General features: G+C 35.7%; 1 protein-coding gene across 5 annotated transcripts; it reads right to left on the minus strand.

The window, feature by feature from the left end:
• Positions 1–89,620: 89,620 nt before the first annotated feature.
• EMB2788 (ribosome 60S biogenesis amino-terminal protein) lies at positions 89,621–229,800 on the minus strand. Of its 5 annotated transcripts, none has more exons than XM_089788697.1 (15): positions 229,737–229,800; positions 229,403–229,619; positions 227,964–229,119; positions 226,945–227,848; positions 204,770–205,307; positions 201,620–201,774; positions 197,858–201,535; positions 188,622–188,846; positions 172,142–172,345; positions 171,847–172,050; positions 96,495–96,644; positions 95,393–95,746; positions 91,695–92,133; positions 91,492–91,585; positions 89,621–91,258 (listed from the first exon to the last, which is right to left on the minus strand). In XM_089788697.1, exons 1-15 carry the CDS (start codon positions 229,785–229,787, stop codon positions 90,970–90,972), a joined length of 8,658 nt encoding a protein of 2,885 aa, XP_089644823.1. In that variant the 5' UTR covers positions 229,788–229,800; the 3' UTR covers positions 89,621–90,969. The 5 variants fall into 5 exon arrangements, with proteins under 5 accessions (XP_089644823.1, XP_089644822.1, XP_089644826.1 ...); XM_089788696.1 differs by having other exon boundaries at positions 91,492–91,588; XM_089788700.1 differs by lacking the exon at positions 188,622–188,846 and having other exon boundaries at positions 91,492–91,588.
• Between the last annotated feature and the right edge of the window lie 33,379 nt (positions 229,801–263,179).

The raw sequence follows: 263,179 nt of genomic DNA on the forward strand, positions 1-263,179 counted from the left end.
TTGTAGGTAGTTAGAGTAGGCTATAGGTATATAATCAATATTAGCATACCCAACATGAAGTTTATAGTACCAGGCACAAGTCTAGAGATAAGTCAATTCCAAAGCCAAATTTTAGTGTTGAAAGAACAAATCCATAAATTTTCCACCCCAATGGGCCAAGTTCACACTCTCCCATCTACCATCTCGATATGCCACCAGGCCATCTATTTTATCATCAAATGCACAATGACAATTATGGGATCCATGGCCAAAAATATTCCCTCCTCTTAGAGGATCACCCCGTGCTTGTACAGGCTTGGAATAAAATCTATACAGAAATAGTATTCAAATTGTTCCCTACTATTCCAAGGGTCAAGTCCTTCTATTGTGGATCTAATATTTCTTCTATTTTTACTATCTACTTTGAATGCCTTATTATATCTTAGCCTATAGATGAATGCATCTTAGCCACTAGCTTTGTATGAGTCAATGCCATAAATTGTGCTGCTCGAATTGCAACAAGGGTTACCATGTTCTTAGGATATAATTAATCATGTTTTTGCAAGGATTTTTGTGAGGGTTACAAGGGGTACACAAACTATTTCTACACAGATTTTTTTTCAAGCCTGGATAAGCCATGGGATGAAAATATTGTCTATTTACATAGCATGTGGCTTAGGTTCATGGAATATAATAATGGAATGGGTATGTTGTATAGATGTTCCAAGGAGTTGCATTTTTTCTAAAACTTAGTGTCATCCTCAACTCCTACTAAAAAAAATTGTTACCATAAATTATGCTACAAATTAGTGTCATCCTCAAGTCCTACAAAAAAAATTGTTGCCATAAATTATGTAGCTCAAATGTCACAAGAGTTGTAGTATTCTTAGGGCATAATTGATGGTGTTTTTCCACACACTTTTTGGTGGTTTCAAGGAGTATGAAAACTCTTTCATCATCTTCATTAACTTCAATGATTTTCCTCTCTACTTGTTCACTTTTTTCTAATTATATTTATATCCTTGTTTCATCATCTTCATTTATTGATTTCTCTCTCTACTTATTCAATTGTTGTGAATAGGATATAGTTTTAAAACTCACTCGGTACTCACAAGGTTTGAAGCATTGAAATACGATGTAAAGAAAATAGACTTGTCTGATAAAGCAAGGAAATGGCTATGCTTCTGAACTAGACATTTAGAGTGAATTGCATCCATGTTATTCATAGCAATCACATCACTGTAACATACTTGTAATAAACCAATCAATACTATTTGTAGTTCTCCACACTTTAAAGTAGTTGTAGCATTGGAAGCATTAGTATCGGGTGTAAAAATTTGACGAATAAGCTAGTTTTAGAAATATGTATGCATACCACAGGATACTATATTTGGTGTTGTGCTTAAATTTTTTGTTTTATTTTTTGTATTATAGACTTTTATTGAATTATATTTTCTCACATGATAATTTTTTAGGATGACTTTATTGATTTAGCAACTATAACTTAATTTTCTAATCGTCAAGTGACATAACATGAAAATAGCATGTTTACATATTTCTTTTCAATAAATAAATTTTTTAATATTTAAATTCTAGTTTATATTTTCAAAACATTATGTATTTTGAAGACATGAACATCAATATTAACTTACCTTTCATCAAACTAGGCCTGGAGTACAAGATGTATCTAACTTTTTATACTTTGACAAGTAATAACACATAGCATAAATATATTAGAATCTGAAAAGATTAACAACCCAGAAAACTAGTGCAAAGAGTAAATATCTAAACTATGAATGCAAATGATACAAAATCAAAATAGCATCATAGATTTAGTCTCCAAGAGAGTAATGCAAATGCTGGAAGAAAAATAGCATTAAGAGGATGCAAAAACAAGAGATGCAAATACAAGCTAGGTAGCATGCTTATATAGGCTAGGAAGAGGGAGCAGGTGGCAACACCAACCAATGAGGAGCAACCATCTATCAGACTAAAGATAGCAAAGTATCTTCCCAAGATAGCTAATGGATGCTCACATGTAGGAAGGCGACATCTCACAACCATTCACCTAATAAGACATGCTTTATTAACCTAAGCGAGATTATTAAAAAGTGTAGGAAAAACCTAGCAAAATAGGAAAAATAAAAAACTACACTAACAAAATACACACAAACTTAGTTTTCCCACACAGTATAAAATATTATATGTTATTACATTGTTAAAACTTTGTCTCAACTCATTTGGACAACAAATTATCTATTGGGGTTTCTTCCTTACAAAAAATACTATCAATTTTACCACAACATTTGAAATGATAGTTATTATATTAGAAGTAATTTTCTGCTACCCACTATGGCTTGTCGAAATTTTTTTTACTCTACTTAAAATTGGTAGTGAAAAGGGAGCAATCAACAGAGATAGGGAATATTTAGAAAAATCTAATTTAAAATTTTTCTTTCTTTTTACAATTGTGTAGTTTTCTTTTGACAGTTGTACAGGCAATAATACATAAGCAAGTCTATTTTCCACAAAAGACAGGAACTATAGCTCTTCCAAAGACCTCTTTTTTTTATAATGGATCTGGGTACAAGAGGTAGGGTTATTTAGCAAACTTTAGCCCAAAAATATCCATAGGTTCTTTACAGAGTTCCCTGCTACCTTATCCTAAACAAAAGTTCCATTATAGTACATCCTTATTGACTAAAGTTTTTAGCTATCATTCTATGTATCTGCATAATCCACTACATTGCTTCTAAATTTGGAGAGTTATATTTCTCTAGTTAGTTCTTCTTAGGAACTATCTCAAAGAATGTAGAAATGTTAATTATTTAATATGGATACATGTTGAGCTGAGATTTCATTCTCTCACTCAATTTCATATCTTTATCACTATATTCTTTAATATTTGGGTGGAAATTAGTACCTACTATGCTTAAAATATTATTTTCAATTTTACACACAATTTTTCAAGCACTCACCTTTTCTCTAGTTCATAAAAATGACAAAAACCTCAAAAATGCCTTCGATTGGTATGAATGGTATTGTACTAATGCAGAAATTAACAAAAATGCTAGTATAATTTGTCATAGTGAAACCCTCAAAAGAAATTTAACCTCAAAATGTCTTTGCCAAGCCCTTGAAATATATCTTTATCAAACCCTAAGAAGATACATTACCTCAAAATGTCACTGTCAAACCCTTCGAAGATATCACTCCCAAACCAAATTATGAGACTTTTCACTTTCCAAACCCTCAGAAGAATCAAGGCTTCCTCCACCTGTATCCTCTGTTCAATCAATTTTCTAGAAAATTCTACTAGCTATTATCCCATGTGGATTCCTTGCCAATGTGTCTATATTTATTCAATGTCTTTTATTCCTTTTTTTTTAAAAGCTCTTCCTTCTGTGATTTGAACATGTTAAGAGGGGGAACATATATGTGTCGAGATGACCAAAAGAAATGACATAGTATTTCATGTGGAACCCCCTACTCCTCGCTCCCCCCTCCCACCTCCGCCAACAAGGAATGGGATGTATTTAATTATTTAGTTAGAAGTTGTGAAATTTTATATGGGGATTGGATAATATGATTAATGTTTATAATAAGAGAATTTTAATGAGACTATATACTATTATTAATATTTATAATTAAATAATAATTAGATATTGTTATTCTAAATGTGATATAAATTTATAGTTGAATAGAATAAAATGGATTAGAAATGTATATTCATATAGTTCAAGGTAATATTGTCGTATTGAGAATGAATTCATTTATTTTTGTGTAATTTTTTTAGTATCAGTGTTTCAAATCACACTCTATGATCCATCATCAGGATAAGAGAATTCAAGAATAGATCCATCATCAGGATGAGAGAATGCAAGAATAATTTTATTCTTGCATTATCTCATTTGATGATGGCTCACAAAGTGTGTTCTAATGGATCAAGATGAGAGAATTCAAGAATAAAATTATTCTTGTACTCTCTCATCATGATGATGGATCATAGAGTGTGATTCAAAATTTTAATGCTTAAAAAACTTATACAATCAAATCTAAAAATCAAATGACACATTTCAAATATATTATGGAAATATGATATTGTTAAATGTATTTATCGAGATAGTATAGTAAGGTTTTTTCATTATTACCTAACCACTTTATAGTTTTATTGATTTGTTATTATTCAATTATTCTACTAGCTCATTAGGGTAATGATATACTAATTGAGTAATTATCATTCAAATACATAAGATGATGACAATATATATTTAATATTGAAACAAAGAATATAAAACCCTACCATGGAATAACAATCTAGACATATTAGGAAACAAGGTTTTTTTTAATATACTTAATTGAGGGAGAGGATTTTTGTTCCTTTTAATATTTGAGCAAACTCGTGGATCATTTTTGAGATAATTTGTCATTATTTTATGTCTTTTCAAGTCTATCATATTCCATTAGTGTCTTTTTTAGTTTATTGTCAGTTAGTGTCTTTTTGAGTTTATCATTAGTTAGTGTCTTTTTGAGTTCATTATTAAGTGCAATAGGCACTTTTTGTGCACCAAGCAACCTAGGTGGCCAAATGGCCTTCCTAGGTAGGGTTCCCATGAGGGGGCTTAATCTCTATTCATTATGGTCAAATTTGAAAGAAAATTAAAATATAAGAGTAATAGTCATTTATACTTGTAAAAATTATGTAATATGTTGTAAGGGACTTCAAAATCCCAATTAAAGCAAGTTTTTAACTTAATCCAAAATAGCCATTTATGTTTTTGAATTGCAAAAAAATATTAGCAATCATTACAGTGTATTAATATGATAAAAAATTCATTCATCATTCATTTAGCCATTTACTTGGGTGACTAATTAGTGACTTTTTTTATTGGTAATGGGTAGAAGTCAAGATTATTTATTATTATTCATTGTAATTGATTATTTTAAGGTGTTAAGCACAAGTAGACTCGAACCCAAGACCTTCCGCATGAGAAGCTCACAAGTTGCCATTATGTTTTAGGCTCATTCCTATTGATTAGTTACAAATTTTTTAGTAATTTATTTATTCATTTATTTAGTCACTTATCTTTGTCTAACCTTGTGATTTTACTTGATGAACAATTTTTCATTTACTTAGTCAACTTATGCTTACAAATTGTAAACAATTACTAGAATTTGATCACTTCTAGTCATGCAACTAAACTTTTTAGTCTTGTGACTAAAATTTTTTAGTCATATAATCATTTATTTGCCAAAATTCTACTAGTGGATGAAATCATTAGAGTACATGATTTGGGAGGATAGACTTTACAAGAAATCTAGTGATAGGACTTTTCTCAGGTGTGTAGATAAACAATAGCATGAAAGATTGCTTCAAACATTCTAGGATAAAGCATGCAAAGGTCACTTCTACTCTACTGTCATGACCTTAAATATTTTGAGGTAGTTTTACTATTGGCCAAGGATGTTTAAAGATACATACAGATAGGTCGCCCAATGGAAGAAGTACAAGATATTTTCTAGCAAACCACAACTGGATGCTCTTCCCTTGAGACCAGTTGTAATAGAAGTCCCTTCTCAATAGTAGAGATTAGATTTCATAAGACCAATCAACCCACCTTCCATCTCTATACACACTTGCATTATAATTTCTTTTAATTACTTTACCAAATAGGTCAAGGCTAAGCCTACCAATAATACTAGATCTATGGTGGTGTTAGAGTTCTTAAAAGAGAATGTATTGATCCATTTCAGAGTTCCTAAGAAGTTGATGATGGATAATGCTTCATATTTTTGTACATAAAAGATTTTTTAGTTCCACTATTATCATGGGATCTAGTTGGGTCACTATTCTAACTATTCCCCAAAAGGAAATAGGCAAGTTAAGTCAAGCAACAAGAATTTGATAAATATCTTGAAGAAACTTGTCACAAACAACTAGAAGAGTTAGCATAAAAAATTGCTTTAATCACTGTGGGTGAATAGAATTACCCCCAAATAAGCTATTAGAATCTCTCCTTTTGAGATGATATACAAGAAATAAGCCAATCTCACTCTCTCACTATAGTTGTATGCATGCAATCTTTAAACCATGATATAAGATAATACATTGCAAGATGGTTTGCAGAAAGGGATATTGTACTTTACCTAGTTGAAGGAGGAAATAATAGAAGAAATGGTGAACCAGAACACTCAACGCCAAATGTAAGTGAAGGATATCTTTGAGAAAAGACCAAGACCTTGGATGATCATAGAAGGGGACCTAGTTCTACTATGGGACAAGAGAAAGAAACCCAAAGGGATTCATTTAAAGTTTCAAAGATTGTGGAAGAGCCTATTCAAGATACATCAAGACAATGAGCACAACTCCTTCAAGTTGGCATACCTAGATAGTGAATCCTTACCATTGACATGCAATGGTTAATACTTGAAGTTATATCAAGCCTAGTAGTAGGTACCTCTACCCTATGCTAAAGTTAGTGTGTTAGTTTCCTCGAGTCTTTCCTTTCCACTGATTTACTTTCTCGTGTGTATTTTTTTCTTTATTTATTGTGTTCATTTTGTATCATGCCATCTTTCTATTAGATAACTTACAGGGGTGAATCACCTATATCTAGTTATCATACAAGCCTTTCAAATACTTTAGTACCAATTCAAACTTCAATAACAAGAACACAGTAATATCATTCAACTTCAAATTTCATAATTGAAATAATTTTACTTCAACCTATTATTTCATTTTTTATATTTTTATTGAGTATCATACATATATCTTAGCTTTTACCTAGTTGTAGTATTAAGTTAACAGAAAAATGAACTTGTACCACATAAGAAATCACATATTTGACACCATGATTTAACTTGGAAACTTTATAAAGGGAAATACCATGTGAGACTAATAAGAAAAATAATTTCACTCTTCTAATGTGAGCTCTTCTAAGAGCCAACCTTGTTGAAGGTTACATACACATTTTTAGTGTTACCTAGTTAGAGGATTTTAACATAAAGATCATCTAGACCTTATCATTCATTGATCCTATCTAAAGAGTGGTCTTCTCTAAAGGACTTACAAACATCACTAATCAATGTTACCATATAGGATTTCAAAGACTTGTTAACTCCACTCAATTAAGATATTTTTCACCTACAATGGTAAGAAGGAAATAATCAAATGATCTATTAGTTTTAGCACTACCTTGCTTGTTCAAGTATATATTTTTTCATCTCTTCATCCTTCTCTAATCTGCTTTTGGATGATTTACTACTTCACACTTCACTTTTCACTAACTCTACTTGATCTTCCTTTTGCATTACTTGATTCGCCTTGCTCTTTTCTTCTTCTTCAACTTCAACAATAGTTTGGCCTCAAACAACAACAATCAATGAATAATCAAAAACCAAATACTTGCTTGATCATCTCCTTAAATAGTAACCTTCCACTTTGTAGAATCCTCTATATTTTACCTCTTAGCCACAATTTTAGATCTTAAATTCAATGTACTTAGTCACTTATAAAATGAAAAATTTATTGAACATTTTGATGATCCTTATCTTGCTTCAATATCCATCATCAAATCTTTATTACATCTTTCCATCCATAGATATTATAAATAACATTTGCTTTAGCCTCTTAACTTCCCAAATTTTCTTTATTTTTATCATAAGTCACCCTCATATCTCATCTTTCTTAACTTGTTCTTCCAACTCATACTCAGTGAGCATTACATTTCACTCAGGTAATGCATCACTCAATTAACACATAGATTACTTGATTAACACTAAAATTTAGCTTCTCTTTTCCAACTACTCACTAATAGTTGTAGTCACTTGGCAAATACAATATTCCTTCTTTTACCTTGTTAATTGGTGTAGCTTATATATCGATGAAGGTATAAACTTCATCATTATATTACAAGATCATATGATTCTAAAATAATCAAACTAGCATTAGATTATCATAGTCAAACTCATTTAAGTGCCCACTGAATACCAATACTTATCAACTACATCATCATTATACTTTCTTCAAATCCTCTTCATCAGTCAAATGATATGATACACTACTAATTTAGCATAATTTCAAGCTAACTTATACTTGACATCAATGACAACATAACAACTAATATGACTCTTTCGCATACATTATCATCATTATCAATTGGGATAAAAATCCCCCCTTTGGCATTGATGGAAACACATTAATATATGATTTTACATTATTAAAAATTACACATATTATAATCAAATGTATGCATTGACAATAATACAACTTTGCATATCTCTGACTTTATTCAAACTCTTTGCAATAAATTCCATCATCAACTATACTCAGTCTATATTTTTAGTAGCATTTCAACATTTCTCTCCCTTAGGATATATTCTCTTTTTGTTCAATAGTATCTTCATTCTTCTTATTCATGTATCAACTCCCCCTTTTATATTTCATCCTCATTTCAGATTCTCTTTATCTTCATCACCTTTGACAACAATCTTGATTCTCTCCCATGATTTATTGCTCATTAGCATATTCTCCCCCTTTATTCTTTCTCTCCCTTTATGCATTCTATTCCCCTTTGACAACAATTCCAAAGGTAACTATAAGTTTCAATGTGAAACTTATAAAAACTTGTAGTTGTACCTTGTACCTTACATGTATTGTTTACATCAATTTCATTACAATCATCTTACAAATTTAGGAAACAATCTGTAAAGAGTGAACTCTTGCATCAAATCTACAAGGATATATTTGATAATACATGAATTGAGGAAACATTAATCTTTACTTAGTCAATTTTGGATAGGGAAAGGACCCCCAGCTTATCTATTAGATACTCAAAATAATTCTTAGACAATGACATAGTAAATATGTCAAAAACTTATCATTTAGACTTCACAAATTCAAGCCTTACTTTATTCTCTTATACTATCTCCCTCAAGTAGAGATACATGATTGATATATTATTTTCCTTTCCTTGCATCACCAGATTCTTTTATATATTTATTGCACTAGTGTTATCACAATAAATAGTAGCAGGCTTAGTTATCTCCATTTATATTCCTTCTAATAGTTTCTTAATCTAGACAATATTAGAATAATTAATTATAGGAACAACATAATCAGCTTCAACATTAGATTGTGAAATGCAGATTTATTTCTTGCTAAACCATGTAATTAGCATTTCTCCTAAAAAGAAAGCTCCACCACTTGTGCTTTTTTTGAAAAATCCTCTTTTTTCCTATCACATTCTTGTTTGCAGGCCCTAATACTATTGTCCATGTGTTTTTCTTCTCAATCTAATCAATCTCTTCAATCATACCATTTATCCAAACTCCATTATCAAGTTTCACCTTAACTTTTTTAGGTTCAAATTCATCTATTAAATAGGTACTATCTTTTAAATTACTTCATATCATTACTCTAGCACTCCTATCTCCAATGATTTATTTATGTGAATGGTTTTTTCCTATATATTTTTCTAACATAGGTTCAGATCATTGACTCTTAGTATTATTCTCACTAAGTTAGGGGTCAACTTCGTGCTTAGGTTTTACTTCCTGTTACTTGAGTAAGGAAGGATTTTTCTTGGTATCTCTCTAGTTGTAACTTAGGTAGTGTTTTAGGTACATCTTCATACATATGTACAAACTTGTTGCAATATTTAGGTTTTTTCTTTCTTTCCACAACATTCTTATGTGCAAACTCATCAGTTCTCACATTTACACTTTCATCATTCTCTTAGAAGTTTTGTTCAAACATTTATATTTTTTTTCTTTTTGATAAATAGCTATGGAAAATACCTACATATCCTTTTGAATCAAATTTACCATTTCTTGCATCCTTATAAATGTAACACCTAATTCCAAATATCTTTAAATAACTTCCATTAGGAGTATGACCATACCAAGGTTCAAAGTGTATCTCGTTTGTTCATTTCTTCAATTGAACTCAGTTTAGAGTATAAACTATAGTGCTAATAGATTCTCTCCAAAACATTTGTGCAACATCTTTTTTCAATTAGCAATGTCCTTGCACAATCCATAATAGATCTATTTATTCTCTTAGAAATCTCATTTTTTTGTGGGGTCCTCAATGTAGATAATTGTCTTTTAATACCATACTTAGCACAAAAGTTAGTGAGATCAAAAAACATAAACTCACCACCTCTATCAAATCTCAGACAATTCAGTTGTTTATAAGTCTTTTTCTCAACTCTAGCCTTATAATATTTGAGCATATCTAAAGCATGTTATTTTACCTTCATGAACATGACAGCCTTCATCCTAGTTTAATCATCAACAAATAATGTGAAAAATCTATCACCATAATAACTTTCCACTCTCATTTGTCCACAAAATTAGTATGTACTAATGCTAAAATATCATTATAATTTTGTTTCTTTCTTGAAAAACTCAACTTTTTAATCTTACCGAGCTAACGTTCTTTGCACATAGCATTGTCAAGTTTATGTAGATTTGGTAAGCCTCCAACTATTTTCTTTATATTGGCCTTCACCATATTCTCAAAATTTACATGAAATGACCTCTTAAAACATGACCATACATCCTCAACCTTAGAAAAAAAAACTTTTATCAATAGTAGGATCAAGATGAAATAGATTTCCTTTTGTTTGCACTCCAATTCCAATTAGATTTCCTTCATCATCATAGATTTTGACTTTTCTATCTTGAAACTCTAGCCAGTGACTTGGTGTGTACAACTGAACAACACTCAAAAGATTATGCTTTAGTCCTTTTGTCCAATATACATCATCACATCTAATTTCATCATTCAACATTAGCGGTCATCTACCTTTCACTAGACATGGAACATCATTACCTAGTCCAATAGTTCCACCATCATCAATTTCTTCAGGTTTGTCAATCTTACTTATGTCATAAATAATGTGATGTGATAATCCACTACCTATGATCCATGTATAATTCTCACTAACATGTGAAATAAGGAATTTTTCATATGCATACCATTCTTCATTGGGATATTTCTTAATAGCAACAAAAACCATCTCAACTACTTCTTTCTCATCATTGGTATTGGACTTGGTATCCTCTTCTTCATTAATATAACATGAATTCTTTACTTTGTCCTTGTAGTCCTTGGTCTTCTTGTACTTTTAATCTTTCCTATCATTTATGTCACTCTTTCTTTTATTAGGACACTTAGCTACAAAATTGCCAACTTCATTGCAGTTAAAAAAGACTAGTCATAATTTACCTTTGAGTTTGCATTTGCCTCTTAGTAATATTTTTGTCAACATTCTATATAATCTTTATATTATGATTCACTTTCATCTTTACTACTCTTATCTTTCTTTGAACTAACAATGGTTAGTGAGACTTGAAAGCACTTCCAAATGTAACCATACTATTATCATAATCTCTAAAATCAAATACAATCAACAAACCAACTAAACCATCAAGTGTAATATCATTACTAGGAATATCTCTAACTTCTTGAATTATAGAAATTTTAATGGCATATATGGGTAGAAGAGTTCTAAGAAATCTATGTATAGTTTCATAATCATCAATAACTCCTCTAGTATCTCTAGTTGCACTCACAACTTGCTTGATTTAGTTTACATACTGTGCAACCTTCTCACCTTCTTTCATTCTCATGTCATCATACCTAGCTCTTAAACTTTCTTCCTTAGCTCTTTGTACATTTGGATCTCCACCATGTACAAGTGCCAATTTTTCCCACATCTCTTTAGCTTTAGCATAGTTCTTGACATCATCAAACTTGAGATCATTTAGGTTAGAAGAAATTTCAATTATTAGAATATTATGATCTTTCTTCTCATCCATTTTTTCCAATTTCATAGGAAGGGGAGGTGTGATGTATTCATGGTCCAGCCAGTATGTAGTATTATCATCAATTCTTGACATATACACCCTCATTCTATTTTTCCATGAGGATAAATTCTCCTTGTTCATATTTGGTACTTCTCTTATCTCAAGTTCCTTTAAACCTATTCCTCCAAGAATTATTTCTCTAAAATCAATCATTAGATAACTAAGAGGGGGTGAATCAATTGTATCTAGTTATCCTACAATCCTTTCAAGCACTTTAGTACTAATTAAACTTTGATAAAAATAACTTAGTGATCTTATTAAACTTCACAATTCATGCCTCTAATCAATTTACTTCAAATTATTATTTCATTATTCATAGCTTTATCGAGCATCAGAGATATAACTTTTAGATTTTACCTAGTTGTAGTATTAAGTAAATAACTTGAAAATTAACTTGCATAACAAAATCAATCACATATTTGACACCATGATTTAATTTGGAAACCTTTTAAAGGGAAAAAAAACCTAGGACTAGAAACCCAAAGAATTTCACTCTTCTGAAGTGATATTTTCTAGAAGCCAACCTTGTTAAAGGTTACATGCACATTTTTATTGGGACCTGGTTAAATGATTTTAACATAAAGATCATCTAGAGCTTATCACTCCTTGATCTTGTCTAAAGAGTAACCTAATCTAAAGGACTTGCAATAGGTCCACCTGATTAAGAGATTATTCTACTACAATGGTAAGAAAGTAACAATAAAATGATCTATTACGTTTAGCACTAACTTGCTTGTTCATATCTTTGTTTTGCTCTATCTTCTTTCTTCTCTAATCTCCTTATGTTTGATTCACTTCTTCACACTTTCACTTTGCACTAACTCTATTTGATCTTCTTTCTTCTCTTTTAGGTTCACCTTGATCTTTTCTTCTTCTTCAACTTCAACAATAGTTCAACATCAAACAACAATAATCAGTGAACAGTTAGCAACCAAAAACTTTCTTGATTATCTGCTTAAATAGTAATCTTCCACCTTCTATAATCCTCCAAATTTTTCTACTTAACCACAATCATAAATCTTAGATTCAATGCATCTAGCAACTTAGAAAATAGAACTTTTATTGAACTTTGTGCTCATCTTATCTTTCTTCAATCTCCATCATGAGAACTTCATTATATTTGTCTAGTCATACATCTTGTAACTAGCTTTTACTTTATTATGTGAACTTCTAAAACATTCTTTATCTTCATCATAAGTCAGCCTCAAATCTTATATTTCTTAATGTGCTCTTCCAGCTCATGCTTGGTGACCATTACATTTCATTTGGATGATACATCACTCAATCAACACATGAATTACTCAATTAAAATTGAACTTTAGCTTCTCTTTGTGAACTATTGAGTGACAATTGTAGTCACTCAATGAATATAATATCCCTTCTTTCACCTTGTTACTTGGTGTAGCTTGTATAGCTTGATGAATACATAAAGTTAATCATTGCATTATAATATTATATAATTATAAAATATTCAAACCAACATTACATTATCATGGCCTAACTCATTTAAGTTCTCATTGATACCAATACTTATAGACTCTTTCATCATCATAATATCTTCAAATCATCTTCATCAATCAAATTATATGGTACTCTACTGAATTAGCATAATGTCTATCCAACTAAGACTTGACATCAATGATAGCATAACAATAGATATGACTCTATTACATACATTATTAGCATTATAAGTTGGGCTAATTCTTTTTATTTTTAAAACAATATATGTCTAGGTCCCTTGCTTAGGTAATTGCACTACCTAATTCCCTAGTCAGAGCCAATTATTGTCCCCATTTTGATTCCCTATCCTATTTCATATGGCAATGTATGTGTTAAATATGGGCCTCTAGTTCAACCACACATTTCAACATGATCATTTTTTGTTAGGTACATCTAGGAATGAACATGGGATTGTTCATCCTAAATGTTTGCACAAGGTGATTTGTTGCCTTCTATCCATATGAGGTTTTGTTATGTGCTCTCAGAATCAAAGTTTAGTAACTAGACCAACTTGAATGAAGGATTCAATTTAGATGAATGCAAGATTAAGAAAAAATTTAAATACAATTACACTATATTTTTTAGATTTTCTATGCAAAGATATGAATTAATCTATATGATTATGCAAATTTAATCTATTGAAAAGAAGAACAAATGAGACTAAATGTATGCATATTAATATAGAATGATACAACAAACAAATTAAGTGCAAGAAATATTTGAATGCACAAATTTTGAGCTCTCAAACTGATAGAGTTTCAATACTCATCAATTGCATCCCCATAAAATGAGAGGCAAAAGGTTTCTATTATAGAATCCCAGAACCAATTAACGATTGAGAATAAAGCAAATGAATGGTTATTATTAGAGGAGAGTTCAATTCAACTGGAGAGTTTCCCTAATTGAAGGATTTAATTGATTTATTTTTGGAGAGAATAAGGAGTTAACTATTTTATTTACTTTTCTCATTTAATAACTACAAAATACAGGGTCAAATTGTGATGGCAATTTTCAACGGCAGTGTGATTTGTTTGTGATTTTTATGTTTTTTTTTTTGTGTTCTTGACACCATTATTATACCAATTTTGGCATCATAATTATTATGTCCATGTGATTATTTTTTTAAAAATGGCATTAATCAATCCCCATTTTATTTGATTGATTATAGAGAGTTGTGCATGAAAGAGTGTGGAGAGCTCTGAATGAGGGTGGAGAGCTCTAAACATTGTTGAAGATCAGTGGAGATCTATGATTTTTTTGTTGTTCCTTGTGATCTCTACATTTTGTTTTTGTGCCCTTATGATCTATGCATTTCATTGTTGTGCCCTTGTGATCTCCATGCCCTTTCTTTGCAATTTTGTTGTTGTTTCGTGCCCTTGTGATCTTTGTGCCCTTGCTCTACAATTTTCTTTAAGGGGAGAAGAGGTACCTATGTAAATATTCTCTTCTTTTCCTTCTAAACATGTATCTCTTTATATTTCCCCCAAAAGCTAATTAGAGAATCTTTTATTTCACTTGGGGTCCTAAGTCAAAGATTTTTTTTCTAGAGTGGTCATTCCCTTGGGATGTTGTTATATGAAATGATATTATATATTTGGTCAATAATTCATTCCTTTATAATATATTATAGTGACTTTTGATTTCTTGTCACCTCATGAGAACTTACATCTAGTAGAACTAAAAATGTTGTCTTTATCAAATCATTCGATTCCATATCTACCACCACCAGCCTGTGTGTAACCAATAAGAACTACCATTTACATGAGTTCTCTCTCTATTTCACTTTCACCAATACCTAAATTATTGAGATAACATACACTTTCATTCCATTCTTCACAACTTGCATCAATGGAAATTCTAAATTTTCTTACATTCTCAAGATCTACTGAACAATAAGTCCCATATGCATTGGTAGCATTTTGTCAAGAACTCACACAATCTCCTTTTCTTTGGGAGTCAGTGGCTTGCATGCATGGTTGGTGCTCCATTGATTGCAACCTAATCATTATATGTCTCATGTCTAACCACATGGTGAGATGGTATAATTATACATTTCCTACACCAATGTTCCTTCCTAAATATATATGTGATGTAAGTATGTTTATAGGGCATCAATGGGTGAAATTATCATTGAACTTGAAAGGTGCATTTTGTCCATCACTTTGATTGCTAACATTCCACACATCCATGGTCATGAAATTTTTAATTGGATAAAAGTCTCCCTTAAAATGAACCCAAACAAATTTGTTAATGGAAAATGATAAGCTCTTAGTTTAAAACTTACATTTTCAATAACACTTCAAGCCTTCACTAGTGTGATGGTTTCCTAAGCGATTCATTTCGCACTCGATTTAACTTGGACTTTTTTATTCCAAGAGACTTACACTCCACTAAAGTCCCTACATAGTTATCCATAAAGGGTCTGACCATTGGCCTGATGTATTGTATTGTCTTCATGATCATGTAGATGTTGGTATCATGTTCTTGATCTGAGTTTATGTTAGCCATGGGTGATTGTCTTCTCTATTTGTGGCTAGATCATTATCTCCATCATCATAGTTGAAGTGGGCCTATGGCTTCCATGTGGTTGGAAGGCATAGCTACCTATACCACTACTAGGGATCAATATAAAGAGATGGTCTATTTCCACCTTGAGGCTTATGTTGGATATTCACTTGGTACTTCGATGTATCCAAAGTATGTTTCTTTGTGATTTATGTTTTACTTTGGATACATTTGATATCATGTTTAGATGATGGTAGTTGTTACTTGATTCATTCCTTATTATAATTTTGTATCTTATGGTTTAGATGAGGTCCCTTACCATTTCTTTGGATAGTGTTTCTATTACTAGATTAGTATGGTTGGGTGTATTTTTCCCTTTTTTTTAATTGATAGTATTGGTAAGAATGGTCTCATGATACAACTCCAACTATCTTGTTGGAAATTTGAGATTCATGCTTGGGGGATGGCTAGGGCCTTTGAGGTCTCATGATGCTATTATGGATGGGAGGAAACAAACACAGGTTTTAGCAATTTTAGTATTTAGTTGTTTATGCTTTCCTTCATATGATGTTTGGTTTATGAACCATGTATGTACATTGCAATGTTTCTTGCCTCACATTCTTTCATATGTTGTTATGGATTAGTTGGTTAGATGTTTGATTCATCCCTTCTAGAATGATGAGTTATTTTTCATTCATTCAAGTGTTCAAGAATCAATTATTGTGGATCTTATACTCCCCAATGTGGAGGTTCTAACTCTTTTCCCCTTTAAATTTCTTGTTGGGTTGTTTCTTTGCAGACGTGGACAACAAAATTTTAGCATTGGGAAATACTAGAAAACTATCATATGCCTTAAGAAGAAATATCATGTGATACTAGAAAGTATCACACTGTAGTAATAGGTTTTGTCATACAACACTATCAAAGTATCACACAGTAGTATTGAGATCTATCATGCAATCCCTAAAAGTATTGCCTGGTAGTAGTAAGAAGTGTCACACAATACTAAAAAAGTATCCCCTAGTAGTACTATGAAATGTTGTATAACACTAGAAAAGTGTCACCTAAATTCTTGCAAATACCTACTTAGGTAAAAAAAAGGTATATCTAGACTTGTTGGTCAAGATTTGAAGGGTATTTTGGGTACCCTTTTGGGTTGTACCCCCTCCTAGGCCTCGACAAGTTAAATATTATTGGTTTTATGTTGCAACTTTCATAGTAGGTTTTGGTCATGTTAGTTAGTAGTTATGCTTGGAGATTTGTTGGTTGCCTAGATTTCATGGTTAAGTCTTTTGTTATGATCTTTGTGTTTAGTTCCATGTTGATGTTGCACGTATCCATGCTTATTACCTTTTTTTTTTATATGTATTGGATTTTATTTATCCTTGTTCCAAGGATCTCTTGGCAAGGCATTACATCTGGTATCAAAGCCCATGTTCAAACATTTGGATCTTTGCTATATATTTCCCATATGGTTGTGATTATTGTTGTGTGAGTGTGAGTGTCTCTTTGAGAGATCATAATTTCTTATTGCTAGGGCTCCTACTTGGGATGCACTTTCTTATCGAGTAGATGTAACTTGAGTAAGGTAAGGAAAGGAAGTTTTTCTTTCCTTTTTATGTATATGAAATTGATGTGCCTTAGCATGGCTAGTTTCTTGTGTGACCCTCTTAGATGGAGCCATTGATTGGTGTCCATGTGTTGTCTTTGAGCGCCTCTTTTGTTTACCCTTGTGGAGTAAGGTGCATTGCATTCCTTGTGTTCTCCTCTTGAATGTTAAGATATGAAATGTAATTGTAATCTATTGTCACTTCATGATGATATTGAATTGGTTCCTTTTATTGAAAGAAATGACCATGTGTTGTGGAATCATTGTAATGAAAATGGTGAATTTGGTAATATAGAATGAAATAGTTTATTGTATTAGATCCTTTGAGTTAATGAATTATGTCCCCAAACTACTTATTTTGTAAGCTTGTGAAAACTTGTAGTAAAATTTTTGTATACCATAATGTTTCATTGCATGGAAATGAATTAAGGAAATAGTAGGGATGCATACGCATGAGGTTATTAATGTTATACTACTTGATGTGTGTGAGTGTGTTCTCTAACATTGCCAGGATGGTGTATTCCTTAGCATTGTGTGGCAATTTATCCCTCTTGTGTGACTATTCTCAGTCATCACTTATAATGTAATCTAGTTGATGCCTTATTTTATTTGGCTAGAGGTACTTTCCTCATGCTTTTGGGCTAGCATTGGTTTTTAGTATTTTCCTTTCTTGGACTAGTCATGAAAACTACTCTATTGATCTCCTAGTGACTGTTGTCACACTTGATTTATTGTTGAACAATGTGGATTTTTGAGACTTTCTATTGGAATTGATAATTCCCCCACTTGGATTTTTTCATTATGTTCCTTAGTGACTATTCTAAATATCTTTTACTATTTCCCAATTGTGTGTTGTGACTCTATCATGTCCATTTTGAACCACTGATAGTATGTGCAAGGGATAACATTGTGGAGAACATGTCGGTGTGTTTGTTATAAATATAAAGTTTTAATGAAAATTTTGTTTAGTTCAATGTGGATAAATGTGATATTTTTATGAAGGAGAAAGAAAGTTGATAAAAGGTATATAACTATTAAATGGTTATTTATTCTTGTTTCTAGTTGTTAAACTCTTTGGTTTCAATTGTCCTTAAATAATTTTAACAAGGGTGATTTAATATTGGATCTGTTTAATTAGAGTATATGGCTTGAGAATATGCTTTTACGTGCTTATCTGGATGTATGGTGTGTGTCAACATTTCTCCTCTCTTCAGGTTATGAATATTTTATCATTGCATTTTTTGATGACTATGATTTTGAGTGTTTATCTTTCCTTTTGGTGTTGAGTTGTGGCTAAATAAAGTTTTTGTTATTTTTTGGAATTGTGTTTGGGCACTTGGGGTGTTTGGTTTATATTCTTGTATTGTAGGCTTCCAAGAGTAAGCCTAGTCTTTGGGGGGAATGATCTAGTGCTTCTCCCAATGGACTTTTGTAAGTCATCTTGATGGATGCAACCCTGATGATCTTACTTTGTGATGTTTTATGAAAAAGTGAGTGATGTAAATGGATTATTTAGTACAATTAAATAAATGGTTAAATTAGTTGATGTAATACATTTATCTCTTTAGCTAAATTATTATATTCAATTGCACTTGATTGTGTTATTTAGTGTGCAGGGTTTATGTCCCTAGCAGTGAAACATGAAGTTAGTGATTTAGTTGTTCATATCTAGCCAATGTCATCCTTGTATGGTCAGTGTATCTTATTTAATTGATTAATTAAACCCTCTTTTGATTAAATAAAATTCAAACTCATTTGCATTATGTGATTAGACCCCTGAGTGTATCTGTGTATCTAGAGGTTCACATTTGTCACGAAAATTATTAAGGAATTTTGTGTTTTAATAGTTTAAGAGAATTTTGTATTTGATTTAATTATTTTAATTCTTGATAGCTTTGTAGTAGTTTAATTCTAATTACTTGGAATGGCCTTTTTTTTTGGGGTAGTTTAAGGGTTTAACTAGGTGATTTGGTTAATTACCCTAGTCCTTTTATTCACTTGAAAAGTGAGTATATATCCAAAAAAAAGGAATTTTATTCCTCACTTTTTGACTTTTGGAAATAGAAATTTGAGAGAAAATTCCATATCCTCTTCAAGAGGAAGTATTTTTCTATTCAGTATGGGAGCTATAGGCATGGGATCATTGTAAGGTTAGTCTCATTGGATCCATCTTGGGGAGACCTTGGATTATCATGATTTTTGGCAGTTTCTATGGTGTTTTTATTTTACTATTTAGGTTCTTGTATTTTCCCTTTTGGCTATCAGGTAGGGTTCTCATGTTTTACTCTTTTAACTCCATTTCTACTTTTTTTTTTGGTAGTCATTTGTTAGGAGGTTGAGAATTAGTGTTCCCCTCTGTTTCTGATTGCTAGTTCTACCCAATTGGGCAGGTATGAGCATTTTCCTATTTTTTTAGGATAAGGATTTGGCGTATTGCACCATTATGTTGGTCATTTTTGCATACAGGGTTCAAATCTAATTTTTATTGGATTTTTGTGCCTCATTTACCCAAGGGTAGAATGGGTTTATTTTTATCAATGTTGGGTTTTTGAGGTTTTTGCCTCAATTTTCATGCTACCCATTTTTCTCAAGTTTTCTTGGCATGGTGTTGTTCATGGAATTTGATTATCCATAGGATTTCAATCCAACCATTGTTGCATCTTTATGTTTTCATTTGGATGTGTGCCACATTCGTACTCCTGGATATAGGTCAGTTGAGTGAGTTTGTTATACTTGTTTGATTGTTGTTTTTCTTATATCCAACCCTTACATTGGTTACTTGATTATTTTGTGTAGTTGGTTGTGCCCGCACATAAGCACATGTGCATGCATTTGAAAAGATCTTGTGAGACCTGAACTCCTAGATATAGGTTTATTGAGGGAATGTTCATTTGGGGGTGGGTTTGGAACTTGCATTGCCTCTCAACACTCATTGTGATATGAGCATGGGTATGTAGGGTAGATGTGTGTAGTGGCTTCTCCCATATACCTTGGTTTTTTTTTGACAAGGTAGTGTGAAGAAGTTTTAACAAGTGATAACTAAATTAATAAATAGGTAATAAAGCTTAACTTAGACAAGTGAATTCCTGTATGGTGTCTTTGAAGCCATGGTGTGATGGTTTACTAATGGATTCATTTCACACCTGATTTAGCTTGGGCTTTTCGATGCCAAGTGACTTACACTCCCCTAGAGTCCCTACATAGTTATCCATAGCAGGGTCTGATCAGTGACCTAATGTATTGCATTGTCTTCAAGATCATGTAGATATTGGTATCATGTTCTTAATTGGAGTGTGTGTTATCCATGGGTGATTGCCTTGTGTATTTGTGACTGGATCATTATCTCCATCAACACTGTGGGAGTGGGCTTATGGATTCCACATGGTTGGGAGGTGTATCTACCTATACCACTGCTAGGGACCAGTGTACAGAGATGGTCTATTTCTAGTTTAAGGCCAATGTTGGATATTCACTTGGTATTTTGGTGTATCAAGAGTATGCTTCCTTGCAATTTATGTTTTACTTTGAATGCATTTGATATCATGTTTAGATGATGGTAGTTATTACTTGATGCATTCCTTATTGTGATGTTGTATCTTATGGTTTAGATGAGATTCCTTACCATTTCTTTGGATAGTGTTTCTATTGATAGATTAGCATGGTTGGACGTATTTTTTGCTTATGTTTTTATTAGTAGTATTATTCACAATGGTCTCATGATACAACTCCAACTATCTTATTGGAAATTTGAGATTCATGGTTGGGGGATGGCTAGGGCCTTAGAGGTCTCATGATGTTATTATGAATGGGAGGAAATGAGCATGGGTTTTAGTATTTTTGGTGCTTAGTTGTTTATGCTTTCCTTCATATGATGTTTGTTTTATGAACCATGTATGTACGGTGTGATGTTTCTTTCTACAAATTCTTTCATATGTTGCTATGGATTAGGTGGTTATATGTTTGATTCATCCCTTCTAGCATGCTTAGTTGATTTGCAGTCATTTGAGTGTTCGAGTCTCGATTATTGTGGATCCAGTACTCTCTAGTGTGGAGATTCTAACTCTTTTCCCCTTTAAATTTCTTGTTGGGTTGTTTCTTTGTAAACCTAGGTGATGAAAGTTTAGCATTCAACGATACTAGAAAAGTATCGCACACCTTAAGTAGAAATATCATGTGATACAAGAAACTATCGCATGGAAATAATAGGTTCCATTGTATGATACTAGAAAAGTATAATAGGGTAGTATTGAGGTCTATCACACAATCCTTGAAAGTGTCACCTGGTAGTAGTAAGAAGTATTGTGTGATACTAGAAAAGTATCACCCAATAGTTCTATGAAATATCCTACAACAATAGAAAAGTGTCACCTAAATTCTTGCAAAAACCTACTGGGGAAAACAATAGTTATCTTCAGACTTGTTGGTCAAGAATCGAAGGGTATTTTTGGTAACCTCTTGGGTTTCTCCCCCTCCTTGGTCTCGACAAGTCAAAGTTTATTGGTTTCATGTTTGTGCAACTTTCATAGTAGGTTTTGGTTGTGTTGGTTAGTAGTGATGCATGGAGATTCGTTGGTTGCCTGGATTTCATGGTTAAGTCTTCCATTGTTATCTTTGTGATTAGTTTAATGTTGATGTTACATGTATCCATGCTTATTACCTTTAAAATAAATGTATTGGATTTTATTTATTCTTGTTCCAAGGATCTCTAGGCGAGGCATTATGAATTGGATGTTATTTCGTACTCAATTTATATATTTTACGAGGTACTTGATACTTAGTTATTTTATGTGCTCATGTTTATTATTTCAATGATGATGCTTTGTATGTTCATATAGTGATTTTATTTATTTTCATGATGATAGTTAGATGGATTATTTATATACGGTTTACTATGGTTACTTACCCCATACATGCATATGTATGGTGTACATGTATGTTTTACTTTATGTTTTGATGTTTCTAATGTGGTTGAGGGAGGGAGTCCTCATCACCTACTAGTCAAGATCTACATAATGCACCACTCCCCACCATTGCATGTTTAGTTTATATTGTATGTATATGTACATCTTCAACTTTTATGCAGATTGTAGGTACCAGGTATTAACTTCCTTGAATTGCTAGAATGTGTGTTCCTTATAACAGTATCTCAATGGTAAAGAGGGGAGATAGTTCTCAAGTCCAAATCCTAACCCTAAGCCACTTTTCCTAGAAATTAGGATAAGTATCTGAGTTATTTACCCTTCTAAATTCGTCAAATGATGTGAGTTTAGGATTTTGACCCTTGGGTTTGAATTCATACTTAATCTTTTAGATAGATTTTCTAATTCAATTTATGGGTCTATTGTGATTTTTAGTTATAATTATTATTAAATGATTTAATTTAACAAAAAATTTATAAAGAAAAATCAATTTTTAATTATATTTAATTAATTGAGAAATTAATTAAATAGAAAATTTAAATTTAAAAGATTTAAGTAAAGTTCCAAATTTGGCATAATAATATTTATTTAATTTAATAATAATTAATTTAGGATTTTCATTTTGATTAATGAACTCTAAATATTATTATTATTTAAATTAATAAATATACTATTAAATATGTCTTGTGATTTAGAGAGAGACAGAGATAGAGATAGAGACAAAGACAGAGAGAATAAATTAAATAAATTTTATTTTAATTAAAACATAAAAAGTTTGCACATGAAATTAAAATAAAATAAAATAATAAAGAAAAAGGTTTGTGTGTTTGTAAAAGTGAAATCCTAAAGGAGAAAGCTCTTTATTTAAAAATTAGAGCTCATTTCTCCACATACAAGTTTGGAGGAGCAAATTTCTCAAAAGGGTTTCGAGAGATGGGAATTCTTATGACTTCCAAATGTTTATCTAGTTAGCATTAGATTGAGGTAGGAACTCTGTTGAAATTATCACAGTAGATTGCATTGAATTTCCTCTATGTTTGCTTTGTGTTTGATTGTAGTTCTTTTCTTAAAAGATCAATTCTAGTTAAAACCCTTGTTTGAGACATCTTGTTATTCGTTATTGGATTTTTTGTGAGAGAAATCAATTGAGAAATTTCATGCAGGAGCATCTTGAGTGTACAAGCAATCTTGTATCACCCAAAAATATTTTATTTTCAATATTTTTCTATTATAATAAAGACTAGTAGATAGGATGGTTACTATTTATGGAAACTTGCTATTTTTAGTAAGTTTGTCATACAAGCTTAGAATGTTCTCATTTTTTACAGGAAGGTTCATTTTAGAGATATAAGCCTACCATAAAAATCTCATTACTCCAGCTTAAGTATCAGAGAAGTTATTGCAGATTTTCAATTGAAAAATTTGTAGAAAAATCTTCAGGCTCACTATTGGAGGCCTTAGAGTGCCCAGATGAGGCTCGAAAACTAGACGAAAGGGCGCTAGCACCATACCTAGCCTATAGATCAGGAGTTGGCATTTTAGAAAAGTAGTTATAATAGCCAATCAGAGCAACAATTAATTAGTTATGGCCTTTGAAATTTGGGCTACCAAAATTTCTAAAATAATTTGTCAAAGATGTATTTGGCTGACTCTATGTGTATTGTTAGGGTCTGTCAGCCCTAAATATTAAGTTTGAGCATCTAAAACCTTCCTGAGTGACGTAAAATTGCTTATTTAAGAAAGACCCAAACATTGTCTAGGACAACTCTGGGTGATAGTTTGCAACACTATCTTGCAGATTACTATAATGAAGGTTCTCATTTGCATTCATATATCCTAATTAAGAATTCTATAATTTTGCATTTGTGGCAATAATAAGAAGTTCATAATTTATTCTCACATTTGTTGTTGTTTCTTTGTTTCTGTTATGATTTTATGGTATTAAGGGGAGTCCCCTACATCAAGTGGTATCAGAGCTAGAGTTCTTGAGCATGTGGATAGATCACCAACTATGAGGTAATTCACACTAGGATTGTGGTTTGGGCTAAGCATGTAGATAGATCGCTGATTTTGAGGTAGTTTGCACTAGGGTTTCAGTAGAAGCATAAAAATGCCTCCACAAAGAGAGCATGGAAAAAGAGCTATAGGTGTTACACCTGAGATTTTTTGAGCCCTCCAAAGATAAATGCAAGCATTGGAAGAAAAAATGTGTAGAGGAATGAATCTTCCCATAAGAGATGAAAGTGAGGATGACGATGAAATAGAAGAAAATGCCAAAGTATAGGTAGTTCTAAACCCATAGGAAGAGAGGCTTTTTAGGGCCATCTCCAAGATTGGAAAATGACCTAAGTTTGAGAATCCCACATTTTTTAGGAAATCTTAACCTAGAAGAGTTGATCGATTGGATCAATGAACAAGAGGAGTACTTTGAGTATAAAGATATTGAGGATTAGAATAGGGTCAAGTTTGTGAAGGAAAAACTAAAGGGACATGCAAAGATCTAGTGCCAAGAGGTTCAGTTGGAACAAAATAGAAAGGGAAAGGAAAAAATCACTAGATGGGATTGGATGATAGCCAAAATGAAGCAACAATTAATTCTTATGCATTATGAGCTTAATCTATTCAAGAGTATAAAAGGGCTTAGAGTTAGTTATTATCATTAAGTTGTGATGCAAAATTGGTTCTTGTGGTGGTATTGATTTTTAAGGGATTACGGATTGTAATCAGGTTATAATCATTGGATCATAATAATATTGGACTTGCTATTCAGTGGATGTAGCCCAGGGATTGGGTGAACCACATTAAATCTTCATGCCTTGTGTTCTTTTCTATGTGATCTATTATTTCTATTATTGTTCATATTTGCATGTAATTTTTATTTCTATCTGTGGTTTAGTCATAACAAGTGGTATCAGAGCGAGGTTATTTTTTACTTATTCTCTACAAGAAAGTCTCACAATTAAGTGAGAGTCTCACAGTTGAGTGGGAGCGATCATAGACAAGGGTAAGCTAAGGGTTGACAAGTTTAATGGGTAGAACTTCTAATTATGGAAGATGAAAATGGAAGACTATCTTTATTAGAAGGATTTATGGAAGCCGTTAGAAGGCAAAGCCAAGAATCAGGGATCTATGTCAAATGATGAATGGGATCTTTTAGACAAAAAGGCACTCAAAAACATTCAGTTATGCCTAGCCCCATTAGTGGCATTTAATATTACAAAAGTGAAGATAATAGAAGAATTGATGCAAACCCTAGTGAAACTATATGAAAAGCCCTCTACTTCAAATAAGGTATTTCTCATGAAGCATTTATTTAATATGAAAATGGTAGAAGGTGGATCTATTGCAGATCATTTAAATGAGTTTAATACTATTACTAGTTAGTTATCTTTTGTGGGTATCAATTTTGATGAAGAAATTAGGGCTCTCTTGATTTTTTATTCTTTTCCTAAAAGCTAGACTGGCTTGGTAATGGCTATGAGTAATTCTGTTCCTAGATCTAGTACCCTAAAATGTGAAGATATGATCGGTGTTGTTTTGAGTGAGGAAACTCATAGGAAAACCTCAAGTGGATCTACATCAGGAAGTACTTTGAATGCAAAAAGCAAGGGTAGAATGACTAAGAGAGGAAGTAATTGTAGAAATTGTGGGAAATCAAGAGGAAAATCAAAGGGGAGGAGGTCTCAATCGAGAGGACCGAATGACTATTGGTACTGTGGAAAACTAGGGCACAAAAAGAAATATTGTTGGAATCGAAAGAAAAATGAAGGAGATAAACTAGATAGAGACAAGGAGGCAAATGTGGTAAGTAACAAATTTGAAGAGGATGCTTTGCTTCTATCTTTAGAAAGTGTTGATGATTCATGGGTTTCAAATTTTGGTGCTTCATTTGATGCTACACCTCATAGAGGTTATTTCATTGATTATGTCCAAGGGGATTTTAGACTTGTTTATTTGGGAAGGAAAAAATTAAGATTAAGTTGCAAAATGGTAATCATTGGCTACTACATGATGTAAGACATGTTCCAAGGCTAAGTAGAAATTTAATTTCAGCAGGGCAACTCGGTGATGAGGGTTGTGTAGTTACTTTTAATGATAAAAATTGGAAGGTTTCAAAAGGTTCCCTTGTAGTAGAAAAAGGTGTGAAAGTAGGCACCTTATATCTTTTTACAAGTCATATTGTTCCTTCTACTTTGATTGTTTTAGAGAAAAATGAATGTTCAAGAACAGTTGTTGTAGTTGAGCATGAAGAACAAATAGTTGTTATAAATACTGATACAGTGTTCTGGCACAACAGACTTAGGCACATGAGTGAGAAAGGTATGAAGGTACTTCATTCAAAGAAAGTTTTACTAGGTCTAAAATGTGTTAATATGAATTTCTATGAAAGTTGTGTGTATGGAAAACAAAAGAGAGTGAGTTTTGTGAAGACTGGGAAGGAAAACAAAAAAGAAAAATTAGAGCTTGTGCATATCGATGTATGGGGACCGGTTCAGGTATCTTCCCTTGGTGGCTCTCATTATTATGTTACATTTATTAATGATACAACTAGAAAAGTATGGTTTTATTTTCTTAGATTGAAATCTGATGTATTTCAAACTTTTAAGAAATGGAAATGCTTGGTTGAAAATGAGACTAGTAAGAAATTAAAATGTCTCAGATCTAATAATGGTGGTGAGTATTGCAGTCATGAATTTGAAGATTATTTCTCCACTAATGGTATTCATAGACAAAAAACTATTCCAAGGACTCCACAAGAAAATGGAGTGGTTGAACGCATGAACAAGACTATAATGGAATGTGCAAGGGGCATGAGGTTGCATGTTGGGTTGCCCTTACACATGTGGGTGAAGGCTATCAATACTACTGTATATTTGATTAATAAAGGTCCCTCTACTCCTTTGGGTTGTGGTATTCCATAGGAAGCATGGACTGGTAAGAAGGTGAGTTATTGTTTTCTCAAAACCTTTGGCTGTGAAGCATTTTCTCACATAGATTCTAAAAATAGAACCAAGCTAGAAGCTAAGTCAAAGAAATGTGTATTTTTTGGATATGGCATTAATAAATTTGGTTATAGGCTTTGAGATTTTGAAAATCATAAAATTGTAAGAATCAGGGATGTCATATTCAATGAAAAATTGTTGTACAAAGAAGATGATTATGTAGTGTTGGATGATACTCCAAAAGATAATGTTCTAGCCATTCCTCATGATGTGCAACAACCGCAACAACAAATACCACACACACTGGTGACTATTAGATGGCCAACAAGGAAAATTAGACCTCTAGAAAGATTCTCTCCCTCTTGTATTCAATTTTACTTATTGATGCTGGTGAACCTGAATGTTATGATGAAGTTGTACAAGTGGATACTAAGATTCAGTGGGAGTCTGCAATGAAAGATCAAATGGACTCTTTGCTAAAGAATAAGACATAGGACTTGTGCAAGTTGCCTACAGGTAAAAGAGCTTTACAAAATAAGTGGGTTTATAGGTTGAAAGAAGAGGAAGGAAGTAAGAAAAGATTTAAAGTCGGGTAAGTTGTAAAAGGATTTGAACATAAAAAGGGAATTGATTTTGATGAGATATTTTCTCATGTTGTTAAGATGACTTGTATCTATATTATTTTAAGTCTTGTGGCTACTGAAGATTTTCATTTAGAGAAACTCGATGTTAAAATAGCCTTCCTTCATGGTGATTTGGATGAAGAGATATATATGGCTCATCCATATGGATTTGAGGTCAAAGGTAAGGAGAACTTAGTGTGAAAATTAAAGAAAATTTTATATGGCTTGAAGCAAGCACCTCGGAAATGGTATCTAAAATTTGATAGTTTTATGCTTGAGCATGGTTATAGTAGGTGTCATTCAAATTATTGTGTTTACTTTAAGAGGTTGGATGATGACAGCTACATTATTTTATGTTTATATGTTGATGATATGCTTGTAGCTGGTTCTAACATGGATCATATTAAGGGGCTAAGATGCTAGTTAGCACATGCATTTTCTATGAAGGATTTGGGGGTAGAAAAAAAAAATCCTTGGTATGAAGATTTGTAGAGATAGGAAGAATAGAACATTGATGCTATCTTAGGCTGATTATGTGGAGAAGGTGTTGCAACATTTCTCTATAGAGAATGCTAAAACTCTCAACACACCTTAACCTATTCATTTGAAGTTGACTAAGGAGATGTGTCCCAAGACACAAGAAGAGGAGGATAAGATGTCCAAGGTACCCTATGCTTCAGTTGTAGGAAGCTTGATGTATGCCATGGTATGTACTAGGTTAGATATTGCACATGTAGTGTGAGTCATTAGTAGATATATGAGTCATCCAAGAATTAAGCATGGAATGTTGTCAAATGGATTCTCATATATTTGAGAGGAACATCCAACAAGTGTTTACATTTTGGAGGCTCTACTACTGATTTACAGAGCTATGTTGACTCAGATTTGGTAGGGGATATTGATACCAGGTAGAGTACTACAAGTTATGTCTTTACTTTTGGTGGGGCAATCATGAGCTGAGTTTCTAGGTTACAGAAGGTTAATGCTTTATCCACTACAAAAGTAGAGTATGTAGCTACTATAGAGGTAGCCAAGGAGATGATATGGCTTCAGTTATTTTTGGAAGAATTGGGATATCCTTAGAAGAAAATTTATTTTTTCATTGATAGTCATAGTGCCATTCATCTTGCAAAGAATTCAGCTCTACATTCAAAGATCAAACACATATAGTTGCAGTACCATTTCATTCAGTCAATTTTGGAGTATGGACATATTGTTAGATTGTGGTGACTGGTTAGGAAATTATTGTACATACTTCATATATTTTTGGGCCATGGTCAATGTTGTAGCTAACATATGGCTGACATATGACCAACATTTTGTAACCCTAAAGTGGCATAAAATTACTTGTATAAAAGGGCTTAGGGTTAGGTATTTTCATTAAGTTGGGATGTGAAATTGGTTCTTGTGGCAATATTGAGCTGTAAGGGATTACATATTGTAATCAAGTTATAATCACTAGATCATAATTATATTGGACTTACTATTTGGTGGACATGGCCCAGGGATTGGGTGAACCACATTAAATCTTGGTGTCTTGTGTTCTTTTCTGTGTGATCTATTATTTTTTATTATTGGTTATATTTGCATGTAATTGTTATTTCTATCCACAGTTTAATCCTAACAGGAGGATTGGCTAGAAATTTTGGCAAAGATAAAACTATAGCTTTGGTTGCTAAAAATTATTACTGGCCATAGTTATAGCAAGATTTGATAAAGTTTGTACAAAGTTGTCGAATATGTCAGATGACGAAAAGAGTGAAGCAGAATAAAGGTTTGTATCAGCCATTACCTATAACAAAGAAGTTGTGGGAGGATGTTAGCATGGATTTTTTTCTTGGATTACTAAGGACACAATGCGGGCATGATTCTATTTTTGTGGTGGTTGACAAGTTTTTAAAGATGGCACATTTTATTCCTTGCAAGAAGACTAGTGATGTTGTTCATGTAGCATAGTTGTTTTTCAGAGAAGTGGTGAGATTATACGGTCTACCAAAGAGTATAGTTTCATATTGAGATACCAAATTTGTTTGGTATTTCTATCTTACATTGTGGAAGAAGTTGAAGATAAATTTGAAGTTCAGTTCATCACATCATCCATAGACTGATGGATAGATAGAAGCTGTGAATCACAGTTTGGGAAACTTACTGAGATGCTTAGTTGGAGGTAAACCAAAAGGATGGGATATGATTTTACCATAGGTAGAATTTTTATATAATAATTATCTCAATAAAAGTATTGGTAAATCACCATTCCAAATTGTATATGGGAGTAGTACAAGAAATGTTTCTGAATTGAGGAAGTTGGGTAAGGGAGAGATAAGTAGTGCTAAAGTAGAAGATTTTTCTCAACATTTGAAGAACATCCATGAGGAGGTGAGGAAGCACATAATAAACATGAATACATAGTATAAGGCTAAGGAAAATATGAAAAGGAGATATAAGGAATTTTAGATATGAGATGAAGTCATCATTCATTTGAGAAAGGAGCATTTTCTAGTAGGTACATATAATCAGTTGAAGATGAAAAAGTTTGGACCGTGCAAGATAGTGAAGAGGCATGATTCTAAAAATTTCGTATGAAGTGGAGTTGCCTACTAAATTGAATATTTCACCAGTATTTAATATTTTAGATTTGACAAAGTATTATGAAGGAGGTGATGGAGATGAAGTTGCAAAAGTGCAGTGGAGCATTCCAATAGCTAGTTCAGCTACCAAGGAGATTGAGGAGATCCTAGATAGTCATATTGGAAAAAGTACCAGAAATAGAGCCTATGAGGAATATCTTGTCACATGGAAAGGGAGACTAGTTGAGGATTCATCATGGCTAGCAAAGGAGGAGGTCAACCATCTTGGTTTTCCTCTAAACACTTGAGACATGATAGGGTTACTTATCAAATTACCCTGAGTGTCTAATGTAGGAGCATCCTAGGTGTAAGGGCAATCTTGCATCACCCAAAAATATTTTATTTTCAGTCTTTTCTATTTTAATAAGGACTAGTAGACAGGGTGGTTACTATTTGTGAGAACTTGCTATTTTTAGAAAGTTTTTTATACAAGCTCAAAATGTTCTCATTTTCTATAGAAAGATTTATTTTAGAGATATAAGCCTACCATAAAAATCTCATTGGTCCAACTTAAGTATCAGAGAAGTTATTGCAGATTTTTGGTGGAAACATTTGTAGAAAAATCTTTAGGGTCACTATTGGAGGCCTTAGAGTGCCCAGATGAGGTCCAAAAACTCAACAAAAGGGTGCTAGCACTATTCTAAGTCTATAGATTAGCAGCCTGCATTTATGAAAAGTGGTTATAATAGCCAATCAAAGTAACTGTTTGTGAGTTATGGCTTTTGAAATTTGGGCTACCAAAATTTCTAAAATAATTTGTCAAAGATGTATTTATCTGACTCTATGTGTATTGTTAGGGTCTGTCGGCCCATTTGGGTTCACATATTATAATTGAGAATTCCATAATTCTACATTTTCAGCAATAATAAGAAGTTCATATTTTGTTCTCACATTTGTTATTGTTTCTTTGTTTATGTTATGGGTTTATGGTATTAAGGGTAGTCCCTTACATCAAGTGGTATCAGAGCTAGAGTTCTTAAGCATGTGGATAGATCATCAACTATGAGGTAGTTTGCACCAGGACTATGGTTTGGGCTAAGTGTGTAGATAAATTATCAATTGTAAGGTAGTTTGCACTAGGGTTTTAACAAAAGTACGAAAATGCCTCTAGGAAGAGAGTGTGGCAAAAGAGTTGCAGGTGTTACACCTAACAATTTTTGAGCCCTCCAAAGATAAATGCAACCATTGGAAGAACAAATGCATAGAGGAATGAATCTTCCCATAAGAAATGAAAGTGAGGATGAGGATGAAGTAGAAGAAAATGTTGAAGCAGAGGAAATTCTAAACCCAGAGAAAAAGAGGTTTTTTAGAGCCATCTCCAAGATTAGAAAAAGACCTAAGTTTGAGCTTCCCACATTTTAAGAAAGTCTTAACCCATAAGATCTTATCGATTGGATCAATGAACTAGAGGAGTACTTTGAGTATGAAGATATTGTCCATCTAGATAGGGTCAAGTTTCCAAAGGCAAAATTGAAAGGACATGCAAAGATTTGGTGGCAAGAGGTTTAGTTGGAATGAAATAGAAAGGGAAAGGACAAAATCACCAGATGGGATCAGATGATAGCCAAAATGAAGCGACAATTCATTCTTATCGATTATGAGCTTGATCTATTAAAGAAGATGCAAGGAATGAAGCAAGCAAGAAAATTTGTTCAAGAGTAAAATAAAGTGTTCTACCAAGTTCTCATTAGAACCAGTCATGCAGAAGCTGATAAGGAGAAAGTCACCCGTTATCTTAATGGGTTAAGGCCAAGAATTTAGAATGAGTTAAGTCTAGTTCAAATGAGTAGTATTAAGGAGGCATACCAATTTTCCCTAAGAGTTGAGGAGAAACTGAGCAAGAAGTTTGACAATAAGAATAGTTGAAGAGGTTGCGGTTGAAGATCTAGTGGAGGATCTTATGGAGGTCATAATGATGATTAGAAGAATAAGAATGAAGCTGAAAGTAGCAACCAGAACCAAAGGGGAAACAATTTCAATTCTTTCCATGATCAAAACAATAGAGATCAGAGAGGAAGAGGCAGAGGACAAGGATCTGGAAGAGGAGGCTTCCGTGGAAAATTTTTTCACTACAGAGAAGAAGAGCATAGAGCATTTGAATGTACCTAGTGCCAAGGAAGGATAGATCAAATAAAAGAATGTTAGGTGATATTTGCACATGTTGATGAAGATGTCATATCCTCGCATTCTAAAGATGTTGAAAGAGGAGATTTCCTAGTTAATAGAAGAGTCATGCTATGAGAATGAACTTAATCAAAGAAGGAGTTTGTTTTGCACAAGGTGCAGATGTGAAGATAAGTGTTGTGATGTGATCATTGATGGTGGAAGTACTAACAATTTTGTGTCAGAAATGATGGTCACCAAGTTGAAGCTGAAGAGACAAAAACACTCACATTCATACTGTATTGCTTGGGTGCAAGATGACCACAAGGTTATTATCAATGAGCAGTGCTCAGTGAAGTTCAAGATTGGGAGCTACCAGGCTAAGGTACAATTTGATATCATACCTAAGGACATATGTCATATGTTGTTGGGTAGGTCATGGTAGTTTGACAGGGATGTTGTACATGATGGGCAAGAAAATACCTAAGCTCTAACTAAGGATGGAGTAAAACATAAGTTGAAATTGTTGAAGGATAAAGAAGAAAAGGTATGTAGTGCTGCTAGAATATGTTTTGTTGATGGAAAAGAGTTTCTTAAAGGTATGAAACATGAGCATATGTGTTTTGCTATAATTCCTAAATATAGTAAAGAAGAAGTAGAGGAGGTACCTTCATAAGTTGCAGATATGTTGGAAGAGTTTTTTTGATATTGTGTATCTAATGGATTGCCCCCAATGAGGAAGATCAATCACCAGATGGATTTGGTTCCAGAAGCCAATTTTCCAAACAAGGCAGCACATAGAATGACACTAGCAAAAAGTAAAGAGTTGAACAGGCAAGTTCATGAGTTGTTGCAGAAGGGGTTCATTCGAGAGAGTATTGGTCCATGTGTTGTACCAGCAGTGTTAAAACCAAAGAAGAATGGAGAGTGGAGGATGTGCATAGATTTTTGTGCTATCAACAAGATCACCATCAAGTATAGCTTTCCTTTGTCATGGATGGATGATATTATAGACTATTTGAGAGGAACTTAGTATTTCACAAAGATATATCTGAAGAGTGGGTGCCATCGGATTCATATCAGAGAAGGTGATGAGTGGAAGACTACTTTCAAGACAAGGTAAGGACTGTATGAGTGGTTAGACATGCCTTTTGGGCTATCAAATGCACCGAGCACTTTCATGAGGCTCATGAATGAGGTACTTAAGGAGTTTCTAGGTAAGTTTTTCATTGTTTATCTAGATGATATATTGATCTTTAGTAAGAAATGGGAGGAGCATTTGATTCATATTCTCAAGGTATTTGAAAAGTTGAGGGAAGAAAAGTTGTTGATAAAATTGAAGAAGTGCAATTTTGTAAAGGAGTTGATGTACTTGGAATTTTTAGTATTAGGAGAAGGTATGAAAATGGACCCAGAGAAAGTGAGGGCTATCCTCGAATGGCCTACTCCGAGGAGTGCAAAAGAGTTAATATATTTTCATGGACTGGCTACATTTTACAAAAAGTTCATAAGAAGTTTTAGCATTATTTGTAGACCCTTGACTGAAACAATGAGAGGAGATAGGAAAGAGTTTAAGAGGTTTGTAGGAGTAGATAAGAGTTTCAATCTGTTGAAGGAGAAAGTTATTGAGTAGCCTATTATAGCACTTCTTGATTTTAACAATGTGTTTCAAGTAGACTATGATGCTAGTGGTACTACAATAGGAGATGTTTTGAGCCAAGAAGGTAGACTAGTTGTTTATTTCAGTGAGAAGTTGAATAATGCAAAAAGAAAATTTTTGTTTATGATCAGGAATTTTATGCCATAGTTCAAGCATCAAAGAAGTAGAGACACTATCTTCTTCCCAAGGATTTTGTTTTGTATACTAATCATCAAGCTTTACAATATTTGAATAGTCATGGAAAATTGAACAAAAGGCATTCAAAGTGGGTTGAGTTTTTGCAGAGTTATACATTTATTTTGAAATACAAAAATGGGAAGTCTAACAAAGTTGTAGATGCTCTTAGTAGAAGACAAATTTTGCTAACAGAAATGTAAATAGAGGTGGTTGGGTTCAAGGAACTTAGTACTTTGTATGCAGATGATCTTGATTTGGGTGAAGTATGGAAGACTTGTACAAAACTTGTTACACTTGACAAGACAAAATGATTGGATTTTATGGTCCAAGATAATATGTGTATCAAAGGAAGCCAGTTGTGCATTCCAAGAAGTTCAATGAGAGAGAACCTTGTCAAGGAGAAGCATAGTGGAGGATTGATTGGACATTTTGGCAAAGATAAAACTATAGCTTTGGTTGCTAAAAATTATTACTAACCATAGTTATAGCATGATGTGATGATGTTTGTACAAAGTTGCCAAGTGCGTCAGATGCCGAAAAGAGTGAAGTAGAATATAGGGTTGTATCAGCCATTACCTGTACTAGAGAATCTGTGGGAGGATGTCAGCATGGATTTTTTTCTTGGATTACCAAGGACACAACATTGGCATGATTCTATTTTTGTGGTGGTTGAAAAGTTTTCAAAGATGACACATTTTATTCCTTGCAAGAAGACTATTGATGTTGTTCATGTAGCCGAGTTGTTTTTCAGAGAAGTGGTGAGATTACATGGTCTACCAAAGAGTATAGTTTTAGATCGAGATACCAAATTAGTTGAGTATTTATGGCATACATTGTGGAAGAAGTTGAAGACAAATTTGAAGTTCAATTCATCACATCATACATAGACTGATGGACAGATAGAAGTTGTGAATCACAGTTTGGGAAACTTGTTGAGACGCTTGGTTGGAGATAAATCAGAAGGATGGGATATGATTTTACCACAGGAAGAATTTGCATATAATAATTCTATCAATAGGAGTACTGGTAAATTACCATTCTAGATTGTATATGGGAATAGTCCTAGAAACATTTCTAAATTGAGAAAGTTGGATAAGGGAGAGATAAGTAGTGCTAAAGTAAAAGATTTTGCTAAACATTTGAAGAACATCCATGAGGAGGTGAGGAAGTACATCATAAAGATGAATACATAGTATAAGGCTAAGGCAAATGTGAAAAGAAGATATAAGGCATTTCATATTGGAGATGAAGTCATCATTCATTTGAGAAAGGAGCATTTTCTAGTAGGTACATATAATAAGTTGAAGATGAAGAAGTTTGGACCGTGCAAGATAGTGAAGAGGCATGATTCTAGAAATGCATATGAAGTGGAGTTGCCTATTGAATTGAATATTTCATCAATATTTAATATTTTATATTTGAAAAATTATTATGAAGGAGGTGATGGAGATGAAGTTGTAGAAGCGTAGTGGAGCATTCAAATAGCTAGTTTGGCTACCAAGGAGATTGAGGAGATCCTAGATAGTCAGATTGGAAAAAGTACTAGAAACAGAACTTATGAGGAATATTTCATCAAATGGAAAGGGAGACTAGTTGAGGATTCATCATGGCTAGTAAAGGAGGAGTTTAACCATCTTGGTTTTCCTCTAAACACCTAAGACATGATGGGTCAATTGTCAAATTACCTTGGGTGTCTGATGCAGGAGCATCCTGGATGTAAGGGCAATCTTGCATAACCCAAAAATATTTTATTTTTAGTGTTTTCTATTTTAATAAGGACTAGTAGACAGGGTGGTTACTATTTATTGGAACTTGCTATTTTTAGTAAGTTTCTCATACAAGCTCAGAATGTTCTCATTTTTTATAAGAAGGTTCATTTTAGAGATATAAGCCTACCATAAAAATCCCATTACTCCAGCTTAAGTATCAGAGAAGTTATTGGGGATTTTTGATGGAAACATTTGTAGAAAAATCTCCAAGCTCACTATTAGAGGCCTTAGAGTGCCCAAATGAGGTTTGAAAACTCGATGGAAGGGTGTTAGAGTCATTTCAAACCAATAGATCAGGAGCTAGCATTTCCAAAAAGTGGTTATAATAGCCAATTGGAGCAACAGTTTGTGAGTTATGGCCTTCGAAAGTTGTTCTAACAAAATTTCTAAAATAATTTGTCAAAAGTGTATTTGGCCAACTCTATGTGTATTTTTAGGGTTTTTTGGCCCTAGGTATTAAGTTTGAGCATCTAGAACCTTCCCGAGCAGCATAAAATTGGATATTTAAGAAAGGCACGAACATTGTCTATGACAACTCTTGGTGATAGTTTGCAGCCCTATCTTGCAAATTACTATTATGAAGGTGCCCATTTGGGTTCACATATTGTAATTGAGAATTTTGTAATTTTGCATTTGTGGCAATAATAAGAAGTTCATATTTTGTTCTCGCATTTGTTGTTGTTTCTTTGTTTCTGTTATGAGTTTATGGTATTAAGGGGAGTCCCCTACATCAAAATTCTTATTGGAAATTAGATTGTTTTAGAAAGTTAAGATCGGGGTAAGGTTTGAAAATGAAAACCATATTTAATTCATAAATTTTAATTGTTTCAATTTCTTTGCCCTATTAGATCTATTTTGAAAATGTCTTAAAATATATATATATATATATATATATATATATATATACACACACACACACACACTTACCATAGTAATTGATAAATTACTATGGTAATTATATATATTGTTAAAAAGATATTGATTGCATATATTTTTGGGAGGGGTTTGTTTTAAAAGAAAATTATTCAAAAATATATAATATATTTTTTGGGAGGCAGGGCCACTCGCCCCCATCCCCTCCCCTCCTCCTTTCTTCTCCAATTGTTGGTGACCCTTTTATTAGGGTCTGCACAAGGCAGACCTATTGTTGTAGCAGCAAGTACTACTAATGCATTTCCCTACTACAATGACAACAAGGCTATCGCACCAACCATCTAGCCCATAGGCTTTAAACTTTAATAGGCAAGGATAGTGTTTTGAAAAAAAAAATTTATTATTATTTAAATATATTAATTATTAAATGTATTTTTTAAATAAAATTTAATATTAATTATTATTAAAACTAATAGTTTTTATTATTAATAATATAATAAATATTTTTATTAGTAATTTTATTATTATTAATAATTTAATAATTATTATTAGATTTTAGTAATGTTTAAACTAGGCAAAAGCCTACAACACAACGATAACTTGTGAGCCTCTCATGTGGGAGGTCTTGGGTTCGAATCTACCTTCACTTAACAACATATAATAATAATTAATTCCAACAAATAATAATAATTAATCTAGGCTTCAACTGTTTACCAATCAAAAAAAATTGTTATTTGGTTATTAGTAAAATATACATATAGTAAATTGATAATTGTAATTTTTGATTTTCGTAGTTAAGAGAAATTGGTTTATAACATTTTGATTATTGTTTTAAAAAGTATTTCATTTTATATAAAATAGTATTATGTACTTGCGTGATTCTAAGTGATAATTAAATCATTTGAAATACTTGTAAACTCGAAAACTTTATCAAATGTGATACTCTGAAAATGAAAATTGAACCCATTTGTGAATGGAACTTTTACGATTTCAAACCAAATGAACTATGAAACTTCACTTGTTAAATTACTTGATGTGATGTATGGTTTATTTTACTGTGGTTGAGTTTGACTTAGTATGTTGACCAGTTTTGGATGTTTACTAAAGGCCTGGGAGTTAACGTTTTATGATGTTGTATGTGATGTCGTGGTTATGTGATTTGATCTTTGAGTTGTGGATCAATGGTTATATTGTGATTTCTAGTTGCTTGTATAGGACTGATGTGGTCATTATGACCTTATGATATTTTTTGCTATGAGCTTAGGGTAGGTTATCTTTATGCATATTGGGAACATAGGATTATCTTTTACATGTTGGGAACATAGGATTTTCTGCTATGAGCTTTGGGTAGGTTATATTTATCTGATAGTTGGATGTCATTGCTAGATGTACTTGTGCAGTTGTTCCTTTCATTATGATCTTTTGTTTATGTTTGGTGGTCATATTCTGATGTATTGTACTTGATTATCTCAAGATCTTATGAGATGTTGTATTTATTAATGATGTATAGTATTTAAGCTTTTCATACCCTGTGACTTGTACATTAGATGATTATGCATTATGGTTATCCCATGTGGCATCTTATGTAATTGTATATTATTTCATTTGAATTGTACATATGGTTATTCATTGATGTGGACTTTGTTCTGTATCAAATTTAGTATTAATAGAACTTATGTATGCAATTCAACATCATGGAACCCTTAAGAGATGTAATCTTCTTATGGATTTTTTTATGTATGTGAGTTATTACTTCTGCTATGTTATATCTTGTTGTTTTAATCTTTAAAGAAAATTTTGGCAAACTTAGTGACATTTTAGATTAATTTATTTTGGGTTCCCTGGCAGGGCATTACAAGTGTAACCCAAAATTCATCAACATTGGCAAGTTAATTACTTGTCACCTATTATGAAACATTTTCTTGGGGATATGAGGACCTAAAGAACTTTGTGGGAGGAAACTTCAAACATTGAATTCCCCTCAAGCTAAAGGAACCCCCTCTCACTAGAAGCAAAGGAACTATAACCCTAAGGTGGAAGACAATATCTTCAAGGAAGTTTACAAAATGGTGAAAAGATAGGATCATTCATTCCATATACCACACCACCTAAGTTGCGAACATCATACCTATAAGGAAGAATAATGGGGAGATAAGGATATTCATTGATTTCAAGAACCTTAAATAGGCTTCCTTAAAGATAACTATGTCTTACCAAGCATAGATCACTTGTTATGGATTATTGATAGATTATAACTAATTTCCATGTTAGATAGTTTAATTGGTTATAGCCAAATCAAGGTGGAAGAAAGTGACAAGCACAAAATGGCTTTACTACACCCATGGGGGAAATTTCATATAGTAGAATGCCATTTAGATTAGTCAATGTTGGTGCCAAATTTCAAAGGGTCATGGGCCTGTCATTTAGCAATCTAAAGGATGAGATCATAGTCATATACCTAGATGCCTTGACCATATTTTCCAAGAAAATAAAATACCATATCATAGATTAAGAGAAATTACTGAAAAGATGTTAAGGACATAGGATTTCACTAAATCTAAAGAAATTGTTTTTTGGGTCACTGAAGGGAAGTTTATTGGGCCCATGATGTCACGTGAATTAATTTAGATTGACCTTGAAAGGGTCAAGACTATACAACAATTGAGTCTCCCATCCAAAAAAATTAGAGTCAAATATTCCTTCAATAAGGTGAACTTTCTACAGAGGATTGTCCCTAATTTTTCCAAAATCACAAAGCATATAGTGGATATGATGAAAGGAAAACTTTTAACAGAGCGACTCTAGAAAACAAAAATTTGAGAATATAAAAGGACCCATTACATGAGGCAAGTCTTGATTCATCCTAACTATAGCAAGGGGTTCATTATCTATTGTTATGCCTCGGAGCATACCCTTTCAGCTAAACTCGTGCAAGAGAACAAAGAAGGAATACATGCACATATTTCTTTCATGAGCATTCCCCTTGATGATCAAAAACTTAACTATTCTCAAATCAAGAAATATGACTATGTCATGGTTAGGGCCCTGAAGAATTTTATATGTTATATTTTATACTCCCATCTCATGGTGTATGTACCTGATAAGGATGTAAGAAGAGTGCTCACACAATAGGACATAGGGTGTAATTTTTAGTGGGTATGGGTGGAAAAATTGTAGGACTATGACATTGATATCAATCCCACTAATTTGGTCCAAGGGAATAGGTTGTGCAAAACAATAGCTGAGAACCAAATGATAGAAGAAGATGAAAACATGCCAAGAGTATTAATTGTAAGCCTCCAAGAACCATGGTTCTCTAATATAGAATAATTCATTATATAAGGGGAATCTCAAGAAGGCCTCACTCCCAAATAGATGAGAGATCTTAGGATGAAATAATTATAGTGCATGATTTGGGAGGATAGACTCTAAAAGAAAGCTATTAATAGGACCTTTCTCAGGTGCATGGATAAACAATAGCATGAAAGATTGCTTCAAACATTCTAGGATAATGCATGAAAAGGTCACTTCTCCTCTACTAACATGACCTTAAATATTTGGAAGCAGTGTTACTATTGGCCAGAGATGTTTAAATATGCATACAAATAGGTCACTCAATGGAAGAAGTACAAGACATTTTCTATCAAACACAACTAGTTTCTCTTCCCTTGAGACCAGTTGAAATAGAAGTCTCTTCGCAATAGTAGGGATTGGATTTCATAAGAAAATTTAACCCACCTTCCATCTCTTTACACACTTGCATTATAAATTATTCCCATTACTTTACCAAATGGGTCGAGGATAAGCCTACTAACAATACTACATCTACAGTGGTGTCAAAGTTCTTAAAAGAGAGTATATTGATCAATTTCAGAGTTCCTAAGAAGTGTGTGATCGATAATGCTTCATATTTTTGTTCATCAAAGATTTTTTTGTTTTATTATTATCACGATATCTAGTTGCGTCGCTATTTTAACTATTCCTCATAAGGCAATAGGTAGGTTGAGTCAAGCAACAAGAATTTAATAAATATCTGGAAGAAACTTGTCACAAACAACCACAAGAGTTATCATAAAAAACTGCATAAATCACTATGGGTGAATAGGATTACCCCCAAATAAGCTACCAGGTTCTCTCCTTTTGAGATGGTATGCAAGACATAATCCAATCTCCCTCTCTCACTGCAGTTGTATGCATGCAAGCTTTAAACCATCATATAAGATAGCACATTATAGGATGGTTTGGAGAAAGGGATATTGAACTTTACCTAGTTGGAGGAAGAAATACTAGAAAAAATGGTGGACCAAAACACTCATCACCAGATGTGAGTGAAGGATATCTTTGAGAAAAGGCCAAGACCTTGGATGATCATGGAAGGGGACCTAGTTCTACTATGGGACAAGAGAAAAAAACCCAAAGGGATTCATTTCAAGTTTCAAAGGTTGTGGAAGAGCCTATTTAAGATACATCATGACAATGAGCACAACTCCTTTAAGTTGGCATGCCTAGATAGTGAAGTCTTACCATTGACATGCAACGGTCAATACTTGAAGTTATATCAAATCTTATAGTAGGTTCCCCTACCCTATACTATAGTTAGTGTGTTAGTTTCTTTGATTCTTTCCTTTCCATTGATTTACTTTCTCACATGTATGTTTTCCTTCATTTATTGTGTTCCTATTGCATCATGCCATCTTTCTATTAGATAACTTAGAGGTGAATCACCTATATCTAGTTATCCTACATGCCTATCTTTATGAATATTGGAAATTGTCGTTGAACTTGAGAGGTGCATTTTGTCCATCACTTTGATTGGTAACATTCCATGTGTCCATAGCCATACAATTATTAATTAGATAAAAGTCTCCCTTCAAATGAACCCAAACAAATTTGTTAATGAAAAATTATCAACTCTCAGTTTAAACCTTACATTTCCAATGACACTTCAAGCTTTTACCGGTGTGATGGTTTCCTGAGGGATTTTTTCTACACTTGATTTAGCTTGGGCTTTCTGATGCCAAGAGGCTTACACTCCACTAGAGTCCTTGCATAGTTATCCATAGTTATCTTGTTGCATCATGTCATCTTTCTATTAGATAATTTAGAGGGAGTGAATCACCTATATCTAGTTATCATACAAGCCTATCTTTATGAATTTTTTAAAATTGTTATTGAACTTGACAGGTGCATTTTTTCCATCACTTTGATTTCTAACATTCCACATGTCCATAGTCATGCAATTGTTAATCGGATAAAATTCTCCCTTCAAATGAACCCAAACAAATTTGTTAATGGAAAATGATCAGCTCTCCATTTAAACCTTACATTTCCAATGACACTTCAAGCCTTCATGTTGACTTACCCTATCAATGATGCTTGAGATAATGCATATCATCTCCTTTGGGGAAATCAAATTGACAGCTTGCATATTCATCAAAAAATTTGGCTTACACTCGTTCATTATGGTTGTTAGTGAAATAGGATCTGTAACTTGTAATAGCACTTGTGGATATTTTTTGTGTTTTCCAAGTTACTATTCCAATGAATATATATATGATATAAAGAGGCATGCCTCTTGAAGAGACCTGTCTCTTTAATATATTAACTTACATTAGTTATAGTTATAACACAATTAATATACTCTCAATATATTATAATGAGATATATATATATATATATATATATATATATATATACATATATATATAATGAAATATATATATATATGTATGTATATATATAATGAAATATATATATATATGTATGTATATATATATGTATATATATATATATATATGTATATATATATATATATGTATATATATGTATATATATGTATATATATGTATAAATATATGTATATATATATATATATATATATATATATATATCACTCTTAATATAAGTTAATTATTCCATATATAACATTGTCATATATTATATATCGCATATATATAATATAATTTATCCAACAGAATTATAACATTAACGCTTCCTCTTAATGAAGAAGGATAAAACACATAGATATTACACCATAGGTAATATTTCAAAAATAATATATATAGGAAATCTTTGATCAAAAGATTTCTAGAATATGATATCATGAAAGTATTGGCCTATCAGAATATCAACATATGATATTCACCAATTACTCTTTGATATCATATTTGGTAACATGAGCATTGGCCTATCAGAATATCAATCAAATGATATTCACCAAATACTCTGAGTAATGGCCTATCAGAACATCAACTAAATGATATCCACCAAGTACTCAATGTGGTAATGGCCTATCAGAATATCAAGGCAAGATATACACCAAGTACCGAAAATATATCTATACAAGCTACTTGTAGATAATCAAATTAATGATATCAACCACCTAGTTGTTGATTTGTAAGATAAAGCCTTTACATGAATCAATTTCATAAAACTGAATCATGCTACAAGTTATTGTAAGGATGTCACTTTACAATAACTTCTCCTAATACAAGTGATAATCATTTAGAAGTTGTCACTTCTTCATGATGTACACAGGGGACAAGCTCATACATGTATGACATCAAAAATTTGCATGAAGTATCCACAAATATTGTCATGTGGTGTTGTCACAACATTCACCATAAAACATATCAGAGAATAAGGTTTCTCCCTCTTAGTTTGATATCAACTTTTAGCACAAGGTTCTCTCTAATGAAGTATTAGACTTCCTCTGAATCTGTTATGATCCTTCTAACCTCTTGGTAGCAAGTCATGTCATGCTTCCTTATTTCAATAGTTATCCTGATAGCATAAGGCCTTCCAGCCTACATACATAAGACTTTATCCCATGAATCATAGTCCTTTAGTTGTTATAGTTAATGACTAGTGTTGAATCCATCAACAAGCTCTACTCCTTCTGAACCAATATCATCAAAAGTTTGATTTAAGCATTTTTATTTTTTGCTCCCTCTCTTTTTCCAAGGTTGCCTCTAATGAAATTTCAGACTCCCTCTCATAATTTCACTCATCAAGAATATTTGCTTCAAAAAACTCATAGTATCCAACCTAATCATCAGATGATTCGTGAATCCTAAATCACAACTTCTTTGGAGCTACTATCATAAGATTGAGTTTTTGCACTATTTGGTAGCATGCCTAATGTACCAATCTTCTTTTCCTACAAGAACGTCCTCAGAGTCAAAGGAAAAGATTAAGGCAAATAGCTCTTTATAGTAATTATAGAAATACAAAATAAGAGAGAGACTACAATGAGTAGATGCATGCAATACTCGAGGATAATAAATACTTATCTACAATAATAATATAAGTTTGACCAATGAAGGTCCATATGCATCAAATCAGGAAATGCCTCCATGTAAGGATTTGTCAAACAATTTGAGTACATCTTTTCTGCTCCTATATAAGGATGATTCAAATGGGAATAGAACATTGGTTATCATTCCCCCTTACAATGTTAGATTCCCACTCTTATATTATTGAATATACTCAAAGACAAAAGAAAAGAACAAGAGCATAAGGAGATAAATAACACTTTTAATGCATAAAAGGATACATATAAGAGCTTGATTGCAAAATAAACAATAAAGAATATTAGTCTTGAGATAGAATACTTATCTCACTATTTGAAATCACATTGGGATAGTTCCAAGTGATTTCAGACCTTGTCTTCACTTGGATCCAAGGCATTTTGGATTGGTTTTCATCGCATAAATACCTCTTAAAATTGTAAATTTCACCATTCCATGCTCATCTATATTAATTCTACACAATGGAGTAGTTAATCTAAACACTCTCAACATAATATAGTTTTAAAATTGTGGCATGAAGCTAGTTGGTATCTGAATATCATCATCTCTATAAATCATTGTCTTATCATATCAATTGCTCATTGTTTTGAGTGTTGTCTTTCTCCTATGGCTGATAATACACGATAGCTGACTTTTGACGTTCCTGTCAATTGTCTTCATTTCTTGTTTACAGAAACTTAAAAGATTCAGATAGAATTCCATTATGGTTCAAGCGGGAATGGAATATTGTTTATTGTTTCTCCCCCATAATACAAAATTCCCACTTTTAAATTTTGTGCTTGTTTATCACGAGCAGTGATTTACCCTTCCAACTATTAAAATTCAGAGGTGGCTGAAAATGTAATGATATTTTGCTTGGGTTTAACCTCAAATGTAGTACGTCCAAGGATTTTGATCCTTGTTGGTGATGAAATTCACTAAAATGTGAATGTTTACCCACACTCTTCAGACTATCTTTGAACAACCTATTGATTGTGTGGATGCCATGTCATATATTTCATGAGTTTATTGTTAGGATAATAATCTTTGTGCTCTTCATATTCTACCTTTCTCAGTTATGGCTATTCCCTGTGATTTCATGTTCAAAATGTAATATTTATCAAATGTTTAAGACTCTTGTCAAGCCCAATATAATGTGGCTTTTATCCACATAATCTCTTAACATGGTTCTATCAGGAATTTGATCTAATGTGCTAATCCAATCAAACATTGGATGAGTTGCCTCCATCTTTCTGTCTCTACCAAGTTCCAACAAACAATTTTGATCCATTAGCATCCATAAGATCATTACAAACTATGACCAAGATTTGATAAATTATATGCATAGGGGGATGTTGACAAATGTATAGAGGTTGTGGTGAGCTAACAATGTCACTCACACTTCTAAGGTATTCTTATCCCCATGAAAGAATACAATAGACCAGGCTTATTAATCTTGTAAGGTTCATAGATAACCATCAGAAATTGTCCACAAGTTTCACTTGAAAGATTTGTCCATAGAACATATTCACCTCTGTAATAATGTGTTTGGAGAGACAATCGAGCAATGATAAATATTAATCTCTTATTCTCTGAGCTCTATCATGCTTAAGTGCATGGTCTTGATTTGATAATCCATCCTTGATCAAGATATCTTCTGCACATGTTTACTTTGTCCAACCTTCATCCCATACCAAAGCCACCAATCAATGAAATGTGCAGGAGAACATGTGTGTGTCTGATCGTGGAGTGTTTGTGATACGCTACCATGTCTTTTGAGGGAACATAATATTACTCTATATGTAATTGATTTATCAGATCAAATCCATGTTGATAAGGGTCCTTCCTCCTTATTAAATGAATGCTGGCAGGGTCCCATATGTATCTTTAATGAAGAATAATATTAAGGATAACATTGCCTCATTTTAAATGCATTCAGGAATATTGAAAAATAATCTTTTATTTATATTCATACCAATCTAAATTTAACATTTAACATTTCAAATATTTGAATCGAACACACTCTCAAATGTTAAATTCCTACACTTCACAATATTGTCCTTCTAAACTTCACACACAGGTAGTGAACTTGCTCTGATACCATGTTAGTGAAATAGGATCTGTAACTTGTAATGGCACTTGTGGATTTTTTTGTGTTTTCCAAGTTACTATTCCAATGAATATATATATATATATGATATAAAGAGGCATGCCTCTTGAAGAGACATGTCTCTTTAACATATATATATAATATAATTTATCTGACAGAATTATAACATTAACAATGCCAATTAGAAATCATGTGGGTAAATCATTTTTAGCTACTAGGATTTTTAATCACATGATGGAAGTTTGTGATGTTTAATAGAATTCTATGAGCATAAATAATGCTTCCTTCATTCCCCCCCACATAGTTTTAGAGTACTAGTGCTTTGCCAAACTCATTTGGCATAAGATCCTTCTCTTTAAAAAATTTACAATACATTGGCAGCCAGCCTGATTTTGTAAAGATCTTGACATGACAAGAATAGTAACATTTTACCTTCCATACTTAAGATTCTAAATTGCTAAAATTTGTAAAATAAATCACCCAACTAACAATTTTGATCCAAAGAGAATACCCATTTTAATACCAAAAGATGGGGTCAAAATGTAGGTGGGTTGTTCTTGCTACTAGAATTCAATCATTTTCCCCAAATCTATACTTCATGTTAAATCATTTCAAATTTATTGTAAATATAACCTCCAAAACATTCATTCATTCATTTAATTAGATCCAACCCTCTAGAAAAAAAAAATTTAACTACATATTTGAAACACAAGTGGCACTTCTATTTGTTACTTATACTAACACATCTTATGGTGGATTCTAAATCATTTTATGAATAAAACTAACTTTGTTAATCCAAAACCAATAGCATCTCAATATCATTACAATAAAGGTACAACCATTGGAAATGGAAAGGAGTAACTAAGAGGGGAGGGGTGAATCAGTTACTACAAAAACAAATCCAAATTCCCTTTAAGATATCAACACAATATAAAACCAAAACTTCTTGTAACTTGGTTAACATTGAATATTCAATTGTAACTTGGTAAACACTAAATATATAATATTTTTCACTTAGTTAGCATAGAGATCTTAATATATTAATGTGATTAGCATTTATTAATTTAGTTGCAGAAACATAAAGGAAATAACATGAACACAAGAGGCACCAAGATTTAATGTGGAAACCCAATTTGGTAAAACCACCAATTGCAACTAGTTAATATTTTTCACTCTTTTGAAGTGAGCCCTGTTAGGAGCCAACCCTGTTAAAGGTTACAAAACACACTATTAGGTGTGACCCTATTAGAGGATTTATTTCACCATACTAAGAGTTTCCTTGTTAGAGGTCTTTAGATGCTTCAATCTAGAAATGCCACCTTGTTAGAGGATTTATTGAATAGTTGTTAGGCTAACTCTATTAAGATATTTGATTCACTACTAGAATTATTAGAGAGTAACAATGACTTGACTTGATTGCTGATGCAACTATCTTTGTTGATTTAGATCTTAGTTCTAGCTTGATTATTTGATCCTCCTTGATCAGAATGTTCTTTGTAGCTTGGTCAACTCAGATGCTTTGCTCTTTATAGATATCCTTCAAATTCGCTTCCTTAATTCATCATCTTCTATTCCATATTCAATCCTCAACTTAACCTTTCATATATATGATTCACCTTGTCAAGTCATCTTGAATAATCTTTTAATCAATCAAATATTATCCCTTAGGTCATCTTGTATTAACCAATAAATTTATCAAACTTAATATATTGACAAATGCCTAATACAGAACTAGATACTTGGTCAACACAGAGAATCCCTTTGTTAACCGACCCAACTCGGTTAGAATAGGAGTTCTAATGTTAACCAACCCAACTCGGTCAATACTAACTTCATGATAACTTTCCTTTGGTAAGCAAGTGAACTTGGTTAATACAGGATCTGCTTCATTAACTAACTAAGCTTGGTCAATATTGTCTTTGAACTTGGTCATCATTGAATGCTTGACATACACAGGAAACTACCTTTGATGCCCAAGTGAGCTCAATTATTATTGACTACTCGGTAAGGACTTGACATTTTGTGTAAGATCAAAGACAACATATAATTGAATAATTGTTTTAGAAACAATCTCCCTCTTGGCATTGATGGCAACACAACATGCCATAATATAAAGAAATTTTAGAGAAAAATAGAAGCAAGGATAATATCCTTAGTTTCATTTTGATTCTCATCCATGAGAACTCCCTCTATCAATGAGAACTACCTCTGACATCAATCTCTCCCTCTAGAATGATTTTCTCTGACATGAACTTTTTGATGATAGCAAACTCTCCCTCTTTGACATCTCATGCCAAAGACAACAATCAATGTATTTTCTATGTACCTGATGTACTGATTCATATGCAATATGCTTTGACAATACTGCATCACCTTGTCTAATCTTCAAAATGCTTGGTTGATGCATCACTAAACATTATTTAGTGAGCTTCAGATAAAGGAATGACCCATAGCTTACCTCTTAGATACAAGAATACATCCTTAGGTAATGGCTTGGTGAATGTCTGCAATTTTCTCCTTTGTATTTACATATTCCAAATGAACCTCTTTTTTCTTATACTAATTCTCTCAAAAAATGATATTTTATTGTAATATTCTTTGTCTTGGTATGCATCACTAGATTCTTGGATAGGTTAATTGCAAAAGTGTTATCAAAGAAGATAACTATTGGATCCTTCATTTCTTCCTTCATACCTAATAGTAGTTATTTGAACCAAATGATGTTGGAACAATTAATTGTTGCTACAGCATATTTAGCTTCTATTGTAGACTGAGAGATTCAATTTTGCTTCTTTTTTATCCAAGACACTAGTCTCTTTCCAAAAAAGAATGCTCCACCACTAGTGATTTTCATGTCATCAATACTTCCTACCCAATTAGCGTTAATGAAGGCTTTCAATTCAAAATTTTCTGCTTTCTTATACCACAAACCATAATATTTAGTACCTTTTAGATACCTCATAATTCTTTTAATTGTCATCATATGATTTTTCTTTGGATTACCTGAAAATATTTCCACCATGCCAACTACTAATGCAATATTAGGTCTTTTGTGTGTTAGTCTCAAAATGGTTTTGACATTTGAGTGCCAACACACTTAACCACTTTCTACATTGAAGCCGAGCACACTATGCATGCCGAGCCACAACATGTGTCGAGAGATCTTCAGGTACCAAGCAGCCTTCAAGTGTCAAGTGAAGATCAAGTGCCAATTGACTTCAGGTGTTGAGCATGATATAGGAGCTGAGTCACAGATGATGCCGAGAAAAATAGAAACACAATAAGAGCTAAGTGAGATAGTTTTGTTATATGTGTCGAGCATCAAAAATTAGTAAGTGTCGAGTAACACAGAATGCACATATGAGTTTGTGACTTAACTAATTTAGATGTAAACCATTTTTATGGCTGATATTGAAGGATCTAGAAGGATCGAACAGATAAGATCGAATCTTTTATTTCTCCTATGTAAACTACATGCATCCAATTAGAAAAATGAAGAAGGCATGCAACCAATAACAAAAGTACAAGGAAAGAGTGGGAAATAAAGATTCAATATGGATCGTAGATCCATACCTAAGCCTAAGTCTTCGAATTTCTTTATAAGGAAGATGAAATCTCATTGTATCAAAAATGGATGAAGAAGTGTAAAAGGGGAAACTATAGTGGAGTTCAGAGTGAAGAGTAAAAAGACTTAGAGGAAGAGAGCAGCAGTTAGATATTTAGTTGATTAGAACAAAGCAAGGGATATGAACAAATATCATATCACATAGGATCAAGATCAGAGAAAGTAGAACAAATTCTTATATTCAGCAATCAAGGATTGTAAGCTATCAGGTTTATTATACCTAATACTCTTTAGCCATTGTATTAGAAAAGAAACCCTATGTTGATAGGTTAGCTTAACAGCTATTTTGTAGAGCCTTTAAAAAGGTGATTAAATCCTTTAACAAGATAACACTTCATGTAAAGTGTTTGTAAATCTTTTAACCAGGTCACCATTGACATAGTGTAAAGCCTTTAATAGGGCAGGCCTTTAACAGGGCAGACCATCAAAAGTGGTTAAACATTATTGCTACAGTGATTTTGTGGGTATCATCCCCACCCCAATTTTACCTTCTTATTCCTAGAGGGTTTCTGGGTCACCAAAATTTCAAGTGTTATGTGGTGATGCATGTTTGTTTCTCATGATTTCTTAATGTTTATATGCATGCATGTTCATTTCAGTTATATGTTATGAATGGTATAAAAGTGGATAATAAGAACAATTCTTTTGATTCACACCCCCCCCCCCCCTTCTCAGAAGAACTCTTCCAATTAAGACATTCCAACAGTGTGTACCACATACTGAAGTTTTCCAATCATTCATCTATATGTAGTCTGGTATGCCTCTTTGGAATCATTTTTTTTGGAAAGCTTATGTCCAATAGACATAGGTATTCCGACTAGTCTAGAATCCTCCATTCCAAATTTCTTCAATATCTCTTTGATATACTTTGATTGAGTAATGTAGATACCATCCTTCTTCTATTGAATTTGCAAGCCGACAAAGAATTTAATCTCTCCAAGCATTGACATTACAAATTATTTATTAATTTCCTCATAAAAGGATTTTCATAAGCCATCATGTCCAATAAATAATGTATCATCTATAAAGATTTCTGCCAGCACTATCTTCTTATCTAGTCATTCCTTGATGTATAGACTGTTGTTTTCATTTGTCCTTTGAAAATCATTTTTTACCAAATGACTATGCAATATTTCATACTAGGCTCTAGGGGCTTGTTTGAGACCATATAAAGCTTCATCAAATCTTCAAACCATATCCCTTTATTAGGGTCTATGAAACCTTCAAGTTGCTCAGTGAAGACTTCTTCTTCTAGGATTCCATTCAAGAAAGTTGACTTTACATCCATCTAATATACTTTGAATCCTTTATGTGTAGCATAAGAAAGTAGTGTTCTACACCTTCAAATCTTGCAATAGGAGAAAAAGTCTCTCTATAATCAATACCTTATTCTTAACCAAAACCTTTGCATACTAACATTTTCTTGTTCCTTGAAACTTCTCCATTTTCATTCAACTTATTTCTAAGTACCCATTTTGTGCCAATTACATTTTTTTCCTTGGGACGAGGAACAAGAGTCCAAGTTTTGTTTCTTTCAATTTCATCAATCTCTTCATTCATCACCTCAAGCCATCTTTCATTGTCTAATTCCTCAGTAAGAAAACATGTACCTTTTAGTTTGTTCCTTGTCATTGTTCCTTTTGACTAATCTCCAATGATTTTCTCAGGTGCATGATACCTTCTGACATATCTAGAAAGTACAGGTACCTTCTCTTTGGATTTAGAATTTTTTTCACTCTATTCACCATGCTCATAATGATCTTCTAAATCATGCTCAAGTTCCACTGTCTATGACTCGAGTCTCTTAGACTACAACTTAGTTTGCACTGGCTAAAACTCATGTCCTTTTTACTAACACTCAGGTCCTACAAACTGTGACTCAGGTTGCACTGGCTATAACTCGGGCTGAACTAGAGATTTAGGGGACTGGGGTGGTGAAGATTGTTGATTTCCAATTGCATTTTCTTGAATCTTAGGTATAGTATTAGGTTCAAAGTAGACAAAGTTTCTATAGTTTTCAGGTTCTTTTCTACTTTTTTCTTCACTCTTTTTTGCAAACTTGTCAATTTTTACATGTGCACTTTTTATGACCTTGTGAGTAGAAAGATTTAGACATTTATATGCTTTTCTTTTGTTGGAGTATCCTAAGAATATGCCTTCATAACTTTTCACATCAAATTTTCCTTTCTTGATTTCCTTCAAGATATAACATTTTCTTCCACATACTTCTAAATAACAGACATTAGGTTTATAGCCATACCATAATTTATAAGGTGTTTAATATGTGTCCTTCTTCAGCTGACCTCATTTTAAGGTATGAACTATTGTGTTGATTTCTTCCTTCTAGTATTTGATTGCAATATTTTTATCTATCATCAGTGTTCTTGCACAATCCATAATGGATCTATTTATTCTTTCTTCTATGGCATTCTGTTGAGATGTATCAAATGTAGATACCTGTCTTTTGATTCTTCTTTCATTGTAGAATTCATTGAATTCATTTGAGATGAATTCTTATCCTCTATCTGACCTTAGACATTTTAGTTTCTTTCTCCACTCTAGCCAGATACCACTTGAATTTTTGAAAGGCTTCGGATTTGTCTTTTAGTTACATCAATGTCATCATCCTAGAATAATCATCAACAAATAAAATGAAATACTTATCTCCACAGTAACTTTCTATGCCAATGGTTCCACAAAGGTATGTATGAACCAGCTCCATAACTTCTTCAGAATGATAATTCTTGCTTTTGAAACTTGTATTTCCCATCTTCCCAATTTGACAATTTTTGCATATGCCCATATTAGGTTTATTTAGACTAGGAATGCCTCTCACTCTTTTAATCTTTCTTATGTTGACCAAGTTATCAAAATTCACATGACATAACCTTTTATGCCATAACCAACTTGATCTAGGAAACATGAACTTTCAGTTAGATCTAGATAGAATAGATTACCTTTTGTTTCATTGCCAGTCCCAACTAGATTTCCTTTCCCATCCAGTAGCTTGGCCTTTCCATTCATGAATTCTACCTTGAATCCAATGTTGCTCAATTGTGACACACTAAGTAGATTATGTTTCAATCCTTCAACCTAGTAAGCATTTTCATGTCTAAGTTCATCGGTCAATGTAATGCAACCTTTTCCTTTCACATAACAAGGTTCATCATTTCCAAATTTGACACTCCCACCATCATAGTGTTCTAAGTGCTCAAATTTAGAATTATCACCAGTCATGTGGTGAGAAAAACCACTATCAATAATACATGTGTCATTCTTTCTAATATGAGGAATGGGGTCCATCTTATCATTTTCATCATCTAATTCATCTTTAATAGATTCAATGTAAATCATTTCATCTTCATCACTATTGTCAGAGTCTTTAGCCATGTAACAAGATTTCTTACCTTTATCTTTGTAGTCCTTGTAGCTTTTGAAATCTTTCTTGCCTTTGTACTTTTCATGCTTCTTTTCTTCTTTTCCTTCTTTATTTGGAAACCTTGTAGTAATGTGACCAACTTCTTCACAAGAAAAATAGATTAGAGGTATTTTACCTTTGTACTTTCCTTTGCCTTTAGGGAATCTTCTTGCAAGAAGGGCTTCAATGACTTCAATGTCATCATCAATATTATCTGCATCTTCATTGTTAGACCTTTTTTTTTAGATTTTCCACCTCTCTTCTTGAGTGATAGTTTATCTTGAAATGCAGACTCAATGCTACCAGAGTTAGGAACATAGTTATCAAAGTTATCTAACTCAAAGGCTGTCAAATTTCCCACTAGTGCATCCAAAGTTATATTTTTTTTGGGATCACATCTCATTTCTTGAATAGTTGAAACTCTAATTGCATAAACAAGAAGAAGAGTTCTAAGTACCTTTCTGACCACTATCACATCATCTATTTTCCATCCCAAGGCTTTGATTGCACTCACACTTGCTTTGATTCTTTCATTGTATTGTGAAATGTTTTCATCTTCTCTCATATTCATCTGACCAAACTAACCTCTTAGACTTTCTACCTTAGCTCTCCTCACATTTTCATCTCCTCCATAGATATTTTTTAGCTTGATCCACATTTCATGACCAGTAGGACAATATTTGACTTCATCAAATTCAGCATAATTGACAGTAGATGCGATGTCAATCATCATTATGTTGTGATTCTTCTTTTCCAAAATTTGATCCATAGACAAAGGTCTAGTAGGTGTCACATATTTGTTCTCCAGATATATTAGGCCTATGTCTCCAATGGTTTCCAAATGTAGCTTCATGAGTTCCTTCATTGCTTGGAAGTTATCTATGTTCAGGTTAGGAATCTCCCTTCTGTAAGACATCTTGATCTTTAACTTAGGTCCTTGAAACCTTATTTCTAAGAACCAATACCTCTAATACCAAATGTTGTAAATGGAAGGAGTAATTGAGTCAAGAGGGGTGAATCAGTTATACACAAACAAATCCAAATTCCCTTTAAAATGCTAACACAATATAAAAACCAAAACTTGTTGTAACTCAGTTAACATTGAATATTCTATTGTAACTCAGTTAACACTGAATATAATTTTTACTCGGTTAGCACAGAGATCATAAGATATTAATGTGATTATCCTTTATTAACTTAGTTATAGAAATGTAAAGGAAATAACATGAACACAAGAGACACAAGGATTTAATGCGGAAACCCAAATTAGGAAAACCACCAATTGCAACTAGTTATTGTTTTTCACTCTTCTGAAGTAAGCCCTGTTAGGAGCCAACCCTATTAAAGGTTACAAAACCCTTTGTTAGGTGTGACCCTATTAGAGCATTTAAGTAACCCTATTAGGATTGGCCTTGTTAGAGACCTTCAGAAACTTCAAGCTAGAAACTCCACCTCGTTAGAGGATTTTTTGAATAGTTGTTATGCTAACTCTATTAAGAGATTTTATTCACTACTACATTTATTAGAGAGAAACAATGACTTGACCTAATTTTTGATGCAACTATCTTTACTGATTTAGATCTCAATTCTAGCTTGATTATTTGATCCTCATTGATCAAAATGTTCTTTGTATCTTGGTCAACTCGGACGCTCTGCCCTTTATAGATATCCTTCAAATTCGTTTCCTTAATTCTTCTTCTTCTATTCCATATTCAATCCTCAACTTGACCTTTCATGTATATGATTCACCTTGTCAAGTTGGCTTGAATACTCTTTTAATCAATAAAATATTATCCCTTAAGTTGACTTTTATTGACCAATGAACTTATCAAACTCAATATGTTGACAGTTGGCTAATACAGAATTGAGTACTTGATCAACACAGAGAATTCCTTTGTTAACCGACCCAACTTGGTTAGAATGGAAGTTCTAACATTAACCAACCCAACTCAGTCAATACTAACTTCATGCTAACTTTCCTTTGGTAACCAAGTGAACTCATTTTACAATATCTTCTTCATTAACCAACTAAGCTTGGTCAATATTGTCTTTGAACTTGGTCATCACTGAATGCTTGGCATACACAGGAAATTGCCTTTGACGTCTGAGTGAGCTCAGCTATTACTGATTGCTCAGTAAAGACTTGACATTTTGTGTAACATCAAAGATAACATACAATTGAATAATTCTTTTCAACAACAACCACATGATACAAAAACTCATAACTAAACTTAAATACCACATCTTCAATAGTCTAGTGACTTAGATTTATTCTCATCAAAATATCAATGCTTTGAATATTCTAGTTTTGCACTGGCACACCCAAAAGAATATATCTCCACATACAACTCGTTCAAATACTTTATGAGTTACATAGTTAATTTTATATTAGCATATTATTCCTTCAAAGGGTTTCATTTATGATTCATCTTAAAGCATATTCATAACAATAATTTGGAGCTCTTAAGACATAGAAACATAACAACTCATAACCAAAAACATAACAATGTGGAGATAAAAAGAAGAGAAAATATGCAAACTATACAGTAGTACTTGAAAATCCTTACAAATTCTCCAAGATGAGAGAACTCTTAACTTCTTATAATATGAGAAAGCTTCCAATATAAGATCTTAGCAAATGAAATCGCCCTTTTCTATTTTTTTCCCTTCCATTTTCTGTCACTTTCTCTAAATCATATTGTTACTCAGCCTCTCTATGTCTATCCTACTTAGGCTTACAATGACTAAATATAAATAATTTAGGAAGAACACATATGTGTTTCAGATACTAAAATCTCTCTAGCTAATGCTATTAAAATCTTACTATGATTAAGTCCTAGAATCTCACAAGTGTATGACAAGATAAATTTGATAATTAGATGCATCTCTATTCAATAATTAGGGGGAGGTAACATGCATTCATTGCTCCCACATCCCTCTCAAAATTCCTATTATTCTATAGGCTATCCAACTAGAGTAATAAGGGGTAGGCTTCCTAGCTTGCTCAATCAAGATAAATTTGTTACAACCAACTCTATCCATCTAGACTTGTGACTCATCCTATCAAGAAATTATTCATCAACATAGAGAACACAATTATTTACATCAAGAAATTAGAATTCCTTATAAATGCCAAGATCGCATTTCTTGAGCTTTTCCCTCCAAAATATTGATGACTTGGAAGTTGGGATACTCCTACATTACATAGACGATCATCCTACAATTTATTTTATTTCTCAAGTTTTTGAAGGCCATTTTTTATATGGAATGGTGGTTGAACATATTAAAACATTAATTAGGGTCTTCTCAAGATTGTCGTGATTGTCTTTCTTTCTACTTAAGTTGTAGAGAAAATGGAATGGATAAGCTTATGTAAGTTGAAGTCGGAATGATTTTTTTTACAAATGCATATAAAGATTGAATTTTAGAAGGAAAGTAGAATATCATTTTTCTTTTATATTTTTAATTAATGTTAGAGAATTTCAGAAATATGATTTAAAACTTAATTTAATTAAATTTAATATAAATGCATACATGCATGCATCATACATAAATACATACATATATAATATATACATACATACCAACATATACATACACACATGTATATTGTGTGTATGTATATATGTATGTATATGTATGTATGTATGTATATATATATATATATATATATATATATATACACATATGTGTGTGTCTATGTATATATGTATGTATACAGAGAGATATTTTTTTAAGTGTTTATTACATCTTAACACAATAGAAAATTTGATCTAGCTACATACATATTCCATAATCTAAATAATAAAACAATAAAACTCACTCATCTTGTGCTAAATGACTTACCTCAAGATCTTGCAGAAAAATAATGTAGACCAGGAAAAATGGGCAGAGTGGGCAAGAAATTTTACAAAAATATATCATAGTAGATATTTTTAGAAAGAAACAAGCCATAACCCAGTTAAATTGGTCTAGTTGTTGATTAGCTAGGTTGATTACAAGTTCCTATAGAACTATCATCAGATTAGGTATAATAAAATGAACAATCAATTGTTCCAAGCTAGGAGGATCAAATAAAAAATTTCAAGGTGATAAAATTGCATATGCAGATGCATCACTTGCATGTCAGGCATGAAGTGCATTTCCCAACTTATAATGAATGGTTGGATATAAAGGCTCCATATGCTGGCCAAAAAATGGAAGCCAAGGATGTAACCATGCATGTATTGGCACAATCTCCCTATGAGGATCCCAAGTATCTACTACATAGATTTAGGTTCCCTTGGCTCCCAAGAATTTTAGTTAAAAGTTGAGTGAAAGGAGTTGAATTAGAAAATTCTGCTTCTGTGTAAATGTCATAATCATGAGGCTCATTCCCTTGCAGAAGCCTCTACCAAAATGATATTACCTCTAAACCATGCAAAGGATGTTGAAGTGATTTCTAACCTTGAAACACTCTTATAAGCAATGGAAAAGCAAATGAAAATGCAATACATGACAAATTGCATAACTTGTAGTCATTGCAATAATTGGATTATAAAATCTCAAAGACACTTGCAAGTGATTCCAATGCCATAGTACCTACCACAATACTTTCCTAGATTCTATTATGTGCTCCCATAATATCCTCTATGTTGCCTACTCATTGTTTCTATCATGTAGTCTCTTTTTGAAGCTGCTCCTTCTCTTTTTGGTATATTGCCACAGACTCTCTCTCATGCCTTAAATTTTGATCAAACTTCTTAATATCTACCTATACCATATCTAAAATCAACTTCCCATTGTGTTTTAACTCTAGCATAGGTGTTTGATCCTCAATAGCTTTCATTTCAGCATTTCAACATTCAAGTTTTCTCTTCATTATATGTTTGGTTTATCAATAATTTCCTCTAGTTTGATTATGGTACATCTCAACTAGTAGCTCCAATGATGCAAGCAGCCATTTATCTCTAGATTGTGCAAGAATTGTTTGTTTTATAGAATCTAGATAGATACTCACAATTCAAAAGCCATAAACCTGAAGACCATCATGCGTGCATCCCACTCTAGGGAAAAATTGGATGTCATGTTCTTTTGCATATGTTTCAATCACTTCCTTCAAACTCAATTGAGGTGCACCCATGGAATTATTCAGGTGAATCCCATTGCCCATGGAAGCTGAGGCTTGTTGTTGAGCATATGTTTCTGCTACTTGTTGCTACTAAAGCGCCTCAAATTGGCATTCCTCCATCACCTTAAGATAGCTTACATTCTCTCTAGCCCTAGGTTGTTCCATAGTCATACCCTCTACAACTTGATTCATTGTTTCAAGGGCTAGATTTAGTTGACTTCTTATCCTACCATTAGCAAGAATCTTGGGGCAAAATAGTCCTTTCCACCCTAAAAACCATTGTGTTACTTCATTAAAATTAGGACTTGAACAAAACTAATGATACAAAACCTGCTTCCACTTTGGAAAAAATGGTGCCTCCAACATTGCAACCATATGATAAATGGGAATAGTACATGCCCAAGCCATAAGCTAGTTAAATTGGTCTAGTTTTTGATTACCTGGGTTGATTACAAATTCCTATAGAACTATCATCAGATTAGGTATGATAAAATAAACAATCAGTTATTCCCAACTAGCAGGGTCAAATATAGTTCTCCAAGGTGATAAAATTGCATATGCAAATGCATCACTTGCATGCTAGGCATCAAGCACATTCCCCAACTTATAATGAATGTGATGGGGACACAACCCAAGAACAGAATGGACACAAAAGAAAAAGGGAAATTGTATTAACTGAAAAATAAGCTAGTACATTCAGTACAGAGAAAATAAACTTCAAAACATGCCCTAAGGGCTTACAATAGCATAAATCTGGAGATAATTTCTCTTGTCAGTACCTCCTTTCAAACTCCACTCCGAACTGCCTTTTACAATGCCAAAAATCTCCTTAAATAGACCCCGGAGGGTTAAGGACTAGGAGTACATTCTAGAAAGTGCTAGTAGGCATCCACCAACTAAATAAAAGGTTCCAAAAGCTGCATTAGAAGTCGGTGCAAATCTAGAAGAATCTAGAAATGGTAACCGAACTTCCAGGAGGCATAACTTTTGAATCGTAGCTCCGATTGACGAACCGTTTACATTTCCAAAAAGCTCTCGAAGCGCTCTATAGCCCTATGGACCAGCTTTGCTCATCCCCCATTTTTTGGCCCTTTTTGAGGTTATTTAATGCCCCTAACCTGACATTGAAGCATTCTTAGGAGGTCTCCACAACCCAAAAAATTGTAATAACTTTCAAACTGTAGGGCCTTTTGACTTAATTCTTTTTTTGGAATGCTCTAAATTATAATTACATTCATATAGCCAATTTACACCTCCTAGTTCACCAAAATGATGGCCCAACTACATACTCCTATTTTTTCAGGATTTACTAGCACACTGATAGTGGAACTGTGAGAGTTGGAACCTTTATTTGACCCAAATGGGTATCCAAAAATGAAAACACATGAAATAGAAACTAAGTCTAAGTATATTTTTTGGGGTGACACATGATTGTCCTTATACCTCTAGATGCTCCTGCATCAGAATGGTTGGATATAGAGGCTCCATACACTGGCCTAACAATGGAAATAAACCATAAACAACATTAAAGGAAATACAGGCTTTCCCATGTAGAAACTATGATCTAAAAGCAATATTTTTTTTTTAATAGTTTTCCAAGTCGTCGCAATTGTGATGGTTTATTTTGATGCCTAGTTATTCCTTGCACATCATAGGTGTCACAACTATGTTGTAACTACAAAAAAAAGATCCAACAGATAATCGTCTCTTATACAATGTCACTGTTACAATTGCGACGGTAGGCTGAAAGTTGAAACCATCGTAGTTACAATGATGGACTGACACAATTGCGACATCGTGAACATGAACTCTTGTCCCTTCCATCTTCCAAGTTACGACAGTGTTAATCATCGCCATTATGACAGTTTCCCTCACCATCACAATTTGCGATAGCAAAAGTCGTGTGGTAATCCAACAAGAGCCAATTCATGATTTTGTTGCTAGGGCGGTGAGTAGACATCACAATTGTGATGGCCTTCTGTCACAAAATGAGTCCAAATGTAATAGTGAAAGTTAACTCATAATTTCCAATTTAGAATTGGAGAGAATATTTGAAGATAATATTTGATTTAATTAATTAATTATGATTTCATAATTGAATATTCTAATTAATTGACTAATCAAATTTAATAATTGAGATGAAGGTATTTAACTAAATCAAATATATATTTAATTTTTCATGTCATGTGTACTAGCTAAAGGGGGTGAATTTATTTAATTAAAGTTCTAGGACTTATAATTAAATTAATTCAATTAGAAGGTTTATTTAGCCAATTTAAGTCGATGTTTAGGAATTAAATAAGATATATGATTATTGCAGTTTTATGATTTCTTTGCAATTTGATACTAGGATCAAGTAGAGAAATTTGGTAAAAAATGCCTAGTAAAATAGGACTTTGTTGATCAAGAAACTGATGATGTGACATTAATGCACCAAAATTTGTTCAAAATGACAAGCTGCCAATTTTGGGGTATTGCATTTTCCCCTTGTTGAATTGATGTGCAAGTAGCACATTGATTCAAAGAATAGTCAAAAGTCTAAAGCATAGAACAAGAACTAGGATTGGCTCTGAGATTGATGACATAAAGACCTATTGATGATTTTTTAGGGTTATCTCTAGAACAAAGCTTAACCCTCTAGAGTCCAAATATAACACCTAGATACTGGTCTAAGAGAACAAAGAATGTCATGATTCATAGGATTGTCTATAGACTAAGGCTAAATCCTCAAGATTTTTCATTAGAATTCCCTGATACCTGTCCATTAAAAGATGAAAAGATCAATCACAGTTAATAGGATTTTCCCTAGAATGAGGCGTAATCCTCAGAAGTCTAGGGAGAACACACAGATACATGTCCATTAAAAGGTGACTGAAAGAGAACTTAGGATTATCTCCAAAATGAAGTTTAATCCTTCAAAGTCTAGTTAGAACACCTAGATACTAGTCCACAAGAGAGATGATAAGACCTATCATAAGTTAAAGAATTATCCTCGGAATAAGGCCTAACCCTTAGGAGTCTGGATAGAACATCTAGATACCTGTCCATCGAGCTATGATACAAATTTTCATGAGTTTGATCAGTTGATCGATAGATGAAATAGATAGAGTATGATTCTAGATAGAAGGATCAAATATGTCCCTAATGATGAGATGGCCCTAGCAATGAGGATATTAAGTTCATATCATATTTGAAGCAAGACTTCATTGATGTAGTCATCCTACCCCCTCGAGAGAGAAATCAAAAGACGACACATCAAAAAAGTGTTGAAGAGTAGTAGCTTTCAAGATGTTGATGTGATCATAGATTTAAACGAAAGTAGAACATATTAGATGAGTTTACATAAGATTTTGAGTCAATTTAGAGTGATTTTGAGCTATGTTTGACCAACCTTGACAAGGGTGGACTTGGGTTGACTAGAGATGACTTTTGATGAAAAAGTTAAAAATTTGTACATAATATTAATATGATGAGATTCTGGTAAGAATGTCACATGAGAAATATGGATTGCACAAGCATTTGATCACATTGGTCACAAAAAAATTTAATGCATTTTTGAGTTGTTTATGATTTTTAGATTCAATTTTGATCCTGAAAATGATTTAAGAATGGTCAAACTAGCTAGAAGGGTGATTTTTATGTCAATCAGAGCACTTTCCAAAATTAGGTCAAATCCTATATAAGGCCCCAAAAGGTCATTTTCAAATCATTTTCACTTTTTTCTTTTGTGGTAAGGAGCTCTAAGCATCATGGTGATCCTTGTGTGTTCACATCATTTTGAGTGATCCAGATGTCACAATTAAATGGAAAACTATGCAGCACCAGTGAGTAGCCAAAAAACTTCCTTGTCGATTCAAATTCCATGCATTTTAGTTTAGTTTTTCATCCTTTTAGCCATTTATCTAAGGATTAGGTTTGATTTCTCATGCATGGGCATGTTTTCTTGCATGGCTCATGTGAGAATTTTCTAGGAAGGCAAAGTATCACATCACAATGGGTCATATCTTGCATCAAGGATACCCATTACTCACATTATAAACCCTAGAATAGGGTTTATAGTCATGTCGCCCAATGCAAAAGTTTATATGGACCTAGCTCCTTTCATGGAAACTAGGGAAGTCTCATATGAGACTAAGCATCAAGTTTTCTCCTTCAATTTTCTTGCATGGAAATAGAGGCAATTTTTCTTGGTCAGAGGCTCAAATTTTTCATTTTTTGTCCTATGAGCATTTTCATAGGTTGGTTTAAAATGTTTGTAGATAAGGGTTTGAATGTTTTTTACTATTTTAAATATTATTTTCATTGATTGAGTATAGATTGTGCTATGTTGTTTGATTGGTTGCAGGTTGATTTCCTAGATATATCTGCTATATCGCATTACCATGCCATCGAAGTCCTAGTTAGACAGTTAGATGTCACTAAGGTGACTCATCTAGATGCATTGGATTTAGCACATCTCATGGGATCCTCAACATTAGGGTGAACCATGGTCTACTAACAACATTGGTGGAGCATTTCCATTTGGAGATGAATACTTTCCACCTTCCTCTAGGTGAGATGACCATTACACTATAGGACATTTACAAGATTCTACAGATTCCTTTCATGTGTTGAGTGTGACACATAGTCGAGACATGAGATATTAGCACTGAGGGGCATATTCCACAATGACATCATATTGAGCAGGGCCATCTTGTGGAATTATTTGATTCATTGATATGGATAGGGGTACTGACTTGTAGTGGTACTAGCGGCATTTATCAAGTGCTATCTAATACTAGAGAAAGGGAAACATGGATCGGAGTGCAGATAGGGCAGGATGCTATAGAGAATGCTAGATCATCCATCATACTTTAGATGGGGCTAGTGTATATTTGTGCATATGTACCATGAGATGCATTAGATCCCCTATAGAGAGGCGAAGAGCATGGTGGTGGGAGTGTTTGTTTTGCAAGTGTGAGCATAGGAGCACTTGCTCATGACAAGGCCTATCTGTAAGAACCTCTAATAGCCATAGGATTCGTACATATGTAGGTATCAAGGGGACATGACCCAGCCCGTGTTGGGTAAGACTAATCATTGGAGGGCACAGCTTGATGATCTAGTAGCCGTGACTTGGAGAACATGGAGAGAGATAGACACATGGGATGATGCTCATGTGCATCTTGGTTATGTGTTTGTCTCTTGACCACTGATTGGCTAAACCATTCAAATTATTGAGAGGTTTCCCTTGACTTAGGTCTAGAGATAGCATGGACATCCTCAAGACATCTCCCAGGAGTACTATGCATTTCCCTACTTCACTAACGGAGTGAAGAAGGGTTGGTCTTAGAGGTTAGACCTTGGCAGATGTATAATAGATGCTTGAGCACTCATGATTTCTAGTTGGGACTACTTTCTATGTTTTGTAGATGGTGGGGTTACTCCTAAGTCTAGAGAGTATTTTTCCAGTCACCCCTTTCCAAGATTCATAGACCCAATTAGGATGGGAGCACTAGTACAAGGAGTTCCAATGATGGGATAGGCACCACAAATCCCAGTAGCACAACTACTACAGTAGTAAGGAAATTGTCATAGGACCTGTAGTGCTTGCCCCTAGTTTACATTTCTCTTATCATTGCCAAACTCTTTTAGGCTAGTTTTATGCTTGATTATTAGTAGTATTGCTTTGAGATCATTAGATATTGTTTCACATTCAGTTGATTATATGATGAGATTACTTGGTACTCTATACTTCATGTATGCATGATGATTATTTGGTGATTTCAGTTATTGATGATGATTAGTTAGATGGACTATCATGTGTTTTCTTATGGATACTTACCCCATATTGCATGTGTTTGGTGTACATGTATGTTTTCTTTATGTATGGTGTTTCTGATGTGGTTAAGGAAGGGAGTCATAGTCACATGGTAGTCGGGATCTACACAATGCACCACCTCCTGCCATTATTTGTTTAGCTTAGAATATTATGTTTGTACATGTGTGGATTTTATGCAGATTGCAGGTACCGAGTATCAACTTCCCTAGATTACCAAGATGAGTGTACCCTATCGCATTATCTCAATGGTAAGAGAGGAGAGATAAATTCTTAAATCCAAGTCCTAAACCTTTAAGCCATTTGTCCTAGAAAATTAGGACAAGTATCTGAGTAGTTTGCCTTCTAAATGTGGTGGATGACATTAATTTGTGATTATAACCCTTTAGTTTGATCTTGTATGTGTTTTCTCTATGATGGGTTTTCGTATTTTGTTTTATGAGTCTTTGGTAATTTTTATATTAATTAAGTCAAATTTAAATATTAAATTAATGATTTAATTTGATAGAAAATTATTATGGTATTTTTAATATTTAATTATATTTAATTAATTGGGAGATTAATTAAATAAAAAGAATTAAATTTGAACATAAAAGTTATAAAAATAATTTTAGAACGTGATAATATTTATTTAATTTAATAATAATATATTTAGAGTTCATTTTTAAATAAATGCTAAATACCATTATTATTTAAGTTAATAAATATTTTATTATTTAACGTTTGAAAATAAATTAAGAAGTGAAAAAGATATTAATTTATTACAAGTTCCAAAATTGCATAATGTGTGCATGAGATTAAAATTTAATAAATTAAATGAAAAGAGAAGTCAAGTGAAAATTAAATAAAGATATTTTATAATTCAATAAATGTGCATGGAAAAGATAAAGAAAAAGATAATAAGAGTTAAAGTCTGGTGAGCAAGGAGTCCTCTCGGGTGAATGCACATTTAGTGCCCCGATTTTAGAAGAAAACTCTTTATCACCAATTGAGGGTTCATTTTTGAAGGATTGCAAATTTTGGAGGAGCAAAAGGATTTCAGAAGAGAGAAGGTTTTGAGAGGAGAAATTCCTCTCACAATCTTCTTGGGCGTAACGATTAGCATCAGAGTCTAGGTAGATGCTTGTGATTATTCACACAATTTATTATGCTTTTGTTTCCTTTGCTATCTTCTTCGTGACTGTGGATTGTAAATCCAAATTTCTCTATCATGAACTCTTGAATATTTTGATTTGAAATCACTGAGATGCATGCCAGTATCTTCTACATACATAGAGATTTAAATATCTTAGATTCCCTATTCAGTAATTTGCAAATTAGATATTAACCCGAGGAGGGTTTTAGAATTGAAAAAATAATTTTTAATGTGAAAATTCATATGGTTGGCTATATTTTCTCTATTAGAACATGGATAGGAAATTTATTTATTTTCAAATGATATTTAAAAAAATAGAAGGGGGAGGTTTTTTATAAAAATGGATTTTATATGTCAATTTTATTTTATTTTTAAATATTAAAAATATATATAATATTGAGGTGGAGCGGGGCCACCACAACCCCACCTCCCACCTTCCCATGGCCAACGGCAGCCACCCTACTGCCGTAGGTACTACCAGGCTCTACGACAGCAAGGAGGCTACACATCGCCCTAGAAAGTCGCACGAGCTTTAAACATAGTCTTTATTTTTATTAAAGTTTTAAATTGTGTGTTATGTTTAATTTAGTTTATATAAAATTTACTTATTAATATATTTATTAATTAATATTAATTAATATTAATTAATATATTAATTATTAATAAGTTTTAATTTATAAAAATGTAAATAAATTATTATTAATTATTCTTTTATTAATAAACTAATAACTATTTAGTTATAATTTAATATAAATTATATTTAAATAAACAATTATTACTAATAACTCAATGAATAAGTGATTTAAATTTTAATAATATCTAATTATTATTTTTAATTAAGTTATTATTAAAATGATTTAGAATCATGAATTGTGAATTTATATGAATATTTTATATAATTATTAATTAATTTAATTAAATGTAATTTAATTAGGATTAATTTAATAATGGAAGTTGTTCAATTAAGTTATAAATTTATTTAATTATTATAATACTAATTTTTAATAAAATCTTAGATTATTTTATTGAAAATTAATGATTATTATTTTAATAATTTAAATAAATAAACTATCCTTAGATTATCATAGGAAATTGAATTAAAATATAATGGGGGTAATTTTGTATTTTATTTGAACATAAGAATGGGTTTATAATAAGGGTTGAAATGCAAATCTTTTGTATTCAGAAAATATACATTGAAACAAACACTGAAATCTTTCTGTTGACTCAACGATATGTTTTTAAAATCAAACCAAACTATGAAACCTACACTCTATTTTCTCTATGTTGTCTATGTTTTGAGTTTGGGTTGCCTAGAGTGTTGATTAGTCTTAAGATGTTACCAAGGGCTTGGGAGTTTTGTGATTGTGATGTTATGATGAATTGATTTCGATCTTTTATACTCAACCATGGTAATGTGTCTGGTATGCTCTATGATGTGTGTTGATCTATTGATTTTTATTGCTTTCCAATGTTCTTGTGTGAAGGTAAGGTGAATGTTATGACTTGCTTGACTTAACCATTTTTGAGTCCTTGATCAGTTATATTTGGATTGCTTTCCAGTCGCTTTGATAGGATTGAGGTGTTTGTATGATTTGTTATTGATGATCTCATGTTATGACCCTTTTTACTTAACCACTTTGAGTCTTTGATCAGTATTTCTTGGGATGCTTTCCAGTTACTCGTAGAGAACTAATGTGTTATTGTGAATTATCTTTTGATGCTTTCCAGTCACTTGTATAGGACTGAGGTGATTTTATATGATTCTGTGATTTATACTTTTATGAGCCTAGGGTAGGTTATCTATATGTAATGTCAGGAAGTGGCTTACAATGGAGGCTAGGGCCCTAAGTGGCTACCAAGGTAACCCATTGTAAGTTGTTTAATAAGTGAAAACGCTACACTAAATGAGAGTAGAATGAACCTAATAAGAGTCTTTGTATGGTCTCACCCAAGCCTCGAGTGCTAGTATAGACAAGGATGGGAGTAGAGAGAAAGCTTGGTTGCAATCATGCATCATTAGTATGCCTTGTCAGTACGAGAGGATACTAGCACCACATAAGGATCACTAGGGGGCAGGGTCCTAAGAGATTGCTAGGGTAACTCTAGCATGATTCATGCGATGGCACTTGCCTCCTTACATAGTAGGTTTCCTACATGTCTTTTGTGCCTTTAGGTCTAGATGTCGATTTATCTTGGTTCCTTTGAGTTAGATTACTTTTAGGGTTTCCTAGACTTAGAGAGTACTTTTGATATTTGGATTGATATCCTATTTAGGACTTGAGACTATCTCCTTAGCGTGATGGGAGTGGGCCATTTAGGTTCCACGCAGTCGGGTGGTAGTGCTTTTCACTCTTACCATTGAGATCCATTTGTTGCTACCATGGCTGGAGTTTCCTTGCATGCATTTCCTTTCATTCTATCTTTGTATCATTATGATGGATGGTTATATCTTATGATAGATGTTTATATCTTTTATGACGGATGGTTTCATTTATGGTATTGTACTTTGTATCATGGATCTAAGGAGGAGGATGTAATTCTATTTTTATAAATGTATATTCTTTTAGCCTTTCATACCCTGTGACATGTATAGTGGATGATTGAGCATTCTAAATTTTATTACCAAGCAGCATTCAAAAAAAATGTATATTATTTAAATGGACAATGGACTTTTAATTATTCTTTCATACGGGTGTGGTATTTGTTAGACTTAGTATTAATTAAATTTAAATGTGACTCAATGTCTTGGGATCCTTAAGGAATGTAATCTGTTATATTTTCTTTTGCATGATTGTATGTTATTACTTCCACTAGTTTATGTTTGATGTGTATGTTATTCTTCTTCTTTTTTAAATGTTTGGCAAACTTAGTGAAACTTTAGGTTAATTCTTTTGGATCCCTTGGTAGGGCATTACATGACCACTTAGGTACAGATTCTTGCCCAAGTGATGAGAATAGACTCAAGTGTGCAGGAATTGGGTCAGGGCTTATATGGCTAGGAGAAGAGATGGGCATCTTGGGTGCCATTGGAAAGGATTCTTAGAGGAAGAGAGTGGAGGACCCATCAGAGCAGGGAGAGCAATATGGTGAGCAGCACTAGATGGGTGGAGGTGATGAGGAGATGCCCAATCAGCCACCACAAGGACATGTTGTGGGAGATTTTCTAGCTTAGACACAAGATGCCCTTCAATGACCTAGAGAGAGTGTGTAGACTGTGCAATGAGAGTTGTGGGATCTATAGATCTAGGTTATAGTGTGGGATGCACAGTTAGAATAGCATGATAGAGAGATACTGGGGCTAAGAGAGAAGCTCAAGATTTAGCAAGAGGGGACTCACTACTAGACTTCCTGAGTGGCATACTACTATGTTGCATATGTTGCTAAGAAAGTTCCTTGATTCTCTAAGTATGTGTGTGGTTCTAAGGGTGTGGCCCCTCCAGCGAGAGAAGATGTACCTCCTCCTCTACCTTCCAGTAATGAGGGGGAAGAATGCAATTAGCTCACTCTCTTCTCATTAGATTTGGTGATGTATATCCTATATCCTATTGTATCCAATGCATAGGAATCGTCTTTGTATCATTTTGAGAAATTATTACTAATAGTGCTTGAGTATCACACATTTTGTATCACCCCCCCATTTTGACTTTGATATACATAGATATAGATATATATGAGAGCTCATGTTGATATCATTGCATGTATCATGTTTTGTCTTTCTGATGCTCATACATGAGATGTATCGTAGATGGATTTTGATTATGTAGATGTTATGTTATATTGATGGATAGCTTAGATGATATGAGATGTATATGCATATGTATGAAAATGTCATGGGTTGGACATGGATACATGATGTATCCTTATGAGATGAGATGTAGATGATATGATTCTGCTATGCATAAGTGTAAATGGATTTATGATAATGCAAAATGAATATGTAGTAACATCTCATGCAGGTTTCACTTTTGTTATTTATGATAGATGCTCAATCAAGTTCCTAAAGATCAATCGAACACTTGTGTAGTCAAGTTGAAAACGTGATATGCATAAGAAGCCTTCTACCTCTCAAGTTGATAAATGCAATAAAATGAGTTATTGAGATAGTGCCATAATGCAAGTCTAAAATTTAATGCAATCCTATGCTAGATGCAATCCCTAGGACTCGATTATTAAACCCATAAGAAATAGTTTTCATCATAGAGAATTTTGTTAAGCCCGCCAAATTTTTTACAACCCTTACTAAGATTGCTATCATGAGAATATGAATATGACATTAGTCATAGTTTGGTCGGAATGAGATGTAAGAATCAAGGCACAAGAACCCAGAATGACCAAAACATCTTTTCATGTTGATTTAGCAAGTGAACATAAGCATCAAAGCATAAACACTACGATGACTAGAATGTTTCTTGCATATAAGCACACTAGACATATGAGAGACTTGTCGCATGCGAAGAAATCAGTAATTATTATGTCTGTTATGACTCTTACCTTCATAACCTAAGATAGAAGTGTGCTAAATATACTTGTAGTGACCCATACGTTCACTTCATAGGATGAGTATTAGTATTTTTTATAGCATAGAGAGATCACTTATATAAACAAGGAGAGGAACCAACCTCGCCAAAGATTGCACATAAAATGAGTCGAGGTACACATGGCCATCCAACACGAGATACAGGCTCTTATAGTGGACACCCTTTTTATGTTAATCCTTTGGATCGTTGAAACTAAACTAGCAAACACAAAACAAAGAAAAGATCATGCCCTCCTTGCTCCTCTCATCAAGATAGACATCCCAAAGTTGCTTTAAAAGGAATGATAAAGTGAAAGAAAAGAACATAGAGAAAAGCTCAACATAGCTCAAACACTTTTAGTTTTCAATTCCAGCTTTAGCGTCAAAGGATTGATGTCATGTTGGGTTAGATTTTTTAGATTCCTCCTCTTTGATGACAATATTTTCTCGATTGTAGTCTAGGGGTAGCTTGGCTCCTTCTTGAGTTAGTTTGAGGAAATAACTTTTATTTTTCCTTATTGAGTAAGATTTACATCATCTTTTGGAAGTTTTTGTCTTTATGACATTTTTATGTCTTATAGGGGTATTTATTTAATATCCCCATATGAATTTGTGTAGTTGTAGTGACCTTTGAAATTTTCAGTTCTTCGCCTTTTGTCTCTCCTTTTTCCTCTATTGTTTTCTCTAGTTTCCTGTTTTTGGTCTACCATTCTATCTGTATGCAAGTTTTCACTTTGTAGAGGTTTGGAGTGTATAGGTGTTTTGTATAGAGGTTTAGTGTTTGAGTTTGTAAGTGTAGGTGTTATGTTCATGTTGATAAAGTGAGGTTTAGGAGATAGCCTTTCAAATTTTGGATGCTCCTGAAACAACAAATTTCTATCTTGATTCAAGTTTATGGAAAAGGCTCATCTGACATAAGGTTGAACAAAAGGGGATAGGGATCAATATGATCCTTCCTCAGACATAGTAGGTGAAGGAGACCGTGAGGATCCTCCACTACACTCAGACTGTGGGTAGAAATGGGAATGACCTCTACCTCAACACCTACCTCTACCTCTACCTCTTCTAGCTCGATGGGTATGAAACATGTTTCTGCTTCTAGTTGTAATAGTCATACAAAAATACATGTAATATGTTTAGACAAAGACCACACTTAGAATTTTTCCTCAAAGTAGATGTAAGTGACATCAAGAGTGATGTGTACCAGGGGACAACTAGTCAAAGAAGTGGACAAAACCAAGAGATTGACTATTACGACAATGAGGTATGACAACATGGTAGAACAAGTGGATCGGTGTAGGATGAGACTCATTCAAACGTGGGTCACAAGTGTTGAACCAAAACATTTATTTTAGTTACAGACTATTATAGACTAAGAAGCATACAAGTGTACCTAAATAGAGAATAGATCAGACCAGATGTTCAATAGAAAGACAAAAAATAACTCGCTATTTTGGACAAATTTTAGACAAGCTCACACAAGAGAATGCTCTATGATATGCAATTTTGATAGGCTATTGTAAGTAAGTACAAAGACCACATGAGGAAATGCCTTTCCAAGTAAGTACACAGACCAATTTAACATATTATTGCCAAATTTTGGTAGAAACTGGGTAAAATACCATGCAAGAATATAGGGATTCCTAGTTGAGAAAGTATACAGATTGACGTAAGAAAAAAAATGGCAAGGTCCTAAGATCCTAGCTCATGTCAAATTTTGCAAAAAACTAGGTGGGTAAATGATAGGACTTCTTAGTTTTGAAGATATTTTGACTAGTTTTTCCAGATTTTATAGATAGAGTTCTTAGTTTCCAAATAGATTTTGATAGTGTTTCATATTTCAATCAGATTTTTGAAAGATTTATTAGTTTTCAAACATGTTTGATACAGTTTCAGTTGGACAAAGTTGACACTTTGATAGGTTGGGATAGTTGACAAGTTGGTTTCCAAATTGATTGAATCAGACAGTAGGGACACAAGAAGTTGTCAAAAACAATCCAACCGAGGAAAGCGCAACTAGAAACGGGGAGTCTCGACATACTTTTGAATAGTTCATATAGTTTTTACTCAAAAAGACATGCTTTATCCCTATAAACAGAAATTGGTAAAGGCAAAACCTTTGTCTCACGACTTATGTGTATATTTTCACCTTAATCACAGTGTCACCTCACTAGAGGGTGCCTGTACTTTTGGTTTTTCCCAAGGACTCAATAACATTAGTGCCATATACCATCTTCCAGCATCCAAGAAAATACCTATGGTGAGAATCTTCAGGAGAGATTATTCCCCCTCCTTGCACAAAGATTATCCCCCCTTTCAGAGGTGAATCAGGTAGCAACTAACTACAAAGTGTTTAATAGGCTTCCATTTACATTAATCCTTGATGGTCCCGCAAGAGAGGTTAAGACCTCTCAACCACACTAACATCTGAAAGTGTACACCCCTGGGAAGTAGGGCATAGGGTGTGGCGTCGCTCAGTTTAATAGATAGAGCCTCCTTAAGATATGTGATATCTAGAATCAAGAGGAAGTAATTAACATGGCTTTTGAGTCTTTATCTCTACAAAGCCTCTTTATTATAGTGATTTGGAATCACTAGCAAAAAGTGTGTTCTCACTTGGGTCATTCCCAAAGGTTGGATCACTTCGACAAACCCGCTAAAGGTGACTCGGACTTGGCTCGGATTCAAGGGTCCAAGTTTCTAGTTTTCCCAAAAGGGAAAAGAGTATATTCTTCTACCTCTTCACCTTAACCAAACACGCCAAATAGATTCATCATTGAGCTAGCTTATCAATCCCATTGCATCTAGAAGTTTCTAGGTTTCTGATTTTCCCATAAGAAAAAGAGCATACTCTCCTCACTAAATGAATTTTCAAGAGAATAGCTACCTTCCTTTCCTTCAAAGGATACCATCATCTAAAGGGGTCTAGGTTTATGATTTACTCTTGGGCATCACTTTCAAGTAGTAAAGAGCATAGTCCCTTATCCCTTCATCTAGAGCCCTAGAGAAGTTCATAAGGCATATTTAAACTATGTGTGAAAAGCATAAAAAGAAGAAAAGATGTTTTTTATGGGTTTGAAAAATATTCTTTGACATGTGTATCTTCGACAATCATCCTATAATAAAATGGTCAGCAAATTTGGAGATGTTTCAAAGGTGTCTTTGACATATATTCTGTAGAAAACTGTTAAGTTGTTTCAAAAAATCTAATAAATCACTGAGAAATAAAGGTCAGCATATAAGTCATCAAGAAGTAGGAAATCATCAAATTTTCACATAAAAATAAGAATTTTAAGCTTGCTAATGCAAGATCTCATGCGAGGTTTCACTTCTACCAAGTGAGTAAACAACCTCTTGTGTGAGACACAATTTAGAGCTACACAAGAGAATGCAACTCCCACATGAGCCAATGTTTTGTTGCATGAGATATTACAACTGCATGTGTGAGTAACTATTCTCTTGCATGAAATGTTGCCAGAGTGTGTGTGACTAAATAGGGTCCTACACGAGGAAAGAACTTCCCAAGTGATCCAACAGTGAAATGTATGGAAATAAAATGTAGAAAGACAAAATATGAAGAAATGAGACCAAAGAATCAATTTTCTTGCCCCACAATGGACGCCAAAAATGTATGTGTTAAATATGGGCCTCTAATTCAACCACACACTTCAACATGATAATTATTTTTTAGGTACATCTAGGAATGAACATGGGATTGTTCATCATAAATGTTTGCACAAGGCGATCTATTGCCTTCTATCCATATGGGGTTTTACTATGCACCCTCAGAATTGAGAGTTCAGTAACTAGAATAAGTAGAATGAAGGAATTAATCTAAAAGAATGCAAGGATAAGATAGAATGTAAATGCAATTACAGTATGTTTTTTATATTTTCTATACAAAGATGTAAATTAATCTATATGATTATGCAAATTTAATCTATTTAAAAGAAGAAAAAATGAGACTAAATGTATGCATATTAATCTAGAATGAGACAATAAAGAAAGTAAATGTGAGAAAGCTATGAATGCACAAATGTTGAGTTTTGAAACTGATAGAGTTTTGATACTTATTAATTGCATCCCCCTAAAATGAGAGGCAAAAGGTCTCTTTTATCGAATCCAAGAACGAATCAATGGTTGAGATTGAAGCAAATGAACGGCTCATATTAGAGCAGCTTTTAGTTCAATTGGAGAGTTTCCCTAATTGAAGGAGTTAATTGATTTCTTTTTGGAGAAAATAAGGAGTTAACTATTTTATTTCTTTTTTCTAATTCAAAGTTAACTCATAATTTCCAATTTAGAACTGGAGAGAATATTTGAAGATAGTGCTTCGTGCAACTTCTTATGCCAACTTTTCTAGTTGTTCGTGATGAATTGTTTCATGATGTTTACCAAATTCTTGTTGCTCAACACAGCCTTTCCATTGCCTTGTTAGAAATAGTTAGAAGAGTAACTCACCTAGATTTTGTGATCGTAATAGAGCTAGACAATTTTTGCCAAAGATAAATAAGAAGCTTTATCCATTGCCATCTTTTTAGGAACTCCAAATCAGACCAATATGTTCTCTTTTAAGAACACACATACCACCGCAGATGTAGTTCTCTTGGTAGGATTAGCTTCAACCCATTTGGTGAAGTAATCAGTGGTAGTTACGATGTGAGTATGTCCTGAGCTCGATGGTGGGTTGATTGGTCCTACAAAGTCCAATCCCCACTACTAAAAGGGACCTTCCATAAAAAATGGTCTTACAAGTCGGGTCACCATATGTGGCTTGCCAGCAGGCATTTTGCATTTCTCACATTGGGCAACCCATCTGCATGTGTCTTTAAACATCCCTGGCCAATAGTAAAACTGCCTCAATATCCCGAAGGCTATGACAGTAGACAAGAAATGACCTTCACATGCCTCATCATGGAATGTGTGGAGAAACATTTCCTATTGTTGTTTGTCCGCGCATTAGAGGAAGGTCCCATCAATGGCTTTCTTTTAGAGTCTATCCTCCCAAATTATGTACTTCAATGCTTTCATCTTGATGTCCCTCTTTTTTTAGGAGAAAGGCCTTCTAGAAATTCCCCGTATGTAAAAAATATGCTATATGAGAGAGCCACCATTAATACCTTTGACATGTTTTCATCTCCTTCCATCATGTGGTTCTCGGTTATTTCTCTACAAGATCCATTCCCTCAGACCAACTTAGTGGGCTTGATATGAATTTTGTATTCTTGCACTATTTCCACCCATGTCCCTCAAAATTTACAACATATGCCATGTTGTGTAAGCATGTTTTTCATAGCCGCCTCTAGTACATGCACTACAGAATGGGAATGTAAAATGTACAATTTGAAATTCTTCAAACCCCTAACCAAAACATAGGCATGTTTCTCAATCTAGGTGTACTTGAGCTCATGGTCTTTGTGGGGAATATGCATGAAATAAATAGGTTCTCGTATCCCTTTTTCGATCTGCTGCATGAGTATAGCCGAAAGGGGATGTTCCAAGGCATAATAGTAGATGATGATTTTCTTGGTATTTTTGTGATGAACCAATATCGGGGCTTGTACAATTCCCTGCTTGATATCTTCAAATTCTTGTTTTCTAGAGTCACTGCATCAGAATTTTTCACCTTCTTTCATCATGTCCACTATATGCTTTATAATTTTGAAATAGTCAAGAACAAACCTTCATAGAAAGTTTACTTGACGAAAGAAGGATTTTTCTTTAGTTTTGCTAGATGGAAGGCTCAGTTATTGTATGGCCCTGATCCTTTCAGGATCCATCTACATTCCCTCCTTCAACACGATGTGTTTGAGAAATTTCCCCTCAATGACACAAAAGAAAAATTTCTTTGGAGTTAGTGAAATCTTGTATTGTTGACATCTCCTCTACACCCTTTCCAAGTCCTTGATATGATCTTTCCTCTTCTTGGAAAAAATGATCAAGTCATCCAATTATATCACCATAATCTTGTTCTTCAAATAGACAGATGATAGGTCCATAGATCATTAAGGTGTGACACCAACATTGATTAATCCAAATGGCATTTTATTTTATGCAAACATACCCCAACGAGTATGAAAAGTCATCTTGTGATTGTCATTCTCTTCCACCTTGATCTGGTTATAACCAAAGAAGCCATCTAGCATTGAAATCATCTCTTATCCAGCCAAATTTTCCAACAAGTGATCCAGGTTTGGCAAGGCATAATTGTCTTTGAGAAAAGCTTGGGTTAGGTTCCTAAAGTCAATGCATATCCTTATTTCCATTTTTCTTTCTCACAGGCACAATGTTTGCAACCTAGGTGGAGTAGTGTATGCGATAAATGATCTTGAATTTAAGAATTTTATCTACATGTATGAAGATAATATCTGCCACTATAGGATTATAGTTCCTCTTCTTTAGGTGAAAGGGGTTTGCCTCTGGCTTGAGGGGTATATGGTGTTTGAAATTTCGTCCCATGAAGTGATTCAGGTCCTCATAACCCAAAGTGAACATGTCCTGATAGGCAATGAGTAATTTCCTCACTTCTGTCCTCTCTTCCTTGGTGCAACATTTTTCAATGTTGACAAACTTTGGATTACACTCATCTTCAATGTTCAATCCTTAATATTCTTGTGTGGTTTTCTCCTTTTCACCTTGATTCTTCTAGATGTAAGGGTTATGATTCTTGAAGAGTTTTTTGAGGGATATGAGGTGAGATGGGATCTTGTTTCCTTTCAACTTGACCATGCCCTACGCTAAATCCCCCTTGTTGTCCATAGATAGGTCACTAGACTTGCTTTCACTACCTTTAAAATATTGTCATGCAAATGCATCGACATTCTCTAGGAGTAGTTGCAACTTCCAATCATCTTCAAACACTTTTCATGAATCAATAATATCTAGTACATTAGGGTGGGAAAGAACCTCCACCTTGTACTTGTGTTCTTTGAAATTTGGGTGTGGAAGGAGGGAAGTAGGCACAGCCAAAGAATCTGCACGTGTTTTGATCTTTGGGGATTGCCTCAATGGAGAAAGTTGTGTACCCTTCTATCTCATCCCAAATGTGGTTCCTATAGTTTTTGAGTCTGAGATTCTTGATTGTGTACAAACTTATAACTTGTATGATTATCAATTTAGAATCTCCTTGAGCCTTGAGGCTTTTTATTTTTCTCTCCTTGGCTGCGACTATACCCAATAGTAATGCTTCATACTCTTCTTTGTTGTTGGTATTATGGAATTCAAGTTTGTATGCAAGGTAAGTCATCTCACCATCTAGAGATATCAACACAATGTCAGCCCTGGAGTCAACTAATGCAGAGCTTTCATCAAACTCCAGTATCCATATGTCAGAAATGCCTACAGGTTTTGCCTCCTCTTCTATCAATGATAAGTCATTGAAAATCATATAGTTCCTCAACTCAAGCTCTTGATACAGAATTTGGTCTTTAGGGTCATTCGATTTCGTTATAGCGAATTTTTCTTTCTCCTTTGGCTCCATCTTGATCTTTTTACTTCCAATTGGAATGACATCATATGATCAATCCAATTTGATCTCGCCCCCCATGTCTCTATAGAAACTTCATTTTAGCAGTATGCCATAACTAATAGGAACATAAACCATCAATATAGTCAGCTTCAATCTTTCGGTTGAATGGGTTGCCAAGGCTACCTGTGCATCTTTAAATTAGCCTAATTGAGAGACTCTCTTGGAATCCATAGAATAACATTTATTGAAGGTCTTAGTCAAGGGGGGTCCTATTGCGGTTGAATGGGTTGCCAAGGCTACCTGTGCATCTTTAAATTAGCCTAATTGAGAGACTCTCTTGGAATCCATAGAATAACATTTATTGAAGGTCTTAGTCAAGGGGGGTCCTAGAGCAATAGTTACTCACAGTGGCATCACATTGTCTAATGTTTCCAAATCAATTATACAATTACTTAGCTTGTGATCATTGTTAAACAGTAACACATAGAAAGGTTCACATTTTTACCCCAAGGCGGTAACAAGGACACTTAATTCATACTCTTGGAAAAATCCCAACAATGTGGGATCCTCCTCATGTACAGGTTTGAGCAAGCATTAATACCATCATTACTACCTTTACAATGTTCAACTAGCTTGTGAAGTTTCGAGGAATTTGACATTAAATAGTCTAATAGGGATATTTGTATCCAAGCATCTTTACAAAATTGAGCAATATCAAACAAGTTTAGATTCTTACCAGTTTGAACAACATGGGATAATGAGGTGCCAAGGTCAACCGCTTTAATGGAGGTGATTGAGAGAATATTGTTCTGAGGTTGGGAAAAAGTGGCCAAAGGTTTTTTCTTATGACTCCTAGTTAGCACAATCAGAGTGGTCTCATTCAATGTTGTGAAGTAACTTCCCCCTTTTTCCCAATCATATTCGTACTCCAAGTGAAAATTTCCAAAGTTGTCATTAGGAGGTGAATCATCTTTAGCTTCAAGGGTGTCATATGTCCACTAGTTAGAGATGCTCATATGCATAAACCTTACCATCTATGGGCAGGATTCTCCATCGTGGTCAATGGTGAGGTGGAACACATATATTTCCCTTCTTAAGTAGCGCTTCTATGGCTAACCTTTTAGAGATGCTCATATGCATAAACCTTACCATCTATGGGCAGGATTCTCCATCGTGGTCAATGGTGAGGTGGAACACATATATTTCCCTTCTTAAGTAGCGCTTCTATGGCTAACCTTTGTTACGAGGAGGTCACTTTAAAACTTTCCCGTTACTATTTCTTCTTGAGACGTCCTGGTAGAGTTGCTGGAAAGATGTACCAGGCTTTGAGAATCGCCTCTTCAACACGATCATCTCTTTTGAAATCTTTTGTAACATGGCCTCTAAAGATCTTGTGCCATTACTACTTGCTCATGTGTACATCACAATTAGATCATCTTCTAGCTCAATTGACATATTACGGGCAACTACCAAGTCAGCCCCTCAAGCCCATGTCAAGTCAAAATTTATGCTGGGAGACATGGCGCTTGGAAAGAAGAATCCGATTGATAATTTTGTTGAATTCGGCCACAAACTCCTCCATGGTTGTTGAAGGCCCCTTCTTAATATGAGTGAGTTGTGATAAAGGGTTCTCATCCTCGGCACTTTTGAACCTTGCTTCATGTCATGCCAGTTAGTGATGCATCCCGAAGGTAGATGGTAGAACCATTTTGCAGCTCCGTCGACCAATGTTTCCACAAACAACCGCACTGCAACATCCTCAAACTGAATAGCAAGGACGCCCATGGCCGCAAATAAGGATGATATGTGTTCTTCTATCAAAGCTTTCCCGTCACAATTAAACTCAGGAAAGTTCTTCCTGGAACCTCGCGGAAAATTATTATGTGCGCTTAGGTTCGAGGGACCAATCACAACTGCCCATTTACAACCATCGTTTTGGGTAGGAGAAAGGGAACTGGCAGAAAATTAACTCAGGTCTATGCAACTACTCCATGCAAGGTCAGAACCTGTTAAATTGGGGATACTATATTATGCTTCTTCGAGGGTGAAGATGGTTGATTTCTACTCTGACAAATAGGACTTATCAATGGAAATTTCTCTTTCCTTAACTCATCGAAGACAAAGTCTACTCTCCCTCACTCCTTGGCACTCCTAGTATACCACTTAGACTCCAGATTGGATGAATCTCTTGGTTCTTTTTTTTTTTGCTTGAATCAATTCCTTGGTGATTGGGCTTGTCTTAGTCTTTGCCTTCATGGACGATTCTTTACAGATTCTCGGCATAACCTCTTGTTCTAAGAGTTGATTTTCCCTCCTATAATCTTCTATGTTTCTCCTTGTTCTTCGTGTGAGAGTATTCAACCATCCTATGATATCTTCTTGTTTGTTTGAGTATATTGCTTCCTCAATGAAATCCTGTTATGAGGTCTTCGTGTTTTCAATGTCAATGACCTCCCTACTCTTGCTTGTATGAGACTCTGTGTAATGCCCCATTCGGAGATTATTGGAACACAAGGATAAAACATGCACTGAATAATTTTTTCTTAAGATAAGTTAAAAATAGCATAAAGTAACCAAGTGCAAGAGTGAAGCATCAAAACAAGGTGATAAGAAGAGGGAACATGGAAAGACTCACATGTTCACCTACACTAGCGGAAGTCTTACATCTAATTCCAAAGATCTCTAAGCCCTAAATTGTAACACACGAAACAAAGATTACATGAATCATGAGAATATACCAAGGGGATGTTCTCTTTCAAACCCAAGGTAAAAGCTCCTAGCATGGTTAGACAACAAGTCCATTTCCACTAGTCATAACATAATCCAGAATTACAAGGAGGGACCAACAATGATCATACACAAGACGAGGGGTCAAAGTTACCACCACTCATCTACTAGACACCATGCTGGAAAACAAACACTAACTCTTGAAATTTGGCTAAGTCTGAAATCCTGAAGCCCTGAAATTTGGCCAAGTCTAAATTTTTGCAGCCTTAAAATTTCCTAGAATTTTTATCTTAACTCGAAGAGGTTTGGAACCTATCTCAAATGAATCATCGCATATATTAAAATATATCTTAAGTATAAAATGATATATTTTAAACCCCATAGAAACTTTGTTCAACTAGTAAGGCATGCAACCCTAAAGGGTACCCAAAACACCTCTCAAAAAGTTTCGATCAAGTCAAAAAGTGCCCGCTATTGACCCGAGTAGGTTTTCTCACAAACCCATGTGACACTTTACTACAGCCAGGCGACACTTTTTACTATAGTCATGCAATACTTTTTGTCCAAGTGATATACTTTTCCCTATAGCCAAGTGATACTTTCTACTATGGCCATGCGACACTTTTTCCAGTGTCGTATGACATTTTTCACAACTATGGTGTGATACTTTTCTTGTATTGCTTAGTGCTGAACAAATGTCACCCAAGTTCAAAACCAAAAGGCAAGACGACAAATAAAAAGGCAAACAAGGTAAGAAACTCCACACTAGGGACTATCGAAACCACAGTAGTCGAGGAAACGTCACTCAAAGGCATGAAATACAAGACACCAACCAATAGGAAGTAGAAACTATCTATCCATGAGTGTCATTTGATTTCCACAATCCATTAGCAATTAATCAGAGTTTTCTAAAATTTGATTGTGTATGAAATTTTTAGCATCAACATTTCAAATCACACATAGTGATCCATCATCAAGATGAAGAGCAAGAGAATAGAAAAAATAATAAGTAGTAGACTAGAGGAGACACAAAGATATAAAAAGAGGAGGGAGTGGGGGTGGGTGACATGAAGACCGAGAGGGGGGAGATTATAAGATGAAAAAGAAGAAGAAAATAAGTTAGATTTAAAATGAGAGAGAAGAAATTCAAAATTTTTAAGCAATTAAAAATAAATAAATAAGAACACATGGACTGATAATTAAAGGGCAACCAAGGTGAACAAGCCAAAAGACAAAGAAAGAAACCTCAACAAAAAGAATATGAAAAGCTAAGAAAGATGAGACAAAGATAAAGTTCGAAACTTATAAGCATATAAATAATAATAATGAGTATTAATAATAATAACATGGAGGAATAATATCTGGTTTTCTGGTATCTGGTTTGGATAGCCTTCCTGGCTGCTTTGCTCCAGTCTATTTGTCCTTTCAGATTCCAGAGTTTTTGGTTAATTTTACTGGTCATATCTGCTGGTTTCAGGTCCCTGCAAAGCCTGGTTTAGTTGTTTGGCTAGTTTCAGGTCCTTTTAAAACCTGGTTGTGCTTAATGGTTTATCTTTCTCTTTGATGTAATGGGTTTCGGGGCCCCTTCAAAACCTGCTTTTACCTTAATCTAAAACATGGAGGAATAATATAAATGACTAAGGATGTATAAATATTATAATGATAGTAATAGAAACACAAACTAAATACAAGTAGATTAATACATAAAAATAAGAGGAAAATAAAAATCAATATAATGATAAAGAAAAAAGACTAAGTATAACAAATGTCTAAATATAAAAATAATAACGAACTAAGAATCTGAATCCAAAAATGAGTTACAAAAATGATAATACCTATGAAACATAATAATGATGATGATAATAATAATAATAAATGACTAAATATTAAGAAATAATAATAATAACAAACTAAGTATGTGAATCAGAAAATGGATCGCAAAAGTAATAATACATATGAGAAAATAATAATGATAATGATAATACAATAATAATAATGATAAATAATACCAAAAACAAAAGGCCGCACTATACATATTTATAAGAATGTAATGAAAAAATATAACATCAATAATAATAACACAAATAATATAACTGAATGAGACAAGATGAATCAAATTAATAAATCTATAAAATAACATATAATACAATGAGTAAAATATAAATAAAACTAACGAAACAAACTAAGCAAGCGAATCTAAAAATGAACCACAAAAAATAATGATGATGATGATGATGATGATAAACAGAAATCCTAATAATAACAAAATGGACGAATTATATATATATATATATGAAAATGATAAAAACACAAATAATGTAAATAAATAGATATATAGATAATTTAAAATCAATAAGAAATAACAATAAGAATAAGGAACTAAACAAAAATAAAATGACGATAAATGACAAAAAGCAAAAAAATAAACTAAGAATGAGAATAGGCAAAATAAAAATCAATCACATAATAATAATAAAATAACTATGTAAATATATAAATTAATTAGAATATGAAGAAAGTAAAAATCAATAAAAAAGGAATAACTATAAAAAAAATAACTAGATATAAACAAAATAAAATGATCTAAAAAAGAAAAAACGAGGTCCAACATACATACAAGAATAAAAAAATCACTCAATCAACCTATATCTAGGAGCACAAATTCTACACGAATCCCAATCAACAATTAAACCAAACATCATGACTCACTCCATCGGCCTAAATCTGGGAGTATGGATTCCACATGAATCCCAATGATGCAACCAAACCATACATCATGAACTCACTCAACCGGCCTAAATCTGAGTGTATGGATTCTACATGAATCCTAGCGTCCATGAAATAACAACAAGGGTTCGATTAGAAATAATAACACCAACAAAATCACTCAACCAAACATAAAGTTGAGTGCCGATTTGACACAAATCCCAATTCAAACATAAAGATGCAACAATGGTAAGATTGAAATCCTACGGATAATCTAAATCCATGACCAACACCATGCCAAGAACACCCAAGAAAACTGGGTGGCACACAAATCGAGGTGAACACCTAACAAACCTAACTTTGACAAAAATCAACAAAAATAAAACTCATTCTACCCTCAAGTAGATGAGCCACATAAATCCCAAAAAAAAAAGGTTTGAACCCCGTATGAAAAAATGACCAGCATAACAGTGCAAAACCCCAAACCCCTATCCCAAAAATCAGGGAAATGATCATACTCGACCAACTGCTAGAGCTAACAATTAGAAATGGAGAGGAACACTAGTTCTCAACCTCCTAACAAATAGCTACAAAAAATTGAAGTAGAAACAGAGCTGAAATAGGAAAACAAGAGAGCCCTACTTGATAGCCAAAAGGGCAAATACAAAAACCTGAGCAATAAAATAAAAAACCTACAAAAATTGTCAAAAATCATGGCAATCCAAGGTCTCCCCAAGCTAGATCCAAGACCAAGCTCACAATGATCCCACACCCATAGCTCCCACAACGAACAGAACAATATTTCCTCTTGAAGAGGATTTGGAATTTGCTCTAAAATTTCTTAATTCAGAAAGTTAGAAGTGAGGAACAAAATTCTTTTTTGGAAATATATTCACTTTTCAAGTGAATAAAGGATTAGGGTAATTAACCAACTCACCTAGTTAAACTCTAAATCCACCCAAATGAAAATAGACTATTCCAAGTAATTGGAATTCAACTACGAAAAAGCTGCCAAGAATTAAATTAAATAAGATAAAGCCCAAAAATCCCTTAAACCAAAATCACATAATTCCTTAATAATTTTCATGACAATTGCGAACCTCCAAATGCAAAGACACACTCACAAGTCTAATCAAATAATACAAATGAGTCTAGGTTTATTAAATCACTGGAGGGTTTAATTTAAACAATTAAATAGGATATGTCGACCATACAAGGATGACATTGGCTAGATATGAATAAGTGAATCACTAACTCCGTATGCCACTGTCAGGGACATAAATCATGCACACTAAACCTCATGATTAAGTGTAATTGCATATAATAATATAGTCAAAGCAATAAATGCATTGAATCACATTAAATAACCATTTATTTAATCATATTAAAATCATCTATTTAAATAACTCATTTTGCATAAATTACCAAAATGAACAACATAAATATTTGTAGCACATAACCAATGAATCTAACATGGACAATTCATTTATAATTATTTAAGCATTTAATAATGGTTGTTTAAACAACAGAAAAGGGCATTTAAAACACATAAGTGAACATGGTCAAATACATGACTAACTATTACTACAAGAACCTAGTCAAATATAGTAGGATAATAATACACAGTGCAATCTATGCACACATCTCAGGGTAATCATGGAACACCATCATGATACCACATCAATCCTGGTAACCACTAACACAAACCTCAGTGAAACCATCTAACACATCATAATCTCATAAATCAGCCATAAGCATAATCAAAGCAACTGATACAATAACATAAATATAATCACTGAGAGGGTGTAGCCCACTCATAGTCCCAATCACGATCACTTCAAAAAGAAAGATCAACAAGGTTGCATCCATCAGGATGGCTTACATAAATCAAATGGGAGAGGCACTACACTCTATATGTAGACCACAGAGATATTTGTAGATTGTTTCTTCCTCCTCCTTCATGGTATTTACTTCCATAATCTAATGGCAAAGCCTATCAAAATCATTCTATCATTTGGGTACCTTGGCAGCTTCCAAGGGAAGTTGTTGAATCCAGCTATCCCGATATATGAAAATGTGGCGAACTGTATGAAATAACTATCGAACTAGGTTATAACAAAGACAACTTCTGGGGATAGTCTCCTATTCGAGCATCCATGGAGTTCTTAGCATAGCCTCATTATGAAGGCATCATTCACTTTTACGAACTTTGCATAACTTCTGTGCAATTGGAGGCACGGGTAGAAATAGTACCTAGATGTCCTCGTCATATTCCTCTACATGTGGAAGCTCGGGCCATAGTTGAGTAGTAGCTAGGGCATATATAAAACATGAGGACATAAAAGATTGCCTCTGGGTCTTCGTTGTTTGGAGCCACGTCGATATTTGCTCACTCAAAATTTGGGACCAGTCTACATACACATTCTCATCACATATTATTTACACTAGCTAAAAGTAGTGTTCCACAAAATTTAGGGCATCTTCATCCCCTTTTAGTCTATGTAGAAGCACCAAAATTTCCAGATCTCCTTCTCCATATCCTTGTCGTAGAGTGTTTTCGGCACCTTGTTATGGTTGCTTCTTGGGACCCAGAACCACGTCTCTAACATATCACATTTCCTAACCATCTTCTCATTGTATAGCGACGTCGAGTTCCAAAATTTTATTTCATTAAAATCCCCTTTGGTAGGTAAGCAAAAGCAATTCTACATTGTATTTTGCTCGATTGTGAGAAAGACCTCGTTGTTTGGCATCTTGATTTGTTGTGTAGTAGGGTCGTAACAAGCAATACACTCTAGAATTAGCTATGGGGTTTGAGTGGCTATGGGAAACCATGTTACTTCTACCAGACCACTCTCCTTTAATTTCTTCTTGATAGGGTGGATTGGCTTTGATCTCAACCTCCTATGCAAGTCCCCTAAATCTTAGAATTTGAGGGGGGTGTCGCTCAAGCTCTTCCACTCACAATCAATCTTGTTCAAGTTATCATATCCAACAAACTTTGTTGGCATGACTTATATCAAAAAACAAGACTATATCTCTGCTACGGAGATTGAAAATGCATGTTTGAGAGTTATGATGGGAAATCTTCTACAAACACATTTTATGGATTTCCTATGTGATCGTTAGGTTTGTATTTTTCGTGCCACATAAATGAATTAATTAGGAATTACCCTTTTGGCTAACGATCAGATTTGATTTAAATGCCCAATTGATAATAATCGAAAATGACGTCAGCATGTCCTATCATCTTTACTTTATCTCTTAGAAAATTTGGTTTCCCATTAATCTTCATTTTACAACTAGGAGTTGCAACCTTTCCTATTTTTTGATTCTCACTTTCATGCGTGAGTCGTGACCTCTCTTGTTAGTTGGAAACCCAGACCCGTGTTGCAATTACTCTTTAAGTGAGTTGCTTGAACTTGTTGTAGCCACTTTTCCTTTTTCGGTGAGCTCTTAGTTTCACCACTTGCTTCCTTATAGAGATGCAAAAGGGAAGCTTCCCCTCCGAGTAGTATGCTTGGGGAGTTTTGAGGGAATATTCCTAATCTTTTATCTTGACTCTGTTTAAGGCACTATATTGCTTTGTCCATGGAGTAGAGGCCACTTTATTGCTTTTCTGACTAGAGTAGTGCAAGTGGGAAAACTTTGAAATTGCAATGCTCGTGAGATCTGGCAAATTTTGGAGTAGTTTCTCATCAGGGGAGCATCCTATGACTTACCCACCTGCTTAGACAAATGAATTACCTAATATTACCTATGCACATTAGTTATTTCGAAACCCACATAAAGTGACTGAGGGAGAAGCACAAGAAGGGAAATCTAGAAAACTTGCACAACTAATGGAAAGGACCCGATAAGAAACATCTGGACTCAAACTGACTTTGGACTTGACTTAGCTTTTAAGATTGGACTAGAAACTTAGCATAATGCCATATGAAAAAGGATAGGGGACCAAAATAGGGGACCATAATTTCTATTTTTTCTTGTAAACAAACTATTCTAATTTTTAAAAACAAATGAGTTGTTAAAACTAAAAGTTTGAAAAGGTTGTTATAACAAGTTGTTAACCCAAACATAAGTTGTCATATATGAAGGACATTTGGAATGATATAAGGGGTAAGACTATAGTTGTCTCATATTAAATTTGTACAATTTAAATTTGATCAAAAAAATTTTATAAAAATAATACAATAAAAATAAATGATGGAGGGGGCATAAATTGTTAGTGCTAAGAAATTTGCTAATGTTGGCACTACCAAGGGTTGATGACATACCTCTAATAAAGGGTCCCATCGTTAGTTTTGTCCAAAATTCTCTAGTTGGTTTTGTTGCAACCAATTTTTGTCATGCTTCTATCTTGGGGTCTCAAACTTTGATTCTTTGAATTGGCAGGACAAGGCTTGTATGGTGGAGTGTTGCATCCCCATTGTTAGAAAACACCATAAGAAGTCCCATCATTTCGACATAACACTGCACTCCTAGAGGAAGGGAGGCAAAGAAAAAAATTTAAAAATTCCTTGTTTTGTGTCAGTTGTGTTCCTAGTTTCAACGTCATTGGGCTGATTGGGCTTTATGTTTATTTCTTCTATTTTGTCAGTTTCTCTTGATCTTGAATAGGGTTGTCCTTTGTACTATTCATTTGGTTTTTTTGGGGTTGCTACTTTGTGTCTACTAGTAAGGTTTTATCTTGGGGCTTTCATTGAATATCTTTATGTTCTAACAGTTGTAAAGGGTTTTGATTCCCTTCAAAATCTGTTTATAAATTAATCGAAAATAGTCAACAAATGATATTGATAGAAAAAGACATTTAGACAATATCATTGTTAATCAAATGTATGTAACCAACACAAACTATTTTACACACATTCATTTTAATTTAATTCAAATCAATGTATAATGTTATTTTATAGACATTCATTTTAATTTAATTCAAATCAAATTCAAATCAATTTATAATGTTATTTTACACACATTCATTTTGATTTAATTTGAATCAATGTATAATAATATGCAAGCCAAATTGTAAATGTTGATCAAGTTGTCCATATAGGTCTTGAAATGGTCAAATGAACATATCAAGTTAAAAGACCGGAAGGGCACAAAATATTATAAAACATGTTACTAGTCCATCTTAAGAAGTTTTAAATTTTTCTTCAAAGGATTGGTGGCTGTTAATGTGTAAAATGTAAAAGTTGCCAAAAGTGCAACATTGCAAAATTATCATTTTGTAAGTTACACCAAGTAGGTTGTAGGTCTGGAAGATGGCTAGGAAGTTGAATTGTCTTATAAATATCCAGAATGTTATCAGAGTATTGTAATGGTTGCATGAAGGAGAAGAGCAAACAGATTAGAGGAAGGTAATGGGATAAATCCTTAATACCTTTGATTGTCCTATTGTAGTAAGAAGATAGTCCTTTGAGCATTTGAGCACTAAGTTGTGTATAGTCAAAAACTGTCATGAAAAAACAGTTTCAAGAGCATTGTTCATTTTTAAATGGTTTGATCAGCGATCCAATGAACATTTGTAGTGGTTTTTAATTTATCCAAGGTCCTTTCAGTTAGAGGGAAGAGTTTTCTTAATTTTTTGTTAAGACTAATCGTAACACCTTGCAAGCAAAGTATATGGTTATATAACGTTGATCATTCAATTATCATCTGGATAGTGACATTTAAGAAATGGAATGAAGACACTAACACATTTGGGGGCTACTACGCATGAACTACGGGTCAATGAATTTGATTCAAAAACTACACAAATGAATCATGATAGCAATATCAAAAATAGTGTTTAGTTTTCAACATTATGTTATCTAAGGTATTAATGCTGCAATTACGTTAATGCCATACATGTAAGTTCAAAAGAGTGTTTCTTAATAAAGTGTTTGAGAATCATTTAATGTCTTAATTTTCCTCTTCTCGTCATTCACATAATGTAACCTATCCTTCCTTTTTTAATATTTTTTTTTTTAATATTTTTTTTTTAACGAATAATGAATTGAGTTTCAAATAGTCAAGTAAATTACATTGAATGTGTTAAAGTTTGTAGCTGCGATAAAGATCTTTATCTCTCGAAATCTGAACGTTATTACTGTTATTATCATCTTCGGCTGAAAAAGACATTTAAGTTTAATTTGTAATAATAAATGTAAATGACATGTGTCATACATATGCATTAAGGCATGAATATTCGAAGAGTCATAATTAATTAGAGGAGTCATGAGAAACTCAAGAGACCTTCGATTATAATATGAAGAGTCTCTCCTATTGTTATATATTCACTTCAAGCAAAGGATATTGTACACTTGAACATTTCATTATCAATAAAGATATATTTTTTGTTGTGTGGCTGGGTTTTCCCAGGATATTTCTGGTGTTTTTTATTTCAGTTTCTCTCTTTTCTTATTGCTGGTTATCTTTATGGATTTCTGGGCTCTAGTTTTAACAGAATGAATACTAACTTCTAGAGGAAGTTGTAACCATCTAGGAATCTGAAGACATTCTAGAAACCATATTGATCTAGCAACATTATCATATGGAAAGCATCCTATGCAAGGACTTTATGGTGTTCATTCTCTATGCAATTCAAATACATAATCCGCAAGACAGGGTTATGGAAACCTTGCTGTCCAATTTAAATATATCTACTTCTACCCCGACATCCTCGCTATTCAATTAAAATATATGTAGTCCTCCCCCAACATTCAGCATCTTTGCATTCAGTAGTTTTCATGGATGCTTATTTAAATACAGCATAGCAAACTTGGTTTTGCATCAGTCCAAGCCTTTTCAATTTGCATCCATTAGTTTTCATGGATGAATAAATTAGTTGCATAAATGCATAGCACACTTCGTTTGCATCAGTCCAAGCCTCTCAAATTCTCGCTAAAAATTACCTTGACTTTTCAAACACTTTGCTCTTGTTAGAGGCCTCTTGTTGTAACCTGTTGTTCTCCCAATGCAAACATACAATCTATCTGGTACAACAGTAGTCCTGCCATAGATTGCAAGCACCAAATGCCTTTAGAAGTGACAAAGCAAGATATATCATATCTATACTTCAAGCTTATCACACAGAACTCACATATAGCTGGCCCTGCAATCATGTTTTTTTCCTGTACCACATTTTTTAGCCATGTCACCTTGAGCTCTCAAAAGGCACCATTGAGTTCACTTGGATCATTTTAAATGATTTTTTCAGTTCTTTCAAACTGATACCAAGATTTGTTTTTGACCTGGACTTTCCTTCGAAATGAATGGGTTATGGACCTCAATGCCACCTATACTTCCCTGGCAAATGCTGTGGATTATTGTAGGCATGTGATATGAGCCTAAAGCATAATATTATAAGAACTTTCCCCGAACTAAACCTGCAAGCCCAAGATTTCCATCAGGGATAAAAGGATTAAACAGTCTGCTACTTGCATTATTTAATATTTGTTTGAAAAAAAATCGATACTTGAGGTGGTGGAGAGCTCCAATTATGTAGTTTATCTGTAGCTCTTATATGTACCGATGCTCTCATCTGCATCAAAATTGGGTTTGAAAAATCCTCAGTTAGTCCAATCCCATTGATCTCTCAAATGAAGAACACGTGATCACACAAAACATTAACTGCAACATATTTTCTCCCACAACTGCAAGAATCTCTATTCTACAGAGGAACTATGTGCAGAATTTTATGATGGCGAGTAAGATTCATCTTGTTTATCAAAGTGTCCAATATTTTGACCTGTCCTTGGTAATTTTATCATTGATCAGAATTCATGTAGAAGGAAAGTTCTCTGGAACTTGATGACACTGCCCATCAGATATGATTTTGCACATTTTTTCTTTTAAACCACCAAGTTGTTACAGAGTTCATTTCTCAGAGAAGGTACAATTCATGAAGAAGGAAAGTTGTCTACAGCTTGATGAACTTGCCTATCAGATATGATTTTGCACATTTCTTCTTTTAAACCATCAAGTTTGTTACAGAGTTCATTTCTCAGAGAAGGTACACTATCTGATAAACCCGATTTCTGCATTGAAATGATAAAGTGGAAAGTAGGTTTTGTGGAAGATAAAATATTCTGGTAACTTCTCAGCAGGACCTGACAAACTTCCTTCTCATATAGTATTTGCTTTTCTGAGATTTTTGAAGATAAATCTTCCCATGGACTATAAAATGACCTGTAAATGAAGAGAGCGTGCCATCAGTCCATCACTTAATAAATATAAGTGATCTGCCATGGTTCTAATCTTAACACCTCTGTTCAATAGATCTCTTCTGACTTCGTGAATATATTGAAATTTCTAGACCATTTCAAACGTTCATGTCATATGTTTACCCCACTGTTTTGTAATGTTCTCTAATGTAAAGAAGAAAGCGGTAAATATTCATAATAGAAGAAACATATACTAACCATCGCCATGATGGATTGACCTCTACTGGACATGGAACCTTTGACAAAAGTAGAGCGAACATGCTGGATTTATCTGTATGCCAGGAAGTCCCACCTGCTGCGAAACCAATATTTATTTCTGCGCGATTAGAAAATCCACACACAAAATGCTTGGCACAAAATTCAATTCTATATAAAAATAGCAGCAATATGTCTTTACTCACCAATGATATTTATGCCTCCTGAATGCAACAGCAAAGAAACTGCAGCAACGACTGATTTGAGCACTCTGCACCGAACTCCAACAAGCTGATGGAGATATAGTATCAACTGAGCCAAACTCATGTCCACCTCAGGGTTTTCCTCGATTTCAGAAACACAGCTTGATGCCTTCAAAGAGTGTAATAATGACACTAAATTATCAAAATTAGGTTTTTCCATGGGATATAGGGCATGTCTTTGATTGTCCATCCAAAGAATCTTCCCACAGATAATGGACGCTACTAACCACCGAAGCAACTTATCCATTAGAGCTTCTTGATATTGTTTAATTGATTTCCACTGCTTGTCAGCATATTCTTCCTCTTCAAAACTTGATAGGGTACGGGCTTGTAAGGCACTGGAAATAGCCCACAAAGCCAATTTTAATAGCTTTAGTTTATCCTGCAATCAATGAGAAATTACTCAAATTTAGATCTAGACTTTTCAGGCAAGATGGCATTTGCAAACAAGCCCAAGTCAATAGTTGATTTCATCTTCTTTTTTAGATGATAAGTAGCAGTAGGACCATAAAAGACAAAAAGATTCATTTATTAATTATTTCAGCATGAATATTCTGCAAATGTCATGAGAAATTCTTATGCGTGGATGGAAACCAATCTACAGTTGAAATTTTAGTTCATGCATAAAATTACTTTAACCACCAAACCCAAACAGACATTGAAAATATCTCCATTGCATAGTCTATAGAACATTTACAATGGTTAGTTTCAAGGCTCTTGACTGTAGAAACCACTGTCTCAATTCAAAAAATAATCTAAGTTACCAGATTCTCTCCAGCAACCCTGAAAGTCTGGTTCAATTCTGTCCAAAGTCTGGTCCTTGTCAAATTCTCCCCAAATTCCTGTAGAGAGTCACAGATTTGCTGCAAATTCTGTCAGAGGAATCTGGGCAGACTTCATTTTGAAGAATTTGCTGCCCAGCAGCCAAACCTGAGCTGAATTTAGTCTCGAAACAAATTGTTTTTACTTTTTTAAAGTGTTTTTTGCCTAATTTGGTTTATTCGATCCTCCCAAAACCCTAAAAGTGACCACTAAAAAGGCCAAAAAAAAGGTTTATATGCCATTTATGCATTTGTGAGTGAAAAAGAAAATTTGCTTTTAGAGGAAATCCAAATTGACAAATGGTGAAGTCCAAATAGACGATTATAGAGGAATTTCTTTAAAATAACTATGATATATTCTTTGAATCCAGGGCTTCAAATCTGAAGCTCAACTTTTGATCTAGCTTGGTTAGAAATCCTTTAACCAATATAAAAAAAATTCAGATAACTGCACATATCATTTGATGATTCCTTTCATTCTCAAACTGTCCCTTGATATGGAAATATGTCCCATGCATGCAACCAAGGCAAGTATACGTTGTATGTATGGCTAAATGATGCAATTAATATACTATTAAATTGAAACATAGATATGGTGATGTATTTTCCTATGTTGCTTTACTATTAGCAGAGTGCCGTACGGACTTATTTTTTGTTGCATATACAACCACGCACATATATATTTTTTAAAAACAGATATGCTTTGGTATGGACAAACCCAAAACGAATCCGAACCCAACCCAAAAAATATTTGGAGAAATTTTGAACCCAAATCTTGAACTCGCATGTGTACTAGAATCTGAACCGGCAACTTGGAAAATAATACCCAAAACATCAGCACAATTCCCAAGATACAGAAACAAGAGGGTTTGAAAACAACCAAATAAGAGCCTGCTAATAAAGAGTCCAAGACTTGTAATTAGACCAAAAAAATATTTGACCTAAATATACTAAACCATAATCTGGACAGAGTGATGAAAACTTCATATTTCTGATCACTCATTTTCTACAACCATTAGAAGAATATCAAAACTTCTCACTCTGAAGGTTAAAAACATCAGTTAAGAATTTGAATAAAAACAACATTGAAATAAGAGCATAGCAGAATGATTCTGCACCAGAAATAAGTGTATAGTAGTATGACTCTGCACCACAAAGCAGATACAATTGTACTTGACTTGTGCAGGGTCCATTCTTGGTACAATTCATGCACCAGGGACATACCTAAAAGTTGGCTAAAACAGATCCATTCTTTTGAACCGACATGTACCCAAAAAGGTAAAAACAACTATAAAATAAAGGTTTATTAGGAAAAGAAAACCTGAATTCTCGTTATTTTTTCCATGCTTGTTGAATGACAGACAGCAAGAATTTATTACTCTCAGCCTCTCAGGTGCTAGTTTGAAGAGAAAAAGGTTTCCAGCTGCCTTATTTTGCACACTTCACCTCAGATCTCACTTTGGACAACTTATTTCAACTTCTATGATTTAGGGAAATTATGTCTGGCATCAAAAGTAAACTTTTCCATAGTTAAGCAGTGATTAATGATCAGAAGCAAATTCAATTTTCTGAGCAACGAAGATAAAATCGCAAAGGAAAATCCTGCAAAACTTCTCCTAGTAGACCTCTACAGCCATCAAACAACAGGGTATGTCAGAAACACCCTATTAGCTAGTAGGCCTAAGCCCGAGATCTTAAAGAATTAGTAACATGCTTTAACATTTAACTACTTGCATCATCATATTTGACACCTGCCATGTGGATATTTAGAATTTTTTATTTGGATTTTCTTTTCTAATATTTTTAAAATGTTTACCATATATCATGAGGAAGTAAAGGTGAATGGCAATGAATAAAAGGTTAGTGGTAAATTGGAACCAAATCACCCCTTAAGACATTTTAATTTACCATTCTGTATTCTGGTACTCTTACCAATACTGTGCAACTGGAGAGTAAGAAACTAAATTATTCAAAAAGTAAATTTCAATTACATTTTGGGTTGAACCAAGGTTTCTTCTTGCCTCCATATTGGATTTTTTTCTTGGATGTTTTGGAAAATTGTATTTCTCAAAGTTGAAATACAGTCATTGACATCAATTGCATTCTTGTACTTTCATGTTACTTTTGTCAGTGCTTAACATTCTACATTTTCCATAATATTCACCCAAACCATGAGCCTCTACTACCCTATTTTTTTTGTTATAATAATAGCAGTCCAAATTACACATTAAAAACGAAGTCTAGAAGTATAGTCAATACAACAAGAAAACAATAATGTGTCCAGCATATTTTCATCAAGCACTAACAGATTTTGACAATGTCAGATAGAGAGCACCAGGTAATATCAGCCAAACAGAACATTCAGGCGTATGTACCAGAATGTTAGTTGTTTAACTGCTCAAGAAGAATGTATGAAGCAGTCAAAAACTGTCAACACCAACAGTTCAGCAGCATTACAAAATCAAGGTCGTTTTGATATTATCATACCAGAGTTGGAATGATCTGAATGCACAAACTGTAGATACTGATTCTACTTAAGCTCTAAAAGTAAATTTATAATAAGCCATTCCATACAAATGCAGCGCATAGTTTTACTGCATGAACAAACCAGTAACTATCTTTATACCTGGGCCTGATCAAGATATTTGTTTCTAGCCACTAATATAAATCGTAATGCCAATTATTTGAAAACATCAAATGTTATGGTTTCATTAGTTTGCAAGCTCAATATCAAGTATTTAAGTATTAACAAAAAATCTAGACGGATGCATTTAGCAACTTCCACAATAAACATAAACTAAAAGTCAGGGTCACACAGACCTTGATCATATTGACTGCTGGTGGAAAGCTAGTGAGAATGATCTTCAATCCCAGTTGAATGATATCCCTGGAGATCATGTCAGGGTCTCTAGTTTCAATGAACTGTATAACCTGAAATAATCCTTCAAAAGACAAACAAAAATGTGTTTGATAGAGCTTCCGCTGCTGAGATAAACTGATTGTAGATGCCAGAATATGTAGAACAGATTTAACAGAAGTATCTTGGCATCCTAACATGCTTGAATTATATACAAGCAAGTGATGCAAGCAAGAAGCAGTTTGCGACAGTTGTTCAAAACCGTTTGTAAGCAACTGTTGACATATACTTCTCCATGAAAGCAAATCAACTATCATCTGTTTGGACAAAAACAATCATCAGTATATTAGAGACCTTCAGCAGCTATTAAATATTAAAGACACTTGTGAGCTGCCATAAAATACCAGCTTGAGTAAGATTCTGAATACTGACTCAGAGTATCTAGACAAGCCATATTATCTTCAAATAAATGCAAGTTAAATCCTAAAGAAGCAAAGATGATTCAGCTTCTGTACTTCAATGAAGGGCACAGCAATTGGGTAAAGCAAGGGAGGAAGGATAAAGCAGGCAAGGAAGCAGGGGAGGCACAGTTTCAGGTGCTTCATCCCTTCTGTTGTCAGAAAACAGAAGAACGGGATTTCTAACTCCATCACTGTGGGAGGTCAGTTATGTCTTGATCAACCACGAGAAGACAACTCAATGAAGAAGCTAAAATGTCCCTCCTCTAATACAGTGGATTCAATTGCTGTTGGTCTGAAGCAATCTTATTTTCGACATTCTAAATGTATTTATTAAGTGACCTGGCAAAGAGGAAGCATGAGGAGCGAATGTGTGGGAGAAGGAAGGGAAAGACTAAAGAAACTCAATAAGATAACAATTAATAAACGTGGAATAAAAGAGATTAGAAAAATGTATATCTTTTGAAACTTTATTTTTGTGATCCAAACAAAGACCAGAGCCTTAGAAGCTGAAAATTGAGAATTTGCATCACTTGCAAGCAATAAGAAAACAGAATTCAACTTTAGTATGAACTGATAAGGATGACTGCCAAGATGGTTGGATCACCTCCAATGCTATAGACACAAAACATATATCAGATCTGCCTAATTTTGACTTGTCACAGTTTAAGACAGCAGAGGAAAGCCACAATAGTAAGCCTGCCCGCTGCACCATATACTGAGCTAGTGCTTGCCTTTTAACTGCCTTCTGGAGTGCCTGAAATGCAAATTATCCAAGCAATTATAATTATGTCATAAATATCTTGGATACCAGCTACAACATAAAAAGTAATCATATCATTTAAGAGCACTAAGAAACATAACCTTTCATATTATACGATGGAAAAACTATGACCAATAATCTAGCAAGATGAAACTATCTCTTGAAAGTATAACAAACTTTGAAAGTATTGATGATAAGCAACATAACCCGGTAAATACTGGTAAGTATTTTCCAAACCATGTTTTACAAGCAATGTTAACCAAGATTTGAGGGTGTGGTGATGGGAACTGATGAAGAAAGAACAAACAAATGTAAATATCCACAAATAACCAGAATAGGTTAATGAGACTCTGAAATTAAAATTAATAATAAAAGTGATGACATTTTTTGACAACTACTGTGTGCATTTGAACTTTTTTTCCTCTATAAATGAGGAAGAAAAAACTTGAATAACTTTATGAATGTTTGTGTAATGGAACTTTGCTAAGTCACCAAATCCAAGTCCAATATGAGTCTGCCAAGTTTCGCCAAGTCCAAAACTTTTGAGCTATGCTAATCACTATATATAAGAAACAATAACGATTACATTGTGACCATAGGAAGATAAACAATGATGTTATTGTTTTATTTCTTCTTCCACATAGTTGACTTTCATCAAAATTTTGGTGGTCATCCATTAAATTGCTTAAATTGACTGATTTGGGGAAACTGGCTTTACTTTAGTGAACTTTAGGTAGAAAAATTGGTTGGCTGACATGCTTGTAAAATAAAAAGATTGCAAAAAGGATTTACTTTTTTCAGTTGGAACGTGAAGGAAAGCAAAATAATTGTATGATGAGTTGAGGAATGTGTGGGTCTCATCCTCAAGAAACTAGGGAAACATCCTCATGAAGGGGAGACATTGCTGTTAATCACTCCTACATTGTATGACTTCAGGGAGAGTTGAAGACTTTTTTAAGTTACCAACCAATTTTCAAGACGGTGAAAACACTAGCCACAAATCTCTTGTGAAACAAAATCAAAGAGTTACTTGGGTATGGTTATGTCAATTAACATACAAAGTACCTGAGAATATAACTTACAGAACATAGAATATCAGGTACAAACACAATTTCCAAAATGATGGAGTATTTATTCCATTTAATTGACATGCAATGTGTACATGCCAACTTATATAGAATCCCCAAGACATACAAAATGAGAACATGTATAGCAGTTAAGATTACCAACGACAGAAATTGTCAACTAACAAACCACTCATCAGGGACTAGTGACACAATTAAAAAGAAAGTTTACTTGCCAAGTAGCTGATAGACTTTTAGCACACTTTCTACCAACTACTAACTCGTATTTATTTACTAACATGTTCGCACATTCAGCTAATTACGTCAAGCCTCCAAAAAGATAGTTGACTTCCATGTGATTAGACAAAACTAGGGATAGCTACAAAAAGAATACTAAGGAGGGCAGGAAGTCCCTCAACATGTGGTTGACGTTGGTGTGGAGATGGTGGTGGCCGAAAGCCATTAGCAAAGGCGCTACACATCCTCTGTGCAGATCTCCAAATCTCACTCGACCACAAACTCTCGTTCCTTCAACCTTGTAATGGCCACCCCTGGTTTTTTGGCTTTGAAATATGTTTGCAAGTTTATGGAATGAATGAGTGTTTTCTGTTTGATATACTCGGATTTCATTCATAATGGAGAACATACACAAGCATGATATATTTGCAACACAATAAATAAGCAGTAAGTAGATCACAACTAGTCTTTATTCAAACAGAAATGAGCTCAGTCCAGATCGTGGTTACAGGACTCAGTGAGTCCTTCAAGGACACTCTCAGTACCGAGGCAAGGCAGATGTCCATAGGCTAGCAGCCTCGTGCCTTGGACTCAACCAAATCTGTGGTGAGTCTCCATGGACTCGCTGGTCTGACTTTATTGTCAGCCAGCATGATTGAAGTGCCAAAAAAAAGAAAAATTTATAATTTTTACTTTATGTTTTGGGTGTTTTCCAAGTCTAAGATGTTTTTTTTGGGTAAATTTGAGTTTCTATATTATAGATGCTTATTTTTATTTATTTTCTATGATGTATTGGAGCAGCAGCAACATCATGTCTCAGCTTGAGGGTAGCAGATCTAGGCCTAAACTTAACCATGATTCATACCCTATTGCAATATCAAGGGATAGGACTTGGAAACATGCCATCCCTGGCAATAAACAAGGAGTTGTTACATGTTAGCATTGTATGAAACCATAAAATGCCGAAGACGTTAACAGATTGAAATATCACCTTGCACATATATCGAGGGGTGATGCTAAAACATGCGACCCAGCACCCCAAGATGTCATACATGATATCCAAACTCTTTTAGAGGCAGCTCAAGAGAAAAAAGAATTAAGAAAGATGCAACATGAAGAAATGGCATACTTAGCTGGGAAGGGATCTTCAAGTTATCATTCTCTAGTTCCACCTACTACTACTGCTGCTTCTGCAAGTGCAAGCATTGGGTCTCAACTTCGTAAGAAAAAATCCATAGTAGATTCCATCTTTGTTCCATGCACAACTCCAAGTGCACAAACATTGCTTGAGGGCATGGGTTGGAATAAGGAGAAGCACGAGCAAGCAAAAATGGTACTTGGAGGTTTCTTTTTCTATAAGAACCTTCCATTTAATGCAACGAGGTACTTATTATTTTAATTTTTAATTTTTGTCTTACTTCTCTTGCATTCATGATTCAAGAGCATGCTTATTTTGTCTATTTAGTTTTTTGTTGTATGTCTCCTTATTGGCAAATTGCAATAGATGATGAAGCTATAGCACCAAACCCTAATCCAAAACTTGAAGAAGATCAAGATGAGGAAAGATTGTTGAGAGTATTGTCTAGAGCACATTCAAAGCCTACTGATGGAAAATTGAACACCGATGCTGTCTTGAATTGGATCTCTGACATGGAGAAGTTCTTTGAGTTTGAAAACACTGTTGATAATAGGAAGGTGAAAATTGCAATTACTAGGTTGAAGGGTCATGCCTCACTATGGTGGGAGCATTTGCAAACTGATAGACAAAGGAGAGGAGAGGAGAAGATCAGAACTTGGCTGAAAATGGTGAACAAGGTGAAAAGAAGTTCCTTTCTACTGATTACCAAGTTAGCGTGTTGAGAAAAATCCAAAATTTGAGACAAAGAGACATGACTGTCAAGGAGTATACTGAGGATTTCTATAGATTGGACATTAAATTTAGACATGTGGATGATGACGTTGAGAAAGTTGCAAGGTACCTAAATAGATTGAGATCTGGAATTCAAGATGAAATAAGTTTTGTGAAATTGGAAAGTGTGGAGGAAGCATATCAATATGCCTTGGAAGCTAAGGAGATCTTGACAAAGAAGCATGAACAAAGACAAAGAGGTAGAGGTGGAAGATTCCAGAGAGGCACAGGTAGATCTTATGGAGAAGGTGGCAGATTTGACAATATTGTGCAAGATAAGGGCAAATCTAAATGGAAGAATGATAACAAAGGCAATACTGAGTGGAACGGTGGTAATTCTTACCAAGGAGGTACTAGTTCTTACCGAGGAAGAGGTAATTCTTATTCTAGAGGTGGTTTTCATGGTAATTGTTTCAGATGTGGCAAAGAAGGGCATAGATCTTTTGAGTGTAGATCCTCTGGTGATAATAAACAAGGTAACAAAAATGTTGTGATTCAAGGAGATCCTAAGGGTTCACCAAGTGGACCTGAGGCTGAAGAAAATTTGATGATGAGAAGAACTTTATATAATAAGGGAAGTGATGAGGAGCCTGTTCTAAGGAGAAGTCTTTTCAAGACCAGATGTAAGATGGTTGGAACATGCTGCAAGGTGATCATTGATAGTGGAAGTTCAACAAATTGGCATCAGAAGAGTTGGTTACAAAGTTGCAATTACAGAGGCTAAAGCATCCTAAACCCTATCATGTTTCATGGATCAAGGATGAGCATAAGATATTAGTAAGTGAATAATGTATTGTGAAGTTCAAGATTGGACATTATTTTGATTAAGTTCTGTTTGATATTATGCCTATGGATTGCTGTCATATTTTGTTGGGTAGACCCTGGCAATATGATAAATTTGTTATGCGTGATGCAAGATTGAATCAATATACTCTTTGGGTGAATGGGATAAAGCAAGTATTGTTGCCTTTGATTGAAAGTCCAGATGAGGTTAATTGTACTACTATGAGAATTTGCATGGTTAATGGAAAGCAATTTGAAAATGAAACGAAGATGAATCAAGTCTGGTTTGCCATAATTCTTAGGAGAACGAGTTGTACCAGTAGCAACCGAGTGACAAAAAATAGTGGTAACCGAGTGCCAATTAGTAATAACCGAGTGACAAAAGTTAGTCACAACTGAGTGATAGCAGAACCTGGTAGTATGGATCGAGTGCCAGTGGAAATTGCAAGTTTGTTGAATAAGTATAAAGATATTGTTGCAGAAGATATACCTGATGGTTTACCACCAATAAGAAATATAAGTCATTGTATGGACCTAATTCCTGGAGCTAGTTTACCGAAAAAACCACCATATAGATTAACACCTACAGAGAATGAAGAACTTAACAGACAAGTGCATGAATTGTTGCAGAAAGGTTTGATCAAAGAAAGTTTGAGTCCATGTGTTGTACCTATTGTATTAGCACCTAAGAAGAATGGAGAATGGAGAATGTGTACTAATTCCAGAGCTATTAACAAGATCACAGTGAAATATAGGTTTCTCATGCCAAGGATGGATGATATAATGGATTGTTTGAGCGACGAAAAATATTTTACTAAGATTGATTTGAAGAGTGATTATCATTAGATCAGAATCAGAGATGGGGATGTGTTGGCCTGTATTTTCACTTGGTTCTAAATTCTGAAAATGTGTAGTGAAAATTCAGTTCTTAATAATCTTATCCTAAGCAGTTAGGGTTTGCAAATTTTACGAGTAAAAGTACCCTAGAAAAACCCTAGTTCATAGTCTGTGCCCTTGTTTCCACAAAAAACCCTCTTGTTTTAAATTGTTTTCGCGCTTTCAAAAAAGAGCCTTTGAAAATTCTTAAGGTGCAACTATGCGACCAAGGTAATCACATAGTCTTAGCATGTTTTCAGCTCTTAGCATTCTATGGTGCAACTACACGAAACAGCAAGGATCACTTTGATTGCTTGGTTGCAATGTTTAGTTCAATAAGGGCATTCTATACAACGAATGGGAAAAGCAATAAAGGAAGCAGCAATCACATGGTCGCACAGTTAAAAGCAATGAGAGAAGTTCAAGCTGCAAACGCACAAAAATAGGTTATCACTCAATCCTAACCCTCTTGCAATTTAAAGAGCTTGCCACGTGGAGGCATCTGAGAAGACTTGCAGGTTATAACAATGAAGTTATGATGTGACTGTGCGATCAAGGTTAAAAGGTGTCAATCATTGTTTCGTTGCTTAAGGATCATAAGGTTAAAATAGTAAAGAGACTCAATGACGAGCTTTGATCACACAGTCGGAGCCTAAAAGGCACAGCATTCAAAGGTGACTATGAAAGGGCAAAACTGCTAATGTAGATGGTCAAAACCTTTGATCGCACAGTCGCAAGGTTGAGAAGATAACAAAAGACAAACCGTGACTGAGCGACAAGGTTAAGAGCATGTTAAATATTGTTCAATCGTGTAGTTGCAAGCAAGAAATGTTAATGTTCAGCTTAAAGCACGAGCTAGCGAAGCAGTTTAAGAGAAAACAAAAGGTGCTAAATCACACATTCGCTCAGTCAAGAGATTAAAGGTTAAATTGAGCTACGACTTGGCAAAAAGGTTTGAAGCCTTTGAAGGGTCCTTTGATCGCATAGTTGCACACTAGAAGCTTTAAGCTAATTGGAAGACCACGACTCAACGAAACAGCTAAAGGCTCATAAGTAGTCACATGATCACACGGTTGCATAGATAAAATCTTAAAAGGAATGAAGGTAGCGATGTTGCGACTTCCCAATTTTAAAAGGATTTCGCATGGTCGTAAGTAAGAAGTGCTAATGTTAAGATTAGGGCACAACCATGCGACGCAATTTAGAAGATGCCAACATTTATGAAGGCGCTCAATTGCGCAGTTAAGTGCTTAAAGCATGCAATGAGCTGCGAAGCAGAGATAAGGTTTAGAAACAATAATCATTGGGTCGCAGGCTAAGAGCGTAAGCTAAGAAATAAACCACGAAGCAGCGATCAAAGGCAATCGCACGATCGCAACATAGGTTATTAATATCAAAATGATTATTGAGAGCTCATGATGATTAAAAAATGAAATATACTGTCAAAAAGTGCAAGGAAAGATTTTGAAAAGCTGGCAATACAAGCAGATTTCGACACTTTTGGAGATTTTGAGAAAACTTGTGCATGCTGACATAAAGACACCATAAATGTTGTTCTATTGCTCAAAATGCTATTAAAGAACTGATGTAACAGATTTCTGATAACAACATTCACAGAATTCAGAGCTAAGAGATTGAGTGCGAAGAATTTTTAGAGTCTTCAGAGCTTTTAGAGTTTGCAGTTGCAGAGAGATTGTTTAAAGAGTTGAATTCCGAATGATGGCGCAAGAAGGAAACATAATTGCTCAGGTGAACGTAGGAGAAACCTCTGAATGCTAAGCAAGCTAAACCTAAATTGGCCAACTTGTATGCTAAGGAGTGGGTATATTTCCTCCCAGGTTCATCCCATGCTCAAACAATGAACTAGCACATCTTCAAGGACACGAACAGCTTTTGTAGAGATGCTACTGTGCCTGAGACAAACAGGAACGAGTTGTTTTGGTATTTCTACAACAACAGATTTGAAAAGCAACCAATATGTAATCCTTGGATCAGGAACCTGGCAAAACTGACTATGCCAAAGGTCATAGTTGATGTGGACCTGGGTGAAAGCTCTGATAAAACCTTACAATCCCACCACTCATGGGTTCCATAGGAAGGACATGAGTATATTGTGCAAATTAGACAGAGAGACTTTTGTTGAAGTCTTTGGCCTTGGAGGACCCATGACAAGGCCTATTGAGCAAGATAAGATGAATGAGACCTTTAGCAGTCAGAAAAGCTTTTTCACTGGTAGGGTTATGAGAAGGCATATCCCTCAAGCCAACAAGGAAAGGGGCGAGTTACCAAAGAAGGTAGGAGAATTCATGCCTCTGGAGTTTTTCAATAGGTACTTCCAGTACACAATGTTCAGGCTTGACAAAGTAATTGGGTTAGATGTCACCATGAATGCTCCTGGACATCATGGCCCTACATATCCAAGATTCACATCACAATGTAGGATATGACTTTTTGACACGCATAATTAACGTGATGCACAATGAAATTGTGGCAGTCTAGAAATGAGATATGGGGAACTTCAAGTTCTGCCACTATTCATTGCTGATGCACATTACCCTATATAAGAACATAGGGCACATCAATCCAAACTTCATTGAAGCGACTGAGGAGACTGAAGAGAATTTAACAGTGCAGTTGTGGACTCGACTCTGGCAAAGGTTTTACCCTTACTCTAGTACCAATGCTTTTATAATGATTTTGTTTTTCCCATTACTAATATGCTAGCAGATATAACTGAGAGGGTCCCTAGGGGGTAAGAATGCTAATAAGACCATCTACATGCCCAAATGAGGATAGGAGACTAAGCCATGATTGGGCTAGTCTTTTTCTTTTTGATAGTTTTTCATTAATAAGAGTTTATGAATGTCCGTAGCCCCCCCATGTGTTGCCTAGGTATATCCCAGAAAGGTTGGGACAATTAGAATTCTTTTGGCAACTAAGTATGATGAATAGGGAATATTTAGGTTCCACTATTAAGAAGGGTTCCTTTGTTGCTAGGAATACCAAGCTAGGTGATTTTGTTATAGGGAAAGATGCAAAAGAAGAAATAGAAGCATGTATAAGTGAATTCATGTTTCGATCAGCCCCTGCTAGAACATATGACCCAAATGATTTGGTAAGACATGCCCTCAAGAAAATGAGGAAGTACACTCTCCCAAATAGCAAGCCTTGCTGGGATGAGGATGTAAGAATGAACTGCCTGGAGACAAAGGATTGTAGAATCAGAACCATAAGGAGAAGAGAAATAATGAGGGTAGAGGAGGCAATGAAGGCAACTGATCCCTCTTTCAAGGGTTTCTACCACGAGGCAAGATACCTAGACAAGTACAATAGATGCCTAGAAAATTTTGATGAAATAGTGTCCCAAGTGCTAGCAGAGATAAAGGACAGAATAGAGCCCCAATCCCCTCAGCAAGAGGAAGTGAGTGAAATAGAGGTTGAGGATGACCAACCAGAAAGTTTCTCATGGACCCAGGGAGGCAAAAAAAAGAAAAAGCTTATAGAGATCCCAGACAAGGCCAGAGAAAAGGCATTACAGATATTTCCAAGAGGCTCATAGTACTTTGATAGCATCAGGCACAGTCTTCTGATCAAACAGGCTGGCCACAATGAAAGAGTCTCAAATAAAACTGAGCTGCAAATAAAAACGCTGGATGAGAGAATAATCAAAGCTTAGGAATTTATGAAGGATGATGACTTCATAAATTCAAAGGAATTTAAGTCATTCTTGTTTAAAGTTAAACAGAATGAACTTACACTGCAAATGCATCCAGACGATTCACTTGAGAAGACTACTGAACTAGTGCAGAGACTGCAGGAATATGACCCTAACAGTGAGACACTCACTATGGATGCAGCTAGAGAGCTGGTGCAAAGAAGTGGAATGCTACTCTTTACAAGATGGGAGCTCAGCTCATCATTTATGCTCAATCAGATAAGAAGACAGGCTAAGTTACCGATTCTAGTTCTGATGTTGATGTGGGTGTGCGATGCCGATACATGGATGCGTGGATTCGCGGATTTTTTTTGGGAGGATTTTGGATGTGTTTGGGTGCGTCCATACATAAATATATATATTTTTAAATATATATATATATATATATATATAAAGTTGTCAACTATAATTTATTCATGCAAAGAAATACAAGAAATATACAAAAATAAACCATTCATTGAATCATTATCATAATCAAATTGGAATAATAGTGATGTCTAATTAATAAATTACTCAAGTTCAAGATGCCAAAGCAATTTGAATTACAAAATCAAAACATAGTTCATGGTTCAATGTTGATCAATCAAGAGTTAAGGCTCAAGATTCACAAATCACATTCAGTCATTCAAAATCATAAAGATTCTCAAAAACATCCATATTCTCATCATCTTCTCCTATTGCAACACTTGCAAGTTCATTTGAACCATGCATGGTTCCAATTGTGCTAGAGGCACATGCTATTATGTTATCAACATCATCATCCATCATCACAGTAAGACCCTGAAGTGTTGCATCCAAGTTTGCACATTCAAGGGGTACATCCCAAAGCTTGGTTGACCCTTCCTTGTACCCATCCTCCTTACGAGACAAAAGACGCAAGTTGGTATGCATATAAACCAAGTCCTCAACTTTCTTTGAGCCCAACAGGTTGCACTTCACTAAATGGATATAGGAGTATGTACTCCAATTCCGTTCAGCAAAAGAACTTGCAACCTAAATAGTGTTCATAAAAAATTAAAATTAAACATAAAAACGAAAAGCAAATTAGAGAATGTTAAACATTAAAGTGTAGAATACAATTGCTAAACAAATAAATAAATGAAAACTTACTTGTGAGAGGATCTTGATTGCAAGAGGTTGTAGATGTTTTAATGTTTGACCATACATGTACCACCATGTGATAGCTCCTGTGTCATTTTGGTCCTTTATTGCATATGGAGCAAGTTTTGATCTTGAAGCAAATAAGACAAATTCTCACCTCACCTTTTTGTGCATTTCATCATCTGGAAAGAGTCTTGCAAATGCAATGTAGCACCCAGTAGCAACTTCTTCATCCGCATATGGTGCAATTCTATCCAGCATAGCGAGTATTTCCTAGCTATGGTACCTTGGAGATAAGGCATATGCAAGGAAGTGCAATGGGGTAGTCATTCTCTCCCAACGATGATGAATGATATCCTCCACCTTTTTGCACAAGGCTTCACATTCTATGAGGTTAGTCTTATGTGCTTGTATGGAAAGCTTTACCTTTTCTACCATGGTGTCCATGCCATTGTACACATCCACCAAGCAAGGTGCATTTGTACCGACAAAGCGTAGCATAGTCATGATAGGCTCGATGCAATCCAATACAAATTGCACGCGAGCCCACCAATGCTTATCCAAGATCATACCCCTGACCTTCAAGGCTCTCTCTGAATTTGAAGCCTTTCATATAGCCCATTGGTTACAAATAACCATTTGGCCCAATGCTGATTGCACCTTGAGGAGTCATTTCAGAACAACAGTATGAGATGCAAATCTAGTCTCAACAACCTATAAGCAAATTGACAATATGACATCAAATATAAAACGAAGTTATAAACAAGAAATTTGATAATTAAACATGAATATAAAACAAATTCAAAATAAATAAATAAATGAAACTAAGTAATTACAATTCTAAATCTACCTTCAACAACTCCAACTTGGACAATGATCTGAATATAGATTGTGACATGTGGTGGTTTATCACAAACATTTGTATCTCCTCTCCCTCTTGGTATATTTGCTTCACCCAATCTATTTGAGTGCCAATTTGTTGCATGACCAAGTTTAAGAGTGTATGGTGCATGATGTCCAAAAAAAAATGGCCGTATCGAGACTCAACTAAAGTTCCTACACCCCTACAATTCATGGCATTATCTGTGACCACCTAGACCACATTCTCACTACCCCTCTCTATTGCCTCAATGAGAATTCTAGAAATGAATTGTGAATCCTTAACTTGTCCTTCACAATCAATACCCCTCAAAAACATTGCCCCTTTAGGGGACATTGCAATCAAATTTATCAATGGTTGGTTTCTTGTGCCTTCCCATCCATCAAACACAATAGTTATGCCAGAAGTTTTCTTTGAAGACCTTTGTCTATAGATATCTTTTTTTTTTTGCAAAAGAGTAGTATGCACCTTTTCAAACCTAGGGGCTAATATAATTAGCTGGTGCTCTAAGGATGTCTGCAACCATTTCCTTCCAATATGGCAATCGTACCAAATTGAAAGAAAGGCCATTGGCATAAAGGCAACATGCAGTTGCTTCATCGGCAATCTCTCTTGCCTCCATTTTGAATGCTTGATCCAACGAACCTCTTTTGCGGGTAGTAACTTCTACTTCATCATCCTCCTCTCCCACTTTCAAGAATGGATGTTTGGAGGATGCAACATGATCGGTGGGCACATTCACTTTGCTCTTTGTAGATAAAGGTTTGTACAAACTTGTTTTTTATTTGCTCACTAAACGATCAGCACCCTCTTGTTCTTTTATGAATCCGGCTAGCTGTACATCGCTCAACCTTTTTCCATCTTTACTTCCCTTGCACAATGTTATTCCTTTACTAATAGGGCCCATAAAATGAGCTTTGACCCGAGAATATGAGTTGTTGAATGGTTTACCATGACATACATTGCATCTCCAAATGTATGACCCACCTCCAGAAACCTACGATGATCTTGTGGTGTGTCTCCATAATGGAGATGTCACATCAATATTGAAGTTACAACTTTGTTCTTGCCCTGCTACTGAACTTTGACTATTAGTAGTGGCCATTCTTACACAATAGAAACTATGAATCTAATAAGAAAATAGAAAAAATTAACTTAGATATGTTTAAAAAAACTATGAACATGATTCATACAAGTGCGAATATACAATACAAAAATACTGAAACAAGATGGCTACACTTATTCCTTCATTTCTTTTAAACAAAAAAAGGAAAAATCTTGAAAAAAATCTTCTAAAACTTGAAAAATTCATGAAGATCTAAAAAAAATCACTCAAAAAGCTCATGAAATGGATCGAATGCTTACCTTAGATGCTTAATCGTCCTTTGTGGAAGCTCAATAGACACCCTACAAATGATCCTCTTCAAAACTAATGACCTTGCTTTCTGAATGCCACAACGGAGACCAAATGAGAAAAGAGCCCAACTAGAAACAAAATGGGAAGAATGGGCAATGAATGGCCTCTTTTAGGGACGTTTTAGGGTTGTGAGGCAAATAGGAGAAAAAAATATAATAAAAAAACATATAAAGCACATGTTATTCACTTAAGTGATTGGTCGTTCAAAGCATCCGGATGCTCACGGGATGTGCCCAGATGCTCTCCCAAGCACCCCGCGCACATCTGCAGGAGAAGAAAGTGCCTCTAACAGCACCCCCCGTGCATCCTCTTGCATCCACGCACCAGAATGCGTCAGCATTCGCATCCCCCTCCATCCTAGACGCATCAGTAACTTAGAAGATAGGATAAATCAGTCTCATTTGAGGAGACAAATATTGTTGGGGAGCTACAAGGGTCAGGGTTTAATGTAGATAGTAGAACAATGGTAGTGTGGAGAATGGCTCCTGAATTAGATAAACCAACTCTTGTAGAGATAAGAGATTCACCCCAAGGCAATGTGATATTCTGGAATGTCACTACTGTCTCAAGTGACCAAATACACAACCTAATGAATATAGCATCACTAATGGGGAAAAGCAAAGTGGATATGCTTGAAGAGCAGTTGTACCAGAATTACAACATATCCATTGATGCCAAGAAAAAATATGAAGAGGAGCTCAAAAGGACATATATGCTAGAGCAAGGAGTAGCTACCCTCGAAGATGAGGTAAGAAATTTAAGGAATGTGGCAAGGCCTCTTACAGAGGTCAAGGACCAAGAGACCCAAACAGAAGTTGATACAGCAAATGAGGGTATGGGTCAACAAATGGAGATTGATGAGCTAGATGCTGGGAAGGAAATAGAAGTCATGACAATGGAGAGTATGCTCTCACACAAGATAAGTGTTCTGAAACTGGCTTCTCAAGGTATTCATAGTAGTTGTATTGTACTGCAAGGAGCAGAATACCAATGTACAGAGGCTCTATCCATTCTTTCCCCCTTATTTACTAAATGAGGTCCTTACATACCATTTTTGGATAAGTAGGTCCCACTTTTGCCTCAGAAGGAGTTACCCAAGGAAATTATTATTTCCACAAGGAAAATGGTGAACAGAGTAAAAGAATTAAATGGATTTTTTTCTGGAAAATTACAATTGATAAATAATAAAATGAAGACCATTGCCAATGGTACTCCTAGTTTTGTCCAGAAGATAACTGATGATGAAAATAAGATAAGGGATTGGCAGGAATGGTCTAATTCTTTTGATTGTATTATGAAGCATAAAAGGTTTGTTGCTTATAGTAATGGAGAAACAGATATTGCAACAGTCTTCGATATTGTTGATCTTCAGTATAAGCTAGAAGCAGATATGAACAAAACAGTTGCAGAGGTGAGAGCTATAACCGATGCAAAGTGGAATAAAAACCTCAATTAACTGAATGCAGTTAGTGGAGCCACCTGGCCAGATGAAGAGTTTGACATTACTATCTGGGAGGTGATTGCTGACATAAAGACTTCCATCTGGAGATAGCGACTGAGTATGTAGAAAAAGTCAAGCGACATCAAGAGGGAGGACAACTATCTGATAGACACACTTTATCTTTGTTGGTTACCTATTGCGGGTGCACTCTCATTACAAATCACAGAATTGATCCTAAACATCAAAACTAACGATTGCTCAAATTTTGGCTATCTCCAACATTCCATTTGTAACCATTTTGTCTTATATGCAAAGGTTGTTGTAACTTGATTTTTGACATGTGTCCTCCCATCTGAAGGTTGTTATAATCCTTGTTGCTATAAAAGGATTTCCAAAATGTGGAGTAAGGGTCCAAGTTTCTTTTTGCTACACTAAGTTTGTATTCTCTAAGTCGGTCCATGCATACTATAATTATGTTCCAAAGTTGAATATGACAGTTAACAATTGTTGGTCTATGGGTGTTATTTTCTGATGGGGATAACCATTCAATTGTATATCAATTTCAAAGAAATTAATATAAATACAAAAAGCTAGTTGTTCATCATAGATCTTGTCTCTTCTTTATCTCCATTTTGTTCTCTAAGATTTAACGGCAAAGTTTATTAAGTTTCAGTTGTAATTTGTTTTGAATTATATTCCAATTTGCTTTTGCTAATAATCTAATGGGTTATGTAAATGCTTAATGTAAAATAGAAGAACTTCATGGTTTTCATTGAAGATATGATAAGTATGAGATCTAAAAATGAATATTGATAATCTTTTCACAAAGTGTCAAGATAAGATTCAGAAATAGATGTATAATCCCTGTGAGTTTATAGCCCAATAGATAAGGTACTGGCCACTCTTATGAGTTGATCTAGTTGGGATGGTTTACATAATGCAGAAATTCATGTTAATCAATCTTTTACTATTATGTTATTGAAGCTTGAAATGTTAGCCTATGCTTGACTCATGAAGTTTTAGAGTTTGGTAAAGTAGAATTTGTCATCTCTTTATTGTTCTAGAGTTAGAAGAGAGAAGGCTAAACCATCTATTATTTTTGGAGATCATGTTGAGAGTCTGAATGCTAAGTGAACAAGAATGAATTCCTAGGTAAACCCGCTTGAATCTTGCATAATTCAAAGTGGAGAAGACCTCAAGGTCTTGTTAGTTGGTCCTTTTATTTTGCTTCTCAGAATACCCATAATGGTTTTTAGCGAATTCCTAGGTTTACTGTTCTTGTAAAAGCTTGTTGAAATTTTATCAAATTAGAAGCAAACATGATGAATGGAAGACTGCTTTCAAGTCAAAAGATGGTTTATATGAATGGTTAGTAATGTCTTTTGTTTTGACTAATGCACCTAGTACTTTCATGAGGTTGATGAATGAAGTTCTCAAAAGACTTTTGGTTAAGTTTGTGATAGTTTATTTGGATGATATTCTAATATTCAGTAAGACTAACGAAGAACATATTGAGCATGTTAAACAGGTATTGCAGAGATTGAAAGAGGAGAAGTCGATGATTAACTTGAAAAAGTCTTCTTTTATGCAAGAGGAGATTGTGTATTTAGGATTTGTGATTTCATCTGATGGTCTGAGAATGGATCCTGAGAAAGTTAAAGCAATTTTGGAATGGCCTACACCGTAGAATGTGGGTGAGGTAAGATCATTTCATGGTTTGGCTAGTTTTTACATGAAGCTTATAAAGAATTTCAGTTCTGTTTGTAATGCTATGACTGAGACAATGAGAGGAGATAAAAAGGATTTCAAATAGACACATGGAGCTAATAAGAGTTTAGAAACTTTGAAACAAAAAATTGCTGAGTTACCTGTATTGGCTTTGTTTGGTTTCAATAAGGTATTTCAAGTTGAATGTGAAGCAAGTGGTAGTGCAATAGGAGCTGTGGTGAGTCAAGAAGGTAAACTTGTTCCTTTCTTTACTGAGAAGTTGAATGATGCTAAAAGGAAGTATTTTGTGTATAATCAAAAGTTTTATGCTATTGTTCAAGCATTGAAGAAGTGGTGACATTATGTGATTCCTAAAGAGTTTGTGTTGTATACTGATCATAAAACTTGACAGTACTTGGGAAGTCAACATAAATTGAATCAAAGACATATGAACTGGGTTGAGTACTTGTAGAGTTTCACATTTGTGATCAAGCGTAAGAGTGGAGTTACTAACCGAGTAGTTGATGCATTGAGCAGAAGACACTTTTTGTTGACCGAGATGAAGGTTGAAGTTCTTGGTTTTAATGAAATGAAAGAGTTGTGTGATACAAACCCTGATTTTTCTGAGGCGTGGAGCGAGTGCAGAGCACCAAACCTATCAGATCACATGAGTAAGTATAATGAGTATTTCATTCAAGAAGGTATGTTGTTCAAAGGAATTCAGTTATGTATACCAAGATGTTCTATGAGAGTTAATTTGATTAAGGAAAAGCATTGTGATGGATTGGCTGGACTTTTTGGAATTGATAAGACATTGAGTTTGCTAAAGGATATGTATTATTGGCCACAAATGTATAAAGATGTTCAGAAGTTTGTAAGGAGTTGTGGAGTTTGTCAAGTCACAAAAAGAGTAAGTCAAAATATTGGTTTGTATACACCTATTTCTGTTCTTGAGAAACCTTGGAATGACATCAGTATGGATTTTGTTCTTGGATTACCTAAGACAGTAAAGGGGTATGATTCCATATTTATTGTTGTGGATAGGTTTTTTAAGATGGCTCATTTCATACCATGTAAGAAAACATTAGACGCTAAGCATGTTGCTGAAATTTTCTTTAAAGAGATTGTTAGATTGCGTGGTTTACCAAGTATTATTTCTGATAGACATAGTAAGTTTGTTGGTTATTTTTAGAGGACTTTGTGAAAGAAGATTGATACTGAGTTGAGGTTTAGTTCTATATTTCATTCACAAATAGATGGACAGATAGAGGTTGTGAATAGAAGCTTGGGTAATTTGTTGAGATGCTTAGTTGCAGATAAACCAAGTAATTAGGGGCTAGTATTGGCAAAATCTGAATTTGCATATAATGATTCTGTGAATAAGAGTACAAGGAAAACACCTTTTGAGATTGTTACTGGAATACAGCCTAGAGGAATATCAGATTTGATGGATGTTGTTGATGAAGAAAAGATAAGTGTTGCAGGGGAAGAATTTGCTAGTTTTATGGAGTCTTTGCACAAGGAAGTGAAGTTGAGGTTGGAATCAAAAGTATAAAGAGAATGCTGATAAGTCTAGAAGACATCATATTTTTGAAATTGGTGATGAGGTGATGGTTCATTTGAAGAAAGGTAGATTTCCTATTGGAACATTCAATAAGCTGAAGATGAAGAAGTTTGGACCTTGTAAGATCTTGAGGAAGTTTGATAGTGGTAATGCTTATGAAGTTCAGTTACTTGATGACATGGATATATCTTCTATATTCAATATTGTTAATTTGTATAAGTATCATGAGTCAAATGATGAAATTGTTGTATCAGATGATTATCCTAAGAAGTAGATTGAAGAGTGTAGGTGCACTTTCAGTACGCCATTTTTTTTAAAACTTTTAAAGTTGCCTACCATAAAGAATTTCCCAAAAATTGTTCCCAGTATGCTTAACAAAGTTTCTATGAAGGATTGAATTATTTTTGGGTCCAAATATACAAATGTGGAAGCAAATAGAAGCCAAAGTTCATTTTTCCACCATGGAGAAGCACTTTTCTAATTTTCCACAATGGACAAGTCAACTTGGGGTTTTCCACCAAAGGAAAAATGAAGTGTAGTGGAAAACTCATTTTCCACTACGACTTTCGTAGCACTTTTCTAATTTTCCACCATGGAGAAGCACTTTTCTAATTTTCCACATGGAGAAGCACTTTTCTAATTTTCCACATAGAGAAGCACTTTTCTAATTTTCCACATGGAGAAGCACTTTTCTGATTTTCCGCAATGGAGAAGTCAACTTGAGATTTTCCACCAATGGAAAGATGTGTAATGGAAAACTCATTTTCTGCTTCGCCTTTCGCAGTCATTTTCTAATTTTCCATGGAGAAGCACTTTTCTGATTTTCCGCAATGGAGAAGTCAACTTGGAATTTTCCACCAAAGGAAAAATGAAGTGTAATGGAAAACTCATTTTCCACTACGACTTTCGCAAGCAAAGTCCAATTTTCCACATGAGGAGAGAAAAGGCAAATCTCAATCCAAGATGAAGGTATATGGGGTCTAGCATCAAGATTACTCCAGAAAAATAATTTGTGAATCAATCTACATCAAAATTGTGCCCATTACATGGAAATGGAAAATTCATTTTCCACTGCGACTTTCGCAGTCCAAGTTCAATTTTCCACCAAAGGGAGAAGACAAAAGTCAGATTTCCGCTATAAGAATTCCAGAAAATTTCTCCCAAATTTTAACAGAGAATTAACATTGTAAGCATTGAAGATAACATTGTTGCAGATTGAAGACATAGATTATAGAGCATTGAAAGAACAATGGCTGAAAATTTTATTTTATTAATTCTGATTTTGTTGCAGTCATATAGAGCAGAATTCAGAAATTCATATCTTTTCACTCATTGATTTTTTTCCGATCGCTCTGGTCAGGATGAAGATAACTAAGATTGGAAGAACATATCCAAAAATGAGCTCAATCCAACAGTGGAATAAAAAGATATGCCCCACGAAAAATGGCTCATTTTTACCTGGCAGAACTATTTATTTTGCTGTCCACTCAATGAAGGAAAGATTTTGATATTGATTTAACATATTTAAATGTCAATTGTTAACATATAATTTAAATATGTTAATGTCTATCATTATTAACTTTAAAAGTTAATAAGCATATCAGTTTTCAAAAGGAAAAATATGAGAAGTTTAAGAGACAAGATCAGTTACAGAATTGAAAAGTCACTGGAAGAAACCAACGGTTGCTGGAGAATGTATTTATTGTAAAACCTTTTCCATTGAGGGGCTTCTTTTCTGCAAGAGTAAGTATTGCTAGAGTAGAGGGAAGACAGTAGTTTATTTTATGCATTTCATTTCATGCATTGATTTCTGTAATAGATTTGGCCAGAGTTACTGGCAAATAAAATCAGAACATTGTATTTGTTGTGTTCAAAACAAAGAAGAGTTTTGCTTCAAATCAGAAAATTTGAGTATTATTTTCTGAATATATTCAATCAGACTATTGTTGTGTTCAGTTTTGGACATTATCTTGCATCTTGCGTCAAATAATGAATGTGTTGTAGATCAGAGTATTTGCACGTATTCCTATTGCATAAATCTGAATATTAAATCTTCATTTCTTCATTGCATTCACATAATTTTCATCTATATTGCATTACCGATATCAAGAAGTCATAGGAGTTGTGGATTCTTGGCATTGGCTAGATTTAGAAGTTAAAATCTGCCTGAGTTAGTTTTGTCTAGGGCTGGCTTGGTTTTCCTCTTCCGTTCTCGGGTTAAGAACGTACCCAATTAGTTTAGGAACAAACAAATTCATTGAATATCATTGATAAGGGAGCTGTACCTTTCAATTCAGAGGAAATCTATCAATCTCATGATAGATTATCCAACTGTTGGTATCAAATTGTTTCTCACAGGTTCGGGCATGTAAGAATTACATTGAAAAGAACAATCTGTTTACCAGCAAAGAGGTAGAACAAGTATTGGAGCAGAGAGTTGGTAAGAGCACAAGAGGAAAAGATTACTATGAGTACTTGGTAAAGTGGAAGAATAGACCAGTTGAAGATGCTACATGGATTTCTCAATCTGAGTTGAATTCAGCTCATATTGTAACACTAGCACGATTCAGGAAAACCATTTCTTCAACCCTGCTTTCTTCAATCCTGCACTTTTTGTTCATTTTGACAATTCTGACCGAGTTCTTTCAGACCTCACCGAGCTCTTCAATATGAACCAAGTTGTTCCTTTGGTTGTCAAGCTCTTCAGTATGAACCGAGTTGTTCCTTTGGTGACCGAGTTCCCTCAGTATGAACCGAGTTGTTCACGTGCTGACCAAGTGTTTCTTCATTCGCTGAATGAACCTGTGTTATTGATGCTCGAGTCCTCCTTTGACCGTGTTGTCTGTGTTTTTGGTTTTTAGTTGGAGCCAACTCTTGTATTTAATTTAGATTGTGAATTTAATGATAGGATTTTGTCTAGGGATGTGTTGATTGTTTTGAGGTCAATCTTTCTTTGATGTAATGTTCTAGAATCTTTTGTAAGCTGTTATGGCAAGTATATGTACAGGTTTTCGGTTTAGTTTAGATATGGAACTTCGAGGATAGGGAAGTCAGAGCAAATGTTGCGAGTTTGAAACTAAATATAGAATTTAGAGTTATATTTTGTATCTGGCCATAACCCAGAAGGGCTTACAGCTAGGCATGTATGTTGAACATTTGATGAATCAATAAAAGTATTTGTTCTCTCTCCTTGGTGTTGTTTTTTATGTTTTGTTTCCATTGTGTTTACTCAGCGAGGTGGTTGGATAGTTGGGTGTGCCTTTGGCTGTAATGTCCCCAATTTTGTCGGCATCAAAGTTTCAGGGATTAGCCTATTATTGTGATCCTCGTAGGCTAATTATTGTGGATAGAGGGTCTTCTGTGGCAGTGGCTTGGCTTGGGAGGGTCTTATCTTCTCCACATCAGGGTAAGCTATAGGTTGGTCTTCGTTTGGCTTAGATCGAACCTCGTTTGGGCTTAGTTTTGTGTACTTACTATTTGTGGTAAGTTGCTGCTGATCGAGATGGACCCTTTCTATTTTTGAAAAGTGCATTTGGTCACATGGAGAAATAATAGGTATGACTCCTATTTCAAACGGCATATTTAAATGATGAGTATTTTGGGAGTTATTATATTTTTAGTGGCCAAATTATTATTAATTATTCAATGGCTTATTATAAAGTTATAATCTAACTTTATAATATCACTTGAGTGTTGAGTTATCATCGGAAAGTGTCATTTATTACTTAGTTAAGCTCAGTGAGAGAATCTAAAGGAAGCTTCTAATTAATATTGTGTGGTTTAGCTTCTTGAGTGAAGTTACATTTTGGCAAAAAAAGGGAAGTTGGAGGTTATAAATACAAGCCCATTTGTTGAAAAAAGCATGCTTGAATATTTTATATGCTTTTGTTGCCTTTGTGGCTTTTTTGAGTTCTGATATTATGTGGCCCTTGCTGAAGTATAAGGGTTTCGAAGTTGGGTTAGTCCCTTTAATCCATAGCTGAGGTTATTGTGGATTAAAGTTCTGAAATTATTATTAATATCTCTTGTTGTATATACTGTGGTTGGGAGATACTGAGTTTCCTTCTAAGTTTGTCTTGCAATTTGCTGCTTAAGTAAAGTAAATTGTAATTGCTTCTTGGACTATGACTTTGCCATTTCTCCTACTATTTTCTACTGTGACTAAGGAGAAAATTAGAGTTGTGCTTATTGATTGGTTTACGAGAAATTCGCATGCAAATTGAACAATACCATTCAAGTCTGGAGAGTTGTTGTTGAAGATCATTACCTGCAAAGGACAAGTAATAATAAAATTCTGGAAGCTGAGGTACAATTCAAAGAGGTGAATCTGAGCAATTTTCTGATTGTCATCTGCATATATATATTGGGGCTGAACTTCATTATCACAGGTCTGCTACTGATTTGTGCGACCAGTATTTATGTGCTAGAGCTGCAACTAATGTGGGAGACAGGTGTAGCATTATTTTAGATCTGCAAATCACTACAAAACCCTGCATTCGCTTCCAGATTGCCCTTGGGTATTGAAAGACTGTTTACGCACAGCCAGGTCCCACATTGTTTATCATTAATTAATGTATTTGTTGATTAATGTTGATCCTGGTATAAATAAATCAGAGTTGGCTTTGAGCAAATAAAGATTATCATTTCTTGAACTTAATACCTTAGTGTTGCACATTTTATTTATTTGCATTCAAAAGGTATTAATATATATAGTGGCAATCTATGTTCTGGTTCTTTTTCAGCGGCTATAAGTATGATTGCCAAGTGTTTGGTTAAATGCCAAATCTCTGATTAATGAAGAAAATTGATGTGGTTTAAGTATAACCAAGTCGGGGTCTTTACATTGACCCTAGTTGTTCATTTCTCCTTCCACCTATCCAAGAGCTTACTAATTCTCCAATAAAATTCCACAATCAGTTCAGGCCAATGAACGAGAATCACCTTAATTCCCCTGCACTTTAGACTCCGCTACACCCAGGCAGGCTCAAATGTTGGCTGCTTGGTTCAAGGTTTTTCTATAGCGAATTTAAACCTTGTGAGTTCTTCGGCTAGCACAATCCTTGAACTCAATCAAAATAAGGTTAAATGAATGTTTGAACTAATTGAATGTTTTGTATAAAGTTTTCAACAATTGGTTTGATGCTTGTAAGAAGGAATATATAGATTTTCTGACTTCAAATTGTTGGCTAAAAATTTTGTAAGCAACTGTGACCACAACTTACAAAATGGGAACTTTAGGCAATGATGTAGTGTGATAAATCTCTCCTCTCAGCAATAGGGGAGACTCCCTTCTTACCGTAGATGGCTACAACAAATACCTAACTGGAATTGACAAAAGGATGGTTCATTGAATCAATTCCTCTTTTTTCAAGAATGATTCTCTATTACCAACTACTACTTGCAATCAAACAAAATGAATCTATTGCTACGGTAATTCTAGTGACTTAAGTATCAACGTAAGAATGACCTTAAGACAGCAATTATACTTAACTTATGTGGTTGATAGGAAGAACCCAAAGTCTCCTATAAGCAACCTTCTTGAAAAAGGGCGAACAACATACAAAGCTCAAAGTCTTCAAATCTTAGTACTTGTTGCCACTAACAAACTTGATTAATCTCATTCAAGAAAGCTCAAGGTCTTTTAAAAACATCAAACAAATTCAAATGCCTTTAAGGGGAGAAGTAACAAAGATGAATGAATCGAAGTAACATAAGAAGCAATGATCAATTCCAAGTATCTCAACACAAAGATTGGTAAAAACTTGCTTCTTTATTCACTTCAAAGATTTGCAACAAGAAATACAAAGTCTTCAAGTTACGAGCCCAGCGTTCTCCAATAGAGCAAAAAATGATTATTTACAATGAACTCTCTCCTTTATATAGGAAAAATGAAGAGAGAAAGGAGGAAGAAAAAGTGGAACAACCTCAACCACCAATACTTATCCTAACTAATTACTTTGACTTTATTGAAAGTTGCATGCCTATTCAATTACAACTTAACTACATGAGCTGATTGTACAGGTACATGTTATCCTTTATTGACAACAAAGACGTTCTTTACATGTAACCTTCCTATCACTAATCTACTCAAAGCATTTAAAATATGACTTGGAGTCTTCACATGGTATCAACCAACTCTCCAAACTTTCGTAGGGACTCTCGTACAACCACAGCATTTGGTTCTCCAGTGTGTTGTAAAATCATGATAACTTTCCTGAGTGTGCTTGCTGCCCTAGATGTTTCCTTATTAGAATTTTTCACTTGATTATGCAAATTCTTCAAATGAAAACTTCCAATTTGCAAATGTGTCAAGCACATTGATGTTGAAGTCATCTATCTCAAGTTGTAGGCCAATAACTTCTACAAACTCTGTGAGGATTTCTTGTTGACTTCTTACTCTATTGTCTTCATTGATGATTTAACATGGCAACTCTCTTAAAGCTCCTTTGATCTTATCTTCTTGAGTAGAGACCATGAGAACTACTGCCTTTATCTCTTCAATGAGCTTTTGGAGAACTTGTTTCTTGTTTTCCATCACATACATGATATCATGGTACATTTCAACAAATGTAATGTCATTATACTCACAGAAGAAGTCTAAATCAACTTCCATCATGTTGTTCCAAGTACCAAAATCCCCGTCTAGTAACTCAAATTAACGGTTAAGTTATTTTAACATGTCATTGAGTTTAGCAGAGATTTCACTTTCTTTCCTCAACTCCCGATACACTTTTAGAATCACTTGGATTCCTTGTTTTTCAATAATGTTGCCAAATTCCTCAATCAGTACGTGCCTTCTACTTCTCTCTTTCTGTGCATACAACTGAAACAAGTTCATTGCTCGCAAAAGACCTCTTCATCTCTTCAATAATTCCCAGCAAACGAGAATTCTCTTCTTTGAGTTTCACTTTCTTTTCCCACAATTGATCATTCTTTTAGGAAAGAAAGTTTACCACCTCATGTGCACCCTGTTGTTAACTTAGCCTTGTTTGCTTACCAAGTTCGACCCTTGTAATTCTATAATCAGCAGGCTGCAAGTCTTCGGTGGATTTCTCCACAAGTTGTTCAACTACTATAGCATACTTGATATGATTATCATCAACCACCACTTGAGAAACTGTTTTAGCTTTCGTGTTCTTTGAAACCCTTGGTTTGCTTACTTGTTTGTCATCTTCTTCAAGTGGAATTTCTTCTTTCTTTCTTCCTTGTGTAACAGCACTCAACCATGGAGGAAGATTGGAAAAAGATACACCAGCTGAAGTAGTAGTGACCATAGTCAACTCAGGATTACCTTGCATTACAGTAGTAATTATCGTTGGTGTCTCGGTCTGAATGGACACAGGAGTGTTATGTGTGACCTCAATCATAAATTGTTCAAACTGAGATAAAGTTACATCAAGCAATGTTGTAGACCGAACAGTGGCAGAAGGAATAGATAAGGAATATGCATCAAAAACATACTGATCTCCTTGTGCTTCTAATGCAGGAGCGGCTGAGGATACAAGCAATGCTAGTGTAATAGTCACCATAAGAATTTGTCTTAGGGAAAATTCACCCAAGATCGAAGAACTTGAACACAAGCACAACTATAGACCAAAAAAAGTATGATCAATATATCATAGCATGTCCTGATACATCACTATGTGTTCAGATACACTAGGAGTGCCTGTATATAAAGGCCTCTAAGATGCATTTAGACTATCTCTAGAAGGTGCCAGTAGATAAGCTTGACAACTAAGCACACGTCCTCCATTGTGCATGAATGTACGTGCAACAGTGAGAGGATAAGCATGACAAGGTGTCCCACGTGTGGAGATGTTGTAGACACCAAGTGCTCAAATAAAGTGCTTACTCCTATGTTGTAGACACCATGTGCATAAAAGAGGTTTGAAATCTTGTGTTGTCAACATGACAACTCACAAGAGTGCGCATACTCCTAGGTGACAAATAAAAAAATAATAAAAATATGCATTAACCTAAGTAAACTTAAGTGTAAATAGAGAATAATTATTTACACCAACAGTCACAAAATCTTCAAAAGACGAATGTTTAATGGAGAATGCACTCATAGAAATGCCTAAAGGCGAATCATGAGATTCATCTAAAACTCGAGACGAATCTGGAAGAGAGGTTGCAGCAAGAACTTCCAGATGATATGAAGCAAGAGGTGATGACTCCTTTGATTTCCTCGCTTCATCATCACTTGAGTCAACTAGAATTGATTGAGATCCAATCTCTTTCACTTCAAGTACTCTTGAATCTTTTTCACCTTTGATGGACATCTTAGGCAAACTTTGTACAAGAGGTTCAAATGTAGATGAGGATGTACCATCTTTTCCTTTACGCTTTATTTCTGATCTTAAACCAATCGAACCAACAGGATCAAAATCTTTGCCAAGCTTTATCTTTATGCATCTAAGACCCCCTCTCTTCATCCATGTGTTGGTATTAGCAAGAATTGAATGGAATCTGTCCCAAATGGGCATATTTTCTTTGCATGACCATGTAGGAGGAAGGATGGGTAACTGCTCCACATCATGTTGACGATATTCAGGATCTAGAATTTGATCATCTTCAAAACCAAGGGGAATCGATGCCAAGTTGAAAACTACAATCTGCTTCATAGTTAACTAGGTATAATCCATACATTGTATTTCCACCTCAGTACGTACATCAATCTAGAGATCTTCTAGACGACGTATGTGCAAGAAACTGCTTCATCATATTGTCATGCAATCCCCTCCAATCAAAACAACTTCTGGCCGCAAACTTTTCTAGTGTGATCCTTTGGAGTTCAAACTCCATATTCTTGGCCTTAGAAACAATGTCTATTGAATATCCTCCAATCTTCAATGGGTTTCGAGATGAAATCCCCACTCCGGGCTGGTGCAAACTAACCGATAAGCCTGGACTTCCATAAGTTGTCTTGCCAACTCCATCGATATAATTCTATTGGTGGGACACCTTGGTAATGTGTATGGTGCTCCCTTGAACCACCCAACTCGCAAATATGCAATGTTTGGAAATTGTAAAAACATGCAACCATACTCATTAACCTTGTTCCATGCCTCATCAGGTATACGCTTATTAGCAATTTATTTATCAAACAAGCACATAAAATGCCCAAAGAAGGCATCCTGAACGCTTTTTAAGTCTATTTGACTTTGTTTCAAGGGCAATCGTTCATAATATTCGCATACATGAACTATGGACATGTCATGCCTAGTTGATAAACCAAAAAAGGTGCCTAGAGCAGCAACAATGTACACCATGTAGGAGATAATGTTGAACACACCAATTGACAAAACATTCACCAATTGTTCACATATTGAATCACTCACCAATTCAGCCCAAAACACGTTCTTTTTTACTGCATTATGAGTGAGATGTACTTATACATCCAGGGTTCAAAGGTGTTTGAATCCTTGAGCCCTGCCAAGCGGATGCGAAGTGTGATGAGGTCATTGATTTCTTCTTTGAAATCACATCTACAAACTCCCTTAACCGGGCATTTGACAAGATTCAGTCTCTTAGTAATCGATTAGTTATCATTCACAAACTTGGTACAAGATAGGGTATCCTCATTCCACTGCTCCATAGCCTTCTTCCTCATGATATTCGAAACAACTAAAGTATGAGGAACATGAAATACACGATCAATAGTCTTGGGATCAAGACTAATGATAGTATTGCCATCTTGATCTTTGATGGTCCATGAAGCCGCATCAAAATGTCTTGCACATGCAAGGATGAATTCTAGTTCATGAGCTGCCAAGGGGAAGGTAGACAAATGATGAATATGATTCTGTTTGATCCACACCATATCTTCAGTACCTGAAGCCTCAACTCTTGCAAGAAGTCTTCAATGTTCATATAAGAAATATCAGTATCCCATACTTCATCACAATATGAGGTTATTTCTGATGAAGGGATGGAGTTATCATAATGATCATACTGGTACTTTATCTTCTTTTTGTCTTTGCCCTTTGCTGGAGTAGATTCACTTGACATTGCAAATTGTATGCCTACGCAACTGTTACATGAAAATCCCATAAAATGAGAACATCATCATGTGACGGATCCATAGCAAGATTTTGATGGATTTTGAACAAGGTAAAAGTGGAGAAATGGATGGAATGAACAAGTATAGATAATGAACAAATGGGTCAAGCTCAAAATGGCTAAATTGTGAGGCCTAATATGGGTTTTTTTGGATGAATTACATATGCGATCGACAAGCTCGGATTTTAAGTGAGCAAGGAGAATAATGAATAACACATTGAATATCTCATGTTTAAATAAGTGCAAAATGTGAGATACTATCTAACAAGCATGTGGGAAAGACTTCAACCATAGGGCAGCCATATAGAGGTACATGAAATGCGTAATAGTGGGGTTTTACTCGCATTTACATGTAACGAAAAAACAAACTTATCTTTTCTAGAATGGGATTTTACACCCGACTACATATGCAAGTAAGGTGAGATCTTGCATATGCAACTTGGAGAAGAAGATGGAAGATAGAAGGAACAACTTCAAGAATGAAAATCATGCAAATCTGAAAATGGAAATGTCAATGACTTGCAAGATCATTCAAACAAAAATACAAAAATGTCTTAGAGAAAATAAGCAAGGAAAATTACCTCAACTCCACCAAAAATGATAAAGACAAAAACCTTGTCCAAATCTTGAGCAAATCTGAAAAAATCCAAGAGATGTTTGAATTTTAGATTTGCCCAAACCAAGACTTAAATAGATTTCAAAATCCTCATTACATGGCTCGAATTTGGACATGCGGATATGGTTAGAGAAATGCAATGCCCAAAATGTAGAACAAACTTTGACCTAGCGACTTCAAACACAAAAACATGATGTCTAGGGCATCAAAATAGCTTGCAAAATGATGAAAGACAAGCTTTAAAAAAAAAACCCTCAACTTAGAAAGCTTCTTGATGAATGCAAAAACGCCTTAAAATGGAGCATATACATGGTGAAAAGCATGCTCAAAACGGGTTGTATTATGCCAAACGCATGAGGAAAACTCGTGCTTTTCCTTCAAAAATCACCGCCCAGCTCTTAAGACTTCAAACGCATTTTTAATAGCAACAAACATATGTTTAAAACACATGCATTCTTGCCAAAAATCGCCACCATGAAAATAATGGACATTTTGATAGTTATCAACGCAATTTTGAGAAGTTATTTCATCACCAAAAACTTATGCATCTTACTCAAACATTGCCACCATTACTTGGATAGAGAAAAATGCATTTTTCTCTGATGAATACATGTTTACAATCATGACTTCAATGAGAATGCCCTTTTAGAAAGCATTTACATGCTTCAACACTCATGCAAAACCTTCAAAAATCACCACCAAGTCTGAACATTTTTTGAAGACATAAATATGTGTAGAACAAATGCAATTTGGAAGAAAATCGCCACTTTTGCCTAAGGTGGGTTCTATAACTCAAAATGCAATCCTTTTTAGCATTTACATATGTCCAAAACATATGTAGTTGGCTTGAAAAACACCACTTTTACCTTAAGCATTAAAGGAAACATATTTTATAATTAAAACTATGTATTTGGGTCCAAAATCACCAATTTAAATTAAAATGAATAAAGAACTCATTTCAATTTAACATTGACATGTAAATGAATTTCAAAAACCCACTTTAAATGGTGATTAAAAACACATGCATTTAATTATTAAAAATGGACTTTAGAGACAATCACAATGTAATCACATTTTAAAAGGACACTTTTAATGATGAGACTTAGAAATTATTGAAAGTGGATTTTCATGAAGTAATTTGCATGTGGATATCTCACTTATGCACTTAAGTGGTCTCGTGTAATTATGTTTAATATTTAACTATAGTTTTTGATAAGTAACATCAAAAATAGCATTGAAAAAGGCTATTTTTATAAAACATAAAAAACTATGGTCAAATCAACTCAGAATGAGCTGAAATTTCAAAATGGACCACAAAATCCAATTTAAGTATCAAATATAATTTTATATCATGCACTCAAAAAAGGATGCATGGGCTGGATACTAGAGTGGGTAACCTGGAAAAAACGGTTAAGAAATTGGCAGATCAGAACTGCAAAATATTGAAGACCGTGGCTGACAACTTTAACACTCTGTTGAACAAGCTAGAACAGAGGAGAAGCCAAGACTCTAATCCTATAAAAGAGGACCAGGGCCCCAACAAGCGCACATGGGCTAATTCCAAGAAGAATGAAGGTGCAAAAGCTAAAAAGTTGGATGACATGAAAGCATCTATAGAAAATAAGAACATCTTGGCAAACCAAGCAGCGGACCTTTTGAAGACTCTGTAGCTGTCCTGGGGCTGTCTTTTTTCTTTTATTTTGCTGTCTTTTCATGCATAGTTGTGTTCTAGAATCTTGTTTTTGGCTTGTTTTGTCTATTCTCTTTTGGCTATGAGGCCTTTTATTGTCTGAGCTTCTATGCTCTTGTTTCTCTGATACTTTGTACAAGGTTTCAGGTCCTTTAAAACCTATTTTTACATAATCAAAACTTTATATCATGCAATTGCCAATAAAAAGCCCACTTTTATGAAATTTTTTATAAAAATATGCAGTTGACCTGAAAAACCCCACTTATTCCCTTATAACTTGACCTAGACAACTCCAATTTTGACCTAAGTTAGCTAAAATCAAGCGGACTTCCAAGGGCTATTCACCTAAGGCAAAAACAAAAGCAAAAACTATTTACAAGATAAAGAAAAATTAAAAAAAGATGTGAAAGTTAATCAAAATCGAACGTTTGTAGTGCAAGAAGGAAAACTCTTACCTACAAACAATTGGGGATAATCTCGACGGAAAACTTTCAAAAGAACACATAAATAAGACTACACAAAGAACAACTCGAGGATAATGAATCATTTTCATGATGTCTCATTAATGTGTTAAAACAAAGAGGATGCACCTACGAATCCATGAAAAAATTTCGTGGGGTTGCCTCAATTTTGTCATCACAAAATTGAGGATAACACAAATATAAACCAAAAAATACTTCAATGATTCAGATGACCAATGCATTTGCTTATTTGAGCAATAGAGTCAACTACAATGAAGATTTTTACATACAACTTTACAAAGTTCTATTATGCACTTAAACTAGAAACAATTTAATAATCCAGATATGATGGATCAAGTATATATATGCTATTTTAAACTAGTCCAAATTGTACTTTAACTCCAGAGCTAGGGAGACAAACTGCACATAGATATGAAAACAATTTAATATTTCATTATTTCTAGGATGATCGAGTTTAAAATACCATAAATGACCCAGTCCACTTATCTAACATTTAAATTGCTTACGAAATTTAAAGATGATTATAAAGGACAAATCAACTGCATTTTAAATCTCCATGCCTTTAATAAAAATAAACAAAGGGTCTTTTATTCTATTATTAAAATAAAATATTTGAATTCATATTACAAAGCCATATTAAAACTCCTTGTCCCTTCGTACAAATGAATATGAATGCTTTTCTTCAAATGCTTTTGTCAAACATATCTTCTTTTTGTTGTTTTTTACATTATCTTCTCCATCAGTGGCTCTTGCTAGGGACATATGTCCCATGTGAGCATAATGAGACTCTAGCTATCTCTAGAGGAGCAAACCGAGCATCCATGCTTAACATGAAGCAACGTGAAATTGGGTAGCCCCCAGCCCCCTAAAAATGAACATCACTCATTTTCTCTATCGAACACCCGATTTTGATTACACAAAATATTCTTCCTTCTGATCATCATATACTTTCCCTTTATCATTTTGGTTTGTTGTCCATGTTTCAAACTTGCATTAGGCTCACCAACTTCATGGGGAGTATTTATTGCTTTATCAACGAAATCTTTGGTATCTGACTTCTGTTTTGTTGTTGAAAATTCATTAACTGCACCTTGATGTTTGTTGAATGGAGGATCTCTATAGTTATGTAATGGAATAGTCATGCAACCATCAGACTAAGTTTTCTTTTCTTGGTTGTTTTCTTGCACACAATTCGCTTCATTACCACACTACGGATATTGTTTCTCTTCACAAAAAGGCTTTAAGAATGGCTTATCTTCAAGAAATACATTTTCTCTTTCATCAAGAGTCTGATCAGCTAGGATACTTTTGAAATTTTCAGAACCATGCATATCTGATTTTATCTTATTCTCATACATTTGATGTACTTCTGGCTTAGGGGATGAACTAAAAAATGTCTCACCTGCTTCATGAGACTTTTCATCCGAATCATTAGATGTTTCATCAATAAGACTAATCTCTTCATCATCTCCTGAAACTTCCTCATGTTCATACATTGTATGCAGTTCTATTTCATCTTCACTATATGATTCTTGTGAATTACCATCTCCTTCATCCAGTATACCCTAAGAATCGACTGATCAATCAATTTGCTCACCATGGTGAATTGAGAAAAAAATTGGACCATTTCTTTCAACATGTTTTTGATATTTCAGATCTAACAAGGCTGAAATTTCTTCCACACTGAGAGAATCATCCTCTTCATTTCTACATTTGTTGTCTTCTGTTGTCATACTAATATCATCAAAATCAGATTCCTCCTCGGACTATCCACAATTTTTTTCTCCATTTAAGTCTGAAACATCATTTGACTCATATGTTACTTCAGTCCTGCATTCGTTCTCTTCAGCAACCGGTTCATTATCCATAAGTTTGAGAAAGATAAGAAAATGGTGATCATATAAGAGACCTAGTTCTCGCATTATGTTGAGAAGATCAAAGGATGGAGGTTTGCATTTCAAAGGTATTTCTTGATAGGCATTAAACATCCTCATGAAGAATTGTACTGCATATTCTTCTTATTGTTTTTCTAGATTCAAAAATGCATCCAAAGGAGATATATAACTTGAATTTTCATCCTCTTATAATATTTGAAAGAGAAGCTTCAAATCCGAGTCATTTGACGAGATTCCCATCTCATGAAATTATCTTATGAATTCCATCTGTGGAGGCATGATGTCTGAAGGTACTTCCTGAAAAATATTCATCATCATTATAAACAAATGTGTTGCGGATTCACCTTCATATCTTTCCAAATTGAAAAATGCATCTACAAGGTGTATGAGTGCTCCCCCCATGGTGTAACATAGATCCTCTTCCTATTCATAATACATATTCTCCATAGTGCATAATCAAATCATTTCCTTATGAGCCTTCTCCCTCAATACAACTACCAACTAAAAACTTGTTGCATAGAGTCGCCACCTCTTTCGAGGAATGTATTGATTGTGTTCATCTTTCAAGTTCTCACTTCCAGCAAAGTACGCTTCCAAATAATCTGATAGAACTACTTTCTAATTCTGGTCTACGAAATCTAAAACTCTAGGTAACTTCACAATATAAGTTGTGAGCAATTCTCCCCAATAGAGTCACCAATATGTTGGTTCCCAAAACCACAAATTGGAAATCCAAGAGCTTGTCAGTTCTCCAACAGGATTCCACAATCAGTTCTGGTCAACGAACAAGAATCATCTTGATTCTCCTGCACTTTAGGCTCCGCTACACCCAAGCGGGTAGACCTTCACCTCAAACGTTGACTTCTTGGTTCAAGGATTTTCTATAGCGAATTTAAACCTTGTGAGGTCTTTCGCTAGCACAATCTTTGAGCTCGATCGAAATAAGGTTAAATGAATGTTCGAAATAATTGAATGTTTTGAATAAGGTTTTCAACAATTGGTTTGATGCTTGTAAGAAGGAAGATATACATTTTTTGACTTCAAATACAAATCCAATAATACTTCAATAATTCAAAGGACCAGTGCGTATGCTTCTTCGGCCAATAGAGTCAACTACAATGAAGATTTTTACGTACAACTTTATAAAGTTCTATGCACTTAAACTAGAAGAAATTTAATAATCCAGAAGTGATGGATCAAGTATATATACACAATTTTAAACTAGTCCAGACTACACTTTAACTCCTAAGGTAGGAAGACAAACTAGACATAGATATGCAAACAATTTAATATTTCACTATATCTAAGATGATCGAGTTTAAAAAGCCATAAATAACTCTGTCCACTAAACTAACATTTAAATTGCTTACAAAATTTAAAGATGATTATAAAGGACCAATCAACTACAGTTTAAATCTCCATGCCTTTAATAAAAATAAACAGAGGGCTTTTTATTCTATTATTATTAAAAAAAAATTCAATTCATATTACAAAGCCATATTAAAACTCCTTATCCCTCTGTACAAATGAATATCAATGCTTTCTTCAAATGCTTTTGTCGAATATATCTTCTTGTTTTTTTGTTTTATTTTTTTTGTTTTTTACCTTTTCTTCTCCATCAGGTTCAAAGCCCATAATGATGAGGAGCCAATAGGTCCTATTTTGACCCGATAAGTGGTCAATGTAAAAGTTGAAATTGAGGAGCGTCGTGAGGTATGAAGGACAAAGGGTTACACCATCGTGACCGATGGTTGAACTGACAGAAGAAATAGAACACTGCTGAATCTTCTTGTCTCCTCATCAGTAATTGTGGACATCAGAATTAGAACATGTACATAGAAAGTTAGGAGTTAGTAGTAATTGATCACTGTACTAAATTGCTTTACTTTTTCTCAGGTGCCACATTGTTTTTGAAATCACTTAATGCCTTGGTGTAAAATTCCAAATTCCTAAACTTAATACTATTTATAATCAAATCAAAACTCTAGATTTCTTGTAAATTCATAATGCTAATTTTAATTTATGTTTTGCTTCACTCTTTATCACAGAAGCAATTTTCAATTCATATGCAAAATATATTGAAGCCAAGCTCTAGATGTTAATGAAAATAACCATATACTATCCTGTACAGGGTTTTGAGAATTATACGTTTAGAGCAACACCTGTTATAGATTTCAGAATCTAGAAACCACGACTTCGTTTATACTCAATCATTCAAACATTCTTTGCTTTTTGTTTGATCGAAGGAAGATTGCAAAATACCAGTTGCTCCTTGTCTCATTATATTGAGACCGCCTCCATTGCCTGTTATAGACGACGACGGCGATTACCTGCCTTTTCCAAGTTCTGTTCTGACTATTCTTCATTTCTATCGCTACCTGCAAAGAATTAATTCCTCTTGCCATTACAGACAATTGATTATTTTGTCTTTTCTGAGATACGCAATTCTGCCAAGTCAGATATTGAAGTCTCCCGTGTCATGGAACACTATCACAACTCATTACGATAATTGACGATATCAACTTGGGACTATTCTAATCGCACATTGTACAGGTGTGGCAGTGAAAGAATAACGTTTTAAGAATCAATATGGTACACCGCTTTGCATTCAAAGACCAACCAGAAATTGATGGAAGGATGATAGAAAGTCCACATCCAGAAATTGATGGAAGGATGATAGAAAGTCCACATTTGATAACGAAAGGAAATTGAACTTCTTATTTCTTCTGCAATTTGCAAATTTGTCTTCAATCCAGCATGTCTTTTCTCCTTGCAAATCTTGCTTAAAAAGAACAATATTCAGTTGTAATTGTCATTCTCATTCTCGTCAAAAACATAACTGATTTCTTAATTAATAATAGTTTGTAAATAACTATTATATAAATATTATTTATTAATTATAATATATTAGTTCATAAAAATTTGATACTAAGATAATATAATTAATATGCTAAATATTATTATTATTTTGCCTTTAGAAAGACAATTCTAGGGAATCATTACTTTTTAAATCTCCTGTAATAACTACATAAACCAAAGAAACCTCTTAAATCTAAAAGATTCCGTGTAGGTGGCCAATCCAAAATGGCTCTAATCTTCTCCTGATATACCTACACACCTTTGGCATATTGATCACGTGACCCAAATGTAAAAAATTTGTCATACCAAATTCACATTTAGATGTTTTTACATAAAGGGACTGTGATTCCATTATTCCCAAAATCTCATCAATATGATGCAAGTGTTCTTCCCAAGTCTTGTTGTAAATCAGTATATCCTCAAAGAAAAAAAGCAAAAATTTCCTCAGTTGTTTATTATAAAATATGATTCATACAAGAATGAAATGTTGCTGGAACATTTGTTAGTCTAAACGGCATGACTAAAAATTCATGACCATAATGACAGCGGAAAGTAGTTTTATGAATACCTGATGGTATCTAGATCTTAAATCAATTTTAGAGAAATATACAGCACCATGTAATTCATCTAACTATTCAATGAGGGGTATCGGATACCTGTTTTTTATAGTCTTTTTATTGAGGGCACAGTAATCTATACACATGCGTAGAGTTCCATCTTTCTTTTTGACCAGCGCTATTGATGAAGCGAATGGACTTGAACTAGGTTTGATATGTCCATATCCAACAATTCCTTAATAGCTTTTTCTATTTCATCTCTGAATGCTTTTCGATGTCTATATAGAGTAGTGATAACTGGTTTTGCGCCTTCTTCTAATTCAATAGTATGTTCAAAACCTCTCTCTAGAGGTATGTCACTAATAACCACATGACGTGAATCTAAAATATGCAACAAATCATCTTAATAATGTTTAGATTCAAAACCTATTACCTTAGTGGAGATAAGCCATTGTGTTGACCAATAAACATCACCATCACAGAAAATGGCCTCCATTCTGTTAGCCGACACGACTCTGGGTCCACCATTTGACATTCCCCTAAGAATCACCTTTTTCCCATCAATTTTGAAAGAGAACTCCATGCACTTGAAACTCTGCGAGTATTTATCCAAAATCTCCAACCATTGAATTCCCAACATAACATTAGAGTTAGCCAAATCAACCACATAAAAATCATCTGTTACTTTATAATTACCAAGAGCAATACTTAACTGAGGGACCTTATGTGTGCTTACTAAAGTAGTACCACCTGTTACTCGAACATCAAATCCTTCATGCTTTTCTGTATGTAAACCACGTTTTTTAACAAGAGCAGTATCAATGAAATTATGGGTAGCACCACTATCAATCATAACAATAACTCGTTGAAAGTAAAACCCCTCTTACTCTGAAAATATTGTACTATGGAGTTATTGTCATTGCTGCTATTTCACTTTTCCTTGATGAATTTTCCTAAGCCTGTTCTACAGTTTTAGGATCTTATTCCTAACTTGGATCTATGTTTTCCTCATCTTCACTATCTGATACTACCTCGATGCAGTGAATTTTTTCTTTTCCCAAACATCTATGACCTAGTGCCCATGCTTCTTTACAATTGAAACACAATTTTTTCCTTATCAGTTCATCATGTTCTTCTTTATCTAACCTGGCTCTAGGAGGCATGTCTCTATAAAAGGGTTTCTTGTCATTATCAGGTTTTGATGGTGGTCCTTTAAAAGTTTCCCTTTTGAAGAGGGTTCAAATTCCCTTGATTTTTTAATGCCTGACTGTAAAGGATGGTTTAGGGTTTTGACATAACATTTGAGAGCATCAGATAACCCATCTATGAATATCACAATTTTTTATTTCTATGTGATCTCAATTACTAGGACTGCTAATTTTTCAAATTCAGAAATATATTGTTCCACCATCCCTGTTTGTTTAAGCTGGGTTAAATCCTTAAGATGAAGTTTAGGATCTTTAAAATCAAACTTGTCTATGAGTCTTTCAGTGAAGGTAGCATATGTACTAATCTAATCATGAACTAATCTTATTTGCCCATGGTATAGTCTCTCAATGAAGGTAGCATATGCTAATCTGATCATGATCTAATGTTATTTGCCGATGGTGCCACCATTCATGTGTCACTCCCTCTAAATGTAAAGTTGCATATTTGATTGCTTCGTCTTCCATCGTGGGATTCAATTGGAAATATGTCAAATTTTTGCACCCAAGCTCTTGATGTTGTTTTTCCTAATCCATCAAAATAAGGGATAGACATCCTAACAATTTTTCTCTGCAATTTGTTGTTGCAACCCCGCTGCCCTTAGCATATGTTTTATCCTGACATCTAAGCATTCCTTGAAGGTCATTGATGTTCTAAATTCTTCCCCTGATTGTAACGAATCCTAATATATTTCTTCTTGTAATTTTATAATGGAGGGTTCTCTTTTAGGCTGAGGATTCCTAGGGGTGAATGTAGGCATGGAAGGCCTTGAGGTTGTAGAACCCTCAGGCTGGTTATTTACCGAATGATCCTCCCATCCAACCTATCTATGAGTCTCTTAATGAAGGTAGCATATGTGCTAATCTAATCATGACCTAATGTTATTTTCCCATGGTGCCACCATTCGTGTACCACTCCCTCTAAATGTAAAGTTGCATATTTGATTGCTTCATCTTTCATTATGGGATTCAATTGGAAATATGTGTCAAGTTTTTGAACCCAAGCTTCTTGTTGTTTTTCCTAATCCATTAAAATAAGCAATAGACATCTTACCAATTTTTCTCAGCAATTCGTTGTTGTAACCCCATTACCCCTTAGGCCTATGTTTCATCCTGACATCCAAGTATTCCCTAAAGGTCATTGATGCTCTAAATTCTTCCCCTGATTGTAACCAATCCTAATATATTTCTTCTTGTAGTTCTATAATGGAAGGTTCTCTTTTAGGCTAAGGATTCCTAAGGGTGAATGTAGGCATGGAAGGCCTTGAGGTTGTAGAGCCCTCAGGCTGGTTATTTGTCGAATGATCTTCCCGTACACCATTTCTCCCAGCATTATTCTATTTTTGATTAAGATTGTGAGTCATGAACTGAGTCATTAGATTAGTCATACGATTTACATTGTTCTACATATCTTGTTGCCTCCTAAGTAAGGTTGCAATAAGATTCCTATTACAAAGTTATTGAATAATATTTGCTTGTTATTAACAGTGATCAAGAGATCAATTTATAAAAGAAACTGAATGATGTTTCCTTAAGAAACAATCGTAAAAAATAGAAACATTCTATTCTAGAAACAAAAAACTAAATATTAGAAACATTCTAATATTTACAAAAACATTCTAATATTTACAAAAGATTACAATAGATAACTATTAGATACTAAACAGAGATAATAGAAACTATCTTTTATAGTAATACCCTTAATGGTTAATCTATCCAGAGCACAAAGCTGTCAAAAAGCATAAAAGGAAGATTTTGTCTACTCAAGGTGCTCCGCACTGTTCGTTGTGGGTTGCAAACCAAATTGCTTAGATAGGGCAGCTAAGCACTTCCGACATTCAACCTTCATGTTCCCGTGCCTATGGCAATAGTTGCATTGAATTTTTCTTTTCCTGGAGCCTTCTAAAGCTAGAGCAGAGGACCTCTACGAAGAATCAGAACCACCTTATCATTGTCACGATATTCGAGGATGGTTAGCATCTGTTGTTTCCACATGCCATAATGGTGAACATTCAACTTCTGATTTCCCTCGAGCAAAATATTAGTCAGAGATGCCATAGCATATTTTTCAGTGAAAAACATTAAAATCTGTGAAGGCATGTTCTTCGAGGCAAAAGAAATGGAAGAACCAAAAAATTTCAAGGATGGCCTATAAAAGAGCTCGAAAAACCCAAAAAGAATATGTTGTTGATTTCTGGGTCCGTTGGCTCGAAAACTGAGCCACGAGAATCAAGGCACCCCAAAAAAATTGTCGACCCAGTTGAGATCTCAAAAAATCCACCAAGGATCTGTAAAAAAAATTTGATCCAGTACAGAAAATTAGGGTTTTGAACAAAAATGGCCCTGCTGCAAAAAAAAAAACCACAAAAAATGGTAGAAATGTGTAAGAAAAACAAACAAATTTGGACAAAAATGGGTTGCAAAATTGATCCAGAAGTCGGCCGATTCAAATCTCTCAAAACAGAAAATAAAAGGCAGATAATTTCAACCAAGAAATTATAATTACTTTTGAAAAAATTTATAATGTTGGCTTTGATACCATATTACAAAGTAATTGGAAAATAGTTGCATGTTATTAACAGTGATCAAGAGATCAATTTATACAAGAGATTGAACGATGTTTCCTTAAGAAACAATCGTAAAAAATAGAAACATTCTATTCTAGAAACAGAAAACTAAACATTAGAAACATTCTAATATTTACAAAACACTAATATTTATAGAAGATTACAATAGATAACCATTAGATACTAAACAGAGATAATAGAAACTATCTACTATCATAATAATTCCTAGTGCATTTGCTTCCCCCATGTTATTCTTTTGTTCAAAGATTATTTCTTCGTCTATCTTAGCATGACTATCTTAAATGTCAACCTGTAAGGATGAACTAGATGACTCTATAGAAGTGTTAGGCTCTTTGTTTTGCCTAACTCAAGTATTACGGAAATTGTAATTTCCTTTTTGCATATGTTTAGATTATGTGTTTGTACCCACAGGCTGGCAAGACTGAAAGCTCTGATACTAATGTAAAATTCCAGATTCCTAAACTTATTACTCTTTATAATCAAATCAGAACTCCAAATTTCTTGTAAATTCAGAATGCTAATTTTAATTTATGTTATACTTCACACTCTTTATCACAGAAGAAATTTACGATTCAAATACAAAATATATTGAAGCCAAGCTCCAGACATTAATGAAAATAACCATATACTATCCTATACAAGGTTTTGAGAATTATAAGTTTAGAGCAAAACCTATTACAGATTCGAAATCTGGGAACCACAACTTCGTTTATGTTTAATCATTCAAACATTCTTTGTTTTTTTGTTTGATCGAAGGACGATTGCAAAATACTAGTTGTTCCTTGTCTCATTATACTAAGACCATTGTTGTAGACGACAACGATTACTTGCCTTTTCCAAGTTTCATTCTAACTGTTCTTGATTTCTATCCAGAGTAACGAGAATCACGTTGAAATCGCGTGAATCGCCGATTCAGCAATCAGATTCATGCACCCCGATTTTTTTGGAGTCAAAAATCGTGATCGGCGATTTCATCGGGTGAATCGCCTGAATCGCATGTATCGGCGATTCACTCAAAAAATCGCCTGAATCGCCATTAGAAATTGCCAAAAATCGGCTGGCAACAGCATGCATGTTTAGTTGGAAATAATAAAAAAATCACTTATGTTTTTTGCTTTCTTTTTTACCTTTCCTCTTTGTTATAACCCTAAAGGGCCTTCTAATTGTTAAGCATGACTAGAAGAGAGGAGAAGAGAAAAGAAGAACCATAGGTTATAAAAAATTTTAAAAAAAAAAAACGATGACAAATAAAAAATGTTTAGAATGCATAACGGATGATGCCCAAGGGAAGGGAAAGACATAATCAGGTAGTAAAACATCAGCGGTTCCCAGAAAGAGTGTGGGATCAAAAGAAAATCACAAAAACACTGTGTTCCATATAGTTTTGTGTGGGTTTCAGAATGCAAATTTGGTTTTGGCGACGGGGACGCTGCCCCTCGACCCCGCCCTGTATCGCGACAGGGAGCGCGCCCGGGGCGCTACCCCTCGACCCCGCTGGGGGCGTTGCCCCCTAGACCCCCAGTCGCTACGGTTATCAGTCGTGGGAAGTCTCACCAGTTGATGAGACCTGAAGCTATTGCAGGCATGGAGTGTCTGTGGTGGAGAGAACAATAGAGCAAGCCTTTCGAGAGGGGTGATATGCTTTGAAGCACTTGGAGTAGGTGTTGGATGTGAAGCTGTCTTATAAAAACTCTTTACCCCATGTGGTAAACACAAACTTCCATGTTTATATATGTTAAGTTTCAACTTCTATTTGATGATGTTATAGTGTGTTTAAGTTATATTCAATAAAGGGTGCATGAAATAAGTCTTAAATTGTTAAAATCTCTACATTTAAAGGGTTTTTTCAAATTTTCCGATTCATCGCCGATTCACCGGCGATTCACCCCCGATTCACGATTCGATTCGGCCGTGCCGATTCCGATACGATTCTAATTCTCGTTACTTTGTTTCTATCGCTACCCGTCAAGAATTAATTCCCCCTACTGCTTCAGACAATTCATTATTTTGTCTTTTCTGAAATATGCAATTATGCCAAGTCAAATATTGAAGTCTCCTACATCATGCAACACTATCATGGCTCATTGCGATGGTTGACAATATCAAATTGGGACTATTCTAATCACACATTGTAAAGGCATGGCAATGAAAGAATATATTTTAAGAATCAATATGGTACACCGCTCTGCATTCCAAGACCAACAAGAAATTGATAAAAGGCTGATAGAAAGTCCACATTCGATAACCTTCACAATCTCAATTAGACACCTCTTGTTTCCACTAGGTCAGATAGTTCTGACAAAAGGAAATTGAACTTCTTATTTCTTCTCCAATTTGCAAATTTGTCTCCAATCCAGTGTCTTTTCTCTTTGCCAACATTGCTTAAAAAGAACAATATTCCGTTGTAGTTGTCATTCTCATTTCCGTCGAAAACATAACTGATTTCTTAATTAATAATAGTTTGTAAATAACTATTTTATAAATATTATTTATTAATTATAATATATTAGTTCATAAAAATTTGATACTAATATAATATAATTAATATGCTAAATATACTTATTATTTTGTCTTTAGAAAGACAATTCTAGGGAATCATTACACTCAGGGAAAACAAAAAATGAAGAGTATCTTTGTGAGGTAACGTAGGAAGTGTTGAAGAAGTGGTTGAGGAGAATATGGTGCAAATAGCCATAAATAATGCAGCGAATTATATTGCTGCAAGTAATACTCTTATGGAGAGGCACCGCCACTTGTTTTTGATCCCTTGTCCTGCTCACTGCATTGACCTCGTGTTGGAGGATCTTGGTAAACTTCCCTGGATAAAAAGATGTGTAGAGAAAAGAAGGAATATTTGTAAGTTCATATATAACCATACTTGGGACCTCAACCCTATGAGGCAACACACAAAGCATACAAAGTATCATCCAGGGGTCACTAAATTTGCAACAAATGTTCTCACACTGCAATCCTTTCTTAAGTTAAAGGCCAGTTGAAAGGCATGTTTGTACATGAGGAGAAGGAGTAGACAAGATCATCATATGCAAACACCAATGCAAGGGCTAAGACAGTTGATTGGGTTTTTTATAAGAGTGACTTTTGGCAACCGGCCAAGGAGATTCTGGAGACAATTTTCCTTTTGTCCTCATTTCCATTTCATTTTATCATTTTTGTTAAACACTTGCTTATGTTCATTATTCATTGTTAAAAACAAAATTTAAAACTCAAAAATTAAAGCTTAATGTTTCACCTTTCACAACTATTGTAGTTCATAGAGCCTCTTATTGTTCTCCTACAGATTGCTAATGCAAAGAAGCCCTACATTTTTGAGGGCATGGACAGGGTGAAAGAGGCCACTCAAGCTTTTATGCAAGGAATCGGAATAAATACGGTCCCATATGGGATGTCATTGAAAGGCAATGGCACAATCTACTTCACATGCATATACATGCAGTTGCCTACTTCCTTAATCTGTCATAACGATTCAGCCCAAGTTTCAAGGTTGATGACAAGGTGTAGAGTCAGCTCTATGATGTTATAGAGAGAATGTCACCCAATGAAACAATTGGAACAGTTATAGTCCATGAGATAGAAATGTATAAGAAAGCACACAGAGACTTATTTGCCCGAGAGTTATTCAAGAAAAATTGGACAAAACTAATACCTCGTAAAAATCTATGATTTCTAATTCTATTACCACTTTAGATCGATAAAGTCAAAGTTGTAAAATTTATGAAGAGTTGCAATTTGTATCTTAAGCCTGCCATCTTGTGCTTTAAGATGCGAATGCAATTGGATTTTGTTCGAACATGAACACTTGAAGAGGAGCAACAGGTTGACGGTGAAAATGTTGAATGGCCTTGTGTTTGTTCACTACAACCTTCGTTTTCGTCACAAACAGATCTTGGGCAGCCATACATCACCTATTGAATTGGAGAAGGTTGATTCACAAGCAGGTTGGAACTCTAAGAATGATGATCCTATCTATAGTGATGACAACTCAAAGTAGGTTGATCAAGTGGATCAAGAGATAAAGGCAGTTGTGATGGCAGTGGAAGAGGCTAGGACATGAGGAGACCCATTGCAAGATCTTAAGGCTAAGAGTGATGGATCCGACCCTAACAATGAGGATTATGAGGACGAGGATGACAATGAGGAGGATGAGCATGTGACTAAGGTTCAACCTCAAACACAAGGAGAGAGGATGGCTCTAGAGTCTTCCATGACCTATCATAGGCGTACTCGTAAGACATAGGCTACTATGAGCCTTTATTTTTATATATGTTTCGAACATTTGATTCGATGGATTTCATATTCTATCAATCTTCTAGACATTTGACAGTGACACCATATTTCTATTATGTTATTTAGTTTAACTTTAACTAATTTCCTTCGGAAATTCGCATTTATACTCATGTGATCTATGCAAAGTTGTGTATGTGTGCAAAGTAGCTTCTATTTATCTCAATTATTGTGTATTTGATGTTAATTGACTAAATGGTGCATGAAAAAAACTTTAAAAACCATTGAGTTTCTTGGGTTTTTCGATTTGTTGAGTCCTTCTCGAGTCTGGACACCGAGTGCAAGTTCGAGTCCAAGCCCCATCTCGGCTTGCCAAGTCTGAGTTGAGTCTGAGGCTTCTAACGCTGGTCCAGATATTGCAACTAGACTTAAATCATATTGAAAACCTATTATGGCTACCAACAATGAAAGTAAATACAGGAATTTGGCTAGCACTAACTGTATGTCCATATATATTAAGGGCAAATTTTGGAAATGATTTAATGTGACCAACAAGTCAAAAACTCTAGAAATCCTTGTTTGCAATTAGCGACCATAACTTCTTATGCCAACCCTTTCCAAAAACTTAGAAAATAAAATTTGCACCCCCTACAATGTCCACATACTAGAAAGGAAGAATGGTGCCTATCTAGGGGTGATTCAATTCTTCAAATCTCATCAACAATAGCTCAAAATTTCACACCCAACTAAGATAAACACAATGGCGGATAACCTAGAAGCAGATCTAAATCTCTCCAAAAGTTTTGATTAAAAAAATGTGCTTCAACCACCTTGAATAATTACATCCAAAAAATTGTCAATAAGCTCTAGCAAAATGAAGCAAAACACACCCTAACCCACTCCAAAATCAAAAACAATCACCAACACACTAATAAACATGCACCCCAAACACATATCAAAAGCTTTGAAGTTCTGATCTTCCAACCATAGTTTGCAAACTCTCTGAGTCCTCCCTAAGCTGTCAAGTACTCTCTATATTTTTATTGGGTGAGTACTCCCAAGTTTAATGCTCACATTTTTATAGACACAAAAAACCATAGGTAAAAATGTTGATGTAGGTAAAACATTAGTTAAAATGTGTTTAACACATGGTGTTTTAGTTATAAAACCGTGCATTTCTCTTTCATGATGTCAATTTTTACGCAACACATGCTGTAATTGAATTTTACAAAATTAAATTCTTTAAGAGAATCTAGTGTTTTGTTTTTTCTAAGTTGTGTTTTTGCCGAGCTTTCTTGGAGTTTTTGTCGAGTTGAAAATTCAGGTTCTGTCAAGTACTCTTTGAGTCTGAATCTGCAAACTATGCTTCAAACAGTAACCAATTTGAGTGGGTCTTTCACCACCGAGACCAATATCTCAGCTAAGGATATTCATCCTCAACCTAGCAAATTGTCCTTCCTAAAAACATTCCAACAACACTTTGTTATGTAGCCAAAAAACAAGATGACGCAATAAGAGCTAAAGTGTTCATTTTAAAGAAGAAAAGAAACGAATAGGGAAACCTAAGTTTAAGGTCATTTTCACTCCAAAATTCTACGCCCCCTTTTGGTCTCTTTCAGTTTATTTTTATCTCCTTATGTATCCTTCTACGCATTCACCCTCTTGCATTTTAAATTGCATTGCTAAGAAATTTTGGCTTTAAGAAGAGGCATACACTTCCAAAGCATGATATTAACCTCATGTAAATAGAAAACATTGGCCCCTCTAACTAGGACATGGGGTCCTTCAAAAAGATCTAAAAAGCAACATTTAAAAGATTAATAAGGCCAAATAATCAACTATTTCTTTGAAACCTTTTAGCTCACCAAAGATATGGATAAGATCTTTGCACAATTGAAGAATTGGTGGCACACTAATTACTATAAACAATAAGTGTTCAAAATAGCTCCCTACCAAAAATAAAAACCTTGCCAAAAAGTTCTAGAAATTGTTGCATGAATCAACCAAGAGACAGAGTCCCTTCACCCAAACTATTTAGCTTACCAAGACTTAGGCATAGGATAATGGATTAACCATTTGATCAAGTGCAAACAAGGGAGATTACACACCCCTCCACCATGGGGTGTGCCTTTTTATGCTCCAGTTTGGTTACCTTAGCCTAGTACTCTCTCTCCTTCTATGCAAGTTCTCTACCCATCCCAACCACTTATACATCACACTCAGCTAACTAGTTTTGTCACCACTTCACACTAAAGTCCACTATTAAACACTAAACGTTTGGAAGTGGTAAGTTGAGTTTGCCAAGTGAGTTGCTACAACAAGTGTCGCATATGACATTCCAACTCTATCTGTACACTTTTTGCCTGTTGAAGTGTCATATCCTTAGCCTCATTTGCCTCCTCCAAAGAGATTGTCACCCATCGTAGTCTATAAAATATCTCCCTATAACACCCTGCATGTGGGGAAGTCCAATTCTTATTCTCCCATGTCATTCACTTATGGCAAGTAGCAGTGGATGCTATTTGCCAATATGGTTCACATATTCCCACTTAGCAATCCCAATGCCAAGTATCACGAGGCTGGATTTAGCTCATGCCCAAGTTGAGCCTTCTCCCTTAAAATCTCCAATTACGCGCAGCACTAGCGATCACTACTCCTGACTCCCCCTTTGCATCCAACCATTTTCATTTACCCAGACTACGCCTTACCCTCAAACTTCATCAAGTGCCCACACACCCGACTACCTAAACATAAACTACTGCGGAATAGAAGTGTATGCCGAACCACCTTGGTTCTATTCCTTTGCTACTCCACGCAGACATCCTCGAGCTCCAAGCTCTACCCTTGTTCAACCCATGTTGAACCCCTTCTTAGCCCTTTGATATCTTCACCTCGGCATCCCCCATAAAACAACCTTACTCCAATACCGGCGATATGTGATCTCAACTCCCAGAGTCCCTTGACCACCCTTGATCTAGATTATGCCACTCCTTGAATGCCCAGAACTTCCACAACTCCCCTTGTTTGACTACACTAACTACCCAAGCCAAGCGCTGCACTACTGCATCGAGAATCACCACGACTCCCTCGCTGAACATTGCATCCACCCAGAGTGACCTAGACCACTACGTCCTCCCTTGCTCACTACGCATACTGCCAGAGCATACTCGGCACCACCCTAGCACCTCGAAACATCCTAGAGTCCTCCAATCTGAACTTATATGCTACTTTAACAAGTCTTTATCTCCACGACACTCCATCTCCTGTTGGTCTCTCGTAGCTCGCCATGAACCTTGAAGCCCAACCTTGTCCTCCATCAAACTGTTGACTATCATAGCCCAACCCTGAATCCAAACACTGAGCCCTAACTGCCTCAACACCACGTCTATGTCTACATGCCCTCGTTGGTAAACACCTTGTTCCTCATGCAACCACTGCACTCAAACCAACCCTTCATGCACACACATAATCTCAACCCACGAATTCCTTTGCAATACAAACCTAGTTGAGCACCATGCCCTGGCTCCATGATCCACCCAATCCCTTGGATGTTGTACTCCATTTCCAACTCGGCTACACCACCCTAGCTTCACCTATGAATCACTCCACCCATTTCAGTCATGCACCACAAGTCTTGTTGCTTTCCATCCATCATGACTCATCTCTTCTAGCCATGTCACACAACTGCCTCTTTAGTCAATTGACACGGATTTGCCTCATGGCTTGGCTCATCTTGAGCACTCCTTTAGAACACCAGATCCAATCACCATACTAGACCACCACGGCCTTTCAAACTCCATCCCAATGTAAATCCAACAACCAAGCAACCTGGATGTGCACATAGTGCCACACCCCTTGGATACCTCTCTACATAGATAACTGGCCCCGCAACACATCCCCCACATAGCACACCATAAGCCTCCAATGCTCCTACTCGGACAAACCATTTGCCTCCTACCACAGGACTAGGTACTCTACTTCCCCAGCTTCCAGACCTTAGACAACTCCCATTGAGTCATCACCAACATTGGCTCAGCTACTCCGCTTCACTAAGTTAGGGACCCTTGTCTTGTCGCCAAACCTCACCAAATCATGATAAGGTGGAGCTACTTTTCTTCGCTCCTAAATCTATGCATCACCTCTATCTCATCTAGAGACTAGAGGGAAGGACTACTCTTCTTCGTCCCTCTTTAAGGAGGTTGACTACCTAAGCTGCCCTTGATGCACGTTGGCACTTACCCTCCGCGGTTACACCTTAGCTTGTCTCCATGCCTTGCCTACACCACAACCATGCTAGTGGGAACATCACATAGCACAACCCCAAGATTGCACCTCGGCTCAGTTCCACACCGTGCCTAAACCTCAACCATGCTAGAGGGAACATCTTGTAGCACAACCCCATTGGATACACCTCGGATCCATCCCATGATAGGATCCTACACCACAACCATGCATGCCCAGCAAATAGCATAGCCCCATCAGATACTCAACTCGGCACCATGCCTCGCCTACTCCACACCTGTGTACACCCCACTTTTGCCGCACAGGCCCATAGCCTTAGAGTTTCATCTTGTGAATCAACATCCCCTTACACCAAGAAACACCCATAAAGCTCTCCTTCACACTCTCCCTTAGAGCATATCACCACCAACGAAACATGGCCTACATCCAAGGAGATAACTAGGCAACCTCGTGCATCGCTAGTGCCATATCCTCCAACATACCTAGATATTGTTATAACATGCCAGGTATATCTAGAGTCGGAAGGACTACTCTCAATGTGGATTCCGCTCATCTCATCTCCACTAGATGATCCCTTTGACTCCTCTAAGATGTTAGCCTCTAGAGGCTTGTCTCCTCCTCCCACGATTTCTCTTGACCTCTTGCTACTACCTCTCTGACATTGTGCATCTCGCAACGACCCTTTTGGTTAGGTTTAGGTACACACCATCTTTGTTGTGGGATCTCAACTTGGTATATATGGCAATGACCCTTATGTCTCAGTGACCACAACCTATGTTGCTCTCTACTTCTCCCCCTAGCTACACTATTGCTCCTTCCCTTAATTACACATCTAGTATGTTCAAGGGACCTAGCAATACCTGTGGTGGAGCATCAACTAACCACATCCCCACTCCCTTGAGTGTCTAATGTTATTGCTTACCTCACTAGAATGGCCATTAGTGGTAAGTTGACAAAAGCATAGCTAGTGGAATCACCTCTCGTGAAGATGAAAGTCACTGATGCTATTATGACTATTAGGAATGCCACAACTGAAAATGTGGTCAGCGAAAATGAAGTGGGGCAAAACATAGTCTCAGCTACTAGAATGGATCCCTCTGCCACAACATGTGACTTGTCTATTACAGCTGAGACCTCCTTAGCAGTAGTCATGCCAGGGATGGTTGTCCTATCACCACTCCTAGTAAATTGTTCTTATTATTGTCCCTTCCTTTTCTCCAACAGTTGTGCTCCTGGGAGAGTTGCCTTCTCACTACCCTTTTGAACTTCAAGGTTGACTAGCAAAATACCATTGCTTGTGTGGGGTCTAGTCCAACTAGCTAGAATCTTCCCCATGCATAGGCAGTTACTTGTGTGAATGGCATTTGAGAGTAATTAAATGACATGTTGGGTCATGTAGAAGGCTTTGTGTGGAAGACATATAAACTCACATCCGCTTAGTTAAATATCAAGCCCAATTGTAGAGCTTCCCAATGCTTTGACCCTGCATATAATCTACAATCCACAATGTGACATCTACTGCACAACTCACCCCCATCAACCTATGTTCCATGAGATCTCGTATGCATTACCGTTCAAGTGTGGTGACAATTAATGAAGGAGCATCTATGGTGTAAGAGAAATCTCGCATCATCCAAAAAAAACGAAAAGAGAAGAATAAAAAAAGAGAAAAAAGAAAAAAGGAAAAGAAAAGAGAGAGAATAAATAACAATAAAACAAACAAGATAAAAATGAAATCACTTAGATTTGAAGCTTATTAGGCTTCGTTGGCATAAGTTAGTCGTCATAAAATTACTTTTTGTGACTTATCATTTAGCAAAAGTTTATAGGCTCATATTAGGTGTGATTTAATATTTTGCACCTTCCATTTAATATTTGTAGCGAGTTAGTTATACCTACCCTTTCCAAACTTTACCCACATTGATCGTGATTTTCAAGTATTGGGTGGTGTCCATATAAGCAAGGCATATGAGTATTTGTAACAAGATCTCTCTTCTCCAAAAAGTTGTAATGATTTCGTCTTCAAGAAGTTGTATTGCACTCATCTAGTACGAGGTTGTAATTATCTCTTTCTCAAGAAGTTGAAGGATCTCATCCTCAAGCATTTGGGAGTTGTACCGTCGTAATTGTAAGCATCTTAAAGGTGTGTACAATTTCATAATTGTTTAGCACCCACCTTAGTGTGTTTCCATTGAACATACATTATGGGACTTCATGTTGCACTTAACAAATATCGAAGTTCAAATATGAGTCTAATGATTCAATTTCATCAAAAATCAATGTTAGCTCTTCTTTCTAGGTGTGCTCCTTTATTCTTCTTCTTCTCATTTGTGGCCTTTGATATTCTTTTCAACCCTGAAATCAGTTGTACCTTGAAATCTGACATCCCCACACTATGTGGGATCTATGACAATTTGAATTAGGGACACATCTTTAGGATTCAAAAGGATTTTTTCTATCTATGTCAGCCTCCTCCGAATTTTATACTCAAAAGTATTGTGAGAGGTATAAAAGAAGCCTATCTCTCCTCATTTGAGCAATCAATACATTATATACAATCAAGCATTCATAAGGCAATCAAGATTTCAAGAGTTGTTTAGCATCCAAGCATTCTCAAGCAAGATCTCAAGCATTCTAGACTGTTTGCAAAGCAAGCAAGGAAGTCTAACATCAAGAAAGAAGATCATCATACTATTGGAAATATTGTCATTGATGTCAAGAAGGTAAGAAGACTCGCATGAATAAATCCATGACAGATTTATGATCAATTAATAAATAGTACAAAGAAGTATATTATAGCAAAGGGATAGACTACACTAGTGTTGAGCCAAATGAAGACCAAAGATGGTAACTATAGAAGACAAAGGCATCGATTAAACAAACTGCAACCATATGTGATTAAATAAAATGTAATCATATTACATGCAGCATTTGAATTATATCTGTCAAAGATAGGTGAAAGATCAAGCCAGACAAAATGAAAGGTGATTACCAGCCAAAAATATATATATATATATATATATAAACAAGGATTGTAATCGTACAAACAGCAATTAGAAGGTGAAAAGGACCAATGCTCGAAAATACGGACATAGGAGACAAACGATTTGTACGAGGGTGCAAAGAGGAGGTGGCGATCTGTCTAAAGCAGCGGTTAATATAATATGCGATTAAGGAAAAGCTGCATAAAAGAAAAATTGAATTTGTCTTATTCACAGGGTGGCGATTGTATTAAGGCATGATTAAAAGAAAATCAGATAAAGACAAACAGAAAATAAAACAAATAAAACTGATGTCAGCACACCAAAAGGTAAGCTCAGTAACGTGAAAAGGCATAATCGGTTTGTGTAGAAAAGACAAAATCATTTGAAACAGATATTTTGTCTTATTCAAATGACAACTCAGTGTTAGATTAAGACAAAAGGCTGCAACGTAGTGCAATTCATTTTGATGTGCTAGCCAGGAAATATATATACGATTTACATAAAGGCATCCATTAGAGATGATGATATCAAGTTTGGCAAGTCAAAGTAGAAGAGATGTGATTCAGCAAAGGAGTATGATCTATTTACCTGAAAAAGAGACAAAGAATGAGCTTAGAAGATTATTAAAGAGGTGCAAACTTGGAGCAGTACAATATATACAAGAGTTAGTTTATAAAGGAGTGAAAATTTGTTATGGTTCTAAAAGATATGTTTCCAGAAAGAGAGGTGACCTTAAAATTAACTTGAAAGGTATATATAGAGATTGCATGAGGACAGAAAAGTGGGTGTTGGTTGTGATCACATGTCTGATCATATACACCAGCCAACGAAGAATAAACATCAACAGATTTCTTTGTAGACCTGTGAAAAGACTTTAAAAAGATTATTTGTAGAATTATGAGAAGAATACTTGAAGACCTGTAACCAGATTTGTAAATCCGAATTACAGGATCTAAGTGTATACCTATATCCCTGATACTGGGCACCAACAGACAGTGATTCTGCCCTTGCATACTGAACCAATGGCATGCCTATATGGGCAACGTTTCTGTATTATTATTATTATTAACCCTCCGATTATTTGTAAATCTGAATTCATAATGCATTATGTGATTAGACCCGTAAGCATGTTTGTGTATTTAGACTCCCATAGTTGTCGCGGAATATATTAATTAAAATGCTAATTAAATTGAAAGTTCCTGGATTTTAATTATTTATTTATTTTATTTTATTTACCGGCTAATTTCTCATAGTCTAATTCCAAATGCCTGGAATTGTTTTATATAATTTGGGAAAAGGTTAATTAGTTTATTAAGTGGGTAATATTCAAATTGATATGACTTTTTATTAAAAGTTCTTATATTGGCAAAAGTGGGTTTTTACACTTACTTTTTGTTTTTTTGAATGAAGAAATTGTGGTTTTGCACCTAAACCCCCTTTGATCTTTTTAGAGATTCGTTCGTTGTGAGAGATTGGCTCATCGAATTGTTGACAAGATAGTCTCATTGGATCCGTAACTGGAACCTCCATCTTTTCCATGGGTTTCATTGGATTCGGATCTCTCTCTAAGGGCCCATTTGGTTGCAGGAATAGGAATAAGAAATCAAGAATATGTTTTCTATTTTCCATTTGGTGCGTCAATTGGAATAGGGAATAGGAATACATATTACCATTTTGCCCCTAAAATGAGTTTATGTCCATTCCAAAAAATAGTTGTTATTGGAATAGCCATTCCTATTCCCAATATGCATTCCTATTCTCAATTCCTATGCTTGCAACCAAACGGGTCCTAAATTTTTCTTTCATTCCTTAGTTTTTAGCTTTTACAGTGGGGTAGGGCTCTCTCCTTTCTTTCATTTTGCTTCATTTTAATTAGTTCTCTCGAGTTCTAAATGGTTGGAGATTGAGAACTAGTGTTTCCCTTTGCCTTTGTGCAATTTCATAACCCAGTTGGTCTCAGGGTATGAATATGTGGTTTTGGTTGTTTAAAATGTATGTTTTGAGCTAGTTATGCTGTTGGATTTTGTGTGTGTGCTTGAAGCTTAAATTTTATTTGATCTTTAGTAGTTTGGTTATATTTGGGATGTGGGTTTTCAATTTCATCGTATTCCAAGATTTTTGAATTTTAGGTGTTTTTTGGTGTTGCCTCATTTGCGTGTCATCCCATAATTGTCTGTCACACTTTTTGGTTCTTGGATTTTGTGTTGGTAGGCTCTGCTACAAAGTGTAAGACCCCAGAGGCAAAATGATAAGAGAACATTCTGAGATATTTTATATCTCCATCCAAAAGCGTGTTTTAATTGCAAATGTGGACTTCTGGTTCTTGACGAATTTTGTCAAATTTTCAGTATTGGTGTATTTTGGGTATTGTATGACATCTTTGTATGCTACGAGATGACTTGTGGGATTCATGGGAATTCGTGCTCTCAACAAAGCGGGCGATTGAGCTATGTGGTTTTATGCCCCATTTGATTTTCACTCAGTTGCATTCTCAATTGTGTTTATAAGCTTATGAATTTGTGTTTCCTAGATCCAACTCTTGCATATTGTTGTATGATTATTCTACGTAGAGTTGGTTGTGCCCACCATCGTGCACATGAGCGTGCCAATGGAAAGATCTTGCGACAACCTAACTCCTGCATTTAGGCTAGTGGAGTGATTATTCTTTTGGGGTTGGGTTGGTACCTTGCCTTGCCTTATGGCACTTGTTGTATGACAAGAAAGGGTATGTAGGGTAGCGGGGTGTTGTAGCTTCTCACATGTACCTTGGGCCGAAAGTGGCCAAAAAGGTAATGTGGAGAGGTTCTAAACAAGTGATAACCAATTAATAAACATGGGATGATAGTATTACAAGGTAATTGGTAAATACTTGCTTATTAATAACAGAGACCGAAAGGTCAATTTATACAAAAGGAAGAGACGATGTTTCCTTAGGAAACGATCGTAAAGAATAGAAACATTCTATTCCCGAGAAAGCAAAAAACGAAAGCAAACTAAAGCTAAAGATATTTACAAGATAACCATTAACTAATAATAGACGTCTTATCTATTATTGTAATACCCTCCCTTAATGGTTAATCTAACACACCAAGCTGTCCTCTGAATTTGACAAACTTATCAGGACCAAGAGTCTTGGTGAGAATGTCTGCAGTCTGATCTGAGGTAGGAACATACTACAGATCTATAGTCCCGTCTTCAACCAGTTGTCGTATGTAATGACAATGAACATCCACATGCTTGGTTCGTTCATGGAAGACTGGATTCCGTGCTAACTTGATAACGCCTTCGTTATCAACAAACAGAGTAGTCGGTCCCACTGGTGACATCTGCATATCCCCAAGCATCCGACGAAGCCAGACAGCTTCACATCCTGCCTTAACAGTCCCTTTATATTCAGCCTCTGTAGAAGAGAGAGAAACTGCCTGCTGCTTCTTGCTGGTCCATGTGACTGCACCGGATCCCAAACTGAACACATATCCAGATGTTGACTTTTTATCATCAACAGAGCCTGCCCAATCTGAATCTGTGAACCCACTGAGTTTAGGATTAGAACTCCGAGAATACAGAAGTCCATAATCAGAAGTGCCCTTCACATAACGAAGCACACGCTTTGCTGCCATCCAATGATCAGCCTTAGGAGCTGTCATAAAGCATGAAATATAGCTGACTGCGAAGCTGATATCAGGCCTAGTAGCAGATAGGTAGATGAGGCTGCCTACTAGTTGCCTATACGTAGTATCATCAACGGAAGGAGAATCAGACTTGGCTGATAACTTGAGACCTTTCTCCATAGGTGTAGATGCAGGTTTGCAATCCTGCATTCGGAATTTGTCTAACAAGGCTCTGGCATATTTGGACTGAGAGATGAATATACGAGAAGACTGTTGCCAAACTTCAACACCTAAGCAATAATGCATGAACCCAAGGTCAGTAATATCAAAAGACTGGCATAAGTGTTGTTTGATTCCCTGAATCAAAGATGCCGAACTGCCAGTGATGATCAGATCATCCACATAGATAACCAGAAGGATGATGTCACTGTCAGTAGTCTTGATGTACAAATTTGAGTCTGAAGAACTCCTCTTGAAGCCTTGATCACTGAGGTACGTATCAATCTTGATGTACCATGCCCGAGGGGCCTGCTTCAAACCATAGAGAGCTTTTACCAATCTGAGAACCTAATGGTCTTTACCAGCAACCTTGAAACCAGGAGGCTGCGTCATGTAGACCTCTTCATGGAGATCACCATTCAGGAAAGCACTCTTTACGTCCATCTGATGGACCTTCCAGCCAAACTGTGCTGCCATGGCTAAGACTAATCTAATGGTGCTCATCTTTGCAGTAGGAGCAAAGGTCTCCTCATAATCAATGCCCTGACGCTGAGAAAAGCCCTTTGCCACTAAACGAGCTTTGTACTTATCCAAAGTACCATCTGATTTGTATTTGATTTTGTAGACCCATTTGCAGCTAATGGGTTTCTTCCCTGGGGGAAGATCAGAAAGGACCCAAGTGTTGTTCTTCAGCAGGCTCTGGTGTTCAGATTGCATGGCCTGTTCCCACTCTGGAATTCCTTTAGCCTCGGAATATGTTTGAGGTTCAAACACACTGTGAATGTTGGCCATAAGAGCAAAGTTAACAGAATCTATAGTTTTGCTCTTTTTTCGAGTAGTTCTCCCATCAATGAGCTCATCATCATGAAGATCAGCAAGTGTCTTAGCCCACCACTTAGGCCAGAGAGGAGAATGACCAACAGTAGTACTAGGAGATGCTTGATCAGTAGGATCCTGATCAGAAGAATCTGGATCAAACTCAAGTGAAGCATCTTCAAAACGAGGTGATCCTGCAGGAGAAGCCGGAGGTGGCTGTACAGGTATCACTGGCAGGACTGGAGCTGTAGGAGCTACTGGAGCCCTCCCATCAGGTGGACCTAATGGAAGCCAAACTCCCAAATCATGAACCTGCATAGGCTGGTCTGCTGGATCAGGAACAGGAGAAACAGGCATGAATGGTCCTCGCTGCTCATCAAAGACTACATCGCGGCTGTATATGAGACGAGATGTCTCAACATCAATAAGGCGGTAGGCTTTGTGAAGACTGCTATATCCAACAAGCATCAGTTTCTGACTCTTGGCATCCAACTTGGTGCGTGAAGCATCAGGGATCCAAACAAAAGCAAGAGAGCCAAAAACCTTCAGGTGACTGATTCTGGGCTTGCGACCTGACCAGGCCTCTTCCGGAGTTTTACCTTTGACCGCCACTGTGGGTGACCGGTTCAACAGATAAACTGCAGTGTTAACTGCTTCTGCCCAAAAACGCTTCGGAACATGTATGTGTTCGAGCATGGAACGAGCCATCTCGGTGATTGTCCTGTTCCGACGTTCAACTACACTGTTCTGTTGTGGCGTGTGGGGTGTGGTGAACTGGCGTTGGATGCCATGTGTATCCAAGAAGCTGGAGAAAACATTAGAACAAAATTCCCCCCCATTGTCTGATCTAAGAGTAACAATAGATTTCCCAGACTCTTTTTCAACTAAGGGTTTAAACTTCTGAAATACAATAAATGCATCGGATTTCTTTTTAAGGAAATACACCCACATTTTTCTACTGAAATCATCTACAAACAACAGAAAATACTTGTACCCAAGAATAGAAGGAGTGGCCATAGGGCTGCAAATATCAGCATGAACAAGCTGAAGTACTTGAGAAGCTCGCCAAGAATCGCCACTGGGGAAAGGTGTGCGATGTTGCTTCCCAGCCTGACATGCATCACAAACTCCAAGGTGTTGGGTTTGAATCTCTGGCAAACCAAGAACAAGCTCATCCCGAGCAAGTTGTCAGAGATAATGCACATTTAAGTGCCCATATCGCTGATGCCAAAGTGTGCTGATGGAAGATCGCCGAGCAGCCATAGCTAAGTCCTGAGAATCACCAGAATCAGTAAGTCTGAAAAGACCATGATCCTCAAGACCAACTGCAATAGTAGACTTAGTCGCCCGATCAGTGATGGTGCACTGATGTGAACTGAAGGTGACTGCCAAGTGTGGAGAATGTCGCAGCAACTGACTGACCGAGAGTAGATTTAGTTCCATCCCTAGAACGTAGTACACATCAAGGAACATGAGCTTCCTCCCAACAGACTGAATTTGAATGTTGCCTTTACCAACAACCGTGTACTCTTCTCCACCACCAAAGATAACAGAATCTGAATAAGGCTGGTAGTCAGTAAACCAGTCTCTGCGGTGAGTGAAATGTCGAGAGGCACCTGAATCAATGTACCAGGCAGATGACTGTACATGATCTGCAGGTCTTTTAGCCATGAAGGCATAAAAGGCAGATTCCACCTGCTCAGTGTGCTCTGCACTGTTCGCTTTGGGTTGCGAACCTGATTGCTTAGACTGGGCAGCTAAGCATTTCCGACATGCAACCTTCATGTGACCATACTTGTGGCAATAGTTGCATTGAATGTTCTTCTTTTTGGTACCATCGGATGCTGGAGCAGAAGACTTCTGCTGAGATGGTTGCTGAAACTTGCCCTTATCCTTCTGAAAGGATTTCGCAGCAAAGGCTTGCTCAGTAGAGGTGGAACTGGAGCTACTACCGAACTGTTGTTTCCACCGATCTTGCTGAAGTAGCAGGGTGCAGAGATCAGTGAACTTTAGATCAACACCAGTAGATGTGATGTTGAGAGTCTCGATAAAATGCTCATAGGAATTTGGTAAACTCCGAAGAGTGATTACCACAATATCCTCTTCCTCCATCTTGCGACCGATGGCAAGTAACTGATCACGGATTTCCTGAATCCGATTCAGGTGTGCCTGGAGCGAGGTGCGCTCATCCATGACAATAGAAAACAGAGTGTTTTTCAGAAAGAAGGCTTTGCTCTTGTCGGAATTCTCATGAAGACCTTTTAGATGTGTCCAGATTTCGGCCGCTGTCTTGCCGGATGGAATCTGAGAAAGCTGGTCATCAGCTACGGAGAGTTTGAGAAGCATTACTGCCTCTTGATTGTTCAGATCCCATGTATCTTGATCAGGACCCGAAGAAGTCGGACGCTGCTTAACACCCATAACAAGTTGATCAGTGTTTCGATATTCGAAGATTGCGATGATGCGTTGCTTCCAGGTTCCATAATTCCGACCATTGAATTTGGAATTATGCTCGAGCAGAATATTTGTCAGAGATGCCATGGCACGTTTTTCAATGAAAAACTGTGAAAATCTGTGAAGGCACGTTCTTCGAGGCAAAAATACGGAAGACCCAAAAGAATCAGAGAATGACCCAAAAGAGAGCTCGAAAAACCCAAAAGGAATCTGCTGTCGTTTTCTGAATCTGCTGGCTCGAAAATTGAGGCACAAAAATCGAGGCACCCAGAAAAAACGGACGACAACCCAGTTGAGCTCTCGAAAAACCCACCAAGAATCTGCAAACAAAAAAAAATTTTGACCCCAAAAATTAGGGTTTCGAAAAAAAACAGCCCTAGCTGAAAAAAGCTTGAAAAAACTTCAGATTTCTTGATGAAAAATGGTCGAATTTGCTTCCCAGAGCACGATGACGGACTGAGACGGCTAAGAGCATGAAGATTTGATACAGAAACATGCAGATTTTCACCCCAAAAACGCGAGTCTTCAAAAAATGGCCACGATTTCCACGCGATTTGCAGACCCATAATTCGGGAATTTCTCCAAGTAGAAAAACCCTAGGTGGGTTTTGGAGAAATTAGCTTAAATAATTTTGGAAAAATTTAAACAAATAATTTCAAGAAGAAATTATAAATTTTTCCGAAAAAATTTAAGTATTTAGCTCTGATACCATATTACAAGGTAATTGGTAAATACTTGCTTATTAATAACAGAGACCGAAAGGTCAATTTATACAAAAGGAAGAGACGATGTTTCCTTAGGAAACGATCGTAAAGAATAGAAACATTCTATTCCAGAGAAAGCAAAAAACGAAAGCAAACTAAAGCTAAAGATATTTACAAGATAACCATTAACTAATAATAGACGTCTTATCTATTATTGTAATAGATAGAAGATAAGAGAACCACCTTATCAATAGTTGAACATCCAAAGGTAGTCAATGCAAGGGTGGTGTGTCATTGTGAGTGTGTTGTGTCATTGTGGCCGCTAGTCTCCTACACCAACTAGTACGAGTCCACGGTATGAAGCTTCCCGAAAGAGTTATACCCACATACATCTTGGGCTAGTATGAGCCAAGCGATCACACTCCACTAGAATCCCCTATAGAGTGTTTTGATTAGTGACCTAAAGTACTACGTTACATTCATTATCTTATGAGTACTTGTGTCATGCATTGTGTAGCAAATGTGTAAACCTTTCGGATGTTTGTCTTTTGTGACTATGGTTGAATCATTATCTCCATGAGCAAAGTGGGGTGGGCTAATGGGCTCCATGTGGTTGGGAGGCATTAATAAGGACACTATCTTTCAATTGCAGGATATTTGCCTTGACCTTCTCTCTTCTCTCATTCTCTTGATTATTCTATTGGTTCTTGTACTTGTATTCTCAGTGTGGATTCCTTATTATTTCCTTAAAATGTGTATTTGTAATATTAGATGTTTTAGATGATTGTCATATTGCTATTTGAGGTACGATCAAGTGCTTATCTGCCTGATTCGTGCATATCTAGTACTCCTCGGTGTAGAGCTTTCTTTACTCTTTTTGTGTTTGTACTCATTTCCATGGTCGCCAGGTGCTTGTATTGTGTAATGATGTACTTCATCGCAAGAAACTGGTATTTTATCGCACCCAGTTAGAGTATTTCATCACACAATGAAGTGTGGAAGCATTTCATCACACCTAGTAGTAGCATTTCATCGCACTGCTTATTGATCAATTCTCATTAGTTTTATGTATTGTATCGTATGATAATGCATTTCATCATACTCATGAAGGACTTTTACCATACGATACTGGTTGTGTTTCATTATACTTTGGGCAGTGAGCACTTATGAACTTTTTTGAAGTTTGCAATTTGGTTTTTCGGATACCCACTTGGAAGTTGTACCTTCCCAATCTAGAACAGATTGACTATCGACCACAATTGGGATAGTTAAAAATGTTGTCTCATTATCTTTACATTTTACGCTAGAAATGAACTTGTATGACTAATCACCTAGGAACTTGTCTTGGGCATTGAAATGAACATCATATCAAATGCAAATCTAGTAATCGGAATGAATCTTACATGTTAATGATTAATCACCTAAATGGAAAATGAATACATATAACAGTAATAGTAGACTTTAGAATCTTTGGATCATTGTTTAAGTCTTTTGCTTGCAATTGTTATGTATGATGTATGCATGTTTATAAGCTTAATTTAACAAAAAATATATATAATAGTTTATGTTTTATCCTTTTTTCCAAGAATTCTCGGGCAGGGCATTACAGGTCATATGGCAAAGTTGTGCACGAATTGTATAATGTATAGGAGTTGCCAATTCTTTGAATGTCATATGATGGAGTTTCAACATCGTACGACACAAAAAGGATTGATATAAGTGTTTATCCATACAGGAGGAACAAAGAGTTGTAATTCAATAAGGACCTTGATCTGTTGTATGGTGTGAAAAGAAAACCACATGTAAGTACTATGATGTTGTACACTACATGTGAGTACTATGATGTTGTACAATGTGAAATGTAAACCCTATGTAAAGTGTACAATGTTGTCATTTCATATGCAAGTTCAAAGGTCGTAGGGTTCAGTTGGCAAAGTGTCATACCAAACACTCCTTGATGATTCATTTGAGGGGGGAATACTTCTTTGAGGGGGGAATACTTCTTTGCCAAGACTATTATGAATCTTTTTTGGTTGGAAATAAAATAACGATAAATCATTTGTTTTATTATCTCGATATTTGGTATATTCTAATGGTTTTTAATTAAATAACAATAAACTATTTATTATATAAAGATTTAATTTTATCGTTATTTAAATATTTTTGACAAAAGCCTATATGGGTGCCAAATATTGAAGTGAAAATGAGTAAGCTTGATGTATGTGGCCTTTGGAGGGGTGTTCCACGTTTTGGAACTTTTGGGAAATGAAGTGAATGAAATATTAAATAAAATAAGCCAAACAAGGTGGGCGTAGCTTTTGAAATCTGTATAAACATCTTTTTGGGAGCTCATTTCATGTTGGATTTGGATATTTGATAATTTATCCTAATTGTTGATGGAATTAATTCTTCCTAGGGTTTGTGAGGATGAAATCCTTTGCAAGAAACATCTTCTTAGTTGGTGAAAGACGCAATCTAAGGGATTACTTCTTGGTTTGATATCACAGTTGAGCTTCAATGGTATTTTGATATTTTATTCTTACTATGTTTCAAAGTTTTAAATCGATAAAGTCTAATCTTAGTGACTTATTACAGAAAATTTTGAGAATATTGATATATGTAAGGACGTGTGTGCTGAAAGAGATCACTTAGGTGTAAGGAAGGTTTTACATTCAATAAAAGGCATTTGGATTTGTCTTAACCATTTCTATTCACCAGGCAGCCCTACGAAGGTTGATTGAAGCTTAGCATCAATTTCTACAGTGCCAGTTTGAAGATTTTGTGAACAGATAAGACTTATTTTCTGCATTTTGTGGGTGCATTGAAAATACATTTGTAAGGTCATTTCATAGACTATGTTGCTCATAACATTGAGATAAAATTTATCTTCAGTTCAGAAATAAATTCCACAAGATTTCAACTATGCAGATCTTCTGAATAATGCAAATTTCTGAGTTGTTTAATTGCTGCAATTATTTATATTTCTCGCATTCTGCATTGTTCTATTAAACATTGCAAAACCAAAAAAGAAACAAAAAAAATTCAAGGTAAATCAGGGCTGCATACTACAAGGCAGTAACATCCTCTACACTCCACAAGGAAAGCCCCTGCAAAAATTCAGTCAAATCCCATTCCCACCATCTTTTGAGGATGATGAACAGCTGTGAAATGTCCAGAAGGTCATCCTCTAAGAAAATGGATGGGAATTTTTTCTTGTCTGATTTCTTTCAAAACAGACAAGAAAGGAAAGGTGGCAGCTGGTCGTCTTCTAGCCTGAAGACAACCATAGCCCAGCAATGGAACAGATGAAAATTAAAAAACATTATGGCCATTCCCCAACACTTTTGATATCATTAATATTATCTTTGTATGTGAAATCTATGTCAACAAAGGAACATGGTGAATATACGTAACGTGGTCCTGTATCGCACAAATTGCACTCAATTCGCTCTCTTCAACATGTTACCAAATGAAAACATGGTACAATTTGTTATGTTAAAGGTGACCATAAGAAAACAAAATTCATCATAACCAACACATTTATTGTTCCAATACAAGATTGTAACTTATGTTTACATCAGAAAAAATCATGCACTTCAAATTTGTTTTACATCCAAATAAAATTCCACAAACAAGATTCCAATTAGTGTAACTCTATATTTATTTGGTTATATTGTAACAAACAACCTTTGCTAGTATAACAAGTATTATAGTACTTTCCATTCCCTAAGAGCATCTTGGTGTAATGTCCCCATTTTTTGTCAGCATCAGGGTTTAAGGGATAAGCCTACTATTGTGATCCTCGTAGGCTAATTCATTTAAGGCAGAGACTTGGCTATGGGAGAGTCTTGTCTTCTTCACAATTCAGTATGTTCCAGTTTGAATCTTCGTTTGACTCCAAATTGAATTTTGTTTGGGCTTAGTTTCATGCACCTACTATTTATGGCAAGTATTGTGATGATTGAGATGAACCATTTCTATTTTAGGAAAGTGTATTTGGTCACTTGTGGAAACAATAGGTGTGACTCATGTTTCAGACGACATATTTAAAGGATAAGTATTTCGGGAGTTGCTCATATTTTAGTGGCCAAATTATTATTAAATTATGAAATGAGAGCTTCTAATTGAAAGGTCTATTGATGAAGGCTCTTTAATGAAAAGTGTGAGGAAGAAGCCAAGTTGCATTGTAAAAGAGACTTCGTAGTTTAAAAGAATTCATTCGGCTATCGTTTAATTATTTGGTGAAGTTGTTGAAGGTTTTCAACAAGGTTTTCTTGAAGACAGATTCCTCTTGATCTCTGCATCAATTTGCTGATGTTGTATAGCAAATTGAATCAATATTTTGATTATGTGTTGTGCATTCAATTTACTGCTGTTGTGTGGTAAATTGAATTGAGTTTTCAATCTGATTTAGGCATCAACACTGAAGGTTACAAGCTGAAAATTATCTCAGCCTTCTATACTGTAATCACTGTGACTGGAAGGTGAATTACATGCTGTAAATTTAGGCGCCACTATTTCTGTTATTATTTCAGACTGGGCGGCATTATTGTTTGGGAGTTTCGCATGCAAACAACGTGTCCATACCTAGCCTGCATACTACCTAGCGTGTTCCTTGTTGGGGCAGCATCAATTACATGCTAACTGCGATCTGCCTTGAGCTGGAGGGAACATACTGTTGTATGTGGTTCCTCATACAAATCTACTGCAATTTGACATCTACAGCAGTCACCTACAGGTTCTTCATTTAATTGCAAATTTCATGAGAGTCATAGTAATAATTTGCAAGTTTATAATTACAAATCAATAGTTTCATATTGGCATTATTATTTTTGTCCATTGTAAACAGTTTCGTATTGAAATAAGGAGTCATAAGGTTGCACCACAGTTTGTCATGTGTTCCAGTCATTATTATGCATGCAGAGTGTTTGTAGAAATGTCTACTGGCTGTAGATGCACATTTTACATGAGGAAATCATATGTATGCATTTGAACGGTCAAAAACAGATGGCAATTGTACTTCAGTTCTTTTCTTGGATATTCAATAACCTTTTGCAAGCATCTAAACTAAATTTGAAACCACTACAATCAATCAAAAAGTAATCTGAAAATAAAGGAAAGCGAGATACAGGTTTCATGCAAAGTGTTTGACAAAATGCCAAACATCCAAAAGTGAGTTTGAACCGGTTAGGGGTTCTTACACTTGGTCAATTTGCTGATGCAACAAAACATTATTTCTATACATAGGTATACTAGAAACAGAATTTCCCTTTGATCATCAAAACCCAGAAAATTCTGAAAGTAGCATAGGTATGAAATATTGTAAATCAGCTCCTGATATTAGAAAAGACAAGAGAAACCAGAAAAATGTGTCAGCACATTCTAAACTATTGATTCTCATGTTAACTTCCACTTCAGCTCTAAGTTTCTAATGTTATATGTAGCATCATAAATCATACACAATTCCAAAGGTGTCCAATTCCATGCTTACTAAACACCCATTTTAGCTATTTCATTCTTCTAAGCATCCTAGGAGTCAAATAAAATACTCATGAAATATGGGTCAATGAGTTTGACTCAAATACTACACAGTTAAATCCTGCTAGCAATACCATAATTTGGCTTGCTTTGGGAAATATCTCTTACTTATGAATCGTAGGACTTCCCTACTATTTAAATCTGAATCCTCATTCAGTTTAATTTATATGAGAGCCCTTAATTTAGGTCTACACCTTTAATTATTTCATCCATTCAATCACCACTTGCATACATAGTCCATATTTTATTATGGAGACCTTTTGTATTTATTTCAATACCACGCCTGGAATCCATGTTTATTGAAGTTGTTGATTGATCATTTAAGCAATAGGAAAGTTGTGGTACCCAGTGTATCCAGTATGCTTCCTAGTGAAATGGTGGTACAAATAGAGAACAACTTGTTGCAGTTTAGTGCCAAATACTGGGGTGTAGCAAACAAAATTGAGAAGTGTGATGGTGTAGAGAAGAGACTGTCTCTTCTTTAGTAAAACAAAAGCCTGCATAGAACAAATCAATAGTTTTTATTGGTATTTCTTTAGTGGCCTGCTGCAGTTGACAACTTCAGAGGTTGATGTGAAAAAATTGAGGCAGAGCTCAATGAGCTGAAGATAATGTATCGTATATTCAAGGACAGAGATGGGAAGTAGAGGATCAGAGTAGGAGAACTTCAGATGGGATTGTTGTTGCAGCAAAGATAGAGAGAAGACCTGACCAAAATATTCTCGCTTGTGAAGGAAATGCTAAGTTAGGATAGAGCATGTTGTTGGCATCATAAATGATGCAGGAGTGTTGTTACCATCCTTGCTACGGTCATTTCTTATGTCCAATGGTGCATCAGGGACTAGCATATTGTGATCTATTCATGCTTCACATACATCAGTACACTTGTACATCTTCAGTGTTTAGTTGTTTCTGTCCATCCCTGGTGATTGTCATTCTTTCTGTTGTGCAGTTCGTCAAAAGATTTTGGGTTATTGGCTACAATATAATATGGACATCATTCGATCAGTGGTAATGACCTAAGTAGAAGGTATGAGTTCGAGTTTGAGTTTGACGAGTCAAAAATATTGATAAACAATTTGACATTAAATTTGCTTCATGTAATTTTCAAAAAAATATAAGTTATTTATTAATTATTATTATATGTTCGAGTTTCCTGCAAGGAACTTTTCAATTCAAAATTACAAAAGAAAACATCTCTTCATGTCTGACAATATATCCATACTCCAATATATAATCAAAATAGTTTGAGATTACAAAACAGATTTGAAATCATTACAAAAAAAGACATCACATTTATAAGATATAAGCCATAAGAAACATCTGAAATCATGATTACAAAGTTCTTTTACTGTCCAAAAGATAGATCAGCGTTTTATAGGTTAGAACTTCAAAATAGCTCAAAATTATCAGAAGTACGAAAATATTTTTTGTCAAAATGTTAGTCAAAAGTCAATAGTAAATACTATAAAACTTCAAAAAAGCTCCAAGTCATCAAGAGCACTTGGCTGATCTGTTGTAGAATCATCATCAGTGTCACTACTCAGCTCATCATCCAGGAAGTCTAGTTCCTCTAGAGGTCCAGTTGCCACGTCCTCTAAAATTCCCTTTTGTGAAGAAGATGTGGAGTCCTTTGCTGATTTGTTCGTGAGCAATTTCAAATAGCTGCGAACATAGACAAGATCTCCCAACTTTCTGAACAGAAACTTGTTCCTCTTTTTAGAATGAATGTGGTCAAAACAACTCCAATTCCTCTCACATGCTGATGAACTTGCTCCCTGACTCAATACTCTAATGGCAAAGTGTTGTAGTTCAAGAGTTTGGGCCCCATAGCTCATCCAGCATCCATACCCAATTACCTTAGCTCATGCCATGTCATATTGCGCTGCTTTCATTCCAAACATCCCTTCTGCTTTCTTGTATCTCCAACATTGGTCTCTGATCAGAGCTGCAGTGTCTCGATTTCACTCATACTTGCTAATGGCATCATAAGGCCCTCAAATAATTTCACTATCACTTTGTCTATCAATACGAAATAACTTGGGCTCCAAATAGCAAGTTGCTGCATGTAAAGATGTGTGCATCATCTTCCACCTGAAATCAACTACCTCCCATATCTCCATGTACTCTGCTTCCACATTTTTTAGTGCTCTCTGAATGGACTCTTTACGATGGTTCTGTTGTGAGGTTTTCACACATCGCCCCAAAATCTTGGGGACCCCCTTTTTAATCGCCTTTAGGGCCAGTGGAGAAGGTTAGATGTATTTTTCACCCGGTTTCAACTTGATTTTCCAGAGCTATCAGTTCTATCCTTAGGCCGAATAAGTTCAAAATTGATTTCAACTTGGCAGGATAAGATTGTGAATTTTGTACTTAGACGATTTCTTTTGAAAATTTGGATTTAATTGTAAATTTGAATGATTTTCAAATAAGGAAATTTTTCGTTAGACTTAGGTTCTTGGAAAATCTTTTTTTTTTTGGTGAAATAGAATTTAATTTTGTAAGATGAAGTTAAATTGCAAAATCGATTTTTACTCTAGAGGCAATTTTATTTTTTGTCATAAAATTTTAATTATTTAGCAAAATCGATTTAGAGGAAAATTGCAAAAATTGGCTTTAATAGATTAAATTTGCCTTGAAAGCTTTTGGTATTTAATGAAATTGGTAAATTAATATTAAGAAATGGCTTTTGGTTAGCCAAAATTCAACTTCAAGGATGTATTAATTAGCAAACCCTCATTAAATAGAAATTTTTAGCATCCCCAAGGCACCATTCAATTTCGTTTTGCAATTTGTGGTTAATTAGTAAATTAAAAGTGCAGTTTTCATTTTAGAAAATTAAAATTTTGGCAAAGTATTTAAAGTGGGCCACTAACTTAGCTTTAATTTTGGTTTTTTATTTTTCTATAGGACCAAGTCGGCCAGCCTGGGAGGAAGGTGAAAGCTGCTATAAAGGGAGTCCCCTCCCATTTCATTTTCATCAATTCATTTGCTCCTCATGCTTGGGCGAATTTGAAGCAAGGGCAGATTTCCAGACTTGGCCGAAATTGGTGGAAGGGCAGATTTTTTTTTTTCATGCTTAGCCGAATTTTGTGGGAGCCGAATTTTGTGGAAGACAAAATTCTGATTTTCTAGAGGGGCTGCAATTTTTTATATCAGATTTGGGCAATTTTGTTGGGAGAAGAGATACATATGAAAGTTTGATTTTTGCATAGAAGGCAAGTGTTGGATAAGCTTAGAGGCTTTGTTTTCTAATTTGCAAAGGGATTTGTAATTCTTTGATGTCATATCCCGGGTTCCGAAAAGTTGCTGTAAGATTATTAGTTAAGGTGAAAGTCATCATCTAGAGTTACAAGGAGTGCTTAAGCTGACATCCATTCTTTCGCTCTTTTCTAAGAATTGCATTACTTGGTTCTTCTTGCCTTTTGGTCCACCACTCTACCATCCCGTAATAGGGCGACGAGCATGGAGGATGATAGTGCAAGTAAGAATCCCAAGCGGGCAAACGCTAAGAAAGACAAAGAGGATATGACGCCCAAAACTTCCTTCTTCTCGAAAATGAAGAAAATAACCGATACTAATATCGCTACAGTGGACATGATACGGATGAGGGACAGACTAAAGGAAGGACAATCCCCCTTGGCAAAGAGGATATACAAGAGCGGAATTGTACATGTAGCAGCTTTTACTCCTACTTTGCCTTGTCCGGAATTGATTATGGAGTGTGCATCCAGATTTGATCTAGACAGTAAATCCATCATTTTTGGCGAAGGGAAGAGAGTGTTGGCCAACATTGGCGAACAAGCAATTGAAGAGACATTTAATATTCCCCAGAGCAAGGGCATGACAGTTGTAATGGTGGATCAGGCGGCCAAATCATTTCAAGGTAACCAAGAGGCCTACTTCTCACATCTAAAGCGGAATTGGATACACGAAGGAAAAAAAGGAGTTAACAAATCAACGAGGCTTACAGTGGCAGATTTCAAGCCGGAATATGGCGATCTCATTGTTCTTCTCAGCCGGATCATGGGCCTAGCTCAAGCTATGCAATTCGAAAACTGGATGTACTTCTTCATTGATGAAATTGAAAAGGGAAAAGGAAAATTTGATTGGGCTAGGATCATAAGTGAAAATTTAGAGTTGCAACTTAGAACAGTTCAAAACCAAAGGCAATTCTACATGGGATCCTATCTGTTTTACTTAATTGCTAGATTGTATGAGAGTCCGGGACTTAGGGCCTTAGGAGAGATTGGTAATGGGCCGGGGCAATATTTGGTGCATGAATGCTATCCGCAACTTCATTTGCACAATAACAAGGATTACAAGATGTTTTGCGATGCATTCGCCATGAAGACAGTAAGGGTATTACAAGGGGCGCCTGCTAAGAGACTTTCATCGGAAGCAAAAGCAAGGATTAAGAAGTTTGGGAGTTGGTTCATCCAATTCCCGCAATTCACATACATTAGAGTGGCAGAAAGTACAGTTTGTCCCAAGAGGCTTCCAAGATACCCGCCCGACAAGGTAGTTTTGATGGAATTGGCTAGGCAGCTTGAGCACTATGATAGAGTAATGAGGAATGAGGGGAAAACAGGCGTTTCCTTCTCAATTATAATTGGCAATGATAGTTGCCCAAATCGGGCCACCTTTGAGGCTGCAGAAAAGGAATTGGAGTGGTATCATCTAGGATGGTACAGAGCAAGGCAAGGATTCGACCCTGTTGGTCTTATCAAGGCATCTCATGGAAGCGAATTTAAGCATGTTCCCACTATAGAAGACTTTTGGGCCAATGCAAAGGATGATTTTCAGGTGAGAAAGCTAGCTTTCTCGAGATTGTCGGTGAACATGATGAGAGATATCAGATGGAGAGGCCTTGATATTCCCGATCAATTGGAGTATGATCGTAGTGTGTTGAGAGAAGACTATGAGACAGTAGTTGGAACAGAGTTGAATCCAGTGGATTGGGACGATCATCAGGATCCTTCCTTGGAGGCAGTCACAAGGACAGTAGATTTGCATACCGAGTCGTGGTATAATGCCAAGTTGAGAAAGCTACAAAGACAAAAGGTTCTTCTTACTTATGAGATGATGAAACCGAAGGAAGGTCTAGTAGAATCAATCGGACAGAAGGGTGAAGGAAGTGGCCGGCAATCGGAGGCAGTTAGAAATAGCAAGAAGAGGGCTTTGGAGGTAGAGAAAAGCCAAGAACGTTCGGAACCTCCAGCCAAGAGACAGCGGGCAGCGCCGTCAAGGGAGAGTATAACTAAGGCTAGAAGCTAAGAGGTCAATTCGAGTGATAAAGGGGCCGCAGTGGAGGTGAGCTCTGATTCGGAATCAAGTGGCTACAGTGAAAGTACGGAGTACTCCCCTCTCTCGGAGAACCAGCAAGGAAATATGGCAGAAACTAGTAGAGAAGAAGATGGGCCGATTGATATTGAAGAGATAAGTCAGGCGTCTAAGGCCGTTGGTGATTCTTTGTTGGTCGAACCGAATCCGGATTTGGGGAGATGCACTGCACCACTATGGTTAAGGCAAATGCTTATGCCGAGAGGCGAGGTGGTAATGGCTCACGCAGTTGATGATATCCAAGGACTAATAGAAAAGGATGATAGCGAGAACCAAAAACAGATGGCAAATACGGTGGCAAGGGTAATCAGAAGCGACAGTGATGGTCACCGAAGGGTTCAGATTGCTATACCAACAGTCAATAAGGCAGCGGATGAGATTGCAGCCCAGGAGTACGAAATAGTAGAACATAATTTGGGAAGAAATACAGATGATATGGAATGTGAGGAGGTTCAGGAAGGCATAGCATCAATCAGAGAAAGATTGAGGAAGGCAAACGAAAAGATAGTAAAGTTGGAGGCCGAAAACAAATATTGGAGAGATTGCCAGCCAACCCAACAACTGCATCAAGCAGCCCTTCCTCAAGACAGCGGGAGCAATTCAGAAGAGGTATCAGCTCAGTTACATGAAGTAAGGGGTTGGATCTATGATACAATCCAAGATGGGCGAAATTTCTTGCCCTCCTTCATCTCAACATTCCAGTCATTGGTGACTGTTAGAAACAAATTCAGATTATTTGAAGAGGAATGGAAGAATTTTCTTCCCATCAAGGATTTGATTATTCCTAGGCTGCAGGCGTTCATTAGGCTACCGGAGGCATATTTGGAAAGAGCCCGGTTGGTTGATGAGAGAGGATTGAGCATAGTTGAATCTTGGTATGTCGCATTGACTACCAGATTCAGAACACTTGAAGAAATTCATGATGAGATTGCACAACACGGCCCAAGCGTCGACACTTCCATTTCGACCATGATGAGCGACGTTGGGGTGGCGCTCGATTTTGAGGGTATTAGAGAGGAGGATGTCAGTGAGACAGGATTTGGATCGAGATTGGATGAGTTAGGAAAGGCTGCCGTCAAAAGGAAACATCTGAACACCCTTTCCTCACTCAATGCTTTTATTAGGTTTGCAAAGGAATATGAGAAAGATCACGAAAGGATACTACAAGCAGCAAACAGCGTGGCAAAGTCAGCAGAACTCCGAGCGAAGCACACACCTTGTCCTCCTATGGAAGAAGTTAACGAAAGACTAGCTAAGTTCATTGCCTTAGCTAAAAGAACAAAAGAAAAAGGAAGAATTATATTAGAAGATCATCTTATGTAAGCCCAAGTGGCAACTTTCTCTTTCTTCTAGAATAGGACAAGTGTTTGTTTCTGATTGGCCACCATTTTGGTGCCTTCTCATTGGTTGCCACTTTTGCACTTTTGTCATTGGTCCATTGATGAGGTGGCATCTTCTCATTGGCCGATGGGGTGGCAACCCTAATTAGGGTTTTTGGATCCAATCTGGATCGTCGATCTTGTTTTGATCTCTACCGTCCATTGTATTTTGGACCTCTATATAAGGCCATTGGCTCTCATTTGTAAAGGGGAGGGGTTGGAGAAATTGTTGCGAAAATAATACCAAAGTGCTCTCTTTTTCATTGCATGTTGACTAAGAACATTGGGTGTTATTGCATGTTTTCTACTTCCACATAGTTAAATTTTCTTTTCAAGTTGAAGCAATTTCATTTCAAGTTGTTAGAGTAAGAGTAAAATAAAATGGATAGTTGCATGGTAGCTTGGTAGATGTTTGATAGGGGTCAACACTAGGCCACTAGCATCCTAGCGGCTGGTTGGGAGGCTTTGTGTGGTGATCTAGTTTACTTTCCTTTGAAGCGTTGCATCTATGGAGGTAGGGCCGTTGGTTAGCCTTCATTAGATTCGAATCCCCGTCCATCTGCTAACCTTCCATTCTTAGGAGTAGGAGTAGTTGAGCAGCCAAATTTCATGCTTGGAAGAGGTTAGTTAGAGAAGTAAACCAAAACATCAGCATTCTCACCTTCCATCGCCATTCACCCTACATTGCCATCATCGCGCCATCAACATCATCTAGCATTCACACCGAACCACCATCTCCATTTTCTCACCAAGATCCAAATTTTTCTCAAACAAGAAAACGTAAGGCCGCCTACGTGATTACCAGCAAATCACATTGATAAAACTGAGCAAGTATCCAACGGTGTAAGGAACATTGGAGTTATACTCATGTCCCATGAGAGATAACTTTTCAAGAGAGGAATTGTGTATTTGATATTCTGTATCAAGCATCCAATTACTAATATGTTATGTAGTGACACAAAACTCGCATCAACAGGTTCATGCTTTCATAAAGCATGCCAAGGCAAGGAGTGTCACCATCCACCATACGAAGAACATCAACAATTGGACCACATATGTTCAGAACATTTGCTCCACTTTCCCAAAAACTGTTGTTTAAAATTATTTGCTCTATGTTTTTCCCCTTAGCACGCTTAGAGAGTGCTGAATTTTCCCATTCATTAGAAAAAATCACAAATCTCAAAGTGATATAGAATGAAGCAAACCTTGTGTCACAAGGCCTCAACAACTCCCTAGATGCATGTTACTTGTAAAGACTCAATGTGAGACGATGGTTTCTAATGAAATTTGCAACTGCTCTCCCTCTATAAATTGCTTCATGTATCCGTGGGAACTTGGCCAAGTCATGAAGCAACAAATCCAAACAATGGGCTGCACATGGGCTCCAATAAATCTGTGGGTACTTCTCTACAATCAGCTTCCCAGCTCCCACACAATTTTCTACACTATCAATAACCACCTGAACCACATTTTCCACCCCTACTTCAATAATGGCTTCCTCTAATATCAAGAAAATATACTCTGAAGTTTTCTTTTGATTCATCATGTCAATCACTTTCAAGAACACAACTCCTTCAGGAGAAGCCACTAAAACATTAATCAATGGCTTCTAACATATATCTAACCACCCATCACTCAATATAGTGCAACCTGTTGCCTTCCAAGAGGCTTTGATATCAGCTAACTTTCCTGTCACTTTGCCTTTCACAACAGCATTACAAAAATGGGGATTCCTTGCCAAATTGAATGGAATAGCACTTCTAAAAAAAAATCAGCCCATGCATCATCCACCTCTTGTCTCTCTATTGGTTTCCAAAAGTTGTTTAATGTTCCACTTTGTTTTATTGCACCTATGGCTGTAGACTTGAGTAAACTAGAAGACGACACAAATGTGAACCTAGACACATCCTATCTTTTGGCGGTCAGCTTCACTCATAAGGGTTAGTTCTCTCTCTATATCAGCTACCATTTCATCAGTCACCTTTGGACATGCTCTAACACCTCCTCCTGTACCCCCACTAATACCAAGTGGTCTCTTGCCCTTGTTAGACTTCCTGTAAAATCCTTTGTACAGTTAGTACAATAGAGTTTAGCACCATTTTTTGTCACATATTTCCATACTTCAAACTTTGGTTTTTTGGGAGCCATTGAATTACAACTTACATGATTCAAAAGAAATTAATATTTTTATTTTAAATGAATTTAACAAAATATGAAAAATAATTATTTGAAATTCTATTATGCATAATAAATAAATTCCAAATTCTATTTTAATTAACGAAATACAAAAATAACCTTCTTTACTCTTAGTAAAATAAAGTGTTCTTATTTTAAAAAATATTAAACATTGAAAACAAAATAATACAACTAAATTATATGTTTTGAAACTTAACAAATAAAAGCATTAAACAATATATTTTAAAACATAAAATAAAAATATTATAAATTTTCTATTTTTTCTTTACTAATAAACAAAATTCAAATTCAAATATAATAAACTTTTTATTTTTATGTACTAGGAAAATATACAAATTAAAAATAATATATAATAAATACATCTATATTTACAAACTAGAAATAAATAATAAATGCATAATAAACATCACTTACAAAAATAAGTATATTATTTTAATATATATATTTAAAGTTTAAAATTATAATATGAAATATGAAATAAATGTATAAAGGTTAACAATTTTAAGGTTTATGTAATATTTATATTATATCAAAATAAATTGTAATATTTTATTAATATTTTAATTGTAAATTTAAGTTAATACCTACAACATAAATCAGAATATTTTAATTGTATTAAATTTTAATATTATAATTATAATAATACATTTTAGTATTTCACATACATAAATTAAAATATATTATATTCAATTTCAAACTAAAACATTAAATTAAAAATCTTATAAAAATAAATTCAACCCTAAAAACCAAAATAAAAAATCTTACTAAGTTTCAAAAGTATTAACTATTAAAAGTGTAAGAGCCTACCAAGGGGTCGTCGGCTGAAGATAATCTGAAGTTTAAGTTGCAGAGACGCAAAAACGGCAAAAGATAATGAAGTGCAAACACAGAGGTCACAAAAATGACCGACGGAGTTGAAGAGATGCAAAAACGGCTTTGGAGAAGACAACCATGATTTGCAGACAGCCGCGATTTCCACACTTGCAGACAGCCACGATTTCAAGACTTCCAGAGATCCACAATTTCCAGACTTGCGGAGATCAAAAAGCTATCATTTTTGAAAAATGCAGTTGAACTTGAAACTCTCAAACTGCCCTAGTTGTCGATGCTCTCAAATTGTTGATGGATTTTCACAATGCATATGTCGTGATTTATCAAAAAAGAAGGTTGAAAACCTAAAAAGTGGGATCATAAAATAGTATATTTGCAAAATGGAAAACCATACAAATTTTGGGCGCATTTTTCCGATTTTTTTTTTTTTTAAATTGGGTTTGCCGAATTTCGAACCTAAAGCCAAAAATTTGGCGAAACCTGTCACTTAGGTAACGACTATTTTATGTTTTTGTCTTTTGGACTTGGTTGTGGTATTCAAATGGCTTCAGAAAATGTAATATGAATTGTAATATCTTAACCCCGACATATCTGTGGGTTGTCTCAAAGCATGTTCTTATAGAAGTCCTAGTTTTAGGATTGATGCTATGTATTAATTGTAAATAAAATATCTGTAGCATTGGGGTTGTCACACGGTTGGTGTGAAGCAAACCCTTGTAAGATCGGATACCAATATAAATAAAGAAGTGTGTGCGGTGAATGTGGCAAAGCAATCTTGCAACACCAGTGTATGTGAATAGTGATATCTGAAGTTTGATGATCTTATCAAAGCTTGCATAGCGATAGCAGTGGATCAAACCTTTTGTGATCTCCTGGCAGTTGTAGTGATAGAGCTTAATTATGTTAGTGTTCATGCATCTTAAGATGGAATTGAATCAGTTTGTGCTTCTATTTTGATATCTACTTTGTATAAGCCTTAGGGCAATTTGCCTAACTGCCACTGAGCTGACCTGCAGTGAACCTTTGAAACATGAATGAACAAGACATCTTGTTTTCCAAATCTGACCTCTGTTTCCTACAAGCACACTTTCCTTAAAACATTTTTCATTTCAATTTCATGCTTAGTTCCAACTCAGGGGTGTGACTCAGGTGAACCTCTTTTCACAGCATTTTCTCCCTTTTTCTGTCTGCAAGAGACGTGGCACAGCTACGGAAAAGGCCACAGGAATATCTGACAGAGAGTTATAAGTGGCAGAAGTTTCATCAAAGTTTACTAGGTATAAGGGGCCTCCAAGGTTCTCAGGCAGGTACAACCACCTCATACCCTCCAGGTCACCTTGCACCTACCATTGCAGACTGAAATGTGGACACAAGTCAGTCGTAGTTTCAGATTTCTAGATCTAGTATCAAAAATTGGATTCTCAATGTGTTCACTATCTCTGTATGCAGAAAGCTTCTCTCTTTATCTACTTAGACCTAGTCTTCCATTTCCATTCCCATTTTGCATTTTCCCATTTCAATTATATAGTCATCTTCTATAACAACGAAGGATCATTGCATCCATTTACCCTTGAGACTACTTAAGCCTAGTGGGTCATCTTCCTTCCAATGTAAGAGGACATTTCAATTAGTGAACACCATTTCTTTCATTAAATTATGTATTCCAAATTTATAATGTAAATAAATGCACTACATATGAATAACTGAAATTTCCTATATTTTTTAATTCATGTTACTTTTGTAATTGCTATCCCATGACTTCCCCTAAAAAATGACCTCATGTCACAGCCATCCTTGAAACACATATCATCAAATGCCTTCTCATCTCTATCAAAAAGACTCTGTAGAACACGGATTATGCTCATAAATATCACCAACTAATATTATTATGCAGTTGCAAATAATTGAAATGTTATGCCATGTTACCCGACATTAAGAATAAAGGCAAGGAAAACTCTGAAGTAATCTAGACAGAAAGAACACAATTACCTGAAGAATCAATAACTTAGTTTTGAAGTCTGCAAGAGGCGAACCATAAAAACTCATTAGGAATTCAAGCACAAATTTTCGCCGATATATCTGGAAATCATCAGTTAAATTTAATCCCGTAGCAACAAGACGAAGTATCCAAACTCGATCATTTTGATAATGGTCTTTACCACTCCCAAACATCTTATGAAAGAGAGGTATGCTCTGCACAAATGCTGGCAAAAATCAAGACAGAAAATATAACAGGTAATTAAACAACTATTTTCTCATTCAGAAACAAAAAAAAATTACCAACCTCAAGGACCATTGTAGGAGTCCCCATCAGATATCGAATGATAGCAGTGTAGTGATTATTTGTAGGGTCCATCAAAATACAGGAGGATTCAGCTGCAAAGATGGCCAACACAGAAGGAATTTTTTGCCATGGCTCCACTATTCCATTTTTCACATGTGTTAATAAGAGTAGTATTTCTGATCTCCCCTTAAAATTTCGACCATTCTGAAAAGCATGCAGTATTAAGTATTATTAACACAGATTATCATACCCAAAAAAGCAAAAATTATAATTGATTATTGTCCTTAATTTAATAGCAACAACTTCAGAAGAGAGATAATCATTGACTGCTATGGCATAAGAATCTTAATAATTTTAGTTGAGCTATACACCCCTGTAACATGCATTACAAGATATTCCAATCATACACAGTGCACACCTGGATTTAATGAGAAATATTATTTGCACCCCATACTGAAAATCCAAGATTGTCACTGAAGCTAGGTTGTAAATACCATAAAGAATATATCATGAATCACGAATTGCAGAATAAGAAGTTAAAATTCAAGATATTTTCAAACAACATACGATATTATCGATTTCAGATTTCCAAAGGAAACATATTACAAAGTATTTGAATACACTGTCTAAATTTTTTGACTTCCAACATTTCTTTTCTGAAGTCTCTTTCAAGACCCTCCATCAAGATAATTAACGATTAAAGGAAAATTGTCAAATATTAATGTCATTGCATAGAGACATGTCAAAGGAATTATCCTCCTAAGTGATCATCCCCAACAGCTTGTCAATGGTCTTTTTTTCTTACAACTCTTTTCTCACCCTTCTTGAGTATGAAGACAACTTCAAGCAAGCATTTTATATGTCTTGACATTTTTGTCTTGGCTGCTCCCACCGATCTTCATTGGAGTAAAACACCAATTTCACAGATAACTTATCGCTCATCCATCTGCGATGTCCCCATTCTAGAGTTTGATAATAAATCATTTTATTAAACTGTAAAAGAAATATATTATAAAATAAATAAAATAATAGTTGTAATAACCCTCAGACTGGTTATGGCTAATCAGACAACAACTTCTGCCTCAATTCATTGATTTGACATTACATCAAACACTTGGCAAGCAGTTCACTATGATGTTCAGAATGTATTTGTTTTAATTAATATTGCCCCGATAACGTATATATGCAAACAAATATATGCCAAGAAAGGAATTACAATGCACTACGATTCTTCGCTTGTTAACTTGCATCAGAATTCCATTTCAGAATGGTGAGAGACCATCAAATTGCCTTAACATAGTTTGTGTTTACAACATCAAATTCACCAGCAATCAATACATCAGAAATTGCCAGAAACTGGAAATGAAATTGCTCCTTAAATAGTTGAAATGGTCATGGTTACCAGCCGCAGCCCTTGCAAATTAAACACTTGATGCCCAGATATGAAACGCAGACCCAAATAACTGATCGTGGGTCTAATAAACTCCAATGCAGGCCCCCAACAGCAGTACAAAGGCCTCTAGCAGATTGACGCAGGTCTGTAATAATGAAGGCAGACCCTACAGAGATAATTGCAGGACCTAAAAAATGATTTGCAGGCCTGCAAATCCAACACAAATCCAACATAGCCAGCCGCCAACAAGTACACCAAACACCAATCAGGCTGTCCAATGCCAATAGCAGATACTTGGACTCATGAAACATCAAATCATTCCATATAGACTCCAAGAAGATGGACACCCCAGACAGCCAATGAAAAGACACCTAACTGTTGACAGGATTGCTCTTAAATCTTCAGCACGATTCTCCTCTAAATATTGTGGTGACCATAATGGAAGAGACCCACAATAAATCCCAGACATGCAAAAACGGCCTCCTCTATTGGCAAATGGTTAAGTAACTGAAACTCCAAACAATATCTCCCAGCTACAGTTGATCAATTGGATGTCTTTCTCATCAAATGGCTCATATTTATAACACCCATAGACACAAAGTTTCCCAAGTCCAACTTCCCTTAGGAAGCTTCACTAACACAACATCATTCTATAACATTATTATAATAAAGAGCTATTATATTAATAAAACTTGAATAAATAATTAATATTTATGAACCCATGCAATAAATAGCCCCATCCAAAGCAGGGGATGACCAACTGCCAGCACCCCCAATTGCACTGCCAAATATGGAAACTGCCTGAATTTGACTTACAAAAAATAGTAAGTCCACAACTAAGACCCCCCAAAACACCCTGTCAGCTCATGAGGGTCACTATAATGAACTGACTCAATCCAATGTAGGAGCTCGGCAAAAATGGGACATTACAATAGTTGAAAAATATTATTATAATATAAACCAATATATTAATGACAAACAAAGATTGTTATTATTATAAATAAAATAATAATCACCATCAGCGATTATAAACAAGATGAACAATAAGAACAAATGATCAGCAAACTAATACCCATAGTTGGACAAATCGGTGATTAGCAACTAATCACCAAGTTTTCCACCAGGGTGAGTAAATCCTAGAAAAAATCGCAACTCGACACTTCTCAAAAACTCGCAGATTTTTTGGTTTCCTGGCAGATTAATCACACAGTTTCTCTTAAAAACTTGTCGAGTTTCTATTAAAAACTCAGCTTGTTGTTACCTGCAACTTGGCCACATGACAAACAACGGCGTTAAAGGCAAAAAAAGGTGCTTTTTGTTTACCAATTTCATTTTCACTGTTTGGAGGCTTGAGAAGTGGAGAGAAGAAGGGTTCCAAGGCATTCTTAGGTGACTGCAAGCTATTAAAGGTGGATTTGAGTGGATTAACTCATTCCATGCATCTTCTCATTGAAGTTTGCAAAAAAATGAATTTTTTAATTAAATTTAAGCGGTTTTTAAGGTTCTCGAGTTTTTTTAAAAGACTGGATAATTTTTTGACAAATAAACTTTTTGGAGCTTGGCGAGTTATTGCCGAGATTCCAATTGCTATCATAAAGAGATTTGTCTTACTTAACAAACTAATCTGCTATGTTAGGAAGAGATAGGACTTGGAAGTAACATGTCTTTTAGACATTCAAAAGATGCAACCCTTCAACCTTGCAAGGTATATGATGAAGATTGGTCCCATTTTCTTCGGCATCATGCAATATAAAATGAAATAAGAAATTAATGCTCTAAAATATGAAGTATAATCTTCATTTAAGATATAAAATCAATTCATATGTTGTAAGCATAGCAATATAGCAATAAGATGGTAATACATCTTAACTAGATACTAATTTATAGAAATTTTTTATGTAAATGATATTAAGGATGAAGATAAGATAATAATATTAATGTCCAACAAAAAACCAGAAAGGTTTATGGGACTGAGCATACAAACAAAATAGCCGGCCACACTAGAAACACCAAAACGGTGTTAGAAAAGAAACAAAACAAGACAGAAGACCAAGAAACACAAGGTAAGAACTATGAGTCCTTCCTTGGTACAAAGTAATCAGAGACAAAAGGATATAACTGTGGACGATTCAAAGTCTTTGATTTCGCTAAGATCCACTGGAGGATTGTCGCTGCCTGAAAAAGACTGGTACATTGCTTGACTGGTCTAGGAGTAGTGTTGGAAGGCCTTTTAACACCCCCTGATGGAGACAAGAGGGAGTAAAAGGTGGTAATGAGCTGGTCAGAGGTGTGGATCTGAGACGTAGCTAATTGAAGAGTATGCTCACGAAGTTGGGTAGCCTCCCGAAGATAAAGTGCAAGACACCACTGATCAACATAGCTGAAGAATTCTAAGAGAAACAATCCCTAAAAAAAACAATAAAATCTCCCTTGGATCTCATAGTAGATAGGGCAACAAAATAAGAAATGGGTCTCAGACTCAACCTCTACCAAAGAACACAATCTGCAAACCCCATCCTCTCTGTCCATATGGTGATCAGTCCGGATACAAAGACGATGAGAGCCAACTCTAAAAGAGCCAAGGGAAAATCTAGGTGAATGACACCAACGTCGATAGAGATAAGTAGGCCACACAATAATACCATCTTGAATCTCAAGAAAATGCTCTGCATAAAATGCCATCTTAGGATGTAATCCCCCAGGAGGATTACTCCAAGTAGTGATAATGTACTATCTGTAGATATCCTATCTAACACAGTCGTTCAACTCCTGACGAGAGGGGAGGAGATGAGCAGAAGCGTCCAACAATAACTGGTAAGGAGGGAGACGATCAATGTCAATCCCAATCGAACCCAACAAAGAGGTGGCAAGGGCATAACAACAGCGAGATCTAGTGGTAGTGTCGGATCTCCTAATCTGAACAGAAGAGCAGTATACAAGATGAGAGTATCTATGACAATCAACATCAAAGTACATGAAACCTCGAAGCCAATGGAGAAACCAAATCAAGTCAAAAATGGTTGAAAGCCTAAAAGGATGAGCTCCAAACTCAGCTAAGACAATAATATGGGGGGTGAGTTTGTGACATCTGATGATGCGCCGTAAAAATAACGTCTAAACACCCTCAATAGAAGCCCAATCAGAAGCAAGAAGAGAAGGCCCCCAAACCACCAATCCATAAAGAACAATCGGTCTGACCAAGGAGTCCAAGAGGGACAACTTGGACAAAATATCCTGAAAATGATGCCTGAAACACTACCTCTCAATCATGGCAAGAGATCCCATACCATTACTAATCCTGGATTGAATAGCTGGTCTCAAACTAAAGCGGGGTCCTGAAAACTTAACACCAAGATATATGTAAGAAGAAGTGATCTCAACCTCCTGTCCCTGGAAAAAGAAATGAAGATGAGAGGTCTTCAAGCAATTAAAGATCATCACCTAAGTCTTAGCCAAATTAACTACAAGCTGACGCTGGTCACAGAAAGAGGCTAGACCATCAAGGAGTCTCTGTAAACTGTTTAGAGAAGAGGCCAAGAGAACAACATCATCTGCAAAAAGGAGAATGGATATCAACACATGATGCAACTAACAACTATCACCGGGATGCGAAGAGCTCACAAGAAAATCCTCTAGCTCATCAATATACAATCCGAACAGAGTAGGAGAAAGAGGGCAACCCTGCTTCACACCAATGGTGCTCTGAATTGGATCAAAGAAACCCTCCGGAGTCCTGATCCTACCAGTCACCTTCTCGTACAGTCTCATAATCGCAATCAAAAGCATATCTGAGATCCCAATCTTAAGAAGTCTTTGAAAAAAGGCCATTCTAGGAACGGAATCAAAAGCCTTATGGAAATCCACAAAACAGCAATAGACTTTCTCAGAGCAAAGCTTAGCCTCCTCAATAATAGCCCGTACAGTGAAGATATGATCCATAGTCTAATAGTCAGTATGAAAACCAGCCTGCCCTTTAGCTCTACAACCTCTCCTATCCAGCTCTCCAAATAACATGGTGTTAAGAGCAGTAGCGTAAAGTTTGGCAAAGGTATGTCCGATCATGATAGTCCTATAGTTACTTGTGTCCAAAGCAAGTCCAAACTTATGGATAGGATAAATCACATGCCTCAACCATGTCTCAAGAAATTCAATACAAACAACTCTATTAAAGAGTGTAGGAAGATAAGAAACAAGAACTAAAGCACCAAGTTTGAAGAGTTCTGCCTAGAAACCATCCTCATCCCCAGCTCTACTACATCTCATGGATCTAATAGCCTCAAAGATACAAGAGAAAGTGAACAGATGACAAAAAGGAGGCAAAATGGAATGAAAGGAAGGCTGACCCGGAATATCATACAACGAAATGGTATGGGAAGTCAAAGAGCAGAAGTCAAGGATGGAGGGACACCGAGGGAAAAGGGTGCGCCAAAAACTCTAGGGATTCTGGATGAGCATGGAGCAAAGGGATCTACACTGAGAAGAAGCAAAAGAATGCTTCTTATGGTGAAGGAAACGGAGATAAGAAACACGCAGGTGGACGAAGTCAGGGGAGTGAGCCTTAAAGGCAGAACGAACAGATCGGTGAAAAGCTTTGCAATCATCATCCAACCATTTATTCATAGGACAAGTATTCTGGCGCTTAGATGAGGAAGGGGGCGGTGAGGAATAGATAGGAGAGCGGACTCCCGTATGGCAGAAGCAAGTAAGTCAAACATGACCGAGACCGCCTGTGAGTCAATAAAACTAGCAAGTGTCAGGAGTCCCTTAAGATGATAGGAAAAAGGCTCACCATCACCCTTGGAAAAGCGAAATCTAGTAGGAGTGCAAACATTGTTCGACCGAATGGGGCAGGGTTGTAGAGAAGGCGCTAAACGTGAAGAAGAGCGGATAGTAATGCTAAGGAGAGCATGGTTAGCAAAAGGGAGGCGAGAAATGGTGAAACGGTAAATGAAGGTAATGAAGGAAGAAAAGGTGATGACATAGTCCACTACACTTGCACCACCACAGTGAGGCCAACAGGTAAAGAGATGGGAGCTTGGGTAAAAGGATAACCCATTCAGAAGCAATAAACCAGAAGACTCACATAGCTAAAGGAGATGACGACCATAGGAAGAAAGAGGACCAGAAGCATCATCGAAAGTATGCTGGAGTCTCATACTGATCGGATCTAACTCAAAAGTGCAGATCGAATCCAAGCCACGATCATGTGTAGGAGGCTGGAGATCCCTGGTGCATGCATTGAAGTCTCCAAGAATAATGATATCACCCATGGCCGTAAACTATCAGATACTCTCCTAAAGGTCACCAAAAGGATCACCATTCTTCGAATCATTTATAGCATAAGGAGAAGAGGTCGGTATAAAATAGAAAACCACAAGAAAGATGTCCCTTTGTTGGAGATTACGATGCCCAATACAGACCCACATGAATCTGGCAAAGGCATCAGAGTGAACCACTGAAGTCAACCTGAAAATGTCATCTCTAATCAAACAAGCAACTCCACCTAACCCACGAACCCCACCAGAAGTACAGACCTCTTCTCTACAAATTGACAGCTACTGGTAACCCGGATACCCAGGAAGAGGGCACACAGGACTCTCGTGAGTCTCAGTAAGAGCCATCATATATATATATATATATATATATAATGTTGATAATGCAATCATAATTGTACAAAATACGTAGTACACTATATATATGCTAAGAACTTATTACTATTTTGACTCGGGCGGGGATGCTATGATGTCTCCAAGGAGGGGCTTGTATAAATCCAAGCAATGGATCTTTGTCCACAGATAGAGAAGGGGTCAGCCTTTCGAAAGCTTTGAAGGGCATGACCCAAGATCGAAGACAAACTTGGACCTGTAAACTTTGAGGGATTCCATTGCAAGTTGGTATCTAGAAGACTTGGATAACACCTACTCCTTTTGTCTTTGAGTTGGAAAGGGAAATTAAGGTTGGATATGAGGGTTAGCGAATACACATATAACTTAATCTGATTAGATAAAGGAATAGTTCTTTTAACTTAAAATGTTTTATATCCCTTAGCTTGGGACATAAATATCAAATCCATGTTGCTGGTAATATTTGAGACTAAATCCAATTACGGGGCATTACACTATGCAATTGGCTTCTAAGCTTAAGGTGGAAATAGATTGACAATAGGGAGATTTTCAAATCTCTAACGATATCTTTATTAGAGTATTTTAGATTCTTTCAATATTTTAGTACCTTTTGCTACTTTTAGCTAGCTTTACAAAATCTTCTATTAATGGTTATTTAGAAGTTTTAATTAGTATTAGATTTTAGCCTTCTATTTTCATAAGGCTTTCGCTTCAGTTTGAACCTTTTGCAATGGTCTATAAATTCAATGTAAATATTTCAATAATACATTGAAATTTTTTTCACAGGCTTTGCCTTTCAAGTCCATCCACCTATGCATTGCCTACGAAGTTGAAAAGGAATTTGAAATTAAGAATTAACAAGCTAATTTTGTTGTATAGTAATTTCCAAAAATGCTCCAAAGTCTTGTTGCTATGCATGTTTATTACTCCCCTTGTTGGGAACCTTCTACGATGTCCTACTACAACCTGGAGAGCTTTCACATTATTTTTCTGGGTCAATTTTGACATTAACAAGTGTTCCCAAAGAGGATGTTGTCTTCCCAAAGACTCTAGCAACTTAGGGTTACCGACATGAACAAAGAGGGAGTTGCACTTTGCACAAAATGCATTATGGGAGGGTTCATGAAGGCAATAAAACTTTGAAAGTGTAGTCTATTCAAGACCAACCCGGAAAGGACTTGGCTTTTCATTCCCTCGCCATCACTCTTTTCTCCTATTAATAAAACAAGAACTTTCATGGTTAAAAGCATTCTAGATATTCTTGAAACCGTGCATTATGAAATGGCGATGATTTTTGCAACAGTTTCCCCATCATTCAGCAGTCCCTATGGGTGACCTCCCATAATAATTTCCAAGACAAACAGTTCATAGAAGTTTCTTGGATGACATCAAGGCTATCATTTGTGCTCACTTATGCTCAAGGCCACCATTTGTGCTCACTTATGCTATAATATAGACCAACAATTCTTGGATGAAAAAGTTGAAACTCAATTCTATAGAGCTATGGATTTGTAACTAAATCTTTTAACAATTTTCTACAAGGATCGTTATTCTTTATACTATGCATCTGCAAAGGTCCCCCTCATAGCACTTTCTGCCCTGCATGTTATGAATGTCCCTTAAGCTCGAGTGGTCCTCTAGGATGGAATCCATAAACTACCTCAAATGGGGTCTTCCTAGTTGACCTATTCATTGAACCATTGTACGCATACTCTAACTTGCATAAAATCTAATCCCAAGTTGCCCCATGTTGCTTACTCAGGCACCTTACAAGGTTGCCAAGTGTCCTATTAACAACTTCAGTTTAGCCATCCCTTTGCGGATGGTAGGCTAATGAGAAAGAGAGTTGAGTGCCCGATTTCATCCACAAGGTCCTCCAAATGTGACCTACAAACTTGGTATCCCTATGAATCACTATAGACAATGGCAATCCATAGATCCTAACAAATTCTTTGAAAAACAAGCCTGCAATTTGTGAACCATCACAATTGATCCTAGATGCCACAAAATGAGCCATTTTGCTAAATCTGTTCATAACAACAAACTCCATATCCACACCCCTAGCAGTCTTAGGCAATCCTAGGACAAAGTCCATGCTTATATTGTCCCATGGATTAATAGGGATTGGAAGAGGTTGATAGAGCCCTGAATTTGAAGAGGTTCCTTTAGCCCTCCGACATATACCACAACTTTCAACGTACCTTCTAACTTCCTTTTGCAAACCAAGCCAATAATAGAATCTTCTAACCCGCTCAAGAGTTTTGTCTGCATTAAAATGTCTTCCAAGGGTCCCATTATATTTTTCCTTCATTATATTCTCTCTTATGGATGACTTGGGAATACATAACCTACTTCATTTAAATAGAAGCCCCTCCTGCAACACAAAATCAAAAAACTTGCCATGATTTTAATAGCAAAGTTAGAGAAAACTTTGTAAGCCTCCTTGAAATCATCATCCTATTGGTATAGATCCTTAATATGATCCAAACCCATACTCTGCAATTGAATCTCTTATATAGCCAATAGTCTCCTACTTAAGGCATCAACTACCTTAATAGTTGTCTCTTTTTATGCTTCATTGTGAAGGTGAATGACTGAAGTTGTTCCATACATTTAACATGCTTATGGTTCAATTTCTCTTGCCTATTGAGGTAACTCAGAGCATGGTTATCAGTAAAGACCACAAACTCGTTTTGGCATGAGGTAATGCCTCCATTTCCTTAAGGCTTGCACAATTGCATAGAGCACAAGATCTTAATTCTTAAGTACTATAGCTTCGTTTCGCATCATTCAATTTCTCTAAAAAGAAGGCTATGGTGCCCTTCTTGGCTCAACATTGCCCCAATTGCCTTCTTGCTAGTGGTAGACCTTGAAATTTTCCATGTCAAATTATAATATAAATTTTCAATTTCTCTTTAAATAATACCTTGGTAAACATGGTTTTGCCGTTTCGGAGGAAGAGATTAGGAGTACCCACGAAATAGCGAAATTTCGCTATATCGGGTGACACAATGAAAGCACCTTGCGAAGTAGCGATTTATCGCTATTTCGAACAACTAAGGATGAAAGGCCTGCGAAGTAGTGATATTTGCTGGATTGCACATACCAACACAAGGTGAACACGAAATAGTGAATTTTGTTGTTTAAGAGATGCATTTGGTAGGGGAGTGCGAACTGGCGACTTTCACCGTTTCAGAATGGGAAGATGAACCACATAGAAAAGTTGTGAAAAGGGATTAATGAACACTTCAAGAGGTAATATAAGTCATTTTATGTACATCAAAGTATAACACATTAATGGTAGAATGTTTGAAAAGATGGATGAGCGAGATAGAGAATTGGCCATTTGTGTGAAATGTCTTAAGTCATAAAAGAAGAATCAAAACGTCAATAAAGGCAATAAGTTATTTAAAGTAAGAAGCCATTCTCTGCGAAATAGCATTTGAAGTTGTAGAAGGATTTCGAGAATGAGGGAAGGAGCTGTGAGATTGCATTGTCAAAACTTCAAAAAGTCGTGAGTTGAATTCTCTCATTCTCTCTCTGAATTTGAATTCATACTCAAATGGCACCTAAGAAAGAAGCTATTGCTAAGAAGGAAGTAACTATTAAGAAAGATAAAGGTGAAAATATAGAAAAAAAATACAGAAAGCAAATCTTAAAGTTATTTCCTGTCTCTTCAACTACTAGTACTATGTATATATTATCTGATGAATTTAGTGGGTGTAAGGATGCAACTTTGCCAATTTATGGTAGATCCTTATTCTAGTACTTCTATGCAAATAAGGATGAAAAGGAAATTAGGAGTAATGTTTGGAAACTTGACCTAGGCAAAATTATTGTTCCGAATGTATATGTGGACATAGAACTCTTTAATATTTTAGCTTAATGTTCTGAACCAGCTACAAGAACAGTCAAGAAGTCAGATGGGATGCCCTTGCTAATATTAACTAGGTCTTATATTGAGGAATGTTTCGGATTAAGTACCCAAGCCCTAACTAATATAGATAGGAATCAATTCAGGGTGGACTATGAAAGGACGATGAAATTCAGGCTCACCGAAATCGCACACTTCATGAATAGGGGTCAAAACAACAGATTAATGACAGTAGAAAACATGGGTCCCCATTCCATTAACAAGTTTATGGATTTTTCCAAAAACACTTATGCATAGGCTCAACTGTTTGGAGAAGACTCTAAAGAGAATATTACCTTTGATTACATTTACATGTCCATGAGAATTCAGAACCCTCATTCCTATCTACAATTTGATTTTTCTAGTGAGATTGAAGGTTCCTTCATACACAGTTGGCTAGGAGGAAAACTGCCAAGTCATTCAAGAATTACTCTTTGTTGTGCCATCTCCTGCTATTCCAAAATGCTGACCAGTTTAGGACTTCTCTGAAGCTTACCACCACTAATGAACAAGGCAATTCATTACCCATTCAGATGTGGTGCAAGGCCTGGGACAAACATGGTAGAGATGAGGAATTCAAGACATTTAGGAATGTGTTTATTGTGTGGATTACTAGACTGCTTGGAGGTTCCATCACCAGAATACCCAAACAAATCAATGTAATGTTGAAGCCAAAGGAGTACCTACCTGATGGAAAGTATGAGTTCAGCTTTGGGGACTAGATATACAAGCCTGATTTCACATTGATTAGGTTGTATGTATGTAGGCAGTAGTCACACATGCTACCCCAATTGTGTCTGAGAGGGTAGGTTTCCTTGAATTTATCTGGCAACTGATGTGGATTGAAAAGGACATTGCAGCCTAAGAGAAAGGGAAATCACATGCCCCATTGTATGAAATTTGATGGCTTCATAATTTGATACTCAAATATAAAGGAAGTGATGGAGCTCTAATCTTTGCAAAGGATTAGAGTCTCCATTTGAAAATAATGTTGGAGACTTGGTGAAATATAGTCGTCATTAATGTCACAAATAAAAAATGTAATCAATATCCATAATAAAGATATATTATACAGGCTATATGACGTGAGAAGTAGATGTGAATTAAGGGGTTAAGTCTCTAGTCAGCATGTTAATGCCACAGTTTCTATGCCTACAGATGATTCTTTTGCTAGGGTGGACAATTATGAAATACATGAGGAGTACATCATGAACCCGATCAATTAACTCTGAAATGAAGGTGTAGAATAACCCTACTTCAGGAGTTTTCATCATAATCATATGAAATCATTTGTATGGAGAAAGATGTGCATATCAGTATTTCATAGTTCTACGAAAGGCATCTGTGCAAAGATTTGCATAAATAATTTATTCTGAAACAGAATATGCATCTCTGCTCTCAAACACATATCGATGATGTACAACTAGATAGCATCAGTACATACTATATCGAAGATGACTTTTTCCAACGATACCAAGCTCCAGTTGACGGGAGGTAATGATACTAATAAGGAATGATGACATAGTGACTGTTCTGAAATCAATTCCCATACATAATGTGCAATAGATGAAAGCAGGCATAATAGTGATAGCTGAATTGAAGGGCAAGAGAGGCAAAACTATATATTACAGTTCATATATTCTTACTGCCGGCACTTTCATATTAGCAGCAGAAATGAGGTTTTGATACAATGATTAAGGAGCATAAGGAATATGAATCATTTTCCATGCCATCAAGTAACACAGCAATTTCCATTATCGCACAACACAGTTATTTATAGCTGCATCCTTGTTAAAAACGGCAGAAGTATATATTTGATGAACAGAGACAAAGATGAGTTTTACAGGAAGCAGCTGTCAAAGAGAGAAAATTTACGGCAATATGAATAAAGAAATTCACAGAGGATTAATCAGTTAGAGAGACAAATTTTGATGAATTCAAAAGCTCAATAAAGTCATGATTAACTATAGAAATGCTATCCACACATGTTGATAGTAGGTGTATATAAGTCTATTCACCAGGAGTCTTCAATATTCGAAGGGCAAATAAATAAAAAATCTGGAAAGGAGAACATTGAAATATATTTCAATATATTGTTTCCAAAGCAGTGAATAAACTACAGTTGTTCCCACACCAGAAATCACCAAAGTTCACGCACCTTTCAATCTGGAATCAAGGGAAATTCATTTCATTTGATTAAATTGTAGTTATAAGTTTTAATCCATATCTAGTGTTGCTTTGGTTCTATTGTAGGGTTAATCGATACAAATAATCTCCAGGAATGAAGATTTAATTAAAGTTCATGAATGAAATGCGGAAGAAAAGCCTTCACCAAAGAGCTCGATACTTGCCATGAACGCATCTGATATGTGGTAGCAACATCTCCAGGATGGAGCCCGACAATTACGCATGAAGGGAAACAAATCATATAAAAGACAAAGGCGGCAATTTATAGTGAAGTTATATGCAACTGAAATAAACTAAAAAAAAATAGTTGGATGAAATTGTAAGTCTTCCGATTTGTAACAACTTCAAACTCCTGGCCTCAAGTCTCATATGCGTAGATGCAAGCCGCTCCATGATGTTCGAACTTGTGAAATAAAGGCCTCTCTAGAAGAAGCTATGCAGACATATAAGGATCTCAGACGTGATTCAAGCAGCAATCTTACGTAATTACACAAGGAGCATACGCCTATGTATATAGAGAGCATAAGGATTCCAGTGAATGCACGTGTGAGTCATTTTTTGGCCACCACTTAAGCGCCTAAGGCGCATAATCATAGACCTCCGCTTACACCAAAGCAGAATTATGGTTAAACTTTAATTTTCATATTCAGTTATTTGTTATGAAAAGGCATGTCATTTTGAAGGACTCCCATCTCTCCGCTTATTATAAATATAGATGAAAAATAAAACAATATACAATTTTTTTATTTCTATAAAATTTATACATATCTTAATAAAGAGCTATTATATTAATAAAACTTGAATAAATAATTAATAAATATGAACCCATGCAATAAATAGCCCCGTCCAAAGTAGGTAACAACCAACTGCCAGCACCCCCAATTGCACTGCCAAATATGGAAACTGCCTGAATTTGACTTACTAAAAATAGTAAGTCCACAAATAAGACCCCCCAAAACACCCTGTCAGCTCATGAGGGTCGCTATAATGAATTGACTCGATCCAATGCAAGAGCTCGGCAAAAATGGGACATTACAATAGTTGAAAAATATGATTATAATATAAACCAATAGATTAATGAAAAACAAAGATTGTTATTATTATAAATAAAATAATAATCACCATCAGCGATTATACAAAAGATGAACAATAAGAACAAATGATGAGCAAACTAATACCCATAGTTGGAAAAATATTTCTTCTTTCTTTGTAGAATATAAATGTTCGAATATGTCTTATCATTTTATCTCTGCCCCTATATAATACTAAATAATATAGAGACGTGACTTTTCGAATGAAGGATCATATTTCTTAAAAATAATTACATATTATTATTCTAAACGCACCTCTCCATTTTGTTAATTCATATCTTTTATGATTTATCGGGCTCTTTTCATATTCTTTTAGAAACATCATCTGTAACATTCCCAAAAAATATATCAAAGTTGTGCAACGATCATTCATCATCTGACCTCACATTAACCCTTTGCCTTCTAACTCTTTATATTTCTGACCTGTAGCTATCACGATGCATTAATAGATGGTTGTTGTCAAAATGACAAACCAGGTTGGGCATAGTTTTTAACGACAATGTATTTCCTTATACCCACGGCTTCCAATATCCTGTTCGAACAACTTGTATTTCATCCATACATCTTTCTTTGCTTGGTTTGACCCTTGACGGCTTCTCTAATTGTTTTACGGCATGAGTTTTCTCCCGACTCCTTAGATGCTTCATACACTTGTATGGTATATTAGCACTAATTCATGAATCTTCAAGTTTTTATCGTGTTGCAATCGTTTCTAGAAATCCATAAATGTGATGGGGGCTCCTGATAATATATTGTTTTAGAATACATCTAGTATCAATTGGCAATGATTGGACACACCTATTCACAGTGCACTGTTAGCAGCTTTTAATTAGACTTGGTCACCCCACTCTTTGTAATGTACACCTGCAATTTTATGTAGATGATCTTTCAACTGTAGCACTTGTCAAACAGTCATGAAATTCCACAACCATGATGCTTGCCCAGGAAATTAAAGAAAAGACAGTTGAAGCTTTTATCGAAAAGGCATGATTGGACTTACATACTCTTGATTTATTTAGCTTTTAATTGGCATTGATTTATAGCAATTTTGCACAAATGGAGACTAGAGATTTTGGGCTCCATCACTAGGTGCAGACATCTTCCTCTTGATTCCTCTATCATTACAGAATGTATTGAATTCCTCATATATGAGATGATGGAAAGGATTTTTAAACATGAACTTCCTAATGCATAATTCTTGACAAATTCTCTTCCCAAGGAAAAACCATACACATTGATATCCAACCAATCTTAAAGAAGCATGAGAAGGTATTTAACAACATTCCTCGAAAGCATCATCTAAAGACTCTAAAGAGGCATTTCGAGCACACTATTGAATTGGAGGAAGAGGCAAAACCTGTTTACCAAACACTTCCATCACGCACAGAGATACAAAGAAGGAATTGAAAATCCCATACGATATTTGTTTGTAATGGGACATATCCAACCTAGCTCTAGTCCTTTTGTGTCCTCTAGCATCCTAGTAAAAAAGAAAGATGACACAATGAGAATGGGCATCGACTTTAAAGCACTCAACAAATAAGACTACCAAGAACCAATATGTCCCTAGGGTTGATGAACTAATCGATCAACTTCATCGAACAGTTTATTTCTCAAAAAATGACCCATAATGAGGCTATCATCAAATAAGGGGAGGAAAATGAGACACATTTTTTTCGATGCCATTTTGGACACATTGAAATATCTAAGAGAATTTCTCTTAGTCTTCTTTGACATTTTAATCTATAGCAAAACTTGGGAGGAACGTATAAGACACATAGACTAAGCAACACATAACATTTTAATTATGTTTTCAAGTTCAAAATGAGGGTTCTAATCCCTTGGCAATAATGTTTGCAGAAACATCAACCATGTCAAATTTGGCCCATTTTAGTGCTGAAAGTCTATGACCACACATACTTTGATCCACTAGGCAGTGAGAACAAATTCAGAATAAATATTATGTTAGAATTGATTTGACTATATTGGAAAAAACGAGCAGTTACAGAGCAAAATTTTTAAAAATTAATCTGGAAACAAATAAAAAGTGGATGCTAAAATCCAACTGCAGAACATTGCCAAAGTTTCCTGTGTCAGCTGAGCACAGAATCCCAAGTCATGAAGGAAATATCCTAAGTGAGAAGATTTTCACGAAGCATTACCACAGTGTTTCCAGTATTAGCATTCAACACCAGGAAATTCCAGTGTCTTCTAAATTTGATACGCTCGTCCAAAAAAATAATGACACTAGATGAGACAAAAAAGTCTTTACCTCCAGGCTTTGAGTGTATCTGCCAAGCACAGCATAAGCAAGCTTGCGCATACTTTCACTGGGGGAAGATAGGCTAGCAAATGCTATGCCAAGCAGCCCTATGCAAGAAAAATCCATAGGTTCAATGAATCTGACCGCCAATGCATGTAATGAGAATTCCAAAAGGAAGGCTGGATCATAACAAACAGTGCATGAACTATTCAAAGATGGCCTTTCTTCGGTTTCCTGTTAACATTAACATTTTGTCACAAATACGGAAAATTCATATAATCAAAAAATAAAAGAGAAGCATTTGTGTCCAAACATTCAAACTCTTCCACATTTACGAAAACTAAAAACTAAAAATATAGGATACATTGTTTAGACTTTGCTTGAATCTGAGAAAGCCTTGAAGGTATTTTTGATTTCAAGAGAAATTTTGTAGAATGGTCCTTATCATGTTGAGAGATGCTTCTGCTGAAGTGGACTTCAATGGTTTCTTGTCTGATCCCATTGTTATACAGTGTCCGTTGGGCAAGGATGCCCTTTGAACCCATAATTATTAGTGCTGGTTACTAAAACCTTGTGTGAGGCCGTACTGGATCCGCCATAGTATAGAGGACATATTTGCACTATGATACTTCTAATTTGATGTTTTGATATACTTTCAAGACTATAGGGTTATGTTATTTTAATATCTGCATTTTAATGATCTGCACATTAGGACCTAATTGATATAGTTAATGATTCTATTTCATGTTCTAAATTATTTCAATTGCTTTAATAGAAACTGAGTTTGTAGAAATACTTGAAATGTCAAATTATAATGTTAGTGTTAAAGGATAGATTTTGTTATGCAATAGAACCTAATATTGTGAATGGGATGATGGAACACATATGGATGCAGTTTTATGAAATGATAGTATGTGAAATATTAATTTGAGTTAAGATGTTTCATGACTTAATGTAGAATGTTAATTTGATTACAATGATTATGATACACAGATAAATGTTAATTTGACTATGATGATTTATGATATGCAGATAGATGTTAATCTGATTATGATGGTTTATGATATGTAGATTTGATATTCTAACATCTAGAATGATTTATTTGAAATGGTTAGGAAAGGAAATTTAATTTGAATTATATTAATAGGGACTTCGTAAAATTTGAAATTTTATGAATTTATGATATATATATTTGATATGACCTCCTTGGACTACTGACGCTCGAGTTTAATGTGCAGAAAGTGGAACCATGGAAATTCTTGGGGGAAACAAGTTCCAAACCTTTGTGAACACAGTTTAAAAAAGGCGAATCTTTGGGAGATTCAAAAGCCTCGTTGTGAAAGTATTTTTCTTCGTAAATGTGTGTTTGCTTGCATGTGGAAATGTTTAATCATTAAGATGTATTAGGGGCGTGTCATGGCAATATGGAATGTGTTTTGATGTGTCACTTGACACTTGTGAACTTTGTGTGTAATTGTCATGTTATTTAGGGTTTTGATCATGGTGACAATTTACCCTAAAACTAATTACCTTGTTAATGAGTAAGTAAACCCACTTGGCAAGGGGTAGGATGGGTCACAATCAAAGGAAATTCGAAATTTGACTTGGCTAGGGTTTTGAGAGGTCTTTAAGTGGTCCCAAAGTGTCTTTTAGGTGAAAATAAGTTACCCATATGATAGAATATCAAGTTAGGGACCTAGTTTTGACCATGTGAGTGCCTAGACAGCCTAGGGGGCCCCTTTACCCATGCATTCTTCCATCAATTCGAAATTTGAGTTGTCACATGTGCTCTCTTCCATGTTTTCCCACTAAGTCAAATATAGCAAATTTAGAGGAGACAAGCTTGTAAGAGGGAGTGGCTTAGTGTCCTTGCTAAAATAGTTGGTGAGAAGGCCTTATTAGAGAGTCTTGGACAAACTAGTGGGGTGTTCACCCACTCTCTAAGTTTAGAGACAGTTAGGGTTTTGGGAGGAAGATTAAGGGAGCTCTACAACAACTTTCTTTGCCTTAGCTTGGACCAAGGTTAGTGTTTCAAAGCATGATCATATCCTTCTTTTGTATTGCATAATGCATCTGCAAGTATGGAGAAATTTGTTATGGGTTCATGCAATGTATTGTGGATCTTGTATTGTGAATTTGGGCATCGTGTTGTGATGTTTGTGAATTTGGGCATTGTGTTGTGATGTTGGTGAATAAGTATTGTGCTCATGTAGTTTTCTTGATTTTCTTTCTTGATCTTTTTGTTTTGATTTGAATATCAAGTGTTGATATGGGTGTGAGGGCTTCACTCACCCTTTGGGAAGGGAAGAGAAGCCCAGGGTGAAGGGCTTAGTTGGGCTTGAAAAATAGTTGAGAACCTTGGAGTATGGGCTCCATTGTATGCCATATTCATTCAAATCTTGCTTGGGGGGTGATAAGGGAAATGATGGTGTAGAAAGGAAGATTATGGAGTGTGGGTATTCAAGGATGCCATGGTTAATGGTAGTATGTTGGAGGACTTTTGTGAAAGCCCCGAAAGAGCATGAAATTGTTGAATTGTGAAAGCCCCGAAAGGGCATGAAAATTATTTATTGCAAATATGTGATCATATGGAAAGTCTCCTTGTTGAAAGCACACCTTCACCCTAAGTGCAAATGGTTCCAATGGTGAATCATAGTGTAAACCTTGGAAGGGAGTTATTATGTGTTATCTTGTAAGTTTCTCATGCATGATCATATGTTGTATGTGTGTATCCCATTTGGATCTTGTTTCCCCTGCTCGATGGGTGGCTTCATAGAAGCCTAGGATGTGAGGTGAGCCTCCATGGTTCCTAGTTTGTGTGTGTTGCAGTTTTTGTGAAGATGGGTCCCTTGGAGAGATTAGGGTTTCACCCTTGGCTATGTTGGAGAACCAAGAGATTGTGAAGATATAGATCTTTTCCTTGTCATCTCATAATGTATTTGTGATGTTGAGTTCCATTGTTGTGTTGTTGAAATATGGAAAGAGTTTCACTTCCCATTGTATAATGTAGTAGATGTGTAAGGAGGATATGGAGAGTTTGCATATAGTTGTCCTTATAAGAGAAAGATGGTATCCTTATCATAGTTAAGTAAAAAGGAAAGGAAAGCTCATTTCATTGCAAAAGAAGAATTAATATTGCAGAGACTCCATTGTATTTGAAGATTTTTTTGAAGATTAGCAAGTATAGGTGATCTTGTAATCATATTTGAACCATGAGATAATAGGAAGGAATTGTATTTATTTTTCAAAAATATTTTGAACATGTAAAAGAATTTTGCATTATGTAATGAGTTGAAGGGGGGGAAATCATGTTAAAATTTTCTTACATATAGAACAAAAGGATTAAAATTGGTAGAATTTTTTATGGACTTTATTTGACCAAAATACTCACACTTGATATTGTTCCAAAGCATTGCATACAGAATATCCTAGCCTTAAAATGAGAATAATGTCATAACTATGGAGTAATGGTGAATAACCAAGTAGCAAATTCAACACCAAGAAAATGCCTAAGGGAACAAACCTGTAGATGCATATTTTGCCTCTGGAAAATGTATGGGGAAGAAAATAATCCCTTTCCCAAGATTACAGGCCAATAAAATAATAAGGAATATGCCTTGATACCCTAGTAGAAGTCTATAAAATATAGGGGGTCATAATATAGGTTGCAAATTAAAAATGTCTCCTGAATAACCCCAAAGCCACGTGATCCTTGGAGGGAATAAACATGAGCCAATCATGACTTAGCACAAACCCAAGAAAAGAAAATATATATATTGATAAATAAAACTTAATACATAAAACAAGAGAGAAAGGTAGGATGCAGATCTAGGCGCCCACCATCTTAATGTAAAATAATGCATACGACCCTTTTTATTATGAAAGGGTAGAAGTGGACCCCACCAAAAGCGTCACCTCCTTGCAAGACATTTGGGGATGCACCAAGAAGTGTGGGCCTGCTCTGGCCAAGTCAGAACACGGGCTACTAGGCGCCTCATCCCTTAGAGTACCTTGGGGCATGTGAAGTACCGTATTCAACCATCCTTTGACTTTGTTTTGGCGCCCCATTTAAACATTGGAAGGATGCGCCAAGTTAGAAGATATAGGCACCTTGGGTGGAGTGTAGTCTAGGAGATAGGGAACACCATAGTTGGGGTAGGTAAATACTTGGGATAATGGGTAAACCTTGGGTTAGGGAGTATTAGGCGCTTATTTCCTTTAGGCAGCCATGTTATTATCTTTATTGGATTTAGTAATCATGATCCAAGTAGGTAGGATAATAGAAAAACACTAAAGTTGGAATTAAACTGATTTAAGTTAGGAGTGGTTAGTAGGATGTTAAGTGGTTGTGGAACTAGGTGCTTAAGAATGGGGATGTTTTGTATGGGTGCTAGGAGGGAAGTGTAATAGTGTAGAAAGTTAGGGTGTTAGTTGTGTTTAGGTTGGATTAATACATTAGATAATTCGTCTTATATTAAGAGATAGGAGGTAAGTAGTTAATAGGTGATAAATAGAGAATTAATTAAATATAGGATTTTTTTGTTTGTAATTTTGTGGTGATTATCTATTTCCATTAAACCATCACTCCTACCCTAGTAACTAGAGAGGTATTTAATTAAGGGATTAATATTAGGATTTTTTTAAGTTTTATTAGGTAGGCTTAATATTGAAAGCACATTAGTAATTGGGATTATATCAAGTCAGGAAAACTAATAGTTAGTAGGAGTGTAATTCAAATCTTGAGTCATGAAATGCAGCACATGTGTCCATATTTTATTAATTTATTGCCTTATATATAAAAGTATTTAATTCTAAGAGGAAATGTGAAATATTTTTATATACATAAATGTTAAATAATGCACATATTTATGTTAAGTCAACATAAACCATGTATGTAGCATGTCATGAGAAATGTGTACTTGTGATGATGTTAAAAAAATAATAATATGTTAGTAAGACATGTAAAAATATTAGTATTATGTACATCATCTTGAGGACATATATAAAGGTGTGTATAATGGGTAGATGACTCTTGGTTGGGGCATGGGGATTGTTAGGGTATTGTTAGTAATAGTCTATTCAGGAAATTATCAAAATTTAGTAGCTAAAAATAGTAACGTTAATCATGATTGAATGAGTGATCAGAGGGTATCACTATAGAGAAATATGGAGGTTAAATAAATAAGAACTGGTATTCCTAGGCTGAAGGCATCCGCATAATTGAAAAACAAAGAAAGGATAACACGTAAGTCTCACATTAAATAGCAACAACTACACCCCAATAGTATTGAACATTGCTTATAACGAGTAAGGTTATACGACCTAGAGTCAAAACATCTATGACAATTGTAAACACATTCATTTTGGCAAAGATTGAATTATTGTAACTGCATTGATATAAATGTCGTGCTCCACATTCATATATGTAAAGCCTTACTTCCATATTTGGATGTGGGCTTGAAATAAAATTTTGTCGTCTAGCCCTTACATTATAAACCTAGACTCACAATGAATGTTATAAGACTAAATGGCCTCCCATGAAAACCTGGAGCAGCAAGCTCGAATGAACACAAATTCTTTTTTACCAATCAACCTTTTTCATCTACAAACATAATGATCAAATCAGTATCTTCTAACATGAATTGTTGACCAGATACTCCTCAGTTAGACAGAACGTTCATAATAAGTGTAGTTCTATACACATTATCTGCAGTTTTCCTTCAAAACAAAACAAAATAATAATAATAATAATAATAAATTGTTGATGGTGTTTTGCCTTGTAAATTTAGGGCATGACACCTTGCATTACTTGTTAAGAGATTTTGCAATTGGGCCCCCTATTAAAGAATTTAGACTTCCTGAACTGATTAATCTGCAGTTTGGCAATGATATCACTCTCTTTTGTCAGGTGGTTAATTACAATCCTCCCACTATTCCTTTGGACTTGGGTTTTACTGCTCTACATCTGGTTCAAGGATCTCTTGTCTAAAGTCTCAAGTCTTCAGCCAGGTACAAATCCTCCAAGACTGATTTAGAGACATTGGGTTGGAGTGGGAAGATCCTCGTAAAATCATTATCTATTCAGTTACCCCTTTTCTCTCTCCGCCTCCCTTAGAAATGTGGCAGTGGGTGTTTGAAAAAATTGATATAAAAAAAGAGACTAAATGGCAGAAGGCATCTGTTATCTTCATATAAAATCTAGTATGCTTCTGCTTGGTTGTTTTGTTTCTTTATTTATAGAAAAGCTCCACACAGTAGCCAAAGACTTCCTATGGACTAATAAGAAGAGAAATAGGAAGAGGTGTGCTGTAGCTTGGAAATGGTGATGTCTTCCTCACAGGTACAAAGTACTGGGGCTTAAGAATTCAAAGCTTCAGGATACTGTGCTGACTGGTAAATGAATTCTAAGGGCTCTTGAGAAAGATGATGCATTTTCTTATTAGGTTTGGAGGACATTTTGGAGATGAAATTCAGAGTATCAGGATCAGATTTGGACAATCTATGGCCATATGCCAGCAGATTTCTAAGCATCATTGAAGCTAACAACAAAAGGGACAAGTAGGACAGACCTAGCAATGGATTTCTTGAGGTTTTGGCAAGGGTTTCTAAGACAATTCTGAGGTGCTTTGGCCTAAATCTGAATACTGCTGAATCACTGATCAAATTCATCTCAGAAAAATGACAAAGAAAATCACTATAAGTCATTTCTGAAAATTTTGAGCACATTTAGAGTGATTTACTATAATAAAAAATATATACTTGGAAATATTCAGGATTTTATTTAAAATTAACAGAAAGATCAGATGCATAATCTGAATTTTGTTAAAGGATATCCTATATGCAAATAAAATTTCAGTTTCTCTTCCATATTTTTGGAGATGTTGGTGTTTTTCTCTATCCCTATTTGAGGATAATACAGTGCTCCCTAATACTCGTAGACAAACATATGTTATGCTTTTCAAAGCCTTTCATAGATTCGATCAGCCTATGTCTCCTACAATACTGAGAGTAGAGTAATATGAAATGGGGTGAGGATCCTCCAGTTCTGGTGACTACTAGTGCCACTCTTTATGACAAAAATTATCTGTCAGGAGGTCTCTGTGTTTTTTACTCATCTAAAACATGGCAAGTCAGATTAGGCATGATCTGGTCTTCCATTATTGAACCAAGGCAGGCTTGTTTTATATGGTTGTTTTTCTTACAGAAGCTTTCTGTAGGTTCTTCTTTGTCCTCTTATAGGGTGTCTGAATCCTATTTGCCGTCCGATGTGGAAGAAAACTATTCTTATGTACTATGGGTCCTTTTCATTTGATATGTGTTCCTAAATGTTATAGTAATAATGCATTGTAAATACAATAATGTTATAGTAATACATTGCAAATACAATATTACATGTTACTTTAAATTTCTGGGTGGGCTGTTTTCCTCCAAGGGACTTAATTGCGGATCAGTATTTAACTAGTTTCAGTGCCTAACTTCAATCATACAGAATAATGATTAAATCTGTGCATGGTTGCTTCAGTTCATTCAGAAGAAAACACCAATGACTTGTGGAAGAGATAGACAAAACCTACCTTTTTTATTTGCCAGCAATTTCCTTAGGTCTCAGAGAGTTGCTGTTCTGAAATACTCTATCTTGTAGGGTGAATGTGTGGATTGTCACCTGAGTGCCATAACTGAAACTCAAAGTTACATAGAAATTGTTGACCAATGTATAAGCACCAGCCATAGCAGGCAGCAAATTGATGAATTGGCAAACCTTAAGTGTGGCGGATTCAACTCAGATCACCCTCTGCCCAACACCAGTGAGACTGGGAGGCGTAATAGATAGAACGTGAGTAATAATTCTTGATCTGCCGCAGCATTTCAACTCCAGTGCCACCTACTACTGAGGGTGTGAAGTCAATTAGGGGGTCAATCCAATGGTCTGACCCAGTTGCCAGCAACAGGAAAGTCTACATATATCCCTGTGGGTGACTTTGGAGGCCAGTCCCAAGTGTTCAAATCTGTCTACATCAAGGAAGGATTAAATTTATTGCAAATCAGATGTCATACATTTTGTACAGGCTTTATACCAACTGTTCAATTCTGCCAGCATATTTCTTTAATTTGCTGGAGTTCTATCTGCTTCAACTTATGTTATGTGAGTTTGGGCAATTCACAGATGTGAGTTTGGGCAATTCACAGAACCGTTGGTTTTATAAATTTGTGGAATAGGTAATTCAATCTGATCTGAGTATTCGATCACTGTGGAGCGGGGTTAACATTTTTCACAGTTTGTGGACACTCAAGACTGCATCTATTTTCATAAACCCTAGTTCTTAAATTACAGTCTGCATCATTTTGAATCACAAACCCTGAATCTGAATTTAGGGCATACAGAAGTATAACAATCTGACGGACAATTTGTTTGATAAGGAGGCTGACAGTTCCTTGGCTGATTGCTACCTCTGCCGGTCTCTCCTGGGTGAGAGGTTTACTTGATTAAGATGCTGATTATCTGTTTAATTCATCTGAAAGAATGCTAAAGCTTAACTGGCTCTGATTGTTCTGCTGTATATTCTTCATTTTTCTGTTACTTTGTCCTAACTTACAGCCCAACAAGAGTACTGTTATAAAATATTGTAATCTATAAGTTTGTTGTGAAGTTGCCTACTTGGGGCCCTTTTTTTATTTCTGACTCCCTGTGAGAGGACTGCCTTTACAGGGTTTCTAACTCTTCAAAGACTTGCATGTTGGGCATATATATTATGTAATTTTGGTTCAGTTTCAGCAATGTGAAACTAAAAATTTAGATTTAAAATTCACCTAAATTCAAACTCTCTATTTTTTGACAAAAAAGCAAGACAGGAAACGATAAATATTACTGGAAAACTAAGATCTATATTTACCCATTCAGCCTACATTGTACTTCGCCATAATCTCAGATATTAAGTTACTAAAGTATATGTTTCAATATTTTCCTCCTAAGAGTAGAATTTTCTGTCATATGAAAGGCAATATATCATTAGCAATAAATTTTAAAATCAGGAGCAGAAAAGAAATTCAACACAATCTCATTGCCATTGCTTTGTACATAGCCACAGCCCATTTTAAACTGAGAATCAAGTAAATACAAATCCTTTTAAAGAAATAAACAAATGTGCCTAGCAAAAACAACATAAAAGCGCATATATCCTCTAGGATTCAATGGGAGATGCTAGTTCAAAGCACAAACTTATTTATTAGTCGACAGCAAAACTTACAAGAGTTATATTCTTGAAGCTCCTCTCTGCAAATTTGGGTAGATCTAAGGGTCCATCCCATGCACTTCTGTTAAATGGAAAGTACAGGATTGTTTCACCACAAACCTTTGGATCTATCAATAAATTTTCCCTAAATTCCCTCTCACGATCTTGTGTTGTTCTCAATGCAGCTTCACCCCAAAGGTAGTCCATTTCAGACAAGCCACAGATATCTTTCAAACTGAAACATTCAATTTCATGCAAAAGGCTGTAAATTTCCAGGTCACAGTCATTTATTGTTGCGCCATAACCTGCTAATAATAAAGAAACTAATTTTTTGGCATTCATAAATGTCTCCCCTGATCTGCTTGAAGAACCATGCTGAACCCTGAGAAGATACAGCATCCTCAATAACTTAACAACTTCTAACTTCCTCTTCTGTACAAAATGTAAGTCTTCTCCAATTAACATTTTTTTTGTTCCAGTACTGTGACCACTGGAATAAATGGTCATATTCTCACTGTTAAGAGCCTCATGTTGGCCGGGACTTGAAAATGAAAGCAAGTTTAATATACTGGGCAAAGACCTGAACATTGTTCCTTTATCAGACTGATCAAGGGATTTTGAAGATTCAAAGCTTGTTGAAAGAATGGTGGGCATAAACTGAGAATGTGCCATAAGTAATGTTAAGGCATCTTCTGCAAATTGAACAACAATATCAGAGTCATGTCCCTTTACTGACAGAAGAAGCAGAAGACAACGTAATGTTTTCAATGCCATGCAATTCTCAAACCTATGGAGAAAAATTAACTTCGTGAAAGCTTTCAACAAAGGAAGATGCTGAATGTTAACAGATTGAACACCTATTTCTTTGGACACATCAACCAAGTTATTTAGTATTGTCTTCTCTATGAAGTTCAACAAGTTGGCCCGGTTCCTGCTTTCCATAACAGAAAATGTTTGAGACTGAATGGAAGAAGATTGAAAGATTGCATTTAGAGAGCCAATCAAACAGTTGATAAACATGGCGTACTCAGATGTTTCCATTTTCCACTCAAAAATATCAGACTCTGTTATTTTACCTGAACTACATTTGGTTACACCATTTTGCAGTTGTTCATCAGAATTCCTTTCTAGATGCACAGTCAAACAAGCATATTTTGGGAACAATAGCCACCTTGCCAAGCTGACTTTAGCAATCACTCTGTTCCCCACATTTAACATCTCTTTGAAAGATAAAGTATTGGTATCATTGTTGAAGTAATCCAGAAGACAACGAATATTTGAAAGAATGCTAACAAAAAGTTTCCTTCTTTTCTTGCGTAATTTTTCTAAACTCGGAAAAGCCTTCAGCATTTGGATGGCTTGCCCAAGTAAACTGTCTTGGAAATAACACACAAAATCTTCCATGGTCATATATCTCTCTTCATCATACTCTAGAATATCGAATTCTTTAAAGCATGTGTACTTGTCCCACTTCATGAAACCTTTCCAAAGAATATTTAAATAATAATCTGTGATCGTCTTCAATGACAGTAAAAATGAAGCTCCTTCTCTCCTTAAATTTGCAGAAATGTACTTTAGTGTAACAGGCAGAAGTACAAGAAGATCATTTTCTGATAATTTAAAATCAGTGTTTTCTTCCAGGTAATTTGCATCGATTATAATGTCATTCTTTACATGAATTAAATGTATAGCTGGAGGATAAATAGCCATATTAGCCCCAATCAATTCACCATAAACAGTTAAATGCAGATTACTTATCTGGGTCAAGAGAAGTAATATCTCTGCTTTCATCTGGTTTGTGTTATATATGCAATACTTGACCAATTCTATGGGAGTGACGACACTTAGCTGGGCCAAAAACATTCCGAGTGGTAAAAGGCAGGGGGGGATATTTGTTCCCGTTTCTACATGCAATGCTTTCATAGCTGCAAGCAGACAAAGTTCTGAAGTTCTGGAATTCTGTTTAATGGCTACTTCAACAATTTTTACATAAACTTCCTTAACTAAATTTTGATCAATATTTTGACCTTCCAAATTCCAAAAGAACTTCTGAATGCAAGCATCTCCATTAGCCTGATTCAAATAAGCATGGAACATATCAAAAGCTACAGTCCCAAAATATAGTCCAATATCCAAACAAGAGATATTTGGGTGTGGAACAGAGGTTGCATTTTCCTTATGCTCATAGATGTCATTGAAAAACAACCAATGCACTAATTCAAGTAAACTGAAAGGGGATACAAATGGACTTAACACAGAAAGCACATAAAATGAAGGTAAAGGAGATATTTCGTAAGAATTTCCTTTCATTCTTTTAGAAATTTCGATTTTAAATACTACAAATGACTGCATAATGAGAGGTTTGGAAGATGCTATAATGGCTTTGCAATATGACTCCCACTGATTTAAGGTGTGACCTCGATTGATTTTACACTGGGAAGACACAAACTCCATCAGGGTCATCAATAAATTGAGTATGCCATTATCAAATACATGAAGCTTATCCTTGCATAGACCCAGAAATATCTTCCAATTTGGCTGATTAGTTTTTGTCTGCCATTGATCGCAATGCAAGTCCTCATGCTCTGTATCACAATTCTCTAAGCCTTTGGTATTCTTTGAAACCGAACAGCACATCGGTTTATGCATAAACATGTTTATTACAGGATGACCTAGAACTGTGCAAATGATTTCTTCAATAGACATCATATCCAAACTAGCATCAAGTCTATCCGTACAATAATCACTCCAGAATCCCTCTATAGCATGAATCAGAAGATGCCTTAAGAGAGAAAAGCAAGTTTCTAGTTGCTCTTTTGAGTCTGCCCCTTCGCTCGATGATGATTCTATTTGTAAAATCCAATGCAAAATCAACTGTAGCATGTTAATGTAATCAAAAGAAACTTGACATAATTTTGCCTCCAGAATGGCTTTCATGTACACGCAGCTCAAAAGCTTTGATTGATAACAATTTGCACTTAACATAAACAAAACAGAGAATGGTATGGATTGGATAAAAGAAACAAAAGCTACAGTAGCCGGATCGTTAGAACATCCACCACCCATGCAAACAGACAGTGACTGCTTCTCTGTACTTTTATGTCTCATTTGATAAAATTTGAACTCATCATCCAAAGAAGAGTCTTGCTTATCAACATGATGTACTTGGAGATTACCATTATCTCTACTTGTCTGATAAAAATATCTGGCAAGCTTCAGACCCAATAAGAAATAATCATCCCAGGCCTCACCAATTCTACCAAAAAGATCTCTGTGCGCACACAACAAAGACAACAAGACAGAAAAGTTCTTTCCAAACACTTTATGGCATAATGTAACAAGGGAAGGAAAGTTTTCCACTATTTCCTCTGGCATTGCAGATACTATGGAGGATGCAAATGCAGTTGCTGCACCAGATTTCCTCTCACAATCTGTATTCTCTACAAGTGACAGCACTTGGGAAAGAGATCGTTTAACAGTACAATTGCCTTTGCCCAAAAAGTGAGTATCTATTGATTCCAAACTGGATCTCACTTGCTCTTTGGATAATATGCCTTGGGCAAAACGAAGCAAACTTCTCAATGGACTCCATTCACAAAGAAAATCTTCTGAACCATGATCGGATTGATATACTTGATTGATTTTTGGAAGCAAAGTAGTCACAATTGTGAAAGATAATGACCTTGAATTAGCCTGTGAGAGGAAATATCCACTTGTCAACATAAGGATCTGACTTCAAACTCAGAATGAACTGTATGAGGAAGAACAGATACACACCTGAGCCTGCAAAAGAAAGTTCATCACACTGGCCACATAGAATGAAATCATTGTCCGGTGGGCAAGCTTCTGACTTTTGGAACTTGACTCAACAACTCGAAGGCACTTTTGCAAGACACAGATCACAAGAGGGCTAAAATGTGGAGGTGAAAGATCTGCATAATTTTTAATGAGTAAGTTATTAATCAAAAATAAAAGAGTAAATCAACAGACAAGAAACTTTATTATACAGGCCCAACTAATAATTTTCACTTTTCAGAATGAAATTGTGGTTGGTGTCAGACATCTGTTTTCCATAATTCATTGTGCATCAGCAACTACTCATCAAAGGCTAAGAAAACCATGTAGTGTTTAAAACTAGGCTGTTATTTTCTTCAAGTCGAAGGGATGAAATCATTTGAAAGAAAAAATTATTTTTTTAATAAAAATATAATTAGTGCCACAGTTAAACCCAAGACAGACAAGTCATTCTATGATTCTAGATATTTTCTAATAACAGAAACGGACAGACATGAAATGGGAGGTATGGGGCATAAAACAGCCAAAAGATGCTTCTCATAACAAAAGCGAACAAGCGAAATTCACCCTGATGAAAAAAAGATTACTTATTCTTCAACTCTAGTAACTCAGAAGAGTAAGAACCTTCAGTATTGGAAATTGAAATGAGCAATCTTATTAGTCATTTCACACAGGCTAATGACATAGAACATGAATTTCAAGACACCAAAACATTTGATGATGAAAAACACAATTCATAAATAAAGAATAAGGCAACGATGGAACTTGTAAGCACTCTTAAAAATAAAATACAACTGAAAGTAAAGTATACCAGAGAGATGCATATTCTGGATTCGATTGTGTGCCACATTTTTGCATCAACATTTCGAATCACACTCAGTGATCCATCATCAGGATGAGAAGAGCTATAGGAGATAAAAAAAATTTGAATCCAGAATATGCATATCTCTACTATGACTGATTGTGGAAATCTGTTCTTGTTAATAAAGTGTACCAGTTGAACAGGAGTCTATAAAATTTGCAAATGGTTAACCTATATGATGGTTAATGCCCCTTGAGATCATATGTGACTAAAATAAGCTCCTTATCCCAAAAACAGAAAATAGAATTCAATTTTGAAAGTGGAAAAACAGCCAGTTATAGCATCACAGGGATTTCCAAATTGATAATTGCAGCAGGTGGTGGTTACAAATGTATCTTGGAGATTAGAGAACTATTATGAAAGTTACAGATCTTTCACGGTGACTGTGGAGCCAGAAGCATAGTTCCACTCACATGTGCTGATTCTGCGTTATCTCATCTAGGAGTTTTGGCAAAAACACCTGAATGCTCATGGGATGGTTTCAAAGCAATGTACCTTTCGCTTCTTTGGCTTTTGAAAATTCTGTTTCAAACGTAACTTGTCATAAAGCAATCAGATTGACGCTAATTGAGTACAATCAGGTAGTTCTTTTGGTAAATGTAGTATAGTGATGTGTTTTTTAGCAAGTTGCAGGGCAATGCAAGTGTCTGGGTATTGTAGTTTTGGAGATCAATTTTCTTGAAGGCCGCAAGAAGGCAGTAAGCTCATAATTGCAGCATAAAAAGTGGCTGGAGAAAAAAGCTGCCTTAGTATTGAGAAATTTCTTCCCATGTTAGGTTGTCCAGGGTAATATCTTGTGTTCATGCTTAATACTTTGCTACGTTTCTGTTCTTGTTGAATGCTACAACCATCAATAATTGTTGTCAGGGCTTTCTAGGAAAACAGAGAAAATATGGCAGCCTTATTGGCCAAGTTGTTAATTTGAAAAAATCAGACACAGGTTAGAATTAGGTGTGGACTATCTCTGCTAATTATGGCTCACTGAGTCATCAAGAAGGGAAAAAATATAAGAAGGTAAATTTAATTAAATTGAGATAACGGAATCTTATTATCCTTCTCCAGCTGTTATGTCTGTTTGATTCCAAGTGCTGCATTTTAATAAATAACTGTTAAGTGATATCTACACTAATTGGCTTATCATGCTTTGTAAGATGCTCATCCAAAGCACATCAAAGAGTCAAATTTGTCTTGTTTCTAAAGTAAGGGTTTGAATTATTAATTCACTTGCCCATTCATGCAGTTTTTGGTTCATTAGGAGCACATTCAATAAATGAAGAAATTTAGAAAGTGGCAAAGTTTGTTGCTTAGTATAACAATGGAGGAAATTTGGAAACTACTCATAGATTAATGGCATTTAGCCTTCCTAAAATGACAACATCCAGTTTAGGCAATCACAGGCAAATCTAATAGAATAAAAGGATTTAAAAAATCAGATAAGATGCTTCATAAGCAAGTGCTGTCATTTATGAATGCATTCCAGTCTATGACTATTCATTATATATGTACAACAATGGTTCCCAAGAGAAAATAAATGACGCTTAGATTAATGGCATTGGCCTTCGTAAACTAATAAAATTCAGTTTAGGAAATCACAAGCAAATCTAATATATAGGAAGAATTAAAAGGATCACAAGATCATATTATATGTGTCATGAACAACCACATGCCACTATTTAAATAATGATCTCTGACACAATGAAAACTCTAGCAGGTACCATTTGTTTCTTGCAAAGTAATGTATGTCTCATTTGATTGCCAGGTACATTTGTACTAAAAGATCAATTTAATTTAACTTAAAGTAAATTAGAGTTAGATAACCAGATATTATTAAAAATTTCATAAGACAGCTGCATTCTTGCCTTCGGAAGGGAGAAAATTGCGAACCAATTTTATTTCTTCACAAAAGAGATGAACAAGCATCAAACTTGACTTTAATTATCAACAAAATCCAGGGGACTATTGCTAATGTAAAATCAGAAAATCCTTCTGCAAAATTTTGGTACCATGACCAGATCCATTATGAAATTGGTCAGCATAGAAGATGTATTGTCAAAGGTGGTGTACTGGATAGCTCCATAACAAATTCCTGGCTAAAATAAATTGCAAAGGCCTGCGCTAAAACAAAAAGTGTAACTCTTAACATGAAATAAGAGCACAGCTATGATTATTATTTATGCATATCTAGTTGTGAAAGACACATTGTTAACATAAAGTTAGTCCAGTATTTGCCCTCAGGAAGAAGCAAAGACTAGAGCGACCAATCTGCTTACCTCCCCTTGAACTAAAAGTAGAGAGAAGACAATGTAGTTCATCCAGATACTTGAATAAATTCTTGCCAACTGCAGATACAGCATCACATAAGAAATCCACCACTGCAGAGGCTAAACCCCCAGACATATCATTGATTTTGCATTCATGCAAATGTATTTCTTGGCTTTTCTTGATGGCCATCTCTGCAAAGTTCTGAACGGACAAGAAAGAAAACCAAACTTCAATTTCTCCTTTGTTTCTCTCAAAGGCACAGGTGCTTAACATTGCTCTATATGCCACCAGGTGGGCATACTTTCTCACATCTTTTGCTGGAGAATACAACATCAACTTCAGTACTGGCTGCAAATGTTTATACAGTTGTCCTGTGATGGGCCCATGGCTTTCAAATCCTGAGGAAAGAAGTTTTAGTCCTCCTGTAGTTTCTACAAGGACAGATAAAATAGCCTGTTGATGGGAAGTGGATAAGTGCAATGGTTCTTCTGGAAGAAGTTTGAAGGCATCAAATGAACAATCGCTCGTTGCAATTGGCAATGTCCTCTACAAAATGCAAGAATATAAACAAACTGATCAGCCATTCAAGGTCATCTAAAATCCAATATCGACTATCCCCAAAGAATGAACTCGTTACAAGAATTGAAAGAACCTTCAACTACGGCATGGCAAAGAACACTTGATAAAGAAAAAGATGTAGATATCACATTTAAAAGAAAACTCAACTCAAAAAAAAACATATTAATGCTTCTTTCATGCACATGTTAAAATGCAACTGTACCAAATTTTTAATCTTCATCAATTAAAAAAATCACAAAATTCAAATTTGTGACAATAGCACTACATTGGTATCAAAAGTACATTTAAAGTTGTGCAAAATTATTAACTAGGCATTTATATTGATCAAAAATAATGTAAAATTGATACTAGAAGAGTTTACTGTGCACAAGCTCAAAAACATTATGTACAAAGTCCAAATTGTGGATGGCAGACAGTGGCCTGAAAAAAGTGGCATTGGCATTTCCTGTTGCCAAATGCCAATTCTTATGCTCAGAAATCAAAGTAGCCTGTCCTTGGAATCACTTGTCGATTAAATCACCAAATATTCGTCATTGTGTCACCAAAGAACTCCGAAACCTCAAATGTTCAGTCCTCTCTATAAACTAACATAATATTGGATCAAAATCATCCACCTCAACAGCATCAGGATTCATGGTTCCTTCTTACCATTTTTGCAAAGCAAAATTGATAAATCTTCCCATAATATTTCATGCCAATTGCTTTCTTCTTGTGGGAATGTATGTTTTCACATAATACTTTCATATATTCTAATATCACAACTGGAAGCAAAAAAAGTCTTCCTTGGCACTCAAATACCAAGCCTCTAGAGCTCAGGAGTGTAAGCTAGATAAATCCTCCCGACACACAACTAGCATGGAGTAGATGCAAAATATGCCAGGAAACAATAAATTGAAATTTAAAGACTAAGTGATACAAAGGTCAAGAATATTACACAAATAAATGTGTGCAATGCCTTCAATCATAGAGATATATGGGATTTGTGCTTGCTGGCTAGGATGCACATCAACCCTCATGAAATCGGCTCCTCAATATAATAAGTACTGGTGTACTGTGATGTCCCCTCTTGTCACACCCCTTTCTTTTGATACTATTGTGTACATGTCTTTTCTATTTGATACCCTAGATGAATTGTTATATTTTAATAATGCTTTTGGTATTTATACTCTAGGCGGGAAGAAAATGTTGGCAATTTGGCTAAGGAGATATGTTAGGATTGTCATTTATGGCAACATGTAGCTTACTTTGAGAAGGCAAAATGAAAGGATAAGTTTGAAGTATGTTGTCCAGCGAATTGGGTAGTTAAACAATTATGGGTATGAGCACGGTGGTGTCACTTCATTGGCACCGTGTCGGATGTTATAAATATGGCATAAATTTATGTAATTGGCATCATGTTGGTATTGAATATTATTCCTTTGTACAAAAGCATTTGATGAATGAATAATACTTTACTTTGTTAAGTTATATGTTTATTTCTTGTTCGGCGCCGTTGCCAGTTCAAATCCAAAGTGGCAGCAAATGGAAAGCCGAGGATAAATAGGAATACCTGTACCAGACAACTGGAAAACTAATGATGAGGACAAGACAGAACTCTGAAAGGCGAGCACGAGGCGACCTAGAACTTCCACATCCTATACTGCATAAGCCTTGAAACCTTCGTACGGAGAGAAGCTGCGGAAAATGAGGTTACACAGGATATTGTGTGGGATGCCATGCATGCAAGCCCAACAACAAACAAGTTCCTAGACCAACTCCACTATTTAATTGCACAAGCATACCTGTCGCAGAAGAGACACAGGGAAGAAGTGGAACAAGAGGAACGTTGTCAACAAACCCTCAAGAATTTCTATGAGGAGAGAGACGCACGGCATCGCAAAAAAGAACCATGAGTTTTTGCGCCATAGTACCAAGAGCACTCAAGAGTCAGTAACTGTCGCATTAGTCGAACACATGATGTATACAAATTGAATAAATAAAAGAGTGTTTTGTTTTGGTTTTTGAATATAACGATTATGTCAAATGCCCAACCTCTTAAATAAAAATAGGAACTTGAGGGAGGATATTGATGAATTACAATTTGTGCATGGAGATTTAATCGAAGCTAAACGAAGGCAGTGACTAAGATAACTTGCCGAAGAACGGACTGTGGGGCAGTCAGAAGAATCACCAAGTGTGGTAGAAGGCAACCGTGTGGGTGGCGTAGGAACCACCGAAGGATGCCACAGTTCACCTGAATGACGGGTACGGAGCAACGAGGAGTTGCTCAAGGATACACGGCACAAATTAATTGTGCTCGAGGAGACAAGGGAACAGTTTCTACATTCGTCCCGTACACCACTGCGAGAGGGAACCTGTGAAGAAGTAAGAAAAGAGGCGAGGCCAATAGAGGACACTAGGGCACAAGGAAGTGTCAAAGGGACACTACACGACGGTCAAAGTAACCCACCAGGACCAATTCCTAACAATTCTGGGTCACAATTGAGTGGTATGCACACAACCGGTCATCAAAGGACAAGAAACACAATGTCTTAGAAACAAAAACTCCTGAAGTTCACAGGGAATGGGAAGGAAGACCCCATACAGCATTGTCATACATGTGAAACCATATGGACCACCAACTCAATCACAGACGTAGACGAGTGGTTGCAACAGTTTCCAACCACCCTACAAGGAGTGGCGGTGGATTGGTTTTCTGATATGGACAAGGTGAAGATCAACACATGGGACAATCTCAAAAAAGAAATTCAAGCAAAATTTCAACTGTTGCGGGATGACAAGAAGGTCGTCGCCAAGATCTACAATTGTAAACAAGGGAAAAAGGAAACCATACGAGCCTACAATCAAAGGCTTAAGGATCTTCTTAGCAGGATGGGTACTCAACCCACCAATGAATTAAAGAAATGGTCGTTCGTAGGACTCTGCGGGACACTGAAAAGGAAGATGAACATAGTCCTGCCCACATTGTACACAAACGCCTACGACCGTGCCATGAACTTGGAAAGTGAGGGAAAGACGGCAAAGAAAAAGAAAAAGAAGAAGAGTAAATCCTCATCCTCTGAGAGTGATGAGTCCTCTGAAGAGGAAAGTAGAGCCGACAAGGACAAAGAACCCAACAAGAAGGTACGGCCCTCCAAAAAGACATGGAGCAAATGATGGAGTTCAAGTCCATGAAGGGAACCACTAGCCGTATAAAGGAGGGAGAAATATGGTGTACCGATTGTAAAGAGAAAGGACACACAAGGGAAGCATGTCCTAAGAAGGTGATGTGCAATATTTGTCAGGTTTTGGGTCATTTTACGAAGGAGTGCCCCTATAACATGAAGACACAAAGCCAACAAATACTCTTCACGCAGGAACATCCATCCACCTCTAGTACTAATAATGAGACGCAGGGGAACAACAACAATGCCACATCCGACGGCTACAAAAACAACCACCGATGGGGATGGGGTGGAAATGACAACACGAATCGAATGCAGTATGACTCCAAGGGAAGACCCATAGTCCAATGTCGTGCATGTAGCCAATGGAGCCACTTTACCAAAGATTGCACAAAGGGTGACATTCCTCAAAAAATGTGTCGATGGTGTGGTCTAGGGGACCACGAAGACACCAACTGCCCAAAATAAGTGAACCTCATTAACATTGAGGAGGAGAAGGTCCTCGCCCTCACCCGCAACCAAGCCAACCAGGCAACGTATTCAGATCACCGCACCGAGAAGCAAAGACTACAGGGGGCACAAGAAGAAATAGAAAGGGCAATGAAGGGTAGAAAAAAAATCAATGGAAGTACTTCTAGGCGAACAGAGGTGAACAACTTATTGAACCAAATGTTGCAAATGGAGGTGCCCATCAAACTTCAAGACCTCTTACAAATAGTACCAAAATTAAGGACAACATAATTAAACACTTACACAGACCCGCCAACGGTACCGGAGATGAATGAAGAACCAACTTTACCAGGGGGGTCGGCCACAAACCCCATGTTGCTGACAGTAAGCAATGGTCATCACCTGGCGGTGGTCAAGATGGGAATCCTTGGAACCATCCTAACGGACACCATTGTGGATGGTGGGTCTAGGGTGAACGTCCTTCCCGAGGAGACATGGAAGAAACTCAACGAAACTACCCTGTAGCCGATCACATTCAACCTACCAGGCGCCAACTGTTAGGGGATAAAGCCGCTAGGAACCCTGGTGGCTCAACAGGTAACCATCAGGACACAACCATTTGTGCTCGATTTCATTGTGATTCCCTTGAAGAAAAAGGGATACGACGCCATTCTTGGAAGAGGATGGTTGGTGGCAGCCAAGGTGAATCACAATTGGAAAAAGAACATTCTATGGAAAGCAGAGGGCAAAAGTTCGCCATTGACCTCCAAACATAGTAAGTGAAGAAATGGCATCGCCATCAGTGTCCGAATCAGACAGGAAACATCGAATGGATGAGGGAAGAGCCCACATTGATCCGAACAACGAAGGCATTTGGAATTGGAGGAATGCTCAGGAGATGAGACTAGTTCAATGAATAGACTTTTTGATTGGCAGATGGAAGACTATGAGCTCTTTCATTCTTACATGCTTGGCATCGAGGAACCTGAAGGGAAGGAGGTATTCTCACCAGAGTTTGTGGAATACAAAGAAGGCTACGCAGAGATCAACGAGAGTTCCGCCCATCGCTTTGAAGGGAAAGCCATTAGATATGAAGAGTCGTCAGTAGAGGCCACCAATCTTGGCGATACAGAAAACCCGAGGAACATAATTGGAGACAGCTGGAACCTCATACTGAAGGCTACAGCATTTAAAATCTTCATGGAGTATAAAGATGTATTTGTCTGGACTTATAAGGATTTAAAAGGGGTCCCACTAAAGATGTGTGTTCACAGCATACCTTTGGTGCCCAGAGCCATACCTGTGTAGAAGCGATCGTACAGAATGAATAAGAACTATTCGCCATGCGTAGGTGACGAAATACAACAAATGCTAGAAGCCGGCATAATATTCAAAATCCAAACAAGTGAGTGGGTGTCACCAATCATGATATCCATGAAGGACGGGAACCAAATCCGAATATGTGTGGACTTTCGGTGCCTGAATGTTGTCACGATAAAAGATCCCTTCCCCATCCTGTTCACGGACACAATTCTCGAAGTGGCAAGACACGAGATGTACTCCATGGATAGATTCTCTGGCTATAACCAGATCTCCATTGCTAAAGAAGATAAATTGAAAACTACCTTTATGGTGGAGGATGGAGTATACAATTACAACCGGATGCCCTTCAGATTGTGTAACGCACCTGCCACATTTTAGATAAACATTTTACACATCTTTGACAAAATGTTAGTAGGCGACTTCCAAGCATTTTTGGATGATTGGTCCATCTTTAGTGGATAGGACAACCACTTGGCAGCACTCCAAGAATGTATGGAAAGGTGTCAACAAGCACGGCTGACACTAAACCCTAAAAAATGTCGGTTCATGGTTCCTCAAGGCAAATTACTTGCACACATTGTGTGCAAGATAGGATTGAAGATTGACTTGGACAAAGCGCGGGTGATTGTGGAAATGGAAGCCTTGAGAGGTAACTGGAGTGAAATCTTTTCTCAAGCACATTGGATACTATAGACAGTTCATAAAGAACTATGCCCAAATTGCTCTTCCCCTCGACAAGTTGACACGAAAGGGAGATTCGTACATCTGGAGTTCCGAGCAAGAGACTTCCTTCAAAGAGTTGAAGAATAGATTGTTGGGAGCGCCTATCTTGGGATATCCAAACTGGGACAAGGAGTTCCACATCCATGTGGATGCTTCTAACTTCACCATCAGTGCAACGTTGGCGCAAACTGGCGACCATGGCCTTGATCACCCAATATATTTCGCAAGCCGGCTAATTTCAAAAGCCGAGAAGAATTACAGCACCACTGAAAGGGAGGCCCTCAGGATGGTGTACACTATACAAAAGTTTTGACATTACCTCTTGGCTACACCATTCAACTTTTACGTGGACCACCAAGTGCTAATGTACCTCGTGAACAAACCGATCATCCAAGGAAGGATTAGTAGATGGTTGTTACTCCTGCAGGAGTTCACCTTCACCATTATTGTGCAACCGGGGAAAATTCACATCACTGCTGACCAGCTCTCCCGATTCAAGTCAAGAGAGCCACCGGAAGGGATCAATGATGATTTTCTAAAGGCACACTTGTTCAGGATCGCCATTCTTCTAGGATGGTATAAGTCTATTGGGGAATATCTATCCATGTCCCAATTTCCGAGGGAGATGGCGCCACTGGCAAGGCCACATGGGACCCAATACAACTGCATGGAAGGTCCTGCTTGTCGAATTATGGTGGCCCACACTCAAGAATGGGTGTTAAGCTATGATACATGCCAGAGAGCAAGCAAACATCTTAAGCGAGACTTCATGTCATTAAACCCTTCCCATGCTCAAAAATTGTTTGAACGTTGGGGACTGAACTTTGTGGGTCCGCTAAAGGTGAGTAGGGCCCAACGTTGCCGATACGTAGTAGTGGCCACTAAATATTTAACAAAGTGGGTAGCGGCATGGGCACTACTAGACAACTCTACAACAAGCACCACAAAGTTTTTATATGAGCAAATCATCACGTGGTATGGCATACCCATCCAGTTGACAAGTGACAGAGGAGGTCACTTTGTGAATCACGTGATCAGAAAACTGACAACTGAATTCAAGATTTTTCATTCATTGTTGAGTCCATATTACCCAAGAGCCAATAGCTAGGTGTAAGCGACAAACAAAGTCCTTGTGGCTATCATATATAAATCATGCGGAGTAGAACAGGAGACTGGGAGGAAAAGTTGCCTTCGGTGCTATGGGCCTACCGCACAACATTCAAAGTCACCACTAGACAAACGCCATTCCAGTTAATGTTTGGGCAAGACGTCGTGGTACCAACTGAATTCATGGTCCCAAGCCTCTAGATTGCAATTGAAAATAGACTCGGAGATATGGAAAGTCTACGAAAGCGCCTATATCGACTAAACGAATTGGATGAACACAGATTAACGGTGCGATGGGTGACGGAGGTGGTGCAAACTAGTAGCAAGGCATGGCATAATAAACATTTGAAAAGGACGAGGTTCCAGCCAAGCCAACTGGTGCTTCGGTACAATGGCCGCAATGAGATAAAATCGGGGAAATTCAAGGTCAAATGGCTTGGACCATATAAAATCAGAGAAGTTGGTGATAATGGTTCTATAAAATTATGGACCTTGGACGGGCGAGAAATTCTTGACGCCATTAATGGATTGAAGCTAAAGATCTATCATGAACGGCAAGAAGGCAAGGTAAGGGGTAATACTTGCCGAAAATTAGAATTAGGAAGTTACAATATAAAAGAAAAAATTAACAAATTAAAAATTAAAAATTAAAAAAAGAAAAAAAAAGCAGCGAATACTTCGCGGACATGACTGTCCCATGGGCCCTGCGTAGCTGCGAACACAACGTGGCCGCTTGCATCAGTATCTCAGACAAATCGGAGCCCGCGGAAAGGGACAAGACATATGCAACATGGCCGCGGGAAAGTAGAGTAAAAGAAATAAAAAGAGTCATTGTCGTCCAAAGAAGCATTGTCGTGGCAAGGGAAAAAAAGGAGTAAAGCATTCCGTAGGCACCGAGAGAAGAGAAATGAATAGGCTAAGGCCAGAGGGGCAGGAAAGAAAAAGAGGTGTCACGAAAAAAAAAAACAAGGTGTTGCAGGAGCTGGAAAAAAATAAGGCGCCACAAGGTGGAAGACATAGGTACCAAAGGGTCTGAAGCAAGACATGTCGTGGAGAAGTAGAAGGAGAAGCAACCACACAGAGAAAACCTAACCGTTTTTGTTGCAATAAAGACAAAACAAGAGACCGTTAATCAATTGGAGTATGCAATCTGCAAGGAAAGGAGATAGTAGAAGGATCAATTGAAGGAGAATAGTGCCAAGATGGACAAGAATGCGAGAGCATTGGCCTCGAGAGTCCGTGTTGTAGGGCCTACAGGGCCAAGAGCATCAAGTAGCAAGAAGCAAAAGGTGCATCCTAAAGTGCAGCCATCAGCACAGAAGGCCGACATTTCTCATCTCACAATACAGTTTGAAGGGCTGAATGGCAATGAGTGTCGCAGATGGTGGCAAGAAACAGCTGACACGGACCTCATCAAACAAATATTGATCTGTGCGCAAGTACATTGGGCGATTCAACTTCCGGTGTTTTCCATATGGTTGTTTGAGTCGATATTAAGAGCTATGATTGAAACATACAACAGGCACAACAGAGCAAGTACATTCGCATACAAGAAGCATCGTCCCACAGTCTCGTTAAAAGCCTGCAACTTCACTAGGGTTCTTGGCATTCCTGGCCAAGGAGGCCACAAAGTGGTAACTACGAACCACAAACTTTCAAAAGAATGAAAGGAGTACTGGGTGAAGTTGGTGGGACGTGACCTCATGCCAAAGGAATTGAGTCAGTCATAAAGGGTACTAAGAGTCAAGGACTGAACACCACTGGCGGTGTATCATGGACATGATAAAGAGCAGGTTAGCTGAGGGAAGTAGGGCTTCAAATATTGCCCTGCCACAGATTACCTTTATGAATGGCATTATAAATGGTATGGTATATGATTGGGCGATCATCCTTGCTGATAGAATGGAGGAATTCATGACACTGTAGCATCGCACATTCTATATGCCACACCATGCTATCAGGTTGTTTCTTGAAGCAGCACTCCATCAAATTCCAGCGAATGAGTTTGAAGTCCCACCGAGAGGAAGATTGGCAACAAGAGAACCCCCAGTATTCTACTAGAGGCATTTGGACACCGGTGGCACAATGGCCAGCCAAAAGAGGGTAATGCAGGGCTTAGATGCCTACAGTGACACTGATAGCAGACGAGAGGATACCATGGAGAGTGGTGGGACCGATTCAGAGGGAGATAGTACTTCAACGGAGGTTGGGAACGATAAGGCAAATGCAGGGTCCCCACCTAAGACACTTTTCACTCCTCAGTTGTTGACTTCTGCGCACTTGATAGCCACCACCCCCATACCGCTTATTCCTCCATTCGGCCAGAGGCATGCGCACGTTGTTATGACTCCACCCACGGTCATGGCAGAGAGCACAGATGTATCGGCTCAGCTGGAGGTTGTTAAGGAGCCATCCTCACTAGCCACCCCTGAGGGAACTCCAATCGTAAACGTCCCAGTGGATTTAGTTGCCCCAGATCTAGTAGTCGTAGTTCCAACAGCAGGGCTCATAGAGATGCACCAGCCACCAGAGCCCGAGCCTCAAGTTCAACTAGACGTGATTGGCACAGAGGTTGTTGTCACTATAGCTTCATCCCTGTTAGCTGAACCCGTGAGTGTGGCCCGGCCAGCACAGCCAACACAACTTGAGGTCAAGAGTGTTGGAATGGCCCAACCAGTACAACTAGAGGACGAGGGTGTTGAAGTGATGGGCCGAGCCAGTGCCTTCTTCAGACAGTAGTTCCGACTCACCCCTGCAGATGTCAGCGTCTCCATATAGTCCTCAAGGCGGGTAGAGGTATTGACAAGAGTATCTGTCATTCTAGAGCCACAGGAGTCGAGAGTACCATAGTCCAAGGATGCACCCGGAGATGAGGAGGCTGCACCAGAGGTGGACATGGCTGTCGCAAAAGGGGTAGAGAGGGAGACAAAGATAGATACAAAGATGGATACAGAGCAAGATGTTGATACTAAGGGCAAGTTGAATTATGGGTCAGATGAGGAGAGAACCATGGCATACATTAGGGCCATGGAGGATGTGTTAGAGAGGTCGAATTATTGGACAACATGCTTTGACCCGTAGAAGGGAGTTGCAGTTGATCTGAGCCTATATCCAAAGGGGTTGTTTGAAGCGTTTTCACTCGTGCTTAGAGGCCAAAGGATGGCCAATCGTGAAAACATCAGAGATGTTGGCTGATTGGACTATAGAACCTAAGTTGGGACCATGCAACACTGCTATGGAAAAGCTGGCATATGAGATAGTAGGGGCATATAAAGACGTCTACTATGTTTATCGGCATGCAGAGGCAAATAGAGAAGCAGAAAGGGTTGTAGCTACGAGGTCCAGCGAGGTAGAGGCAAAGGCTTGGGAGGAGCTAGCCACTAGGCAGCATGGGCACTAGAGTGAGCAGTGCTCTTACAGGATAAAGAAAAGGTTGAAAAAGGGCTACAAGAGGCTCAGGCATAGGCTATAGAGATAGCGCTTCTACTGAAAGACGCAATGGAGGTCAACACCAGGACACAAAAGGATTTGCGCATTCGGACAGATCATGTCTACGAGCTACGTCAATTGCTAGACACTCCAAAAACGCAACCTCCTCCTTAGTCTCTATTTTGATGTATTTTCTTCATTATCATGATGTTGTCCGGTGCACCTGGTAGTTAGACGGTTATGGGTACGAGCATGGCAATGTCGCTTTATTGGCACCGTGTCGGATGTTATAAATATGGCATACACTTATGTAATTGGCATCATGTTGGTATTGAATATTATTACTTTGTACGGAAGCATTTGATGAATGAATAATACTTTACTTTGTTAAGTTATATGTTTATTTCCTGTTCATTTTGTTAAGTTATATGTTTATTTCCTGTTCACCTACGGGCTGAACAAAGTAGAGTTATTCAGAAAATTGTCGAAGTACATATCAACAGAACAATGCACAGTCAGCTTATTTTGTTTGGCGCAGTTCACTGAAAGCACTTGGGCTTATGCGCACTTACAGGAAGGACATGATGTATGTGGCATGTCGGTAAAAGCACTTAAAGTTTGACTATGTATGCATGGAGTTGTTACAATTTACCAAAACAAAATAGAGTTGGAGGCAAAATAAAGGCATTTTGGTTAAGGAAATGTTTTGGTTTACCAAAACAATTACTTAACAATGTTGGGACAACATCCTAGATGTTAACCCACACGTAGCAAAAGATAATTCAAAAGATTTAGCAAAAGTATCAAGCAGCAAGGCCAACAAGAAGAAAGATTTTGGTATAAAGGAAGAACACTTTTGTTTAGCGAAGTGTGGTATTGTATTGTAATGATATAATATTTAAATGCGCACTTTCTATAATCAGTATTAATGTGAATTTGATGCTAGTATAGAGCAATACGGTTGTATGATCAGTTTTGAAGAAAGAACCAAAAGGCAGATCAATTATTGAAGATATCAACACTGTATAAAGGTTTTAGTATCTATCTCCATTGATAGTTGTAATCACCCAAAGATGGTCATCTAGAACACGAGCCCCCTTTCTATCAATTTCTGCATATTTGTCTATCACTTATCTTTGATCAAATCATCACTTTACTATTTATTCAACTATAACCTATGGTTTGATTGCTTTATCTTAAGTCTTTTATTTAATTGAAAGAACTTGTCCCCTTTTTATTAAATAAAGACCCCAAAGTCCCTTTATTCCTAAGTGTGCACATGAAAAGGTATTTTCCTATTTTTTAAATAAAAAGAAAAGCATTTTGTCTACACATGTGAGGGCACACTTTTCAAGGTCAGTGCAATCTCCTTTCTCCTCCACACATCTTTCCTCTTAAACACAACCATTGATCTTGCCTCTCAAGATTCTTGTGCACCAAAGTCAACTTGAGATTGATTCTCCACCATAGATTTTGCCTCTTAATCTCTATCGTCTATTGTTTTAAAAGGAGTCTCTCTCCTTGCTCTCTCATATCTTATGCTTGCACTCTATTGTTATGTTGTCGTTTTGCTTACTCACTCTTGAGCACTTTGCACTCACTTTACTTGGATTAAGCTTACATGCATTCTTAGCTTAGTTTTCTTTTATGCATAGCTTAGCTCACATAGTTTAACTAGGAGTTTTGCAACTCTTTGCTAGATTAGATCTTACATTTCATCTAGTTCTTACTTGCATTTGCATTGCATAATTTGATTCTTGGATATTGGTACTCTTACCTCTACTCATTTGAATCTTTCGCTCTATGGTGCACCTTGCACGGGTTGCCTAACTAGGTTCATTTGAGAGCCACCACACTATCGTTGCACTCTTGCACGTCATAGATAGAGAGCTATAGGCCACCTCTTGAGATGCTCCTCATCATGGGTATTCTTGAGTATAATGATCTATAGAAGTGTGTTCACCTTTTGAGCATGCAATAGCATTGTAAAGTTATATTTGCTTGTTTAGCAGTGGGCTCTTCTTGCATACTTTTGTATTGTAATATCAACTCCTAACAAGGTTGAGGCTTCTAACAAGCCCTAGTCCTCTAATAAAGACAGATACATTATACCGATGTAATATCCTAACAAGGTCAATATCTTTCACAAGATACCTTTGATTAGCGGATCATTTTGTGGGCACCATCCACACCAGAGTTTTCCCTTGGCTACGGTTTCCCTAGTTAACAAATAATGGTGTTATAAGTTGCATTGTGTTGTGTTTTACTTTTTAGTTTGACCATATACGCAGGTCTAAAGATTGTTAATAGTATCCATAGTTGGGCAAAAACTTGTGAAACACTAATTCAACCCCCCCCCCACCCTCAATATTCTCCTTTTTTAACAATTGGTATTAGAGCACAGTTACTCAGAGGAGGCCTAGCAACTCGAGTAAGATCTCTATGGATATGGATCAATTGCAAAAGAATCTTGATGAACCTGATACAGTTACAGATGATAGAAATAAACTAATGATTAAATTTAAAGATGCACAAGATTTCATCCAAAAATTGAAAAGAGCAGATTGAATCATCTAGATCAAAAAAGAGTCACATGATCAGATGAAGGATAGTGAAGTAGTTTCAAGACTTAAGAAGGAGAATGAAACTTTTAAACATGAGCTTGTAATTACCAATTTGAAGATGAGTATGATGGAAGATGAAAAGAAAAATCAATTGGATTTGAGATCTGGAGATCTAAGAATGCAGATCTAAAATCCAAACTTACCAAGGTGACATCTAAACCTTACAAAGTTACAATATAGAGAATTTGAGAAGTACAACACTATTGTAAAAGGAGACTTACATAAACAAAGCAACATATTGAAAAGTTATATTCAAGCACTGAGAAGCTTAATGAGCAAATCATTGCACAAAGACCTGTTGGAGATAAAACAGGGATTGGATATGTTGAAGGAGAATCATCTAAAGCATCTTAAGTTACTGAGGAGCAAGATCTAGTGAACCAATAACCTAAACAGAAAGAAGATCTGAACAAAGAAGTACCTAATCAACCTGAACACCCTGAAGAAGTAAATAAACAATTCAATAGAAGATGCTTTGCATGTAATCAACTTGGACACATGAAGAAAGACTACACAGGTAAGTGTACTAAACCCTTTTCTGGTTATTGTTATAGTTGCTTTGCTTATGAACATAAATCTAATGAATGTAGGAAACCCAGATATGATAATAATAATGGAATGTATGGAAGCACTAACCCTGCAGCTAGTAAACCATTGGGAACAACAAATGTCATAAGAAATGGAATTGTGTTATAAGCGCAACAGTTTTGGGCATATTGCTAGGGATTGCAGACTACAGACTAATCAATTTGGACCTAGAAATTGAAACAGAGTTATAACATGTCAGATTTGCAACAATTTGGGACATACAGCAAGATTTTGTACAACAAATAACATGAGAACACCTAACATGAGATCACAGAATATGAACTTTAAAAGGAATGTGAACAACAATGTAAGAAGGAATGAGAATGTGAAAGGAAAACAAGTTGAAAGTCTAAACAAAACATTTGTTAGAGAAGGAACAGCTGCAAGCACTAAGGTATGGGTAGAGAAGTCAAGACACATCAGAGAAAAAGATGAAATCAGTAGTTGTAGCTGAAAACCCCTTGTCAACTTAAGCAATCATCTTTAGGAAGGAAACCGGGGATAATATACCAAGTAGTCATCAGACCCCCGAATGGTAACATAAAGTTTTGTGCACTTGAGAGAAGCATGAAAATATTGTTGGAAAGCTACAGCTAAGAGCACATAAGAAAATATGATTGTATGCTATCACAAGAAAGAAATCTAGCTCACTAGATAAAGAATCACCTTTTTGAGTTGTGTACTGGAACAATAAATGCAAATGCAAATTTTAGTATATTTAAGGGTTGAAATTGATTATTTTAGACACCATTTGATCATTTGGAGATTGCAAGGAGTTGCCAAAAAGATTTGTAGGCGATTTGGAGCATTTGAGCGGCAATTTGATCGAATTTCTGACAAAGCCCTAAACTTGTGATAACTAGTGTTATCCGAGGACGGGTCCCTGAAATATTTTCAGCCGTCCCCGTCCCAAAAACATCTCGGAGACTTGGGGACACCTAGGGGACTTTGACTTTAACTTCTAGAACAAATCAGACTTTGATGTTTAGCCACAGCAGATCAGCCTACAGAAGAAGTCAGAATTGTTGATGTTTAGCATGCACCTTCTACAAGATCATCACCAAAGGTCACAGTGAAGCAAGAGAAAGAGGAACAGACTCCTCAAAGATCTAAGAGGATTAAGGAGATGGTAACTAGACCAGGACCTAGGAAGAAGCCAAAGTTATTGGCTACAAATGTTGGAAAGAAGACCAAAGCAAAAGAAGAGGAAGTGAAACCAATGAAGAAGATGAGAGATCAAATCTCTCAACCACAGGACAAACCATAAGACAAACCTCGGCAAGAACAGGGAGTGAGAAGAAGAAGAAAAGTTGGAAGCCTGAGATATGCAGAATGAATCAAATGATCATAAAGGATGGTAACTTAACTCAACTAAACAAATATTATGAATTGTATGATCCTTTACAGAAAAGACAATTAGAGAATGCAGTGATCAGATACATGATAGATTTTAAGCAACAATTCATACACATCTATGGAACATGTACCAAATGAACTCTATGAGAGTTTGAAGGCCAAGAAAAAGAGAGCAAATGAAGAGGACAGGAAGATGAGAGAAAATGCTATTCAGAAGCTTTGCATCTTAGATAATGAAGACAAACTACAAGACATTATGAGCAGATTGAAGCCTCTATTGAGAAAGAAGACAAGAACAATACAGATAATGGGGGGACTCTATGAGGAAGTAATAAAAGAAACAGAAGAAGCAGTTGTGAAAGTAATGAATGAGCTTACAACAGTAGATCAGCCACAAGATAACACAATGATGGCACTAATAATGCACCAGATCAGCAAGATGACAGTATAGTCATAGGGGAAGCAAAAATCACTATTGGTACCAGTGAGGACCCCTTTGCAAGCACATTAAATAATCCATTTGCAAACCAGCAAGATTTCAATATTGGCAATTTGGTCATTGATAACATTGTAGACTATTCTAGTTCAGAGGATGAGGAAGATGATAAAAGAAAGAGTCAGCAAGACCAAAACATTGTGCGCAATCAAAAATCACCAAAATTGATATCATTAGCACCCAATTTTGTGGGCACAGATTTTGACTATCAGGAACATTAGCAGAATGTTGTGAAGGGGGCCACAAAAGTTACAGTTTCTTTGATTCTGGCAGTGAGGGAAGAAGAATAGAGAGAAGAGGAGCAACAAAGACAGAATCGGATGGATATGCAGCCATCTCAAACTTCAGTTGAACAGGGAAGTGACACATCAAATCAAAAGGAGGATGAAACAAATAGGGAAAGTCAGATCACTGTTTTACAGACCCCTCCTAAGGCAGCAGCAGTAGCACTTCAAAGTCACCTTTTGAAGAACTTTTCTCAGGATTGTCACAAGATGTAACAAACATGTTTGATGGAAATATGGACATACAAAAGTACATTCAGTTGTCAGCATTCTCTATTGGAAAGATTGGTGAATAATCTGACAAGATGAGCAAGAGTGCTGAAAGGCTACTAAAATTATCTATTGAGAAGCTACAAAGTACACTACCTTCTCTAGTACAGTCATTTGTACAGAACATTGAGGAGAAAGCAGAAAGGGTTATGGAAGCCTTTGATACTCATTTCACTACACTTGAGGAGGCAGCTAACCTAAGAACAAAGGCAGTTCATGATGCAAACCTATTCAATACAGTGTTTGGAAAATTAGGAATGATCTCACAGCACTAGATCTATGCATCAAAGAATTGAGGAACTATTCTACAGAGGGAAAGGATCTATATGCAAAATGTGCGCTTGCACACAAATACTCCCAAGACATCTCCAGAAACACTAAAGATAAAACAGATGAGTTGGAGAAAGTTGTGGATGAGCTGAAGAACCCCAAGGCAAATATCCTTGAAATTGAACAGAAAATCAGTAAGATCAATGATGAGTTGAGAATCCTTGAGCTGAAGAAAGAAAGAATCCTAAAAAGGTTCTCACTACTAAGAGAGCACCTGATATTAAAGATTGACATTGTTCAGAGGCAATTGGATACCTATTTAGAAGCAAAAAAATCATATGCCAAATTTGCTTATCCAAGTCTAGATGCAGAAGAGGTAGCATCCTATGGACTTATTGCTCTCACAAGCATAGCAGATGCAGTCAAGTACAATTGGGACAAAGAATTCACCAGTCTGAAGAAGAACTTTGTAGATTGCATTGCACTATTTTCCATCCATCCAGCAAGACAAAGAAAACAAAGTAGAAATTTTGACATGTACATATACTTTTAAATCACCTTTGTCATTGATGTCAAAGGGGGAGAGCGAGTGTTAGTATGAAAAATTGTAAAAAGATAGCATGCATAGTATATAGCAATGTAAAGGGAGATATAAGTTTGAATATAATCTAAAGGGAAGCATGTATGAAAAAGATAGTAAATGAATATACAAATGATCCACATTATGAAATTTTGATGGCCACGTGAATACTTCACAAATTTTGGACACTTAGTCAATTTTTCCATACGTTGTCATCAATGCCAAAGGGGGAGACTGTGGTCAATTTGGCTAAGAAGATATGTTAGCATTGTCATTTAGGGCAACATATAGCTTACTTTGAGAAGGCAAAATGAAAGGATAAGTTTGAAGTAAAGTTATTCAGAAAATTGTCTAAGTACATATCAGCAGAACAGTGCACAGTCATCTTATTTTGTTTGGCGCAATTCACAGGAAGCACTTGAGCTTATGCGCACTTACAGAAAGGAAGGACATGATGTATATGACACATGGGTAAAAGCGCTTAAAGTTTGGTTATATTATAGTTTTACCAATAACAGTTTACCAACAGAGTTAAAGGAAGAATAAAGGCATTTTGGTTAAGGAATTGTTTAGGTTCACCAAAACAATTACTTGACAATGTTGGGACAACATCCTAGATGTTAACCCATACATGGCAAAAGATAATTTCTATACAAATGATCCACATTATGAAATTTCGATGGTCACGTGAATACTTCACAAATTTTGGACACTTAGTCAATTTTTCCATATGATGCCAAAGGGGGAGACTGTGGTCAATTTGGCTAAGAAGATATGTTAGGGTTGTCATTTAGGGCAACATATAGCTTACTTTGGGAAGGCAAAATGAAAGGATAAGTTTGAAGTAAACTTATTCAGAAAATTGTCTAAGTACATATCAGCAGAACAATGCACAGTCATCTTATTTTGTTTGGCGCAATTCACAGGAAGCACTTGAGCTTATGCGCACTTACAGAAAGGAAGGACATGATGTATATGACACATGGGTAAAAGCTCTTAAAGTTTGGTTATGTATGGACGAATATTACAGTTTTACCAATAACAAATTACCAGGACAAAACAGAGTTAAAGGAAGAATAAAGGCATTTTGGTTAAGGAATTGTTTAGGTTCACCAAAACAATTACTTGACAATGTTGGGACAACATCCTAGATGTTAACCCACACGTGGCAAAAGATAATTTCTATACAAATGATCCACATTATGAAATTTCGATGGCCACATGAACACGTCACAAATTTTGGACACTTAGTCAATTTTTCCATATGTTGTTATCAATGCCAAAGGGGGAGACTGTGGTCAATTTGGCTAAGAAGATATGTTAGGGTTGTCATTTAGGGCAACATATAGCTTACTTTGAGAAGGAAAAATGAAAGGATAATTTTGAAGTAAAGTTATTCAAAAAATTGTCTAAGTACATATCAGCAGAACAGTGCACAGTCATCTTATTTTGTTTGGCGCAATTCAAAGGAAGCACTTGAGCTTATGTGCACTTACGGAAAGGAAGGACATGATGTATATGACACATAGGTAAAAGCTCTTAAAGTTTGGTTATGTATGGACGAATATTACCGTTTTACCAATAACAATTTACCAAGAAAAAACAGAGTTAAAGGAAGAATAAAGGCATTTTGGTTAAGGAATTGTTTAGGTTCGCCAAAACAATTACTAGACAATGTCGGGACAACATCCTAGATGTTAACCCACACATGGCAAAAGATAATTCAAAAGATTTAGCAAAGTATCAAGCAGCAAGGCCGACAAGAAAAAAGATTTTGGTCTAAAGGCAGAATACTTTTGTTTACTGAAGTGTGGCATTGTATTATAATGATATAATGTTTGAATGTGCACTTTCTATGATCAGTATTAATGCGAATTTGATGCTAGTACAGAGTAGTACAGTTCTATGATAAGTTTTGAAGAAGGAATCAAAAGGCAGATCAGTTATTGAAGATATCAGCACTTTATAAAGGTTTTTGTATCTATCTCCAACGATAGCATTGTAAAGTTGTATTTACTTGTTTGAGCAATGGGCTCTTCTTGCATACTTTTGTATTGTAATATCAACTCCTAACAGGGTTGAGGCTTCTAACAAGGCCTAGTCCTCTAACAAGGACAGGTACACTATACGGATGTAACAGACTCCTAACAGGGTGAATATCTTTCACAAGATTCTTTTGATTAGTGGATCATTTTGTGGGTACCATCCCCACCGGGGTTTTCCCTTGGCCAGGGTTTTCCTAGTTAACAAATAATGGTGTTATGAGTTGCATTGCGTTATGGTTATGTCTACTTTTCAGTTTGATCATATATGCAAGTTTAAAGATTGTTAATAATATCCATAGTTGGGCAAAAGTTTTTGGAACACTGATTCACCCCACCCCCCCTCGATATTCCCTATTTCTAACTGAGAAATTATTGGAAACCGTGGTTTTGATGCCTTAAGTGATATTGGTTTATATGATACAATAGTATAACATTTGCACCCTATGTGGTTTTATACTGACTAACCCTAATTTTGCACACTGTAACCTAGGCGGATTCAAGTTTTTGGAATCCAAGGTATTGTAAATTTAACTTATTTGAATTTAACTTTATTTGATTATGCTATAATTTACAATTAAGGGTGTTAACAGTTAGTTTAAGATTAATCGAACTGATTCTATTTGAAAATGGCTTTATAGGCAACACAAATTTTGAATACATGTTGAGAATTATACTACTCAGATTTATCATAAATGTTTAACCACTTTACTCTGAATTAGATGTAGGAAATACCACAGCCAACCTGAGGGGGGAAAGGTATCACCGAGAAAGGGGACGTTGGATGGCCAAGCTCAAGACAATCGGGAAGGGTAAGATCTAACAAAAACTGTACCTAGGCGGCCAAGGTGACTTAGTTCTAGGGATGTTTCGATACACCTTCCTCCTAGCAAAATTGACTACTGAGAAAGCCAAAACCGGAAAGGCCAAGTGAACAAAACAATACGGATCCCATCTTCAATGGGCGATGTGAATAGGTCACACACAATAGGTCTTTGTTCTTTCAGGATCATCGGAGATTTAGAAGTATGTCCTACTGACTGACCAAACTCATCCAGGCACAAGTGACTGAATCAAAATTGGAGAACAAGCATGTGCATATGGTGTGTTGTGGGGACTAGGTGTATTCTGGATAAATCTGTAAAAACATATATAAAAGCTTGTATATGTACCTTGTTTTATGGAATTTATTACTACCTATTAATTTAATATTTAAAATTAAATTATCTTTATTTGAGTAAAATACACTAAAATAAATTATATTAAAGGTATGATAAAAAAGCATTATGATCAATACTAAATTTACATTATGATAAAAACAATACATGCATCTTAACAGAATATAAGATTACATTATGATTAATAATAATATTTAATTATAACTTCCTTAGCTCTTTCATACTGTATAAAATTACACCTGTAGTATTAAAAATATATAGGCGTGGGTTTAGGCTTAGCATTATTTGTTATAAAATATGAAGTTACAATAGTATTGAGACTTCTAAGTTGTATATATTCACATTCCCATTATATCTTCATCTATTCATCAGCATCCTTTTAAACAGATATATAATAGATGGGATGGGATACTACTTAACTGATGTTGCTCCAAGGAGTTTGACACTCAAAACCTATTGCATGGTCGTTGTTTAGATTTTGAGACTGTCATTCAAAGTTTTTGAACGGTTCATTCACCCATGGATAAATCTTTAAATACCATGTCAACTCTAGAATCAACAGGATAATCCATTAAATGATTCCATGATTCTGGCCACTAAAAAGCCCATTCATTTCCCCAATCATATTGTAACCAAATCTAATTCTGGGTCAAATTGCACCCAACAACATCAGGTTTCCCTGTCAGTTCAAAAATGTGGCCAGGCTCATCAATAACCACAAAAGCTCACCGGGTCACTTCAAATTAAAGTACTTACCAAGTTTATCAATATTCACCAAGTCAATTGAAATTAAGGTATTCGCCAGTCTTATCAAGTAAGCCTATCCATATCAATTCAAACCCATTTGATTCAACCCCAATCCACCAAGTCTTGACTTTGACAGAGAACTTCGCAATCTTGTAAATTTTTGATGCTAAAGTGTTTCTCATATTACTAGTTGTCACACCAATGAAACATAAACAATTCTCACTCTCAATCTAGGTTAGAGACCCCGCCATTTGAAAAAATTGATGCTCATAAGAATGCATTTAAATTAATAAGAAATTACTGATATCCTACACATGAGCACTTCTCAAATGAGAATGATATAGAGAAATTACATGACTTAACAAAATGGATTTCAGCCTTGCGCTACAAAAATCAAAAGAAGCATTGTCTTCTAAATTTTCAAAAGAGAATGCAATGGAAATTAGTATAAAAGATCAAAATTTTGTTTAGTCCTAATGTACGTAACCAAAAAATGATGAACTTTTAAGAACCAAGAGTAAGACAAATTAAAAAGAACAGCATAACAGGAAGGCTACCAAATGGATTTCAGCCTTGCCCTGCAAAAATCAAAAGAAGCATTGTCCTCTAAATTCTTAAAAGAGAATGCAATGGAAAATAGTATAAAAGATCAAAATTATTTGTCTGGCCCTGATGCGCATAACTAGTTAAATCATCTTCAAAAATGATGAACTTCTAAGAACCAAGATTAAGATGAATGTAAAAAGAATGGTTCAAAAATTACAGTCATTATATTCCAAGTATAATTCAAATAAATTCTTAAAAAGAACATAAGAAAGCACAAACAGAAATGGCAGTCATGGAAACACCTAAACTAGCCAAAGGGAAATCAAAGAATATGCTTATAAAAAAATTGCACTGTAATGAAATTAATTGAACACTCATTGCTCATGGAATACCGTAGTACAAGCAAAATGCAGAGGAAAACATGTACCTGATATAAACCCAACACATTGAGGACTTTTGTGTAAAGCACACTTTCCTCATCTTTAGACTCGTCTCTGTCTGAAACTACATCCTGTGTGCCCCATATCTGAGTGATCGATATCAGATCTTCATCCATATTATCAAAGGCGAGACTGTCTTGATTAGGGTAAACTGCTACAAATCCCTCAAGCATATCTTTTCCATCCCCATGATTGATTCCACTAACAACAATTTCAACACCACTGTCAATTGAGCCAGACTTCTTTTTTTTAACTTTTGATTTGGCTTCAACTTCCTTAGAATTTGTTGAAGGGAAATTTCTCTTATTGCTTTTGCTAGCACTTCCAGTTAATCTAGCCTTTGTGGATGAAAGCAAGGATAGTAAAACTTGTGGATCTGGTAATAATCCCCTTACTTCATCCTGAACTTCACGATAAAGTAAAAACCATTTTTGTCTGGAAACCTCAATAAGAGCATTTGAGTTCTTTTCTTCACACTGTCTCAAACCACTTAAAGCTCTTAACACTTTTAGGCCAGATAATCCCTTTACTTCCATTGAATGACTTTCAGATATGCATTTAGACAAACATTCTTTCTGTGGCTCCTGAAAGTGCCCCCTCCTAGTTACATTTTCTGCTGCAGAACGAATTGTGTCTAATAAGGATTCTAAAGAATCCAATGCCTCTTTAAGTACTCGCAGTGTACCATGCTTCACAAATAGGTTAGCATGCAAGAGGCCCCTATTAATGATAGCCCGACTAAATGAGCGGGGAAGTATGCACTTCAATCTATCACATAGCATAGGATGCTCCAGAGAAGGTGGAGAAGACCCTTCTATTGCATGGGAAGAAACTGAAGGAGATGCCTTAGAAGTTTGTATCAAATCGGATACAAGAGATATAGCTGCAAACCTGATTGGAAAATAATCACAAATTCTTATTGTATACCCAATATTAAAAAATATTAAAAATAAAACTAGAAGCCATTATAATGGATTCACCTTGAAGGATCGAAATAAATGCTTACCATGTGGATGACACCCGTGGCTCAAGTGAGTAAGGAAAAGAGTCCAAGTATGCAGAAACCAATGACGGTTGATTGCTAACTATTGCTAGCAGTAGATTTCTATGATTGCTCACATCAGATGACCTCAATTTCAACATCAACCTCAGTAACCTTGCTGGGTTGCCTCCATGAATTTTTTTACTCTCGTTTAAAATGCCCCAAGCTTGAGGAAACTCTGGAAAAAGTCCATGACGAGAATCAGTGCAAAGTATCAGCAGAATCTCATGAGCAACAGCTGCAGCTTTTCCTAAAGAAAAGTTCGCAGAAATTATACTCAATTGTTCAAGGGCTGTATCCCCAAACACTGCACTGCGAACCCAAGAAGGCACCGTTGAACTCGCACTCAACACCTTTTCTCGCATTAGGACAAGCACGTAAACAATTGTTTCTTCATCATCATTTCCTAGCCCACGCAGAACAGCCCCATAAAGAGACTGCTTCCGAAGCACGTGCCTTAAGACACTCGGAGTGCTGACTTCCAAAAAAGACATTGCAAATTCAATAAACCCTCTTCGTGTCAAAAATTTAGTCTTCTTATCGTCCTCACCGCCTTTTCTCTTACTTTTGGGCCACTCTGCCAACTTAGGGAAAACTTTGTTTTCAAAATCAAAACTTTCCGCAACCTTGTAAGCAAAAATTCTCCCTCGCCTAACAATTGCAGCCAAAAGCAGCAAAGCAGCATTCTGCCGCTTCTGGCCGTGCGAATTAATTTCTTCATATACATCATGCATCTTCGTAGTAAGAATTGCATTCGCCAATTTATCAACTCTCAAACTTACATACGTACCAGTTTTTCTTCTCTGTTCATCCGGGCAATCGTCCTTTCCACCTGGGTGTTTTAAAATTTCCGCAATAAGCAAAAAAATCGACACGCTGCTTTTCCCCTCTATACCTAATTTCCAAGCCTTTAAAAGCTCAGTCCAATCAGGCGACATCTTAACATATAGCTGAAGAACTTCTTTACCGGACTCCCCCTGCAGCATGTCTCTTAAACCCTTGGCACCATGTAAGCGGACTGTGAATTCCGTGGAAGTTAATGCTGCTCGATATTCTTTCAATTTTTCCTCAAGTTCTCTCGATATCTCCATCTTTAGAGCTTCCCCGCAGTGTTCAGATTCTTCGCATCCCCAAAGAAAAAGCACGGTTAAATGTGGCATTTAGAGTAATTAAATTTTCACTCTTCTGAATTCATGAAATCTGTTTATTTGCAACTATGAATATGAATGGTGTTTTATATTTTAAAAATATATATATTCAGGATGTCCAATCCCCACAGGAAAAATCATTAGAAAAATAAGATACAGAGCTGTTCATTCCTACATTGCTGAAGTCGTGTGTCGGGTTTATTGGCATCAATTAATTTGACTGTAAACAATTCGAATAAGCTGATTAGAAAGTACCTTCTTCCTCTACTTCTGTTACAATATCGGAGTGTGATTCGCCATTCCCTTCGTGTTCATCTTCTTTGTAAACCACTTCTTCAGGTACTTCCATTTCATCCTGCAGGTTGTTAAATTCGTTGCTGTCATCATACCTTGTCGAAGAATTATCACATGCAAAATCCTTCATCGACCAAATGAGATGTTCCGTTCGAAATTTTCCAAAAAAAATTATAATCTGTACAAATAAGAGTCTTGTTCAGTATATAATAGGGTTTTAAGCTTTCAATATCGAGCTGTAAAACGTTAAAATTTTCAGGCATAAGCGTAATCTTTCATAAAACCCTTGGTAAACCTTGGCGTAGATAGAACGAGCAATTTCTAGCCAGCACCCAAACTGATCCATCTACTCTGATTACTAGCATACCTTTAAAAAGTTAATTAATTTTTTTTTGGTAAATTAAGTCGAGAGATTTCTAATTTTAAAAATGTGAAGTTTAGAAATATAAATAGTGCATTATAGAAATAAAGAATTAATTTATTTTAAGCGAATAAGCATAACAAATAAATAGAAATAAAAAATATAGCTTTATATGAAAAGTTTTAATTTATTTTACATCATAGAATTAATAATTCAATGTAATCATAATAAATAAATAAAAATTAAAAATAAATAAAAGAAAAAATAATGAAAATTGATGGATAAGATTTTTGTAATTTGGTTCATTCACTTTCTAGTATATTTAAAAAATCTTCATGACATCTAAAATACTATTATATCTATTAGATTTTTCAATTTACTATTTACCCAAAATCTAAATCAATTTTTTACATTTAGCAAATCAAAGATATTCATTCTATTCCAGTAATTAACATAATTTTATACTAAAGTTTTAAGTTATTTTAAATAATAAAATAATAGAAACATCATAGAATTACTAATTGAATATATATAAAAAATAAATAAATAAATAGGATTAAGTTACATATTGATAATTAGGAACGCAATAATAGTTGACAAGGATGATAAAAATGGCTAGTTCTTGTTTTAGTTACAAAATTAATTAAATCGAATCATGCTAATGTTTAGTATTATTAATATGATTTATCTGTCATTTTATTATGCATGACACTAAAATGACTATCAAATTTTTTTAAATGCTAGAAAGTTTACATTGATGAATGCTTCCATTGTAGAAAACCTCTCAGCTTAATTAATTAATTTTTAAAAACTAGCACTTTTATTGAATATGTTAATAGGTGTTTTATTTGAAGGTAAAAATGAAGCTTTAAGAAGTGTATAAAAGTGTTGCTTTACACATGTCTCATTCTAATAGACATATTTGTACATAGCAGTATCTATTTTGGATGAGTTAAAGTTACAATAGTGTCTTGTTGTGTTAGAACAATATGATTGATGAGCAACAAAAAAAAATTACTTGAAGAAAATGAATAATGTTAACTATACTACTCAAAAAGTTGGTATGCAAATAACTTCACATACATTGACTTATTGTGAGATCATTTGCGAGCGAGATCAAGAGATTATGTTCAAATCAACAAACAGGATGATATTTTGCAAAATGAAAAAAAAATTTGCAAAAATGTGCATCTTGCTTGACTTTGTCCTATGTTTGTTGTTGGTGTAAATAAGTATTTACTATTTACACTTTACCTAAGTTTACTTAGGTTAATGCATTATTTTATTATTTTGCATTTATTTAGTTGAGACACTTAGGAGTTTGTGTACTCTCATGAGTTGTCATGTTGACAACACAAAAGTACGCAACTCTAATTAAGCACATGGTGTCTACAACACTGGAGTTTGCATCATTCACTGAGTTGTCATGTAGACAACACAGTTATTTGCACTCCCTTTTTAGCACATGTTGTCTACAACACTAATTTGTGTGATACACCATTGTAGGTTTATCCTCACATCATCGCACTTACTTTCGTGCTTAATGGAGGATAACCTATATTTGGTGGACATGTGCCTGGTTGTATGACTCATCATGTTGCTAACTTCTATGCATTCTAGAAGCTCTCCATAGGTCTTTATATACAGACACTCCTAGTGTACTTGCATATGGCATATATGGCGTATTGAATGAATATATCATCATTTTGATCATACTCTCTCTTTGGTCTACTGTTGTGCTTGTGTTTGAGTTCCTTGGTCTTAGGTGAATTCTACCCTAAGGCAAATTCTTACATGGTATTAGAGTTGAGGAAGATTCTCTACACATAGTCGTTCAAGATTGTTCATGCTTCAGCACCTCGACCTGAATTTGAAGAATCTGTAGAAATTGGGAGTATCTAGAGCTAGATCTAACCTCGCCATTGTGTTCGAAATGCCAATTCGGTGAAGATCGACTATAAATTTGCCTATGTTGGGCTAAAGTTGATCGTGAGGCAAAAAAAAATTGCAAACCAGCACCTAAAGGCACCAATTTGCAATTGGGTATGGTCATTTCAATTGATCTGATTATTTGTTTTTTAGATCTCAATTAATTTCATTCTTTGCATTATTATTTCGAATTTTTATTTTTGGAATCAGTTGGCCAATCAAAGAAAAAAATTTGCAGAATCGGGCTGTTAGATCCCGGCTTTGCAATTTTGAAGAGATTTTTTTAATTGCAGGGCATCATTATTAAGCAGGCTCTTCAATTTCCGTACTGCATACTAAACCAACGGCCGAAGTAAATTTCACAGGCTAATACACCACCGGGCCGTACCATCAAAATCTAGCTATAATCTGGCAGCGGCTAATTTTTGCCACTGGCGCCCACCCAGCCTCCAACATAATTATGGCGAGCTTATTTACTCTTATCCCATGGCCCCTTCTATTTTAACTCCATTTGAGTTATACACCTCACACATGTGGGACAATTGCACATAATCTAGCGACACCTTTCAAAGGCCGACCCCCACAAACAGTAGTTTCTGGCCTAAAATCTGGTTCTCAGTGATGGAAATAACAATCTCCGATAAGGCAAGAAAATTTGGTGCGAGACTAATAGTCTGGTGACTGTTAAATTAATTTCACTTACTGCAGACACATTCCAGCGTCAGAAATTTTAATCCTTCTGACCACTGCTCAACCGACACGTGGCATTGTTGTATTCACCAAAACCTGTGACACGTGGAAAATCTGCATCACTTACCACACTATATAACGCAGTCAGCAATCTACAAGCATAATTAGCAACTGACTCAGCAGGACAGCTCAGCAACATGTCAGCGCTTACATGGAAATCCCAATCAGCAACCATACAATACATGCAGCCTGCCACACCAATTTTTTCTATACAATTTCGTACAGTTTGTATGGTGTTGTGTTACCACCTTAGCCGCTAACATCATCACAGGGGTGGAAGTCGCTAATGTCATCATTCTACTGTCCTAAATTTGACGGTCGTTTGATCGTCATTCATGGCCAAATTTGAACTACTATAACGGTTGTATGACTGTCAAATTTAACCACATCTTTTGCTGATGCAGCCCTCTTCAAATTGATTTTTGATTTTGCAGTCTGACTTTGGGAGGCCTCCGGACTCCAAATTAGGTGCGATTTTTTTTGAAATTGGGTAGAATTTCCTAAACTTTTCAATGGTGCAGTTTTTTCTAGTTTTGGTGCATGAATTTGTCAAAATTTGTAGTTTTTGGCGACTGTACCTATATAATCCTACATTTTTCAACTTCAAACGCTCCGTACAAGCACATCTAGACTCGAAAACAAGTTTTTTTTTTTGAATGTGTGTTATTTTTTGTCTAATTTCTAGATCTACAGTCAAATTATAGGGTTGAGTGGACAAACATGTCACTTTCAACAATAGGGCATTTCTTTGCTTTGTATTGCTTCAGAATCGTAGCACATTGTAAAGTTTCAAATTTGTAATCCATTAAGAGGTTGTAACAAGCAAAATCAGAAGTCCACGAAGGCCAAAATTAGCAAGTGGCCCTTGTAATCACACTACTGATAAAGTACCAAAAGCATCTCTTTTGGGGGGGTTTCTTGATTTAGTGAAAAGGGGGGGTGTTCTTGGTGTTGTGTTCTCTCTTTTCTATAATTTTCTTTCATTTTCTGCATTATGGGAAATTTTAAGTTTCCAAAATTAACTCCACATAAATATGCTACATGGTCCATCAAAATGTGGTATCACTTAATGCATAATGGAGTTTCACAATACGTAGATGGTACTCTTCCTAAACTAGCAGGTGATAAGGTATCAACAAGTGATATTTCAACTTGGTTAGCAATGGATAGGAAAGCCCTAGGTGATATAAGTTTGGGGGTTGATAACAAGATCATGTATCAAATTAAGAAGTGTTCTACATCCAAGGAAGCTTAGGATACCATCGAAAGCCTATATGGTAAAGTGTCTGAAGAGGATGTTTTCAAAATTGAAGATGAGCTTGTCTCCTTAGATCCTAAGTCATATGATTATATATAGGATTTCATCATCAAGGTGAATGAACTAAGGACAAAGTTTACTGATTGTGGGAGTTCTATCAAAGATGACAGATTGATCTATCTTATTCATAACAAGTTGCCATCATAGTATTCCACATTTGAATCTTCTTTTAACGCCTCAAAGACTACATTAGGGTCTACCTATAAGAAAGTCTCCTTTGATGAATATGATGATCTATTGGATACTGAAGAGAAGAAGTTGAAATCAATTGGGATTCTCAAATTGCCTAAGTCTAAATCATTGGTAGCCAACAATGAGGGTTCTCAAAATTCAACTAGACAATCTTCAAATCAACGAAAGGGTAAGAAAAAGAAATGGAAAAACAAATCAGAGGATGCAGAAAAGACAACACCACAATACAATCAACAAGGCAAGTCTTCCTCAAATTTGAATAAGAAGGGGGACAACAATAAGGAGAAGAAAAAGTGTGCCTATTGCAAGAAAATGGGTCATGAAGAACATGAGTGTTATCTCAAAAAGATTGATGAGTTGACCAACATCATGAAGAAACATAATGTTCCATTGCCTAATGCTTATAAGGATAAAGGGTCTTCTTTAGATACCAAGGATAAAGGGCAAGCACTCATGGCAAATTCAAATTCTTCAAAGGAATGGATCCTTGACTCGGGTGCCTCTTATCACATGGGTTCTTCAAAGGAGGATTTTTCTTCAATGAACCAATCAAAGGTACCACACATCTTCATGGGAGATGATCCTAAAATGGAAGTTGAAGGGAAAGGAAACGTGGAAATGGAAAATGGAGAGTTTCAAGATGGTCTCTATGTTCCAAACCTAAGTTTAAATCTCCTATCAATCTACCAAATCACTCACCTCGGAGATGGACATAGAGTTGAGTTCCTTCCAAACTCAGTAAAGGTGCATAGTCTTAAAGATGATTCCTTGGTTGCAGTAAGGAAAGTGAATCATGACAAAAGGTTATACTCTTTCTCCCATTTTGTGCCCAAGTCTCCTTCAAAGGCCTTGTTATCACAATCAAATTTAACAATGCAATTATGGCATGAGCGGTATGGTCATCTTAACTTTCGCTATCTTTAGCAAATTTGCACAAACAGAATGGTCAAAGGTCTCCCTCAAATCAACTTTTTCCACAATGAATGTTCAACAGATTCAGTGGATATGCATCCAGAGGGGAAGTTACAGAAAGGGAAGTCTTCAAGAGCACCAAGTGTTCTATAGATGGTTCACATGGTATTAGTAGGTCCTTTTGCAGCTAGCCAAGGTTGCTACATACTTACTTTTGTTGATGACTTTTCAAGATACACTTGGGTCTACTTTCTTCATAGTAAGAATGAAGTGTTGGACAAGTTTCTAGCCTTCAAGACTCATGTTGAACATAAATCGAGGAAAGTCGTCAAACTTCTAAGAATTGACAATGGAAGCATATATGTGAACAGAAGACTCAAAAACTTTTGCAGGCTTGAGGGCATTAATCATCAGACTCCACCAGCATTCAATCTGCATAAGACAGATGTTGCAGCTTTGAGGATCTGAACTCTTAAGTCTATGGCAAGTTGCATGATACAAGCCAAGTCTCTAGATCCATCACTTGGAGTCGAAGCAATTAGTAGTGCCACTCACATTCTTAATCGATCTTCACATCCAGCCTTAGATGGCAAGACTCCTTTTGAGGGATGGTGCAATAGAAAACTTATTGTGACACACTTTAGAGTCTTCGGTTGTCCTGCATGGGCAAATAGTTCTTCTAGGGGATGCAAGGCACAACCACCTAGGCCTTGTACTTTCATTGGTTATGAAGACAATGTGAAGGCATACATACTCTTGGATCTAGAGACACATCAAATTTTTATGGAGAAGGATGTGCATTTTGATGAAAGTTTACCTAGCTTGTCCTTTAATCCTCTCTGCACATCATACCATGTGGAAACTGATAGTGACACCAGTGATAGTGCTTCAACAGATTCAGACACGTGGGGTTCTATCGATTGTTGCAGCGAGAGGTCACTAAATTAGTTTAGTCCACATGCATATATCACCATAACGATAGGTCCATCATAGCAGGGTACATCTACTCTTCCAAGTCCAGCTTCAATGATAGATTTGGGGGATAATATTGATGACCTGCCTCTTATTCTTGATGTAGTAACACCTTCTTTAGTTGTCATGAGGGCTCCATTTGACCCTCTTGTTCATTCTTTACATGATTGATCCTCATAGGTTGAAGTGATTTTGGATACTTATGATCAGTAGTTGCAGAGGGCTTCTTCATTGGTTGTAGAAACAGATAGTTCTTTGAGACAGGTTCTTCATCCAGTTGAGCAGGTTTCAAAGACATCACTTATCCATGGGATTCTTTCCACACACAGTGGAAGTGTCTCATTTGTACCTTTGTCATTGTTTATTCCTAAGGGGAGGAAAACCATTCTACAGTCTTGGATCAGCTTCTTCATCGGAGCAATCACTGGTTAGCATTCTTCTTTGGAAGGAGGGGGCTATCATGTCTCTCTTCCTCTTCTCATCATTCTCTTATGAATATACTAGATGTATGTCATAATGGGGGGGTCTTGATTACTCTATCCATCCATACATCGTATGTATTTTTCATCTCTCTTTTTGGGGTAGGGTTTTTCCCATAAGGTTTTTCCCTCTTTCTCTGCTTTATGAGAGAATGCATTTCATTATGTACATGGGTACCTAACATGGCCTAGTAGCTGGGACCCATCATGTATTACATCCTAGATTTCATAAGCTTAAGGGCATTCCCCTAAGTTGCACTTAAGGGGGGGTATTGGTGTAAATAAGTATTTACTATTTACACTTCACTTAAGTTTACTTAGGTCAATGCATTATTTTATTATTTTGCATTTATTTAGGTGAGACACTTAGGAGTTTGTGCACTCTCATGAGTTGTCATGTTGACAACACAGAAGTACGCAACTCTAATTAAGCACATGGTGTCTACAACACTGGAGTTTGCATCATTCACTGAGTTGTCATGTAGACAACACAGTTATTTGCACTCCCTTTTTAGCACATGTTGTCTACAACACTAATTTGTGTGATACACCATTGTAGGCTTATCCTCACATCATCGCACTTACTTTCGTGCTTAATGGAGGATAACCTATATTTGGTGGACATGTGTCTGGTTGTATGACTCATCATGTTGCTGACTTCTATGCATTCTAGAAGCTCTCTAGAGGCCTTTATATACAGACACTCCTAGTGTACTTGCATATGGCATATATGACATATTGAATGAATATATCATCATTTTGATTATACTCTCTCTTTGGTCTACTGTTGTGCTTGTGTTTGAGTTCCTTGGTCTTAGGTGAATTCTGCCCTAAGGCAAATTCTTACATTTGTCAATCAAATCCAGTGGAAATTAAAGGGGTTAGATGGAACTCCCAAACTCAAAAACTAAGTCACAATTAATATTGAGCGTATAGTTGTTATGGTCATTTGATTAAAAATAGAATCACAAACTTGACATAATTCGTGGGATATTTGACCTCCATAATCATTCAATGTCATGATACTCTACTGCTTTGTTCAATGTTTCATTTTTAGTGGAGTGAGAATACTTGCCAAAGTTTAAATAATTTAATTTTATAGTGAAAAAAAAAACTCTAAAGAAGAATATATCTCTATAGCTCGATGGGAATTTTGAAATTGACATGGAGAGAAGAATTTGCAAATCACATCAATAAATCATTAGATATAAAAATAGCATAGCTTACAAAGTGACACTAAACCTCTTTGAATTGTGTACTAGTATTGACAATAGTCAGAAAGTTTCTTGTCATGTTCAAGACTTCAGGTGATAAAAAATAAATAAAAACAAGCTAATTAATTAAATAAGATAATGTTATCTCTAGTAACAACCAAATTCATAATCAAGAAACATGCAACTTAAGTGACAAGTAAAGGTAACTTAATGATTAAGTCGAGATGACTTAATAATTAAGTTATTGATTTATTCTAACACCCTCCTTAAGATGAGCGACAATGCAACTACAAACAATGCATGAAAAGAAAAGAAAACTACAATGCAAAAAGAAAACTTGGGTTTAGGCAACATGGCCTAATGAGGTACACAATCCCAATCATAATCAAATCTATGTAAGTGGAGAAATAGAGAAAACCTAATGGGAAAAACTCTACTCCACTAAGAGATCCATAAATAATGTTGAAAAACTAGTGAAGGATTATAGAAGCCTCCAAACTAGAGATTGTCCTATAAAATAAAATAATTACCATGAAGAACACCACTGAAGCATGAAGAAGCTACAAAACACTGTCAACAAGTAACTATTGCTCTGAAGAACCTTCACTGAAATAAAATGTGACTAGGTAGAGAAGATTTTAACCTGCATGAGTGCCTCATATGACACTACTTGAATCATGAGACAAGCAAAGGCAAACAACTAAACTCAAAGATACATATGGCATAAAACACCAAAGTCTAAAGAGTTGGTCAATAAACATGGAAGGTTGCCTCCAAAATAGGAATGAGAGAAGTGTCTATATGGTAAATGATCCATCTCAGTGAAATGCATAGCTTCCCAATCACTGCATCCACCTAGTACATGGGAATAAATACTTTATGCACAGCTCACTCCTTGAACCTTGAAAGTATAAGAACCAATAGGAGAACCCCCCTAATACAGACAAGGGTGAGGTAATAGACAACTGAAAAGGATAGCCAAGAAGAATAACATGTCAGGGAACTAAGATCAAGATGCACAAAAAATATAAAATAGTTTCATGAGGTGATCAGCCTCTGGAAATGGACAAGGAGCTAATGTCATGGAACACTTGGCTGACAAAGGTAGATGGCAAATAAAGGCAAACATCAACCCCCCACGACACTTAATTAGTAGTGCATGTACAATAAGACATAAGATGTGGTAGATCCCAAGAAGACAATAATATATATGAGAGCCCTAAAATGACACTACTCAAATCAAGAGGCAAAATAAAGGCAAACAATTGAAGTTAAAGATACAAATAAAATATGACACTTTATTTTAGTGTATTTGCATAAATGCTTACAAAAGATGTCAGCAAATATCAGAAGAGACATAAGGTTGCTAAAACACAAAGTGCAGCCCAAGACAAGACATCCTATGCAATGAAATGATGCATAGACCCGAAATAACCAAGATATTCATCAAAGTGCAAAAATACAAAAAAATGAATATAATACACATGGAGTAGAATTTGGAAAAAATACTTGTATCACTAGAAAGATCACAAAACCATCTTTCCAATGATATAATTTTTTTGAAAAATGGAGTTTGGATGTTCAAGATATGTCTTCTAGAGTGCAAAATAGAACACCTAGCTTTAACAACAAAAAAAGCCATCAAAATAGAAAAATTAGTAAATTAAATCTACAGTACTACATCGAGCTCGGAACCAAACAATATCTCATTTATGAAATATGGAGTTTGTATGAGCAAGATACAACCAAAAAACTAAAGGTAGCTCCATAAAGGGCCAGAAGGACATGTTGATGGTGATGATGTCAATAGAATACATACATAAATTTGATGATCAAAGAGCCATTATCGTAAAAAATACCCCTCGCTAAAAAAAACACTGGGAAAAATGCAGGTCATTGGAAACAAAAAAAATCTTATTGACAAAATATCTCTTGGTTGTTGAGAAAAGGGTCAGAGTTAGAAATGTTGGTCACACCCATGAGTCAGTATACTAAATGAGGGAGGGGGGATTAGTATACTCACTATGTACAAGTTTTTACTTCAAATCACACTCACTACTTTTCTACCGGCTAGTGCATGTTATAACTCAAGTGGTTAGGGTTGAGAAAAAACATATCACATGAAAATAGCAATGCACAACATAGTATTTGTCTCATGGAAACCCAACTAGGGTAAAAACCATGATGTGTGATTCGATCCTCACAAGTTTGTAGTCCTATGAAGTGTACCTAATCAAGAGCTTATCCCTATTAAAATATTACAACAACACTGTGAAGTGCCACTTTTTAGGGGATTTAAATAAAACCTATTAAAATCTTGCTCCGTTAGGAGCAACCTGGTTAAAGGACTTTGAAACACAAGTTAATGTGTCACCATGTTAAGGGATTTGTACAAAGTGTTAGAAATTTATTCATCGCCCCCCTTAGGATTCGTGACAAGGGCTTAACCACCTCTTATGTACTATAAGTTGAGTGGTTGTATTAGACATTAATAGATCAGTCTTTTGGTGCAATGGCAACCGCACTCTAACAAGTGGTATTAGAGCTTGGTCATAGGTTTGAATCCTCAAACCCTTGGGTAACACAAAGGGGGAGATTGTTAGAAATTTATTCAACACTCCCCTCAGGATTCATGATAAGGGATTAACCACCTCCTATGTACTATAAGTTGAATGGTTGTATCAGGCATTGACAGATCGATCTTTTGGTGCAACGACAACCCCACTCTAACACAAAGTACCTATTAGGGTCCATCCTTATTGGGATTTGATGTTGTATAGATAAGTAAACAACAAATAAATGACCTATCAATTTAGCTACTAAGCTTGATCTAGATCCTTCTTTTGCTTGCTTGACCGGTCTTAGAACTTTGTTATGCCTTCTTTGGGTTCTGCAACTTTAGTCTCTGGTCATTGTTGTGCTTTACTCTCTCAGCTTGAACATACAATAATCTTTATGTTGTTTTAGGTTCTCTCTCCTCTTCTCAACACAATCACTACCTTGAAGATGATCTCTCTCTGACCACTCTTCTTCACTTTATGAGATTCCACTTTAGCTTGGCACTTCTAGCTCTCATGCTATTCACTTGGCAATCTAACATTCTCCCTTTCAACTTCATTTTCTTTTATACTCTTCTTCTTGCTTTTCTTGGAAGCATCAACCTAGAATTCAAAATTTGAGTTCTCTCCCTATTATTGACTTAACTACCCATTTTAGTAGTGTGCAACCCTTGTCAAGTTGCAGCATGTTTGTATAAGAGTCACAGGCATAATGTGTTTTTGGTGACTAGCTTTAGTTGTAAGGAATTCAAAATTGAATTATTTCAATTGCGCCTCAGTCCTTTCTCCCATCACCGTTAAATGTGACATTGATTGTACTCTTACCCTCTACATGACTAGGTAGTCACGAGTATCTTGCTTTGTGCTCATCATACTGAGTCACCTTGCTATCTTGTTCATTATTTCTACCACTTGGATTTCTTCTACTTCTATGGAATTCACTTAGCATGCTTTGTCTGAGTGAATTACCTTTGTCATCACTTCCACTGGGCTTGTCATCTTTCCTAATTTCTCTTAAATGTTAGGGTCGCACATTCACATGCCTTGTCCATTGTGCTTGTCTATTGGTCATGATTCCTTTGCTTGTGTTTCCAAAAATGACAACACCTTTGATGACTAATTCTATTGGTTTGTCTACCAGTTAGTCTTTAACACTTAGGCCAACAATCTCCCCATTTGGCATTGATGAAAACATTTAGTCACTTTGACACTTTCTGCATCATGTGTGCACATTCCTCTTCCTTCCTCCCTCTATTGTCTCCCCCTAAGATAATGAATTTTCATGCTTTGACCATCTACAACACATTTTATTCCTCTCAACTTAGTCCCCTTTGTCGACAATGCCAAAGGCAATCATCTTGCATTGTATGTTTCTTTCTTGATTGTTCCCCTTATGGAGTAGTCCCTCATTCCCATCAATCCACTTGGAGTCTATTATGTTCTATGAACATGGATTGATTTTGGCTCAGTTTGGATCAGTTTAGCTTGGATAGGGGTAATACCCCTAACCTCACTCTTAGATACTCAAACATATCTTTCTGAAGAGGCTTGGTAAAGATATTAGCCAGTTTCTCTTTAGTTGGTACACATTCCAACATTACCTCTTTTGATTGCACCTATTACCTAAGAAAATTGTACTTGATGGATATGTGTTTGGTCTTTGAGTTCATGACCAAATTTCAGGTGTTAGCACAGTTGATAATACTAGTTCCTCCATTTTCTCTTGAATTCTTTCAAGTAGTTGTTTGATCCAGATGACTTGAGTGCAATTCATGGCTACAAAAAAATGTTATGCTTTAGTGGTCAACTATGATATGTAATTCTACTTCTTGTTGGTCTAGGCCACTAGTCTTCCTCCAAGGAAGAATGTACCTCCAACTGTGCTCTTTATGGCATCTATGTTCCCTTCCCAATCAACATCTATAAAGACACTGAGTTAAAAGTTGCCTTTGTGAGGATACCATAGACCATATTCTTCGGTACCTTTTAGATACCTGAAGATTCTCTTCATAACCACCATATGTGACTCTTTTGGGTTAGTTGAGAATCTAGCCACTAACCTAATTGCTTGTGTTATGTCCAATTGGCTATGTTCTATATGTCGTAGTTCACCTATCATTAATTGGTAAAGTGTCTCATTCACTTTAGGGTTTTCCTCTTCCGTTGATAGCTTACAACAGGTTGTCATTAGAGTACCTATAGGTCTTGTGTCTTCCATGCCAAATGTCTTAAGTATTTCTTTGACATACTTTGTTTTCCCTATGAAGGTACCCCCCTTTAATTGGGATACTTGAAATCTAATGAAGAACTTGATTTCTCTGATCATAGACATTTCAAACTCCTTCATGGATTCAAAAAAATTGACACTTAGCCTATTATCTCCACCAAAGATGATATCATCTACAAAGATATATGCAATCATTTGGCTTATCTTTGTCTTTGCTTCATGTATAGATTACAGTTATCACTAGTTCTTACAAACCCAATCTTTATCAAGTATGAGTGTAGCCTCTCATACCATGCTCTTGGTGTCTATTTCAATCCATATAGGGATTTTCTCAGTCTACACACTTGGTTCTCGCCTTGTTCATTCTCAAATCCCTCAAGTTTCTCGATGTAGACTTTCTCTTCCAAAACTCCATTTTGGAACGCAAACTTTACATCTGTTTGATATACTTTGAAGTTTTTGTGTGTAACAAATGCTAGAAGTATCTTGACTCCTTCTAGTTTGGCCACTGGTGTGAACTTTTCTCCATAATGTATACATTCTTCTTGTGCATATCCCTTACAAACAAGTCTGGCCTTGTTTCTGACCACTTCTCCATCTTCATTCATTTTGTTTTGAAACACCCACTCTGTGTTGATGATATTCTTATTCTCTGGTCAAGCTACTAAGGTTCATGTATTATTTTTCACCATCTGATCAATTTCTTCTTGCATGGCCTTCCTCCAATCTTCATCCTTTAGAGATTCTATTGTAGCCTTAAGCTATATGTGTGAGAGTAGACATATTGTCTCTCTCACCTTTTTCCTGGTTACTACTCAATCATCCTTGTCTCCAATTATCTAGTATGTTGAGTGGTGTCTTCTCACATACTTAGCTAGCACTAGTTCCCCTTTGGATGCTTCTCCCCTATGCTGTTCAGGCCTAGCTTCTTCTACTTGAATTGGCACAACTTCTTGTGCAAGATCTACCTCAACCTATACCCTCTCCACTATATCACTTAGTGGAATGTACTCAAATTGTTTGTAATGCTCTAATTTTTTTCTATCATCTTCCTCATTCTTCTCTACAAACTCATCAACCTTTACATTTGTAGATTCCACAATTCTGTGTATCCAAAGATTTAGACATCAGTATGTTCATCTCTTGGTAGAGTATCAAAAAAAGATGCCTTCATCACTCTTAGGCTCAAACTTCACTTTGTATTCATCTATCTTGATATAACACTTGCTTTTGAATACCTTGAAGTAGTTGACAGATGGTGTGTGACCAAACTATAGTTCATATGGAGTCTTGTTTGCCTCTTTCTTTACTTGTATCTGGTTTAAGGTGGACATTTTTGTGCTCACAACCTCTCTTCCATATATCTATGCAATATTGTTTTAGATCATTAATATTCTAGCATAGTCTATGATTGTTTTGTTTCTTCTTTCAACAACACCATTTTGTTGTGGTGTTTTAAAAGCTAACATTTTCCTTATGATTCCATGCTCCTCATAGTATCTTTTGAAGTCTTGTGAAGTGAACTCACCTCCTTAGTCTAATGTTAGTCACTTTAGTGCTCTACCGATCTCTCTTTCCACCTTTTCCTTGTACACTTTGAACATGTGAAATGCTTCTAACTTATCTTTCAATTGAACAATCCACATCATTCTAGAAAAATCATCAATGAACAACATAAAGTATATATCACCCTCTACATTCTTTTGCCTCATAGGTCCACACAAGTCTGTATGAACTAGATCTAATGCATATTCTGACATGAAAAACTTGAACTTTCCAACTTTCCTAATTGACAATCTTTACACATAACATTGTCAGATTTAATAATAAGGGGTAAACACCTTACACAATTCTTCCTTCCTTCTTTGACAATGATTTCAAAGTTTAAATGACACAACCTCTTATGTTGTAACCAACTATTGTCATTTCTAGCTACCATGAAAGTATCACCAAAAATATTGAGGTAGAAAAAGGTTACCTCTGCTTTGTTCTCCTAGAGCTAGTAGCTTCCATGTCTTGTCAAATATTTTTGCAAAACCTTTTGTTGAAATTTAACCTATAGCCTTTGTCCATTAGCTAAGCCACACACAACAGGTTGTATTTCAATCCCTCCACTAGATACACATCTTCACGAGTAGTGGATTCATTTGGGCTACAATACCCTTACCTATCACTGTACATGGAAAGTAATTTCCAAACTTCACTATTCCTCCATTGTAGGCCTTGACCTTGTCAAACTTGCTCCTATCACCTAACATGTAATGTGAGCAACAACTATCTATTATTCAATTTTTGTGGATACTGGTACTTGTTATCAAGGGGCTCTCCACCCTTTCTTCTATGATTGAAATAAAGGGCACTTCATCCTCATCATCTTCCTCATTTTTGGTTGACTCTTCATTAGTCACACCTTCTTTATCCATGTAACATTTCTTCTTCTCTTTTGTCTTTGACCAATTCTTGTTGGAACTTTTCTAGTTGTTTTTTTCTCTCCATTCGCTAGTCTCCTTTATGACAAGTTTTTGACTTCTAACAACATAATCTCCTACCTTTTTGCAGTTAAAGAATTTGAAAGGAAGCTTACCCTTGTGCTTCCCTTTAAATTTGACCATTCTTTTTTCCAAACAAAGCGTTTGACTCTTCTTGTTCAACTTCTTCATCATACAAGCTCTCCAACTCCTTTTTATGTTCCCTTTTGTGTCTGGACAAGCTTGGTTCTCCTCTTTCTCTTGGCATTGCAGCTAGTGCAACTAAGGCCTTGAACATAGTTTTGACCTTAGGTGGTTGAGTATTGTCAAAATTGCTAAGTTCAAACATAGTGAACTTTCCTACCAATGCGTTAAGAAACACCTCCATCTTGTCGATGGTTCTTAGCTCTTGGATGGATGACACCCTTATGGCATACTTGGGTAGTAGGGTTCTTAGCATCTTACTCACATGTTCATTTTATGATATTACTCCTCTACATGATCTAATGGATAGCATGATGTCCTTCACTCGCTTCACATAGTCTCCAATCTCTTCACCTTCTTGCATTCTCATTCAATCAAACTTTCCTTGTATACTTTCAGCCTTATCCCTCATGACATGCTTGTCTCCACCACAGACAACCTTCATCTTCTCCCACAATTTGTAGTCTCTCTCCAATTCCTCCACATCTTTATATTCAGAGTATGATAGGGTACTTGCTAGAGCATTCATTGTGGTTGGATGTATCTCCTTCTCTTGCAACTGGTCGGTACTGAGTTGGCCAGTTGGTTCTACATATTTTACCTCTACATGGGTCTAGTAAGAATCTCCAAGATTCTTTAGATGCAACCACATCTTTCTGCACCACGATCTATAATTTTCCCTAGAGAAATTTGGTACATCTCTTTTAAACATCTCTATCCTTTCCTCGAGTTGTTAAATTCTTGTCTCTTTGAGGACCTACGTTCTGATATCGACTTTTGGCCCCATCCACAAGTCAATATACTAAGATGGAGGGGGGGGGGGACAAATTAGTATACTCATTATGCACAACTTTTTACTTACAAATTACACTCACTACTTATCTATCATTCAGTACAGGCTATAACTCAATTGGTCAGGGTTAAGAAAAAAACATATCACATGAAAATAACAACACATAACACAATATTCATCTAATAGAAATCTAACTTGGGTAAAATCCATAGTGTGTGAGTCAATTCTCACAAGTTTGCACTATTCTGTAGTGGGCTCGTCCAAGAACTTATCCTTGTTAAAAGACTACAATGACACTATGAAGTACCCCTATTAGGGAATTTAAATAAAACCTGTTAAGATCTTGCTCTGTTAGGAGTTGCCTGGTTAAATGACTTTAAAACACAAGTTAATTGTTGGAATTCACAAGTGGGAAGGATACTTCTAAGAGGGGAGGGGGAGTGGGGGGGGGGGTGGGGTGGGGGGTGAATTAGAAGCACCAAACTTTAACCTCTAAAACTATTTAACTAAAATCAATCACGTGCATCTAACACATCTAATTAACATGAAGGTAAAGACATGCATGCAAATAGATAACACAAGATTTGATCCCCCAGAAACCCTCCAAAATGAGAAGGTAAAACTGGGGTGGGGATGAAACCCACAACTTATCACTGCAACAATATGTAACTTGTCAAGGTTACAAAGTTTGACCATCATCAATGGTCTACCCTGTGAAAGGCCTGCCTTGTTAAAGGCTTTAACACCCTATTAAAAGTCACCTGTCTAAAGGATTTATAAACATTCACTTGGAATGTCACCCTGTTAAAGGATTTACAACATGGTTGTTAAACCAACCTATCATCATAGGATTTTCATTCTCCTAATACAATGGCTAGAAAGTATTGTAGAATGTGTTGACTAGACAACTTACAATCTTCAATTGTTGATTTTAGATCATTGTTCTATCCAATCTAATTTGATCCTTCTTGATCTAATGTAACTCTATTCAAAGTGTTGATACTATGTTTCGATAACTTGATTCTGTAATGTTGTTTCTCTTCTAAGTCTTCACACCCCTTTAAACTTCACTATCATTCTCTCCTTGCATTCTCATATTATACTCTCTCTCTCTCTCTCTCTCTCTCTCTCTCTCTCTCTCTCTCTCTCTCTCTCTCTCTCTCTCTCTCTCTCTCTCTCTCTCTCTCTCTCGAATTATGGGGTTTCAACCTCCTTAAAAAGGTTTCAAAAGTTAGGGTTAGGTATGAATCTACAATTGAGATTCATCCATTTTTCTCACTCAATTCTTTCCATTTTTCTGATTGGTTGCATGTTGATTGCATAAGGAATGTAATAGATTTGATCTTATCTTTTAGATACTTCGAGATTCTTCTTGAGTCAACTCAAAAATAGTTTACATCTTAGTTTGTGAGGGCACAAACTCTTATGTTGATTTTGTGTTACTTGACATTTACTAATTGCTGATGCTCGACACACGTAGGAATTCTATATTGCTCGACGTCTATAGGAATTATGTCTTGCTCGACACCTATACTTTACTCGTCACATATTCTAGCTCGACACTTGAAACTTGCTCGACACTGTCTATCTACTCAGAATTTGAATAACTCGGCACTTGTTGAATTTCAGACTCGGCACATATTGTAGCTCGACATCTATATTATACTTAGAATCAACTTAGAAATTTCTTAAGTGTGTTGACACTCAATTGTCAAAACCAATCTAAGACCAACAATCTCCCCCTTTGACATGCGTGTCAAAAACACTTAACTAAACATTATGAATCTGATCTCTATGAGTATAATATACATCTTGTTCGACATATGTACAAAATTTCAAAAACTTGTTCAAAATTTAGTAGAAGACTATATACCTCAAAACTTATAACTCCCCTTAAGCTGATGTGCCATTTCTGTATCCAAAACTCCTTATGCTAGATTTGTCTCATGCTGATTAATCTAATACTCTTTATCTCTGCCTTGTCATTCCTTCCCTTGTCTACTCTATTTTTACTCACCCTTTTTCATATCTTCCCTTGTAGTTTTTGCAACGTTTTGGCTTTATCTCCTTATCTCTCCCTTAGTTTTATCTTCTCCTCAAAACTCAAAATTTTATTATCTCCCCCTTTGGATATCCTAATTTATTATCTCCTCCTTTTGAAACTTATGTCAAAGGATTCTATGCATTAATTGAATACTTAGCCAAAAAGGATTTGTTTACCTCCATTATGATCTTCAAAGTAGCATCCCAATTGTCTAATGCAATTTCTAGTGCTTTAAGTTGGATGGTTGTTTCTGCTACAAGGTGTACTAGGCCTTCCAATGTAGAAAGATTGGGATCTTTCTTCAAGACATTCTCTACATAGGCTAGTTCTTTGTGCAAAACTTCCATGTGAGGGGTTATAACATATTATATTTGTATTAACTTGGCCTTTATGTTAGCCTTATCTGCTATGAGCACAGCTAATTCCTTTTGAGTGTGAAGCGAAATAGAAAAATGATTCTCACTCTGAGCTGGATCCTTCGGTAGCTACATGCTTGATATTTTTAGGTTCCTCTCCAAGTTCATTATCCTTTGGCTGGTTTCTTGTGTGAAAATTGATGGATCACATAGTTTGGAGTATAGTGAGAATATGTTCTCAAGTACTGCTTTTACCTTTTCAAACTTCTTTGCCAACTCCACTTGTGACAGTGCTATCTCACTTCATATTCATTCATTCACCTTCATTTGGAATTTCTTTTCAAACCATTCTAGCAATTTTGCATTTGTGTCTAGGTCTTCATTCTGTACCTAGTCCACTATATTGGCTAGTTGATCCATTATGGGCTTGGTTTCATTAGGTACTTGCAAGCTAAATGCATCTAGTCTTTTATTTCTATCAATGCTTGCCTTTGTTTATACTCATTTCTGAGTATCTCTTGTTTCTTATTCTTCTCTAGTGTCTCTTGCACTTCATTAATCTAGTCTATGTTCATAGTTTTATAGTCATGCCTTGGAATGACTATCTCCTCATCAAGAGCAAGGTCTCCATAGTGAAGTACCCTTGCAACCTCGGTAGAGCTCGAGCCTGAAGCTTATATTTGAAGCGGTACTACATCAGTGCTCGACTATTGTGTTGTTCCTGTGGGAGTCCCTGTTGTAGGCAAATTGATCAGTATTTGAATTACCTCTTGTTTCTTCTCCTTAGGGATCTCCTTGTCCTCTTCAATTCTTCCTTGATCAATAATTGTGATCTAAGGTGGTGCACCTTGTCCTTGTGCTATAGGAATAGAGATATCCTTTTATCCTGTTTGCTTCTTTGTTCGCTCCTTGGCAATTGAAGTCATTGTGACTGTGGAATCAACCCTAGCAGATGTGTCTTGTGTTGTTTTCTCTTGTGGTTGTCCACTTGTATCTATTTGGATATATGTAGGTGGTTCTTGTGGATTCACCTTCTCCTTTGTGATGTCAGCTACAACTTTCTGTAGTTCTTCCACACTCACCAAGACTGGATTTGTACACAACTGTGATTGTAGTGTGGTCTGGTGAAGGATCTTTTTAAGGTCCTCTACAATTAGTGGGTTTATGTTCTAACCAGTATTGTCAGGAACATCCTTTACAATTACTATTTATGCAGGTCTGGGAGTTACATGTAGAGGACTTGGTGGTGGCAATTGTGTGTCTTGCACACTCTGTTCCTATTGCTGCTCCTCAGCAGTTGCCACATCAACCTTTTGTGTTTCCTTCTCCACTATAACATTTTCCTTTTCTTTTTCTCCTTCTTCTTCCTTATCATTTTCCTCTTCTTCTTTATCATTGTTTCTTCCTTCAAAGGGATCTTATTGTCCTTCCTTTATAGTTGTGAGGCCATAGATTACTTTTCACATTAGAGTGGACTTCTTCACAACATCCTCAATTTTATTCTTCAATATGCTGAAGGCTCTATACTTGGGTGCAAATTCGCTCCCATGCTTCTTATTAGCCTTGCTTATTTGGCCTTTTGTGAGTTCATGCATCACACGAGGCAATGTTGACTCTCTTATTTCCTTTTCCATGTTTAGGCAATAATGCCATTTATTTTCAACAATAGAATATAACTCCTTAGGCATAGTATTATCTATTTCAAGTGGAGTATCCTTGAACTTTTCCATCATGGTGTATATTGATTCTTCTACCATGTTTTGCTCCTCTCTACTCAATTTATTGAAATCAATACCTTTAAGCCCTGATAAGTGTACATTGTCCCTAATGTTGTCACATGTGTTTTCCAAATCAGATTTAATGGTATGACTTACCACTCTGAATTTTCCATTGTCATCAGACTCTATCCTCTCCTCATTTGATTTAGGAGGTGCCACATACTTTATTCTTTGCTTCTTCTCTATTGGTCCTCCCTACTCTTTGGCTTTCTTCTTTTCTTGTTCCTTGGCCACCTTTGTTGTAGCCCTTGTATTTGCCCTAGTGGTAGGTTTTGTCGAGCTTGGCTTAGCTTTCTTCTTGCCTTTAGGCTAAGTAGCAGGTTGTTTCTATGCTTTCCTCTTCTTAGGCTTAGCCTTAGGTGCTTCCTCTTCTTCCTTGACACCTTCTTGTTCTTCAACATCTTCATCTTCTTCGTCCTCTGCTTCTGCAACCCCTTCTCCAAATTTGGCCTTAAGCTTCTTCACTAATTTGTCCCTTTTCTTTAGTGTTAAGCAATTTTCAATTCCATATCCACTTTAGATCTTACAACATCATAGGTTCCAAAGGGTTTAGCACTTTTATCTACTCCCTCTACAAGTAGTGTTGTTATTGCTATAGATGCCTCATCAATATTTATCTCATAACCAAGTGGCCTAAGCCATCTTACCCTTGGTATGGTTGCTTGGATCTAGGTGTAACCAATATCAACAAGAAAACATATATCATTTTTGTGTTGTTCAACTAATGAAATAGGTATCCTTAGTCTCTATTTCATAGACTTCTTGAAGTCTTCAAAGTAGCTGGTCACGATTGTCTCAAAATTTCCTCCCATTTGTTCTATGTATTCATTCACTTGGACTGCTATAGACCAGTTTGTCTTGTAGCTTACCTTTCCAAAAGAAGGGAATTCATTCTATACATAGAAGAATAAACATGTCAAAATTGCTCAAAATTTGTATTGAGCTCCCTTTGTTCTTCTTATAGCTCCCAAATTCTCCATAATCTGTTGTAGTTGTAGTTCAACTAGATCATAGGTATGATCCTTTTTGACAAGTTTGTAACCAATGTCTACTGCAATACAGGGAACACTGTTGAGTCTACTAGATTGTAGAATTTATGGGAAATGAATTTAACAACAAAATCAACAAGAGGATCCTTAATGGTATCAATGGTCATGCCTCTCTTGTTCCACTTAGCTCCAGTATTCTTCTCAATTGCTTCTTTTGAATCACTCCTCAGTGTTTTGGGCCATTCTAGGGTTGGATATCCAGTTACCCTATGAATAATTCTTTTTGAGATTTTGACTAGTCCATCTTTCAACCATAAACTACCATCATGTATCCTACTTAACACAATTATAATCCATTCAGTCCTAAACATTGTGGGAAAATCTAGGGCATGGATTAAGCTCTTCTTCTCAATGATTTGAAATTCTTCTTTCAAGACCCCATTTTCACACAATTTATTGTATGCCTCCCTAATTTCCATGTCTCTAATAGAACCTATTTTGCATTTGTAACATCTCCTAACATCTTGCACCATTACCACTTTAGGAGGAATAACAGATAGGGCTTCGACGGGGTCATTTTTGTACACAACTTTAGGAATAGGTCAAAAATTGGGTTGTTTGACTTCATTTGATACAAACTGGACTTCAAACGACTCTTTTTCATGGAGTTTTTTAGAGCCAGAGGCCATTTGTACAATCTAAGGCTTCAACACAAAGAAATTTTGAAACTGTGTAGCTCGGCACAAGTAAAATACCTTGAATCATCAAAACTGTACTGAATCTATGTTGAAATCTACTCAAATGCTTGATTCTCTACTTTGAAATCCTTTTTGTGCTCTTCTCATTCTTTCTTTTTGCTTGTGATGGTGAAAATTGATTCAAAATGCGATCATATACCCTTGTTTCATAGCATTTAATTCTTAATGTGTTTACAACTGTCCACTTGACTTCTTGAGCAATTCTACTTTACTTAGCTTCCAATGATTTCAAATTACTCAGCATACACTAGAGTTTCCCTTGCTTGTCTTCAATAATAGTTTTCCCTCGCTCAGTATCCACTGCTAACTTGGTTGTAACTAATCACTTGGCTTCTACTTACTTTGGCAGACAACTCGACACACACTAGGATTTTACTCGACATCTGAGAACAACTTTTCTTACTCGACAACACTTGTGAAAACTTGAAATTTTAACTTTGCATCTCTATTCATGCTGATCTATCCTTTTTAGTACTTACTTGCCTTGGAACTGATGTGTGATAAAGCTTTGTATATTAGTTCCACATACCTTCTTTTGCTTAGTTAGATGAAGTGTGACCACTTGACCTTTTAGGTGAAGTGATCCCTCCATTGGATGTGCTACTTCCATATTTCTTCTTCCATGTTTTATTCATCTCTCCTTTGATGTGTTGAACATCTACCTTTCCTTTTCCTTTGTTAAACTTAGAGTTAGGTGCTTTTGACCTTGCTAGGCAGTTCTTGCTGATGTGACCAGTCTTCAAACAACTGAAGCATGTAGTTTGGTTCAACCATCTGCTGTAGCTTCCATTGAAATGTGTTCTTATACAATTTTCAGGGATGTGTCCATACTCTTGACAGTAGTGACAACTCTACCTAGTGTTGTAGTCCCAATTGTAGTGATGTCCATGATTATTTGACCTTGTTGGTTGATTAGGTGTCCACATAGGCTTTAATCTGCACTCAAAAGCTCTATGTCCATACTTTTTGCAGTGCACTTCAAATCTTGGTGTTCTAATAATTCTAATCCTGTAGTCATGTGCTTGATGTCCTTGCTTGTTGCACTTGTGATAGTGACTCATGTTTTTAGGTTTGTCATGCTGATTATCATTCTTGCTCCTGCACACATTAGAGGTATGTCATTTTTTACGACAAAAATGACAAGTGGGTTTAGTATTCTTACCTTTGTCACTTCTTTCTTCTGCAATCTTAGATGACTCCTCTTTTTTTAGTACTAGTGTATCCTAATCCTAAAGTGTCATTGCTAGATCTTGGTGATTTTAGAAATCATTTTCCTTCTCTCTTCTCAAGTCATTTTGTAGTTTTTCATTTTGCATCTTCAGTGTGGAGATCTCAATGTTCTTAACATTTAGCTCATGATGTGCATTCATCATCTAACTTAGGGTGTCTAGCTACATGCTGGGAATTCTTGCAAGCTCAATTGACTTTTCCTCCAATCTATTGGCAAGGTTTCTCTTGTCATCTTCTATCATAGCATTATCTTCAATGACTCTTTTAATTTCTTCTATTCAGTCACTTCACAAAGCATCATGGCTTGAGATTCTTATTCAATCTTGAGAGCTCTGATCTCTTCTACTTGTGCTCTATTCTTCTCCATCAGATTTGTTATTGTTGCATCAAACTCCTTGGAATTTCCATTTGCAAACACTTTTGAGGTGTCAATCTCCTTGTACTATGTATCATTCTCAGCTATGGCAATCTCTCCTGTTCTCTTTAAAGATTTCCTCAATTCTTCCCTAGCTTCTTCCAGAGACTATAGAATGAGATGAATCTCAATTTCTTGGTTCTCTATGATCTTCCCAAGTTTGTAGACTTCGATTTCTAGATCTTTTCTCCAAGTTGCAAGGCTTCTCCTTGTGAGAACTTGGCTCTGATACCAATTGTTGGAATTCACAAGTGGGAAGGATACTTTTGAGAGGGGGGGGTGGGGTGGGGGTGGTTAATCAGAAGTACCAAACTTTAACCTCTAAAACTATTTAACTGAAATCAATCACATGCATCTAACACATCTAATTAACATGAAGGTAAAGACATGCATGAAAAATAGATAACACAAGATTTGATCACCTAGAAACCCTCCAAAATGAGAAGGTAAAATTGGGGTGGCGATGACACCCACAACTTATCACTGCAACAATATGTAACTTGTCAAGGTTACAAAGTTTGACCATCATCAATGGTCTGCCCTATGAAAGGCCTTCCCTATAAAAGGCTTTAACACCCTGTTAAAAGTGACCTGTCTAAAGGATTTATAAACATTCACTTGGAATGTCACCCTATTAAAGGATTTACAACATGGTTTTTAAACCAACCTATCATCATAGGATTTTCATTCTCCTAATACAATGGCTAGAAAGTATTGTAGAATGTGTTGACTTGACAACTTGTAATCTTCAATTGCTGATTTCAAATACTTGTTTTGTCCAATTTGATATGATCCTTCTTGATATGATGTAACTCTATTTGAAGTGCTGATACTCTCTTTTGATAACTTGATTTTGCAATGTTGTTCCTCTTCTAAGTCTTCACACCTCTTTAAACTTCACTAGCAATCTCTCCTTGCATTCTTGTATCAAACTCTCTCTCTCTCTCTCTCTCTCTCTCTCTCTCTCTCTCTCTCTCTCTCTCTCTCTCTCTCTCTCTCTCTCTCATTAGGGGCTTTCAACCTCCTTAAAAATGTTTTGAGAGTTAGGGGTAGGTATGAATCTATGATTGAGATTCATCCATTTTTATTGCTCAATTCTTTCCATTTTTATGATTGGTTGCATGTTTATTGCATAGGGAATGTAATAGATTTGATCTTATCTTTTAGATCCTTTGAGATTCTTCTTGAGTGGGCTCAAAAATGGTTTACATCTTAGTTTGTGAGGGCACAAACTCTTATGTTGATTCTATGTTACTCAACACTTACTGATTGTTGATGCTCAACACACATAATAATTCTGTCTTGCTTGACATCTATGGGAATTATGTCTTGCTTGACACCTATACTTTACTCGGCACATATGCTAGCTCGACACTTGAAACTTGCTCGACACTGTCTATCTACTTGGCATCTGAATAACTCAACACCTGTTGAATTTTTGGCTCGACACATATTGTAGCTCGACATCTATATTATACTCGACATCAACTTAGAAATTTCTTAAGTGTGTTGACACTCAATTGTCAAAACCAATCTGAGACCAACATTAATGTGTCATCTTATTAAGGGATTTGTACGAAGAACCTATTAGGATCTAACCTCGATGTGATTTGATGTTGTATAGATAAGTAAACAAAAAAGAAATAAATTATCAGTTTAGCTACTAAAATTAGCTTGATTTAGATCCTTCTTCCATTTGCTTGACTAATATTAGAACTATGTTCTATCTTCTTTGTGCTCTGCGACTTTAGTCTCTACTTATTGGTGTTCTTTACTCTCTTAGCTTGAGTGCATGATACTCTATGTGTTGTTTTAGACCCACTCTCCTCTTCTCAACAAAATCATTTCCTTGAAGATGATCTCTCTCTAATCACTCTTCTTCACTTTATGAGATTCCACTTTAGCTTGGCACTTATGGCTGTCATGCTATTCACTTGGCCATATAACATTCTCCCTTTCAACTTAGTTTTCTTTTATACTCTTCTTCTATCTATTCTTGGAAGTGTTGACCTAAGAATTCAAAATTTGAGTTCTCTCCCTATTACTAACTCAACCACTCATTGCAGTGGTGCACCGCCCTTGTCAGGTTGTGGCTTGTTTGTACAAGAGTCACGGGTGCAATGTATTTCAGGTGACTAGGTATAGTTGTAAAAAATTCAATTTTGAATTCTTTCAAATGTGCCTTGGTCCTTTCTCCCATCACCATTAAATGCAACATCAATTGTACTCTTACCCTCTACATGACTAGGTAGTCACAAGTATCTTGTTTTTTGCTCATCATACTAAGTCACCTTGCTATCATGTTTGTTGTTTCTTCCACTTGGATTTCTTTTACTTGTGTTGAATTCACTTAACATGCTTTATCTAAATGGATTACCTTTCTTATCACTTCCACTATGCTTGTCATCTTTCCTAATTTCCCTTGAGTGTTAGGGTCACACATTGGTGTGCCTTGTCGGTTGTGCTTTTCTACCAGTCAAAAATTCCTTCGCTTGTGTTGCCAGCAATAATAACACCTTTGATGACTAAATTTATCAATCTTTCTATTGGTTAGTCTATAACACTTTGGAAAACATGAAAAATATGATAGCCTTATATTCTTACCATGTGGAAATGTTCGTGTGTTCGCACATGGGGCTCATATTGATTGCTTAAGCTCTTTAATGAGGTGCATATGTGTCCCATGAAAAGTGTACAGGGGAACTACCTAGGACTTATGCACGGTCTAACATGACCCAAAATTTGAGTACAAAGGACAAAGACCAGTGAGGGTCACATCAATGAGAAGATCATGAAGCTTGAGGAGCAAGAAAAGTATTGTGCATAGTGGTACATGGGTATAGGGGTGCAGTACTGACGGATGGTGTGGTCTTTAAAATGACACATGACCCTTTGTAAAAGTGTTGCCTAATGTAAGAATTCCTTTTTTTAATAAAAAAAATCAATGGTAATTTTTTTTTTAATATAAATTTTTAAAAATATCACCACATCGTATTTTGTGCCCAAGGTCATACGACCTTAGGCTAAACTTTTTTGCTTCAAATTACAACTATGTCCAAATTGGATAAATTTTTGTTAATGAAAATAAGGGTTTTGGGGTAATATGAACCCAATAGTGAGGTTCATTTAGGCTAAAAGAACACCTAAAAATAGGTGACCTATTATTTTAGAAAAATCAAATCTATCTATAATCTATCCAAATGAACCCCCATTACTCCAAAATTCTTCAAAACCAAAACAAGTTGTAGCAGGTAAACACTTTGATTTCATGTAGAAGTTGTCAATCCAAGTTCATGAAGTTAAGATTACCTATATGCAAAGATAATTTGTCACCGAAAAGAATGGAATAAAAGAGTAAGGGTTTGGGTTATGAAAATATGAAGCATTATATGATCAAATCAAACAAATCAATAAATAATACAATGATCAATCCTTATAAAGGAGACCTGGTAACCTAAAATAGGAAACCCTAAAATGTAATCATTTAATAATTAATATAATTATTAAACATCACTAATGCATAAAGTGTTATCTTAAGAGATAAGTAAATGTAACTTAACGATCAAGTTTGAATCTTATTAATTAAGTTAATTCTTTATTCTAACACCTTTATAAAATTCAACTAGGTCAGAGATGAATTATGTGATATGCATAATTTACTTTGAAATTATTATAATATTTTAAATAATATAATAGACTCATTGAGAAGTTATGACTCGTATAATACATGTGTTCCATCATAGTAACCACAATGAGGATCCGTGTTTATAGTGACAGGTCATATAAATCAAATCTACATAGGGTTGTCTAACCCATCCAATATATAGTAGTTAAATATAATTAAGAAAAATAGAAAATAGAATGTTGAAGTTGAGGAAAGCTCAAGCCCACAACTCCCAAGAATCAATGCATGCAAACAACTGCAACAGAAAATAAAGAGAGGAGAAAAGCTATGGAGGATGGAATTCATAGGTCCGTAAGAGAGGAGATATTCTTGATGAGCAAAAAGAGAGATTGTTATTCAATCAAAAAGTGTTGTTTAGATCAATCCTTGTAAAGGAGATCAAAACCCTAAAAAGGTAAAATGTAGGTTGCATGGTAATCATTAATAATAAAAATAATTATTTATGCCTAAAGTTTAGCTTAAGTAAAATAGAGTTAATACGAAAACCCATTATTACTATATCACCCTCCTTAAGATAAATTTAGGGAGCAACTAAAAACCTAGAAACTAATGTTCAAAGTAAATTTAGGTCCCGACAACAAAGCCCAATGAGGTACCCAAGCACAACCAAATTTTTGTAAAGAGGAGAAATAAAGAGAACCACATGGGAAAAGTCCTACTCCAAGAAGAGATGGAAAGAACACTAAAAGAACTAGTGAAGGATTGCAGAAGCCTTCAAACTAGAGAATGTCCTAGAAGATAGGAACAAAAGGATGATCATGAAGAACACCACTGAAGCATGTAGAAGTTGCAAAGATCTATAAAAAAGTAACCAATGATATGAAGAACCTCCATTGAAATAAAACATTATTAGGTAGAGAAGACTATAATCTACATGAATGCCCTTAAAAGACACTATTCAAGTTAGGAGGCACACAAAGGAAAATAACTAAATTCAAAGATACAGATGACATAAAACACCAAAGCTTGAAGAGTTGATCAATTCAACAAGGAAGGTTGTATTTAAAGTATGAATAAAAATGTGAGTATCTATATGGTAAATGTTCCATCTCATGATAATGTATAGGCACCCAAGCACTACATCTACCTAGTAGATAGGAACAAATACTAAATACATAGCTCACTCCATCGAACCAAGGAAGCATAAGAACCCCCCTAATGTAGAAAAGGGCTAGGTGATAGGCAACTAGAAAAGTGAGCCAATAGAACTGCATGTCAAGGAACCATGATCAAGATGCACATAAGAATATAGATGTGTGTATTGAGGTGATCAATCTTAGATATGTCATGAGGCTAATTTCATGGAAGGGAAATGTTACTAGACAAAAGTAGATGAAAAATAAAGGAAAAACATCAACCCCCATGATATTTGAATCAGAGTAGTGCATGTACTATAAGGAACAAGATATAATGAATCCCAAGAATACAGTAATTTGCATGAGTGTCCTTAGATGACATTTTTTGAATCAAAAGGAAAAACAAGGTAAAATAACTGAAATGAAAATATAGAAGGAAAATGACACTTTATCTTAGTGTGTTTGCAAAATTATATACAATAGATATCCACAAAGACCATAAGAGACATAAGGCTGATACAAAAAATAGTACAACCCATGATGAACCATCTAAAGCAACAAAAAATGATCCATAGACCTAAAACAACCAAGATATCCACCAAAATGCAAAATGCAAAAAACTTAATAGATTATGCCTAGAGTATAATCAGGAAAAACTAGCATCATTGGAAAGAGTACAAAAGACCTTTCCAATGATATAAAGAATTCCTAAATTAGAGATTGAATGCTAAAGAAATGTCTCCTAGAGTGAAAAATAGAACTCTTGACTTTGACAACAAAAAACTATAAAAAAAGCATCAAAACTAAAAAATACTTAAACCAGTGCGACGAGCTTAGAATCGACTTTTGATAAAATCTGATTTGCAAAAAATGGAGTCCATAGGCCCAAGATATGAGAAAAAAAGTGAAGGTAGGTCCAAAGAGAGCTAGAAGGGAAACTAAGTGTGATGATAGAGGCATTGACATCAACAAGTGACAAGCCCAAATTTGATGGTCAAATGGTCGTTGTGGCAAAAATATGCCAGAAAAGTCCCCCTCAATAGGAAACATGCCCTCAATAGAAAACAATGTTGGAAAAAAGCTAGATCGTCAAAAAAAGCGAGATTGAGCCAGAGAAAATTTTGGTGGCCATAAATCAACATGTTGGTGAGGCTAGGATACCATTGAAAAAAGGCCCAAACTACTCTCCAAAAAACCACCGAAGAGGTTGGCCAAATACTAGTCAAATATTGGTAACACTACCAACACATGCCAAAAAAAAGACCTCAAACTGCCTTCAAAAATTGAAAAACGTATTCAAAATGAATAAAACCACAAAAAGCATGGGGAAAACCATCGCTAATGTCACCAAGAGGAGAGCCCACATGGCAAAGATTGAACTAGCAGACCTTTTCACATGAGGTAGCCCAATGTTCCAAAGACCCAAAAATGGTGCCTTAAATTGTGCACAAGCTGACGAGACCACTAAAAAATGGAGTGGGTTTTGAAGGAAATTATAGGTGTGAGCTGGTACGCACCTAAAAAATGTCTCCAAAACAGTCTCCAAAAAGTTCCAATTATGCTTCAAAATCCACGCTTCAATCCACCTTTAATCCCACAAACCATGGTAAAAGGAGGAAACTACCTTTTGGAAAAAAAATTGCATGTGCATGTATTGGTCACATCAGTGTTGGAGGTGGGTAGGAGTATAGGTTGGCCAAAGAGGTATAAGTTGTAGGTCAAAGGGCTCTCCCCCCTAAACAATAGTCCTCACCCAAAATGGAGCAAAAAATCTCCAAATTGGTGCCAATGCCAAAAAACACGTGCCAAAAACATGTGATTGGGGTTCCAAGGAGAGTGTACCTTGCTTGATGGGGCCTATTGATTTGATGATGGTGGACCCAAAGTATGCTAAAAAGAGTGCATGAACAACTAGGAGGGACCAAGGCACTGTCAATACAGATACACAATCGAAAGGATGACATGTGGGCTGTAAAAAGCTGCTTGTAAACAAAGATTGCGTAGGGTGCATAAAAAAATGCATGTGTCCCATTTTAAAAATAAAATTGCATGCACTTTTTAAAAAAAAGTGCTCCCATTTACTTTAAAAGACATGTGCCATTTTCTTTAACAAATTTTTTTTTGCTAAAAAAAGTAAATAAAAAATTCCCCTACGTAATGTGTGCTTAGGTAATATGATTTGGGGGCAAAAGTTTCTTGCCACATGTTATGTTCAAATGGGACAAATTTTATATAGAAATGTGGTTTTGGGGATGCTCTAAACTCAACGGTTATGTTTGTTTAAGCTCAAAGTATTCACAATTAAAAGTTCCCCCAAATCCCAATAAAAAAATCCTCTACATAACCAGATCTGAAAACCAAAATGAAAACACTCATGAAGAGAACAAGAGCATTAAAGTCTGGAGGTTTGATACCATGTTGAATTTGAGGAAAGATCAACCCTACAACTCCCAAGAATCATTGCATGCAAACACCTATCATTGGAAGAGAGGAGCAAAGCTATATAGGATGTAATTCACAAATCCATAAGAGAGGAGACATTCTTTGTGAGCGAAAAGAGAAATTGCTATTCAATCAAAATGTGTTTTTACAAAGAGAAATCGATCCTTATAAAAGAGATCAAAACCCTAAAAAGGTAAAACCTAGGTTGCATGATATAATACTTAATAAAAGAATCAATTATTATATTCTTAAAGTTTAGCTTAAGTAAAATAGAGTTAATAAAAAAGCACCTTATTACTCTAACATAGAATAACTTCGAAAAATATTTAGGGATTGAAGTCTAGTCACTACCTTTGTAAGCTTTTTGTCTATTTACCAACTTACACATCTCAGATTCAAAATACTAATGGTACCAATTTTGAAAACCTAAAAAAATTAAATACATTAAATAAGGTAAAATTAAGTATACCAAATAAACCATTAATTGAAATAAGAATTGTCATCTCCGTACATTTCCTAGGACAACCAAGTTCATAAGTTTCATAGAACCAAATCATCCTTGGTCTACAAACACGTATCATTCTAGAAGACACTCTTACACTTAGTAGCATCCATTTTGGATGAATTTAAGTTACAATAGTGTCCCGTTGTGTTAAAATAATACAATTTATGAGCAACAAAAAAATAAGGAATTGAAGAAAGGGTTTAAATTATACTACTCAAAAAGTGGGCATATAGGTAACTTCACATACATGACCTTATTGCAAGATCATTTGTAGGTGAGATCAAGTGAGTATGCTTAAATCAATGAAGAGGGTGATATTTGCAAAATGAATTTAAAAGTTGCAAGAATGTTTGACTTGCTTGACATTTTCCTATGCTTGACAACCAAATCCAATGCGAATTAAAGGGGTTAAATTGAAACTCCCAAACCCCAAAAAAGAGTCACAATTAATATTGAGATTATGGTTGTTATGCTCCTTCAATTAAATAGAAATCACAAACTCGACATGCAATTGGTGGGATACCTGATCTCCATGGTCATTCAATATCATGATACTCTACTACTTTGAAATATTTATTTTTCACTAGAGTGGGAATATCAACCTAAAGTTCAAATAATTTATTTTTATAGTTAAAAAACCTATAAGGAAGAATGTACCTCTATGGCTCAATGGGAAATTTGAAATCAATAATGGAGAGAAGAATCTGCAAATCACATCAAAAAGTCTTTAGATATAAAAATATCATAGCTCACAAAGTGGCACTGAACCTCTCTAAATTATGCACTAGTACTTAAAATAATCACATAAGTTTATAGTCATGTTCAAGATTTCATGTGTTAAAAAGATTAGTAAAAAAAAAATGGTGAAGTAAAGATATGTTTATCTCTAGTAACAACCAAATTCATAACCTAGAAACATGCAACTTAAGTGAAACAATAGAGAAAATGGAACCAATTATAAACCTATATTTATTAAGATCTCAAATCAATAGCCAGTTATAGGATACGTAAATAGTGAACTACTTCAGTATAATCTTTATCAATTTCAATTAGGTTAGAGATGCACTATGTTAGATGCATAATCTACTTTGAAATTACTGTACTGGTTTAAACAATATAATACACTCATTGAGAAGTTGTGAGTCACACAATACATGTGCTTCATCATAGTAACCACAATGAAGATCTATGTTTATAGTGGTAGGCCCTCTAAAGCACATCCAAATAGGGTCATCTAGCCCATCCAACAAGGAAAAGAGAAAATAGAATGACCTCCAAAAATGCTTAGCGACTGAACTCTAGGTCTACCTTTTAAAACATTTTATCTATGTACCAACTTATACATCTCATATTCAAATGAAAATAGCACAAATCTCAAACACCTAAAAAATTAAATATGCCAAAGGAATCAATAATTTAAACAAGAATTATCATTCCATAGTTCCTAGGACAACTAATCTCATAAGTTTCATAGAACTAAATCAACTTGAAACAAAATGCCCTGATCTTATTCTAAAGCCAAATTGTAAAAATGCCTAGCAATTAAAAATATGTATGTCAAAAAGCATGAGAATACCTTAATTACAATTACTTGTAACTACTGACAACACTATTTGTCTTCTTTTTCTATATACATATTGAATTTTTGGGTTATGTTATGGTCAAACTTATTACAAAATAAAACAAGCTTGAAAAACATTCTTATGATCCATAAGATACACATTAGAATTGTGGAATCCTTATTTGAAATGAATATGTGAATCTAGATTAAACTCTTACAACTAGTTTCTATTTTATAATTAGATTACAAAATGCTACATATAAATAATGAAGCATGGGGGAGCCAATAGATTGAAAAGAATGAAAGAGTTGGCAAAGTCATAGATGTGTTGAATGTTTCTCTCATATCTTTATGTAATCAAAAACTAATTTTCTCCCAAGCTTAAAAAATCTCACTATACTAGCCTTTGATTTCAACTGTATTATCATTGTGATGAGTACAAAGTATTTGTTCGACACTTTTTGAGTGAAATCTTGCAACTAGAGAAGGTTAAGGATGAAAGAAATAAAGGAACATGTTATG

The sequence above is a fragment of the Cupressus sempervirens genome, chromosome 6, assembly GCF_028749045.1.
Source record: "Cupressus sempervirens isolate cs-2001-9-10 chromosome 6, ASM2874904v1, whole genome shotgun sequence".
Taxonomy (NCBI): domain Eukaryota; kingdom Viridiplantae; phylum Streptophyta; class Pinopsida; order Cupressales; family Cupressaceae; genus Cupressus; species Cupressus sempervirens.

What these genes read in the sequence shown, in the direction of transcription:
- EMB2788 (XM_089788696.1), bottom strand. Translation starts at nt 229,787, where the DNA reads ATGGATCAGTTTGGGTGCTGGCTAGAAATTGCTCGTTCTATCTACGCC. An exon ending in CAGCAGTCAATATGATCAAG is followed by an intron (nt 92,134 to 95,392) that starts GTCTGTGTGACC and finishes CATTGATTGCAG; the next exon opens with GATAAACTAAAGCTATTAAA. An exon ending in GTCAATCCATCATGGCGATG is followed by an intron (nt 91,259 to 91,491) that starts GTTAGTATATGT and finishes CTTCATTTACAG; the next exon opens with GTCATTTTATAGTCCATGGG.